This window comes from Echeneis naucrates, chromosome 16 (genome assembly GCF_900963305.1).
Source record: "Echeneis naucrates chromosome 16, fEcheNa1.1, whole genome shotgun sequence".
Taxonomy (NCBI): Eukaryota; Metazoa; Chordata; class Actinopteri; order Carangiformes; family Echeneidae; genus Echeneis; species Echeneis naucrates.
The window spans coordinates 14523415-14801478 of NC_042526.1; the positions used below are offsets into that span (position 1 = coordinate 14523415).

Here is a 278064-nt window from a genome sequence, read left to right on the forward strand (position 1 = left end):
CGCTCCCTCTGTCACCATGCTCTTCACGCTGTCACTGCGATAAGGCCCCCCCCCATCATCCCCATGCCCAGTTGCTGCCCCCTTCTGACCCCCTGACACTGCCCCACTAAGAGAGAGAGGGACAGGAGGCAGAGGTCCCACAGCAGACAGAGAGTGTGGAAGAGGGAGAGTAACGACAGGCAAAGGAGAAAGACACCAAAGAGTGTGAGAAAGGCAGACACAAACACACACACAGGAAAATAGACTGAGCAACCACATGCCTAAGGAAGTGAGATAGATCAGTAGAGTGTGTAAGGAGGCAAGTCTGGTTTCCCAGGCCAAGTGAAAGGCAGGTGGATGAAAAAGTCTTGCGTCCAGTGCGGAGGGAAATAGGGATAAGGGTGTGGAAAGTAGGGAATAAGAAAAGGAGGAGGTAGGACAGAAGAAAAAAAAAAATCACAGGGAGCCTGTGGAGGGTGGAAAACCAGTAAGTCACTCCATTTGGGCCTGGAGGACCAATACTACAGCTGTCAGCATTCACTTGGGGCAACAGTGTGTGGACGCCGGTCATTTAGTTCTCATTCTCGCTTTCATTTTGGCTTTTGGGACTTGAAATGTGCTTCTATACAAAGCAATTCAATTGTAGCATCTTATAGCGATGGAGGGAATAGCACTAAAGTGTCTCATGAGCAAATGATCAATTCATTTCGGTCGTCATCCAAACTGACATTCAGTTAAATGCAAATGCATCTGTTCCTGTAAAACATTGATTGCACCACATTTTTAGATATTAATGGGTGATGCTTCCTTTTTTTAAGATATACTTATCATTTGAACAACACTTAGCATGAAAAATAGTGACCAGGGTGTTATGTAACCTGTGTCACACAGTAAATTTGATCATGAGGGCAATCTAATCATATCAATTTTCACAAAAGGTATGAAGTACAGAAATTACTCAGTGTTGAGACTTAAGAGCAGTAGTCAGCTCAGATTACCTCTTAAAATTGGCTTTGGGTTTAAAATGTCACGTCTACTCTGAAAACAGTAATGTTCAAAAATAAAGCACAGTAGTGCCCTCTGGTGACATGACTACATTTCATTAATATGCATGCTGTCTCCGCTCCAGGACTCACAACAGGCGAGACACACAAGACACTGTCGTTTGGTGGGCAAACGTGGGATCGGGAGGCGCTAAACCAGCATCAGGTCCCTTTGAAGGTCGCTGTTTCACATTTAATGCTGACCAATTGACCTGACAGTGGATGTGGAAAAGTCATCAATCACCAGAACAGCTTGGATGACTCTGCTGGAGCAACAGTCAACACAGAAGATTTGGGCCTCATTTATCGAGCTGGCCACAAGGTGAACGTCTTTGCTCTTTATTAAAAATAGAAATATACGAGTAAATGGAGCCATGAATCACCAAGCATTTACAGGGAAATACTGTACAGCATCCATATATCAATTCTGTATCTTAGTGAGCTTCTCTGAGAGATTCATGGAGAAAAAACATCTTTGACATTAATTCATCTCATAGCCAACAGCTTGATTAAATAGAGTAATAATACACACTCAATTCGTAACTTGTTCATTTGCTGACCTTTCATACTGACCACTACTGACATTGAATATTACAAGTTTGATATTGAAAAATTATTGTGTTGAAACTAGAATCCAATAAATCCCTAAACATGGAGACTGATTGGGCAGTGTCGGTAACCAGGTTGATAAATGAGGCCCAATGTGATTGAAATCTGCTGATCACCAGAGAATTTCAAACATGAAATGATTTCCCAGCCATGTGTTGGATTTAATATTGGTTAGGGCCAGGCAGTCATTACCCATCTCTACTGGTTAAAATCTACATACCATGATCTTATTCCAACAAACGAACAAAAGCGAAACAATGTTTTTTTAACATGACTTCAGTGAAAAACTATTTTCATCACTGGACAGAGCAAAAATTTGTGAGGACAGAAGCTGCAAAAAAAAAAACTGCTTCATGGACAGTAAATGTTTTTTTTTCCCCATTTCTTTTTTTTTTTTTTTTTTAATGACATTCTCGAGACACAAGCACTCAGTTCAAAAGAGGGTTTCCAGAGATCAGCAGCCTTCAGGCTGACTTTTCAGGTAGTAATCCATCCACCATCCACCACGTTCATGAGCACACTACTGCTTCCTTTCTCCAAGCAATTTAACACACAGTCCTCTAAAGCTAGGTCTATTAAAGATGACCAGTTATTAGACAGTTTATCAGACAGATGCCCTGTAGCAGTGTGTCTAAGCTCAGAGCCCTGTCTGTGCCTGAGGGAGGGGAGATTGGTATGACCTTGCTGGAGCCTTATTGGATTGAGATGCCTAGTGAGTAAAAACATTGCTTTTATTGCATCAAATACAAAACAACTCTTACCCTCTATATTATTGACAGTGGGAAAAGTTGAAGAGACACATTAGATTTTAGGTTGATGGGGATCAGAGCGAAGCCACAGATGGATGTAAACCACAGGTGAACACTGGCACCACACTGCAACCTGGTGTAACGGTCAACCCTCCACAACAACAACTACTACTACTGCTACGGCCAGCAAATTACACTTCACACAAGCAAAGGACAGTGAGATGCACAGATTGCAGAGAAGGTGGATTAAAGTATACACATGTCTTTGCAAGAGGAAGACAATACGAGGGTTGTCCGTCTCCATGGTTACACTCCATGGGAGAGAGGTGAGAGGTTAGAGGTCAGAGTTAGTGGGGCCGGCAGGGCTGTAGGGAGTAGGGGGGCATCTGAACATGCGCCTTTGTGTTCATTTAAAGGTGGCAGGATGTGAAGAGTACCAGCAGAAATGACCCTGGGGGTTTGTAGGGCTGTGCTGCTTTAGCCATCACAATGATGCTGCAATGGGCATGTACATTCCCTACAGTCACATTTCCCAAGCAGATTATGAGTAATCATTAGTAACCATTTATGCCCTCCAGCATGCTAACATTGGGTGGGTTGTTATTGCTGTTATTATTACTGCTGTTGATGGAGACTGCATTACGCAGCAATAATAAAAGTTTTCAAATCTGAGGTTTGTGTATAGCTTACCACAGTATGACATTTATTTAATGGGATTTTTCAAAAGGCCTTTGGCTAAATATCCACATACATAAACTGTGTCTTAAGGAAAAGAAAAATAATCAAAATTATTAATCTGGTTGGATTTCATTTGATTTAACATCTCCAAACAATGGTTAGGTTTGATTGGTGGTAAGTGGTGGTGACTGCACAACTACAGAGGATGATGGTGTGAGGAGGTTGGAGGAGAGGAGGGGAGGGGAAGTAATGAAACCAAAAGGCAAGGGGTAGATAGACAGTAAAGGGAAGGGGAAGGATAAGATAGGGGGGACTGCCACTGCCCCTGCCTCATTACAGCCCTGCTTAGGGTGAAGTCTCTTACCAACCTTGGACCAAGACTCACTTGAGTGTGAGGCGAGGATCTCCATATGGGGCATAGGGAGAAATGTTTAGTACGAACTCCTTGGGCGGATAGGAGCTCCACCTCTGCTGCACTGTGCTGCTGTCATTGTTATTCCAAAAGTCTCTGTCTAGATCACTGTGGCCAAAGAGAAAGACAGGTCAGAGCAACACAACTATGGACACCTTGGCACCAACCACCCATTCGCTACAGCCGCTCCTGCTTTTGGAGATGATGCAAGGGCTTGGTTTGAGGGCGTGCGTTGGTCTTACAACTGCATTGAATGGGAGTTTGAAACAAAACAGGCCCAGATTAATGTCTATTTCAATCTGAAGTTTACAAATCACCATGGCGGTTTGATTTTAAAAAGAACAAAGAGGCAGCCTGGGGGGGAAAGGTATTGACAAGCGGTGCACTGTAGCAAACACAGAAAGAAAGAGGGAAAAAACAGAGAGATAGCAAGGAACGAGGAAGTCATAATCTGATGAATACAAACAGCATGTGATTACATTCTGTTCATCTAGCACGGCACTACTGATGAAACACATTTGAGTAAACATTAAGAAGTCTGGCCCCCATCCTCGGCGTGAGCAGAGAGAACGCATGAACGCATGAGACACAAGGCAGAGAGATCAGTCACAGACAGCCAAAGTAGAGGAGGAAAGGTGAGCAGAATCACTGATGTCATACAAGTCACACAGCAGTGGTCAGAGCTGGAAGACAGGGATAGAGCGGTAGAGAAAGGCGAAGGTGCGAAGAGAAGGCGTTTGAAGCTGAAATGACCAACAGAGCACATCGATGCTGCTAGAGGCAGTGAGAAAGGAAATGCAGAAAATTAAGACTGAAGAACCCAAGTCAGAATACATTTACATAGCCCATCTTTAGTGCTTTGAATCATCCGTAAAGAAAATCAAAAGAGCATGGACATTGAAAAACAGCTGAGACAACAGCAGGCTATTGAGGAGAAGTGGTGATGAGCAGGTTAATAGAGGCATATTTTGACGAATGTAATGTACTTAGCGTTACAAAGCTGGCATTTTCTTCGGCTGACCTATAGTCTTCTTTTCTTACAAACAGAAAACACTTTAATCTCAGGTTGAGCCCTGCAAGAAATGTTAGATCAAAACTCTCCCACACATTTATATTCCAAAGATTTCATAATAAAGGAGCTCAGGCGCCCCTCCATTTACTTAAACCTGGACCATTTTAAGCAATGCAGAGGCATTCGTAAAGGCCTGCACTTAACAGAGACCTATCTGACGACCCATAAGATAAGTGCAGGAGCAAACCCATCTAGCCAAAAGCTTCACAGGTAAAATAAAGCAGATTTAATCTATACTAATTAAATCACTAACCTTTCATTTAATGTCTGCCTCAGTATGCCCTTGTGACAATTGTGCTCCTCGAGCTAAAACAACAGGCCTTATTTTCTGCCTTGTTTGTGCCGTGCACATCAAGGGACTCAAAGCTGAACCAAATGGAGTTCATTATCACCAGATTATTCTACCCCAACCAGTTACCAGGCACTTACTTGATGGCTTTCTTCTCCCCTCGCCCACGTGCTGAGTCTGGAGTGTCTGCCGTTTCCACTCCTGGCTTATTCCTCTTCCCCTTGAGCCAAGCAGAGGGAGGGCATGGCAAAGGAGGAAGAGAAACAAAAGGTTAGCTTGGATTTGCCCTTTGAGGCTGTGTTTTTGCTGTACTAATTTCAAGTGTAAATGCCTCTCTCATTATCTCAGGAACACTGTGCCATCAGTCCTTTACCTGATGGTCTCCTGATTACACTCATCAAAGTCAAATCAAATCTGCTGTGAAGAGCCATTTCTGACTATGATTATTGCTCGCACCACTCTGAAATTTACATGGCAATTGCCTCTTTAAGTTAATCTGCTGGGTACTAGAAAGAGGCCTCTAGAAAGTCCTGCACCGGCCTGATTTCAAATAGCCAGAGCATGACCTGCTGTAACCATGGAAATAATGGCAATTTAAAGGCTTCAAAAAGTGAGGCTGCTGGGGGCTTTCTACTGGAAAAACTCATTACCGTCAAAGTTGTTTCACATGTGTCCCTATGCAGGTAATCTGTATTGACACTTTGCTACGAGGGGAATGGGGAGGGGATCAGTCTAAATCTGCCCTACCCCCTCAAATATGCTTCCCTGAAAGTGATGCTCCGACACACAATGAAGATTGGTAAAGATTCTCCAACCCAGAAAATGAGTAGGAGGAAAACACACCATGTTGACTTGGACAAGGGAATCTTAAATTGGCTGAAGGGCAAAAGCTTGTGTTGGACTCGTTCCTTGCTGCCTGAGCATGTATGTCCAGAACGGACATTTCAGGTTGTACAATGGGTTTTGCACAAACTAGAGAATATCTTATGAGCCATGAGAAGTTTATCCAGTCCTCATTAGAGCTCCTGTATATTCTCAACCCCAGGGCTGGAAACAAGCCGGGTTATAAGAGGGTGCCTCTTATAGTCGTGAGATTCAGGTTTGTTTAGTTCCACATATAACTGATTAAAATTCAGTTTGTGTCTCCACCTTTCTTGGGCTGCTGATGGGTTAAACATCAATTAATGGCCAAGAAAAAAGGTGCAGACAATGAATTGGATTGGCCTAACAAGTCCACTGAAGTCAGTCTGACACAGTGTTCATGTTTCCTGCTTGCAGTTAATTGCTCTGTGCAGCTAACGTGTGTTAGTCCTCCATTCAATAACTCTGTTCAGGTGTAGCAGAAACTGAGCTGGTAGTTGCTATCACATTATTTGATGTTGTTTGTGAGAACAGTATCAATCTCATCTACTGTTATATAGCTGCAATAGTAGGTGAACTTTTTATGTGTCGACTGAACTACAACTGGTGGATTGTTTCTCCAACACAACATCACACCTATTTGAGCCAATCAACGAAATCAGAGAATCAAATTTCTAAGATCAGGCTGGCGGGGGGCAGGGGTTTATAAAACTTTACTGCCCTTACCAAGAAAGCACATTACTTTGAGGTTTGGTTTGGATTGAGGTCTCTTCACTCAGGTACAGGTACTTTCTGATATGCACTTTTATCTGCAAGGTGTTTGTTTTTAGGCTCAGGTTAAATTCAGCACTTGATCAGTGAGCAAATAAGACAAATGTATCTTTAAAAGGTGCCTGTAAAAGAACATATTCCATCCTGCTCATGTAAACATTAATGCATTGATAGAGAGAGGCAATCAGCCAGAGGTTATGCATGAGTTTCTGACAGAGACCAGACTGTCTCAGATCTGAAGCTCGCTCATAAATAGCAGAAGCATATGGAAATGCTAATCATGCCACAGCCTATACGTTGAGCTTCAAAACCCAAAACACAGACTAATGCTGACTCCAGGAGGTCCAGATAACACTGATTTCATTTCAAAATATGGTCCACAGTACTGAGCCTGTGGATATTGCTGATCCTGTTACAAAGCCAGAGTTGACAATAACACTGCTGGGCAAAAACGATAAAGCCCGCCACGACACCACTGAGCATAAATGATATCTACTGCACACACACCAAAAAAAAAACAAAAAACCCTCATCTATTGTATAATCACCAGTAACCTGAAATAGAAAGATCGCCAAATGAATAAACATAGATCTGACTGGAATGACTAGCTAAACAGCTGTATACAAGAGGTTTGTTTGTATTTCACCAAATGACTTCCAGATAAAAAGTCTCTTAATAAACTATGGAAGTGGTGGGCAGGCAAGTCTATATACTGAAAACGTCACAACATGTCAGTGTGTTCCCACATTACTGAGAACGTCGGTGATCTTTTATGGTCTGCGTTTTTATAGTCTGCTTGAAGGCAGATGAAAACTGTTATCATCAGCTTGACATGCTGGCTGAATACATGAAATGGCACCACATAATTCCATACACCACTCTAGAGACACAACAGCACACACAATCCACCATTGCAGTTACAAAACATCTGCATGCCCACAAGCTAGACGCTTCCCCATTCTAAAAAAAAAAAAAAAAAAAAAAAAAAAAATCACAGTAACCACAGTTAATTTTGTATTCTTGCATGACAATTTTCTTGGGAAGCAAAGCTGACAGAATTTCTGTCAGGCAAGGACGAGCTATCAAAGGAGACTCATGTATGATTCAATGCCATCGTAAAATTTTCAGGAAGGTGGGAAGACATGGAGGATTAGAGAGCCCAATACAGGGTGAGAGCTAAAAATAGAAATCAAATTTGGAAAAACAGAGAGTGAGAGAGACAAGGCGAGTGCAAGACAGCATGTGAGATGAAGAGAAGGGAGTAGGGGACAGGTGTGAAAAGTGAACTGAGAGAAAAAAAAAACGAGAGGCAGGAAGTCCCAAGTGGATTGGATGTGAAAACGAGGAGGGGCTTATAGGCTCCACAATGTGTGGGACAGAGTCCCACACATCGTCATTTCTATACACACAGTTATACACAAAGATGTACACAGCTTCAACACTGTCCTCCACACCTCCAGCTCATTCACAAGGCTGGATAACAAGCACTTATCTTCCATCCTCAAGGAAGGTGTTGGCGCAGAAATCCATAGTGATGAATTTAAGAACACTTGGCGGCAAATCAGTTCAAAACCTCAAAGTAAGCGTGAATTAAGTTACAATTACGGTACAATTTCTATATGATTCATTCTAAATAGTTTCAAATGAAACCAAGTCACCTAAGTGAGAGCTGTGTCCACATTCTCAGCATAAAGTCAAACACCATTTCACTGAGCGCTGGAGATGAGGCTGTACCTTGTCTCTGAGCCTGTCTGTGTTATTCATTGACAGAACCTTAAAGCACCAGAGTTAAGGAGTCTGTCCACTCAGATGGACAGACCCACTCAGAGAGCCTCAGATGATTGGGTCTGCCTTAATTATCCTGGGGTCTTGGTCATGGATGAGGCTAAGGTGGAGCTGGAGATTGACGAATGGACTAATGCAGACTTGTATGGGACCCTATGTTACGGCTGAAGTTGAGGCAGGGGGCAAAGCTCTGGATTTACCAGTCAACCTTTGTTCCAACCCTCACCCACAACCAATAGCTGTGGTTAGGGACTGACAGAACACAATCCAGGATTCAAGCAGTCAAAATGGGCTTTCCTTTGTTGGTTGGCTGGATTCAGCCTTAAAGTTAAGGTAAAGAGCTGGCAGGAGCTTTGAGTACAACCGTTCCTTCATATTTAAACGAGCCCCTGAGGTGGCTTGGGCGTCTGGTGAGGATGCCTCCTCGGCACAGTCCTCCAGAGCCTTCTGGGCATGTCCATCTGGGAGGACATCCAGAACTTAAGGGAGGGACTACATCTCCCGTCTGGCCTTGGAGTGTCTTGGGATCTCCCAGGAGAAGCTGGAGTGTTGATGGGGAGAGTGATGTGTAGAATTCCCTGATTATCCTGCTATCACCACATCCCACCTCAGATAACGGGAGGAAATTTGATGGATTTCTGATTTTCAAACAATATTACAGCCTCTTAGAAATAAGTAACAATTTCATTATCTTATTTACAAATATGGCTGATGCAATTAAACCTTCAGCAGCCTCAGGAAAGTTAGACTAACTGATTATTTAACATTACTCTGCGATGCGCCGAAAAAGACCAGTCAATTAGTTTGAAAGTGACTGCAGATCCGTGTCCTGTGTTTTCAGTTTTAAAGGTTAAATTCTTATAATTAATGTCTTTATAAATTAGAACTGCTTTTGAGACCATAATCCCTACAGAATCAACCTCAGTGTTTTGAAGGGCCACACCACACAACATTTAGCTCAGAGTTCACTTTTCACAGATTGAATGCATTTTTAAAATGTTGAATTACGTTCACAGTCCCAAAAATTTGCTTCTTTAAGCTTCTTCACTCTGTTCACCTCCTACTATCCGTCTCCACCCCCCCAATCATTGCCACATTATTTTAGTCTATTATTGCACTTTTAAAAACCAAAAGAAAAGCAGGCAAACTCAAACCACCTTCATATAATTTTTTGTATGCAGAAAGTAAAGAGGTGTAGCCGAAGTAGGCTGTTGATGCAAGGGAAATGGACTGAATCATACATTCATTGATCTTCAACCACTTATCTGTTTCCAGGTCGTGAGGGTGCTGCAGCCCATCCCAGCTCACAGTGGGTGAGGGCGGCGTACACCCTGGACAGGTCACCAGTGACGGGAAAGTCAGATCTTCTTACTGACTAGCTAAAGATTTTCTGTTGCAGGTGCTCAACACCCAAGAGAAGGTTCTTTGAATTTTGGGGCATTTAACTATGAGACTATGAGAATATATATATATACACACACCCACACACACACACACTTTTCTTGGGGGTGCTAGGCTGGTGCTATGGCTATCATAGGGGGAGCTACAGCCCCACCTAGTGGCCCCCTGGCGCCGCCACTGTTACTGACTCGGGTCTTTTAATCTCGTTCGTAGAAACGAACGAATCTCTTTTCTAGTCTTTCGTTCATTGGAACCAGTGCGGCGCTGTAGCTCTCATAATGGCCGAAAAAGCACGGAGAGCAACATGCTTCGCTTCACTTGGCATATGATACACAAGTTTGCACCCTTTTCGGCCAAAGCCTCCTGATTACTTGATTTGCCGGGAGGAGAGCGCTCCGCCGATCATCACCACATTCTCATTCTATGATGGCGGTTCACTTCAGTGCTGCCTGGCCACTGAATTTCTTCCAAATGAAACATCCAGAAGTTGTGGGTCGTGAAGGAATCACTCATTTCTACACCGAGGCTGTTGTTACCTGCACATGGTTCCATCTTTGTAGTGCAGAACAGCTGCTTTTAAAGCTGAGGCTCGTTTCTCGTTAGCTTGGCTCGTTGACGCTGGTGGCTAACAATCCGGGCTAGCTAGTCCGACCAACATGGCCGGACAGCTGAGTTTCATCACGCTGACTGTAAAGCTCACAGAGGCTACAGCTGGCGGAGAGAGGGACGACTACAAGAGTGCACACAACACAACACAACACAACACAGCTACGTGCTGACTGTGACACACACAAAGCCGCCTTCCTCAAGGGGGAGGCTCAGGCCGGTAACACTGCGCAGCGGCCATGGGACAAGTGAACGAGAGGCTCAGACCCGAAGACCCGGACTTTTAAATAAAGGACTCAAATGAGTGGATCAGTCGCACCTACACTGAGATTCGCGGCGCTCACGTGGCATGTGAACTTGAGACTCAGACCATATTTTATGAGTCAATCACGAACTATCCGTCCCTACTCAGAGAATATGCAACAGAAAGACCCGTTCATGGCCGAATCTGAGCCTGAGGACTGTATGTGCGGACCGTATGAATCACTCACTGAAATGACTTCTTACTCTCGAGTCAGACAAAATATTAGTTAATATTATTAACTAACCACTCAAACGATTTAGAGTCACCAGTGAATCCAAACATACACGTCTTTGGATGGTGAGAGGAAACCCATGCAAACACGCAAACTCAACACAGAAAGGCCCCAGGCTGGGAACCGAACTCATCACCTTCTTATTTGGGGGGTATACTGGCTGTCACTGGCTGCTGTCCTGCTACAGAACAGAGGACATTTTCTGAACAGCCTGGATATTATTGTTATTAAGCTCCTCTAACCTTAGCGAAGGAGGCATTTTAACTCACACCACAATACCTGCCGACATACATAAAGCCAAGTGGTTATTGTGCCGAAATAGTGTTGTCCAATCATAAAACACATTTTTCACCAATGATGACGGCAAATAATATTGTCCTGATACAAGCGCATCAGAAATTACGTGTCAATATATATGTCACGTTGAAAGATGCTGAGATTTAACATATATCTTAAATATCGGTGGATATTTTCACTCCCTGTTGTTGCAGCAGTTTTTTTGTGTGTGTGTGTGTGTGTGTTTTTTATATGTGTGTGTGTGTGTGTGTGTTCTTACAGACACAACAGTTGATCTATTAAATTGTGAAGAGGGCCTCTGAGGGTCCATCTGTAGATCTTTTTTTTTTTTTTTTTTTTTTTTTGCAACATCGCTGCAACGAGCAAGGAAAGACTTTGGTGTTGGACTGCCCGGGGTGATGCTGAGGGTTTTCTTGAAAAATCCAGACATGAGATGAAGCAGAGTGAAACTACCACTCTCTCTGTCTCAGTTGGCAGTGCACTGCCTTCCAACACCCAGCTGTGTTTGTTTGCTGTGAATTAGCAGGCAGCAAGAGTCTACATGATCGCTCAATATTATCCACATCACTTGATAATTAGCGAGGAGAGGACTATTAAAACGTCCGTCCGCTGCTAAATAATCAAGCAATCATTCTATTTAGCGCCTGCTTTTTTAGCATTTTTTTATACCTGTGTTCCTCTGGAGTAAACACTGACATCAAAAAGGATGAAATTGCAAATGCATAAAATTTACATATCACCAGGAACACTGCCAACGCTATTTGACTCTTAAATGTGACAGGCCGCAACTTCAAATCCTCATATTGTACTGTTACTATAATGTTCACAAGGACTGTGACAATTCTCCTTTGAATTTCAATAATTATTAATTTGCACAGCTTTTCTCTCCTCTGATCGGCATGATTGCTATCATCTTCCTAACAACTGAGAACTCAAACTCCCAGTTAGTGCAACCAAAATACTGAAGGTTGTTGATACAAGCCCAACAGGGATTGAATCAGGCTACGAACCAGGTCAGGCCCAATCTCAACTCCAACACAACTATGTCACGGATCAAACAGCACAGGGCTCACAGGAGCAGTCAGAGGGTTTGTGAATGCCAAACAGCCACTGCTGCACAAACAGATGTTAGCTGCACCACCTCTGATATCTGAAAATCCCACCCAACACCTACAACATGAGCCCCTGCTGACGATCATCTGCCCCACAGCACAGGTGCTTATTAACCGCATGGTTTTGTAATTTCCTATTTACAGGTAAATTTGTTATACACACTTACATATATAGATACATACATAATAGACACACACACACACATAGATATATATAGCTGTAAAAGTCAGTCAATTAAAAAAACAACACATATTCTAAAAGCAGACTGGCAGGCCAACAGAAGTAGACGATAGCATTCAATGAACAGTACATCCAGGGGGCTTAGATAACAGTAAGCCAAGCAGGAGCAAGGCTTCAGGATGACTGCACATGAGGAATTTTAAAATAAAGCCTGATGCACTGGTTGCCAAAGCTAAAACACCGAAAGCAACCCTCACCCAAAATGTCTTGTCTATTAACCTATGAATCATAACCAAAACTGGCATGGGTGCACTCGCAACTGACATGTGAAGCTTCTGGCAAAAATGTGTTCTTATGAAAGCTGACACTGTCAAAGAGTACACTGAAAATATCCAAAAAAAAAAAAAAAAAAAAGTCTCAGATGTGGACAAACCCGTTATGGCTTTATGTAAAACAAGTCATAAGCACGAAGCAGTTTTTTCCTAATAAGGAATCTTTGTGCAGTATTCTGGTTATCTGGCCTGCACAGACGAACAGGATACTAAATCCAGTATACATCTATAATGCCGTGTCTCTGTTCACAGTAACTGTGCAAATTATTCTATATATTCATTCTAATCATTTGTTCTGGGAATACAGTTGAAAGTAAGAAAGATAAAGAGATCAAGGGAAGTTAGGGAGTGTCTCAAATGTGATATTTTTAGAAGTGCAGATTGTATAGCTGTTGAGCCTTCATGGCTGTGAGTCACATATAGAAAAGAGAAACTAAGACACCTCAGGAAATATTAATGCGAGAAAAAGATTTTTAAAAAGATTAGTAGTATTTGTGTTCTGTCCTGGTGCAGTGTGACATCAATAACAGACTACACATCATAGAAATGGCTTGTATTTATCTCAGTCACACTTTTTATTTTGTACTTGCAGCAGCTTGTTTGATGTGATTTCACAGCAATAGGCAGCTGACATTTTCTCCAAAGTAAGTGGCCTGAGACTACAAAGGCTTTAATTAACGTCTTACTATAAGGTGCCCCCCCCCCAAAATAAATAAATAAAATAAATCGACCACACACTGGCACAGATGCACATACACACCAAATAAAGGACAAATATAAGATGGCCTGCATGAAAGAAAAATCTAATATGCACAAACACTATTTCAGCTGCGTTAGAAGCGCATCATCTCCAGTATGAGGATGTCAGAGATAGTGGCCTTTACAGGGTCATTAGGTCGATGGATCGTAACCCTACTCCTACCTACGGCTGCTCTGACTGCTGCACACTAGTGTCACAGGATGGAAATAAGATTCGTTTTCAGCAGTGCTCCAGAGAGGACCTCTGGGACTTTTGAAGGTGCTGCAGCAGAACTACCTCCACCCTCAGCAGGAAACTAGGAGTCATTCACTGCTCCATTTACTTCAAAGTGGAATATCAAAAATAACATGATGTTCCAGTGAAGTAAACACTGGAAAGACTGTGTTGTAGCACATTCATTCCAGCACAGATCATTTCCCCCCTGGTTCGTCTATATCATAATGGCATCGACAAGTAATCTAAGCACAGTCGCCTTTCTGGTGATTCAATAGCAATGCCAATTACGTGACGTAGCGAGGCGTGTGGTGCAATGCCAAATCCTGCCATCTGTGGACCAGCAAGTTTCACAGCAGTGTGATGTCGAGCTATAAGAATAGGGCAAACATTAAAGTTGAAATAGGAGGCTAGTGTTTCTAGGTTGTACAAGCACAGGATGAATCAGAATTCAATTAACTTAAATGCGTGCAAATCTTTAAAAAAAAAAAAAAAAATCAGTTGATTGAAGTGGCACTTCACCTCACAGCTCTGTCTGCCTAATACATGTTTGACTCCTTTTAATCAATCACATTTCATACCACATAATCACAATGATATGCCCTGTCTGCTTCCTCCGCATGTTGTATCAGCAAAGGTTACTGATGGTGCAGCTGTTATGTCTTCATTAGTTTGAGACCACACTGTTGAAACTGTTGTGGTCATGTAATATACAGTCATGTGGTGGAGATATATTATGATACATTCCAAAGGGTAATTTTAATCTTTTGTATGTATTTAACAGTCACAGAAACAATTTCACTTTAAAAAAATATATGATGTGTCAGGTTATACACAAATTATTGCATCTTAAGCAAACAGCTTTCAAACCTTCTGGCTTGTGACCCATAACAAAATAAGGAGATGGGTGCATGGCTGACGTAACCATAACCATAAATACATTACACATTGTTCACAAAATCACAAAGAAAAACATCTTTTTTGGTTTTCTTCATTTCTACCACAATCTGGCAACCTTGAAGATTAAATTTCTGTTCTCTGATTTACATACTTTTTGAAGGATTTGATTATGCTTTGGGTTATTTTTACGTATATATTATTTTCATTTCAATGACATAAACTCTTAACCCTATAACGCTGTGCCAATCCCTTGGCAAAATAAAGGAAGAAGAGATTGAAAAAGGCAGCTGTTTGGAAAATAATGAAGCTGCAGATGAAAAGATACAGATGTTGCAGATGACCAAGGAGAAAAGTTGTCATTATTGCCTGAGTTGGGTGTAATCCCCAATGTAACAAATATGATATAAACATCTTGTTAAAGGGCCAAATAAAGTAAAATAAATAGAATTTTCTGTCCATTATTTCTCTGGTGAGGCATTATAGGGCTACTATGTCTTCATTAACAAGTGATATCAACAGGTATTTTCATGGTATTTGCACACATTGTACAAAATCCAGAGCAGCAAAGTGTCCTTTTCTAGTAAAATCACACCAGACAGTGTTTATTAAGGCTCTCTGATTGTTAAAGCTTGTTCGGATGGCACCAAATGTGAGTAAGAGCTACAGTATATCTGTTAGTGAGGTTTGACGATGTGTGTGTGTGTGTGTGTACACTCACCAGCTTGCGTTGACACCAACCACAGACGCCACAGAGAGCCACCAGCCAAACAGCACACACTGTCACTGCGAGGGAGACCAGGAACACACTGAGAGACACTGAGCCTGTGCACACAAACAGAATAAGGGAAACAAAAAGAGAGACAAGATGAGCGATGCCTTTAGCATCCAAGGATATATTTTCTTTATTGGTTGTGCAATTAAAAATTTTTGCTGCGCAGGTAATTCGGTGCAACAGTAAATGAGATTTTCAAACAGAAACCAAAAACAAAGATGGGCCATAGAGACATTTTCCTCCTTTAGAATTGTGTTTTAAACAGCCAGCTTAAGCTACCATTTTTGCATTCGGTCATAAGCAGCGACAATCTCCCCACCACCCCATCCGTGCCCGGGCATTTCAATACCTTTCCAATAAGGGCTGCAGCCAGGCATCACTCACTCGCACACACACATCACTGTCACAGTGTCACAGCTTGTTAACTGACAGGCTGAAAGTGAAGGGAGGGTGGAGGGGAGGGAGAGGAGAGGGGAGGCTGGGGAGGCTGGGCTGACAATACAAGAGAGCCCATGATTAATGGGTATCAGGAGATGCCCAGTGAGAGAGGTGGCTCTGGAAGAGAGTCATAAAAAACATCATCTATCGCTGCTCGCATGTGTCTCAGTCTGTGTGTGTGTGTGACAGAGAGGACACACACACGAGGTCCCTGAGTGTGTTACTTGCTGGTTATGAAAGTGGTTCTACCCGTGTGAGCACTCCGCGTTTAGTTAGTTCTCCACATTTAAACAAGTGAGTGCCCTTCTCTTTCGAGGACAGGGAAATAAAAGCCTCATTGAGCGCCCATATTTGCGCAGCGGGGAAGATGCTAATGTATTCAAATTCATGATATCCTTCCACCAATTCTGATTCCTAAATATACAGTGCTAAATGGGCGTCAGAATGAGTTCTCACACCGCTGAGTGACAAACAGCCATGCTTTCCTTTCACTTCCCAGGTTTGTCTTTTTCCCAATTGCTATCTGTTACTCTTCCATTCCTTGTCACATCTGGCCTTTTCATCTCGCCTCTCCGTCATATCTTCTCTTTATTCTCGCCCCATCCTCTCCCCTGGGAACACATGAGCTCAGAAAGGAGGAAGAGTGGCAGGTAAACCTGTCTCATATGGAAAATCTGGATGGGATGCCACAGTCTCTGCCATTTTCAATTGACACCTGAGGCCGCTTATTGTCAGCACAGAGAGAGCAGCTATGGAAAAGGAGAGCAAACATAACGCTAGAGATGGTAATTGGACCCATGGCAACAGACAAACTCTAGATTGTGACTGTAGCAAAGCATAAATATTTAGTTTGTTCATTTATGCTGAAATCTGTATAGAAATGAGAAACAAGCGGATGGAGAAACGTGGGTACCACAGACTGTTGAGGTAGAGGTGAATGAACTTTGCAGCAAGCTGTGAGCAGTAAATTATCTGCTGCGTTAATTTTTCTCCATCTCATTAATTTATCATGGGAATGAATAAAGAGAACTAGTCCATGAAGCAAGAGATAATAATCCTTATTTTTAATCTAAATCTACTCACTACTCTATCTGATATAAAATCTGATGTGATTTTACAACAACAAAGGTGTCATGTGGCATTTTCTTTTTCTTTTTTTTTTTTTTTTTTTGTATTTTTAACATTTTTAACATTTTTAACATTTCTTAAGAAAATCTATTGGACACGTTCTTGAGGTCTCATGCATTTCCTTCCTCACAAAACAAAGAAGCATATTTTTTGAATTCATGTTTAATTGCTAGATGGCTTCTTCTCCCCAGCCTGTTTTGGCTCTTTGCTGTGTTTCTTGGTGCCTGCTGCCACCTGTGGCCAACTGAAATATTGTGAATCTATTATTAGCAACACATATCACATAGCCCACATGCAAACATATGAGGGGCCCACTCATAAAAACAGAGGGCACAGAGGGTTAAAGGGCACTTCAACACTCAATGAAGTTGATCATATGCTTTTTCAACGTGTTAGAATTTTGCATTAGCTTTATATTTGATTCACACCAACTTGAACTGCATGATTGCTGCTTTATTAACGTTTATAAAACAACAGTGTGACATGAGAGCATGTCCTGAGAAACAAGTTAAAACTGCTCGGCAGGTTTGGCTCTTACAACAACCCGTCCCATGCAGAGAGCATCGTGCTTCAACAAACTGTAGGAGTTATGGAGTTAACACCTATGGCACGTCACAGCATCCAAAAACTGTGAATCTATCCTATTAAGATAAGCTAAACATCTAAAGCATTATCTCTGAATACAGCAGATGGTGCACACTGAAAAAGGTTTGCTCCTACTTGACTGATCTTGTTCTTTGAGAGTATAGATATCATCAGCGCTGGGGTTATAACTTATTATTTATCTGCAATCATAGAGGCAGTTAACGGTAAAGACACACATCCATACTCTCAAAAAAAGAAGCTCTTGAATGATGAATATCTCAGAAATAGACACAGGCTATAAAGTCTGCTACCGTATATTCAAAGAGGTCGAGTCCATTAGATACACAGCATCGGCAAGGGAGCTTAAATAAGGAGAGCTAGTCTCCCGCTAGTTTCTGCACTAAGTGTTTTGGTGATGGATGCTCAGATTTTTGAAGAGGCCTGGAGAGTCAGGTAGATCTGTGAGAGCCAGCAGCTGCTGATGTAAAGCCCAGTCCCACCACATTGTGTTCTCCCTGAAGGTCAAAGGATGGGGAGGAGAGTGATATGGTTTATGATCTGTGTCAGTCATGAGAGCTATGGGAGTAAAAAGCCTTCAAATAAAATGCAGCATCTAAAGGGGCCACATTATGGCACTCAGTAATGGACAGCTGGATTCTGGCTCCCATTTCATAGAAAGTGGAAAGTGAAAAAAAAAAAAAAAAAAACAACTACAGAGAAGCACTGTGAGCAGGCCGTGGAGGAGAATAAGAGAAGGAAGAAAAACACTGTGTTGAGGTATTAGGGGAATATGCAAGTCTTTAAGACTACGGCTGTGGCGAAAAAGAGACATCATTAGAGTATAAAAAGCCTGCAAAACATACAGCAATCACAGCACTTCAGTTTTTCATTCCCCTTCAACAAAACTTGTGGCTCGAAATACTCCAGCAAGTGACGCATTGACAGTCTGAAAGTAACTGGAATAAGTAGATGATTTAATGTAGTAGTTATTAATCCTCCCATTTAGTTGTTTTTTTTTTTTTTTACTTTAACTACATAAGGGATGAAACACACAGCCATATGAAGGCTGATGACTCACTTGTAAAATTGCCTCCGCTCAAAAAACCGACCAGTGAAATTAACAAGCCATGAACCCCTTGATCCTGCACCTTTAGAAATCAGAGCAGTCTTGAACTCGAAAGTGGCTTATTTGTCTAAGATTTCTGGGGCTATTTCTTTTACAAGTACTACTGAAAATGAAGAATAGACTCCATGTTTAGCACTGAAAGGTGACGATCATGGTGCGATCGGCATTAATGTCCAAATCAAACAGGGAAACTGCAGAACACATCAGTGCAGAGCGTTCAAGGTGAAGCGCTTGTGCGTAGCAGCAACGAGTGCAACAAGCATTACTGTGGTTACACAGAGTGGCACACTACATGTAGGTGATCTGGCCCACATGCAGTGAGCTAAGCCAAGCAGAAAGGGACCGGTCCTCAGGGGTAGAAGAAATTGCTAATTGGACAGGCGGAACTGGAGCAGTGTCCAGTCAGCAAAGCTGCCACGCCACATCTTTGTGCTCTGTCCGAGGTGGAGGGGGCAGTGCCTCAGAAGCTGTGGGTGCAAAGCTCATAGCCTAATCGCCGCTTCAAAGTGCCCCCTGCCTGTTCTGGAGCCTGGGCTCTGCCCTCTTTATAAGCCCGGGTAATCCTCAGATGTCACTCAGTCTGCCCCCCTGCAAGGCAGAATCTGTGTGCAACAGCAAAACTTTAGCTAGCTGCAGTTAAATTGCGGTACGGAGTATTTCACATCTCTTCAATTTGCCTTTCAGTTCTGCGCAGCAGGTTATTGCTTTTGATTTACAGTTATTTCTCAAGACACACAAGACTGAGTGGTAAGAAGCAGCGCATGCATATGAGGCATTCAAACTTAATATTTCTCCTTTGCTCAGGTGCACAAAATCATTTGCGTGGAAAGCGTGAATAATTGATTCAGGGGGAAACGCATATAAAATGAATATTTACTGTGGTTCCATGTAAATAACGTCTCTTTCAAATAAACGGGTGTGGTGACATTTCTACCGGCGCTGTGGCCACTCAAAGACTGGTCTGTCGTTTTGGCATATTTTAGCATTTTCATCCCAGCCGTGTTCAACAGGCATTTGTCTTTTAGACAGAACACGAATTAAATAAGGGGGAGTACAGATGACTGATTGTTCCCGTCTTTATACAGATATAATTTCAAGCCTTTTTCCAGCTATTTAGACAGAAGCACCACTTGGTGGGTGGGCATTGGTCTTTCTTTTTTTTTTTTTTTTTTCTTTTAGCCACTACAGGCCATGACGTGAGGGGATCACACCAGTCACAAGCCACAGCCATTTTCAAAGCCTTCATTATGAGCTAAACTCCACACCTGGAAAGTTTTGGCCGTGTGTATGTGAAATTTGTCCACTGACAAACCGAAATATGAGCCCCTGCCACAGTCCTCAAAACGGTCCCTGTGGTCGTTCCCACTGCGGCAAGTGCAATAAATCAATTTTGTTGTATTTTCTTTTTGTTAGATTATGATTGTGCAGATCGACTCCAGGTTTAGCTGCAATGACACAATCTCTCTCTCTCTCTCTCTCATACACATACACACACACATGCAGCCTGCAATTTGAAAATATGAGCAGTTTCCACTTTTTGTGGCTGGTAATGGCAGTTTTTTAAGGTTAGTGCTGACAGCAGAAAATTCATAGTTCATGTTCATGCGCAAGGAGCTGCCTTTGGGAAATGTATGCAGTTTACAATCAATGGAGACAAACAGAAAAAAAAAAAAAAAAAAACATATGATATGGACACCACGTGAAAAATTCTCGTCCACTGTGGCAGCTGGAGTCCCATGTGCTGCAAATCACAGGGCTGCGTAGAGCAACCATTGACATTTTGACAGGTGGAGATCACCTGTGGTGAGAGTGAGTGGTAGGGTAGGGGGATCCTCTGCCTGTTCTCTGTCCCCATATGCTCCCTGTGGCTCAGCTGTGGCCCTGCTGTGGCCCTGCTGTGCTGTCACAGCGAGGGGAAGAGGACAGCCACCCAGGTTCTGTCTGCTTTCAGATGAGGGACAGGCTCCATCTCAGCCCAGCGACAGATACGACACACGTGTGGTGTCCTGTTTAATGGCACCTTCTTATTAACAGATCTGACACAGAATGAGCACATGAATGATCAAATCTATAGAGTCAGGCTGTTAGCTAACAGAGATTTTTCTGATTCTGATGCATTAAACCACAATAAATAAAAAAGATGCTTCAATGCACAGATATTCTGTGGCATAGACATTTCTCTGTGATGATTTAAGTGTGGCAGCACAATTCTGCCAAAATGTATTACTGTAATATACGTGTGATTACTGAATATTTTCCCTTTTAGGATATTTAAAGCTGTATGAAGAGGACTAGCTCACTTTGAATTTGAGTTGTTTTTATACAAGATTAGAATTTTGTGATTGAAAGTGTTGAAAACTATATATTAGATTTCTTCTTTACACGGTAAAATTAGTACATTTTCAGGAAGAGAAATCGACAAAGTGATTTTAAACTAACTTCCTTCAGTGTCGTGATCTCAGTGGGATGTTAATGAATGTTGTCTTCCTTTAATTCTGAGTGATTAAAACAACATTTTAGTTAGATCTGTTCCTCCTGAGGACTTATACAGTATGCAAGGGTCTTCATCTGTCACATAATCTATCAGTTCTCTTTCATAATATCCCGCCTCAGCTCCTGCCTGAATGACTGAATTAGCTGCTCAGATTGAAATTGACAGCTTTCATATGAGCTACAAGGAGGACTCAAAACATTTGCCAAGGATACCATTGCCTGCCACCGAACAGGCCAACTTGTTTCCCGATTTGTAAGTGCTCCTGCCTCACATCACACACATCAATAATGGATTATATATCACAGGATGATTCCCAAACACAGCTAAGGAGGCCAACTCATCTGCCTGCTTGGATATTATTCTAGTGGTGTACGGTACCTAGCTGGTTGCTAAATTGTTCCAGATCTGTCATGATTGCAGGAAAATATTCAAAAGTTTGATACTTGATTAATGTTCTCATTCAGGTCTCTCATGAAATAACCCTGACACATTCTCCATATCTCTCCCTCTCCACTCTCCCCTCTTCACCTCCTGAGTGTCACAGTGGGACAAATGATGGTTATATATTCCAGAAACCTGATCAAGCTGAATGAGTTTCTCCTGTTTAGTGGCCCCAGAGGTTTAGGATCTTCTACAAACAACCCATTACTCACCGGTCCCACTCATGCCCTTGACATTATTGACTTAAGTCCACGTAGTGGCTGTTGATACTCTGGAGGTGGACTAGTGTCCATCTCAGTAATGAGCTTCTGAGCAGTAAACTAAATCAGCCATGACTAATATTATAGATTCAGGGGCATTAAATTGTTTATATATCGACTTCTTTATTTACAGTAAGTACAGTTCGGGAAATAAAACAGCAAATGGAACAGTTTTACCAAATGTCTTTTTTGGAGTCTCCCTCATCGCCACATTCTCACCTGTTTGGGGGGGAATGTTGTTTTGAGCTAAGAGTCACTAGCTAAGCCAGTTTTCTTTCATCTTACAGAACTAACAGTAACTTAACACTAGAACTGCCAAGAGGTCATTTTGACCTCCCTCACTACAGGATTTGTAATCGCAACTGTGCCATAACGCAAATGCGCCATGGTATAGGTGTTGTTCCCCAATATTGCTACTTTTGGGAGAGTGTGAGCGTGTGTAAGAGTGGGGGGCATTACTGTAAAGTGTTTCTAACGGTGTATCTGACTGGCGCTATAATGTATATGACTATATGAATTCAGTGTTTTTACCATTTATGCATTAGAATGAATGGAGGTCAAAATGTAGGTAATCTAGGTAAAATCACAGTTAGTTTTTTTTTCTCTCTCTCTCTTTTTCTTATTCCAGAATCACAAAAATCCACAAGATGATGTAGAACACACCTTTTGGAAAAGTCATGGACTGGGAGACATAGGGGTTTTACGCAAAACAGAGTCACATGCATTTTAAGTGGCAGGAGAGGTCAAAATGAACTCACTGCGGTTCTAGTGCTAAAGACAATCGTCAATAATATAATCTGTTCCGGACAGATTTTATTTACTGTATCAAGAGACATTAAGCTAAGATTTAGCTCCATGAGCTGGATGAAATCTACAGCTGACTTTGTAATGTTTCATTTGAATTCCAATGGATGATCGAGAGTGGTGGATCATAGTGGTTAGTCCTGTTGCCCTACAATATGAAGGTTGCAGATTCGGTTGCCGGACTGCGTGGAGTTTGCATGTTCTCCCCGTGTCTGTGTGGTACTCCGGCTTCCTCCCACCGTCCAAAGACATCATCTGTGTGAGTGTGAGTGGGTTGTTGGGCTCTGTCTGTCTCTGTGTGTTGGCCCTGTGTTGGCCCTGTGATGGACTGGTAGCCTGTCCAGGGTGTTCCCCTGCCCTCACCCAGAGTGAGCTGGGATTGGCTCTGGCACGCCCCATGACCCGGAAACAGATAAGTGGTCGAAGACGAATGAGTTGATGATCAATATAGACGAGAAGGGGATTCATACAGCCTTGTTCTCATATTGCAGTGTCATGCTAGTCAGTCCTTTAGTAGGTTAAGTACAAAATGTAAGATGTCTGACTGTGATTTCACTTACTGATAATCTAGTTTATTACTAAGAATACCGTCTTGTTTTGATTATTTATACAGTAAGTTTCCATATTTGATGGAACTGGCTGAGGTGCTTTTAGTGTTAACTACCCCAAATACAGTAAAAATAAATAAATAAATGAATCTGCTAAAGCTACCTATACTGTGGTAACCCTTGGGACCAGCTTCAGCACAATGGATCAATACTACACAGAGGACATACACAATGTACAGTAAATTACTGTAGTTAGGTACTGAGATGTTCCTCTGCCTTGGAAAAAAATTCTGCAAGTTTGGTTTCGGAAAGGATAAAAAAAATCTGCCACCCTGAAAACTCTTTAAACATGCAAATCACTTTAATATGTAGAGAAATCCGAAGCCTGACACATCTGCCCTGCCTACTTACTGTACACACACACACACACACACAGATCGCATTTCTTTCATTCCCGACCTTTTTCAAACTGTCGTCTTTATTGAGGCCTGAAATGTCAATCGTCATGTGTGTAGCTAAACAGCCTTGACTTCCTTTCACCCTCTTCTCCTCCACACTTCAGTATAACTTCTAATTCGTTACCTTTTCCCCTCTACCATCTGCAGTAAAAGTTATGTTTTCGTTCCCAGCTTTCTAAAAATGGATGCACATGTTCATGTGCACAAATACACGCACATTCTTCCACTTGGCACAGCTTAAGCACAGCGACATGAGGGGGAACACATGCGCTTTAGGGATGTGAGGAAACCAAGAAAGTGGAGGGAGAACAGCGCAGAAAAAAGCAGAGTGGGAGTGAAGGGAAGAGCGGCTCAACTGTAATGCTATTGAGGAACAATTTGTGAAGCGTTTGCATATGCATACAGGCCTTCAGTCCCCATCTGCCCACATCATCAGCTCACTGCTGGTGACATCAATGCAGACAAAGAGGTCTTGGATGCTCCAGATGTATTATGTGGGTGGCATTATAAAATCTAATCCAAGCCAAAGTCAATTGTACTTGCCTAAGGATACAGGGCAGAGTTGCATGAATTAAAGGTATGCGTGTACATTTGCGTGTATGCTTTTGTATCCATGTCCAATTTCAGCTGCCCCCCCTTCACAGAAAAGTATCCAACCTAAATGTTCTCACTCCATCAAAAATGGGAAAACAATTATTGAGGGTGTAATTAAAGTATTGTCAGGACAAGTGCAACTTTAATTGAATGACAGCTAAATGGCAGCTAAATGACAGAGAAGCCGCCTCGTCGCAGTTTCTCTGCTATGGTTTACATGAAATCTCATCAAACACCATGCAACCACACAATGAGCTTAGCTTAAGACACTGACATGATTATTTTCAACTGTAATGGACACACATCTGTTGAGAACAGTTCAAGTAAAAAAGCTAAACAGACATTTGCCATACAGTAAATTAATTCATTTAGATTCATGACTATCTGGAGGCCTCTGCCTTTGCCCTGATCATTAAATTAAAGACTCCCCATAAAAAGCACTTTATTACCTGCCTGGACAGACCAGGCAGTAAAAGCCCAGGACACCACAAACCCTCTAGCTAGAGGTTAAAGTAGTGACTCTGCCACAACCCAGCCAGAGTCATCTCCCTTCAGACTGCATAAAAATAAATAAATAAATAAGACCGATCTCACGTGGTCTGATGGTCGACATGTGCATCTGTGAGTCTCTCTATGTATGTCTGCATCTTCCTGCAAGTGCCTCACAATTTCCCTGGAGTCAGCGTCTCACACTGAGTCATTTGTACCCTGGTGTGATGACTGATTACTCGCCTGTGACCACAGCCTTCGCACCACTGGTGGCAGGACTGCTGATGGGGGGAAGGATCTATAAGTGTGCGCCAGCTAAGTGAAGAATGGTAAAAGGTAAGTAATGGATCCTTTGTTGCCTTTGTATGCGCAACAGGCTGCTGAGCTGGAATTTGCACTGCGATAGGGGAGCGGTCGAAGAAAAGAATAACTCGGCCGTCGAGTTCATTATATTTGTTCAGTGACTTCTGCTCTCATCAGGTGGAACAGAAAATCACATCTCCCCATGCGGCCTTTCTTGTCGGCTGTGCATTAACGGTAAAGCTCCGCCATGATCGAAGTGATCCTGTCCTCTTCAGTTGTGCGGACTGAGCCGCAGCCCCTGGGACAACACTGCATCGGATCTGTGTTTGGAAGAGATTTAAATACCCCTCTGCATTTAGACTCCAGCTGTACAGCAACCACACAAAATAACACCCATTAACATCAGGCAATGTCAATGGAAAGGACAAATTAAAGTAATGAAATACATCCTATAACATCTATACGATTACACGCGTTTCCTTCCTGTGACCCACTGTGGGCTCCTTCCCACTGCACGCATCGCGGTCCGCAGAATGAACTACCCCTTTTTGCAGACAGCTCTATATAAATATAATTTGCTGTTCATGAAAACAGGGTCATCTTGGACGGCCCTTCAGCACTGCTGTCTGTTGCTTGACTGCCCATTGATGTGTTTGCTTGTATGACTGTTAACAATTTACAGCTGGGTAGTACCCAGCAGACTGAGAATCACTGATGATGCCATGCAGCTGCTCGCTCACATCAGGATACAGTCAAGGCCTCATGGGAAATATAGTTCTTTCACAACTACCAGTCATGTTGGCCTTCACTTGTGCTGGGAGCAGCCTGTAATTTTCCTTTCACATTAACTCAATTACACAGCACCTGAGGACATCTAAGCTTTGTTCCATACTGTAATAGCTCGTCTTAATTCTTACTTGCGAGCACAGAAATAGTAATAACATGATGATGACATGCGCTCGAGAGTCACACCGAGGGGCTCTTGCAGCAGTCGCTAACACCTGGGAGTTTGGGAGTGGCAATATTACCTGAAGTGCCGCGCAGGATGTCACTGTTTGTCACATCAACCAATGTGATGAAGTACTCCATCTGGCTGCTGGAGCATCAGAGAATAAACGGCAAGCTCGACTGCTTTCATTAGACGGAGTGGCACACACACACACACACACACACACACACACACACACGCAGCTCTCACACATACTTGACATTATCACCCTTACATCATGACAAGGTTGTCATTTGGCTAACTATCGCGGTTGTCACCGCCTGAGAAAATAACAGGGAGTGAAAGTTCAGGCTACAGAGGAATTAAGAGCGAAAATAGACGAGATTTAAGTTATTGCATGAAATTGCCTTTGATTTATCTACTGCAGTGTAATAATGACCGACATGCGATTAAATGTAGAGCGCGGTAGGGTACTCGCTGAGCCCAAAATTGTGTATTCACTGGGTGTTGTCTGAGTTAGGCACAAGCAAATTGAGATATCACAGACAATCTTAGTGGCATTATGGGTGTTATTTATGGAAACTGGAATTTTTTATTTTTTATTTTTTTTTTTTTTAAGTAGAACTAAGGTGATTCAAGATTGATTAATTAACCCTTCATTTGATCCATAATAAGATTCGGTGTATTGAGCAGATTGTGTTTCCTTCCTCATTTGAAAAAAAAAAGGTCCTAATTTCAGCCCTAATAAGTTAAGTACAGTTTGGTTAAGTCTGGGTTCTGGGTTCATGAAAATAGCTCAGATGGCTGTTTTAAGCCCTGCTGCATTCACGAGAGTCACTTAGCCCCTCACTTTGCTCCTGATTGATATCTCTCAACAACTATTGAGAGGATTGCTGTGAAATTTGGCAAACACGTTCTCCTCAGGATGAGACTCTTCATCGCCTATTTTAGTTTTATGACCAGCTACCTAGAAAAATAACAGCCGCTCCATAAGCCTCAGCTGTGCATGCTACAAATCTGTGTGTTAAGCAGATGTCACTGCAGACATTTTAGCTTTCTCACATTGCATTTGTACACCTATAGAGCTGAAAAAGTGGCTGTTGAGTCATGAAGGAAATATGATTGAACCATTGCATCATGGGCGCTGATGCATAAAAACTGTGCAGAAAATGATACTGTGCTATTAAGTCTATTAAGTCAGGAAAGTATAATGGACACTGGATCAAGCACTTAAGTGCTTTTCGGATATTTTGTGATTAAACACACTTTTCTTTTTGAAAATGATTGGCTGTTCACAAGTTAATGGAATAGTTGTGTACTAAGCCCTGACAGTTATCTAATGCGTTAAGTGGCTGGCACTATACCATTTCAAAAAACTAATTGATGCACAGGTGAAACATTGGCTCGGGGGAGAGGATGCGTGGGTATGTGTCCATGCCTATTTGCGCAAGTGTTCAAACATGGCTCAGCTGTGCTTAGCCTGTGGATGGATGCAGGGTGATTCACCAGACTGATCTGGAGGATTCTTGTGTGGGCTGACAGTTGTGGAGAACAGGACCCGAGATTAGGGAGAACAAAGAAGAATTGGTGGGGAGAATGGCATCCAGAGTACGAATGATTTGTCTGTCCTGTCTGAGCCCTCAAACTCTTGTCTCCAACGACTGATGAAAATGAAAAGTGCCACTAGCTTGGTATTCCTGGGTGACGTATACTTGAATGGATGAGTCGTCGTAAAGAGATGAAGTATTAATATGCATGGGGAGGGGTCCAGGCTGTCACTCCTCCACCGGAGAGGGTGTGCAAACCTTTTGCTCAAACAGCAGCAGCCTAAATAAGATTTGTTAAGAGCAAGTATGAAAACTGCCAGCAAGTCCAACCTCCAGGCTGTTACAGTTGGAGGCAGGCAAGCCGGAGGCTGGGGAGGGGGACAGGAGCGGAGGGGAGAGGGGACCATGGGAATGTCTGGCTGTGGCCATGAAGCCTGGTTGGAGGAGGACAGTGAGTGAGCATGAGCACATAGGCCCACTGATGCTCAGGGCTTTTCATTAGACTGCACTCCAGTGCAGCTGCTAGGTAGGTCATTAACCGGAACAGCATTTTCTCCGAAAACAACTGTGAACGCTCTGAATTTTGTTAGTGACAGTTACGATGACCAAGTGGGTTGTGATTCAAATTGTGTTTTTTGTCCTATTTTATCATTTGGCTTCCGCAGCTGGTCAAGATCCTAACACTAACTATTGCTGTCATGTCAGAGAACAGCCCCGTCACATGTGTTTCATGGCCTCTCCAGCCCAAATGCACCCAAAATATGTCCAGTCAAATCACACTTGGCATCAGGATGTGTCTAGAGGTGACTACGTTGCTTTCTTGCTCACATTTGATTTTGTCTGCAACCACTGCTCAGTAGGAAAAACGCATTTGTGCTGAAGGAACCAGAACTGCTGACCAGCGCCTCTGCATATGATTTCACTTCAAAACACTGCCTGTGCTATTTGCCACAAACAAACAACTTGCTGTTCTATATGCATGTTGTACAAAGTTGAAGTTGACCCTGGGGCCCTTGCATGTAGTCAGGGAATCTCTCGCTTTCACACTACATTGAATATGCAGTCACATGCATCAATGAGCACCACGGAATGCCGTTGGAGCGATGCAATCCCGGGAAAACCTCGAAGCTTTTTGGGTGCCGCTGCACCTGTACTGTGATTGGTGAGCATCTCTAAACGGAAATAGATCAGAACGCGCTGCCAAACAACACTCAACAGGTGAAGCATCTAAAGCACAGCACAGTGCTGATAGTTGGGTTTGCCCTCCAACAGCAACGCCTCAAAGAACTGAAACAGCAAGCAAAATGGCTAGCGTGCATTGGAGGTTCCTTCCCCATCAGTTCACTCAGTAACAACCTCAAGTCAGCACTACCAGGATTGTAGCACGCTCCAGTTTACCCACTCAGACATCTTAAAACCGCTGAGAGAGTTTTTTTGTTTGTGCTTCTTCCACTGAAAGATTAAATGCTTTAAAAGGAAATATCAATATACTAGCACATTATTTGACATCTTATAATAAACAGGAGTATCTAAGATTCAGACTAAAATCCAGATTATGCGTCCACTGTATGTGCATTTTGGCAGCATGGCAGCATATTGGTTAGCACTGTTGCCCCACAATAAGAAGGTTGCGGGTTTGGCTCCTGGCCTGAGGCCTTTCTGTGTGGAATTTGCATGTTTACCCCGTGCCTGCGTGGGTTTCCTCCCACCGTCCGAAGACATCATGTTTTGGTTCATTGGTGACTCTAAACTGTCCGTAGTTCTGAGTGTGAGTGTGAGTGGTTGTTGCTCTCTGTCTGTCTCTGTGTGTTGGCCCTGTGATGGACTGGTGGCCTGACCAGGGTGTACCCCATCATTGCCAAATGTGAGCTGGGATTGGCTCCACCATACCCCATGACCCCGAAACAATTTGGCGGTAGAAGATGAATGAATGTGCAATTTCAAAAGTAAACAATAAATTCACGCTCCTTTATGAAACACAATTCGGAATTTCTATATACTCTCCAATCTGAACCTGTCAGACGCCAAATTCATAGACCTGTGATCTCTCAGTAGTCAGTACACTACCAGGAGGTATTATATGGCCCACATCCCAGCTGTCAAACCTGCCTGGAACATATTGCACGAAGCGCTGCTAAAACCATAGGTAATAAACAGGGGGAGTCTGGGGAGAATGTGCTGCGTTTGGAAGTAGACAAAGACGGAAATGGGGCAGCCAAAAGGACATGAGAACCATTTTCACCGAACTTCCCGAAGCAATTCCCATCTCGCACCACACACTGCTCTCACTACCGTCCTCTGCTATTCTAATTCTCTCCCAGCCGTGCAGGGTTTAAAATCTCAAAGGTAATCTAAAGGAATACTGACCAGTGGTTCATGAGATGCATATGTGACACAGAATTAAATATTTAATACAAATAGCCTATTATATTGTATTAATATTTCAGAGGCACAACAGAGAGGGGGTGAATGTGGCTGAGGGATTTGGATTAAACCAGATGTGTGTGCAAAATCTGCCTGCGCTGAATAGCAATATCCCCCCTGTTACTGGACAAGGGTTATTCATTTTTATGCCTAATATACCAACGTGGAACAAAGAAGTGACTGATGGCAAATGCTATGCATACATTACATACCCCATCGTCCCACTCTGTTTGTAGTGTCGGGAAAATGTTTTAACAAAGAGCATGGCAGATCCATTTATACATAACCTTGGGTTTGTGTTTCATACATGACCCTTTTTTGGTATATCTGCTGTCAGTAGGGCCTCAGCGGACGCTCTTAATGAGGTTTGTCAGGCGCTTAAAGAAAGAGGAAGACTGTGGGAAGAAGCTGGGAGCCACATGTCTGTCAATCCTCTGCAACTTCTGATGTGCAGTCATTGTGTGCTCGCCTCAGAGTCGGCCTGTTCAGTGGGGCGATTCAGTGGAAGTGGAGCGATCATCAAATATTTAACTGTCATTTTTAAGCAGCAATGTAACTAAAACAATCCTAATTATGAATCTTCTCCATATCTGGCGCCGGTTTCTCACAGCTGCACTCGTTTCAGCTCCTCTAGCTCCATGCTTAAAGCCTCTTCCTCCCCAGTATTTCTGGCGTCTGCTCGTTTCTCCCACTTTGTCCTCACCTCCTCCCTCTGTTGCTCTGTAATTAAGCAGTGTGTTCAGGAGGGCAATGGATTCAGAAACAAGAGAGGAACACATACACCCCAGGGAAAGATGGTGTAAGAGGCCAATAGTATGACATCCTATGCATTCATCTCTGATAGCTCATTTAACAAATGAGGACCTCCATCATCTCATTAAGAGTGTGCTGGCCGTGACTGGTGGGAAAACAATTCACTGTCCTTATCAAGAGGATAATCGCATATAAGATAACGTAATTTAGGACAATCAGTCTCATATGACTACTCCCAAACAATACCACTCAGGAAGGGATACCTCCACAAGAAGGATGCACTGCGGAGTCAGCACACTGGATGGCAATTATCATGCATGTTTTTTTTTATATCAGTCAGGCTTCTTGTTTTGATTATGCAATCAACATGCTTATTTTGGTTGGTGAGTGAGCTGAGCTGAAACACAGTGCATTCTGGGAGCTGTGTGTTTGACCTGTGTGTTTGTTTTTCCGGGCTATGCAGCAGGATTCTGCCTGTTCCTAAATATCCCCAGTGCATGGAACACACCACGGGACTGGAAAGTAAAGATTTCTCTGTTTATTTGTGCAAATGCAAGTCTGGGGGTATTTGAGCGTGTGCCAACGCTGTCGGCAAACAGACTCCAAAAGTAAGTGACCAATTGAAATATCACCCAATGTCAACACTGTTGGGGTGTATAATTCTTCGCCTTTTATGGCTCATCGGTGGCCCCTCCCAAGCCTGGGAGCCGTAATCACTAAGAAGGGTCTCAGGGCAGTTGGCATTAATCAATGAATGTTGCATTCATGAAATATGATCTGTGGATGAAGTAAAGCGCTGCTGTTCATTAGCGCGAGAGTGAAGAGACGGAGAGGGAGAGTCAGATGTGTGGACCAGTGGCACAAAAGACACATTCCAGCTTTGTAGCCAAGACCAATCAAAAAATGTCCTGTCTGGACAAGCCAGCTCGATTTGGTGCATCTCAGCTCCACCAAGTGTAGAGCTGAGCTCTAGCTGCTCAGTCCCATGCGTGCACAATAGCTCGCATCCAGCTCATTGTGCTCTCCCGTCCACACCAATTCATGCTGCTGCCAAGGCAAACATAGGACAATGAGCCTGCCTGTCTAAAAGTTAGATGACTGGTGGGGAATTAAGAAAAAAGCCGTAATCCAGATGGTTTTAGTAAATGGAGTGGGAGGGAGACAGAACAATGACGAGCATCTCCAGTTTGTTAGTAATTGGATCTTTTCTTGTTTGTTTTTTTGTTGTTGTTGTTTTTTTTTTCAGAACAGGTACTCAGTTACACTGTGAATGGGTTCAGACAATGTTTTTCTTCGGATCAGATTAAATCAGTCCTTAGACGCAATATTTGAATTCCGAGATGTGAGCTTTTGTATTTCTTTTGTCTGTTTAAGGTTTTCCCACCTGATCTGGCCCTCCTGCCTGGGCTCATTACTCCCTGTTCTGCCTGCTCCTCCTCCTCCCCATCCTCTCTCTCATGCTCCTTGCTCCCATTCCCCACAGGTAGCTCTGCTGTGAGAATCCCTGGTTTGCTCAAATGGTGAGACACACCTAAAGCAGATGTGAAACAGTTATTGTGAAGATGCACACACACTGAAATGTTGTCTTTCCTAATTTACCCAAACAATGAAAAAACAGAATGGTGAATAGAGTGAAATTAGGACAAACTGAGGGGTGTTGTGGAAAATCTGTCTGTGTGAAAGCAGTTTGCGTGAACATACAGACACACAATCAGTCAATGTTGACTCCTAATTACGGCCGGGGCTCCCTCTGTTCTTCAAGAACGCGCAGACCATCCGCTGCCACCTCTGGCCTTTTAACCTCTCACTCTCACAAGCTGATGGAGCTCAAACACCGTGGAGAAAGACCTGCTGATCCATCGGGTATTGTAGTTATAGTTATGGAAGACTGGGTGAAGTTAATCCAGAGAGAGGGCCAATTTATACTTCTGCGTAGATAAGGAACGAGGCAAAAACATCCCTCACCCTGCTGGCCACTGCTGAAGCAGGATAGTAAGGAGAGGAGACGGAGAAGGGAAGGAGGGATGAGGGAGAACCGCTCGGGCAGCCAGGCTGAGGAGATGGCACTCATACAGTCCAATCTGTCAGTCTTACTACCTTGCCAGATAGAGGGTGGCTCACACATTTTTTTGCTAAATACCAGGAGACAGTGCTGCAACAAGCACAAATGAATGCTCAAATACACACTCCAAGTTGTGGAACATGCTGTGCTGAAGAAAACAGCATGACACATGTCCTGTATAAACACTCCATCTTTCAGAAAATAAGAGAACATCTGCATCGCTCAGCTCTGACAACAACAGCAACTTAGGTAAGGTAAGCTTACTGAATAGCTGCTTGGCGACCTCGGCTTGGTCATAACTTTACTAATAAATAATTTACATGTCTGTCCGAAAACAGATTTTTCCCTATTTACCTTTCTAATTCCACCACATATATACAGTATTTATTTGAAAACATTGCATTTGAACCATCGGAATCTGACTGCATGGCTCAGAGCAGTTTCCTCTGAGCTGAGTTCAGTTGCAAAATCATGGATGAGTGGTTAGTGAATGCCATAAAATATAGCACACCAGGAGCGTCCCTGGTTTGATTCCAGCTGGGGAATTAGGTTGTGTGTCCTCCTCCTTGTCTCTGTCCTTTCAGCTGTGCACTGTGATAATAGAGAAGTAAGAGTACATCAGTGCTGCAGGTCAGCTGTTTCATATGAGTAAGCTGGCAAAAAAGCTTTGAACCCATTATTACAGAAGCTATTACTTTTCATCTGTATGGAATCACAATGTGGAAAGATTAATAACGCCTTGAAATAGTAATGATGTCAGTCAACAGGATAATTTGGCCAGAAATTACTGGGAGTCCTCAACCGCATGTGATTGTGTGACCACTGGAGAGTTGATGTGAGGATTAGCGGTGGCGATTACAGTTTGGAATGACAAACTGGAAGAAGGACATTTCTCTTAAAAAAAGAAAAATAAAATTATACCAATGGTGCATGACGACATTAGACAGAGGTTATCTCAAACAATAACAGCAAGGAGTGTGTCCAACCTCAGGGGGGACACGCACAGGGTGAACTCTTGACCTCCTGCAAACGAAGTCATTGCTAGTTATCATGACTCCACACATCGTTGCTCCGGAGAGATAATGTCACAGAGCGCCCAAGCCACCTCAGATCTTTCACATCAGCACCCCGGTGCTCCAAAACACTATGGCAACTGCTCACACTCGTAATCTCTCCTGCGTGTGAGATGCAAACAGGGCTAATATGTTTGAAGAGACAGCAGTGATCACATTTCCAAGTGACTCGCAGCATCCTGATGGGATAACTGAATAGTGAATGTTCTCAACAAACCACAATCCTGCTTTCAAAACACTTGATCCTCAGATGACAAGCAGCAGGCTATCCATTATGTAATACCCTCCCTTTTTCCACCACTAATCAAAACTGGAGCAGGTTCTTTGGATGGGACTTACGGTGCCTTCCTTGTGATTCTTTCCTTTCAGCACACGGTATTATGTACCTGCAAAGCCGTTGCATTTAAAAAGTCACATGCTCTGGACGAAATGCATGCAAGCACCTGCTGACAGTGACGACTGCAACAAAACAGGAGAGGTCATCGAGTGGTGGGGGGGGGGGAAATGCACAAGGAAGGATAAGGGAAGGAGACAACAAAGAGAATATGGATCAACATGACAAGATGGGATGGTTACGTAACACATTCATGCATACGTTCAATACATATACATCATCACGGAGCATAAGCATAGAAATTGTAAATGTGCCACCACTGATTCAGAGCTTCAGTCACATACATTAAAAGTTACATATTTATCAAGCCATTCCTCTCATAAACACAGGGCTGAAGCATTAGGAGAGTGTTGTGAAACCATGTTGCAGGCTCTTTTCATCTTCCTCTGTTTCCCCCCTTTGCTTTCTTTCTTCATCCCTCCCCCATAAAATCCCCCATTTCAGACTAAATCAACCCACTGTCACCAACCCTTCATTCTTAACCATGTAGGTCTCCCATCCCCACTGTTTTTCCCTTTACACACACACATATGCTGGGCCAACTCTCCTCTGTGTGACCTTGACTGGCTAGCACTCCAGGGCTTGTTCTTTGCTTCTCCATCTCCCTTTCGCTCTGGCTCACTCCATCTTTTCACACTCGCCTCCACGCTATCCTCCGCCTCTCGACCTCTTGTTTCCTATCAGTCTTCGTCTAGCCGGCTGATGTTAACCCGCGCGGCCCTTTTTCTCTTCCTCCTCAAGACACAGAGGAGAAAGGGCCGGAAGATGGCAGAAAAAGGAAAAGTGAAACACCCTGCGCCCCTTCTCTGCAATCCAGCAGGTTGTGAGAGTCCACCTTAAAAATAACTCTGACTCTCCTAAGGTGTATGGAGAAGTCTGTTATATGGATCATTTCTCATTTAACAGAAAACAACACAGTTTGTATGATTTCCTCAGTATGTGGTCCAATAAGAGGGTAGCACTTTATTTAACCTAGCCTGTACCTACCATCTCCAGACCATGAATAAACACCTAATGCATGGTTGAAAACATGCTATGATGAAACAAATATAAGTGTTTATTGATGTATTTGTCAATACCTACCTCTTCTGTTGTTGAGGCCAGTGTGTAAGTAATAGATAATAGATAGTTTTAATAATATATTTTATTGATACTAATGTGCCTTTATGATAAAAGTTGTAGCTGGGCTTATAATGTCACTGCATTAACATTTGAGGTTGTTTCACTGCTTACATCATTTTACTGGTATTTTATAACCAATATATTAAATGTTTGTACTAATAATAATAACAAATTTGGCGTTTTATGGTACGTATTAGCAAGAAGTGAGATGAACCACGAAATACTAATCGTAACTTCTTTTTTTAATTATTATTATTATTAGGCTGCAGGTTAATCAGCGAGGGGTAAATCATTTCTTTCATTATTTGATTTCAAGGTGTGATTAGACTTGCAGCCTCCTGCTTCACCACGGAGGGTGACAAGCTCTCTCGGTGAAACAAGGAAACACTAAGTCCAAACCCCCTTTTCATTGCAGATGTTCCTACAAAAGCAACTCATTTCCTGCATCACAGCATTGTAGGCTGCTCCTCTGATTCCAGTGATCTTTGAGATTTTCCAAATGGCTTAGTTGACAACATCTGTCTGTATGATAAATCAGAGCTGTTAACTATTTAACTATCCATTCAAAGGCAAATAAACGTAAGCGCATGTGACAGAACGATCTATTAAATGTCAAACAGGCTGATTAAGCTCTCTTTACAATTACCCCATTCCTGGACCAGTTCATGTCTTACAGTCTCCACCGTGATTGTGTTCACCAATCTGATGCTAATAGACTGACGCTGCCGCATTTAATTCAAGCTTTGCAGTAAAATATGGCATTTTCATCTACTCTACATCTGATACCAATACAGCAGACTGACGGGATGGCGCCAAATCCTGCAGCAGCTTTATGCATAAAACAATGTTAGTTGTGAAAATAGAAGCCTTCATGAGTGAATGTTTCCAGTTTTCTTTCTTTCAAGTTCAATCACAGAAAAATAGACCTGTTGAATGCCTGTTGAATGCAGCTGCAGCATCCAGCTCTTTTTCAATTCATCTTGCTCTCAAAGTCATGGACATTACAAGACGGCCACAGCAAATCCCCCCCCAAATACTTTCCCATCTCACATTAGTAAAACAGCCATGAAGTAGAGGAACATCATCAATTTCTACAGGGCAGTTTTAACAAAGAGGTTAGGAACTCACAGTCTTCAGCTGACACATACACTTCACACTGTGTTAAAGACTCCCTCATACACAAATTCCTTCCCTTTTCTTTTTTTTTTCTCCCTTAGCAGTTAAAATCCTTTGACCACGAATTGTCAGACACCATGAAGCTAAATCACCAAATATTGTCCAAAGACGAGGTATCGTAAAGACCCTTTCATTCCGGGTGATCACAGTAAATCACACTTACACAAAGGGTTCTAACCGCACCTTTGAAAACGTAGGATCATTTTTGGGGATGTCTCTCCTTCATCTCGTTTCTCTCTGCCTAGACATCTTAACCTTTTAACTTCCTTCCTGAAGAGGTTTGAAGATAATTCCTTTGAACTGAAAGCAAACCTATCGAGTGAGCAAAAGGCCTATGGAGAAAAAATATCTTAAAAACACTTCTATTGAAAATGGTTACCATTATCTGGCAATGGCACACTCCAGTGCAGACACTGCCACAAATGTGTTCATCTTTCCTGGTCTGTGGCTTCAGCTTTGGAGATGGATGGAGCAGATGGAGGAACTTCAGCCTTATGACTCGTTGCTGCACTTGTTGTAGCAGTTGTGGCACGATCAATCTAAAGTGCACGTACGTGCATTACGCAGTAGATTCACAGCTAGGCTACTAGCTGCTAACTAACAGCCTAACAGTAGGTTGTTAGCAAATATCAGGTGATTCTTGTTTATATATTCCACTTCCTGTGCTACTTATGTTGTCATTCACAGATAGTGTAAATATGTCTTTTTAGTTTTGATTGGCAAGTTTCTGAACACTGATATTGACACAGATACGTATTTTACATTAACTGCTGAGTTTTATTTCATAATCTCCCACACTTCACACAGATGTGTTTGTTATCAACAACATTTGGAGCACACGAAGAGAAACATATAGTGAACAAATATCACCAGATAATAAGATCCCCATTTTGAAATGGACATACAATCTACATACTGATCTCTTTCTAAAAGAAGGTGCTCCACTTGTGAAACAATATTCTGTCCCAGACCCCTCAAACATAGCACAGAGGGTGCACAGACATGACACATCACAAATGTAATGCAACTGCTGCCTCTTCCTGTGTAAGCGAACGTTTAGTTTACACACAGGCCTGTGCATGAAAATCCCAAACTGATTCTGTGATGGAAGGAGATGCACCAAGGGAAGTTAGAGAGGCACTTTGGCTCTTGCTAATCACCCATCAGAGATCCCTGGATTATCCTAAATACAATGACAAAGTCACAATGTCCCACTGGCAAAGGCTGGAGCCTGTCAATGGTGATACCCATGAAATGACAATGGCAAATGATAGCAATGCATAACAGATACAGATATTAGCAAAATCTTTTAAAGGGACAGAGCGCTATTCTGATATCAGATCTAAGGAGAGTTATCACTTCTACTGCTTGCTTCACTTACTCTTATGAAATGCCAAATGGAGCAGTCTTATTGAATTTTCATCTGAAAATTATCAAAAGTTTGGGGATCCCTGAAACGGTTAAAATTCACCCTTCGTGCATGATCAGATGTTAGGAAACTGGAACAAAGCTTGAAAGATAATGCCCACTCCTAGGAATGGCTGAAGAAAATCCTTTCAGGAGGGCTTCATTAGGCCAGTCAGTGTCAAAACATTAGAAGTGAGGAAACGGCCGTCCATTAAAAAAATCTTTATTTGATCCTTTTTCCAAATATTGATGTGAATTTCACACGAGGCTCTGCTGCTTGCATTACCTTTTGATTAGCGTTGCTGCAGACTTCTCCTTAAAGTAGCCAGAACCAATTAGCGCTGCCTGAGGAGCTTACTTCGTCCAGGTTCTACATGCCAAACTTAAGTCATTTAGATTGGTACCCTGAGTCAGAGTTTTGGACCACAGCCTAAATCCAAGGCCGGCAGAAAACTGAATCAGTAGTGAACCTTACGCTATTACTATACATCAAATTCAAGTGGTAGGTAATGTGGGCTGCCAGACAATGTACGGGACCACACAACAAATAAATTTAGGGAAATTTGTCCCTGACACACAACCCCAGCCTCCAGACGTAGCACAATGAAAAGAAGAGAGACAACAGAGAACCGACACACAGAAGGGTCATACTTCATGCTGCTGAGCAAACAAGTGAAGCGCTACACTGATTCCTTCATTACGTAAGGAGATAATAACATAAACTACATTGAGTTTCGTCTGGCATGAGACTGAACAGGACAACACAATGTACACAAGATGAGAGGGGAAAATGTCGTGAGGGGACATTGCTCCAGCCAGAGGGGGGCCATAAAACTGTATGACTGATGCACTGCTTGTTGTCAGTCACATAGATCAGGGTGATTACATGCATAATACATGAAGTCAGTCAACCACAGCTTCCCTCGCTTAACGTGTCCCCTCAAACCCAACCTGTACCTGAACCATTCTCCCTTAGTGCAGCTGATCAATACAGGCATCAATTCCTGTCCAAATGTATTTCAGTCAGTTCATCAAACTGGTTAATAGATGAGACAGCAATGCTTTTCATTCACTGATCCTTTCTGCTTTTCTGCTCTGGCCTCAGGGAAAATGAAATGAAACTGGTAGCAGAGATACGTCGCCCCAAGTACAACTCAGCCATGTTCGTGAAGCCCAGATCTCCGTCACCTCGCTGTACAAACCAGCCCCTTCATCTGGCCTGATCTACCATCGAAGTGCGCTGAAGATGTATGCTGTTGTGATCGGGGATTTCAACTCCAATCACACGAGGTGGGATACGATAATATCAACCGAGATGGCAAACTAGTCGCAAGCTGGATGTAAAACACAAACGTGGAGCTGGAGTTGAACTAACGGAAATGATTACCCACCTCGGCCCAGTTTCCAAACACATGCCTCCTGACCCAACACATTCCATCAATCTGGAGGAAAGCCATCATTATTGTTCTATTAAAACCCGGAAAAGACCCCAATCTCCCTAAAAGCTCCCGGCCCATTTCCCTTGTCAACAACAAGCTGTTAGAGAGGCTGCTCCTCAGTCGACTCTCTCCCCAGACAGAGGCTGAGCTAATTAAAGATCAAGCTGGATTCACACCCGGGAAATCATGCACAGGCCAACTGCTGAACCTCACCCAGTACATCAAAGATGGAAACCAGAAGATAATGGGTGTGGCGTTTGTTGATCTGTCAGCAGGTTACGATACTGTCCATCACAAGCTGCTGATGAAAAACCTCTTGGACAAGACAACGAAAGATGTCTTCTTAGCAGCCAGATGTTCCTCGACAGGAAAAGCAGATGGTTCCATCAGGCCAATGGACTGCCGCAGGGCAGTGTTTTTGCCCCTGTCTTCTTCAACGTCTACACCAACAACCCGGAAGGTTGCAGCAGGCTTATCGACTTGGCCATGACAACGCAGCAACGCACCTTCCCAAAAGTTGAGCTGACCTTGGAATGAGGCCTCACAGAAATGTCAGAGTACTATCTGGAAAACCGCCTGCATCCAAACCAGAGCAAAAGCCAGGTCTGTAGCTTCCACCTTAATGACAGAGAGGCTGAACGGGAGCTCAATGTAACCTGGGATGGGATAAAGATTGAAAAGCACCAGAACCCAGTCGACCTGGGAGTGACTTAGATCGTACGCTCAGTTACAAGGAACACATCCAGAAGACGAGAACAGCTTCCTACACCAACTAACAATCTTGAAATGGGCGGCTCACCCAAGTACAAGCCGCACATCGGCCCTAGCCTTATGCTTTTCCACTGCTGAATGTGCCTGCCATGCATGGAAACTAGACCGAATCCTGAATGAGACCTGTAGGATAGCGACTGGTTGCATCAAAACCACCCCAGTCTACAGCCTCTGTGCCCTCCCTGGCATCGCCCCACTGACATCCAGAGAGCAGTCATCACAAAAGCTGAGCGCACAAAGCAGGCCACCGACAACTATCTACTCCACAAACGACTCAGCTCCAGGAGCAGTGAAGCTCCGGAGACCACTCCAGCTGATGCCAGGATTGCCAAATGGCAGAAGCAATGGAGCACCCTTGGCAGCCAGACAGCCCAGCGGAGGAAGAGAGGCTTCATCCCAGATGAACCAGCAGTCACCATCAACCTGAGGCTGTCTGGAAGATACTGAACCGACTGCGGGGCGGTGCAAGGCATCCATGAAGAAGAAGGAACATAACTACTTCTGATGTCTGTGCGTTCGGGGAAATCCAAACAATGGAGCACATTTTGAATTGTACCCAAGCCCCACAATGCACTGGAGATGACCTGGCTGAACCAACTGCTGCCGTGCCTGCCTGTGCCAACTACTGAAAGGACGTGATATAGATGACAGCCAAATTGAAAGGAGTCCATATCTTATTTTTGTGTAGAGAAATGTGAGATTGTACATCTACTTGCACATGGGGTGATGATGCCGCCTGCCTGACAGATCTTTCACACTTGTTGGTAATCATTAAAAAGGAGAAACACACATACACACCCACACACACACACACACACACACACACACACTGTCTCATCTATAGCCACACAAAAACCCAGTCCACTCACATAAAATGATTTCAAACTACGTTTGAAAATGAATTCTTAATTTCTGCCACATTTCAAGGCAAGATGTGAAACATTTTCTTCTTCCAGCTTCTCTCACAGGAGATTTTGCTGCTTTTCATCATCGAACATAAGAGTAGGCTGACTAACTCTGGGCTTCGGGTGGTTGGTTGACAAAACAGCCACCTTGAGCACTCAGAATGTGGTGGCTTTTTTTTCTATCATCTTGGTAAATAATTCATTGACCAACTGGTTAAGAAAATAGTTGCCAAATTAAAGTAGTCATCCCTGAGTACAACAATTAACCTGAACCTTAGATAGATAGTTCACTGTTACTTTGCGTTGTATTTCAGTTAGTCTGTGTTTAATTACTTTCAGGTCATGCAGTGTATGCACACACCCTGCGACACTGTTTTTCTTCCATATGGCCTAAAGTGTTTTGTCCAAAAAGGTTAATTCCTCTTGCTGTGAAAAGCAACAATACAGTGGTCAAAAACAGCTATTTTCTTTTCTGTTTTGTTGATTTTATTGATTGCAGTACAAAAGCAGAATCTTGAATCTTCAGTCAGAAATACTTTTTTGATCCCTGGAGGGAAATTCTGCTGTTTGGTATCTTATTGTCTAACAGTTAGGGAGCTGTAAATTCTTCTGTCAGTGGGAGTCAATTATTTTTTATATCTTTCTGTCCTGCGTCGTAGATACATTAAGTGTCCAGCGCTGTGGTTTCTCTGTTGCACTAGGTTTTTATGAAGTGGATGGTCCAAGTAATTTGAGATGGTTCCCGCCTTTCTCTGTATGCAAATAACCTACATGCATTTTTAAATTGTCTTATGCAGTAATTTTTTTTATATATAACTTATACCATGATTAAGAAAAGTTAGATGTATGTCCACTGGTTGTATGTTTATGGCCTACAATGAAACCCTGCAGGTGCTCACAATGCTGAATTTGGAACCTCAGTAAGTAGTCTAAATAGCTGTTGAATGTTTTCTTGTGCGTATAAATAACAATCCATTTAGGTATCAGACTGAAGAGACATTAATAGGTTGTCAAATCATTCCCAGCCTTCAGCCCTTTTTCACTTTCACCAATTTACCTAGTTTTCCCTTCATTTCGTTCACATTGATCGAAGCCCATATCCCATCTAATTTCAGACATTTATTTGACAGCAGTCGGCAGTTTATGTGGTTGTCAGACTCACATATGATCAACCTTGGCCTCACTCCCCTTTAATCCTCTGAGGCCATAATCAATATGTCCCTCGGAGACCTTTCTCCCTCTCCCTGCTACTCCACCTTGAGACGCGGTGTGAATTTAAAGGCCACAGCAGTGTGGCAGAGGAAACACCCACTATAAAGGAACACCCACTCACTCCATCAGCTCAAGCCGGATAGATCAAGTACTAAGCTCCTGACTTAAAGAGTAGACGCATAGGTAGTCAGCCTATTCACAACTTAGATACTTACAGTTCATCAATCCCTGGAAACAGCTCTTAAGTTGGGCCAAACACAGAAACAAATGTGCGCATTCACTTCACAGCATCTTTGCCTTTTATTCCATCAGCAGCTCACACCCAATTCTGCTTCCTTACCCAACGCCAGCTCCTGACCCCAGGAAGTCCCAAGCACTACACTGTCTGCGATGCCCTTCAACAAAAAAAGGTGGCCACAGTAGCAGCTCAGGCTGTGCGCCCGCAGAATGGCGCTTTGTGCTTCACATTCATGCCATCACGCTCACAATGTCATTGTTCCCGGGTCCCGCTATGTGTGCAACTGCCATGTTCATCATCTTAGTGAGTTAGCATGCTATCACTGATCAAAGGAGACTTATGAGGCTTACAGTAATGTCTTTGTGTTTATGATCATAAATCACAGTATAGGAGAATAGATTTTGCCCCCCCACTAATTCATTACAGTTAATAATTCGATATGATAATCTGGGCAATGCAAATTTCTTTGGGAGTGATAATTCCAATGTAAATATACTACCTTCTGCTGTGAAGGGATCTGCCAACTCAGACCATATCCAATACCTGAATTAAAATATAAAGTAAAAGGAAAATTATTTCAGGTAAATAGAAAATCAGATGTAAGATCATTTAGCTATCTCGTGCCAGTTCCCATATTTGTAATAAAGGGAAACTCAAAGCATGTTTTATTTTCTCAAAAACTGTGACATCTGATGACAACTTGCTGCAGTTGGCACCTTTAATATGAAGTTGGCCAATTAATAAATAATTAATAAGTACTATCTAGCATCAGCTAGATACAATTGGCAGGGAATGAAAACTTGTTGCAGTTACTATGACAACGAGGTGACACGACCTGTATCCACAGCATCACGGAACTCTGAAGATTTGTTAGCCCACATGACAAAATTACTGCAGCTTTGTAACTGAGACTGAGTGAAGCTGCAGTTCCTTCATTTCCTACCGCTCATCCAAAGGCTGCATCAGCCGGCCAGACCGCCACAGCCCCGGTCGGCATCATGTTGTTGCCCGTGTGTGTTGTGGTGTGGTGTGAGATCCCATTATCTCACATCACAGGGAAATGAAGACAAAAAGGAAAAAAAAAAAATGTGAGAGAGAGAGAGAGAAAAGGAGAAAAATGGCTCCTCCCACTCTGCCTTTTGGCTCCTTTCCGCCCCTCCTCCCTGCTGCCTCCTCAGTCCTCCAGCAGCAGGTGTTATTCCTCTACAGCCTGAAGATCTGGACTGTCACAACCCCCTTCATAATAATCACCATCGCCCCTTCAGCCCCGCTCGCTGATCTGCAGAATCCCTGGAAACAACGAGGGGAGTCGAGCGTGTTTCTGGGCGCCCCGTGAGAGAAGAAATCACGCCTCAAAAACACGTGGGAGAGATTACTCAAATCTGCCTCCGTTGTGCCCTCTTACCCCTCCGCCGTCCCCGCCGAGCGCTCAGCCGCAGCCCGGTTCGGCGGTGCCGGTGCGGGACGTCGGCGGCCGTGGAGCACCGCAATTAAAGACCTACAGGGCACTTGGGCTTCACCGCAGCTGAAGGCTTTGACCTTGTGTCCTGTTGCCCTCAAGTAGGCTAAAGAAAATGCCCGACACGCGAAACGATGCGGATCATAAAGTGTGCAACAGATTCACAATAAATCACTGGAAATAAATGCAATTGATCAGCGTCCGAGGAGGCAATTAACTGCACTGATATTACATAATGACAGCCCACACTTTTCACCAACATCACCGGTCAACGCCAAACACACACACACACACACACACACACGGGGGTGTGACAGTGCATCCCCACTTCTTCATGTCAGCAGTCACCTCAAAGCAAAGGAAGGGACAGCGGGTCAGAAATGAAACACCTTGGGACCGTCCGGACGGTCTCTGCAGAGTGACCCAGTCCTCCTACCTTTGCTGTTGTCCTCCTCCCTGTTCAGATACATGGCTGGGATTGTGGGATTGTGCGATGGCGATGTCTCCGGTATTTTTGGTGGTACTCCTCCGGTGCGTATCGAGAACTCCGCTGCTGTGCTCCGTAGTAGTGGCTGTTTGTTGTTTTTGTTGCTCCTCAACAGCCTCTCCTCTCCTCCTAGTGGATAGGTGGGCTCACCAGTTGGAGACACTCTCTCTCTCTCTCTCTCTCCTCTCTCCTCTCTCTCTCCCTCTCTCTCTCCCTCTCTCTCTCTCTCTCCCTCTCTCTCTCCCTCTCTCTCTCTCCCTCCCTCTCTCACTCCCTCTCTCTCTCTCTCTCTCTCTCTCTCTCTCTCCCTCTCTCTCTCTCCCTCTCTCTCTCCCTCTCTCTCTCTCTCTCTCTCACTCCCTCTCTCTCTCCCTCTCTCTCTCCTCTCTCTCTCTCACTCTCTCTCTCTCTCTCCCTCTCTCTCTCTCCCTCCCTCTCTCACTCCCTCTCTCTCTCCTCTCTCTCTCTCTCTCTCTCTCTCACTCCCTCTCTCTCTCTCACTCTCTCTCTCTCTCTCCCTCTCTCTCTCTCTCTCTCTCTCCCTAATAGCCACCGGTTCACCGAGCCTCAGAGGACAAAATGGGGAGAAGTGACTTTTGCAGCTGAGTGGAAAAAGTCCTCACCTGCCTGTTTGATCTGCTGCCATTGATTAGTGCATTGACTGGTGAGTGTAAAACGTCGCTTTAAGGAGTGCAGTTACAGCACAGTTCCCTTAATCTGGAGTAAGGATAAAGAACAATATGTCAAAGTATAAGGCTATATATCAGAAAATCCCATGATACTGATTGGACCACTCAGTGTTGAGATTATATAAAGTGTAATGCATATTTTTATTATCATTATTTAAACTGGGACTCAATGATGTAAAAATGCTGCCACATACATGACATGAAACGGAACACCGGGATACCAAGATGCAAACTGGAGCATTTTAACGTTGGACCTGGTTAATGGAGAGCTAATTTTAGCTGGCAGCATCCATAAGATGCATCATATTTCATGCAATAGTCATGCATTTTGAATGTCAAATCAGACAGAAAGTATTATAAGTTATTAAATTGTTGGTTGTCTCAGATTTAGATTATTATAAAGTAAAACCTTTTGGACTGGTTGCATAAAAGAAGACATAAGATGTAAACAAAACACTACATTTAAATCCACGTTCTTACTTACACGTTACATTGCAGTAAAAAAAAAAAAAAAGTTAAACCAACAGCGTACTATTTTTAATGGCTATGTTTGTTGAATCCTGTGAAAAAATGTTGCTTTTGTGTCAGTATACAGTGAAATTTGGACATCTGTCATTTCACCTGCTGCATCTCCATCTCCCCATCCCTCACACAAATGGCCATCAGATGGCCATGTTTTCAGGACATTGTGCAAGTTGATCGACCACATTATTAGGCGCAGGCCAGAGATTAAGAGCTCTCGAAGAGTAATTGGGTGTGTCCTCTGCCAGTTTTTGATGCAAGGTGATGTGGCTGCCATGCAAATACTCACCCAAATTAGATGCAGAAATGAGATGTCGATTATTTTACCACTCAGTATTCAGGCTGTCTTACATCACGCAGAGGCAGCCCTGTAAGTGGAGAAGGAACAATTTGTCCATGACCTTGACTTAGTCCTAGAAAAATCCAGTCAGACAGCAATTTAAAACACTTTCTTCAATTATTTCTCTAATTCTTATTCTCAGAGCAAATTTCCAATTTGTGATAGAACTTCTTGTTACTTTAAGCCAGCAGACTGAGACATGGAGCGTTATAAAATAAATGGGTTAGTCCAAACAGTTAGCCACAGGCAGCACGTGCCTTTGGTTGAAACGGTTAAAACAGAAGTAATGTATTGCACTTCACAGCCTTTCAGTGGCTCAGATGTCTGTGTAATAAAAATGCAGGTTCGTCTCACGAGCCTGCAAAACAGAAAGCTAATATCCCTTTCAATCATGTGACTCTGATATCACGGACTACCATTCAGAAGGATACCAGTAGAGCCATACTGTAGATCTAAATGCTCAAAGCATTTGCAAAAACTGTAACTAACAGTTTGCATGCGCTTTGTCAATACAGCCAGGAAGGTCATTTGCTCAAAGCATCCTGCAGAGATTTCCATTTGATTATATTTTGTTTTGCACTTCGCTCTGTGCTATTTGCTCACTGTTGAGAATCTTTTGCCGTTTGTTAGGAGAATTCTCTGCAGACTAATTTGACCACAGTCTATTCCAAGATTTTTCCCCTCCTGTGCTTCAAGCATCATTGTGCCTGTCACTGATGCATCTGTCTCCACTGGTATCTATAAATACCCCCCTTCTCTCCCCTTCAAAAACCTGATTCCCATTGATTTAGTGACCTATATACACATCACCACCATCCTCTGCCTTCCTCTGGCTCTCTGCTCCTTCTATCAATGATCCTCTACTGTCCCCGCCTCTTCATTTCCCCTTCACCTCTGCCATTCTCTCCCTTGAAGCTCAACTTTGGCTACCTCTTCCTCCACCTTCTCCCCTCCTCTTCCAAGAAAGCACAAGGGCTAATAATAGTTCACGATGGAAGCTTGATTCATGACACATGAAAGGGATTTCAACGTACAGAAGAGCAGTGGCTGCTGCTCATCCCTGTATATCAAAGTCTTGTCACTGTAGTAAACTGAGCCTCGGGCCAATCTCTCATGTATGTAAACACTGGGGTAGATGGTTTGATGAAAGGAGTGACCAAAGAGGCACAAATTCAACATGAATCTGGCTGAAATAAGATACAACAATATGACAGATGTATAGAAAGTCTGTCCGTCTATGTGTGTGTAGGGCTATATGAAGGTGCTTTGATGTAATTATGTTGCAGGGAAATGCAAAATAGCATCCTGGAAACTAATGCAATAAACATTTAGGTTGAATACATCACAAACAGCCGTGGATTAATAATGAATAAACCCGTCACAGCTTGGGTTCTGCTGAAATGTGCAGTGAATCATGTGGGATTTATAAATCCCAAACATTTGGTGAAATCCTCATGGAGGTATATTTTCATACTCCTATCATGCTCCCCGTAAACACCTAGAGGCACATTACCTATCAAGTGAAACAACAAATAGCTCAGGCAAACAAAAGGCAGATCTGTGTATGTGCTCTATCGCAGCTGCAAGAGACAGGAACCAGCATGACAGAGGATAAGGTAGCTAGACAGAGAGTGAGATTGGAAGGCATGATTTACTGCCACATCCCCCAAGCTTTGCATACACCTGTAGTGTATAGCACTGTTGACACCCTTCCCACTCCCACCATGCAGGGATAGCATCTCTACTGCAACCCCACACTGACACCTGGTGGCTCCACGAGGCACCAGAACCACCGCCATCAAAACAGGCTCAGCTGTTCTTGTGCCCCAAGGAGCCACCTTGTCATCCTCATACTCATCAAAACATCGCCCCGCTGCAAGCGTTCACGTCACCATTAGAGACAACAAAACATAAAACAGCAGCCTCAGATCGTTTGTATTCTGTCACACAACCAGCAAACCTTGGAAGCAGATGCAGCGACGAGTACTGGAGAAACACAAACTGTCTAACCCTCGGCACAGATGACAACAACAGGAGGTTTCAGGACAGTCAGTTTATTGAACAGCAAATTTTGACAAGGAGCACAATAAGTTATTTGTTGTTTTTTTGTTTTTTTTTCTTTCCATTGCATTGTAAACAATGATTAGGATGACTGTGTTATTCACCACATATATTCATTGACACCCTATGTGTCACTTTGGAGATGGACTGTGGGGTGGGGCTGGGGGTGGGGTCCTTGTTTTATTTAAAGTGCTATAATGCACATTTCCTCTTGGAGGAAGAGTGGCTGTGAGAAGAGCTCGGACCCCAGAGGGTCTCCAAGATCCTGGTTGCATTATTCATACATTGTGTAATGTTGTGTTGACAGGTTGTGTTCAGTAAGGGTTTTTTTTTTTTTTCTGTTCATTTTTTTTTTGTTTGTTTGTTTTTTGTTTTGACAGTGTTCTGTGTGTGACTTTTACTTATTGCATATCAGTGAGCTGGTTCATGAATTTTTCAGTGACTGTGTAAAGCACAAATCTTTAGATTAAAACATAATAAACTCTTCACTAAAATTATAATACATCTTAATATCTAAGTTACATTCTTATATCTGATTCATTTAAAATATGTAGGCGATATACATTTTGTGACTAACTGCTGATGGGTAACATAGTGGACACCATCACATGGGTCTCTTATAGCGGCCTGTTGTCTCAGCCCTACGGATCAAGTTTTACAGACACAGATAAACTTTCCTACAAGACTGAAAAGTTTGTCTCATTCAACATCTCCACTGAAATAAATCAGACTTTGATCCACTTCTGCAAAAGCAGCACAGTTTTCCAAGGGCTTTGTCTGAGCATTGAAGTGGGCCATCCGGTCTTTTGTGCCAAATAATCCTTTGTGCTTTCTTTGATTGTACACACTCTAAGTCATACATTTGGTGTTGAGATCTCCTCTGTGTTAACCTGCCCCCCCGGCCGTGGATGCAGTGCAGAGTGGATGACAGAGGAGTGTGACACATAGAGGGAAGGAGGGGAGAGAGCATGGGTCTGACAATTAAGGAGAAAAATACCGCAGTGTCACACTAAGAAGTACACACCAAGTACAGCACTACACAATCAAACACGCACGCACGCGCGCACACACATACACACAAATAATTGAATGCACAAGGTAAGAGAAAAATTCACAGCTGGGTAGAACAAAACAACTTGCACAACATTTTCAAGATTAAACAAAAAACAATCAAATAGAAATCTAGGAAGGTTGAGGGGCCGGTGTTCAAAAATCAGAATAATAATCTCAACAACACAAAAAATAGGCATTACGATGACAATAACAGCATAAATGAGATGAAGTGGCAATCGGAATGTTGAAAAAACTACAAGAGTAATTCATAAAGTCGAGCTCATACGAGCAGGCAGCTTTTTTTTGTTTTTTTTTTTTGTGGCTCTGTTAGTCATCTATCAACATGGCTGGAGGTGCCAGTCAATGTGGAAGTTCTGCTTTCCCTCCCTGTGACCTATGGCTTCAGTTAAGACTTTGATGACACTGAGATTCACATGCTTGTATATCAGTCAGTACAGCCTTGCTCATATAGCAGACACACCAGGTACAAAGAAGCAACGTTCCAAGAGACAGATGTGAGACTTATGGACGCCAGCAGGGCCCTACCAGGGCCTTGTCCAGAGTGTATTAAGTTTCCAGAACTGTTTGAGCAGTGCCACAGGTCAGTCACTGGAAAACCAACTACAATTCTGACATCATTATAGGAGCCTTCATTTGGTCCTTGTTGATAAAACAGCGGGAAACAGGTTAATGAGATGACCCACCACTTAAACAGCAGATTGAGAGAAAGGGCACCTCCAAAACACCATCCTGGATCTACACTAGTGTTCCCCTTTGCATATAGTAAAAAAACATCCTCGTCAATATGCTGCATTTAAGTTCAAATGATGCTTGTTGCATTAAAACATGTTGCTTCATTTGATATGTCCACATCATCATAACATTGAATCGCCACAGTATGGATTTGGGGGGGGGGGTGGGGGGTGGAGAGGTAGGTGTGCAAATAAGCCATCATGTACAAAACAAACAATAAATCCTAAAACATAAAGTTCATATCATCTGCATATATACAATATAGTTCATGTGGACAATTTGACACAGAAACAGAATGACACATACAAATATAGAGTGCTATACTGCCTATAGAAAGGAATATTCATAAATAGATCTCACTCCCACAAACGGTAATACACCGAAAAGTTGCATCACACATCTACAGTGCAACAGTACGACTGATGAGCTGCTTTAACAGCGGGAGCGAGGAAGGAATGTGATTATACATGTCAAAGTCACCTTGATCTCTGGCGAGGTAAACCAATGGCAGGGCTTCAGTGTTATGATGGAGAAACAGTAAGGACAGGGCTGTTTTCCCCGGCAGCTTAAAGCAAAGAAAACCTCAAAAGCAAAAAAGCAGAGATGTTTGGTACTTAGACTGTAGAAAACTCAAAAGATGTTGGTTTGATTTTGTGATAAAGAAGGTTCTTCATTAGCTCTTTGGGTCCTGTCACTGAATTCAAGTTTGGTGAAAAGAGGTGAAACTGAGTGTTAACTCATCCCTAAGCAGGATGTAAGGAGACAGAAGTACTCCAGCTAAGGTCTCACTCGCCCCTGTATATGTGAGTGTGCTCATCAGGCCTCAGCAGGTGATGTCTGACCATTTATCAGTATAACTACTCAGCATCTACTGTTAAATCTGGTATTAAAATTGCTTTCTGCCCATTTAGTGTTTGAAGCTAATGCTATCATCTGAATTCACAATGAATCCCACAGATTAAGACTGCTTCTGCACTGCACTCAGTAGACTGAAGTTTTAAAGCGCAGTGCACTTTCAGTGATGCCAAAGCAGTAGTTTTTTTTCATCATCCTTCAAAAGAAAAGCCCCTACTGTGACCTCAAGTACTACGTTTACCATTTTCAACCCTCAAAAAAAAAAAAAAAAAAAAAGACAACTTTTTGTGACTGAGTGGACATGAAACAATGTGTACACACAGATTGGTCTTGCATAATGCCCAAATAGTGTACACTGTCTATTCAGCCTATTGGTCAGGATACAGAGCTGTCTTTCACAGAGGCAGAACAGTGGAAGTGTTGTGGTAGTACTGGATATCAGATGGAACCTGATCTACTTAAAAAGCCAAGGCAATCAAAGTCTGCTTGGAACTGAATGGCTGAGTTCATTACAACCACTTACAGGAAGGGATGTGGCTTCTCAGGAAAGATCACAGGGGGTGTGCAGTTATCGCATCAACACATTCCCTGGCTCTTTGACTGAAACAGAGGCGTATATTTTTGCTCTACTTCTAAGTATACTGTCTTCTATTAAAATGTACGTTCTGGGGAAAATTTAAAGTAGCATTTCAGTAAATCGTCTAATCGGGCTAATAGTCTCAAATCTATGTATGTTATATACATTTAATTTATCTAGTTAGAGTTTATTATTTTTGGTAGATCACAAAAGTACTGTCAGGCTTGCAGCAGCTGCAGTAACCAAGGACAGCACGTCTACTTTAAAAATTCAACAATCATAAAATTTGCTATAAACATAAAATAATATTTCTTTAAAACTGATATTTGTGGCTTCATTCCCAGAGAGCAAGCTGAGCCCGCCTCCTGGAACTTTGTGTGCCACCACAGGCAGCTTGGCAAACAAAGGCTCCCTCTGAAACTATTACAACATTCAACACAACAAATTTGAAAACAAAATAAACTGATTGGTCACGCTTTGACCCATTGAAAACTTCTGTCGGAATGAGATGAATCCTCACACGGTTAAAGTAATGCATTATGGGAGGGAAAGGCAGAAAGGAGGTGCTTCTTAGTTGTCTTTTTTAGGCAAGAAGCTGAGGATGAATTCACCCACGCCCAGGAAATAGACCACCTGGGCGATGCCAAACAGAGGTGCAATGACCAAGGCTCGACAGTAGGCTCCCTTCAGGAAAGCTGTAGGACCCTCATTACGCAGGATTTTCCTGGAGAGCGAATGAAAGCTCATTATATGATCTGAAATATGCTGCCAGCAGTAGTTACGTGTCGGTTGATATGGATATCACACACGCCGAAGCAGTGAAGGCATATTGAGGTCACCTGATACAGTCAGTCACTCCACTGTACGTGTCTTCTGTGCTGCCTCTATTCAGGGACTGCAGTCGAGTCTTTATCACTGCAACACACAGAACCCAGGTGAATACAAACCATCAGGTATTAGTGCATGCACCGATTTAGCAATGTTAATGCTCTCGCTGCTCACCATCTACAGGATTGACAGCAACGGCTGCTGTGCTCCCTGCAAGGCAGCCTGATATAAAGGACACGTAGAAAGGAGCGGGGCCATCAACTCCCCTTTTGCCCAAATGATTCAGATTGGCAAAAAGAGGGAAATAGATGATGGAAAAAGGGACATCCCTACAGAAACATAAAAATCAGACAGATAATCACAGTAGGCTCTAAGAAGTTCATTATAGATGGTTTTTAATTCTACTCCTGGACAGCCAGATGTGTTTTACCTGAGCAATGTGGCACCAAGGCCTTTATACAGACCAGCTATGCCCTTTTCCCTCAGTAATTGCTTTGTGAGCTGCATGGCTGTTGGGGACTTGGTTTCCACAGCACCTGCTGCCACTGTCTCAGGCATCAGCTTCCTCTGAGCCGCTGAGGAGCACAGCACAAACAGCATTACTATTAGCAGACCCGCAACTTAAAGTTACTGGAAAACAAAAGCAATGATTACATATCACTGTGGACAGACATTCTGGATATAAGAACACTAAGAAGAAACTGCAACAACTCATTTCTCATGCCTTATGTGACCACACGAGGCCGCTGTTTCTCTAGATTAAGACATACACTTCAGTCTTTGCTGTACCACCATCTGGATTGCAATCACTCTTACCGATTCGTCCAGCGTCTTGGAGCTGGATTTTCAACATCTCCATAGGAGTTGTGACAATAACCTGCAACAAAACCAAATGACATCAACATATGGACATTCTGAACACATCAATTTAATACACAAAATACATGTCCAGTAAGTAGTTGGCATTGATTAGCTGAAGGACAACATTTCTTTTCCTCTGTAATCCACATAGTAGTAGCAAATTAACTGGATTAAGGCTGAGGTGGCCATGTTCTCAGATGCAATCTTAATCCAAGGTCTGCTACATTTAATCTAATCACACTCCTTGGGCTTGAAGCCTTTGCCCTCATTGACAACAGGCATTTCCCTCTGACTCACTCACTCAGTGCACATTGCCAAGCACTCTAACAATGTCTTATCTGGTCACTTACATCTAGCTGCCAATGTAGAGCCTGCTAACAGGACAGCATTTCAGTAATTAGAAATCATTCATGAAAATGGAATATCACAGGCCACATTCAGATCACAGATAACAGAGGAAATTCACATCGACCAACTGCAGCAGCCGCCTCTCTTTAAATGTGGCGATGCCTAATGCCTGCCAGAGGCAGTGACAAATAAGGCAGTGGCTGAGCTGCAGTGGTGTTGCATGAGCTGACAGCGGCAGTGCTAAAGGTGGCGATTCCAGATGGAGAACAGGAGGATGCAACTAATTGAAGCATCCGGCTCACTCACTCACCTGGCAGGTACCTGCCCCGCACCCAGCCAGCATCTCCTTCAACAGAGTGAGTTTTCTGAGGAAAAGGAAAAGACAAACGCATGATTAAGCAAAAGCACCCACAACTCTGTCGGTGTGAGAGCCATTCAACTTCCTTTCCTAAGTTGACGTAAGTTAACGTCGAAATAAGTCAGCACCCCTTGCACAAGTAATGATAATCTTTGGCAGATTAATAATTAACAAGGTGAGCTGCTGGCGCAGACAAATCAATCATTCATCAGCCTCCGTGTTTGTCACCATAGAGACGAAGCTAGATGCCCTCAGGTTTATCTATGATGGTTGATAAAATTTCGATCCATGATAACATTCCCTCTGCTGTCACACATTCAAGTGGTTCTGTATTTTTAAACCAGACAATTAACAAACCACTGTCAAATGCTTAGTGGCTTGGTGGTGAGTGGTGGAGGATTAACTGGAGCCTTGGTGAAAATACAGACAGCTAATGTGTCAGGTTACATGTTAGTAAACATGCCAGTTAATCATGGTGGGAATGAGGAGAGTGGGTGTGTTTCAGTCAGCCTGTCAGCACTTTCATGTCTCACCCATCCTTGGAGAGGTGATGCCGGAAGAAGTCGTTGGCAGCCAATTTGATGGCTTTTTCTGGCGTGACTAATGTTAAGTTAACCGCTGCTCCTGAGAGGATGAAAAGGATGCAGGCCAAAGAAGAGGCAGACAGAAGGAAAAAGAAAAAGAGAGGAGCGAAAGAGAGCGCATGAGGCCATCCACAGTGGAAGCTTAATTGCCTGGACTGAGATAAATCCTCCTATTTGATGTCTGCAGCTGGAAGTAAGGATCTTGTGCTAACAAACACATTTCTGTCATTAAAGCGAAAACTTACCTCGATACATCCCGAAATATCCCTCTGACCGAATGGTCTTAATAAGGCAATCTGACCTGAAACACAAATGCAGTGGCACGTTTGTCAAACAGTTGCCTGGATGACAATCTAGATAGTGCTTCTACTTTTATACAATATCCCTGCGTAAAACAGAGAAATTTCATACATGCTGGTGTAGAGGCGAGATCCATTTTGCTGGTTTTGCAACCGAGTCTTGGCCAGGTCAATGGGAAACACACAGGTCACTCCAATTAGGCCGGCGATCCCCCCATTGATCAATTTGGCAGGCAGACTGCATGAAGGTGAACAATAGAACAAATAGATGACACGTGGAAGAACAATAGATGAAAACACGGTTTCAGTGCCGATTTTTCTGTTCAAAACTTTTGAAGTCATTTCATGGTACAACTCACCTGATCTGCTTGTCAGCCATTTATCTCAAGCCCCGTTTCGTCAAAGTGCCAATTTATCGGTTAGCCGGTCACTCAGTTGTCGTCTTTGCGTTTGGTTGTTTGTTACAGTAATGCGTTGCTGTTCAGGTGGTAGTTTTGTAGTATTCTTTGTCCAGCCGTGTCCTTGCAGTTGTTGTTAGATTAAGTCAGGGGTTATCTGTAGAAAAAAATAGTAAGAGAGATGTTCTTATTAGATGACTAAAAGAATCATTCCAACAAAGATCAATATATTTCAAAAATGTTGTTCTCACAAGCATTACATGACATTGACTTTCTTTTAGTAACAGGATGATAATAAATGGCAAAGAGTGTCAATACCAGTTTAAACCCCCAAACTAATATCAGTTAGTTAGAGTAGTGACTACGACATGCTTTCTTTATGAATTAGTTTTCAAGTTAATACTTTGGTCTATAAAATGTGGAATTGCCAAACATTTGTAGTTTGCTAAAGGCCGGGTTAGTATGGTATACAAATCTATGGAAACTTACAATAAATACATTCACAGCAGAAACGAAAAAGAGCTAGAAATCCCGAAAAAAATGGAAATGCAACCCACACAACCCAAACAGCCAAAAGCTTTTCAGAAACCAACATGAGCCATCAGTGCTTTTTATTTATTGATTGATTATTAAATCAGATGTCAGACTTAAGTGCTGGCGTGTGGTGTTCAGGTACGTCATTGAAAAATGCTGTGACTTTCAATTCATTCCTTCACAGTGGCACCCATGGATTACTAAGACAATACCTTAGAGGTGACAACATCTCAGAGTTTGTCCTCAGTTCATGGTCATTTAAGACAAAGAATAAGAACTGAGAAACTGGAATGATGGAACACCTGCTATTCTGACTTTCCTTCAAAAACCTATGATCAGATTAGTTGTAACAAATTTTTGTCAATTGATTACACGAGTCAAGTCAATTGTATATTTCCCAAAACTCTGCTCCTCTTTAGATAATCCATGTGAATGAGCCGCATATAAATAATGGCCGTGATGCATAATTGAGATCCAATGCTGACAGCCTGCTTGTAATAGCGCTGTAGAGCCATCACTAAAGAAGTACTTTCTGCTAAACACCTGGAACATCTGCATGCCACGTGTGTCCTTGAACGCTCATGTTTTATGCATAAGCTCTTTCAGCGTGACGCTGCAGTCACACAGTGGACATTTTTTCTTCTATGTGCAAGACACAACAAGAACTTTGACAACATTGTTAATGTTGCTGAGATGCTACCTATTTTTGGTACAGTAACACAGTGCCCTCAGTGTGAAAAGATGCTTCCCATTTCCCCTTTCAGTTTCTCCACCCCCTCCATCCACCAATCACAGCCGGCCCCTGCTGTTGCAACCCGCCTCCTCCTCTCTCCTCCACAACAGCCCTCCCCCATCATTTCTCTCAGTCACGAGTCACGACTCTTAAATGCTGCTTTTCTGTCTCAAACATTTGCTGACTTGTGTATTCCTTTGTGAAGCGTGTGTGTTTGCGTGTGCGCGCGTGCACTCGAATGACACCAATATCACATCAGTTCCTCAGGATGTCTTTCAGAGAGACTGCACAGCTTGCATGATGTTTAGGTTTCTGATAGCAATATCTCTGCATGAGTGCAGCTTTGCACTGGTGTGTTTGGTTTGGATGGGGACTTGAGGCCCTTACTGGGTGCTCCATAGGTGGTTTTTGAGGTGGGGGGGGGGGGGTTGTTGTTAGAGTAGGTCAGAGAGGCCTCTCTGGTCTCTGTTGGTTCTGTGTTTCCCTCTCAGCTCTTCACAACTCGCCTCCATCACCTGTCTATCTCTAATTCACCATGTCTCATCGAGTAGTGACACTTTAACCCACTTTTTTTATGCGACTGCATGCTACTTTTGTTTCCCTATTTCCTGCCATTGACTTCCCCAAGAATAGTGACAGCACTTGCTAACTCCGCATTTAGCACTCTGGTTTCCTTTTGAAATCATCATTTTTCAGAGGATTATATGCTCTCTCTCTGTGTCATGAGACTGAGACGAAAATGTATGAACAATAGGAAGCACAGCAGACTCACATGAGTTACCCATCAAACTGACGTCTCTCTTCATCTTTATGATGCCTACAGCTTTACTTTTCCACTTCAGTCTGTCTGTGTCTACACCAGGGCATTTATTTGACCCTCAGTTACTGGCTGTAGTGTCTTGTCGTGACAACTGGGGTTTGTATGGAAACAACTGGCTCCAGTGTGCCATCGACAGCATAGTGGCATCACTCATCAACTGGATCCCCTGGGAATTCCTTTTATTTTCTCAGAAGGGGAGGCAAAAACACACCATTCAGAAACTGCAGGGGTCACACCAATCTCTGCAGACCCCATAACCAAATCACCTTAAAGCCATTTCAGTTCAGTCAGGTCATTTTTAAATGAACTCATGGGGAGTTACCTCTGAACAGACATGGTGAGTACACCAAACAGGATTAAAAGTGCCTGAAAAGCTTCTTTCTCCAACTACAACTGAAATGTCTGGCTTTCTCTTTCACTCTCACACACACACGCATGCACATTCACACAGAGGTCATATATTGAGTTTGTACCTGCAAAGCTGATAAAGACTGATGAGTAAACAATAGACAAGGGTATTGTGCAACCTGCAGAACCTTGGACCTAAAACTTAAAGCAGTCACTGGATGCACTTGATGAAAGAGCTAGAAGAGAGACTGGAAACTAATATAACGGCTCTATTCTAACCCTTGTTCATCATTTCAACGTGAACCCTGAGGCCATAAACACTCTCACTTACAAATGTACGAGAACCTCGTCAGTACAGCAACGGGGAGTATTTCGAAATCCTGTAAAAACATAATTTCATTGACGTGTTTATGGGCCAGTATTTAAGACTAAATGCTCAAGTATTGAATGCAAGGATCTGCTGTGTAAATCAATTTAATCTCACAAAAGGTATGGCAGAGGGTGTGGTCGTGTAATGAATTAAATAACACGTCAGTGACAGCACATGCAATACTTAGGATAGTAATCTATGAAATTGTTCCTGCTGTATTTTAATCCTCCTGAATGGGAAAAAAAAAAAAAACATTATGTAAGTGAATATAATATTTAGAACACATGGTCTCAAATGCAGATGCAGATGACGATCATAGCCTAAAACAATGACAATAATCTTTCACACCCATTGATTCCCTCTAAAAAACTGTTTTTAATCTTAATATTTTGGGTGGTTAGGTAAATGCAAGTTTCTACTCAGTTCATAAATGCTCTAAAATCAAGAAAACAGCTCTTTTTTTTCAACACAGGTTGTATAATCGAGATGCCTCAAGAAAAGGGTCAATGCTATAAATGGCGTGCATGCGATTATTCGTTTTAATTAATCTGCTCCATGACATCTCATGTAAACTCAGGAAAAGATAAGCATAATTCTGCAGCTTGAATAAACATGAAAATATACCCAAGTTTGTTTAAGATGCAAAACTCAATGCAAATGATAGTTGTGTAATTCAAATCAGACACATGTACCTTATCAGAGCTCCTTGGCTGGCTTTCTGCCTGGAGTGCCAAACAGAGTAAAGGTCTCGCAATTGATAGCAGTTTTTAGTGGCTATAGACATGTAGTCAACACTCAACTCACGTGACTACGGGCCAGTTACTAAATGAAAATCACCCAGGCCCTTCCTCCTAGGCTTAGAGAAGAGGCTGCTGTTACTTACCAGTCCATCTGTCTCCCATGAACTGGTTTGCTTACCACTGATCCACCGAGGTCTGTTTCAGACACAAGCTTGTTCCTTTATCAGATGTCGAGTATAAGTACAAGCTGCAGTGGCACAGAGGCCACATCAAATATAAAAATTCAGTCTGTCCACTGTTACTTTGCCTCTCGAGCCTTTACTTTCTTTAGTTTTACAGGTCTAGTTTATCAGTTTGTATTACAGTACACGTCTTACTTTTAATGTGATACTGTCTTTTTGTATTTTTGTTGCATGAATTGTTTGGGAAAAATAATAATAATAGTGGTTTAAAAGATGTAGTCTAAATTTGTACAGCACTGCAGAAACAAGGGATGAATTTTGTGGTGTCACAGATAAATCTGATTACTATTCCCTCTTCCTTACTGCATCAGGATTATAAACCTAATACGTACTTATGAAAGCTCTCTCACAATCTCCATTTACAACCAGTGGAGTTATGATCTACACACAGCAATGCATTTCCCACATACGTGCTCTACTCTGAGTTTATGTTGCAGCCATTATACATGCAAAATTACACATTGTTGTAATCCTCGGCTGTAGATCAGATATAATATGCTGGGTCTAATTTTCAGCCAGAAAAACTAACCCCCCCCCCTCCCGAGAAGAGGGATGGTGCAGGGTTCAGTCCCTCCTCCGACACCACAGGTATCCCCTGTGGCCCAGTTTCTAGAGTCAACTGGGACTTGCCTCTTGTATCTATCCTTTATTCGCCTTCATCTCAATTTTCCCGCAGCCAATCATGTAAGAGAATTTTCTTTAGAGAAAAAGCCAAATGTGGCATTTGGTTACAATCTCCAAATTTCAGGAAGGCCTTGAACGTCTGGAACTGAAAGGAGCACAGTGTCTCCCCCGCATCTTACATTTCCATTCAGTGCATGTATACCAGTGACATTTAACACTGCCTGCCCCTGAGATTTGAACTACACGCAAGTAGTCCCGCATGATTCAATAAATATCTTACACAGTTGTTGTTTTGCGACATAGTATTGCAAGGTTGTAAAGCCTTGCAGCCAAAAAGGTACCAGGTTTCAAATGGAAAGCACCAGATGGGTCACCTTACACCCCAGGATGGCTCCCTTCATCAATTATTCCAAGGCTGCAGGAATGCTTTATTACACTGCTTGGCCTCACCATAATCCATCTACTACTACCAGCACACAGTGGAAAGAGGCTGCTGCTTTGAAAAAGCATCAATAGCTGAAGATATTCATGCACGGCTTGCATGTTGGGAAGCAGCTAGGTGTTTGCTTTGGAGGAGCCCGAGGCCTGAGCTGGATGAAGGATGTGAGAAAGAGACCGCAGCAGATTGTTGAAAGCTCAGTTTTGCATTAGTTTGACCCTGCTGAGGCGGCCGTGCGTTAATGTTTAACCTGTCAGATGGCGCAGCTTCACCTCCTCCAAACGAAAAGGAGGTGGGTGCAGTCAGCCCCGGGAACGCTGTACCTGCTGACCGCCACATCTGCGTTAACACCCCAGAGACTGCCAGCTGTCCATCAGCCAAACTTCACACACAGCCCGTCGCTGAGGCGGACCGACGGGCCTAACGGTTTCCGTGTGATGATGACATAACGGACAATGATCCGGACTCCGGTCCGGACGGTCACATCCCCACCGTGAATTTGTTCCGCCGCCATAACGGTAATTCCCAGGTGAGATGTTGACGGCTGGAGGCCAATCAGTCAGCTCAGCCGCCCCCATCGCAACCGGAGGCTTTTTATTTGACTTCATCTTACCTGAGCCCGCTCCGTCCTCCGTCCCGGTGCAGCCGAGGGGGCGATATCAGAGCTTCTCCTCTCCGGATCTCAGGCTGACAGAGCGAATGACCGGCTAACCGACCTACCGGCGACACTAGCACTGGATTCCGGCGGAGGGGGAGGCGGAGGAGGCTGCCCGGCGGAGGGGTGGAGGAAACACGGCAGAGGGATTTAAAGGGGAAGGGTCCTCTGGTGGAGTGCAGGAGAACTACAAGGGGCTCCTCTTTATATGCAGTAATGTAAAACTGGGGAGGGGGGGGGGGGTGACGTCATCGTGACGATTCCTCTCAACCCAATGACCTTCAATGTAAAAATAGAAAAATAGCATTAGTGGAGGTTTTGGTATGAAAGCGAGCAATGCAGCAGGAGATGTGATTAAATAACACTGAGCCAGCACAGCAATAAATAAAGAAATAAATCATTGAAAAATGTATAACAACAGCTGACATCGAGTATTATTTGAAATCACTGCTTTATTTACACGTTTCATTTATACATAAAAAAAACCCCTAGTGTCCCAATATGTCTCTGAATGTGTGCTGCAGCCAAGCTGGTTGCTCAGAGAGAAAAAAAAAAAAGGCACACTAGGATTAAATGTAATCAATCAAAAAACAGGCCGCCTCCTACACTTTCAGTGTGGTACTCACCACCACACAGTCTCCTGTGTTTGCTCTGCCTCTTAACTGTGTCCTGGTGTCCTGGGAGGTACGAGTTAATCATAAAGAGGACATGTCTGGTATGTAAGATAAAAATTTGGATTTTGAAACCCTGGCTCAAAGTTATGAGATGAAGCGCCACAATTTTGAGATGGTGATTATCAAATTTGAATCACTAAGCAAAAGTTTTCAGATAGTGAGTTGAATTGTGATCTAATAAGTCATTTTTTAAAATTAAATAAAAACTTAACTTACTTCATCACAATTAAGAGATGCGAACCAAGACTTTGATGGCCTCAGGTCAACGCTTTCACTTAATTATGAGATACTGAGGAGATGAGTCAAAGCCTTGCTAAGTTAAAGCATCTCACCACTGAAAGATCTGTCAAAATATGTTTCAATCCAGTCGTCATTCCCACATTACATAAACATTTTAGTTGATTTGTTCTTCTTACAGCACATTGGTGAGCTCAATACTGTCTTGAAACAGGCTTATGAAATAAAGTTGATTTGACTTAAAAACACATAGGACACAAACTCAGCATTCATTTAGTTTCATCAATGTATCCTGCACAGCTGTGATGCCACTGTATCAACACTAATTTGTCCACAAGTATATAAAAAAATATAAAAACTCCCTTTGTGGTGGATACACTACTACAACAGAACACCCCAGGGGTGACATTTTGCCATGATGATCCACACACACAGGTTCACTAAGTAAAAACCATCGCAGGCACATAAAGTCGGGATGTATAAATTGTGACTTACTGTCTCTTCTCTTACAAAAAGCATGACTAAGTCAATAAATCAAGTCATTAACTTTTTATCATGTTCTTCTCCTGGCGGAAAGGAGTCGTCAGATTGATGTCTTACAAATGTTAACATTCTGGAACAGGTGAAAATTGGGGGAAAAAAAAAAAAAGCAAAAACAAGCAAACAAAACGCTAGATCCATTTTGCTTGTTGTTTCCTTGGTTTGGTAGAAGTGGTTACCAGATGGTACCTTAGAGAGATTTTTGCACTACACACACAGTTGTTTAGATGGCAGGACAACCTGATGAAGCTACTGTGTAAACAAGCATGTTACTCAAGTGTAAGATAACCATCTGCAATCAGCGAGGGGTGAGGGTTCGTCTATTGCTATGTTTCATGTAGGGGAGAGGAGCCCTCTGCTTCCAGGCCCACTCTTCTCAGTGACTCAGAGTACTTTTTCCTTCCTATACTGACTATGTCCTCAATCTCATCTGCCAGGTCTCTCCTTCCACTCTCTATCATAGCAGTCACCAGCCTTGAAACTGCTCCAGATCCTGCATTCCTCTGTCCCCGAGCCCAGTGGAAGAGTACATCCAGCACCAAAGCTCCCAGGTTGTCTCTGGTGGAGGGGGGGGGGGGGGGGGGCAAAAGGAAATAGCAAATTATGTTTCCAGCTGCCGTGACTGAGGGGCAGAAACATAAATAGTGTCTACTTCCCTACATCAGAACAACAGAATTTTACACAATGCATAATTTTTCTTCACTCTCAGGATGAGTCATTAGATTTATGAGGAGGGGGGTGGTAGATGAGCATCAGTCTGTGTGAAATCTCCTGCAGTGTCCCAGATGGTGTAGAAATGGCCAAAAGCACAGATTAAAACAATCAGAATTCTCTTGCATTTCTCCCCCGCTGCAGCCTTTCCTTTAATCACATAACATCTTAGTCTATGTCATTTCCTGAGAGGCTTTTCCTGTGCAAAAACACGCAGGCATACACAGACCCTTGTAGTGATGCTTTGAACAGAACAATATTAGAATAATAGAACAACACAGCACATATTCATGGAGGCTCTGCAGTAATGAAGATATCCAAGTTTCCAAAGGAACCCAACAAGAAAGGTTGAATTTAAATAATTTTGGCAGTGGGGTAACTGTGTCTTGGTGTAAAATAAAAACAACTAATATGAATCTGAATATCAAAAGTTATGAACTAGACAATAAAAAAATATCTCAACCAGTTAACTACCATTAATGATCAATGATTTATAGTAAGTAATGTTGAATAGGGTTACATTCCAACCTGTGTCTGTATTGGATGCGGTCTAGCTCCTGATAGCTTAAGCCAAGATTGATGCCTATAACACGCCAGTCCTGTCCTATCTGAAGAGAGATAGACAGCAGGTTGGCTTCTGTCAGATAGCCGCTCTCAGGGTCACCCAGGTTCAGAGGAGGATGCTGAAATTCCTCCATGATGTAACTGTTGTCTGAGTTTAGAGCCTAGGACAAACAGAGGGGAGATAATATGTGCAGTTACTTCTTGACAAGCTAACATAATGTTAGTTTTAATTAGTGAGAAGCAGGCACTTAAATTAGAGGTTAATTATAATGTGGACTAGAGAAGCATTGCACATATATTTCTTATTTCTAACTGATATAAATGTACAAAATTTTACATTAATAAATATCTATATAAACTATTATCTAAAACGAAATGCACAAGTCAGTCATAATAATTCCCAAAGTCCAAAAACACAAAAACATTTCTTTTCTGTGAAATAAAAAAAAAATTAAAAATTATATTCATCATTTCCACTGACAGGAAGTCGTAGTGGTAAAGTTGCCAGCCACTGGCTGTCGTGTCCTTTCCTTTTCCGTGCCACCTCCTCTGGCAGATAGCTGGGAATGTCCCCTCTATAAAAAGATACCTGTAACAGGACCAAACCATGTTATCAGCATGTCATCTGAACAATACATACAAATGAATTCATGCAACGGTCTGTCTTACTTGTCCCCTCACTGGCCCGCTCTGACCCTGAGCTGGACAGATGTACACTTCCTTCAGATTCTTCAGGCTGGAGTAAAACACAAAACTCAGTCTTCCCTGCACACAGTCTGGTCTATCTGTCGAAGGCAGGAAAAGATCAGCTTAAGACTTCCTACAAGTAGCTGTTTCAAAACAAGTATTACAAAACAGCAGATAATAAGGCACTTAAGCTATTTGAAACCATTTTTCTCAAAGAGGACTTCAGACCTGTGCTGATATCTAAGCCCTTCTCAAAGCCAGCAAAGAACTGCTCTCCCTCCAGCAAGTCACACAGATCTGAAGGCTGTGGTCCATCATACTGCTCTGACAGAGACTGCACTCTGCCTTCCACCTGGACAACAATCACCACAATCTCTGTTTGGTACTTGCAAACACCACAAACAGAGGTATGTATATTTTTGAAAAAGAATAAATAAAAAATTAAAGGTTAACACTCAGACAACCTTGTTAGCAGGTAAACACTGTAACAAAACTTGTGACCGGTCAGTCTTCCGCTGGAGGACAAGGAACTGGACCTTAAACTGTTTCAGTCTTTGATAGACCTTCCTGACCACCCCACTAACACAACGCCGAGTGGTGTACCACAACCAGTACCTGTAATGGCACAGAGCTGTACTGATACAGTGTAAATATATATGTTAAACATAAATCATGAGAGTACGTAGCAGAAACCTACCAGGAGAAATGTGTTATGTAGAAAATGGCATATATATGAGTCACATAAAGAGGCACTTGTGCTGTGATGTCAGTCCAGGTTTGGGCAGTGGGATCTCCATGGAGCAGATGAAGACAGGTGGTATCAACTGTATGGCCTGCAGAAGCATCCCATGGTTTAATATATATTAAAATACCCTGTTCTAAACATGTGAAAAAATATAAATGTCATAACGTACCTGTGAGTCCAGGTGGCAGAGGGATCTGAACTTTGACAGGCTGCAGGAAATGTACGTCAGGAGTCTGTGAGAGGCAGAGCAGAGGGCTTGCTCTGGCCTCTGGATCACCACACAGCGTTTGTACCTCTGAAACAGACACCTGGACGACCTACAGAAATAGAGGAAAAGTAAAACCACGATACCTCGGTTAGCACACTGAGAGACTAATGTGATTAACTTCCACCATTGTACCAACCTGTAAAGTTATGGTGCGGGCCTGAACCGTGGAGTCTGGTGGGAAGTGGAGCTTGATTCCAGGGTCAGAGCTGGACACCAGCAGGGCTCCAGCTGGAGTAACGGAGCAACTATCCTTCACTGGACGGGACACTGCCATAAACCAAGAGAACTGGCGCACTGAGCAGCACGCCAGCTACATGTACAACAGGTAATGTTTGTTTTTCCAACAGTAATGTTACATATCAGTTTCATCGTATTCTTTTGATGTGGAAAGTTTGTGCTTTACCCTGGCTGGATGTCCTCCAGGGTGACTGCTATGGCCATCGCTTCCTCTCCTTAGAGCAGTGGGCAGAGTGCTCCATGACTGCCCATCAAACCTTCTCACAACCACCTCCCTTCGTTTAGTTCGATGATATGGCACACACACCTCCACAGGCTGGAAGGATTTTCAGTTCAGAGGAGAAGAGAATATAAGGGGAAAAAAATACCTATGAATCAGCATCTGCATAGATAATAAACCTATTAGGCAGATCAGATATTGGCTATAATGTAACCAATTCACTTGCAATACAGTTTCTTTAGCAGTGCCATTTTAGATTCAGCATTTTAGCCATTAGCCACATTGATTCAATCACATCAGACTAACAAGTCATTTTTGAGCCACTGCACTCTATTGTATTAGTGAGGTACTTAGCTTTAGAAATTAGACAATGAAAGCTTAACTACCAAGTTGATTTTTGACTTACACCCAAACTTAAGGTCAGAAACTTGTACTCAAAAGACAAAACTTGAAATCCAAATAAAATATTTATAAAATGTGCAGCATCAGCAGTGCCTTCACAGGCAGAGAGAAGATATGTGAATAAACGAAGTTTGTAAACCTTAAAAAATGTAATCCCATGTGGACGAAGCTCCAGAGGACGACTCAGTAGGATGTCATGTTCCTCCAGCCACACCCACTTCCTTTCTGGCCTCTTCTCAATCCACTCCAATCTTGTAGTTTCCACCAGGCACCCTGGGGGGAACAGCAGCTCAGCCCCCCCTGGGAGAAACACATGACACCCAGCAGACGAAACACAGAAACTAAGGAGCAAAAGAAGTATCAGAATCTCTTAAAATGTGCGCAATTTGTAAAGGGAATAAGAAAATGTTTTCAGAAAAAGACTGACACTGTACCTGTGCTGATTAAATCTGAGGTGTAACTCTGGTATATTTGTTTCAGGTTGATCTGGCAAGAAAAATATGAATGAAAGAACATTTACTACCTTAATATAAGCTCTACCTGATGACTATTAATTAAAAATTATTCCAGCACTTAATCTATTTGAAACAATTTTTTCTCCGCTCACCAGGTGTAGGAGAGAGGGGAGGAGGGGTTGGGGGTTGTCCCAGTGGATTGTCACGCACATCTATTTTCAGCAGTGGCAGGTTGTCCAAACAATGTGGGATTGAGCGGAGGTCATTACTGTAGATGACAAGCTCCCTGAGTGAAAGGAGAGAGGCTAGAGAACAAAGCAGAGATGTTATATACATACACACACACTTTCTATCTATCTATAATGTATTCATAAATGTATTTGATCTATACATGTATGATTTTCACTTCCTTCAAACAAAATGTGAAGTTATGTGTATTTTGCTGTATTTTATTTCCTCAACATATCCTATTTTCATCCTTGCATCCTTACCAATGGTCTCTGGTAGCTCTTTCAGCTTGTTGTGGGACAATTCCAGCTTCACAAGTTCCTCCAGAGAACCGATTTCATCAGGCAGATCCTGGAGGAGATTATGTGAAGCATCCAGTGTCTGCAGCGCTTTCAAATGACCCAGACTTGAAGGAAGAGAGACCAGCTCGTTCCCCAGGAGGGAGAGGTAGGTAAGGGATGACAACTGTCCTATATCAGGAGGCAAAACTGAGAGCCGGTTGTGACAGAGGAGCAGGGAAGACAGTGAAGGGATGCTGAGCAGGCAGGATGGAAGAGAGAGGAGCTGGTTGAAGGAGAGGTCCAGGTGCACCAGATGAGTCAGTGAGGAAATAGTTGTGGGTAAGGTGGTGAGGAGGCCTGGCAGTGGATCACCTTGTGAGTCATAAAAACAGTGTCCTGAAACAGAGAACACTAATTAATGTAAACAATTTGAAATGAAAAAAAAAAAAAAAAGATTAAACTAATATAACAATAATCAGAAAAATACCGCGGATAGCCAGTGAGCGCATCTCTGTCAGATGGTGTAAGACTTCCAGTGCACCATCCACTCCTGGTTTATCTTCAGAGCCCAGTCTGAGGTACTGCAGGCTCTTTAGCTGGCCCGGGATGGACGCCCATAGCAGCGGCAACACAGCTGCTCCACCACGGTACACATCCAGGGTCAGCCTCGTGTCAGTCAACACGGCAGAGAGCTCCACAGAGGGAGGCAAGGGTGGAGTCAGAGACAGGCCAGATGAGGAGGAAGATGAGGATGAGCAAGAAAAATTGGTGTGTTGATAGGTGGATGAGTATGAGGACGAGGAAAGGCTTGATATGTATGGACAACAGGTGTCAGTGAGGCTGGAAGGTGAGCCCTCGTCTATCTCTGGCTCTTCAGACCTCACACCACCTGATAGCACCGGTCCAGTATCCATCTCTGATTTCTCCTGTCCCCTCCAGACCCCCAGAGTCCAACTGTCCTCTCCACGGGTTGTTCCCACCTGTTCCTCATCCTGCAGCCTGGCTGACCTCTCAGTCCTCCCGGCTGCCTGCTCTGCATCCTCTTCGTCAGCAGCTGCTGCCTCCTCGCTGCCTCTCTCCATTGACACCACACAGCTGGCCAACAGTTTCCTGTTAGTCCAGCACCATCCGAGAGGGTTTCCCTCCACGTGTGTGGCGTGCGGACGGTGTGGTCATTGTCATCACAACCACAATGTTACACCATATTTTACGAGACGTGTTTGCAGATGAAGGTAGCTACAGGCTAACACAGCTAAGTGTTAAGCTCTGAGAGTTAGCTAACAGTTACATGTCTGCTCGTTTCTACGACAGGTTAATACCGTGACACTATTTAATGATGTGTGGTAAATAATGTGTAACGTGGGTCTTCCCGTTAACCTGTTTCTCCTCTTCTTTATGCTTCCTTAAACTCGGATGTTTTCGAAAAGAAGAACCTTTGAATCGAAGTGAATCGCTCGGTTCTATCACAGCGTCTGTCCGTTGTCGACGGGCGGAGTCCATTCATCTGTGCCGCTGTAAAAAAACAAGAAGCCCCGCCCTTTCGGCTTTTATCGTAAAAAACACCGAGCGCGCCGATGTTGACGCCGCCAGTTTCAATTTAGGGCGGGACAGATGTGGCTGCTCGGTCGGTGCAGGGTCGGTCAGCTGGGGACGCTGTTTCTGCACACCACGGAACAAATGACATCACATTCAAATGGTAGCAGCGAAAAAGACTATTTCATGTTCTATGTTGTTGAAATTGAAATACCCAAAAATACAACTTTGGGTTACACTCATGGTGGTTCTGGTCCATTTATATCATGAGTTGACTCATCAAGTTCTCTTTGTAGTAAACAAAAATATTGTCAGATATTTAATTACTATTTTTTGCTAATATGAGAGGCACTAAGTAAGTTGAAGGATGATAGACACATTATTGAAAGAATAGAAAAAGTTATTTCAAATAAATTATACAATTTAGACAAAGCAAACGTATAATTATTCCAGTGACTTTCATTCTTCCACATATAGTCATATAATAGATAATGATGCATTTAATATCATGAATGGCCTAAACTATATATGGCTGTTAAATGAGCTTCATCTTGACCAGTTATAATGTTATTGATAACAATAATATGATTATAGCATAATGCGATCTTCTGATGAAGGCCATTCTGATGCCCAATGTTAATTCTCTGCGGTTTTTTTTTGTTTGTTTGTTTGTTTGTTTTTTGTTTTTGTTTTGTTTTGTTTTTTTTGTTTGTTTTTTTTATTTTGAACTTTAACTAAACTGTGAATTCATAGCTTTTAGCTGCAATGGAAGAAAAAACATGTCAAAGGTGCATGTTTGTTGTGGAAACCATTTCATCATAGTGAAAATAATTTGTTCAATTGAAATACAGTGCCAAAGGCCAACTGTGGTACAGTGAGCTATTTGTGCACAATAACAAAATGCCTGCCAGAAGACCTCACAACCTTCCAGAGTATGTGCTCTGACAATGAACCCTAGCTGGTGATGCTTTCACGGCAGGATATACTCTCTAGGGAATCAGGAATCATATCACGAACAGAACCTGGACCAGTGCCCACAAGAGTGACTATTTTATTGACTAATTCTGCGAATAGTATCTCCAAGGAAATGTTCCAGACAAACATTTCAGTGTTATTGTTGAATGTGTTTCAGATGGAAGTGATTTGTAATTTCATTACGCTGTCCTGCGAAACCCTACTACCAGTTACTATTTTCAGTCGATGCAGATGTGTTCATACATGAGCTGGGCAAAGGGCAGAAATTTGTTTGTTTGTTTTGTTTTTTGTTAGTTTTTTTCTTAATCATTGAATAAAGTTAATGAAACCTTTGAATGAAGTCCAGGCCATTCTTTAAAAACACTGAAAGAGGGTCGTTTCAAAACTGTCCATAACAAATAAGCAACAGCAGACAGAAAGAGTTATCAAAGTTTTGTATTTATCGATGTGCAAACAAAGGTGTATCCGTCCAACATGATATAATCGCAAATCAATAAATGTTTCTTCCTGATGATAACAGCTATTACCAAATAATGTCCCAGTGTAGTTCGGAATATTCTGACAGCAGTCAGGCTGGAGCCAAGTGTCCGCTCACCGACTTCTCCGGGTATCAGCGTTGCGAACTGTGATTGGGCATCACCTCAACTATTTCAACTGTGATTGGTCTATTTGCTCGGCGTTTCCATTTGTTGTTGGGCGTGTCCACCTCCCAACACACACCAACCAGAACTGTGTAAAGTAACAACAACTCCCCGTGGCTCTCACGCCGCCATAAAACCAGCCCGGGGCGGATTAATCGAGACTTTAACCGATGAGAAAGACCACCGGCGTAACGGGGATTTCCTTTTTTCTTCAAACAATGTCAATTTAAAGACACACCTGCAACGGAAGAAGTAACTTCTACAGTTGGCGAGAGAGCACACGAGCAGTCAGCACCAGCAGGTGAACATTGTTCAGCTCTATTTTTAGACTTCTGGTCCTCCTCTAGTTTATATCTGGGGGGTGAACTTCACCTCGTTGTTAGCCAACAGCCTTCGCCCATCTGTGAGGGACGGTCGCCGGCATGTTCCCGTTAGACTCCCCGTGGAACATCTCCTTCGCGGGCTGCGGCTTCCTCGGCATCTACCACGTCGGCGTGGCCAGCTGTCTGCTGGAGCAGGCCCCCTTCCTGGTGCTCAACGCCCGGCACATATACGGGGCATCGGCCGGGGCCCTCGCTGCCACGGCCCTGGTCAGTGACGTCTGTCTCGGTATGTACGATTGCTAAAATATTCAAGTGCATCCCAAGTGTGAAGAGGATGCGGAGGGTTGCACCTGTGTCAGAGTCTGTGATGAACGGTGGTAGGAGAAATACTCAGCTGACACTGTAACCAAAGTGCTCCCTGCTAAACCTGTTCAGAGGATTTAAAAAAAAAAAAAAAAATCCAATTTGGTCCGTCTTAAACTGGTGTAAAGACACGCTGTAGGTATTTGATTGCTATCTTTGTTGCATTAATACAGAAGCAGGAGTTTAGTGTTGTGCCTTGACATCGTGGAGGTAATTTCAACTGTAAACTTTGTCGAAGTGAGTTCATAGTGAAGTTAAGTAAATTAGTGCAGTAAGAGGAAAGTACTTCCCTCTAAATTGCAGCACAGTGGAAAAATAAAGTAGCATGCAATGAGCAACTGTAACCACTGATGGTACACTAACCACTGTCACCGTGATTTGTAAATTCAGTAAAATCTATTCAAACAGTGTACGCAAAGTGTACAGTTAAAGTAAAGAACTCATTCATCCCAAACCCCTAAACCAGGAGCCGGCAACCTTCATCCCTCTGCCGTGGCTCCCTGTGGCTTTGAGAAAACAATGTGAATAAATAATAGCTATTTAATTTAAATACATTTTACTTTATACTTTACTTTTTTTTATCAATGTAATAGTTATGATTATGGAGATTTCTATACCAAGCAGGAGTTGGTTAGAAATAAAACGGCCAACAGGCTGGTGACTTATTTTGAGCTCTCGACCCCCAGTAAGCTCAGGTAGGTTTTGTGGCTTCAGGTGGGTTTTATTTTGTGGGAACCATGCCCAGATGGCTTGTTTAATGTTGAAGGTTGCCGACCCCTGACCTAAACGAACAACCCGTCTATCTCATTATGTAATCATGTACTTTAACCGGAGTTTGTGCTTATTCATTCACATATATGTGTCCCATTATAGCTTATATAAGTTCAGCAGTTTTCATAGACTTTTATTTATACTTTCACAGGAGAGACTGGAGCATGTATCATCGATGTTGCCAAAGAGGCCAGAAAGCGATTCTTGGGACCCATGCATCCTTCTTTTAACCTTGTGAAGATCGTGCGTTACATGCTGCATCGCACTTTGCCAGCTGATTCCCACCATCGTGCCAACGGACGGCTAGGAATCTCTCTCACCCGAGTAACAGATGGAGAAAATGTCCTGGTGTCTAACTTCAACAGCAAGCAGGAGTTGGTTCAGGTGTGCACTGTGCAATATAGCTTTCATAATATTAAGCAAAGAGGTAGGTTCATGTAAATGAAATCAGGCATCAAGAAGGGATTTATCTTAAGATGTGTGCTTTCAAATGTAATGTGTATATATAAGAAAATTTTTAGAAAAGATAATAAGTAATAATCATATTATTGATGATTTCAGAGTGGAAACAATTAGTTAGTTCATCAGTGGAGTTTATTATGAAGCAAAACACTAGACTGATGCCTCAGTTATATACTGAAAATCTCTTCTGGCTTCTGTTCTGGACCCTTCTTCTGGCAATACACCCTGATATATTTGAACACATAACCACAGGCTGTGACAGATGGTGGCAGGGCTTTTTCACTTTATTTATTTATATACATTTTTCCTACTTACTGTGAAAAATACTATCTTAATATTCATTAACTTATATAATTAGTGATGAAAAATGACTGAATCATCAAAAAATTACTGAGCCATTACAATCCAAGAATTAAATTTAATACAGCCTGAATACGTCCTCAAGACGAGTAAATATACCATAATCGGAGAACACAAAAAAAATTTGTCACAGTATTCATTATAAAAAATTAACAGCTCTGTCTGTTTGTGTAAAGGCTTGTCTGACGGTGTCAGCTAAACAGTGTGTCCAAGTGCTTCATTTATTATATGAAAAATAAAATGAGTTTTCCTAATCTTTTTGCTTTTTCGCTTTATTTCAGGCATGTGTCTGCAGTGCTTACATTCCCGTGTATTGTGGCCTTATTCCTCCAACTCTGCAAGGAGTGGTAAGTAAATTCAATTCTCTTTCGCATAATCACTTTTCCCTCTGTTAGTGGAGATAAAGTACCATCCCGATTTTGTATAGATTTTTAATCAGGAACTACACATGAAGTAGGTGTTACTGTTGTTATGTGTAATGGTCAGTAGTTTCTCCTGCTAGATTTCAGTTTTGTACCTATGATATTTTTGACTTTTGTTACTTCTGGCACAGTTATCAGAACCCTCCCTTCCACAAGAATGTATTTGTGATTGGAATGTGTGGAAACAACAATATCATAATAGCCTCTAAAGCCAGGGTTTGTCTAAGATTTCACACCAAATGGGAAAGGAGAACTTCATTGCTGATTCTTTTTCTGGGCATGTTTCTAGCACAGAGGTCTTCTCGGGAATTGAGCAATGCAAGCATTCCCAGCCCTCTCTCTGTGGCCTTTGTGATGTATTTTACGAGTTTACATGTGCTTGTGGGTATGCAGGGCTCATGACCAAAATTTGAGAGTGGCACAGCCAGATGTTACCACAGCGGCTGAGGCTGTGGGGTTGTTCTGTCCTTTACTCCCCTCAATGGCTCTTATTCAAAAGGCTGATCTTGTCTGTTGACACAGTTGTGTGTGTCCCTTTTAGCTCTGGGTTGAACAGTTCAGAAGCTTCAGTGAAAACAAGCATTAATCAATATGCAGGATGTGATGTCATTCTAATCGCAGATGGGAGTGACTGCTCTCGTCCAATAGTCCCCTATTTGTTGATATTATTTACAGTAAATATTGTTTAGATGTTGTGCTTTGATTGACATATATATGTATATATATCATTTTATCATTCAGCGATACGTCGATGGAGGAATTTCAGACAACCTGCCTCAGTATGAACTGAAAAACACCATCACGGTATCGCCGTTCTCTGGAGAGAGTGACATCTGCCCCCGGGACACATCAACCAACATACATGAGCTACGATTCACCAACACAAGCATCCAGTTCACTCTCACCAACCTCTACAGAGTCTCCAGAGCTCTTTTCCCTCCAGACCCCATGGTAGATCACGATAACAAAATCGCTGATCCAAATGCACAAACACACATACGCAATCATATGCATCTACAAATACATAGATTGGCTCAGTTGAACTGGAGTTAACTCTTTTCTTTCATTTATGTATTTTTGTTTTGAATATAGACTATGAAGGCCATGTGTAAACAGGGATACAAAGACGCTTTGCGCTTTTTAAAGAAGAATGGTAAGAATCTGTGTTTTGTGATTATTCTAAGTCTTTTTGAATCTCTTTTTAATCAAATCGTGGTCTGGACTAACAAACCTGATTGATCTTTTGGCCAATTGATTAGAAGGTAAAAGTAAGTTGCACCATGATAACACTGATATGCTATCAGAGCTTGTGCTTGTGCCCACATGATTTTCTTCTTCTGGTGTTTCATGTTGCTTCATTGATTCATTTACTTATTTGTTTCAGCCTTTTCACCGCTAAGCGTATAATCAGCATTGAATTGCAAAATAACCTAAAATACATTGATTGTTATTAATTTGTTGACTATTAAGGTAATAACCTGATCACAGACAGACAAGTACTTTCATATTTGGTTTTCTTTTCAGGCTTGCTTGATTTCAATGGGCCTCTAAGAGACAGACCACTGCTAGCTCATGAAAATGAGGATTACAATGATGATGAGGAGGAGGAGAATAAAAGTATTGAAGAGGAAGAGAGCCCCCATAAAGAAGAAAGGGAAGAGATGGTTCGATCCATCTCCTCACTAGAAGAGCATATCATCGAACACCTGCCGCCCATCCTTCACAAAGGTAAAAACATGACACAACAAAAGGCAATTTGGATTTCACATTGAATTAAAGTGGGCACATCTATGAGTAGTTATGGTAACTGAAAAGCTCCTTTTGCTTTCTCTCTGCAGCTCTGGTTGAGGCTTGCATGGAGAGGAGGAGCCTGGTGCAGTCACTAAGCAACTTGCTTCCTGTCCGGGTGGCGTCAACCATCATGCTTCCTTACACTCTCCCACTGGAGTCTGCTATGTTTTTTACTCTCAGGTGCTGTGGGACGTCCCTATATGACACATATTTGACATGCACTCAGCATAGTGTGCTGTGACTCTAGGGCGGTGCATCTCCAGCAAAAATGCTATTCAGTTGTTGGTGGGAACTATTAGACTTTTTTAATTGACAACCGCTCCACACACTGCACATTAGATGCGATGTAAAGAGAAAGCGCAAGGCTGTTCAACTGTTTCATAAATTGAAGGGAATAGGATTAATAAGCATCTCTCTCTAAAAAACAAAACTATGCATGGATATGAGATATTTCTCTTCCACAGAATAATTCAGGAACAATTCATGGCAAGGGTGCTTTGTCCTGACTTAGGCATCACAAAGTGGGGAAAAAGAAAAATATCTGCCAACGGCTCAAATATGTAAAATATTAAGTAAAAACATGATATAACAATGGCACCCTCTGTAAAGACAAAAAAATTGTCACATGAAATATTTTTTAATAGTTATTGATTCATTGGCTCATGAAAAATCGTTGCCCATCCCTAGTGTACTCGAGTCTTATATGTGTGTCTCTGTACAGGAAAGGTCACTGCATTATTTTGAGTATGTTTTTTGGTTTAGAGTTTTGGAGCTGACAATCCCACAGCTGTTGTTCAATTTGCCATAGTTTTCGCAATGTATTGTACCGGCCCTCTGTGCCTAACAGCAGCATATCCCATGTGTAGACTTCTAGAATGGCTGCCGGATGTGCAGGAAGATGTGGTATGGATTCGAGAGCAGATATTAAGAATCGTGCAGCGCATTCTTCAGCAAGCCTCTAGAAGCATTTCCCAGCACGTATCTGCCAGGTGGGTGGCATTATTACACCTACTTAAAGCCAAGTACCAGTTTATTCCATTTTATAATTATATATTGACAAAGACTATAATTATACTAGGTTTTTAAGGTAACGTTAAAAACCCGGTCATGCTAGGATGCATGACAGGTCCACCTGTTCAGTCACTGGATCTAGGTGATATCTATATGGTATATGTATATGGATATGAACATGGCAGCAGAATTATGAATGCAACATTGATATAATTTTTAATCAGCAATCCTAAAATCGTGAATAAGCATCTGCTCATTTGCACATCCAGGTGACCAAGAGAAACACTAGCGTGTATTTAGATTCACATTTCTTGCACGTAGGCCCAGTATTCACCATGGTCCCTAACTACTCCTTAAGTGACATTTGGGTCCCGAGCTCTTAAATGCACCAACTACTAATAAACCAATTTGAGAAGGAATCAGAACAATAAAGTTGTTGCCTGATAACTAAACGATGACCTGAAATTTATTATAAAGTAGGGAAGAACCGCCAATTCAGATTGTTTGCAGGTTGAACTTTTCAACTGACCCCTTTCATATTCTTTCAAACTCACTTGATATATTGTTATTGTAAAAAAAAAAATACAAAGGCTTCAATTACAATAAGTGAGACAGTTGCAGCTGTTTCCTCATTCAAACCTCTGCATGTTGGTAAATTTGCTCTAGGTTTTCTTATCAGCTGGAGCTGCACCACTACCAGTCCCTCCCCTACCAGCTCAGCTCCACCAACCTGTTTCCAAGCTGGGTGAAAGAACGAAGCTCTTCTGTCCAGGATATCTTCTCACGTCTCAATCAATATAAGAGACACCTGATGTCTGGGATTCTGTGCATCAACATGGACCTGCAAGGTTCCTTCGAAACTGGACAGATGCCACAAAATAATAGCTCTTTGTCCATCCTGTCCACCGAAGGCCTCACATTTGAGACAGGATGTGCTAATATACCACCTGCTGCTGACTGTAGCGATGCCACCAGCAGCTCCTAAGAACTTGTGGTAGGTTTCTGCTGTAAATGCTGCACCTATGAGACTCAGACCTACTTACCATGTCTCCATCCAGGAACATATTTAAAACAATTTGAATCAGATTTAAATATTTGTAAAATTCCTGTTATTTAGATACTTTAAGCTACAAAAAAAGATTTTAACTATCTAATAAACTGCTTTGTATAGTGGATGGTAGTAATTTACCTTATTTATACTTGCATACTATGTATTCAGATTACTTTGACAAATGCATGATAGGGCAAATCTACAGAATAGCCAGACATGTCCCTATATACAGTATGCTTGTTGGCCTGCAGAAGAGCCTTTAATGTTAGCAGAAGCCTCAAGAGTCATGTACAAACTTGAATTACAGGATGCTACAAAACGGTGCACACTTGAAGCAGCAAAAATAGTAATTAAAGTAGAAGTGTTCATGTTTTATGTGGAATGTGGTCAGACCAGTAGTTAAACGAGTGTTTTTGCTCTATCTGGTCATTAAACTCTGAAGTCATTTCTGCACACAGGCAGTAAAGGACTGAACGAGAGGAAATCTGTTTGTTTCAGGTAGTTACTCCATTTATTATATGCAAAAGTAAATGCATTGTTGTGAAATACACAAAAATACACTTTCTTTATGTTTTAAGATTTATTTGAGTTTCAATGTCTTTATGATTATTTATTTGTGAAGTATAAAACTCCTCTGTTTTCCCAGTGATAGAAACTTGTTTCTATCATCTGATTTTATTTGCATGTAAATTATAATATTCTTAGATTTAAATCGGCACTATTATGGATTTCTGCTTTAAAATCTTGTAAACAATGATTTGTTGGATCAAAGAATCATTTTAATCCCAATTGCACTTTCTCATTTGATGTCACTGTATAATGCCAGATTAAGTTTCTATGTAGTACCCTACTTGTTCAAATATTTATTTTGCACTGTGTATGAAGACTTCTAACTGTACAATGAAGCCCTGTGCCATGAACTTAAATGAAACAATTGCCAAGTGAATTTAATATTGTCAAAGTGTTTTAGGGAAAAACATTTATGTGATTTATTAAATAAAGTGGGATCTTGTAATATTAACTGCTGCTGATTAACTGCTTTCTCATTGCTGTGAATTCTCAGAGATCAGTTAGACAACAGTCATCCTCATGTTACCCAGAAAATCAGTGGACAGAGAACAGTACAAATGCTCCCAGGAAGTCAAACAGTACAGGGATCCAGATGATCCCAGCAAAATGATAAATGTCCGCTGCTGGCTCCTGACCCCTGTGTATAAAGCACAAACAGCAGCTGAACAGGTTAACAGGTTACAGACTAAACGAGGTGAAATATGAAAAATAGCACGGTCAGATTGGAAAGATAAGGGGAAGAGGTCCTGTGATTCTCACTGCAGTAAATCGTGTCATATATCCCAGGTCTTGGGTCTTAAGGTCCGAACGAACAAATCAGTTTACAATATAAAGTGAAATGGTGCAAAAATCACCAAAGGCATTTAGTCGACAGCAAATGGGGTGTCCCGGGATTCCCGTTATTAGAGATCACAACAACAACAAACCTCACCACACGTGGTTTTATCAGATCAGGCTTGTTGCGAAAGCCGTCTACCTGGAAGTCCTTCACTGTAGAAGCAAACAGTAAGGGTTAGTAAGTATTTGTTGAAGTAGATTATAAACTACAGAGATTTAGAAATATGACTTGAAAGGTGACAATGCCTTCAAGGGCTGTTTGGAAATATGGAAACCATTAGCCTATTAAAAAATATAGTTATTTTAGTTAGGTCTGTCTCTTTAGTTTTAATATCTAAAGCATATACTTTTGTTATATTATGCATTTTGATGTGATGATTAAAATCTTTGTGTAAATATATATATCTTTGTATAATTATTCCTGATGCTTATAGTTTCGCTTTCTTATGCGTGACTCACTCAGTAAAGTTCTTGACCCTGATGGCAGTCCACGTTTAGGTTTTTAATGAGTAGGCTTGAATGGATAATTTGCTCTAGACGACAAATAAAGGCATACAACTTTTGTGGTGATTGTGTGTGTGTGTGTGTGTGTGTGTGTGTGCTTTACAGACTTTTAAAGTCATCAATCAACCATTTAAATTCCAAAACGGGTTATGCAAGACACAAAATATACACTCAAAGCACATCACACAAATACAAAAGATTACTCTTGATTTTTTTTTTTACATTTCCTAAATAAGGACACATGCTCACATGCCAAGTTATTTCTTATGACCTATTTTATTTATTACTATATATTAAAAAACATTTGTAAAACTAGATGTGAAGATAATCCGTTAAATCAAGGGTTATTTGTCTAACTTGTGTAGGCTGACTCTTTTCTTTATTTCCTTCTATGTTGTTGTATCTGTTTAAAATGACATTCAGAATCGTTTTGTGAGAAAAGAAAAGAAAAGCTAAACATGTGAAGCAACACATTGTTTCTTCTTCTGATTGACGCATGTCCCAGCAGTGCCTGAAGGCAGCGGGGGGACGGAGGCTCCGTCGGGACTTGTCCCGGACTGTCCCGGCCTGCCGTCCCCGGTGTGTCCAGCAGAGGGCGCATCCCGGGGAGGCTCAACCCAGACCTCCCCTCCGCTGCTGCTCGTACCATGAGCTGAATCTGTCCGGGACAGACCAGGGAAGATGGCGGCCAATGACCATTCCCGGTCCGAAGCTGCAAAACAGCGTCGGCAGGATCAGCTGCAGCGATGGCTGGGCTCGGAGACGGACCGGACGGCAGCGGAGGCCCGGGGAAGCTCGGGCGGGTCCGGGAGCCGGCGGACGAAAGTTCGGTTCGCCCAAGGAGCGGTGTTTATGGCCGCCTGCTCCGCCGGAGACCGGGAGGAGGTGGCGGCGCTGCTGCGGCAGGGAGCTGACATCAACCACGCCAACATAGACGGGCTGACGGCGCTTCACCAGGCAGGACCATGAACCTTTTACTCTCCTCTTTGATTCGTTTCAATTGAATTCACTTTAATGTCTGCAGAGCGAACCGCCGCGCTAACTGTCGACGAGCTAACGGTTATCCGTTAACGAGCCTGTTGGCTTCACGGCGCGTTAACGTCCGTGTAACCGCTTTTAACGAGCGGTTTCAATGTCCCGGTCTGTCCCGGTCTGTCCCGGTCTGTCCCGGGAACCCGGCCACACAGACAGCCCGGCTGTGGAGCGGGAGGGGACAGCAGGGAGGACACAGTGGGATCTGTCTGAGACAGACGGAAGGGGGGGGGGGGGACACTGACTGTCCGGCCTGTGACACGAAGTCACAGAGAAATCCTATTTTAATCCGACTTTATCATCCAAGCAACAGCTTTACAGTGAGTTTCTGAAGGAGCCTGTTGATTTAAAAAAAAAAAAACAGGACAACGTTGTGTGGTTAAACTTTAGGGTTTTTTTAAACGACAGTTTTTGTACCGAACAGGCTGCACGGACTTGTCCAGGGTAGGATCCAGTCCCAGCTCCCTCCCTCCCTCCCTCCACTTCAGTCATAACACAGCAGACCAGTCTGGACAACATCACTGTCACCCGGGCTCAGGCTGATGCACTATTTCCTCTGCTTCTGTGGTACAGCCTGTCATAAACACATTGCCACCTCTTCACACGCACTGAAGTCTCAGTTGGATGGGCCGATCTCTGGTATCGAAGACTTGTCAGCATTAAAGTTGTTGTGTTGCTGTGCTTTTGATTTTCTGGCCCACTGGAGGTGAATGGTGGCTTAGCAGGCCTGTGTGCTTCACTCGGGCCATGTCCTGAGATGATGTTGGCCTTTCCCCCCTAATTTAAGACAATTGTATGTATTTGAAGAGGCTGCGTTCCCATGACCAGCTCAGAAGAGAGAGTGAGCACTTCCCTGCCTGGATATTCAGTGAACGGGCCTCCTTTCCTCGATCCACACGTTGGACAGTCACCCAGTGTGGTCCCTCTCCTCCCCTTTATCCCATCCTCCCCTGTTGCTCGAGGGTTGCCTGGCAACCAGAATTAAATATAGGCCCAGACTCTCCAAACTTTCCATCGTCCGCATCCAAACCCTTTCTGTCGTCTTCTTCTCTGTCTCTCTCTTTTGAACCCCTCCTTCTCCTCCTCCTCCTCCTCATTCGCCTCCTCATCCTCCCCCTCTCTGCCTCACTTTCTTCTTTCCTTTGCCAATTCCCCATAGAGTGGACTTTGGGGATTTCGGATGAAGAAATGGAAAACATTCCTCAAACAGCACAAGCTGCTGTTGTCAAAGGCCATTTCCACAATGAGTCATTTGATGACCCAGTGAAGGAGTCTGCTGGGAGCCACTGTGAGCACCCTCCTAATGCAAAGGGTGCGAGAAATGCCCTCTGTTCATTCATTTGGTTTGGAGCACCCACTTTCAGAGGGCTTTCCTTGTGCTGAGAGTGAAGCAAGCTTTTGATTTGCTTTGGTTGTGTCCACCACGTTCCCTGACTAATTATCTCTTATTATGAAGGAGGGTGGGGACTTGTTGCAGCTTTGTGATTAGTTGATTTAGCCCAAAAGCAAAGCTTCTTAGGTGGCTTAAGACAGGCCTGATGGACAGGCTTTTTGTGGGTATAGGCACTATATGATGCTGTGACATTCTGCAAAGCAACTGATCATAATGCATGAGTGGAAAAGTAGCAATTATTTGGGGTGTAGTCATCTGTTAAGGTGTTATCAGCTGATAGCGATGAAATCCGACATATCTTTTGTGTAGGTAGTTGCATGTGTGGGGAAAATACACAAGGCAAAGCAGGACAAAAGAACACCTAAAAGTTTCAGATAAAACAGATATTTAGACTGTAATTCATGGGCTGTTCAAACAGTACACCTTTTTCTGTGGACATCAGCAAGTAGTGAAGTAGTGATATTGTCATTGTTGCTTGTCAAGCAAAATGAATTCAATTGTGTTAACATTGCAGTCACTGCATGCCACGCTTGCAGTATGATGATAGCAATGATATCTTTTTACAGTGGATGGTCTACAATGACTTTAGCAATCAGCTGACTTTTCATCTAGTGCCACCATGAGGTTGACATTTGTTTTGAATGAAATGTCAGCATTGGTGCAGAACCTCACGTCCTGTCATTAGCAGATCAGAATTTCCCTTTGTTTAGTGCTTCTGTGAATCATCACATACCTGCAAAATGAACAACATTCCCATACCTCACTTGTGATTTATCTTAAGATAATTAGTAAATCTTAATATAAGACAGTGAGCATGGTAAACAATAATGTTATATCTGCTTAGCAACAGCATTCTAGTGATCACACAACACTTTTCATAATTGTTGCTGATTATAATTTATCAAGTAAAATTGCCTGATGTATTGCATTTACTTTTAATTGACTCATTTTAAAGACACTTTTATCCCTTTCAAGTAAGGTTTCATTGCAGGAAGAGACCTTAAACTAAGCACTGTTCACTTAATCTGTTCAGTGACGCAAGCACAAAAATAATACTGATGCACAACATACTGTGATAATACTGTGTCAAGCTTTACAAATGTGAGAGTTTGATGATTTTCCTGCTTTTAATTTGTATTAATGATTTCAATACAAAAACAATATTATACCTTAACATAAAAATCTACAGTGTATTTGCATGAAGTTTTTCTTGTTTGTTTGTTTTTTTATGAAATTATGTACAAATTGATTTACAACATCGAATTAGTTCCTGCCCAGTCCTTCACTATCATGGTGTGTGAGCTCTGACACCGATAAAGAATCAGAATTGAGTGACTCATGACTAAATTTAGCCTGATCTTTATATGTTTTGGAGCCAGTTGCTGGTGCACATTGTAAATAGTATCACGCCTGTAAGTACAAATAAACTTATTTTTATATAACTTATGAACTAAGAACTTATTTTGAATTTAATTTGATAGTAGAAGACATCAGATATCAGCTGAAGATAAAGCAGCATATCATAACACACCATAAGGTCCTCATGGGATTAATCTTGGGACTTGTGTTAGATCACATTGGGATCTGAGCTTGACCAGCCTCAGGAAAAGCAGCTAAATGGATCTGCTGTTCACGCTTGCCACGAAATGGCTGTTTTGGAAAGTTCTTGAGGGCTTTTAGCAGCCCACTTAACAGGAAGTCATTATAACAAGTAGACACAGTAGTTTTTGTTTTAGACCAGTGGTTTCATTCATTTTTAACAGATTTTGGTCTGCTGAGTTTTGCCTTTAATAGCAAACCAAAGGGAGTCAAGACTTCCTCTACTAGAACTTAAGCTGGACAATGATTGACGTGTGCAGTCTGGTTTCCCCTTTTATGTGTATAGAGGGGAGTCTCACAATAAACAGTAAACTCTCGTACAGCAATCCATCACACAGTTTTGTGCCCTCTGGCAGGCCTGCATTGATGAAAATGCTGAGATGGTGCAGTTTCTGGTGGAGAGCGGGAGTGAAGTCAACAGAGGGGACAACGAGGGCTGGACTCCTCTCCATGCTGCAGCGTCCTGTGGCTTCATTCAGATCACTAAGTATGTGTTCACCATCTCCACGTTGATCCATTACTGCCAGTGTGATTTATATGCTCAAAACAGTTATAAGACCCACATTCTCTTTGAGTCACTAGAGAGGTCAACATTGTAATGGCACAGGCACAAAACATTTTACTGGTCACAAACAGGTTGTCTTATTAATCTATATGTACATATTCTGATTGAAATGTTAATCTATTGTATGTTTATATTTCTATATGTAATATATTTTTCTGTGTTTTATTCTTGAAGATACCTGATAGAACACGGTGCTCAAGTTGGAGCAGTGAACAGTGAAGGAGAGCTTCCTTTGGATGTGGCCACAGAAGATGCCATGGAGAGATTTCTCAAAGCTGAAATCAAAAAACAAGGTCAGGAATCCATCATGTGTGCTTATCACGATTTCAAGCCTACGGTGATAGGGTATATTATCAGCAGATCAGAGCTTATAAATACATGCACACCACAAACATACAATACATAAATGCTGTAAATTTTTCAGACAGCATTTACTAAAAATTGAATAATGTGTAGATGATCAGATTCTTTTAGGTTCTTTACTGTATTTGACCATGTGGTTTCATTAACAAACTGTTCTGGCATCCCTTGATGTGTTCATGTGTGTGCTACAGCTATAGATGTGGACAAGGCCCGAAAGGAGGAGGAAAGGATCATGCTCCAGGATGCCATGGCGGTGCTGGCGGGAGGGGGCACTCTCACACCTCACCCAAACACCAAAGCGACTGCTCTTCACGTTGCAGCAGCCAAAGGCTACATTGAAGTCCTGAAGTGAGCATCAGTCCACTCACACATGACAGCAATGATGGCTTGTTAGTTCTTGCCTTATTTTGGTGCCACATCAAGTCAAACAGTTTTTATTCATTGTCTTATTCCTAATGCTCATCCTCCTTGTTTCCTCCCCTATTCCTCTCCATGTTCAGGGTGCTCTTACAGTGTGGTGTGGATGTGGACAGCAGGGACATCGACAGCTGGACGCCTCTGCATGCAGCAGCTCACTGGGGGCAGGAGGAGGTGTGCACCCTGCTTGCTGACAACATGTGTGATATGGGTGCTGTCAACAATGTGGTGAGCAGGAGAAAACCTTTTCCTCTGTGGTATATCTGTGACTGAAGCCTTTGATCATACCATAACTGATCATACACTGTGAATATCCATGTAGGGCCAAACACCTCTAGATGTTGCAGATGAGAACCTTGTGGACATTCTGGAGGAGCTACAGAAGAAACAGAATGCTGTGAGTCCACCTTCACGAGCTCCATGACGAGCCAACACAGTTATTTAAACTAATAAGATTGATTGTGTTACAGGAGTGAATGTTCTCTGTGTTTATGTGTGTTTATATTCCTCTTCAGTTACGTAGCGAGAAAGAGAAACAGACTCCTGTTATTGAGACCAGTCCACAAATCTCCATGGTACCAGTTCGTGGACGCAGGTCAGTGCCAGTATGTGTGTCTGTCTGCCTGTCTGTGTGTGTGGGTGTCGGCACATGATACGCTAAATCCTAGCCATCCCAGTACCAGTTGTCTGCATGCAGGTATGATGTTGACAGTCCCAGCATTCATGTGTAACACGTGACTTCTATCCACTGTAATTGACATGGATAGAGGAAGCGGTCAGTAACACTGTGTCCCATTTTCATGCTAAATACTAACCTTACATACAACATAAAAACTATTCTAAATATTCTATATTAAAAAAAAAATCACATAGGCACTCAATCTCAGCACAATACATTTCAAAGGAGAGAAAAATATTTGTATTTATATTGTTGATTTTTTTTTCCTGCAAAATCAACAGTGAGAAAAACTGAAAAAATCCAATACTGCATTGAAGCAGCCCTACTCGTTAATTGGTAACATTAATGACATCTTTGCTATATATCCAGAAATATAATAGATGCCAAACTGTTACCGCATGTCACTTTCATTATATAAACAAATTTTAGCTTCGGGTTTGAAAATGTTTGCACAGGAAATGTGGCAAAGCAAAATAAATTAAGAGCATTCACTGAGTAGAGAACATTTATTTTCCTAAGCACATTTAAAGGACACCATATTTCAATAATGCAATAGGATATCTTGTGTTTTATATGTATATTATTTTGTACACACATTGTATACAATTAGTATGCAGTGTGGAATTGGGACATAGTAATTGTTTGCCATTTGTAGCTGTGCTGTGCTGCTATTTTATTCCTGGAAGTTTTGTGTAAAATTTTTGAGAAAATCTGTAAAACAAATGATTTGGGAAAGACCTACTGGTTGATGTTACATGTAGCAAAATGGTGGTTTAGTGATAAGATAGCAGTTTGATGCATGGCATCACAGAAAGTGACCCATTGTCCAACCCACTCGTGTGTTGATTGGCGCATGCTTGCTCTAATTGGCTGCACATGGAATGATCTCCCTCACTGATCAGCTCCCTGCATGCCACCTGTTGTTCCACCCCACCTTGGCCCCGCCCCTGCAGGACTTCTATCTCTCGTATGAGCAGTAAGGAGAAGATCTGCCTCCATGAGCGAGAGAAGCACCCACCTCCTGCCCTGCAGAGCAGTCCGGCTGAGGACGAGGAGGAGGAAGGTCACGGTGGACAAAATCAGTCTCAGAGCCAGGCAAAAGCCTCCAGTAGCTCCAGTTCAGAGGAGGAGAGCGAGTCTGAGAGTGACGCGGAGTCAGGTGAGAGACAGTTTGGGGAGGTCTGTGGTCGAGTTGCCAATTAATACTCGAGTTAAAGTGTGTTTAAGAACGAACCTGTTGTATCAGATCTGAGTTTTATGACTTGACTTATTATTTATTACTTGTTGATCTTTGCGTGGTTGCAGAAAAAGCAAAAAACAGAGAGATCATAAATAACTTGAACAACAAACGCAACACTACCAGCCTGCTTCCTACCTCCATGTCAACGAGTACTGCTGCAAGCCAAGTGAAAAAGGTCATACAAGGAGATTATATAAAGAATATCGAATGTCTGTTTTAAGTGCATAACAATCCTGAACAATAACCATGGTGCCTTTTATTGGCTGTGTAACAGGAACCAAGCAAACCCATAGCCACTGAGGCCCCAGGCTCCTGGAGAACATCTCTGAGGAAGGCAGGTAGCTCTGTAACTCTAGGCTCAGCTGGACTGTCTGACTCCAGTCAGGACCCCAGCAGACCTCCAGAATCAGGCCTGGGAATGACCCGGTCTGCCTCCAGCCCCCGCCTCAGCTCTGAGGCTGACGCCAAGGTATGCACCACAGGCGCTCCCGTGACTCAACGATTTATACACCCACAAGACCGCCGCTATTATTTAAAAAAGCTATCACGACAAGCCGAATGTGGACTTCTTTTACAGCCTCCATCCACCAAGGCACATAAATAACCAATAAATTGCTCTCACCCTTGTTGTCAGGAGCCAAGGCTCGCTAGGGTACCGCCTATTCCAACACGGAGGCTCTTTAGTATTCCAGACAGCAGCCCTGACAACTCCAACAGGTGGGCTTGTGCTCTGACATGCTTTTCCACTTGTGAAACCAAGATCTGTTTTTCTGAGTCACTGTCTATGTGCCCTTGTCACCCTGTCTGTCTCTCTCAGTTGGCTAAGTCGTAGCTCCTCTTACATCCGGCGCCTTCATAGTCAGACAGGGAATGATCTCACTAGTCCTGCTCCTAATTTGCTTCACAGGTCAGTCATGCTGCTCACTGCACGCCTCGTGTTTGTTTGCCCTCCTGTTTGCGTGCACCTGTTTCTGCAGTGTCACTGCATATAACAGTCCCCCAGCAGTGAATCCGAATTATGCATCTGTGGCCATGAAAGATGCCTTTGTGTCTTCAGTGGGTTCAGTTCAATTGTCTTTTTTTTTCTAGCTCATCTTATGGAAAGAGACTGGATGACCCCACCATGACCTCAGCTAGCACAGGAACAAGCTCTGCCGGACTCGGCCGCCTTAATAGTGTTTTGGCACAGAGGTATTTATTTTCTGTATACTGTCTACTTTCAATTTCATTGGAACAAATTCCCAATTTATTTGACAAATTTTTATAGCCAGTTCTTATCACTCTTTAAGACTTCCTCAGGAACAGACAGAAAAGAAGGATCAGTCAAGCATCACCACCTCTAACTTTCAGAGCACAACCATAGGTGAACAGGAGACCAAGCAGAGGCGCAAGTGAGTGTCAGCTTTTGTCTTGTGTTATTGTGGGGCTGATTGAGCTTTCTAGCTTAAAGGTTTGGTTTGATTTGGATAGATCATATCTGACACCAGTGCGGGATGAAGAAGCAGAAGCACAGAGGAAGGCTCGCTCCAGACATGCACGGCAATCCCGCCGCTCCACTCAGGTACAAACACCCCCTCAAGGGAGGGTGAAGAGGAACTGTTTTGAAACTCGTACATAACATAGTATTGTCTCCCTTCATATAAAGGGGGTGACACTCACAGATCTTCAGGAGGCAGAAAAGACGATGAAAACCATGAAGATTGACAACAAAGGGAGAGAAAAGAAGGAGGAAGACAAGGAGAAAGATAAGGAAACAAAACCGAAGAAGGGAGAAGAGGGGGTGAGAGCCGTATTTCAGAGATTTAGCCGTATCTTGGTTGGACTTGCATAATGTTATGTGACATCACATACTGTGTTTCCAGGAAGTGAGCTGGAGGTCTCGTATTGCCAGCCTGCAGAAGTCGGACCTGCTGGGCCTCACACAGCCTGCTGGTACTCTACGGCCTCAGGCATCAGACAGGAGAGGTACACGCTACCACCATCTTCTCCCAAAAAAAATTTAGTACTTGACTTTGTTGAAACATTTGATTTGGTGCTTTATGACTACTTTTCCAGATATGGAGGCCAGCACAGGGGAGAGTGAGACTGAGCAATGGGCCAGGGAGCGCAGGGAGAGGAGACAGGCCCGGGCCAGAAGGAAGGCACAGAGGACCGGAGAGGTACATCTGACTTCTTTCATCTGGAAACTGACAATCGGCAAGAAAAAGATCCAGTTGGCAGCAGAGGAATACAAAACTGCCAGGCTTTAACTACATGTTGCATTGTTTGTCAACTGCAGAGTGATGACAATGATCCCAGTGGAGAGGAAGAAATCTCAGGCAATAGGCTGGATCCACAGGTGTGTTTGTGTATTTGTGTTCACGGTGGGAAGTAACCTAAGACGCCAGCCATAACTTGTTTGTCTTCTCTATTTACAGACAGAAAAAAACTTGAGTTCCAGGTATGTATTCATCCTATGACCTGTTTCATTTTGCTTCTTTCTTTATTCTACTATCAGTCTTTACAATGACAATATCTCTGACCTTTGTTCTCCTCATGCACTTAGGTCAGACATATCCTGTAACGATTGTACGCAGGGAGGAGGATCTGAGACCAAGGATTATAAGAAGGTCAGCACACATTGCTGATATTGAGATCATGAAATTTGTTTCTCGTGTTTATACCAGTTCTTTTTTTGCTGTTTGTTTATGTTTGTCAGTTGTTTGAGGAGGTCTCCAGAGAAAACAATCAGCTCCAGTCTCAGTTGCAGGACACTCAGAGGATTGTCAGTCAGACCAGGTTGGACCTGGAAAAGGCCACGCAGGTGATGATACAGACACACTGTTATTGTAACCAATCCTGTCCAAAGACAGGATGGATTTTCAAAGTGTTATAACCAGTAATCTACAAGCTCTGTAATTGAGTGCCATCTGTTCTTAGAACATGTTTTGTATGTACACAGCAGTTAGAAGTGAGGCCTCTTCTATTTACCGTAACCAATATTGGTAATCCGATTACTTCATCTAGTAACAGACAGAGTCAGTTCACTGACTTAATGACTTGTCTTTTCTTCAGCTCCTATTATACCACAGTTAAGCAGGTCATAAAAATATTTCAGAGGTCACAACTTAAAACATTAAGACTGAGTGAGCACAGAACATGAGACATCATTCATAGACTTCGGCATTAGTCGCTATATAGCAGATTCTGCATTTTTCAATTTGCTTTTGTTGCCATTAATAACTATTCTGTTTGAATCCCAAATGACCCTGTAATACACCCTGAAAAATAACTGAGAGCTTTTGATCATAACTTGAATAATTCATGAATTCAATCATTGGCAGATAAAGTTTACCTGAGTTATGTTTTTTATTTTTAATGTCCCCCAAGGAGAACTCCTTACATGTATGTAGTGAGCAGTGAATGAATTCAGACACATTAATGATGTTTTTGCTTGCTTTTGCTGAGAAGTCATATGCTCAATGATCACTCACTGATTTATCTGATGGACCCAGTGGTCATTGAACAAAAGTTGTGTAGTCTGTCTTTGATTAGAAATATAACCTGAGAAAATGCACATCTACATCACAAGTTGCAACTCCTATATTCAGAATATCTTTTTGCACATATGCCACTGTACATATGTAAACCTGCTGTAATATTGTTGGTTTGATGCCTTCAACAGAGACAGGAGCGTTTCAGTGACTGTTCAGCCTTGCTGGAGCTGGAGAGGAAGGTAAAGTTTCTCTGCCAGTGATGCTAATATGCTGTCGTATGCCACACAACTGCCACCCCTGCTGTGTGTTGACGCTCTATCCTTCCCACTTAAACTGCTTTCTCACTGGTTTTCACTCAACTTCTGTGTGTTTTCATCCTTCTTTCCTACATCATCTGCCTCTTTCCACCTTCCCTCTCGTTTCCCTGGCATCAGGACCGGAGGATGTTGGAACGGCGAATGGCAGAGCTGGAGGAGGAGCTAAAGGTGAGGAGATATTTAGAACAAATCTCATCCTGGCTACAGACACTTTGCATGCACCTGCTTGATTAGCTTGGCTTTAGCTTCTGCAGTTCAGCAGGGTGATGAACGCACATTGATCTCTGATATATTTTAGTTAATTTGATTGTCAAATTAATAGATGATGGTGTTTTATCTGCCCAACTGTGCTTTCAACTGAGTAAATTTGCTGTAGGTAACTTTTCTTTGAAGGAATAGTGCAATATTAGGGGAAATATAAGTTTTAGATGTCATTACTGCTGGAGCCATCAGTAGGTTAGCCTAGCATAAAGGAGTCTATGCAAAGGTAATCAGCTGCTTCCTAGCTTTTTATTTATGGCACAAATGCAGGAGTGATATTAATATTCTCATTTAATTCAAAGAAACTGCAATTGCCGCACAGTTTTGGTAGAGAATATAACAATCAAGGATTTGGAATTGGCCTGAATTAGTTCAGCTTCTACAATTCAGATACTTGTGGCTCAATAGGAGCGACATGGGCAAGAGAATGATCTGTGTTTGTCTATCCTTCAACCAAACATGACATTGCTCTTCTTATGAGCGCGTGGTACCAAAATATTACTTTACTGTCAAAATGAGGCCTATGTCTCATTCAACTAAACTTAACACAGCAGGAGTCTGATACTCTGCATTAATGCATTAATATTATAACTCTAAATAGTTTGAATCAGTGGTTGTGTTTTAGGGCAGACAAAGCAAAGTGCTCTTTTATAGCTGCGTTTTTCCTGTAACAAGTCAAATTCTGTGAAAAGGGTGTATACAAACCAAATCACATAATGCAATCTAATCTGGTCCTTTAATTTGTTGTAACGTTAGTTTAATTTTTACCACCAGGTTTTGGTTGACCTGAGAGCAGACAACCAGCGTCTTAAAGATGAAAATGGAGCACTGATCCGTGTCATCAGCAAACTCTCCAAATAGATGTGGAGAGCAAAAGACATACACTCGAAGACCAGGGATCTCCCCCTTTCCCCTCCTTCCTCCTTCCACACATTCCTCCAAGTGCCAAAGAGCAAGAAGGGGGGAGGAAGCAACAGATTGTCTTACGTACATGAGCCCTTCAGATTGACTTGGATTGTGATGCCTCTCTGTGAACAGCCGGAGTGGCTTTTGTGCCTTAATGTCCGTTAGTCACAGGAAGACCAATGGCATGAAGGCCTGTGCCATTGGTCAGAGCTTCCAGCAGTAGCAGCATGAGGCTTGACATCAGCCAATTGCCCACAGCTGGTGCAACACACGAAACGCAACATCTAATCTGACTGTGCATCAGGGGAACTCGAAAGTGCATGCAGATTCCTGTGTGTGCATCACATACTTCATCAATGCACATGCCACTGAGCGCACAAGGCAGCTTGGGCCTTAAAGCTCCCACTTAGTATTTATTTTTTGTGAAAACACTCACGTCACTAACTCACGAATTTACCCCACTTACAGTCCAAATCGAATGTGTTGCCAAGAAGTAAAGGTTTTGATGTATTTGTTTTAAAATCGAGCTCTGAAATGTGTTTCAGGCTCTGCCTTGACATTCAGCAATGTCCTGACAACACGGGGAAGTCCATGAAGCTCTGTTGGGTTGTTTTGTTTCCACATGCAAGTGTTTGAACCCACCTACCTCTCCACCTTTGCACTTCCCCACATACATTTTTATTTTTGTGACCACAGACACACTCCATGCTCTTAAAAATGACCACAGAACCAGGTCCGTCGACCGCAGCACTTTACTCTCTGCAAAGCAATAAAAGAGCAGGGGGGCTTTGCCCAGCCTCCTGACAGACACCTTATCTTTTCAGAGCAGCACCTTCTCACTTAAGTGGAGGGAGAAGTTACCTATAGCTGAAGGTCAAAGGTCATTGCACAATTATAAGAATTGCTGTTCTGTCAAAGCCTATTATGTTATGAATGAGTTTAATTATTACCAGTGGTAAAGATATTTTCATAGTTTTTCATGTTGGGTCCCCTTTTGCTAGGGCGCATGGTTATGTATATTACATGTGTATAGATATTAGTCTTGAAGAATACCCTTTTTGAAGTAAAATTCCATGTAGCCTTTCTTCACATGTTGGTTTTCTAATATATTAAATGGATGTCTGCACCCTAATAAAAAAGTGTTTGTAGCAACTGCCTGATTATTACAGTATATACTTAGTATAAAGGCCATTTTGGATGGCAAAAAGATGCTTCTGCATAATGTGTTGTCTGGTTTTGACCAAGTTAGCCCTTATTTTAGCTATTCATGAGAAAGAGGTGGCTTCAGGCCAACGATAAATGGATGAATTACAGGTCTTTCTGATGAGGTTCATGTCTCATGTGTAGTTTTTATTTTTCAAGTTATCATAGTATCGTGTTATTCTGAGCTGCAGGAATGAAGAGAGGCAAGGAATCAACACTTTCATGATCCATGTCGGACTGAAGAGTTTAAGTGAACTTTAAGATTATTTTGTGTAACGTTCAGAAACCACACTGGGTTGTTTCCCATGTGTTAAGCAAGCAGAACGTTTCAGGAACGTCTGCAAACATAACCTGAATGTTCAGGAGACGTAATGATGGCGCTGAGCAGCTATACGTGAAAAACGGAGGAACGTGTCCTCATACTCTCCTGGTTTACCTGAGGGGGCGTTCACCATGAGTCCCAGATGAGGTTAGCTATGTAGGTAGTTATGATAAAGTAGGAAGTGGGCACAATATCTACTGCTCCTCATTTTCTCTTTATTGATTTAAGCCCCCCCCCTCACAGACCTACAGATCATGAGTCTGCTTTCCAGGTATCTGATTGGTCAGTAGTTGAGTTCAGTAAAGGTTGCCATGGTGATTTACTATGGTCACATGTGAATCACCTTTGAAGGACTGGGAACCTGGAGTTAAACCTGAAGTGACAGCAGTGATAATCTAACGATAATCTAAAATCCTGCTCCAGAAAACATGCCTGGTGGTTTATCTTTCCCTGTGTCGTCCACTGTCTGGTGGAATCGACCCTGTGTACAGTGTGAGAGTCTGTGCTCTGGCAGCAGGATGTCCCACATCACCGGGGAGAAGAAGACGAACTGAACAGCCGTAACAGATGTCTTTACAGTGTGACTGTAACATCCATCAACCAACATCTACTGCTGCTCTGAGTGACAACACACAGACACGTGAGCGAAGCAGTGTGGTCCTGTGGTCTTTGGAGATGCCATCCATTTGCACCAAACTGAAGTTAACAGCAGGCGTCCATCTGTTTGTCCCATCTGAGAGCAGAGAGATGGACCACTGTCCTGCAAGGGAGAAGCACTGACAACAAGCTGAGCTCCTAATAAGGAAGGGCAGGCCGGCCGAGGCTGTCTCTCTGTAAATATCCCTCAGGTCTGAGAAAGACAGAGGAAGGAGCTGGGGAGGAAGAGGGAAGCGGATGGATTTCGGCCTTATATGGACAAAGCATAGCTTTTCCCAGGGTTTGTGGCTCTGACCCCCTGGCAAGGAGCCAGAGGCTGCACAAACAGCTCCTCAGCACCACCAAGAGGGGCGATCAGTGCAGTGGAGGTGAAACGTGCCTTCAATATTTACAGCTGGCTTTCCAGAAACACTTAAAACAAATTAGAAATAACGTGAGGACACAGCTAATCTCTTCAATCTGGACTTTTCAACTCCACCAGGCTTCAGGTTTTTTGTCTGGCATTTACTGCAGTAACTTCACTGGTTGGAATTATTAATATGCAGCTCACTACAACAAAAAACGATTTGAGGAAATCTTTGCATTTCTGCCTTGTCTCTGATTTAAACTTAGGTGTAACATTTCAGGTGATGCTATGCAAACATGAACGGTGGTGTTGTATTGCACATGAGACAGATAAAATGTTATTGCAGCTATTCACCTGACCACAGAAGATACAGTTTTTACAGCTACAGCGGATGGGTGTGTGTTCAGGGTACTGGATCCACCTTCTTTCACGAGGTGCTTTATCTTATTTCCATAAAAGCATTTATTTGGTCATTTTTACTCTCCTCTACTTATTAATTAAACTCTAATAAATGGGAACAGCCGATATATTTCAAGGAGTGGGAGAAGAGAGATGGGAAATGACACGCCAGAAAGATCCAAGGCTGAATGCAAGATTTTTAGAGGTCTCCTCATATTGAATTGAAAAATATTAACAGTAGTGGTCATGTGCTGCATTTTCTAACAATGAATTTGAAGCTGTACTGATGGTCTCAGTAAGGAGATGGAAGTCCTGTAACAATAGTAAACCATTAGTTATATTTATTTCTATAGTACGTCTTTTTTTCAAAGGTTACAATGTTCAGACAATAAAGCCCAACCAGAGAATTTGTATGCATTGTAAATAATAGTAAAAATGTGTTTAGTTTCATGATATAAAATAGATATCACTCAAATACCGACTCTGTTTTACTGATTTACTGACCTACTCATTGTTGGTGCAAACATTCTTGGTCCTGGCTCTCTCAAATTTTCATGTACATTTGTTTTCAGAAACGTAAAATAACATATTATCAAGCAAGATGAGCAAATATACGGAGTGACTGGTTAATAAAAGAGAGATGAGGTGACTGAGTTTGGAAAGAGTGACGTGGCGCTGCAGAGAAGAGATGGCGAAAATGTAAACGCTATTATTATTTATTTTTTTTTATTAATCTTCAGAACTTTTTCTGAAAGTTGGATTTCACACTGTTGTCGCAGGTGTTGGCAGGTGTGCAGCCGGGACCCTGCTGGTTCCGTTGACTCCATGCCATGTTTTTCAGCAGGCCGAGGGCCAGCTCCAGGTTTTCAATGGGGCACAAAGCTGCAGGGCTTCTTCCTGCTGCTGTAGTACTCCGCTAAGTTGGACCCACTTTGTCAGCAAGATTTCACTTCTTTGCAATGACAAGATATGGGCTTCACAAGGAGCTAGGGCTCCTGTGCTGAGTTTCACAGGTTACATTTAAAGAGCAAGCGGCTCCGGAAAGCTGTCGAGGGGCCTCTGCAGAGTTTTCTTTCACTTTGGTTTTTCCAGCATTCCTCTTTGTTTGCAAAAACAGATGCTGCTTCCCGCTCACGTGAGAAGTGAAACATTTCCAGCGTATTTTAAGGGAGTTGTGCAACAGCTCCGTCTGATTCTTAGAGATGTGTGTGTGTTTTTTTTTTCTGAGGAGTTCTTTCAATGATTGCTGAAGACATTTGTTGGGTTTATGTTTGAGTTCTTGCACGTTATTTCTTTTTCATCTCAGGAGGAATTTGGGACATGTCACGTGATGCAAAAGTGTCAAAGTATGTTTGCATGCGTACAGTCAAAATTCAGTTGATGAGTTAAATAAATATCCGCTGATCTGAAGAAACCCCGCAACCCTCTAATCGACTCCTGACTGTGCTGGAAATAAGATCTGGGTTTGACTGACGTTTTCCAATCACCTCCTCGCCATGTCCTGTGAGTCGGACCCATACATCTTCTCCACTGACACTCTACCCAGTGACCTCCGCTTCCTCCCTCCGCTGGCCAACGGGCTTCTCGGCTGGAGGGTGTACAACAACACCATGCACATGGGCGGTGTGTATAATGGAGAGGGTGGACGTTGTCACCGAGCAGATGTCCCCTGTCCTCTGGCTGTTAAAGTGGAGACGGATGAACCTGCCCAGCACGCCTACAGTCTGGACACGCACAAAGGTAATCTCGAGTGGTCGGTCGCCAAAACCCGCATTGTTGCCGATGGGTGAAGAATTTTTACTGCAGATTGTCTCATTTTCTCGTGCAGGCATTTTTACACACACTCTGAAGTCAGCTAGTGTGGCAGCCTCACAGACTTTGTACTCGCACCGGTACTACGCCAACCTGATGGTGATGGAAATTTTGTTGGAGCGGCAGGTCACATCACAGGAGCCAATTACTGTCAGGATGGTCAGTTCGTTCACGCCTCATAGCAAAGATATTGTTTTTGAGCCTGGTCCTGAATACAAAGGAGGGAGGTACTGTCAACAAAACAGGGGTAAAATCATTTCTTTTTGCTGTATGGTACAAGTTTGCTCTTGCATGTGATCCACTTCCTCTCTCCCTCAGCCACATTCAAGGACATACGACCACTGCGGAGTTCCCTGGTGGCTCCTGTCCCACAGTGCACCTCCTGTGGACCCCCATACCTTTGAATCTGACACTGGCTCCAGAACACAGCCAGGCTCGTTGGGGCTTCATCCTGGTTGCAGCCAATAGCTTAGAGTCTGCTGAGGCCAATTATGACGAGGGCTTGAATCTGATTGCAACTGGTAACCTGCGGCCATCTCACGAGAAGGCCTGGAAAGAGCTGTGGCTGCAGAGCAAAGTGGAAGTGACGGGGTCGGAGAACCTCAGCAAGGCTCTAATTGGCTGTATGTTCTACCTCCTCAGCGCCTTCCCCTCCTTACATGACACCTCCAGATCCTTTGGTGGAGTCAGTCCAGGCGGACTCTCGAATGGTGGTGATGGTCAGGACTACTGGGGCCACGTGTTCTGGGACCAGGTGAGGCTGGCGAAGGTTTCTTTTCTTTGGTTGTATGATAATTATATCAGACAGTGACTTCACCTTCTTTTGTCAGGACATCTGGATGTATCCCGGGATAGCTCTTTTCTATCCCAAGTTAGCCAGAGCAGTCCTGGAGTACAGAGTGGGGACTATAGATGGCGCAAAAGACAATGCCCAAAAGCAGGGCTTTCAGGTACGACCATCAGAGCCAGTCTGCCTTCACTGACACCCCCTATTTATGTAAGTGCAGAAATATGTAGAGAGCAAAACGTGACAGCGGACAGCAGTTCGGTGTCACATTGACTCAGCATTAAAAAATAATATCAAACCATACGACTTATTTGCTGGAAAGGATGATCCCTTGAAATCTTGTGAATAAACAATTATATCTTTACAGGGACTGAAGTTCCCATGGGAGAGCGCTGTGTCAGGGAGGGAGGTGTGTCCAGAGGATATTTATGGACAGCAAGAGATTCACATCAATGGAGACGTGACCCTGGCCTTCCAGCACTATCTCTACCTCACTGAGGTATACTCTTCCATCCTAACTCCTCCTCCTCCTGTGTGAGGGTGCTAACTGAGCTCTTTGTTGCAGGATCTGTCCATGTTCAGGGAAGGGCGGGGCAGCGAGGTGATATACGGTGTGGCTGATTACTGGGTTTCCAGAGTATCTTGGAGCCCTGAAGACCAGAAGTATCATCTCATAGGTAATTTCCTTTTTTTTTTTTTAGGGAAAATGGACCAATATATTTACAGAAAAAATACAGCTTGGCCCCTCAATGTTGTGGAATTTTTTAATGTCAAGACTTTTTAAAAGATGTATCTCACTTTATTTTATTCTTGATGTAATGTTGGTATTCCTTTTTGTATTTCTATTTTATGAATAACTTTCCACATTTGGATGGCTAAAGAGATCACATAACTGTATTATATGTTTGTAATTGTTAGTGTATGGCACAATGAATACAATATGATGAGACATTTTGATTTTTGCCTTTTAGGTGTCATGCCACCTGATGAGTATTACTACAATGTCAACAACTCTGTGTACACAAACACAGTAGCCAAATTCAGGTACCAGTATTTGAACATTTCCCTGCATTGCAAATGAACTTGTGAACACGAATAACACAAAAAGTTTCTCTATCTCAGCCTCCAGTTCGCTGTAGAGTTGGCTGATATTCTCCAACACCCTGCACCAAAGGAGTGGAAAGATGTGGCCGAACACATCAAGATACCGTTTGACCAAGAATCCCAGTACCATCCTGAGTTTGATGGCTACATTAAAAGTATATTTAATGCACCTTATTAACCAGCATAAGAAATATGACGTAGTTCTGAGATGATATCAGACTCTTGTTTGGACCTCTGGCAGATCAGCCAGTGAAACAAGCAGACACGGTGATGTTGGGCTATCCGCTTGGATTGGCAATGTCTCCGGAGGTCCGAAGAAATGATCTGAAAGCGTATGAGCCAGTAACAGACCCTCGTGGTCCAGCAATGACATGGGTAAGACACACAGTGTTTATGGTGAGCAAACAAAGCACTTAAAGTGCTTAAGTAATATACAACTTAAAAAATATTCTTATGTCGTGCTATGCTTTACCAGTTTGAGCTAATCATTGTTCCATAACTGACACCTCTAACTTTTGCTCCTTAGTGTCACAAGTAAACACACTTAATTTACAGCATGATGCTTGCAGACTATAATAACTTGACTTTAATTGAGTTTACTGATGAAGCTAATTTAGGCTGTTAAGCTTTGGACTTCAAAATCATTAAGTAGTTGCTGCTACTTCTTTCCTCTGTCAGGGAATGTTTGCTATCGGCTGGCTGGAGCTGGGGGAGTCTGAGAAAGCCCAACGTTTACTTGAGAAATGCTTTAGCAACATCCAAGGACCATTCCAGGTGCTGTTAGGACTTCCCTCATCTGCATTAATCCCATTTACCAGAAAAAAATGAGTCTGTGATAGCTCAACATTTAAAGTCTGTTAAAACTTGTGTTCAGAATGTCTTTAGTCCCTGACCTCCAAAATATTCAACCCTTAGCCGGAAATCTTTGGACTAATATTTGATTCAAATGTAACCATTGAGGACCACAGGAGCTGTCCTGTCCTGCTTCCTTCAAAAATATAACCCTCACGCAATATGATTTAGAAAATATCCCTGAAATCATTTTTTTCATATTTGCTCTTTCAGTTAAACTCTAATTCTAATTTATGTCCTGCTCTGACACGACAATTTCATGTACAATATGAATATATGATGATGATGATTATTATTACTGTATTACCTGTCCTCACAGGTATGGAGTGAATCATCAGATGGTTCTGGTGCAGTAAACTTCCTCACAGGAATGGGAGGATTCCTCCAAGCTGTGCTGTTTGGTTATACTGGTTTCAGGTTAGTCAATAATCCTTCCACTGCACAGCGGACAAACCCGTCAGTGTGTATACAGTGATACAAAGTTTGACAGTGTGTGTGTGTGTGTGTGTGTTTTTCTGTAGGGTTCAGAAGGAATGCTTGGCCTTTTCCCCACTCCTCCCCAGTGACATTTCTGAGCTCTGCATCCGTGGTGTGAACTACCTGGGCAACCAGATGGACTGGCTGCTGAGGAGAGATGAAGTTTGCATCATACTGAGAGAGTGGGCAAACACCGATGGCACTGCTAACGCCTACAATCTACAGGTTGTTTTGAAGGCATCAGGAACTAAATACCCTCTCACACCAGGTAAACACAGGCCACGCTATACAATGACAGTTACCTAGTTCAGTTTCTTAAAACAATATTTCTTTTTTTGGACATAAATGATGTGGAACAACAGATTTCACCCCCTGGACTCTAGCTCAAGAAAGGAGAACTAAACCATAATACAGTAAAATCAAGAGACAAATCAGCCATTAAAAATATGTACTCCATTCGTTGGGGCTGTGTGCATTTCTTTTCACAATCAACTAATGAGTAACTGTAAAAAAATATTAGTGAAAATGATGATTAGCTTCTAAAGCCCCAAGAGGAGATTTTCAGTTTGCTTTATTTTATCTGGCTAACAGGCCAAAACCTCATAATGGATGAATGTACTACTGTATCAATGAAAATGATGTAGCATGTATTTTCTGTGGATTATTATGTTGCACAAAGTATTGTAGGCAGATTTGTACATAGGTGACATAATATTGATGCAATACCTGATTTATTCATAGACGTCTATATTTCCAGGGAAACCAGTGACTTTTCCTCGAGAGCCAGGATGTGTTCGAAAACTGGCTTAGGCATCTTCCGGCTGACCTCTCTGCCATAGGAGCCCCGACCCTCTTAATCTTCCCGTTTTTGTATATTCAAATGTATTGTCTATCTATGTTACAGTTTAAAATTCACTTGACTAGTCAAGTGAATTTATGCATTTAAATGAAGAAAGGCAACATGACTTCCAGTTCTTATACATCATGGAACAAGATCATGCAGCATAAATGCGCTCACTCTACATATTTCTGAGAAAGTGGTTTGTTTTATAATTCATAACACCATGGCCTGTAAACTGTTCTTGCAAATTATTTACATGATTTAGATGCATTATGAAAAACGACATATTTTCAATTAAATAACCTAAAGCCTTTGTCTCCATTGTTTCTGTAGGTATGGTTGTTTCAGATGCACTTTAAAAATACACACAATAGGTAGAAAAAAGTGCTACAAAGACAGAAAACAGGCATTACTCTGCTCACTTCAGGGAGTATGCTCATATTTTCTGTTTTGGCTGTGTTTTCTCACTTACTTCTAAAAATAAAATTATTAGATGCTGCTCATTAGTGATGGGTCAAACATTGCTGAAGTGTTGGTGCGTGCATCCCCGTCAGAAAAATCTAGTGACCGATTCAGCTTGCATGTCATGTTGCAGCCAACTTGTGTTTACACGGACCAAAGGTTGAGAGGAGACTGTGGCATTGGTTGTGGATACATTTTTTTTGGCTTGCCATAACCTAAATTCTCCAAGTCTGGGATCACTTTGATCTAATAAGGCTAAATGAGGTAAGTGTTTTTCCCTTCCTGTTGATACTGGTGCTCAGTTTGCATCTGAGCTAATAAATTCTTTCAAATTCCTTTTTGAAGAACTCATTTCTATTGTTTCTTTCACATGAATTAACTTTTAACTTTATTTGCAGGTATAATGTCTCCGCTCCAAAGAGCTGTCTTACCTACACAGGAGCACTTCATTAATGCTGAGACAACGCTGCATGAAAATGACGAAGGCAAATTCTCCAGTGATGAATTCAGGTATGTTGAAAATCACACTAAAGCTTTGAAACTTTAATTTTGATAAGAATTAATACCTAATATTAAAGGCATTCCACTCCATGTTAACTAACATAAATTTCCCTCTTGGGCTCCAAGATTCTAGACAGCAAGCAGCTGATCAGGAGTGAATATGATCATTGAAGACTATCAGCCACTTGGCATTGAAGATCAGGGGTTCAGAGAGCTGCTTCACCTCTTTGGGCCTTCATGTTCTTTCACAGACATGGTGAGCAAGAAATATGAGGAGGAAAAGTAGAGGACCAAAAGAGAAATTCAGAGTGCAGTTGCATCTTTAAACATGGAGACATACCTGGCTGTAACTTGGCTCTACATTGACCCAAATCAAACAGTGCCGGGAGTGCAACATTTCCTTGCAAAAAAGGTTTTAGCTAATAAAGTAAGATGTCTGGTCACGGATGCAGAAACAAAATGACAGCATCTGCCAGAATTCCACAAATTAGGCACACTATTTGCATTGCACATTCCCTAAATTAAATAATAAAAAAGTCATGCGTTCAAATAGCCACAATCACAGTTATACGGAACAAAACGGCAAGTAGTTTCATATTTCAGATCAAGCACCATGGCTTAAGAGAAGCTACCTCAAGTGCAGCAGCAGATTAGAAAACCACTGCTGAAACTCACAAGGAGCCAACATGACAGAAGAGCAAATACTACACACTGGCTAGAATCAGTGACCAAAAGGAGACAGTGTAGGTTTCTGTAGCGTCCTTAAAAACAGAAAGCACTCCACTTACTGCTGAAGACCATGAAATCATAGAGGAAACCCTCAGTGTGCTTGCTCCTTTCAATCTAGCAACAGTAGAGGTGTCTCTGGTTTCAAGGTCATACCCGTGCTAAAGATGCTGCACCATGCATTTCAGCACACTGGCTCTAAAGCAGTCACACACATGGCAACACAATTCATTGAAAACCTCAAAAGAAGAGTCACAGATTCTTTGTGCATTCTAGCATCAGCTAGTGTGATGACACTTGCAACCCTGCTGGGCTCCAGATACAAAAGCCTTGGCTTGCTAAATTCATCTAAAGCCAACGATGGAGTAAAACGTCTAAAAGCAGAATGTCCTGCTGAAATGAAGATCCTTGAGCCTAACTGCTGTGGGAAGAACATTGGAAGAATAACAGCATGGACCTTCATCACAACATTTACCATCAGCATCCCGGTCAGGTATGTCATTCTGTTTATTTGTAAGGTTATTTTTTTTTTTGCAAGTCATGTCATTTGCAGTAAATAACCAAAACATAAGTATTGTATTGTGGCAGCAGCTGGATATGGACGTTTTGGAAAGCAGAAGGAATTGCAGTGCAGATGCCATAATTAAAGTCCAGCGATATCTTTCGGAAAGCAGCATATCCAGAGCACAGGATCCTTTGGACTCCCGGCAGAATCAAGCACACACTTATTCACGCCTCTACAATTTAACTTTTGAAGTTTTTATGTGCTCCCACCTTGTCTGTACCTTGTGAAAAAGTTTTTCTAAAAGCAAGCGAACTGGTCTCAAAGAGGCGGAATTGCCTCAGCCCCAACATGCTACAAAAACTTCTTTCTAAACAAAAATGTCTAAACCTGTCCTTCTGGCCACAAGCACTCCCACTTTCACAAACACTTTAATTTTGTGAACAACTCTAACAAAACTTTCACTTTGATTTCATATTTTTCAGTTACTTCCTTGCAAAAAAGATTTCTGTAAATTCTGACATTCTGAAAATTCTAAAATTTGGACATATTAGTCACTCTTTATTTTGGCTATATTCAAATAAGCTGCAATATATACATTTCTCTTTCGCTCAGTTAGGGCTTTATTATCAGCTGGTTGTGTCAGCAGGACCACTGATCACATGTTTCACGTGTCCACATGCTTCAGCCTCCACACTCTTTACCTTGTTACCCGTGATGATGTTTTTTTAATTCCAGCAGATGTCGCTATCAGCCGACACACCACACAGGGTCAACACATTTTAGGGAAAGGCGCCACACACACCAGGAGGTGTCATCTACCCATCAGCACTGCTCACGTGTGGCCGGATGGAAACACTGCACAGTGCTGGCTGGGACACCACTGTCTTCAAAGATCTCACAGCTCTGATTTTCTGGATAAAGACACCGATCTTCCATCTGCAGAAAAACTGTCAACACGTTTACATTTACTTCCAGAAGACACGAGCCACAGTTTGAGGTTTTATCAGGAGGAGGCGGAGGAAGAGACTGCCTCATCCGGGTCATATGAGGGGGAAAACAGGAATTTGTTTACTGTTTCCGCATTCTGCCACGGATGGCTACGCCCATTCACTGAAATCTGACCAATGAGGAAGCTTCCCCGGCGACGACTCCCCGGGATTGGCCGGGGAACTTTTGAACCAGTTAAACGGTTCAGCTGGTGAAGGGAAGGAGTGTTTTAACCGTTCGGGACGTCCGAAGTTTAACCTCACACATCAGATGGAAGCAAAGTCATTTCTCATTTACTGAAATACTGTTGTTTTTACGCCACTATGCGATAGATTTTTTTCTAGTTAGTGGAGCAGCGCGTGTCGGATTTCTTTCTCTCACAAACTCGGATATCAAAGGTAACTATTCAGAGACATTAGCATTAGCTAGACATCGTTGCTGCAAAAGTCTGTTAATCGAAGAACAATTTATATCTAACACATCTAAATGAACTTTGTGTGTCTACCACTAACTGTCAGAGACTGAGACAGTACTGCGGTGAAAAAGTTTATTTTTTTATGCTCATCCACTTTGATTCTTTGATGCTAGCTTGCTAAGCTAACGTGTTACCCGGGTAACGCTAAGTCGGTTAACACAATGACATTGTAAGACCCCTGGGTTTGTGTCTGACTCGTAGTTACTTTGCTCTGTTTTGGATGTAACACGACGTGTCAGTGATGAGGACAGCTGTATGACTGTCCTCCACAAGACATGAACACATACACCGACCTCACAACAAAAACAACAACAACAACAACAACAACAACAAAAACATTAAATCTGACCTCTGAGTGCGAAACTAATCAAATGATAAGCAGGAAAGCGGGACTTTGCCATTATTGTTTATGTATTTCGTCAGTTTGTGTATTGACATAATGAAAATATGGCTTTGGTGAATCCTTGAGTTTTACAAAGCTCTCCAGCATTGCAAAACATTGCATAATGTTCTTATGCAGCAGAATTGACATTGAATATTTAGTAAGGCTGCCTGTGTGTGTGTGTGTGTGTGTGTGTGTGTGTGTGTGTGTGTGTGAGTGATGCCCTAGATAGTTATTACAATGCACCTTTTACTGCTGCTAACCTTTGCATAAGCAGCAGGTGTGTACTTCATATGTCAAGAGTCAATGTCATTTTTTTTTAAACAGCTAATAGTCACAGAGCTAATAACTCATAGTGGCTGTTTAGCGGAAATATAATTATCCATATTACTACATACATATTTAATCCATACTGGAATAAATAAAAAGCCAAACTGAAATGGCAAAACAAAATGGAAATAGACCCAGTTTCTTAACACCTTAATGTTTTCTAGCTGACAGCAATTTTTTTGTTCTGGTTTGACATCTCCTGTCTGTCCCACCTTTTCTTTGTTTTAATTGGTGAATTTTTACCCCAGGCCGTCATCATGAACGCTGTGCTATCATCCGTACGTTCCCTCATGCAAATGTTTGATGAAAAAACACAAGAATTCATCAGTGACATTGATAATGTCCACATGGTTTGGCTTGAGGAGATCCAACAAGAAGCCAACCGTATGTTCTCAAGGTAGGCCCGAAGGAATGATCTAAAAATATACTGTTAGGTCTTTGGGTTGTTTTTGTCCCCCACCAGCCTGAAGATTTCCTTCTTTAGAAAGATGTTGTTCTGTGTACTTCATTTCATTGTGTTTACAAATGAAAACATTTTTGTTTTATTTCAGAGATTTTAATGCTGAACCGGAATTAATGCCAAAAACTCCATCACAAAAGAAGAACAGTCGCAGGAAACGTGTATCTTTAGGGCATCAAGAAGGAAATCAAGCGAGACGAAGGTTTGCTCCTTTCATTTCAAACAATGCCTACATAATGTTATCCAGGTTTTGTCTCTAAATGTTCCTTTCCTGTCTAGGTTTTCAAGGGGAAGACGCAGTAACCTTCGTGGCTCATCTGTCCCGTCACTGAACTTCATTGCTGAAGAACAGTCCATCCCTCAGAATTCCACCTCTGAAGACAACACTGCTGCACAGCCCAAACGCCCCACCCGTAAAAACAAACAGACAACAGCAAAGGTGACAGAGGATGCGAGCCATTCACCTTGTGGTAGCTGTGAAACTGAGGAGGTGCAAAACAGGAAGCCAGAGCTGGTGGTGGAAGAAGATGTGGACAAAGATACCAAAGTGGAAAACACCGAAGCCAAGACCAATGACTTATGTAGTACTGCCCCATCTCCACCTAAGATACCATCACCTGAGGTTGTTGTCAACATCTCCCCCTCAGACCGCTTGTCGGCTGACCTCTCTAAAAAGCTGGAGCCATCTCCTGGCCGAACAGCTGCTAAGATTGCAATAGCCGGAGCTGTGCAAAGTTCACACCAGAGCACTGCACGGTGCTCCCTCAAGCTACGTCACTCGCTGGCTGGTTTGCGCCACAGTATGACGCAGGAGTCGGTTCGCAGAGCCTCTCGCCGGTCTATTCTTAAGAGGAAGGCAGCTCGCATGGGCAACTCCACATGTAGCAGCAACGTTAGCCGTAAGTCATGAGCTATATTTGGTTCCTAACCACATAAAATGCAAAACATTTTCTAATTCATCCGTCCTTTTAATTCTTCTCAAGCTACACTTCATATTTGGCAATTTATTTACATAAATATATATATAATTTATTATTTATTTATTTATTTTTTTCTGATTGTAGAGGACTCTTGCGTGGATTCTACAGATGAACAGGACAATGAAGTGTGAGTAGTAACATTACAACTTTTTTTTTCTGGGATGTGTAAATTGTTGAGGAGAAATAAATTATTTGTAACAAGGAATAAAATAATTTTTAAGAGTTAGTGCTAAATTTGTCTGAGCAACCCTTTATTACAACTTGAATGTATTCTCTCTTCCAGCATGTCGGAAGCTGTAGCAGAGGAACAGACAGAAGCCCCAGAGGTGCAAATATATATATACTTGTCTTTTAAAAGTGTTGAATTAAAATCAATTACACCAAGTGTTTATTGCTCACCTGATGTTTTGTATTATTTGTATCAAATAAATGTACACACAGATGAACCAGAGTACACATCCATCTATTCAACGTGTCACTCGTTCTGTGGCTGCACACTCTCCCAAACTGGCACCTCCATCGTTGTTTACCACTGAGCTGAAAATAAGCACCCCTGACAAGAGAACAGGTACTGAGACTCCACATTTTCTAAATTAGAACTGAAATCAAATGATTTGCTATTATTATATTTTGGTTAATATATATATATATATATATATATATATATATATATATATATATATATATATATATATATATATATATATATATATATATTTTATGAAAACATGTATTTGTGTCCCAAAATGTAGTGAGTGTGCTAAATACATGCTTGCATTTGTGTTTCAGTTGTTGAGAAGCAGCAGACTTCCCAGTCAGGTCGCAGGTGAGTGCTTTGTATGTGTTATGTGATGGGCTATTGTCTCTCGGTAGTCTCAGTTACTGTGTACTGTCCTTACTGTTTTCATTGACAGAGAGTATCTGTATCATATTGAGACTGCTAGTAATTTCTGTATTGTCCTTTTTTTTTCTGTCTTTAGGTCAAGTCGAAGTGCTAAACGAAAGGCACCAGATACTGTAGAGGAAAGCCCCACAAAGAGGTTGTCTCCTCCCAAGAAAAGCAACAGCGTAAGATGCAAACATTTTAACTGTAATGTAAAAATATAAATTAAGGGGGTCCATGTATGAAAAATACAGTATAACTTGAGAATTTCTTCTCTTTTTAATTTAACACAGACAATCAGGCCCAACATGAGGAATTTCCTCCACACTGTGCAGAAGAATCAGATGTTGATGATGACTCCAAATTCTCTCGGCCGCACAGGCGTTATCAAATCCTTCATCAAGCACACCACTCCGATTAGGGTTGATCCTAAGGTCAGTGAAAAAATTGACGCATGGCAACATCACATTCCAAAACTATGTATGTAAAACTGTATCTTTCCTCATCAATTTTAATGTTGTTAATTTGAGCATAATCAGTATTTGCACTTTACGAATATTGCGTATTAACTGGCCAAAGCAGATGTGGATTTTAGTGAACGTTAATTAAATGGGATCTCTTATTTTGATATTTGTTTTTCCCTCCTCTCCTCAGTTGAGTGTTGGTATAGTGGTAAGTATCACTTTGAAGCACTGTATGCTGTCTGTGGGCATTTGATGGTGTCTAATCTCTCCTTGTGCTCTCTTGGTTAGTTTTTTCACTAGCACAGAATTTTAGATGAGCCCCTTTCCCACATCTGTGTTTCAACACAAACATTGAGACATCTCATCTACATCACAGCTGAAATTACGTCTGTCAGTTGAGTGGCTTGAGATTTAGAGCGATTTGTGAATTTGGTCTCAAGTGAAAGCGAGCTGCAGTGTTCCTGGATAAATGATCCAAAATGCAAAATGTTATCTAGGATTAGGCCTCATGTTACACTTAACTCACTAATCTAACCTCACAACTTCACACAATTCAGTTGAAGGTAGAAAGAACTTATCTTTTAATTCACATTCAGCCTCTGTAGGTGTTTTGACACTGTTGTGATTCACTGTTTGCTTCACTTCACTTTGTTTTGTCAGACTGTTACAGAGGATATCAAATGGTACAATCTGAGCATTTCGCTGACCATTGACTTTAGACTTTAGACTGTTTTAGAGGTATTATGGCTTCTGTAGGTTCTTTTACTTAAAATATGAGGGGAACGGAAAAAAAACCTCATTTGATTTCAAGAACTTTCTTCGTTATGCTTATCTTGACCTGAACATTATGGGACAACACACCTCTGGGCAGAGATAGGCAACCTCCCTCCTACACAAATGGACTGCAGAAATCTTCTTCCTCTCTGTGTGACTTCAGTGTAAAGTCACTTCATACAAAGTGTCTTATCCGGCAGCCAATCGACTCACACCACTCTTATGACGCAAACAAGGTGGGCCTAAAAACCATCTTCAATGTGACAAGATCACATAAATCTCCAAAATCATAACATTATATTTAAAGAAATAACTAAATGGAATTTTTAAAAAATATTTTAAAATTAACTAGACATTATTTATTCACATTATCTTCTTAAAGCCACAGAGGGCCATGGCACAGGGATGAAAGCTCCCTGGGTTGCTGACCCCTGACCTAGCCCATCAGTTAATTTTCATGCCAGAGCAGCCTGGTATCAAAATGTTCTTCTGGTGGAAGAAGAGAAAAATCTGACCTTGGGGAAGGTGGTTGTCTCACTCTTTAATTTCCTTTGACATTGACAGCTAACATGCTACATTATTTCACAGAAGCGGATCTCTATCCAGTTATGTTGTGTGTTTGTTGGTGATAGTGGCATCAGTACCAAGTTGCTCTGCCTATGTTTTCTAATTACGAGGTTGTCATTTAGTTTGGTGCACTTACTGTAACTGTCTACACAGACATTCAGAGACCAATGACCAGAGCTCAGAGAACCGCAAGTCTCCCCGATATCACGTGCCTCTTGTTTTCAGTATTATGGACATGAAGATAACCTGACAAAACTGTTTTGGTTGGGTTTTATTTTGGTGTTTATTCTGGAAGGTGATGTCTCGGATTATTTTGATAGATTGTTTTTAAGTATATTGTATGTTTTTTCAAAATCTATTCTCTTGCCAGACAAAAGAACGTCACAAACTGGAAGCTCTTAAAAAGAAGCAGGAGCAAGAGGAGGAGAGGATGAAGAAAATGGAGGAGGAGAAGAAAAGGAAACAGGAGGAACTCAAAAGGTTAACAATGTTTTTCATTGTTAATGCATTCTGATTGTGCAGTTTGGTAAATTAAGTAATCTGTTACTGTGAATGTTGACTTTTATACTGAAAATTGATAATTTGTTTTTCTAGGAAGAGGGACGAGAGGCTGAAAAGGGTGTTTGAGGCCAAAGTAAAAGAAGAACAGAGGGAGGAAGAAAAGAAAAAGAAGATTGAGCAGAAAATGGCTCAGATTGATGAGAAAAATGACAAGGTATGAAACCGCTTTGGTGACTCTGAATCTTTATGTTCACCTCAAAATTGATGTAGCTCTCATCTTTGAAATGTTCCTCTTCAATCAGCGTCAGATGGAGGAGAAATCTAAGAAGAAAGTGGCCATGAAACGGCAAGAAGAACTAGAACTGAAGAAGAAGTTGGAAGAAGAGGCTCGGAGGAAGAAGACTCAGCAAGCAGTGAGATGATGTTATCATTGTTTTATTGAGTCATCTCAGTTTCTGTGGCTGCGCATTAATCGGTGGATGTCTGGGCTTTTATTGCCAATATGAATTCTCTACTGGCACAGAGATTTGTTTTTGTTTGGAATATAGACTACAAAGGACATGGCTATGTTAGATGTAACCTGTACTGAAGCAATCCAATGCAATAATGAGGTATAACCTATTTGTGATCGCTTGTCGTGTGTGTGTGGAGAGAGAGATTATTATTTATTTATTTATTTTTTAAGTGACTTAAGTTTCCTTTGCTGTTATTCATTACAATTGGACTTTTTCTCATGTTTTGTGTGTTTCTTTAAACTTAAGGAGGAAGAGAAGCGGCAGCAGGAAGCCAAAAAGAAGGCTGAGGAGGAGGAACAGCGAGCTCGCAAACTGGCTGAAGCTCGTAAAGCACTGGAGCTGAGGAGGGAGCAAGAACTAGAGAGAGAACGACAAGCTGCTGCTGAGAGGTGATTTATTGGAACCAAAGGAACTGCTTAGTAAATTTAGTAAACTGAATACTGAAAGTTGCACTGGTGAACACAAGACTCCATCCTTTTAGTTTATTTTTTCCTGATTTCATGAGTTGTTGTATTTCCAGGGAGCGGGTAGAAAAGGAAAAAGCTCTCACTCTGCAGCGTGAACTGGAGAGAGCGGCAAGGGACAAAGAGAAGAGGGAACTGGAAGAGAAAAGAAAACTGGTAAGGAATTTAAACTTAGCACAAACATGTCTTTGGCACATTTATTGACTGCTGTTGAATTGGTGCAGAACTAAACTAGTTTTATGAAGCACAAAGAGTCAGGTGATGCATAACAATCTGGTATCTGGTTACCTTTATTTGATGTCACTTTTATAACCAATAGTAACTGACATGATATCAAAAGATTGTTGTAAACACTCATGCGGATCGTTTTCATTTCAATAATCTGTTCCACAATTGGCTAAGAAGTCCTTGTTTACATCAACAAAACAACTTCACCCTGTCCGCGTGTGTTCTAAATTTTTGTTATGAATTTCCACAGCTGATTCATTGTGTGCTCTTTCTTTCTGCAGGAGGAGCAGCAGAGATTAGCTGCAGAAGAAAAAGCTGCTAAGCAGAGAGAAGCAGCTGCTAAACAAGCAGCTAACACTCAGGTAAACTCAGAACAGGCAATAAAACTTAAAATTTAAAATGATCTGGTCGAGGCATCAGCAACATGGTCCAAGAAAATGACAGAGTTTCAGATGAAAACATCAATCAACAACTGACCTAAACACAGTCTAGTGGAGTTTGTCAGAGATTAGCAGAGGAACAGACAGAAAGAGTCAAAAATGGCATAATAACTATAACTATTATAATATACTTAATATACTTAATATAACTATAAAATTATGTGCATAAGGAACTACACATTACACTGTGCTGAGGATATGAAATAAGCATTTACTCACTGGAATTAATCTTATTTATCAACATTGGTCCAACTAAAAGTGCGGTTTTCTCCCCTCTCTCTAATGAAGGCTCCTGCTAGCCTGAATGTGACTGTGGATATTGAGGTAAGACAATTTTCTCCCTTCAATTTAAAAATAATTTAGAAACAGTTCTCCATCTGTCCTTGTAAAACAAAGCAACAAATAGGGTTTACCATGATTTGCTCTCTATTGGATTCTTAAGCAGTGATTAAAACAAAACTCATCACTTTGCTCCTTGATCTTTTCAGCACTCTGTAATGAGCACACCAGTAGGAAAAGGTGGTGGCCTTAATGTGACTGTGGATATTGAGGTAAAATTGATTTTTGTATGCAGTTATTTCATCCATTTCTATCTTAAACTCGATAGAGAACTAATTTCTCATCAAAGCAAAGCCTCCATAATGTGTTTTTATCTTCTGCTGCAGAAATCACCACAGTCTTATGTCATCACTCCAAAGGGTGGCAACAAACCCCTGACTATGTCCAAAAATCTGGAGGATTATGGAATGGATCAAAACAGTGATGACTCTACAGATGATGAGTCAGCCCCGAGGAAACCGATTCCATCCTGGGCAGAGGGTATGTATGACATGTCGGTGTCTTCAGTCCCTCGATCTTCTGTAGTGTTGTCGATAATCTGGTTTTATGATGCATGTAGCGCAGGATACAAGGTTCAAACATTTAAACTGACTCTACAGTCACAGCTCAGCTCCCTTGTCTAGACAGGGCAGGCCTGTTGAGCTTTCACTATGTCCTCACATTGAAGCCATGGGCCTTGAACTGTGGTGCCTTTGTCAGTAAAGACATCAGGAATGGGTTCAACTTTTTTCCTCGCTCCAACATCTGCACAACCAGCTAACCAGCTAACTAGCTTACTACCTGCAGCCGTTACTCAATGTTACTTCAAAGACCAAAGATAAGCATGAAATGGGCCATCCTTATCCGTGTGTGGATTTGTTAAAGAAGAACGCCCTCTTGTTAACTGGCATGTCAGTGCTGTATCTCCACTGTGTGGCAGACTGTCCTGGACAATATCAGAATTTATTATCCACCCCCTGCCTTTTTATTGGATATGGGAAAGTTTAAATTGGACTGTTCTAAATTTTTGCCACTATCAGGAAGTGGTGCTTCTGAAGGATCCCTGAAATCATTAACTTTGCAATGTTCAAACTGAACATATGTGCGTGTCACTAGTCCAAATCAAGTTTTGTCAGAATGAGTCTTGGTCTGTGTAACAAACATGTTTTTGTCTGCATCCTCTGACTGGATCAGTAGTAATTAGCATGATGACATTTACGTGGCCTTTACATGTGGTTTTACATTTTTCAAAGTCACTGAAAAAAGGCAGACAGTATTTTCATCCAACTCATTGAATAAGCAGTATCTCAGTTACCCAAAACTAATAAAAGCCTCAAACAGTTGTCAGTGGAGTTGACAAAATCAGTCAGGCTACTAACGAGAAACCTGCTTTTGACAACCTCTGAAATCAAGAACATGACTAAGATGATGGAGCTGAGCGAACAGGCATTTCTCATATTGGGTGTTAGGATTGTGAGCACCACAGTCATAGATAAAAAAATCACATCTATTGGTTGCATGGTTTATGATTTTATTTTCATGAATCACAGCTTTGAGTGAAAACATTTGTATTTCCCCCCTCCCAGGTCCCAACCTCCAGCAGATAATTATGAAGCAGTACTTCAATCCTCCAGATTTGGACTTTTTCTTTGGGTCAGTTGAGCCACCAAGACTGGAAAACATCTTTTACAAGAGCAAACCTCGTTATTTTAAACGCACCAGCTCTGCCGTGTGGCACTCTCCTCCCATTGGATCCAAGTAATGTCTGTACTTGGAGATCCATAGACACTGCTGTATAAATGTTTGTTTTTTTGTTTGTTCTTTTGCTTTAAAGTGTTTTTACAATAAAGTAACTTTCTGAATGTTTTCCCCAACTATTAAACTTGTTAAAGGTTTTAGAAATATTGCCTCTTTTGTAAAATATCATGGATTTACGTGATACGTTTTTGATAAAACTGATTCTTTGTACTTGAAAATGAGTTTGTATCATGAGCCATTGGGAGCTGATCTAAAGTTTTTTGGGGTTATTTTTTGTCAAGTTACCAATAAAAACTTTAACTCGTATATAGTATTTGATTCATTTCATTAAAATGACTGGACCAAAAATATTTAGCAGGTGGCAGCTTGTAAAGGATTTGATCATAAATGACCTCCAGCAGAGATTAACCAGGTTCATCAAGCTGATTAGGGTCTGCTCAGGTTTAGGTAGGTCCTATTCAAGTTGGGCAAACGTGGAGGTCAGAAAAGATTCACAATCAGTGAGTCAGTAAGCTTATATTATTGATGAAATAACATTGCATTTTAACACAAATTTTGTCTTTGAGACTAATTTGAAAATTAGTTATTTCACTAATAAGCAGCTGTGTAATACGCAGGGAAGCTGGTTATATTATGTCCTGTCTGAGTTTATTTCACTATTTAACAACCTGCTCACTCGATATTGTCTCTTACTTACACCTTACCTGTGAAAAGTGATTCCATGGCACCTATTTCTGTTCCGCTCATTGGAACAACCATGAAAACATTAAGTACAATTTGTGTTTGGACAGTAACAAACACGTCTCTGCACAGTCAGTGTATGGTTTCCGCATTCTGCCACGATGGCCACGCCCATTCACTGAAATCTGACCAATGAGGAAGCTTCCCCGGCGACGACTCCCTGGGATTGGCCGGGGAACTTTTGAACCAGTTAAACGGTTCAGCTGGTGAAGGGAAGGAGTGTTTTAACCGTTCGGGACGTCCGAAGTTTAACCTCACACATCAGATGGAAGCAAAGTCATTTCTCATTTACTGAAATACTGTTGTTTTTACGCCACTATGCGATAGATTTTTTTCTAGTTAGTGGAGCAGCGCGTGTCGGATTTCTTTCTCTCACAAACTCGGATATCAAAGGTAACTATTCAGAGACATTAGCATTAGCTAGACATCGTTGTTGCAAAAGTCTGTTAATCGAAGAACAATTTATATCCAACACATCTAAATGAACTTTGTGTGTCTACCACTAACTGTCAGAGACAGAGACAGTACTGCGGTTAAAATGTTTATTTTTTTTAAGCTCATCCACTTTGATTCTTTGATGCTAGCTTGCTAAGCTAACGTGTTACCCGGGTAACGCTAAGTCGGTTAACACAATGACATTGTAAGACCCCTGGGTTTGTGTCTGACTCGTAGTTACTTTGCTCTGTTTTGGATGTAACACGACGTGTCAGTGATGAGGACAGCTGTATGACTGTCCTCCACAAGACACGAACACATACACAGACCTCACAACCAAAAAAAAAAAAAATCAAACATTAAATCTGATCTCTGAGTGCGAAACTAAACAAATGATAAGCAGGAAAGCGGGACTTTGCCATTATTGTTTATGTATTTCGTCAGTTTGTGTATTGACATAATGAAAATATGGCTTTGGTGAATCCTTGAGTTTTACAAAGCTCTCCAGCATTGCAAAACATTGCATAATGTTCTTATGCAGCAGAATTGACATTGAATATTTAGTAAGGCTGCCTGTGTGTGTGTGTGTGTGTGTGTGTGTGTGTGTGTGTGTGTGAGTGATGCCCTAGATAGTTATTACAATGCACCTTTTACTGCTGCTAACCTTTGCATAAGCAGCAGGTGTGTACTTCATATGTCAAGAGTCAATGTCATTTTTTTTAAACAGCTAATAGTCACGTAGCTAATAACTCTTAATGTCTGTAGCGGAAATATAATTATCCATATTACTACATACATATTTAATCCATACTGGAATAAATAAAAAGCCAAACTGAAATGGCAAAACAAAATGGAAATAGACCCAGTTTCTTAACGCCTTAATGTTTTCTAGCTGACAACAATTTTTTTGTTCTGGTTTGACATCTCCTGTCTGTCCCACCTTTTCTTTGTTTTAATTGGTGAATTTTTACCCCAGGCCGTCATCATGAACGCTGTGCTATCATCCGTACGTTCCCTCATGCAAATGTTTGATGAAAAAACACAAGAATTCATCAGTGACATTGATAATGTCCACATGGTTTGGCTTGAGGAGATCCAACAAGAAGCCAACCGTATGTTCTCAAGGTAGGCCCGAAGGAATGATCTAAAAATATACTGTTAGGTCTTTGAGTTGTTTTTGTCCCCCACCAGCCTGAAGATTTCCTTCTTTAGAAAGATGTTGTTCTGTGTACTTCATTTCAGGAAGTGTTTACAAATGAAAACATTTTGCTTTATTTCAGAGATTTTAATGCTGAACCGGAATTAATGCCAAAAACTCCATCACAAAAGAAGAACAGTCGCAGGAAACGTGTATCTTTAGGGCATCAAGAAGGAAATCAAGCGAGCCGAAGGTTTGCTCCTTTCATTTCAAACAATGCCTACATAATGTTATCCAGGTTTTGTCTCTAAATGTTCCTTTCCTGTCTAGGTTTTCAAGGGGAAGACGCAGTAACCTTCGTGGCTCATCTGTCCCGTCACTGAACTTCATTGCTGAAGAACAGTCCATCCCTCAGAATTCCACCTCTGAAGACAACACTGCTGCACAGCCCAAACGCCCCACCCGTAAAAACAAACAGACAACAGCAAAGGTGACAGAGGATGCGAGCCATTCACCTTGTGGTAGCTGTGAAACTGAGGAGGTGCAAAACAGGAAGCCAGAGCTGGTGGTGGAAGAAGATGTGGACAAAGATACCAAAGTGGAAAACACCGAAGCCAAGACCAATGACTTATGTAGTACTGCCCCATCTCCACCTAAGATACCATCACCTGAGGTTGTTGTCAACATCTCCCCCTCAGACCGCTTGTCGGCTGACCTCTCTAAAAAGCTGGAGCCATCTCCTGGCCGAACAGCTGCTAAGATTGCAATAGCCGGAGCTGTGCAAAGTTCACACCAGAGCACTGCACGGTGCTCCCTCAAGCTACGTCACTCGCTGGCTGGTTTGCGCCACAGTATGACGCAGGAGTCGGTTCGCAGAGCCTCTCGCCGGTCTATTCTTAAGAGGAAGGCAGCTCGCATGGGCAACTCCACATGTAGCAGCAACGTTAGCCGTAAGTCATGAGCTATATTTGGTTCCTAACCACATAAAATGCAAAACATTTTCTAATTCATCCGTCCTTTTAATTCTTCTCAAGCTACACTTCATATTTGGCAATTTATTTACATAAATATATATATAATTTATTATTTATTTTTTTATTTTTTTCTGATTGTAGAGGACTCTTGCGTGGATTCTACAGATGAACAGGACAATGAAGTGTGAGTAGTAACATTACAACTTTTTTTTCTGGGATGTGTAAATTGTTGAGGAGAAATAAATTATTTGTAACAAGGAATAAAATAATTTTTAAGACTTAGTGCTAAATTTGTCTGAGCAACCCTTTATTACAACTTGAATGTATTCTCTCTTCCAGCATGTCGGAAGCTGTAGCAGAGGAACAGACAGAAGCCCCAGAGGTGCAAATATATATACTTGTCTTTTAAAAGTGTTGAATTAAAATCAATTACACCAAGTGTTTATTGCTCACATGATGTTTTGTATTATTTGTATCAAATAAATGTACACACAGATGAACCAGAGTACACATCCATCTATTCAACGTGTCACTCGTTCTGTGGCTGCACACTCTCCCAAACTGGCACCTCCATCGTTGTTTACCACTGAGCTGAAAATAAGCACCCCTGACAAGAGAACAGGTACTGAGACTCCACATTTTCTAAATTAGAACTGAAATCAAATGATTTGCTATTATTATATTTTGGTTAAAATATATATATATATATATATATATATATATATTAGTATAGTATGTATTAGTTTGATTTTTTTTTTTTTTTTTTTTTTTTTATGTAAACATGTATTTGTGTCCCAAAATGTGTGTGCTAAATACATGCTTGCATTTGTGTTTCAGTTGTTGAGAAGCAGCAGACTTCCCAGTCAGGTCGCAGGTGAGTGCTTTGTATGTGTTATGTGATGGGCTATTGTCTCTCAGTAGTCTCAGTTACTGTGTACTGTCCTTACTGTTTTCATTGACAGAGAGTATCTGTATCATATTGAGACTGCTAGTAATTTCTGTATTGTCCTTTTTTTTTCTGTCTTTAGGTCAAGTCGAAGTGCTAAACGAAAGGCACCAGATACTGTAGAGGAAAGCCCCACAAAGAGGTTGTCTCCTCCCAAGAAAAGCAACAGCGTAAGATGCAAACATTTTAACTGTAATGTAAAAATATAAATTAAGGGGGTCCATGTATGAAAAATACAGTATAACTTGAGAATTTCTTCTCTTTTTAATTTAACACAGACAATCAGGCCCAACATGAGGAATTTCCTCCACACTGTGCAGAAGAATCAGATGTTGATGATGACTCCAAATTCTCTCGGCCGCACAGGCGTTATCAAATCCTTCATCAAGCACACCACTCCGATTAGGGTTGATCCTAAGGTCAGTGAAACAATTGACGCATGGCAACATCACATTCCAAAACTATGTATGTAAAACTGTATCTTTCCTCATCAATTTTAATGTTGTTAATTTGAGCATAATCAGTATTTGCACTTTACAAACATTGCATATTAACTGGCCAAAGTAGATGTGGATTTTAGTGAACGTTAATTAAATGGGATCTCTTATTTTGATATTTGTTTTTCCCTCCTCTCCTCAGTTGAGTGTTGGTATAGTGGTAAGTATCACTTTGAAGCACTGTATGCTGTCTGTGGGCATTTGATGGTGTCTAATCTCTCCTTGTGCTCTCTTGGTTAGTTTTTTCACTAGCACAGAATTTTAGATGAGCCCCTTTCCCACATCTGTGTTTCAACACAAACATTGAGACATCTCATCTACATCACAGCTGAAATTACGTCTGTCAGTTGAGTGGCTTGAGACTTAGAGTGATTTGGGAATTTGGTCTCAAGTGAAAGCGAGCTGCAGTGTTCCTGGATAAATGATCCAAAATGCAAAATGTTGTCTAGGATTAGGCCTCATGCTACACTTAATACACCCTGCATTGGAAAAAAACGCTATATGCAGAAACCAGTTGAATCTTGCACTTTTTTGAGGTTCATGTGTGAAAGGGGCCAGTGCATATATTTTAACACCATCCCAGACTGTACTTGGTAGATTATATCTCTGCTCTCACAGGTAACTAATGCTCACACTTAGACAAAGCTAACAATGACTCAAAGCAGCCCCTCCAATAAAAGGCAAAAACCTCACAACTTCACACAATTCAGTTGAAGGTAGAAAGAACTTATCTTTTAATTCACATTCAGCCTCTGTAGGTGTTTGGACACTGTTGTGATTCACTGTTTGCTTCACTTCACTTTGTTTTGTCAGACTGTTACAGAGGATATCAAATGGTACAATCTGAGCATTTCGCTGACCATTGACTTTAGACTTTAGACTGTTTTAGAGGTATTATGGCTTCTGTAGGTTCTTTCACTTAAAATATGAGGGGAACGGAAAAAAAACCTCATTTGATTTCAAGAACTTTCTTCGTTATGCTTATCTTGACCTGAACATTATGGGACAACACACCTCTGGGCAGAGATAGGCAACCTCCCTCCTACACAAATGGACTGCAGAAATCTTCTTCCTCTCTGTGTGACTTCAGTGTAAAGTCACTTCATACAAAGTGTCTTATCCGGCAGCCATTCGACTCACACCACTCTTATGTACATGTTAAAGGCTTCAACGGAAATTCTTCATGTACACATTGAATTCGTGGTTAGTTTAGAGGTGGTCGAGAGCTCAAAATAAGTCACCAGGCTGTCTGCAACAGGTGACGCAAACAAGGTGGGCCTAAAAACCATCTTCAATGTGACAAGATCACATAAATCTCCAAAATCATAACATTATATTTAAAGAAATAACTAAATGGAATTTTTAAAAAATATTTTAAAATTAACTAGACATTATTTATTCACATTATCTTCTTAAAGCCACAGAGGGCCATGGCACAGGGATGAAAGCTCCCTGGGTTGCTGACCCCTGACCTAGCCCATCAGTTCATTTTCATGCCAGAGCAGCCTGGTATCAAAATGTTCTTCTGGTGGAAGAAGAGAAAAATCTGACCTTGGGGAAGGTGGTTGTCTCACTCTTTAATTTCCTTTGACGTTGACAGCTAACATGCTATATTATTTCACAGAAACGGATCTCTAGCCAGTTATGTTGTGTGTTTGTTGGTGATAGTGGCACCAGTACCAAGTTGCTCTGTCTATGTTTTCTAATTACGAGGTTGTCATTTAGTTTGGTGCACTTACTGTAACTGTCTACACAGACATTCAGAGACCAATGACCAGAGCTCAGAGAACCGCAAGTCTCCCCGATATCACGTGCCTCTTGTTTTCAGTATTATGGAAATGAAGATAACCTGACAAAACTGTTTTGGTTGGGTTTTATTTTGGTGTTTATTCTGGACGGTGATGTCTCGGATTATTTTGATAGATTGTTTTTAAGTATATTGTATGTTTTTTCAAAATCTATTCTCTTGCCAGACAAAAGAACGTCACAAACTGGAAGCTCTTAAAAAGAAGCAGGAGCAAGAGGAGGAGAGGATGAAGAAAATGGAGGAGGAGAAGAAAAGGAAACAGGAGGAACTCAAAAGGTTAACAATGTTTTTCATTGTTAATGCATTCTGATTGTGCAGTTTGGTAAATTAAGTAATCTGTTACTGTGAATGTTGACTTTTATACTGAAAATTGAAAATTTGTTTTTCTAGGAAGAGGGACGAGAGGCTGAAAAGGGTGTTTGAGGCCAAAGTAAAAGAAGAACAGAGGGAGGAAGAAAAGAAAAAGAAGATTGAGCAGAAAATGGCTCAGATTGATGAGAAAAATGACAAGGTATGAAACCGCTTTGGTGACTCTGAATCTTTATGTTCACCTCAAAATTGATGTAGCGCTCATCTTTGAAATGTTCCTCTTCGATCAGCGTCAGATGGAGGAGAAAGCTAAGAAGAAAGTGGCCATGAAACGGCAAGAGGAACTAGAACTGAAGAAGAAGTTGGAAGAAGAGGCTCGGAGGAAGAAGACTCAGCAAGCAGTGAGATGATGTTATTGTTTTGTTGAGTCATCTCAGTTTCTGTGGCTGTGCATTAATCGGTGGATGTCTGGGCTTTTATTGCCAATATGAATTCTCTACTGGCACAGAGATTTGTTTTTGTTTGGAATATAGACTACAAAGGACATGGCTATGTTAGATGTAACCTGTACTGAAGCAATCCAATGCAATAATGAGGTATAACCTATTTGTGATCGCTTGTCAAATGTTTTTTTTTATGTATGTGTGTGTGTGCGCGTGTGTGTATATATTATTTATTTATATATAAATAATAATAATAATATATATATATATAAGTAATTGATAATACTAACAACAATAATAAAAAATTATTATTATGTTATTTTTATTATTATTATTATTATTTATTTATTTTTTATTTATTTTTTTTGGTGACTTAAGTTTCCTTTGCTGTTATTCATTACAATTGGACTTTTTCTCATGTTTTGTGTGTTTCTTTAAACTTAAGGAGGAAGAGAAGCGGCAGCAGGAAGCCAAAAAGAAGGCTGAGGAGGAGGAACAGCGAGCTCGCAAACTGGCTGAAGCTCGTAAAGCACTGGAGCTGAGGAGGGAGCAAGAACTAGAGAGAGAACGACAAGCTGCTGCTGAGAGGTGATTTATTGGAACCAAAGGAACTGCTTAGTAAATTTAGTAAACTGAAGACTGAAAGTTGCACTGGTGAACACAAGACTCCATCCTTTTAGTTTATTTTTTCCTGATTTCATGAGTTGTTGTATTTCCAGGGAGCGGGTAGAAAAGGAAAAAGCTCTCACTCTGCAGCGTGAACTGGAGAGAGCAGCAAGGGACAAAGAGAAGAGGGAACTGGAAGAGAAAAGAAAACTGGTAAGGAATTTAAACTTAGCACAAACATGTCTTTGGCACATTTATTGACTGCTGTTGAATTGGTGCAGAACTAAACTAGTTTTATGAAGCACAAAGAGTCAGGTGATGCATAACAATCTGGTATCTGGTTACCTTTATTTGATGTCACTTTTATAACCAATAGTAACTGACATGATATCAAAAGATTGTTGTAAACACAACTTCACCCTGTCCGCGTGTGTTCTAAATTTTTGTTATGAATTTCCACAGCTGATTCATTGTGTGCTCTTTCTTTCTGCAGGAGGAGCAGCAGAGATTAGCTGCAGAAGAAAAAGCTGCTAAGCAGAGAGAAGCAGCTGCTAAACAAGCAGCTAACACTCAGGTAAACTCAGAACAGGCAATAAAACTTAAAATTTAAAATGATCTGGTCGAGGCATCAGCAACATGGTCCAAGAAAATGACAGAGTTTCAGATGAACACATCAATCAGCAACTGTGACCTAAACACAGTCTAGTGGAGTTTGTCAGAGATTAGCAGAGGAACGGACAGAAAGAGTCAAAAATGGCATAATAACAGAATGAAATTATGTGCATAAGGAACTACACATTACACCGTGCTGAGGATATGAAATAAGCATTTACTCACTGGAATTAATCTTATTTATCAACATTGGTCCAACTAAAAGTGCGGTTTTCTCCCCTCTCTCTAATGAAGGCTCCTGCTAGCCTGAATGTGACTGTGGATATTGAGGTAAGACAATTTTCTCCCTTCAATTTAAAAATAATTTAGAAACAGTTCTCCATCTGTCCTTGTAAAACAAAGCAACAAATGGGGTTTACCATGATTTGCTCTCTATTGGATTCTTAAGCAGTGATTAAAACAAAACTCATCACTTTGCTCCTTGATCTTTTCAGCACTCTGTAATGAGCACACCAGTAGGAAAAGGTGGTGGCCTTAATGTGACTGTGGATATTGAGGTAAAATTGATTTTTGTATGCAGTTATTTCATCCATTTCTATCTTAAACTCGATAGAGAACTAATTTCTCATCAAAGCAAAGCCTCCATAATGTGTTTTTATCTTCTGCTGCAGAAATCACCACAGTCTTATGTCATCACTCCAAAGGGTGGCAACAAACCCCTGACTATGTCCAAAAATCTGGAGGATTATGGAATGGATCAAAACAGTGATGACTCTACAGATGATGAGTCAGCCCCGAGGAAACCGATTCCATCCTGGGCAGAGGGTATGTATGACATGTCGGTGTCTTCAGTTCCTCGATCTTCTGTAGTGTTGTCAATAATTCGGTTTTATGATGCGGGTAGCGCAGGATACAAGGTTCACCCTCTTGTTAACTGGCATGTCAGTGCTGTATCTCCACTGTGTGGCAGACTGTCCTGGACACTATCAGAATTTATTATGCACCCCCTGCCTTTTTATTGGATATGGGAAAGTTTATATTCAGTTTGTTCAAGAAGGAGGGAACGTTAATAAGATAACAAGGAGGCAAGGCAGCTTAGAGGATTCCAGTGACTGGGAGATGCAGGTAGATTTAGGAGGAAAGCTTGTTGTTCCCCAGGAAATAGCCTGTACAAAGCTAAGGCCTGATATAATTTTGTGGTCTAGGAGTAGAAAGAGAGTACATTTCATAGAGCTGACTGCTGTGGGAGGATTCATTTGAAGAAGCATATGAAAGGAAAAAGCTCAGGTATGCAGATCTAGGTAAGGATGCTGAGCAACGAGGGAGGAAGGTTAGGATCTGTCCAGTGGAAGTAGGATGTAGAGGGTTTGTAGCCAGATCAGTTGTTGCTTTGTTGAGGGAGTTAGGAGGAAGGAGACATAGTGTGAGGAAAATAGTCAAAGAAATGTTGGCCGTAAGATCCAGTTAGTGGATTTGGATTAGAAGAAGTAATAGTAGCTGGGGGCCCAGCAGGGGGAGCTCTTAAGATAGATAGACTCTAGGGAGGAGCAGAGGAAGAAATCCAGGAAGAGGAAGTGTATTTAAGTGGTGGGTGTGGCCTGTTTGAGCCTCTTTGAGACTAGGCGGTTAGTTAAGGTGAATTGGCCCTGCATTAGTTTGATTTGGTTTGACTATAGGACTGTCCAGATGAGTTTGTCACCACCCTGCACCCTCGATACTTTCATGCCCCCTACCCGAACCAGGGTCTGTATCCCCACCCCGCTTTCACTGGTGCAGTTGGTGAGAGGTCAGAGTAGTTGACAGTAGTGCTGTTTGAGATAGTTGTCTTTGTGTGAGGAGCGTTGATGGCTGGCATTAGGGGGTGACTCTGGGACGTCAGTGATCACTGTCTAGCCTCCTGGAGGTGTTGTGGGCCTAACTAGACGACAAACCGGTGAAAGGAGGTTCCCACCTGACGACCCCAAAGACATGTTAGCTGTGACTGCTCACTGGCCTAGTTAGATATTGTCTGTAGGGCACATAGGCAGGGCAAAGTTTGTTGTAAGGGAGTTAATCACTCAGTCTGGTCCATTTTTTTTGTTGCACAAGTTTTTGTGTTTACTCTAAATTGGACTGTTCTTCATTTTTGCCACTATCAGGAAGTGGTGCTTCTGAAGGATCCCTGAAATCATTAACTTTGCAATGTTCAAACTGAACATATGTGCGTGTCACTAGTCCAAATCAAGTTTTGTCAGAATGAGTCTTGGTCTGTGTAACAAACATGTTTTTGTCTGCATCCTCTGACTGGATCAGTAGTAATTAGCATGATGACATTTACGTGGCCTTTACATGTGGTTTTACATTTTTCAAAGTCACTGAAAAAAGGCAGACAGTATTTTCATCCAACTCATTGAATAAGCAGTAACTCAGTTACCCAAAACTAATAAAAGCCTCAAACAGTTGTCAGTGGAGTTGACAAAATCAGTCAGGCTACTAACGAGAAACCTGCTTTTGACAACCTCTGAAATCAAGAACATAACTAAGATGATGGAGCTGAGCGAACAGGCATTTCTCATATTGGGTGTTAGGATTGTGAGCACCACAGTCATAGATAAAAAAATCACATCTATTGGTTGCATAGTTTATGATTTTATTTTCATGAATCACAGCTTTGAGTGAAAACATTTGTATTTCCCCCCTCCCAGGTCCCAACCTCCAGCAGATAATTATGAAGCAGTACTTCAATCCTCCAGATTTGGACTTTTTCTTTGGGTCAGTTGAGCCACCAAGACTGGAAAACATCTTTTACAAAAGCAAACCTCGTTATTTTAAACGCACCAGCTCTGCCGTGTGGCACTCTCCTCCCATTGGATCCAAGTAATGTCTGTACTTGGAGATCCATAGACACTGCTGTATAAATGTTTGTTTTTTTGTTTGTTCTTTTGCTTTAAAGTGTTTTTACAATAAAGTAACTTTCTGAATGTTTTCCCCAACTATTAAACTTGTTAAAGGTTTTAGAAATATTGCCTCTTTTGTAAAATATCATGGATTTACGTGATACGTTTTTGATAAAACTGATTCTTTGTACTTGAAAATGAGTTTGTATCATGAGCCATTGGGAGCTGATCTAAAGTTTTTTTGGGGTTATTTTTTGTCAAGTTACCAATAAAAACTTTAACTCGTATATTGTATTTGATTCATTTCATTAAAATGACTGGACCAAAAATATTTAGCAGGTGGCAGCTTGTAAAGGATTTGATCATAAATGACCTCCAGCAGAGATTAACCAGGTTCATCAAGCTGATTAGGGTCTGCTCAGGTTTAGGTAGGTCCTATTCAAGTTGGGCAAACGTGGAGGTCAGAAAAGATTCACAATCAGTGAGTCAGTAAGAGCCAAAGAGTTACACACCACAGGGCAGCAGGACATTTAAATACACTGTTGTGACAGTGATCTTCATCACAGCGCTTACACAGCTGCTGTCCAAGAGGTGTACTGTGATGGCGACATTTGATTCATCCAAAAATATCTATTATTGTTTTATTGTGAGTTTGCACAAACCGCCGTGGAGGAAGTTTCACTATATCCTGCCCATTTAGATGATGATGACGTTGCCAGATCGTGTAGTTTTCCGCCCGTTTTATGTAGTTGTCTCTTCAGTGGCAAAGGATAAAATGACTCGAACTGGATGATAATAAAAATAGTGATAATATAAAAATACTCATTAGAAGTGAGTTTATATTCCAAATATGTTCAAACAACAAGGAAGCAGCAGATGTCACACCAGTCAGAAACACTGATCTTACAGACACAAATGTCAGTCAAATCTAAAATTAGACATTTAAGTCAGAGTAACTTACAAATTTTAAATAATTGCTGCAAAGTTACCAAGAAATCAGGAAAAGAGGCTAAATACTAACTATTCATTTATCAATATTGGTGCCCACAATTATAAATAGAGAATGTGGCTTGCTTTTTTGGCTTAATACTGATTCAAATGTGACTTGTTTGTATTCTGTATACAAACTAAAAAAAAAAAAAACACAGAGAGAGAGAGAGAGAGAGAGAGGGAGAAACATTTCTATACCAACTCCTCAAATCTGGCAACACAGACGGACCTCCGTCCCTTAAGGTGTCTGTCCGGGCCGCCGTCCTCCGTCGGACCCTCCGCAGGTGAGCTCGGCTCATGTCGGTAAAATGTGATGTTGTCGGTGATTGACTGCTCCGTGAAGTCCCGGTCCACAGACCCGGGCCTGTTGGTGTCTTGGTGTTTGTGGTCCGGGCTCGTTAGACTGATGGAGACCAGGCTGTGAACTGACGGGGTGCTTCGGTAACATGTTGGTTCAGAAGCTGAGCTCCATGTCAGCCGGACACATTTAAGCTGCTAACAGAGGAGCAGACATGCTGTGACTCCCAGTCTGTCTGGATCTAAAGATAGCTTGTGAGGAAGGAGTAGTTCTGCTCAGTGAGGATGAAATGTAAAATATTTTTAACATTTCAAGGGCAGATAAAAAAAAAGAAAAAGACATAAATAGACCCAGCAATGGGTGAGTAAGGACATCAGCACTGTCAGCTGCGGCCTAATGAACTTTTGTTTTTTTGTGTACTGCATATATTTTGTTGTAAATTGGCTCACTCATTTGTTTTGTCATTACAATTCACACAGAAATGACTTCACAAATCAGGCAAAACTTCCACCAGGACTGCGAGGCTGCTATCAACAGACAGATAAACCTGGAGCTCTACGCCTCCTACGTTTATCTCTCTATGGTAAGAAATCCTTTCCAACTCCCAGCTTGGTGTGTCTTCTCTGCTTGGTGCTTGTTGTGATGGGGGGAAAAAAAAAAAAGCTTTAATCAGCTTTATTTTGGGGTATTTTTTAGGCCTACTACTTTGATAGGGATGATAAATCCCTGCCAAACTTTGTAAAGTTCTTTCACGCACAATCCAAAGAGGAGCGTGAGCATGCAGAGAAGCTGATGAGTCTGCAGAACAGGAGGGGAGGCAGGATTTTTCTGCAGGACATCAAGGTATGATACCTAGCAATCTTACTGTCCGTCCGCAATGTCGATTTTAATATCATGTTGTTGTTGGTTTTTTTTTTATATATTAATCCAATAGGATCTTAGTACCAATTTTTGATGAAGTTTATTGGTCAATCAGCATATCAAGCATATTATCGTGAGTTATTTATATCTGTCTCAGAAACCTGATAGAGATGAGTGGGGGAGCGGCCTGGAGGCTTTGGTTTGTGCCTTGCAGCTGGAAAAAAGCGTAAACCAATCCCTGCTGGACCTGCAGAAAATGGCAACTGAACACAATGATCCTCATGTAAGCAGCAAACACGAGGCTAAAGTCACACTGATGACCTTCTTGGCTACGTTACCCAGTGCTACACTTCATGTCTTCGTTGGTATTAGACTTAAAGAGACAGCTCATTGGATTCACAATGCAGCTGTTTTAGTTTACATTTGTTCTGCTGTCAGACATTAGAGATGAAATCTGGCTCATACATGCTGTTAACCAGCCAAAGGTACCAAGAACAGACACTTCTCAGACTGTTTAATAAGATGCAACATGTTGTTGTTGTTGTTGTTGTTGTTTCTTCTCCATAGATGTGCGACTTCATAGAAACTCATTTTCTGGATGAGCAGGTCAAATCTATCAAGCAGCTTGCTGACTGGATCTCAAACCTGCGTCACATGGGAGCCCCTCAGGCTGGCATGGCTGAGTACCTCTTTGACAAACACACCATGGCTGAAAAGGGCAGTTAAACCTCAGTGTGACACTGGTTAGCCCCCTCTGCATGTCCGTCTGCCTCCATTCCTGACAGGGTACGAACCCAAACCTCACTAGATGTTACAATCCAGTTTCCAAAACCATCCTAGATGGGTTTTGTAGGAATACAGCCGAAACAGACTTTAAGTGCTGCTTTTAAGAGTCACACCTATTTATACATCTCACTGATGGTGGTATTGTAGTCGTTCCAACGATTATGTCCCCACTGAAAGTCGAATATCTACTGCTCTTTAAGCAATACGTGTACAGAAACTGGGCACTGCCACACACACACTGAATGCCTTTTACAATATGTGAAACCATGCTGACATGGGAAGGGATTAATTGGTTATGTAATTTCATGTTGCATGTCTTTAAGAAACCATTTGAATTATGACATAAAAGTCTGAAGATCAAAACAGGAAAGGAAAAATTTGAAAACATCGTAATTAAAAGGAATTTATTGCTTTTACATTAGCTTCTTGATTAACTTTGTGATACCAGTAGGAGTTTCTTATTACACCCAGTTTAGTTAGATGTAAGAACTTTTCTATAACATGATCAGTGGAAAGCTCAATAACCACCTAACTGACAATGTTTCAACCATTTCATGGCACACAAAAACCCTCCATGAACATTATGTGCACATTTTTATTAAACGTCACGTGAAGCTCGTCAGTGTTCGTTCCCAATAAATATACAGCGGCTGCTGATTTAGGGAAGCAGGTAAAAGCCATACAAATATTTCCTCTGCTTTGACTATAAGGAGTGGTCCAATATACGGCGTTATGTAAAAATCAAATAAAGCAGTACCCAAATAAGGCAAGGGTTTCATTTTTTATTGAAAAACGTGTTTGTTAAAATTACAAAAGAAGCATAAAATGATAAGATGGCACTGATGAAACAATCTAAGATGACTAGAGTTTTAAGAATGGACACATTTTAGCTTGTTGTTGCTGAGAAACTAATGTTTTCCTTCGCGTGTTGACTATCAAATCTCATAAGGTGCTTTTTGCATTACAAGTAGGTTAATTCTTCTGTAACAGTTTGTCAGTAATAGATTAACTGCAGCGAGTACTTTTCAGTTGTGTGTATAGCGTCAGATGATGTAATGCATTTCAGACGCAACATAGGTCAGTACCTTTGTGTGTGTGTGAGAAATACTTAGAAGGCCACGTGTTATATAAAAACAGCGCTTCAGTCCTGCTCCCTCCCTCCTGCTGCCTTGTTGACCCCCCCATCCACCAGGACGCCCAGCAGGTCCCCTTCAGTCAGGGAGATTCCTGAATCATTGGGGGAGTTTTGCTGATTGCTCTCTTGTTGTGATGTCGCTGAAGTGGAGACTGTGTTTATGTTGCTGCTCAGGCCGCCATTGGTGCCCCCGTTGCTTGCCCTCATGTTGGTGCTGAAGTTGCCATGGTTGCCAAAAGTACTGTGACTGGTCCCGTTGCAGAGGGTTCCTGTTGTGCCAGTGCTGGTGGAGCTTGTGGTATTAATGCTGCTTGAGCTGCTGCTGGGATTACTGGGATTTGCTGGGACTGCTCGAGGGGAGGGGTTGAACGAGAACACCCTTTCGCCTCCGCCTCCTGCAGCTCGAGCACTTGGAGGCCCTGGCTGACTATCAGCTGAGGGGAGGTTGTCCAGGGTGAGGCGGGGAGGGGGAGGCCGGCGAGACAGCAGGCCGTGTCCTGGTCTGAGTTTGGATATTGGGCAGAGTTCAGGTGGAGGGTCGGGGAAGGAGAAGGTGGGGGCACTCTGCATCTCTCCATCCTCACTCAGCCAGGGGAAAGCAGAGGATGGTGGGGGTACATGGCTGGGGGTGTCAGGGGCCAGCAGCTGTGAGCCCACCATTGGAGGGGCGAGGGAGCTGCAGCTGCGGTCCCACTCGTTTTGGGTTCTCCGGGCCGGCCGCGGGCGGGGCACCGCAGGGGGCATGCAGTGGATGGGTGTTTGTGGGCAGCTGTAGAAACCTGGTCTTTCGTACAGGGGCACGGTGGAGAAGGCATAGTCCGGATCTTGTTCCTGGTTCAAAGGCTGGCGAGTTTGACTTGGAGTCGACAGGGCCTCGGGGTGAAGGTACAGAGGGAAGCGGCTTAGTGGAGCTCCAGGGCGCCGTCGCAGCAGAGAGACCCGGGAGGAGCGAGGAAAGTTAGGGGACTGGACACCGAGGAGACGGCCCAGGCCTCCGAGGAGCGGCGTGGAGTAGTTGGCCTCTTCGTGCTCCTTGATCTGCTCCAGATTGGACTGGAACTCCATCTCCTCCTTAGGCACACTGGTGTAGATCACATCGGGGGTTAAATGATGCAGTATTGAGGAATAGTCTGCCAGGGAATAAAAACTTTACTGAACCTGATATCCAGGGCTGAGCCCATGAAGGAGGGCTTGCGGTGTTCAGCACTGGCAGCAGTGTATGGAGGCTGCGGTTCAGACTCATTCCAGTACATATCCCTCTCAACCAGCGGCAGGTTGTCATACATCTCATCCACAGACAACAGGGACACCTGGGACACAATAAAAACATCAGGTCGAAGGCAGCCAACACCCACAGCTGAGAAAAAAACTTGGATATGGATCCAAACCTGTAAATTGCGATCGACAAGCCAGTTGGTTTCAAAGTCGTCGTCATCTTCACCAAAAGGATTTATGAGTTGCTCAGCCACCTGAGAAAATAAAAGATCAACGACACAACTAAGGGTCTGAAAAATGACTCAATTAAATTAATAATGAAAAAAATCAATGTGACTGGATGATGCTCTTCACCTTCAGCCAACCAACGTAGAAGAAAAACTGCAGCAGGGTGAACACTGGCAGGTAGAAGTCCAGGTCGTGACCCGGGTAACCCTGAGCTGGATCCAGGAACTGGCGACCAATCAGACAGGCCAGGAAAAAGCTGTAAACAGCTACTGTGGCCACCTAAGTAAAAAAAACATTTTCTCAGTCCAGCAGTGTTTCAGAGCTGTGTTGTTGCTCTTTTGGTTCAAATTTCTCTTGATTAATTTGTTTAATAATGTCAGATGTGTGATGATTCTTATATAAACAGTTATATTCTTTTTAGTAACAAAAACCCCTTGCATCATTTTGTCTTAGCATCACAGTCATTAGCAGGAATATTAATGATCATTGAACAATTATCACTAAATGAGCAGAACCTGAGTGTAGACGAGGGGCAGGCTGATCCAGTCGTAGCCGTACAGCTTCATGCACTTTGCCCGTAAACTATTCAGCTCCTGAGCAGAGACAAAAAGCAGAAAACTGTTTCAGAAAAAAATGGTTCCAAGCCAAGATTTTGTCAGAATGATGACATTTAGGCTCTTTTGACCTGCAGAACATGGACACCTACAGTGAAAATGGCTGTGAGCGCCACGTCATTGTTAATGCGGCCCTCAGTCCGAGCTCTCAGAGCCAGACTGACAAACCACATGCAGGGCACCCAGAACTTGTTATGAGGAGACGGTAAGTCCTCTAGGTGCCTCAGCTCCTCTGATGTCATCAAACCTGCCAAGACAATTGTGGCGGTAAAAGCAGCTAAACTTTAATAGAGGTTCCACAAATCTTACAATGGTGTGTGGTAGTGGTGCATGTCTTTACTTCATACCTGCCTGCACCAGGTGCTCCAGGGTGGGGAACCTCTTATAGACAGCTGTGCTGACAGAGCGGTAGATGAGCACACCAGACAGGTTGGCATATCTCATCAGAGTCCGGCGGGTCAGCCTGGCGGCCTCGTCGGCTCCGCGAACGTGACCACCCACTAAGGCTGCCAGGCGGTCCGGCCAGGGAACGTTCTCAAACTGGCCCCACCAACGGGACACAACCAAGGTGACGTAAAAACCTGTTTGACACATCCCAAATTGAGGCTGTGACAGCTTTCAGGGCTTCAGATGATGTTTGTATTTTTTTTTTTTTTAGATTTAAGTGAAACAAATAAAGTAAAACAATAAGCACCATCTCACCCAGCACAAAGGACACAGGGATGAGCTCTGCGTAGCGGTCACAGTATATCGACAGCTTCTCAAACAGCCTCTTCTGGTCATCATTTAACACAAACCTGATAAAGAAACACCTGCTGAGTCTCCACCTGACATTTGAGAAGAGACAAAGAGCTCCACTTTCTGTTCTAACGTGTCGGCATATAACTCCCATAATGACAAAAAGTATTTGAGTAAGATTTTCTCATTTTCACATCACAGCAACATATTTTTCAGTTTTCAGTTTCTCTTATCACAATATAGTAAATGAATTTTTGGTATTTATATTTATAAATGAAATGTTTTTAAACATAATTTTATCTTATTGTTTTACAAAACTTTCCTCTTATTTTGTCATAGGCATATCTTATCGTTTTGAAACATACAAAATTCTGCCATTAAAACACACTGAACATTTCTCCAATAAGAATTCACTTTTTGCTGTATGTTGTATCTCATCAGTGATCTAATCAGTCACTGTTGTACCACAGAGACAACATATCCTTGTTGGCTGAATTTAATGCTGTTAAACCAGCCCTTGCCTTCATTGACTTAATACCCATATTTAGGATTACTGCATAGTTTGTCCACCAGAGAGCACCAAAGAATGTCTTCCTTATTTATATGTGGCGGCAGAATTTATATAAAAAAAAAAAAAAAAAATCATCGGTAAAGAGAAAATGCTGTAGGGATTAAAGTCAGTTTGTTTCCCAGGTTGTTTCTGGAGTACCTATAAACCACACTGAAGAAGTAATACAGCAGAGTGAAGATGATGAGCTCTCTGTAGAGCAGTTTATAGATGCTGCCTTTCCATCGCAGGAGCAGGTGGAAGAAGGTTCCCAGACCTGCATCAGCAACCCTGCGGGAGTACGTTACTGTCATCGCTGCTGCTGCTCTTTGCTGGCCGCCTTGCTGGCTGACTGTGGCCTGTCATGAAGGAAACCAGCGTGGTAATGCTGTGTGTGCTTCGTCTCAGGTCAGCGTCAGTGATGGACCTGGGTCTCATAAGGCCAGTCTGGTCACTTATCTGAAATTGTTCAGGAAAACGAAACGGAGAGGTTACTACTTGTCCTGTAATCCACAGATTTGTGTTTATGCAGCCATATTGTGATATAGAGAGCTGCTCTCATACAAAATCAGGTACATTTTCTGCACACTTGATCGTGGCCAACCTTTTGTTGATCTGACACACTCCATTACGTCTGATGAGATATTTGCAGGGCTACAACAGCCAATTCACAATACGAGGTTTACAAAAGGTCGAATCTACCGACTCAAACACAAGACTTGTGGTTACTCACCAGTGAATATGGAAACGGCTGGCCATCTGTGGCTCAAGATGTGTGTTGGCGGTGTTTGGGGAGAATGTTGGAGAAAGCAAAGCAGGAAAGAAAAAGAGAAAGGGACTCCTGCACCTCCGGTCACTTGATGTGTTAATCTGTTTCTGCAACAAAGCTGCATTGTGAGGCCAGGTCCTGTTAATCTGAACAAATCTGAGGGCAGAGGAGCCCGCACTGCCACAAATAGGTTGATTAAAGGCGTAACTGCTGAGTGGTGGTGTTCAGGGATTGGAAACATGACTTTATGAAGGCAAATCTCAACAAGTTCACGTCAAAGTTTATCACTCGTGCCATCTCTCTCTGTAAATACTTTTGAGTCTTCTCTCATTCACAGAAATCTGAGAGGAAAGTTGATTACTTTCTCTTTGATGTATCTTTCAGCATTTAATAATATAAAGCACCTGATCAGGTAAGACTGTGGCGGCCCCCACCCCCTGCTGGATGAAATGCGTAGCTGCTGGTCAGGCAGTCAGGCAGGCAGGCAGGCAGTGATTAACCCTTCCTGTCTAACCAGACGACCAGCACCAGGGCAAAGTGTGGACATAGTCTAACTTGCTAAACGCCGAATGCACAGTTTATTTTGCAGCCTTTTGATCTGACGGCAGCATCTGAGAATAACTTTTGAACATTTTGGTGAGTATATTATTATTTTTTGTCCTTAACCTCAAATGTAACTCTATGAAACTCCACACGTGTGTGTGATACTTGTGAGAAGCAGTTTCCTACCTAATGTTTACACTGGATATCTCAAGCGTGACCTCTTATGTCTCTGCAGTATAACCAGTATGGAGTTACAGTTTAACACTCCAGGTCACCCTTTGTCCATTGGAAGAGTTTTGGCTGTCCAAACATTTGTAAAACCAAACTTTTAATGACTTATTTTAAGTTGTCATGCAATTTTAAATAGCTGAATGTAGCTTTCATTTCTGTATTTTAAGCACTTTGACATCTACGGAGATCTGGATTATTAAAGGCCACTTCAAGTTTGACAAAGTCTTCGTCGGGGACAGCTGAAGTTTCTGATGAGTCTCTGCACCAGCTGAGAGAGAGACATGGATGCGTTTGAGGGAATTCACAGTGTTCGGATTTCCTCCTCGCCACCGTCTTCAGCTTCATCCACTCGAGGATATGAAATCCTCAAGACGGGCAGATCTGGAATAGCAGTGTACTCCTCCACGGTCTTCTTTGGGGCACATGATGTGGTGGGACAGGCAGCTTCCAGACACAAGTCCAGCAGAGAGTCTGAGGAGGACGGCTGTGTTGTTGGACAGTAAGTGCTACATTTTTAAAGCACTGGGGAAAGACAGTCGACCTGAGCCTGACTGAATAGGTCGAAAACAAAGTGGTTTTGTTCTCATTGTGACATCAGCCTAATGCATGATTGTTGTTTGCTGTATAGAAGTGTGAAGTTATACGTGTGTGGCCTATTTATGGTCACCAGATGACCCCTCAGCGTTACCACAATGACAGTGTGTGAGATGACTTGTTGTTTGCTTTTCACAACCTGTAATTTTGCACAATGTCCAAGAAAAAAAAAAAAAAAAAGCTTCTGAGGCATGGCGCTAACAATCAACCGACTTATTTTGATGCACTGCTTGGTTGAAACTTTCACCCATCATAAGAATATGGCCTGTCTGGGGCATAAAGCTTTCAGCTGTGTCTACCACAACAGGACAGTAGGCAGATGGTCGAGTCACATGGATACATTTGTAGCTGACAAAAGTCCATGTTTAATCACGAGTTTAACTCTGGCATTTCCTGATATTATCTTCAGCAAGTTTTTCATATAAAATATAAGGTAAATATAGCAAAGAGCTGCCAGAGCAGAGGAACTTCATCTGGCTACCGGAGCATATTGAGGCTTTTTTGAGCCTGTAGGCCAACTTGGGGGTCACATCAGGGGAGGTTTTGATTTATATTTTTTGTCTTTATTAGAAAGCACAGTGGAGAGCTGACAGGAAATGAGTGGAGAGAGATGGGGGCTGAATATAACACGTGTCTCTGGTGGAGATTACACGATCGCTGTCTCAAACCCCCCCCGGACGCCAGGGTGCCTCATCATATGCTTTTTGTCCTAAGTGTTTGTTACATACTTTATTTTGGCATGTGTACACACCATAGTGAGCCTGTCAGCCGGTATATCAAATCAAATCAAATCAAATCAGATTTATTTGTATAGCGCCAAATCATAACAAAGTTACATCAAGGCACTTTGCATACAGAGCAGGTCTAGACCAAACTCTAATGCACAAAACTCCTTGGTGTGCCACTACAAATAAAGCTATTAATAAAATGTTGATGAACGTAAATAAAGTGGCAGTCAGCGGATCAGTGGTCCACTGGTCCAGTGGATCAGTGGTGGTCCCGTGGATCAGTCAAGCTGTGGTCCAGTAGATCAGTGGATCAGAGATCAGTAGATCAGTGATCAGTGGTCCAGTGGATCAAATCAAATCAAATCAAATCAGATTTACTTGTATAGCGCCAAATCATAACAGAGTTACATTAAGGCACTTTACATACAGAGCAGGTGGTCCAGTGGATCAGTGATCAGTGATCAGTAGATCAGTGGATCAGTCGTGCTGTGGTCTGGTAAATCAGAGGTGGATCAGTGATCAGTGATCAGTAGATCAGTGGATCAGTGGATCAGTGGATCAGTAGATCAGTAGATCAGTGGATCAGTGGATCAGTGGATCAGTCATGCTGTGGTCTGGTAAATCAGAGGTGGATCAGTGATCAGTGATCAGTGGATCAGTGATCAGTGATCAGTGGATCAGTCGAGCTGTGGTCTGGTAAATCAGAGGTGGATCAGTAATCAGTGATCAGTGGATCAGTGATCAGTGGATCAGTGGATCAGTGATCAGTGGATCAGTGGATCAGTGATCAGTGGATCAGTGGATCAGTGATCAGTAGATCAGTGGATCAGTCGTGCTGTGGTCTGGTAAATCAGAGGTGGATCAGTAGATGCGCTGTCATGTGACCTGAGCTAGAGGAGGCAGGACTCGGAAGAGACTCCCGCATTCTTTCACTAAAGATCAGGGGGACGAGAGTAGATCCGGAACCGACGCGGCGTTAAAAGTCTTCGGAAGAAAACATGAGATTTCGTACATGTGTTTATTAACTTTAAACTTGAACGTGTTTACGGCCGCTGCTGACGGTTGTTACGTCAGCGTCCGCATTCCTGACTGAGATTTAAACGGCTGCTGGACTCAGTCCGTCCTTTACCGGGGGACTAAAGCGGGACAGAGCTGGAGACAGGAGGACAGAGCCGGAGGACAGAGTCGGTCTGCTGCCCAGGACTGACCGGGTAAGGGACCTGGAAGTTGGCGCTAACAAAAACTAGCCGCAGAAAAGTGTTGCTAAATGTCTGAAGGGGGCTTCAAACGGAAACTCCGCTCACTGCTGCAGAAACCTGCAGGTCTGAGGACGGTCGGACGCGGCTAAGGTTTGAGCAGAGGGCCCGTTTCACTCAGCAGCAGGGTTTCATGGAAATAAAGCAAGAACACAAACAGCCGGGCAGCAGCTTCATCAACATTATACCCATGTAAGGTAGTCAGTAGCCTCTCAGCTGTCAGTTCATTAGGGACACCTGCTGGGTCATGGGACGGTCTGTAAACAGTCTGCAGCCACAATAATAAGGTGGGATTTATGAGCTTTGGCCTGGTGTGTTGTCAGTTATAACCAGTGGTTCAATCCAGACTACAGTGGATGATTCACACTCTCCACATCAATAGAGCTGTGAATCGTTCAGGTGAAAATCTTTGGAGGACTTCTGTCTTCCATCTTCAGTCCACGGACCTTGTAACTTAATATGCAAACATTGAAATGTGTACCATTGGAACAGAATTATCATAAAGGTAACCAGCATCCGAAGTCACAATTCATCACGCATTCAACACATCCAACACAAGGCAAACAACAAAACAAAAGAATGCAAATAGTTGCTTATCAGCCATTATCAGTAAAGCAACCCTCCATCTGATGAATGTCTTGAAAGCACCTCAGATTACGGAGGGGACGTGCATTCCTGAAGTCCTGTCAATAACCATCATTACTGATTGTTTGTTTCCCTGTGAAGGCTGGTAGATCTGGAGCCAGAGCCAGAGTCCAGAGCGGAGGGAGCAGGCCAGGCTGGGTCCACCTCAGACAGAGACCATGGCAACCTCTCCCGGCTCCGCAGCCCGTCACTGGAGATCAGAGAGAAAGAAATCAGAGAAAAGGGCTCTGAGATCCTTAGGGAACAGCTGGACGCTGCAAAGAGGGTGTTGTAACCAAACTCATGCCAACACAGCGAAAAAAGATAGGAAAAAAAAAAAAAAAAAGATTGTGAAATGTGTCTTCAGCTTTTTCTTTTTTCCCCCTACACATTTTAGGAACTGAAACTGAAAGACAAGGAGTGTGAGCGTCTGTCGCGGGTCAGAAACCAGCTGGAGCAGGAGCTGGAGGAGCTGACGGCTAGTCTGTTTGAGGTGAGTGCACTGTAGTTCAGACTCACGTAGGATTTGCAACACTCTCTAGAAATACTCTAGAAATATGATTATGGCAACTTGACCTACATCCTGACCAATCTTGTGAACTCAATCTGTGCCATTAAGTGGTCAACATCCTAAACCTCTGCGTTTTTTTAGGCCAATAATAAATTAACTGACTTGTGAGTAATGTTGAAGGGCTGATTAGTTGTGATGAACCCATCAAAAATAATCCTAAAAACAGTTAAAAGGATGCAGCTTTAACATGTCAACGTTCTTATCCCATTGTGCATGACCGAAACGGTTAACAAATCAAGACATCCTTTTTTTAAACTTCACTTCACAACAGGAAGCTCACAAGATGGTGCGTGAAGCCAACGTCAAACAAGCAGCAGCAGAGAAACAACTGAAGGAGGCTCAGGGGAAGGTGGGTGAGACTTCTTCTGTTTCTGCTCTCCAATTAAAGTTGTAGGAGATACCTTTTGTACGGACCATTTCTCCCATTAAAATATCTTAGCAGCACCTGAACTATTCCTAAATCCATCACTGATTTGTCTTAAAATATGCTACTATTCTACGTTTTATTTAAAGTTATATTTTCTGAAAAGTTAAAAGTTTTGGTTTGTTTCATTGATGCTGTCAGTTAGCTTTCCATCATCAGGTTTCATCCTCTTTACATTTTTCATTTTGTTTATTTCATCTCTTTCTGGCTCTTAGATTGATGTTCTGCAAGCGGAGGTGACGGCACTCAAGACATTGGTGTTGACATCCACACCCTCTTCACCAAACCGCCAGCTGCATCCACAGCTGCAACCTTCAGGGACCAGAGGAGCTTACAAGCATGCCGGGGGACACATCCGCAACAAGAGCACAAGTGGCCCCTTTTCATCCTCACCTGGAAAACCAGAGCCATCTTCAGTTTCCATTCCACCTGTGGCCAAAGAGGACAGAGAGGTGACCCGGATGAAATTTTGCACACATCTGTCTCCTCTTTAAATGTTTCTACATCTTTGGATAATCTTTTTTCAGCACTCACGCTAGTTTCCAGCTCTTTTTGTCTCTTTTCTATCACTGCTAACCCCTGCCTGCCTCTTTCTTCCTCTCTCTGTTTGGTGTCGCCTTCTCTCTCAGCCTGCTGTTCCTGCTCTTCTATCTCTAATTCTCTGCCTGGTTCCTGGACAGTCTGTCAGTGTGACTTATGACTCCCTTTGGCAGGAACGGGGAAAGGGGGAAGGCACTGACTGCAGACAGGTAACTGCATCTATTCGGTCAGGCGTAGTGGAGGTTTAGTTCTACCATCAGCAATTTCCCTCTTAAAAGTCATAATAATGCCCAATATCTCTTTGGGGAAGTTTTTTTTAGAGGAGTAGTTTAGTTTATTGTGTTGCCTTTTTTCAGTCAAAGCAGTTAATGACCATCTGGCATCTCTTTTTAAAAGTATCTGTTAGTGGGATGCGCTGTTTATGGACCATAAAAATATATCAGCTGTGGTCTGTCAGCAGCAGAAAGTATCCAGCAGGGACACATTTTCTTTGAATATTCAAGGGGGTGCTATAGACAACTATGGACTGCTAATACTGTGTAGGCAGGCTGTTCTCAGCCAAACTCTTCTGTGTTTCAAGTGTTTTTGAGGTTTCTTCAGTTGGGCAGTTTACCACCATGCCTGGAGTGATGTTATTTTTACATTTTTTTGCTTTTTCCAATAATGAAATATATCAAAACCCAATGGACAGTTTGCAATGATATTCACTGCACATATCTGTGTCCCTTTCAGAAGTCATCGTTATAACTTTGGACGGGTTGTCCCTTAACTTTTCCCTCAGTGCCATCACCAAGTCAAATTTAATTTCGTCTTTAATCACTCAATAGCAACAGAAAGAGTGAAAGGGGAGTGACCTGCAGCAAAGGGCTCAAGCCAGATCCGAACCCGCAATGTTGCAGTAGTATTGCATGTGCTCCAACCACTCAACCATCAGTGCTGCTGATAATGTTTTTTTATTGTTGTTTGTTTATGATCAGCAAATTTTCAAACACCAACATGTTTGAGTGGTGAACTTAGTAAACAGTATAACTATGTAAGTTGAGCACGTCATGAATTTGTCTAGCTCTGTGTACCACTGTGTCAAAGTAAACATCCAAAGAGAGCTGCCACAGTGGCTGTAGACCGACCGATGACATTGCTTTCTGTTTACAGATGGACTCGGTTCTGTATGCAGAATTTTTGATGTGGAAGGATCACCCAAGTCTAGACCGCTCCTCTGCTTTCCTGAGTCGTATCTACAGAGAAGACATCGGACCCTGTCTCTCCTTCACAAGATCTGAGGTCACAATCTTACTGTTTCTGAGAAACATTATGTCACTGCATTTGTCATATTTCAGTGTTTGAAGTTTGATTAGCACTGCTGATTCCTGCTCTCCACAGCTGTCCCAGCTGGTGCAGAGTGCAGTGGAAAACAATTCTCTGACTATCGAGCCGGTGGCCATGTCAGCATTACCCATGGTGAAAGCCTCAGCCATCGAGTGTGGAGGCCCGAAGTGAGTTGTCACCACTACATATTAACAATCATCCTCTTTTCTCTGGCACCACTCACTCCTAAACAAAGTTCAACATTGAAAATTCACTCTAATTTGGTTTTGGTTTCTCCACTGATAATTTATGGTCACAGGTTCTTCACTGTCTTACCATGTGTCAAGAGAGGGGTTTAATCAGTGGGCACTTTTCTAATCACTGTCTGATTTATAAATCTTCCTTTCCAGTGGCTTTAGGGCAGCAATAGAGACGTAAGTCCTCCCAAGAACCAATAACTTGTCCAATTTTTTTACTAACACAAATGAAGTCTGTCTATCCAGACAAGAAAAGATGTAAACAACTTCATAAATAAGTGACCCAGACCGGGTTTCTGCATGTCTGTCTAAAGTAAACTGGAATCTTACTCTTTCGATCACTAACGTCCTCTGTGTCTGTGGTGTCTGTGAAATGTGTTATCTCTCATTACTTAATGATACTTTGGCATCATAGTTGATAATACCGAAAAAAAAAAATTCATGTTCATTGTTTGCCGTCATTAAAACGCGACTGTCTTTTATCCGTGATTTGCTTTTTAACAGCTGATCTCTCTGCTTGTAGAAAATGTGCATTAAGTGGCATGATACGACTTTGTCGACATCGTATTAAGCTTGGTGACAAGGAGAGCTACTATTACATCTCTCCATCCAGCCGAGCACGGGTGACTATTTCTGTATCTCTGTAATCTTCACTGGATACACTGCTGTTAAGTGTTACTACATGTCACCTTGTACTCTTCTCACCTTTCCAGATCACAGCAGTTTGCAACTTTTTTACCTATATCCGTTACATCCAGCAGGGCCTGGTGAGACACAATGGTAAGGCAGCACTTATTTACATATGAAAAATTGTTTGTTCTCTTTTACTTTTGTTTTCGTGTGTGTGTGTGTGTTGACTCTTTTTTTTGATTTGCCAACATGAATTTGATTCAGTTGATGGACACTTTGTATCTCTCTTGTTGTAATGTTGCCCTTCTACAGTGGAGCAGATGTTCTGGGAGGTGACGCGTCTGCGCAGAGAAATGACTGCGGCCAAGTTAGGCTTCTACCTCACTGACCAAGGTTAGAGGACCTGACAGTCCTCTGGAACATCCCATCAGAACGAGGCCTTAATTATTCAGATGAGTTTGGGTTGAACTGTGCTAAGAAAGAAGTCAGTTTTAATAGTGAAGGTTGTATAGTATTAGCAGCAGCGGTCAAACAACAAGGGAAGTAGAAAATGTTCTAGTGCCACTTTAAGATATGCAGGAAGACAAGATAAATAAAAATGTAAGCACATGTAAAGAGACATGAAAATAATCAAGGACTTAACAGTGTTACTCCAGATATGTCCAGATATATAATACTAACGTTATACCGCAGGCCTCCAGCTGTTCTCTAACGATAAGAAGAACAGGTTGTCTTTTTACTTTGTGGGCTCTGAACCTCCCTGGTGGAGCACGCACAATTTCTCATGTTAACACAACAGATTATAACTATATCGTGTTTCAGGTATTAGCCTCCTTGCAAAGATGAGCACAGGATGAACATAGTCAGCAGAGTTTAGTTATTCTCTTACGTCACACATTACATATTGAGCTAGCTATGTATTTGTAAGATGTGAAATTGACTTTCACATAATTTCCATAGACCAGTCATTTGTGCTGTTTTCTTTATTTTTACATGAAGGTAATGCTCACTAGCACCTTTTGGTTGCTTTCAGTTACAAGCTGAAACACCTCAGCCAAGACTTTTTGTCTCAGCATGGCCTTAAACTCATGGATGCATTCCCCGAGTGAAATAGCTGCAGCCTGTTGCAAGAAATATATTCACAGTTGCCTGTAATCGATAATTAAATATGTTATTGAATCATTTATTACACTTCAACATTATGAATAGTGAAAGCTTTACAATGTACACAGAAAGTAAACAAGCTTTAATACGTATGATTGCAATATGCACAACTGTTGCAACTGTAGTTTTGCACATCTGCAAGAACAGTATGTACATACAGAGTAAGCCATAAATAACTGCATGAATACAGTAAATGGCCATATTATGCAATGTATATTGATTGTACCTCATAGTAAAGATTTATTACTATTAATGACTAGTTTTACAGAAAACAGTCTTTTAAAGTTAAAAATGAAGAATATTGTCACCATAATGTGCAATAACTGTTTCTTAGCCTTGATGAGAATTCTGAGGTTCGCACCCTCAGTGTGCCAATGATTAATTGTGTCCTCCTGTATAAACACTCCATTAAAAATGAGACCTTGTTGCCCATAACCTTTGAATCTTGTGTGATCTATAGGTCTGCTTTGTGTTAAATCTAGTGGCAGTAAAGCGAAGACTTTGACTTCAGGTCTTAAGGAAGCTCAGACTGAAGTTGTAAGTGATGACTCATCACTGTAAGTTCACTGGATGGCACAGAGTCCAGTTCCTCTCAGGACACTGCCTGGAACCGCCTGGTTAGGCCCATACAAAACACTCAGCTCCTCACCCACTATCAGGCACATGGATACTGAGGAAATACTGAGACCTATCCCCCTCAGTGGGGCTTTATGGTACAAACATCTTTTTTTGGAACAGCCATTCCAGTAAGATTTTAGTTTCCGGATTTAAAAGACTTGTAAGCTTGTTTTCAGGACCTTGTCGTACAGATTACAGACCCAATGAATGAGCAGGTCAGGGTGACATAATGTCAAAAACAGTCATATGTTGTTTGGAGGTAAAAACCAAAATCTGCAGTGGTCAACCACAAGAATACAGCCTCCCGGTGACTATGAATTAAGAGGAAAAGCTCTTGGAATACTATAGACTGCTATACATTATTATTTCAAATTGCAATAATATTGAGGACATCAAGATAATTTTAAAATAGAGGAATATTAAAATAATAATAATAATTAAAAAAAAAAAGACGACTCTTACAAATGTTCCATCAACTTTTTCTTTGGCAACATCCAGCAGTGGCCAGCTCCTCTTTCATGGGGAAATATCTGCAACAAAGACATCAAGTTATTATCCAGACAACTTTTTTCATTAAGCTGATTGAACATTTTCCATAATGTTTATTTCACTTTAATGTTCTGCTCAAATTTGATAACACGTTTTCCTTACTTAAAGATATTATTTGCAGGCCAAGAGCGTAGTGTTATTTGAACGGATGCCTCCAGAGATACAATTTATTTTAATATTAGCATAAAGTAGCAGATCTGGTCCATTAGTTACCTTCGATAACAAATCATGATCATCACAAGCATGGCCACGCCCCCAATCAATGCTATGACGGTAGAGACAATGGAGACGGCAGACAGGGAGGAGGAGTCTGGATCAGACACACATACGATCAGAGGTGACATAAAAATAGTTCAGCAATGACTATTTATTTATATAGTAAATTTGAAATAAAGATGATCAGAGCAAATTCCTTCACAAGATTTTTGGACAATGTATGAGTTATTCAGAGTCATGCAGAAGAGATGCGACAACAGCAGGTGAACCAACCTGAGCAAATGAAGGAACCGGGCGTGTTGAGGCATTGCAGGTTTTGTGGACAAGGAGAAATCTGGCTTTCACATTCATCAATATCTGGAAAAAAGAAAAAGTCATAAGGCTGGCGTGTTTATTCCTATTTCTTTGAATGAAATTATGTCATTATGAGCTATAAAAAAATCCTCACAAGCTGGAAAAAGAGAACTATTTCAAAAATAGCTTCAGTAATTTTTCAGTATCTTCTGAACATGTCATATCTTAAACAGTAGAGATTGAGTGAAAAGGACATTGTAGAGCTTTAGATTCTTGAGCACTCAGTGGACCACTTTGGCATCAAAGCTTCATTCTTGACCTTAGATAGAAATTGGGCCGAGACTGTTCTCTTGATGATTGTTTCCAACATCAGGAATGAACTTCCTATCTTAAAGTTTTCAGCCAACAAGGATGAAAAACTCGGGAAGAGAAATATGACCATCTGCAATTGCATAAATATGCTGTGATATTATTAAAAGTACAATAGTTGTGCCCATCTTACACTGAAAATGAGTTTTGTCATAATGTGACACATGAACAAGAATGTAAAACACTGTGATTTAAAATTAGTCTTAGTGTAGGTTTGTACCTTTACATGTTGGAGGTGCAGGGCTCCACTGGCGGCTGTGAGGATCACAGCTGACAGATGAAGATCCTATCATCATGAAGCCCGAGTGACACTGATACAGGATCACAGAGTCGCAGAGCAGCGAGTAGCCAGATTGGATCCTAGGTATCGGACCACAGCTGGGATCTGGGGGAGAGGTCAGTGAAAAAAACAACACAGATGTGATGTCACACTGTTATTTCTCTGTCCTGACCTGTATCTGGCTCCTTCCAGGGATGGAGGTCAAGGTGGGGGATGAGCGGGTGGGAACAGGGCAGCATGTCCTCTGGACTCTCAGTGCGTGAGAATGGGTCCAAAGGGACAAGGGTGATATGGCTGTTGTCACAAATTATGCGGGACAAAGAGACTCCGTGGAGCTGTCTCCTCTGGGTGCTGGTGAACACTCTCTCCCTCTCCCACCAAAACCTAGGAAGACAAAGACAGATTTAACTTTTGCTTCTCTATGCTGTTGATCTGCAGAGGATTTTGTTTTACCTGTCGCCGTCTCTCAGGGCTCTGAACTGTTTGGCCAGCAGGCAGGCCAGCAGTGGCCCGATTCGGCCTCCAGGCAGAGCAGGCTCAGAGATGGCTCCCACCCACACATCGATGTTATGTGGTGTCCCATACAACAGCTGGAATTTGTGAGCCAAGGTGAAGTTTTCCAAGATTTCGGCCAACTCTGCGGTAGAGTTGGGAACAGGGAGTCCGCAGAACCTTCGCCACAAGCCATATCCTGTCATGGGGAAGGAGGATTTTAAAGGTCTGGTAGAAAAAAGGGAGAGAAACCATCTAATGCTAATGGAATTCTCATCATCTATCACACACCGCAAACACGTCTCTGCATGTTTAGGTGATAAAGGTCCAGAGGGCTGGAGCGCGACATGTCGATTACTCTACATTATATAAACAGCTGGCTAAGTGTTTTACACTAACACAAAATGATACATGCAGCTGCTTTCCAAATACATCAACTTTTTGACCTCTCATGTATGACCACCGCCTGCATCTGTGAGTGTAAGAAACCACACGCTCACATTTTATTTGTCCTGCCTATTACAGAGGGAGCACACAACATACTCAAACCCTGAAATGCAGCTACTGTCACATTCCCTTCAGCAACCTACACCTTGCGTTTCATCAGCTGACTTTCAGGGTACAATGATTGTGACTGCTGAATATGTATCTGGTAAGAAAAGCTGGTACCAGGTAAGCCGTGGTCTCGGCCCCTCTGGAGGTTGAGGGCTGCGAGGTCCATAGGCATCCCTCCCTGGGCCTGAAACAGCCTCTCTGTCAGCTCCTCCACCATCATCTGACCTGGAGTCTGCAGCTTGGCTGGAGACATCAACAGGCCACGCAGCACAGGGTCTATACCGCCTGAGAGACAGAAACACAGCAGCTCATCAAACCACCGGTGATTTAACTACAGTGACTTACAGCTTCGTTATTTACCTTCCTGCACAACCCTCCAAGAAGCAAACAGTGAGTGATGCAGAGGCAGCAGGGGATGCTGGGAGTCTGTGGTGTATCCTGGCCCCAGTCTGTTTACCACTGGCTGCACGGTGACGTGGGCAAATCGAAACGCTGCAGTTGCAAAGACGTTTGCGATGCTGGGATCCACTTCGGAATTATAACCCTCATATGGAGGCATCAGAAGGGACATGGCGCTGTCTCCAAGGACCCTGGGCAGGTAGTGCTCCCATGTGAGGATCTGGGAAAGACCAGTCAGTCACAGTGCTGTGCTTGCTCAGGGTTGAACAGATATGAAGATGAACCTGATGGTGATACCTGGTGAATGGCCCCCATGATCTTGCGGGCCTCCTGATAAAGAGTGTCAGGGCTCCAGTGAGGGTTGAGCAGTTGCAGTTCTTTGACCAGCCGGTTATGCTCTCTCAGGAAGAGCGTGTGCAGTGCGATCATTCCCAGATGCTCATTGGCTCTTGAATCCCCTGTGGAATATTTACGATGAGCAGCTTTTCTGCTGAACCTGCAGAGAACAGACAAACCACAACAGTAACTCACCAGCTTGAAAGCAGGATGTGGTGTTCCCCTGGTGCATGGATCTGTCCCGGGTCCCCGAGGTGGAGGAGTTTCGAGGACCACAAGGGTCTAGGTGAGCCTGCTGGCGAGGCATAAAGGGCATGTAAGACAGCTCCTGGTCTGAGTGCCTGGTGTTGAGGGCCATTGAGCCCAGAGCAGAAGAGTGGTTTCTCAGAGCTGATGCCAGACTGGTGGAGCTGCCGTACACCATGCTGGCGTCTATAAAAGAGGTGATGGCATTGAGCTGCTCTCTGTGCCGATGAGGGAGGACTCCAGCACCACAGCTGGGAGCAGAGCGGAAGAAAGGCATACAACTCTGGACGCCATTACGGGGATCTGACTGTGGGATCTAGGAGGGAAAAAAGATAAAGGTTTTTTTTCCTGGTAATATATTAAAAAAATGATGTGTAATTTATTCATTTATTCATCATTTATCATCATTCATTAATTTATTCATCGCCTTTAAATTGTAGTACAATTGGCATATACCTTTTACTTGCCCCTGTTTTACCCCACTGATCATTCCAGTGCTTTTGGAGTGATCTTCGCCAAACAGCCACACAAGGAGGACAAGCTAACCAACCAAACCATCTGTATGAGTAGACAATCTGTCATTGTGAACTGAGATTTCTTATTCACAAAACATCATACAGATGCTTCTTGTGAGTAGGACTTGAGAAGTCCTGAGTCTTGTTGAGCCTTTAACCTGGTTGGTATAGCTTGGACAGCTAATGTCTAAGGTCAAAAAAATAAAATGATTTTGATTGAAAGTTAAACTTCTAATTTATAGAGAAATGCTGATAATTGCACGACTTAATTTAGATATAGTGAAATACATTTTTAAAGGCTCAGAATGAATTGGAAAGCAGTATTTGAAAAAGCATTTCTTACAAACAAGGAAGGATAATGTTTGCATGTCCATTCCAAGTCAAGATGAATCATTTTCTGTTCTTATGTATTGTAGTATTTAGCAGTTAAAACATTGCATTTTTAATATTGGAATTTTATGAGCGGTAGATTAAAAAGGCAAAAGCAGTAAGCGGGGTTAAGGAAAGTTTATGCTGGTGTGAAAAGAGACAAAGTGAAAAGTGCAGATCAGCTGATCCTTGACTCACCTGTATGGGGAAGCAGGGTGTATCCCGGCTGCAGGTGTGTGTACAGTCCGCTCCGGTCCGGAAGGCGGCTGTACTGGGGCTCTGAGGAGTCTGCACAATGTCATGGTCTATCCACTGACCCCACTCCACCAGCAGGTGAGACAGCGTGGAGTCCAGGGAGATGTTGTTGTTGTGAGTGGACAGCACCTCTTGGGACACCAGCCGCACCTGGACAACAGACAGGTCAAAGAGTGATGGTGATGGAGCAGCTGACGGGAAGTAGGACCACTGGGTGCTGCAGCTGGACTCTTACTGGAGGGAGGCTGGCATTGTGGTAGGTGTGCTCTGGGTCCCAGCCCCTGGGTGTCCCCCACGCGTCCTCATACTCTGGAGGGAGCCAACGGGAATATGGGATGTTGGCAGCACCCCATCTTGGGTTCTGTCTAAACAGGACACACCACATTTATCAGCAAAGTGTTCTCAGGACAAGCTGACGGTGCAGGTTTTGTGTGTCAGCTATGACCTGTTGTTGCACTCTCCTGTGATGGATCTGTAACGCTCAGACAGACAGTCGGTCTGACAGCTGGGTCTCTGCAGCTCAGCAGAGCAGCCGGTCACTTGCAGCAGGTTCTCCATGTCTCCTTCACTGAGCAGCTCTTCGGGAATAATTATGACATGGGTGATACATTTTATAATATTTGATATCCATGTTTATTCCTGCAACTTAAAAAGAGACTTGGAATACAAATCCATTTTTAAGCCCTGAGCTGTAGAGAACAGCTTAAAAAAAAAAAAAAAAAAAAACTCCAGTCACAGTAAACTATTTGACATCCAGGTGCAGAAGGCTCAGTAATGTACCGTGAGGGCTGGGCTGCACCATAGTGTGAGTGTAGACCATCTCTCTGATCAGCTCCACTGTGTTGTCCAGCAGCTCTGCAGCTCGGATTTGAGTCCTGGTTCTGGCTTCAATCTGTTTGAACTGAGCCAGCAGGTCAGTAGGTCTCAGAGTGCCTTCAGACAGAGACTTCTTCCCCCTGGAACCGTTCAGTGATATTTTAGGTAGCAACAGAAAGCTTCAGAGACTTATGCTTCACAGTGTTCGTGTTTCAGCTTGAATTGAGATATTTACCTCTCATTTGAGCTGGTGTAAGCGGCATCAGTCAGCTCAATCGCCCGCTGAAGAGCCTCCTTCACAAATACAGAGCCCAGGTATACAGTTCCTGGGATTTTCACACAGGAGAACATGGGTGCAGTTAACGGGGCTCCTCAGATTCAGCTTTTCCCAGTAATAACCAAACAGAAATCCTACCTGAGCTGTTGTCAAATACGCTGCTCGGTGAAGCATACTCTGGCAGGGAGAGCAGGACAAGAGCCAGTCCAAACAGACAGAAAGACACCTGAAACCAAAGCAGGCATCTGAGTTATCTCATGAAACCAGGCACTTATTGCTTTGATATGGAAAAGAAATAAAGAAACTCACCATGAGTGCTGTGTCCATCTAGAGCGCTGAGGGGTTTGGTCTGTACAGAAAGGGTTCACTTCAGGTGTGCACATCTAAGCACACTCACAGGCTCTTCCTGCTGCTCTGACCATGACTCATCTTGAGAGCCAACAGGTGTGTGCATGTGTGTGTGTAGCAGGCTCTGAGCAAGTTGTCATTTATACACTGGCAGCACAGCCAACAGGTATGTGCAGAATCCCCTTATCTGTCCTTCTGGTGACAGGAAGGCAACATCAAACGCTGGACTAACCCAAATAACCTTTCAAATTAAATTTACTTCTGTCTTCTCATGTCCTTGCCCATGATGAAAAGCTTCTGTCATTTGGAATATTTCAAATGATAACTTCTAAGTGATCCCTCTGGAGAACAGGGACTGTGGCTGCAGTCACTGTTGAGTTGTTGGAAACACTGGATATTCAGTCAGAGAGAGCAGAGTAACAAGCCCCTTTCTTATTTTTTAAGTTAATTTCTTATTAAAAGTCTGTTACTTTGTGTCATACCAGTTGAGTCTGATCGCCTCTGTGCCAGTGATGGGAAAATAATTACATAACAGGGATTAACGGAACTGACAACCAAGAATGAGATTAAAAATGAGAAAAGATCAGACAAGAAAAATCAAAGTTAGATAGATTTGGAGGATGTGACTCATGAACCGTGGCTGGGTCCAGGATGTGAAGCTACAGGACGGACTGGTCTCTTTGCTTTGATGCTCCAGGTGTGTGATAGCATCGTATGAGTCATCAGGCCCATTTCATTAGTTTGTTATTAATATTATCTCTGCTGACCCACATTACCCATCTTCTATTCTACTTGCTATTGACGTGCAAGATGTGAAATACAGAATTGTTTTGTTCTCAAAAATGTATCACCTACACCCACATAATAATATCCTGTTTCAAGTCATGTGATTTGAGTTGCTTATTTTTGACCTCAGTAAATACAGTCTCTTACAGACAGACAGACAGACAGACACACACACACACACACACAAAAGCAATATCATGGCTCATACAGTGTTTTATTCATATATTATTATCTGGTTAGAACATTTTATTATTGCAAATTTATTCACGACAGAAAAGACTCGATTACTGTAAATGCATAACTCCAATCATTAAACAGAGCAATGCGAAATGCGAAATGCGAAACCCTGAACACTGACACAATTGGCAAGGTAAAGAGTACTAAAGGGACGATGTGCACAATGAACTAAAAACTGTAAGCTAGTACTGTTAGTACTCCCTCTTGAGTTGGAAAGCTTTAAGAAATATCACAGTGCATAAATGCATAAATGAAGTACAGTATTAGTTTTGTTAGTGACCTGTTGACTGCACAGTGCTGGTCTGGGATCAGGCGTGTTGAGACCACAGGAACCGATCACAGCGCTCAAGCATCGTCTGAATCATGGCCCTGAAACAAAACCACAGGAAACAGGACTGTCGGGTCTCTTGTTGTGTTGACCATTTATATGATCACAATGTTACATAATTCCTGAGGTGTCACACCAATATTTAGTTTTTTAATCTCTTTAGACCAATCGGATAAGTCTCTCTTTCCTTTTCCCTGAGACTGTGCAGACGTGTTGTCCTGTATAAATCTCAATGCATGTTATTAGAGGACGATGCAAAATTTAAATTCAATGTTTTTTTTGTTTTTTTTAAACATTCTAAATTTGGAGGAAGCCTGATGTGCTGCTCTTGGCATCTGACACATATGTTAAAGTTGTGTCTACAGCTGTGCTGTAACTGTGTCTCATAATTAAAGGCTTCCATAATTTTGATTGTGAGGTAATCAGAGCACCAACCCACCTCTGCCTCTTCTCTGTGACTCTGAGGAGCTCACAGACCAGTTTGGAGTGGGGGGAGAGGACCAGCTGTACCCCACATTCCTCCAAGACCGCCAGAGCTCGGTCAGGTCCGGCAGTTCGAGCCAGCATCAGGGTCAGGTTCTCGAGGCTCATCCTTCCTACACAGTCGGCTGAGCCATTGGACCAGCTGCTCCCATTCATCCCTGCAACCTGCTCCGACTCCCCCACAGTGCTGTGCTGCTGAGACAGCTGGATCAAGTGCTTCCATTCATCCAAGGTTTGAGGCCCAACACCTGGGTAAGCCAGTGAAGATGTTAGAGTGTGATCCTGCTTTTCGTATATTTTTCAGATTAATTGGATCATATTTAACCTCAGGGTGAAAGTTGTGCATTTGCAAAACATTTCTTGATTTAAATGGAGTTCTCCTCCTGGGTGAACGTGTGTGGGAAAGAACTCTGGAAAACAGTTTTACCCTCAGGTTCCTCCAGCAAGCTGATGTCATCCAGCTGACAGATGGTGGAGAACGCCTCTGTACGATGCTGCAGCTCACAGCAGAGGTAGAGGTAGCCTGTCCAGTATCTACACACACATTATATATGAGACAGTGAACTCATGACAAACACAGCATGTTCTTTACAGCCTAAGAACATTAGAGGTACCCGTGACTGCGGCATGTCTCTGCCATCTTCTGCTTGGAGGACAGATCTGTAGGGAGACGAATCAGCAGAGACAGTAACCGTCCATAACCCCAACTGAAGCAATGTGAATGCCACCTGCAACACAAGTAACATGTCTTCACTGTCACAGCTATTCTTATGCTTTAGTTTCACTTCTGTATCCTATTGTGGCGCAGTCTCAGTGGAATCCAGTCATGAAATATACCCAAGATATTTTAGTTTGTGTCCATCCAAATATGACTTTAGTTTATTTTTTCAGTTGAACCTCTATCTTTAGATTTGCACATTCAATTTAAGAAAGTCAATATTGAATACAATATTATTCGTATATATTTTCCAAACCAGCATACATCATCTGCAATGACTTAAAGCAACAGAGATGTCATTCTGTATTTTTACCCACACATAAACATAGCCAGACCTGGGCTGTCCCTTAGGGGTTAGGGTATCACAATGTTGAGGGGCATCATGGGTAAGCGCCAACTCCAGCCAGTCCTGTCTCAGTGATTCTGGTTCAAGAAGGGACTGCAAAAATGATAGTCTATACAAAAAGAATACATGTAAGATTTGACAGCAAAAACACTGAAACTCTGATTTTAATCTGAAGACCTACCTGTGCTCCTCAGTTTGTGATTGGACCAAATTATCCAGGTAGGCCAGGAAGTGGCTTTTCTGAGCCATGGCCATTATGTCAGCCGGAATTATTGTAGGATAGAATTGGGAATACGAGCGTACGGCTGCTTCCCCGTGCCTCTCATACAGCCTAGATAACAACAGGACAAACTGACTTCATGAGGTCCTTCAGAGTTTCAACATGGCGTGTAGATTTGAGAAATGAGGCTGCTGACCTGTGTAAGTGAGCGAGGAGAGGGGCTGCACTCCATGGCTGCAGCTCTCTCAGGCTGCGCAGTGATCTTAGTAAATCACCTCGCTGAATAACCTCTACCACCTTACTGGACTGAGTGAGCTCTATGCAGAAAGAAAGGTGTTTTTTTTTTTTTTTTTTTTTTTTTTTTAAATCACTTAATATCAAACCACAAGTTGAAAGGGACCTCTAGCTTGTTTTCAATTGAATTCATATTTTTAGTTTTTAAGCACATATTCTTTTTGTTGTCTGTAAAATGTGGCAGCTGTCAATAAAATAAAGTTTGGAGGAGTCTCACCTAGCATTGCCTCAGTGAAGGAGCTGTGGACCTCTGGCTGCTGCTGGTAACAGAGCAGACACATTCTTCTCACACGCTCTTGGTCCAGTAGGAAAAAGTAGTGATGCAGGAAGGTCTTGCAGCTCAATCCCTGTTCACTGTCTTGGTTTCTAAAGCAGCTCAGCTCTGTGTATAATGTGGCCAGTTGGGTGAGATTATCCAGGAGATCTGATGGTACAGGTTTTGGGGACACCACACGCACAGGCTCAGAGAAGCTCCGATTCAAAACGTCAGAGGAGTCGCACTGGTCCTCATGCCCTCTGAGCTTAAGGGGCTCTTCTTTCTCCTCCTCTGCTACGCTTTCTGCTGCCAATCCTGATGAGCAGGAAGACTCTTCTGGCTGCTCCGAGGAAGAGTATACATTATCCTTGTCCCATCTTTCCTCTGCCAAACCATCCACATTTGGATCACTGACAGCATCTGATCCAAGAGGGTCAGGCACTCCAGGTCCAAGTATTCGCTCCAGCACTGCCACCCAATCCAGCAGAGTTTCTCCCAGGCAGACTGGATCTAGCAGCACCAAAGGATCTTGTATCTTGCATCTGAAATTGGGAAAATATGGGTTTGGGTTCTCAAAAAAAAGGCTGGGAAATCCTTCTATACACAACACAGAGTAGCACTTACATAGTTTGCTCCGTGGCTGAACGAAGTTCCTGCATGTCAGCCTCCACGCTGGGCATTTCATCACAAACTCTGTCATGACAAATGTAAACATTTGTTTTCTCCTTTAACTCTCAAGTCACGTCAAAGCTAAAATTGCATTAAAAGTTTGGCTGAAAAATCTGTGTCGACTAACTTTTTCACGATAGGGTTCTCTGTACTTACTCATTTTCCATTTCTTCTGTATATAGAGCTGTAGGAACTGACATCTCTGACTGTCCGCCCTCTCTAAAGTCAGGTCGCTGCCAAAGTTCAGAGCTCATCTGGAGAGTGTTGATTTTCTCTGTTGTCTTCTTAACAAAACTAGAGACACTGTCCAAAAAAAAAAAAAAAAAAAAAAAAAAAACTAAATCAAATTGAATTGAAACAGAGCTACGACAGACATCATTTCATGCCAAATTGCTCAGAGAATGTGCGCGTTTCAGACATATGGCTTCGCAGATGAACCATGTGAATTGTGAAAAAATAGATGTGGGTATCTAGTGAAAAGGGGAAGTAAGCCTAAAAGCACAGCTGCACTTGAACAATAGCTTAAATGTAGGAGTTACAATCCTCAGAAGGAAAAAAAAAATGTAAGTTACAACAAAAAAAAAAAAAAAACAACAAACAAACAAACAACCAAAAAAAAAAAAAACCCAAAACAAAACAAAACACATAGCTGTATTTAAATATAATCTAATAAAACAAATCTATCCATTGCAGCTCCATGACATAGCACAATCTTTGTTTTAAGCTGTTAGCATCCGTCTTTTTATTTCTGTGAACGTTCACCTGTCTCTGACTGCCTGCAGTGCGATGCGGGGGGGTTTGGGGCGAAATGAAAGCGGGAGGTGGAACTGCAGGCCTTGCTCAGATCGCTCAGCCTCCAGACGCTCACTGCTCTGTGGATCTGAATAAAGGTGGGGGCAAGAGCCAGAGGAAAAACACAGATGGATGGAGAACTGGAGGGAAATGATGACAAAGAGAATGCAAAATGCAAGCCGATGGTGCAAAGGTGCAAGACGCCACTATAGAGAAAATGTAAATCAAATGCTGCACAAAAAAAACAAAAACAAAAAAAAACAAAACAAAACACAGAACCAAAAAAAGTGATGTGTGTGTGATACAATGAAAGACAAAAAAAACTTGGTATTAACAATCAGGCAAAGAGAAGATTATATTCAAAAAGCATAACAGTCATCAGCTCTCACGGCAGATCTAGTGGATCAGCTTTGTGTTTAATTATATGATTTTATGTACAGTTCAAATTATGTAAAGTTTCCAAGACAGATAGACACATATGATTGACGACAATTGCAATAAAGAGTAAAATTATTAGCAGTTGTGTTCATACTGATAAATCCAGAGCTGGTCAAAAATGCAAATGGGATTTTATCACCGTGGTAGGTTGAGTGACTTAAAGCTATTACACTGAAAATAACTTCACTCTCTTTTCACATTGAATTCAGAGGAAACAGAGAAGAAATTAGTTCCTGCCAGACACACACATACACACCCATATGAGAATGTAGAGAAACACAAGAAGAGACAGCAAGAAGACGGAGAAAAGTGTTACTGCTGGCAAATATGATTTGTGCAAGTGTGCTAAGATTAAACAAAATGATATATGTTAATATAAAAAAAATAAAATAAATATCAATCAAACCTTAGATTTTTGTTATATTGATGTGTGATGTCTGAAGGAATGGAAGTACAAATAAAATCCAGACAATCATCATGGCAAACATGCTTCCATCTGCTAATGATTATATTACTGCTAAAGATAATTATTGTTACCAAATGTCTAATCAAGACTAGAAGTTTATTCCAAGTATTAACATTAACAGTCATAAAGGGGCAGCACTGATAAAATAAGTAGAAATTTACAATATAATTTTGTGCTTTTATGGAGAACAGTGAACATAAATTTTTTTCTGTCAGGTCATGTTAAGGATCTCCTTCTTACCTTGATCGACCTGATCTTCCTCCTGCACAAAACTGAAATCTTTGAGTCCTTCTTCCTCTGACAAGGACTGATTGATGAGGGAGCTTGTCTCCTCGTCTGACTGGCTTCCTCTGCGGCTGATCACACGATAGATTCCACAGTCCAGTACATTGAAGCTCTCCTGGATAATAACATTCAAATATTCAATATCAGCACACTCACTGTTACACGTGTAATCAGTCAGCAGAAGTAGCACCCATCAACTACAAAACACTCAAAAATAAAAATGCATTGAATGCATATTCAATTTCGCTTTGCTTCTGTGCAAAACTCACAAGATTTTAGTCAAAGCAAGATCTATTTGATTGATGTAGAATTATTCTGCACACAATGCTGCCCCCTGGACCTCAAGCTCAGTCCTGGGACAGGGACGGTTACAATAGAGTTATTGAACGGTCTAACATCTGCTGACTCAATAATTGCAAAGAGAAGTTCAACAATGAAGTAGAGCCCTGGATCAGATTGCTTCGTGGTAATTTCATCATTACTTGCTTAATTCAATACCAGAGCCTTCAAATCTCCCATTTTAATGTAATGCTACATGGTTGTCATGAACTAATTGGTATCCATAGTAAATGTGTGAATGGTGAGTTAGTAAGTGAGAATAAGTAGATAAAATCTAAGTGGATTGGCAGTAATTTGTGGTGCAAACAGCTCATACTACACAGAGAGATTATCTGCAGGAAGTTATCTAACTCACATGTGAAGAGATGCTGCTCCTGCGGCTACTAGAGGCAGAGTCCAGTGGCTCCAGCTTCGTGATGACTTCCTCCAGCTGTGCTGTCAGCTCTTGGTATGTGGTGGGACTGAGCTGGCACTTTAGATGTTCAAGGCGGTCGATGGGAATGGATTTCCTGGCCTGGATTCAGAGTTTAGACCCAAATTTATGAATCCACCAACATTTGAGTTAAACCTCTTGAAAGACAAGCCCCTTGATTATTAAAAATGTAGTTAAAATGCTTTCTTAAAAGGAACTTTTTGGTAAAGATTTTACCAGTGATTCAGAAATGTGGTCTATGAATTTTCCTTAGCAACAAAAGTAAGCCCAAATAAGATTCAAGTAAAGGTTACACTGAACATACAAACGTTTATCAGGTATTACGGCAGTAGCAGTCATTTTACCCTGCTGCTGGTGACTGCATGTTGAAACATACAGCAGGTGATAGCAGCCAGATGCCAGGACTCCCTTCGTAGAAGACGTTCAACACAGCGGTCAGCGGATAACAGGGAGAGGTGGGACAGATGTCCATTACCATGGAGACAGAAGAGCTCACTGCGGTAGACGGCAATATCAACCAGGTCTGCAAACCCAGAAAAGGTTTGGTTAAATTTAAAGCAAAACACTAACATTAGAGGGAATGTTAGATCACTTCTGAAGCAAAAATTAAAACTCCAACAATTATTATGATTATTGTTTTCAGTAATTATATTAGGATGAAATCACACTGTACAGTACACACATTTACACTTTGGGGAAAGTTAGAGAGTATTTTTATGAACAAAATGTTTTGAGACATCAGCTATTCCAGGTCTGATTTATGGAGATTAAGCAGGAAACAAACCTTTGACTTCTGTCCACAGAAGAACTTGTCCATTCTGAGGTGTAAAAATATAAATGGCTGAATCAGTCCAGGTCAGCAGGTTTTGGTCTCTAAACAAATAAATGAAGGGTACAGTCAAGTGACAAGCTCATCTGCAGTTACTCTTTTAATGGTGTCTGTTGCATTTTCACAAATGTATCCATGTATTAAAATGTGGTTCATGTCAAAAAAAAAAAATGAAACAATGGTTATGTTACTCTACCCCAAATAAAGCAGTTTAGGGAAGGCAATGGACTGGGGGCTCTTCACCACTGGGTTGTAATGTGGCTCATTTCTGCAAATAAACAAAAACAAATAAGAAGTCTGGCCATAAAAGACAAAATAAAAGCAGGAACAAGCAGTACCTGTACGTGATGAGAGGTAGAGGAGGGCAGCCCAGTAACTGTTTGAACTGATGAGTACTCAGGACGTCGCCATTAAAGCTGGCCTCCCATATTCGAGAACCTGGCCGAGCGCAGTACAGCAGAGGTGGCTGGCCAACTAATAATCCCCTGCTCTGAGGAAAGAAACAAGCTCCATATTCACCATCACGCTCTTTATTTCCCACGCGCCAGAACTTCTCCCTAAAGACAGAAACACACAACTGCTGAGAGATATCCAACATAAAGCAAGGAGATTTTCATTAGTCCTGAAACATAATGATTTTGAATGAACTGCTGAATGCTATGATGGCTGTGAAAGTGATGTCTGCCATGGAATATGAATTCACCATATTGTTAAAGGACACTTAAATGTTCAGGGACAATATTTACCCATATATGTGGGCATTATAATTGGTTCTCTTGAGTATCTCTGCCCCCTTAGTGACAGGAGGATGCAGATATATTGTTACTTACCTCTCTGTATCACAGAGGTAGCACCGGTTCAGGGATGACACCAGCAGTCGGCCATCTTGGTATCCAAGCTGAACCACTTTGGAGTCCACAGTGGTGACAGTCTGAACAGGGAAAATAACAAACTGCCCCTGGATGCAAAAGGCAATCACAGGAGGGCACAAATGTATTAACTAGAACGTGCCTAAACTTTTTCAAAAGTTATATTTATTTTATACATATTTATACCAATGAAACATAGAACTTTGATTGTCAGCTGCCAATACCTTCCCCAGTTTGGAGGATCCTGCACGCAGAAAGGACACCTTGCCTCCTGAGTCCCCAACAAAAACTCTGAGTGTGCTGGTGTCCCAGCAGAGTGCAGTGATGGCCTGACCTCTGTGCTCCCAGGACACACTGACTCTCTCTGGACGACCTCGTCGCTCCAGCTGAAGCTCCCACACCACCACCAAACCCTGACTGGACAAGACACAATCACAGAAAATGCTGAAAAACAATGATGGCAACTCAATTTATACAGAGATGTGTGTTCTTTGAGGGAAGAACACAATATGACAAAAATGTTTTGTTTTGTTTTTTTTTTTTAGACGAGAGATGAAGATTACACATTTAGATTGACTCCAACCTTGTTGCTACAGCAATAAAATCTTCATCATGAGGGCAACACGCCACCTGAGTGATAGCTCCCTCCTACAAAAGAGCACACAGTGGATCGGGAATTAGAAGAAAATTAAGAGAAAGTGACATGTTGTTTAGAGGTGCAACTGTGTCAGTTAACAGCAGAGCAGTCAGATCAAGATTTGTGCACAATAAGTACTCAGTCTAACTTAGTCTTAGAGCGTATATCTGACCACCACTGACCCTGCCTTGCCTTGCCTTGCCTTTGTAAGGGAGGGAGGACAGTAGTACACCACAGTGAAAGTAGCAGGAAAGAAAGGAGACTTGCGAAAGGATGAACAAGGGAGGGGAAAAGAGGCAGTGCTGGTAACACGCAGTGGAGTGAAAGCTGCTGCGCTGTTTCCAATACTCCTCCTCAACATAACGAGAGTCCAAAAAAAAAAAAAAAAAGAAAAAAAATGTTGCTCATTGGAAAAGTGGGAGTCCTGATAAAAAGAAAATGACCCAAGAGAGGAACACATTCAAGGAAGACTCAACACTGGATACATATGCAGCGTGTTATGTTCATTGAGGAACTCAGCCCATTTAGGTGGAACACATCAGATCTTTATGATGCCAGCCCACAGAAGCTGGTGAGTGAAGACAAACATGCGTGTGGGCATTCACTCACCATTACGGTTGTAACGGTACGCAAAAGGTTTTGAAATCACAGTTTGGTACATTTTCATTACAGAAAAAATGCAAAAAACAAACAAACAAATAAACAAACAAAAAAAACCCCAATAACAAAAAATATTATATTGTTTTAACATTTATAAGTAGCTCAAGCTCAGTGAGGCTGGTCTGTGCTACAGGGTAAACAAGGCTGCTAGGATGGCTTGACAACAACATACAGGGCTTTGCGAGAATATTCTGTCACCTGGAAGAAACCACGAGTGGTGAGTAGATCCGCTTTGCTTTGGCGTGGTAATATTTTGGTATGTTCGGTAGGCGCATGTATTCACGTACAGTTACACCCCTAAACATGCATGTGAAACTATCAGCGGGGCCCCAAAATCAGGTTAAGTGGACCAGGTCAGGCAACAGGTTCCCCCCACCCAAGCTCCAAGTTACCTTATGAGTGAGGATGATCCTTTGTTTCCAGCCCTCCCTCTGAATCAGATGCAGCCCCCCTGCTGATGTGCCTAATGCCAGCCACTTCTTTGACACTGCCAAACATGTACACTGCGAGACAAAAGAATGTCATTTAGAGGTTAAATACAGTTTTTGAAAAACGCATTTTTTTGATAACTTGTTTGAATGTGTGCTTTTAGTGCACAAACTAAGATGGTCCCTGTCTTAATTAGGTTGCAGTTGGCAACTGCAAGGTAAACAGTGCTACATGTCCTTTATTGTTTAATATCTGTATGCCCACAAAGATAAAAAATGAGAAGTTGCTAAAAAAAAAAAAATTATATGCAATTTTATTTATATGACTGTTAGAGTGATGATGAAACCTACCTTGAGTCTGCCAGTGTCCAAACGCAGCGCAGACAGAAGTGGATCGAGACAGTCAAACTCTGCCAGAACATGGCTGTAGTTCTCTGGCACAACCGGTATCAGAGACATTTTCCCAGTTGAGCCTCCACAGCTGAGAGAGAATGAGAGAGTCAGTAAAGCATGAAGAGAAAATGTGACTGATTTCAGGAGTCCCTAGATTGGGTTCTCACATACCACAGCTCTCAGCCATGTGGCATCACATGACTCTCAGTAAACTGACCATTCATGACTTCACTTATACCGTTTCCAGTCTGGTGAAACACCCTCCTTTGAGACTTTTAGGCTATAACCTTTGTTTTAGTTTTAAAATCCATCTCTGGTTTTATGTTTACACATAATGTCTACATAAATAGTACTTGAATATCACATCTGCATACGCAATATTCAGTTTTAGACTAAGGTTCAGGTTGGGGGGGGGGGGGGGGGGGGGAAACCCAAACAAAACATTTTATCATTTCTGCAGCGGTATCCCAGTGATGGAGCTGTCAACTGCTGCTGGAAAAACTATTTTCTTGTGCTTTTATGTCAACAAAATGAAGATGAGGAAGCAGAAGCAAAACTACTGCTGCAGCTCATTAGAGAAACAACAAACCTCTCAGCGCTGAAGCCATTTACACAAGAAACCTAAGAAAAAGCGAAAAGCATCAGTGACCTTTGACCTTCGTCTTGCTATCACTGTGACAAGAATGCATTTCAGATTACATCAATTGAGCCAAAAAAATAAAAACCACAACCACAGAAGTTATTTCAACTAATTCATTTACAGCTATAACTAATAATGGCTTTAAGACTGACTTGGCTGATTACTGTTTTGTCTAAACTAGGAAATAAAACATCTCCAAAGTCTTTCTGACAGTCAAAGTAGTTGTTGAATGAATCTTCTATTGATCTTTCTACTGACTGATTAATGACTCGTCCTCATTTTGGTTATCTCACTTTACCGCTTGTTTATATCGTTATTTCTAAAACCTTTGCCTTGTTTTGTTTTGTTTATGTCCACTCGATGCTGCTGGAACAACAACAATATCCCAACTGTGGGGCAAATGAAGCTGTCTGCCTTGAGTTGAATCTGAACTACCCGTTTCATGGTCTGTGTTTGATTAGTCCTGTCCAGTGAATGTCAACCTCCCACCTGAATACCAGGGCGATAAAGACAGTTCAACCCGGGCTCCGCAGCGGTTCAGTCCACGTGTCATTAAAGACTTTAAACTACCCAATATGTCGGGCTCAGTTTGTTCATTTAGTTATTTTGTCCAGTCGTTGCTTCCACGGCCCAAACATCGAGGTCTGCCGCTTAAATGGGCAGATTCACGGCAACGTACATCACGAGACCGTCTGCTGACGCCGATGCTAACGCTGCAGCCAAAGCCTGCGCGCACACACACACACACACACACACACACGGAAACGAGAGCACAGCCTGGTTCTGCCAAAGCTGTCTGGACTCCTGGTGAAGCTATGACTGACCGACAAGCGGCTCACTTCACCCCCTTCAGCCCGGTGCTGCTGTGTTTGCAGCATCGCGTTAGCACCATGCTAGCTGACGGAGGTGTTGCCGCTCCCTCGCTGTCAACTCACCCGGCGGCCGGACGCGCACGCTCCTGATTTACCGGCTGATAATCCACACCGAGCCGCCGTTTTCCATCCCCGGCTGCGTCGGCTGTTTTCGGGGAGAGCCGGCGGTCGGTGTCCGGCCCCTGTCACGGATCGCCTCGGCTGTGCGAGGACACTTCCTGAAGGCAGAGCGTCGCGAAGCAGTCTGGAAATATTATCCAATAAAACCAGACGGTTAATGACATCAGCAAAAAAACACAGCTGCAGGTGCTGTCGGCCCTTAAAGCACCGGAGCAGAAAAACAAACCGTTTGGTAAAAAAATAAATAAATAAATAAATACAAAAAATAAAAGTTGATAGAAGACCACTTATCAAGAGTAGGTGAAAGTGCTGAATGCCACAATAACACATCTCCCACAGACAGGACATGGGAAAAAAGCTTTATGACACACTTTAATTCAGTTACAGTTTTATCTTCAGTGCAGACATAACAGACCAGTGACAGTAATGCACTCGAATGTGAAATGCCTTTACAGTATTGCTATATTCACTTCCCCCTTTCTGCTTCTGATTTTCATGAAGTTACTTCCCCTGAAATCAAGCCAGCTCCCAGAGGATTCCTTGCAAAGTCAGAGCCGTCTTTCTCTGTTCTGTGCACTGATGAAACATGTTGGCAGTCCTCCGCTTGCATCTCACACCTCAGCCGGTTGTCCTGAGAGCCTTTTTCCAGATTTCCATCCGAAATTTGGTCAGGTTACATCTTTTTTTTTTTTTTTTTAAGTCCTTTTTAACCATTACCAGCACCAATCTCTCAACCACTGAGAAAACAACAAAACTAAAGAGAAAGAAACTAATTACAGTTATGTGTGACCGAGATGCAGTGTAGTCTCTGTTGAACATTTGGGGATACAGCAGCATTCATCTATATCCTTATCATCATTAAGCTCCTGTGGACTGTGTCACATCAGGCTGTGGTTTGTGGTCTCTTCACAGCAGTCTGGAGAACCTTCACAGGTCATTCGTCCACGTACTTTCAAGTCTTCCTTTTTTGACAAAACAACAGACCTCAGGTTTTCCTCATCATCCTCCGTGTTTGCCAGATATGGAACTTGTTATAGGCTGTCTGCAACATCTCCTCCAAGTGCCCTGTGAGCTGTTGGACCATCAAAGAGATTTAGTGTAAGAACTACTGGGTAGAACTCACTAATGCATTATATTACCAGAGACTTACATTTGTACTCAAATACTGTCGCTGAATCTTCTCCTGAAAAGGACGAAGCTTGGTCAACTGAAATCTCTCAAGGTTTGATTTCATTTTAATCACCTAAATGGAAGGAATATGATGGTGAGAAATTTTGAAAAACTGACAAAAGTAAATTTTTGATGGTCTGGCTGACGTGAGGTGTAGTGTTGACAGCCAGTTTAGTTTCAAGGGGAATGTAATTACAGGACTACCAGGAGTCCTTGAAAAGGTTTGTGTATTCTCAAGGAAAAACACCAAATTGCCTGAAATGTTTTTGACAATAGTTACATACTAATATGGATGATTGAAAGTGGTTGAATTTAAAATAATATATTTTGTGCAAAATAGAAATAGGAGTTACATATTTCTTTAACTTAACATTTGTAAATCGGAGTAATGTTCTTATCTGCATGTGTCCACCACAATATATGTTAAACCCATGAAAATATATATTGTCTGTGCTGTGTTGAAAATTACCACAACACAAATGAAATTCTTTCGAAACATCTATTACTCTTGATCCGTCTCTCCAGCTACACTGTGTTGGATCCTTGAATTTGAGTGAATTGATCCTTGAAAGTCCTTGAACTGAAGATATGAGGACCCTATGCTAGTAACTGATCTTCAGGCACTATTAGACGACAGATTATGTTGTCAAAAGCATAGATGTTGACTGGGAACAAGGGAATAACCTGGGTGAGATTAATAATTCAACTTTTTTTTCCCATTTAAGTGAATATTCATCACCTTTTCCTCCAAAAATGGTGTATTTACAGGAAAGCAGGACCAGAAGTGTCTCAGTAACTCTCCAGCAGCTACATAAAGATGCTTCAGCTCTCCTTGAACCTCAGAGGGAACCATCTCTGTCAAAAAAAAAAAAAAAAGAAGAAAGAAAGAAAGCGAGAGAAATAGTTTTTCCACTTCCCATAACGTCATTTTCATTTTCAAGATAGGAGTTAGGTTAAAGTCCAAATTAAATTTATTGTCCCTGAGGGGCAATTTGTATTAGAGCAAGCAGTGAAACTAAAACATTAGCTGCACACAGATACATAGAACAAGAAAACATGCCAAAAGATGTTGAGTAGTCAGATGGGGCAGGGGCAGTCTCTTAGTCCTGCACCCTGGCAGGTTAACACAACAATTGATATCAACATTTGATATATACCTCTAGTATACATTGCACAACAGCAGTGAGCAACTTAAAAGCCAATACATTGCTGAAACATCCCCAAAAGAGGCAGATACTGCAAACACCTGCCTGGCACACTTACGATTTATGGCTTGCTGTGCTCCTGCCTGCATGAGGACACCTCCTGGAGAAAGTGCTGAAATGGCAGAAGTAGCTACTGTGCTGGACAACACCTGCAGAGACATACAATCAAGTTTTCAGGAAGACTGAAACTCCACTTTGTCTTAAGTCTCTATATATTTATATATTTTTGTTCAAGACATATCAGATATTTAACACAAAGCAATATGTCCCAATCTATACCTCCTGACCTTATCAAAGGACAAACACAATAAAATACTAAATGATTGTATATCAACGGCTTGTTCCTTAGACTTAAAGTATTTTATTTTATCTGAATCAATCATGAAATAAAAACTTTGAGTTGTCTCTAGAAGGTATCTATAGACTAAATATCTTTATACACAATGTCTATTCTTGGACCAAACACTTCATTAAGGCTAGTGATTCAGATATACACAAATTTATTGACAGATGTTTACTATATTTTCACTGTAAATGACAGGTGACCATAGGCCACAGTGATTCTGAGGGGAGCTAAAGTTAGAAAGCGAAAGGAGCAACTCTCCTGATCTTGACCTGAAAACGTGTTGCTCTTGGACTCCTGACCTGAGTATGAAACTATGAACATGACCATAATCTTGGTCCTAAGATCAACAAATGTTTAACTGTACTTGGGTGAAAACAACGACTGGGTTCAATGTGTAAATTAAGGGTGAGTGAGAAAACACATTGCTAAGAGCAAAACGTAATAACCTTTACATGCCACCTGATGTCCAAATCCTGATAAATTTCAAGTGTATGACCTAACCTGAGTCAGGTTGGGTTTGTAATTGGCCATCTCATGCTGGATATAGTTGACAGAGTTGATTATATCCTGGCTTGTTGTATACTGTTGGGACTGAAGTGGCACAGGACCATGAGCATACCTTATGAACACAGAGGAGGGAGAACATTATATTAAAACATGTCTAAAGAAAAATACTTGTCTGTTTCGCCAGCCTCAAACATGATGTGGCAACTGCAAAGTAGAAAAGCATCCTCTCCCTTCTACCTGAGACCACACACATTCTCTTTGAGCCTTGGAGTCTGTTGTTAAATTAGAGCCACCAGCAGGAACTTTGACAGAGAAATCAATGAATCCTTTGAAACTAAGTATCAAAGCTATTATATAATGAAACCATTGAGAGCACTGGATTGCAGAATGTGGTCAGTGGACCTCTAGAGGTCCTCAATGGGGCTGTAGGGGGTTCCTAACAAGAGGGGGACTGATTTTTTCCCCCATTCTAATTTCCATCCATGAGTAACAAAGACAGAATGTCATTTTGGTCCTGGGTTTCAAACACTTTCTGTAAGAACACATGTAAAAAGAAAAATGTTATCAGATGGGGGTCAGTGACCAACAACGGTCGTCAAAAACAGATCAAATCGGCAACCACATAAGCATTTTCAAGACATCACACTGTATTTAACATGAAAAACTTTTTTATGTGTTTTAGAAATGTTTCAATCTATAAATGATCAACCTCTGCCATTTGGAGTCAATAAAATGCTACGTTTCCCAATGAGGAACAAACAAGAAAAAACAAGAATGAAATGTCAAACTACCTGTCAGACTTTTTGAGGTTCAGCGGAACTGTTTTTGGTCTGTTCTCCTGCTGCAGATCCTCATATTCTTCCTGTAATTTCACCTAAAAATTGTCAACATACAAAAAGTTATTCAATACGCTAAAAGGAACTGAAATTTGGATATTTTTATATAGCAAAAAAGTCATCATACTTTCTTTACAGGAGGTTGAAAGAAGTCAGAATCCCTTGAGTTTCCATCTGTGCTGCTTGTTTCACTCGCTTGGTCAGTTGGTGTTTCCCTATAAAACATCATGCATTTACTTTAAAGATCAACACACTGTGTAGGTTACTATGTTTTTTATGTAAATTTTCTTTACCCCTTGCGTGAGCCTGCTGCGAGCACCATTGCACTGTGATGGTTGAACCGCTTTATTATGGCGTAGTTGCTGCTCTCCTTCACTGTCCTGTTTGAATTGGAAGTTGAGGGCTGTGCTCCACAAACGCCATAACCCTGCGTCACAGAAAGTATGTCTTTGAGATAGAAGCAGGACGTGGAGGAGAAAAGCCAGACAAGCATGTTTATCGAGTAACAGGCTGACCCTTTTGTTAAATTTTACCTCATCTAATGTTTTATCCTCTAGCGACAGGAGGTCGACCAAAGGATTTTTCACTCCTTGAACCACCATCGATTTTAACCCTGGATGAGATAGATTTAAAACTTTATCATATGAAAGTAGACTTGCAGCTCTTTGACTTACTTTGCACTGATTTAATAACAGATGTAAAATAACACACAAGTGGAGAAACCTCCTACCCTTTTCATCCTGCTTGGCACACTCTGAAAAGATATCCTGTGTTCCTGTGTTGATGCGGTCTCTATGAAAATAATGGGACTGGAAAAATCGGGTCCAGAACTCCTTCTCCGTTAGGTTATGAGGCACGTTTTCATTATACTTCTGCTTCACTGCAAGTAAAATGCAAGTTAATATCAATGTATTTAGTCCAATCTTGTATACATTTCCTCATGAATGGCAATTATTAGCAGCCCATTATCTGAACACCAAGGTACTACAATGTCTAGATAAGGACAAATACCAACACTGATTCCACAAAATAATATTCCTTCATGGTTGACAGCGTGCTAATCAGTAAAATAAGTGTTTTGGCCTGTAGCTGAAATGAAAATCTGACCTTATAGCAGCCTTATTCTGGTCTATCTCTCCTGGTATCATTATTTTTTGGTCGAAGTCAAAAGTGAAGATGTTATTGTTTACCTGCAGGGTACGTTCTGAAGATAGATTCAATAATGTCAGCTGTCAGATTATACCTCAATCCATTGCAGCCATCTGTTTGAGGTCTAATGTCTGCCTGTAATCCAAGAAAAGGATATCTATTTACATTCAGTAGTATGTTACTAATACTTAAATTCTTTAAAGTAATTACAACATTTAATTGTGTTGCTTTCGCAGTTTGAAGTCAAACCGTCATACTCACCAGAAAGGCTCCAGATATACCGACTTCCTGTTTGTATTTGTATTGTGCAGGGTCTGTGTTGGTTACACCCCCTAACCTGTTGGCCCAGAATTCCTCAGCACTGATCACTTGGCTCACAACAAGGTCTTTGTACAACTGGAAAAGTACTGGATCTTCTTGAAGCATTCTATTGGGAAATTATAATTACATTTTAGAAATGGCAATCCAGAATTTAGAACTGAGACAACTCTTAATGAAGATGAAGATGAACTAAACTTCTACAAGTAATGGTGAGCATGAAGACATTAATTGTAAATGTCCAATTTCATTTACATAATTGTATTAATTTACTGTAATTCAGACTGGCAGACAAGGAATAGACAAACTAGAACATGACATTAGTCTAATATATGATCAAATCAAATTCACACGTACATATAGTACTTATTACTGGGGCCAAAGACTGGAACTAATTCAACAATCCAGCAATAAAAGCCCACCTGCATGAAGGTTATAATGCTGAGTTTTAGTTGAAATTGTGTGACAAAGATATGGAATTAATCAGTCAGGCTAGACTGAACTAAATATAAAAAAAAAACAAAAAAAAAAAAAACAGTCACACTGCCATATACAATTGACTCAAATAACAATGAATTAATCACACCTGTTTTTCTCCTCTAGTTCCTTGTTGGCTTTCTTCTTGAACTTGGGCAGAAGCTGCTGAAGCAGCTCTTTAGCAGCCTCTCGGTCTTTGAGTGCAGTGCTCTCATTGGCAAAGTGGAATGTGGTGCTCTCGCCGCTGTGAAGAACCAGCTGGAGCTGAACTTTGGCTTTTCCATCAGGGCTGATCTTCTGACCTGAACACAAGAGACACCAAACTGCAGCTTGAGAACACCACAGCTGTTTCAATCAACTCTGCACTAGATGTAAGTTTGGAGGTGTCCAGTCCTCACAGCGAATATCTGCATAGAGGTGGCTGACTGTGAAGCGGTCCTTGCCCTCTGGACCCCAGGCTATGCGCTCAGCCATCAGGTAAAGTGTGCCGTCCTGCTTTCTCTGGCGAACCTTCTTCACCACCAACAGCACCTCCTCGGACAGTGATGCCATGGCCCGGAAAGAGAACTGAGAAAGCCGATAATCTGTCGATGATCGTCATCAATAACCATGTCCTGAGTATTGGGTATTGGCTCACAGATAGAAGAATGAGCAGCACATAGGAGAGAAATGACCACTATCGTTACTTTGAGTGGTGCAGATTTAACATGGACGTTAAACGTCAAAGGTATTTAGCACTTTGTGTGAAATACACACAAAGGCAAGTTCAGCCGATGGCACAAGAACAAAATATCCTCAGCTAATGCCCCTTCTCCTTCGCCCGCATCCTCAGATTGATATGTGGACAGAAATAAGCCACCGCTGGACTGTCGCTTTTATTGCATCCACTCAGCTAACCAGTTAGCTGCCGTTATCAGCCAAGAACAGAAAAAGGCTGAGGGAGAAGTCTCCAGAAAACTTACTTTACCTCAAAATAAACCAACACTGCGGCGAGCCCCTCGCTTCCCCTCAACACATAATCTTTAATTTGTATTTACTTGAGTATAAAATTGCAGATTTTTTTTTAGTATCAAACTGAATGTTGACTATAACACTGAGCTTTCCGACTTCTGCGCCGACATGACTGCCAAGCTGCGTGTCACACTCAAAATGGTCCGGTGAAATAAGGCGGCGAAGCACGAGTTCCTCTCAGAGCAAGAAAATGCACACGTAGCTATTTAATAATATTTACATATAACAACAACGATAATAATGTTTTAAGCTTCACTAAACTATTATTTTTTTTGCTCTTCTTATATATTGTAAATTCTGCCATTTTCTAGAAAAAAATTAAAACAGTGAACAGGAAACCATCAGAGACTCAGCAGTTGTTTTTTGTGGACTTGGCTGCTGACAATACAGATTTTACAGATTTGACAAATCCTTTGTAAATATAATATATGGGGAAAATTTTTGGGTTTTTTTGTCACTTCAATTTTTACTGACAAATTATTGCATCAACAAAAAAAAAAAAAAAAAAAAAGCAAACAAACTAAACTGAAAGCTGCCAGGGGAGTGCACAATATTCTTACAGTCTTGCAGACTGGTGTATCCATCAGTTATTATTCCAGTCCAGTATCATCGTTCAGGATGGAATTAATTGCTCATGCCCATGTTGGTGGTATTTTATATTCTTTAAGAGTCCAGTTGAAAGAGGTCTGGAGAGTTGGTATAAACACTTCCTTAAAACCTTGTACCATTCTGCAGGATAAACATTGCTCCATGGAGTTTTATTATCGCGTGAATAATCTCTTCTCTTGAATTGTTTTCTGTTAGTCTTTCATTTTGTCTAGAGCCAATTGATGGTAAATCAAATTGTACTAAGAAATTTCTCATTTCCTCCTCATTTGCTCCAGATGGCTGCATATATAATTTTTAGAGAACCCCTGAAATATCTTCTCTATGCCCTCTGGTTTGTGTATTAGCTCATTGGTAATACTTTCAGAGTTCACTTTGTCTTTTCTTGTAGACTGTTCTTGAGTTTTCTTTCTGGGTTTAGTGTTTCTCAGGCTTTGGTTACCACTCATCTCAAAGTTTATGTTGGTTGTATGTCAAGTTATTCAAATTGAGTGGTTTTATGTCTACCAACTTGGGCAAGCTAAAAGCTATGCTGCTAACCCGTCTGCCATCTTCCCAGAGGTCCCCTGGAAACAAACAAAACCCAACACATACTAAATAATTATTTTTATTCTTTTTTCTCTTTCAACTTTCTCCCTGTTTGGGGTTGACACAGCTAGTCAGCTCCGTGACTTGCATGACTGATTTGGCCACAGTTTTTACACCAGATGCTGTTCCTGTCACAACCTTCCCAAATTTTTCCAGCTTGGGACCAATACAAGCCTTCCACTTTGCCTTTTGGCTATGGTTTGGACCCGGGGCCTCTGCATCCAAAGCATGCAGGGAAGTGCACTGGACCAAGTACAGTGGCATTTAGACCAAACCATGCCACTAGGTGAAGTGAATTTTATAATTTCATTGAATCAAAAAATGAAGGCCATGAGACAATCAAAATTCAAAAGTTTATTTGAAAATTATTTTAACCCATATATAACCATGTGTCCGTCATGCACACAGGAAAAGAAAATCCGAAGAAAGAGAGGATAACAGTGTACTAGAAATAATGTTGCATTTTATATCTCAAATCAAATATCATTAAAAGGAAGGAGGAACACCACTAAACACCATATTGTCATTAAGCTTGGACGAAGGAAAAACCTCTTTAAAAAGCTAAAAGAGATCATTAACCAATATATGCTGTCACTGTGGGGCTCTGGCCCTGTCTACCTCACAAAGAATGAAGAATTCTTTCATATATTAAGTTGTGATTCTCTCAACGGTTTTTAAAGAGGAATGGTCAAAGTGTGTAAACATAGTTTTGGTCAGATTACTATTCATCACATTTGGTAACATGGCAGGCGCACTTGTCAACAGAAATGTATTGGTGCTTTATCTTGCTGCCATCCGCGCACTTCATCTCCACTTCCTTCTTACTGGTGGCCATTTCTCGACAGCATGAGCACAAATGCATCATCTTGCCGCTCTCAGCAGAGTACCTGTGAATAAATATTCAGACAGGATCAATGTACCACCTGCTTTTTAATCTAAATGAACATTTACCCTACTAATATCTTCAAATGTTTTCTGATGAATCATACATTGATGAAGAAGCGCCACAAGAGCCTCCACAAGATCCAATTTCCACTTTCGAAATGGACTCGCAATTCTTTGTCTTCAGACGGATGGTGCTCTTGTTTACTTGACAGTTGTCACGAGGTGTACCTTTAAATTAACACATTAATTCTAATCATCATTATCAGACAGTATAATTACAAAACAAAGATACACAGTATTTTATATACCACTGCATTTTTTTTTAACTAATAAAAAATATATTCAAAAATTAATTACTGAAAAGCTTTGGGTGATTACATTTTGTCAAGTAATACTTACAAGTTTTGCAACAACCATTTCTGTCAGTCTGTTCAGTTCCCTGTAATATTGACAATAAGGATGGTAAAGTATGCAAATACGCAAAACTGACAATCATACTGACATACTGAGTCATGTGTAGTACCAGTGTTGTTGCTGAAGGTGGTATAGTGGGATTTCCTTTTCGCTATCTATTTATAGGAATGAGGATATTTGGTGTTTTATGTGCCTTCTTTCTCACTAACCACATTCATTGTCGTCTAATTTGCATTTTGGCCTTCTGCACATTTCGAGTACATTAAGTTTGAATCATAATTTTGGTGTCAAAAAATTTGTAAACACTACTGCTTTGAAATAAAACACCCTAATTCTTGTTTGATAAAAATTGTTAGATACAGTATGGAGGTGACATGAATGGTAAGACAGGTCAACATCAGTTTAAAGCTAATAAAAATGATTTATAAGATAAAGAATATAATTATACTCACAGCGATGCAGTTTTCTGGATGAAATTCAGCGCATGTTGTTGCAATTTTAGAGACTATGAACTCATCTTTCACCTTTTGGCAATCATACTTGGTGCAGTTGTCATCTGGTGGTGACCAAGACTGTGAAGGCTGTCAGGGCAGAAGTGGTCAATTAGCGCACAAAAAACAGCAAATAATTAATAAGAGACACAGTGGAGACAGTGATTACTATGACGTTTCCATTATACTCAACTTACCTCCATGACAATCAGAGGGAGGCCTGGGATCTCCAACGTACATTTGGTCTTTTTACATGTTCCACAACATTGTCCAGGTTGCTTTTCATACACATAGCCCTATTTAACATAACATAGCACAGCCCGGTTTGAAACCTCAATCAATCAAATGCATACATACTTAGAGATTAGTTGTCTTTACAGGACAATTTCAATTCTCAGGATAGTTATATCCCAACTACAAAAATATATTTTTTTATGACCTCTAAAAGTTATTGAACCAATCAGATTTTTAAAGATAATGTGCCAATATTTGAGATGTCAAAAATCAGTCAAAACAGTCGAGTTTCACAATGTCCCTGTTTCTCTGAATAATCTACAGAGCAGACTGTGGACATTTTTTTTCTGCAGAGCTACAAGAATGATCGTTGACCTGACTTGATAGCTTCAAAATAATCATTCTATGCACATGAATAAAGTTTAGCATACACAGATCATAAGTTACTTCACAGTATGATAAACTACGTGCAGTAGCTGAGATGAGTTAGCGCCCATAAATTTACCATCCGCAGTTATTTTTGTACAATATATAACTTAATTGGATTCGAATGATTAAGTACCTCTGAACATTGGCTCAAACACAATTTCGGGTGACAGGCAATCATATTCAACTTGGTCTTTGGATCCTTAGTGTTGGTGCAATGGCAAACTTCACACGTGTCTTTGGGGACAGTTTTTGCAGGCTTTAGACCAAAAAAAAAAAAAAAAAAAAAAAATTAGCCATGTGAAAATACAAAAAGGCATTGCAATATATTTCCAAAAGTCTTTCTATTAAATCTATAATGTGTGTTAACTTCTCACCTTGTACTCAGTATCATTGAAGACACAAACATCTTTGGGTACTAGATGAAAAAGTGTAAGCAATTGTAATAATATGTTTAGTTGGGCCAATAAATCTTTCACAATGATATTGTAAGTAAATGCAAATAAAACCTTTATGCAGAACTTACCACAGCTGTAAGAAGCACAGCAACTATCATTAGATTTGTGGATGTCCACCTCAAATCCCAGCTCACACTTCAGCAATGGTAATGGGCAGCGTTTGCTGTCACACTCTGTTGGTTGAAAAGTAACATATTTTTTATGCACTTATAAGATGAACAATGATTGTTTTGAATGTTTGTCTGCTTGCAGGTGGCTGTTGATCAGTTATCAGTTATGCTATTGGTACAATTCATCTTAATAGTACAATGCCAGAGGTGTTGGCCACAATATAAGAACACGCCGCTTCGCCAGGATGGTTAACTGATCTTTTACACAACTACCATTATAAAGAAGAAACAGCCATTTTTATTCTATCTCATTCATCCATTCAACTTCTGCTGCTTATCCGTTTCCAGGTTGCGTGGGGTGCTGGAGCCAATCCCAGCTCACATTGAGCGAGGGTGGGGTACATCCTAGACAGGTCGCCAGTCCATTGCAGGGCCAAAGACAAACAACACCTACGGACAATTTAGAGTCACCAATTAACCCAGACATGATGTCTTTGGACAGTGGGAGGAAACCCACACAGGCCTGGGGAGAACATGCAAACTCCACACAGAAAGGCCCCAGGCATGGAATTGAACCAGTGACCTTCTTGTTGTCGGGGAACAGCGGTAACCAATATGCTGCCGTGATGCCTCATTCTAGCTCAGCAGATGGTATCCTAAATCACTTACCACATGTCAGTTTCTGACAGCAGTCCACTGTGCGGTTCACCAATACCTCACCGTCCTTTGTGCAGGTAACTGGTTCTTCAGTTGGACATGTGAGAGGCTTACACTGGACAACCTGAGTGTCCCGATCACAGCCACACTGCTGACAGCCATTCTGCCAAGTCTCGCCAAGCTGTTTGAATGATTGAACACAATTAATGCTGTGACAGCAACAATTACCCTGAACAATAAAACGATTTTTTATCCATCTTCTGAATCATTTACCTTTTTGGGTTGCCCATCAGGTCCTGTGCAACCTTTAACAATAAGAACTATTTATTGCCTGTACATTTCTTTATTTACAAATAGTTAGGTGTTTTTTTTTTTTCCAAAGGAAGTGCACTTACAGGAGGTGACGCAGATGTCCGATTTTGAGCTGAACAGTGTCGTCCCCTCTGAGCAGAAGCAGCCTTCAGTGGATCGATGACAAACTGTGTTTTGGTCAGCTTTTTCCCCGTGGCATTCTTGTTGAAACTTCTCGTTGTTTCTAAAGATGGTGAAAAAAAAAAACAAGACATTATTTAAGAAATAAAACTGTCAATGTGTATAATGCACTGCTGATACCAAATATTGATGCTCTTGTCACGGTAGCAGTGTAGCTTTAGAAATGAACAATGTCTTTTAGCTTTTTCCTCACGAGCATGCAAGCATTTGTCTCTGCCTCTCAGAGGTGGTAGCTTTTCACGCTACCACCTCTGAGATCTACCGATATTCAACTAGTGATGTCGCATTAAAAGAACAAAGCAATTACCTTGCATTGCACGTTGGCTCAATGATTGGTCCGCAAGGCTTGTAGACTTTATTTTTGGGACATTTATATTCTATAATAAAAGAAAGCAGATTTAAGAAACAAAAACAAGGTGACTACTACTCCTGAGATAACATTGTTTGAACACCACTGAAATAAAACCCTCCTACCGCACTCTCCGTTCGTTGCATTCCTCCAGGCCACACAGACAGATGCTTCAGCACACAACATGGCATATGACTCCAGACTGGAACAACCCAGAGTGGAGTTTAGCTTGTGGCACACATCAGATTTACAGGCCTCATAAAAGGCCTTTGGTGGAATGACTTTGTGGCATTTTTCAAACAACCTAGATGGCAAAACGCGACAAAGCAAGGTGTTATTCCCAGTGATACTGCAGAGAGAAGACATATTGCATTCATATTTATTCAGGGAAATCCTTACTTGCTGGTCAAAATTTCACAGATACCAGCTTTGCAGGGTTTTTCTGGTGTTGGTGTTGGTTTTGGTGTAGGAGAAGGCTTGCCACAATATTGTTTATTCTTGTCAGGTACACGCCAGTGACTACCCATTTCAGAGCATGATGAATGAATTTGGCCATTGGGCAGTCTGCAGTCATTTTGTCTGTTATTGTCACAGGTACCTTGTGAAAATAAATATGAACATGGCATTGACAGTCATGTCCATGAACATAACATGTAGTCTATTTGCTTTTCACTGAGTTTATCCAAATGAAGCTTACCACACTGTCCCTCTGTGTTACTGTGGAAAAGGGAAAATGGCAACTCAATGCTGAAAAAAAGTCCTTTGAACTGCACAGCTGCTTCAATTGCTGGGATTCTCAAAAACAGATCCATTACTGAACTTGTGATGATGAAGTCTTTATTAGAGTAGGTTGGGAATACCTGCTTGCCATTGATGAACACCTAAACAATTTGAAAATTTGGAGTCTTTTGAAGTAGGCCTCAGATCCATTCATATTCAGCATACATAACACAAGACAAAACACTTTCTTCAGATTATCATTGCACATCATCAACGTTCACACACAAAAAAAAAAGAGAGTAAGCTGACAAACTTTTTGGTGGCGGTACTTACCTTATTTACAGTTGTAGGGATTCTCTCCTGTGAAAGAATAATTACATACTCTTTGTAATACACAATCAAGGCTTTAGCACAGGTTCCTGCGGCGTGGCAGCTTTCAGTGTCGATAAGAACAGTAAAATTGTGTTGGGGAACAATCTCTTTGACCAGGACGTGTGTGCAGTTCTTCTGGTAGCTGTAGTATTGACCGTCAAATGTGATGAAATGAGGATCTCCCCAGCCAGAGCAAACACCTGCACATTAAACAGAGATAATAGTTGGTTTCATCACAGGAAACTGTATTGTGTTTCGTTTGCATGTATGTTGCTGCTGTCATTTGCGCTTACATCTGCAGTCGTAGTGAAAACAGCAGCCTCCTTCATCGTAGACCCTGACCGGAAGCCATCCATTTTCGCATAAGGTCATGGTTACGCTCTCACACGGTACATGTTCTGTGATTACTTTTCCACCCTCACACGTTTCTGTGGTGCAGCTGTTCGGCTTCCATGACTCACCATGCTTCATATGGCAAAAAAGGCACTTTAGCAACTAATCACAAAAGATTTTTAAATATGTACAAGATTTAAACATTACAGAGATATAAAGTGCAGTTGAAATGAAGTCTATGCAGGTGTTGTGTCCTTTGGTAACATGCAGTATATAGTTACTTAGCCATATTATTGTTATTGTAATCATGTTATTGATTTTGCCCGTAAAACTGATTTTTTTTTTGTCTAGTCGTGTTTGTGCGTTAATATCTTGGACTGGTTTTGTATGTTTAAGTAGTTGCTGTTAATGGGCATGTAAATGTGTTTCTGATTGTGTAATTTGACCCGTTGAAGATCGGCATTACTTTTCATGAAATAAGACAATTTGTCTTAGCTTGAATGTTTTCAAAGCACATGTTCAAATGAACACGTTCAGCTACCTGTCTTGGTGGCTTTAGATATGGGCAGTCTTTGGAAGGCGGTGATGTGGATCCTGTGAATGTACTGGCTGCTGTTGACCCACTCTGTGTTGTACTGACAGAGCCTGACGTGGTGGTGCCAGGTGCTGATGGAGTCGTCGTTTGACACGGTCTACCAAGCTTCTCAACAATGCAACTCCCACTGCAGTATGCAGTGAAACACCAGCCTTCTCCATCAGTCTTGTTGTACATTAAACTACCTATTTGCGGCAAAACACAGCAGTTAGACCAGAATGATGTTAGGAAAAAAAGAGAAAAAACAGAGTTGCATGCAATTTCTTTGACTGCAAGTCAGACTACATTACTCATTTTAAAGTATGCGTCCAGATTTGTTTGTGATTGTTTTCTCATACTAATTAAACCATAGATAAAAATTGCTCCAGTTGCAACATCTTAGTGGAGTTACTAGATGACCCCTTGACTGAAATGAATGATGCCGATGGTGTATTTTAGCATGCTTGCACAGGCTGTATGCACAATGGTTATAACTCATTTCAAGAACTACAAATCAACATTCAAACTCAGAATGTAGACTTGAGAGAGTGCCAACATCTTCCACTTTTGCCGTTCTGGCACAGATGGAGCTATGATAAAATATGTATCATAAGAGTAGGATAACTACTGGCAATAAGGCAACAAAAGCAACAAAAAGGAAAATGGCTTACCAGGAGAGAAAATCTGACCCATGTACTGACAAAAGCATACAGTTGTTCTGCCAGTTTTTGGAGACTGAGTTGGGGGGGGGGGAGTTGAAGATTCAGTAGTGGCCTTCTCTGCTGTTGATGTTGACACAGTGGTTGTGATGATCTGCTCAGTTGTTGCCACGGTGGTGGACTCTGCTGTAGTTGTTCTGGAGGGCTGCTCTGTGGTTGTGGATTCTGCAGTTATGGTGCTGGGTTTTTCTGTGATTATTGTTGTGGTGGTGGAGGCTGTTTGTGTGACTGTGGTTGTTGTGGGTTCTTCTGCGGCTGTAGTGGTTGTGTGCCTTTCTGTGATTTGAGTTGTTGTGGGTCTTTCTGTGATTCGGGTTGTGGTGGGTCCTTCTGTGACTGTGGTTGTTGTGGGTTTTTCAGTAATTGTGGTTGTAGTGGTTGTGGGTTTTTCTGTGACTGTGGTTGTTGGTGGGGATTTTTCTGTAGTTGTGGTGGACTTGCCACAGTTGTTAATGCAGCATTTCACTCGAATTTCATAGTCATAACAAAAAGAAGGTTGAACTTGATCTTTGTTTCGACAGATGAATCCATCTATGGAGTTGCATGTTACGTTTTGACCCAGTGCATTCAAAGGGGCATCTTTCAGTTGTGTTGCTCTACATTCAATTTCCAGAGGTTTGCTACAAGTATTCAGATTTGGATCAGTGATTTTGTTAAGGGGTTCAAAATCTCCACCATCTTGGGTCGGGTCAGGGTAATGATTATTGATCCAGTCAGACCACCGACAAACAAAACAGTCTGTTACTGTTGTAGCTGTGGAGGGTTTTTCTGTGACTGGAGTTGTTGTGGGTCGTTCTGTGATTGTGGTAGCTGTGGGTTTTTCAGTAATTGTGGTTGTAGTTGTTGTGTGTCCTTCTGTGACTGGGGTTGTTGTGGGTTTTTCTGTGACTGGAGTTGTTGTGGGTCTTTCTGTGATTAGGGTTGTTGTGGGTCTTTCTGTGATTGGAGTTGTCGGTCGTTCTGTGGTTGGGGTTGTGGTGGGTTTTTCAGTAATTGTTGTTGTAGTAGTTGTGGGTTTTTCAGTGATTGTGATTGTAGTGGGTCCTTCTGTGATTGTGGTAGCTGTGGGTTTTTCAGTAATTGTGGTTGTAGTGGTTGTGGGTCCTTCCGTGACTGTGGTCGTTGTGGGTTTTTCAGTAATTGTGGTTGTAGTGGTTGTGGGTTTTTCTGTGACTGTGGTTGTTGGTGGGGATTTTTCTGTAGTTGTGGTGGACTTGCCACAGTTGTTAATGCAGCATTTCACTCGAATTTCATAGTCATAACAAAAAGAAGGTTGAACTTGATCTTTGTTTCGACAGATGAATCCATCTATGGAGTTGCATGTTACGTTTTGACCCAGTGCATTCAAAGGGGCATCTTTCAGTTGTGTTGCTCTACATTCAATTTCCAGAGGTTTGCTACAAGTATTCAGATTTGGATCAGTGATTTTGTTAAGGGGTTCAAAATCTCCACCATCTTGGGTCGGGTCAGGGTAATGATTATTGATCCAGTCAGACCACCGACAAACAAAACAGTCTGTTACTGTTGTAGCTGTGGAGGGTTTTTCTGTGATTGGAGTTGTTGTGGGTCGTTCTGTGATTGGGGTTGTTGTGGTTTTTTCAGTGATTGTGGATGTGGTGGGTTGTTCTGTGGTTGGGGTTGTGGTGGGTTTTTCAGTAATTGTTGTAGTTGTGGGTCCTTCTGTGATTGTGGTAGCTGTGGGTTTTTCAGTAATTGTTGTTGTAGTTGTTGTGGGTCCTTCTGTGACTGGGGTTGTTGTGGGTTTTTCTGTGACTGGAGTTGTTGTGGGTCTTTCTGTGATTAGGGTTGTTGTGGTTTTTTCAGTGATTGTGGATGTGGTGGGTTGTTCTGTGGTTGGGGTTGTGGTGGGTTTTTCAGTAATTGTTGTAGTTGTGGGTCCTTCTGTGATTGTGGTAGCTGTGGGTTTTTCAGTAATTGTTGTTGTAGTTGTTGTGGGTCCTTCTGTGACTGGGGTTGTTGTGGGTTTTTCTGTGACTGGAGTTGTTGTGGGTCTTTCTGTGATTAGGGTTGTTGTGGGTCTTTCTGTGATTGGAGTTGTGGGTCGTTCTGTGGTTGGGGTTGTGGTGGGTTTTTCAGTAATTGTTGTTGTAGTAGTTGTGGGTTTTTCAGTGATTGTGGTTGTAGTGGGTCCTTCTGTGACTGTGGTCGTTGTGGGTTTTTCAGTAATTGTGGTTGTAGTAGTTGTGGGTTTTTCAGTGATTGTGGTTGTAGTGGGTCCTTCTGTGACTGTGGTTGTTGTGGGTTTTTCAGTAATTGTGGTTGTAGTGGTTGTGGGTTTTTCTGTGACTGTGGTTGTTGGTGGGGATTTTTCTGTAGTTGTGGTGGACTTGCCACAGGTGTTAATGCAGCATTTCACTCGAATTTCATAGTCATAACAAAAAGAAGGTTGAACTTGATCTTTGTTTCGACAGATGAATCCATCTATGGAGTTGCATGTTACGTTTTGACCCAGTGCATTCAAAGGGGCATCTTTCAGTTGTGTTGCTCTACATTCAGTTTCCAGAGGTTTGCTACAAGTATTCAGATTTGGATCAGTGATTTTGTTAAGGGGTTCAAAATCTCCACCATCTTGGGTCGGGTCAGGGTAATGATTATTGATCCAGTCAGACCACCGACAAACAAAACAGTCTGTTACTGTTGTAGCTGTGGAGGGTTTTTCTGTGACTGGGGTTGTTGTGGGTCTTTCTGTGATTAGGGTTGTTGTGGGTTTTTCTGTGACTGGAGTTGTTGTGGGTTTTTCTGTGACTGGAGTTGTTGTGGGTCTTTCTGTGATTGGAGTTGTTGTGGGTCGTTCTGTGGTTGGGGTTGTGGTGGGCTTTTCAGTAATTGTTGTTGTAGTTGTAGTGGGTCCTTCTGTAACTGTGGTCGTTGTGGGTTTTTCACTGATTGTGGTTGTTGTGGGGCTTTCTGTGATTGCGGTAGTTGTGGATTTTTCCGTGACTGGGGTTGTTCTGGGTTCTTCTGTGGTCGTTGAAATCTTAACCATAGGTTTGGTTTGTTGTGCAGTCGTGACAACTTCATTTGTGATAACAGCAGGACTGGTTGTGGTGGCTTTTGTCTGTGTTGTCAGAGAAGTGGTAACAGGCTTTTCAGTAATCGTTGACTTTTCTGTTATTACTGTAGTTGTGGGTCCTTCCGTGACTGTGGTCGTCGTGGGTTTTTCAGTAATTGTTGTTGTAGTGGTTGTGGGTTTTTCTGTGACTGTGGTTGTTGGTGGGGATTTTTCTGTAGTTGTGGTGGACTTGCCACAGTTGTTAATGCAGCATTTCACTCGAATTTCATAGTCATAACAAAAAGAAGGTTGAACTTGATCTTTGTTTCGACAGATGAATCCATCTATGGAGTTGCATGTTACGTTTTGACCCAGTGCATTCAAAGGGGCATCTTTCAGTTGTGTTGCTCTACATTCAGTTTCCAGAGGTTTGCTACAAGTATTCAGATTTGGATCAGTGATTTTGTTAAGGGGTTCAAAATCTCCACCATCTTGGGTCGGGTCAGGGTAATGATTATTGATCCAGTCAGACCACCGACAAACAAAACAGTCTGTTACTGTTGTAGCTGTGGAGGGTTTTTCTGTGACTGGAGTTGTTGTGGGTCGTTCTGTGATTGTGGTAGCTGTGGGTTTTTCAGTAATTGTGGTTGTAGTTGTTGTGTGTCCTTCTGTGACTGGGGTTGTTGTGGGTTTTTCTGTGACTGGAGTTGTTGTGGGTCTTTCTGTGATTAGGGTTGTTGTGGGTCTTTCTGTGATTGGAGTTGTGGGTCGTTCTGTGGTTGGGGTTGTGGTGGGTTTTTCAGTAATTGTTGTTGTAGTAGTTGTGGGTTTTTCAGTGATTGTGATTGTAGTGGGTCCTTCTGTGATTGTGGTAGCTGTGGGTTTTTCAGTAATTGTGGTTGTAGTAGTTGTGGGTTTTTCAGTGATTGTGATTGTAGTGGGTCCTTCCATGACTGTGGTCGTTGTGGGTTTTTCAGTAATTGTGGTTGTAGTGGTTGTGGGTTTTTCTGTGACTGTGGTTGTTGGTGGGGATTTTTCTGTAGTTGTGGTGGACTTGCCACAGTTGTTAATGCAGCATTTCACTCGAATTTCATAGTCATAACAAAAAGAAGGTTGAACTTGATCTTTGTTTCGACAGATGAATCCATCTATGGAGTTGCATGTTACGTTTTGACCCAGTGCATTTAAAGGGGCATCTTTCAGTTGTGTTGCTCTACATTCAATTTCCAGAGGTTTGCTACAAGTATTCAGATTTGGATCAGTGACTTTGTTAAGGGGTTCAAAATCTCCACCATCTTGGGTCGGGTCAGGGTAATGATTATTGATCCAGTCAGACCACCGACAAACAAAACAGTCTGTTACTGTTGTAGCTGTGGAGGGTTTTTCTGTGATTGGAGTTGTTGTGGGTCTTTCTGTGATTGGAGTTGTTGTGGGTCGTTCTGTGATTGGGGTTGTTGTGGTTTTTTCAGTGATTGTGGATGTGGTGGGTTGTTCTGTGGTTGGGGTTGTGGTGGGTTTTTCAGTAATTGTTGTAGTTGTGGGTCCTTCTGTGATTGTGGTAGCTGTGGGTTTTTCAGTAATTGTTGTTGTAGTTGTTGTGGGTCCTTCTGTGACTGGGGTTGTTGTGGGTTTTTCTGTGACTGGAGTTGTTGTGGGTCTTTCTGTGATTAGGGTTGTTGTGGGTCTTTCTGTGATTGGAGTTGTGGGTCGTTCTGTGGTTGGGGTTGTGGTGGGTTTTTCAGTAATTGTTGTTGTAGTAGTTGTGGGTTTTTCAGTGGTTGTGGTGGTTGTGGGTCCTTCTGTGACTGTGGTCGTCGTGGGTTTTTCAGTAATTGTTGTTGTAGTGGTTGTGGGTTTTTCTGTGACTGTGGTTGTTGGTGGGGATTTTTCTGTAGTTGTGGTGGACTTGCCACAGTTGTTAATGCAGCATTTCACTCGAATTTCATAGTCATAACAAAAAGAAGGTTGAACTTGATCTTTGTTTCGACAGATGAATCCATCTATGGAGTTGCATGTTACGTTTTGACCCAGTGCATTCAAAGGGGCATCTTTCAGTTGTGTTGCTCTACATTCAATTTCCAGAGGTTTGCTACAAGTATTCAGATTTGGATCAGTGATTTTGTTAAGGGGTTCAAAATCTCCACCATCTTGGGTCGGGTCAGGGTAATGATTATTGATCCAGTCAGACCACCGACAAACAAAACAGTCTGTTACTGTTGTAGCTGTGGAGGGTTTTTCTGTGATTGGAGTTGTTGTGGGTCTTTCTGTGATTGGAGTTGTTGTGGGTCGTTCTGTGGTTGGGGTTGTGGTGGGCTTTTCAGTAATTGTTGTTGTAGTCGTAGTGGGTCCTTCTGTAACTGTGGTCGTTGTGGGTTTTTCACTGATTGCGGTTGTTGTGGGGCTTTCTGTGATTGCGGTAGTTGTGGATTTTTCCGTGACTGGGGTTGTTCTGGGTTCTTCTGTGGTCGTTGAAATCTTAACCATAGGTTTGGTTTGTTGTGCAGTCGTGACGACTTCATTTGTGATAACAGCAGGACTGGTTGTGGTGGCTTTTGTCTGTGTTGTCAGAGAAGTGGTAACAGGCTTTTCAGTAATCGTTGACTTTTCTGTTATTACTGTAGTTGTGGGTCCTTCTGTGATTGTGGTCGTTGTGGGTTTTTCAGTAATTGTTGTTGTAGTGGTTGTGGGTTTTTCTGTGACTGTGGTTGTTGGTGGGGATTTTTCTGTAGTTGTGGTGGACTTGCCACAGGTGTTAATGCAGCATTTCACTCGAATTTCATAGTCATAACAAAAAGAAGGTTGAACTTGATCTTTGTTTCGACAGATGAATCCATCTATGGAGTTGCATGTTACGTTTTGACCCAGTGCATTCAAAGGGGCATCTTTCAGTTGTGTTGCTCTACATTCAATTTCCAGAGGTTTGCTACAAGTATTCAGATTTGGATCAGTGATTTTGTTAAGGGGTTCAAAATCTCCACCATCTTGGGTCGAGTCAGGGTAATGATTATTGATCCAGTCAGACCACCGACAAACAAAACAGTCTGTTACTGTTGTAGCTGTGGAGGGTTTTTCTGTGACTGGAGTTGTTGTGGGTCTTTCTGTGATTGGAGTTGTTGTGGGTCTTTCTGTGATTGGAGTTGTTGTGGGTCTTTCTGTGATTGGAGTTGTTGTGGGTCCTTCTGTGACTGGGGTTGTTGTGGGTTTTTCTGTGACTGGAGTTGTTGTGGGTCTTTCTGTGATTAGGGTTGTGTTGGGTTTTTCAGTAATTGTTGTTGTAGTAGTTGTGGGTTTTTCAGTGATTGTGGTTGTAGTGGGTCCTTCTGTGACTGTGGTCGTTGTGGGTTTTTCAGTAATTGTTGTTGTAGTTGTTGTGGGTCCTTCTGTGACTGGGGTTGTTGTGGGTTTTTCTGTGACTGGAGTTGTTGTGGGTCTTTCTGTGATTAGGGTTGTTGTGGGTCTTTCTGTGATTGGAGTTGTGGGTCGTTCTGTGGTTGGGGTTGTTGTGGTTTTTTCAGTGATTGTGGTTGTGGTGGGTTGCTCTGTAATTGTCGTTGTAGTGGTTGTGGGTTTTTCTGTGATTGTGGTTGTGGTGGGTCCTTCTGTGACTGTGGTTGTTGTGGGTTTTTCTGTGACTGGGGTTGTTGTGGGTTTTTCTGTGATTTGAGTTGTGGGTCCTTCTGTGACTGGGGTTGTTGTGGGTTTTTCTGTGACTGGAGTTGTTGTGAGTCTTTCTGTGATTAGGTTTGTTGTGGGTCTTTCTGTGATTGGAGTTGTTGCTGATGTGGTTGTATTTTCTGCCATAATAAAGAAGTAAAACAGCGAATCATGAATTTTTTTGTCGCAAGTTTGAAATCCACCCAACAGATATACTGCTCACGTGCACTGTGATATCGACCAACTTACCAGGTGTGACAAAAGTAAAGGCTGTTGTTGAGGGGGTGGGTGGAGTTGTAATGCACGTCTTCATCTTTCTGGTAATACTTCCATTTTTTCCACAAACAGCAGTGATACACATTCCATCGCCATCATGTGTGTCGTAGATTTTTTCTCCATACCTATAAATATGGCCTTTATATAAACATGTGCACGCTGCAAGACAGGAGAAACATTATGCACATCTTAGTGTCATTAAACCAATACTTATGTATTCATTTCAGGTAATCTATATGATGTGGCACCTTATTTTTCAGAACAGAAGCAATTTGTAGAGATTACAATATGAATGCTTCTCACCTTGGACATCATACCGGCACTGCTCCTTTGTTGAAAAACAGTAACTGAAAGATAATTGAAAGATTGAGATTTATCATACTATCTTGTATACCCCCCACAGTGATTTATTGTTTCATTTCTTGTCTTCTTTTTATGAATGTTTTGAGAAATTACTTAAAGTTGTAGTTGGCAACTTTCAACACATTTGCCAAAATGTTTCAGATTGGTATTAATGTCAAGTAACTTTAAGCTTCATGGAGGTTGCGGGTTCAGTTCCCAGCGTGGGTCCTTTCTGTGCAGAGTTTGCATGTTCTCCCCGTGTCTAGGTTAACTGGTGACTCTAAATTCACCATAGGCGTGAATGCAAGTGTGAGTGGTTGTTGGTCTCTGTCTGTCTCTGTGATGGACTGGCGACCTGTTTGGGGTGTACCCCGCCCCTTGCCCGATGTAAGCGGCCCCGCGACCCGAAAACGGAATTTCATTGTGAAAGATGCTTATAAGGAATCAATCCTCATTATTATTATTATTTATAGTGTGAAAGCAACATGTACATGATGACAAAAACTGTCTTTTGTTAGTTTAATTACTGTAAAATATGAATAAATACTAAGGATCACTAACATTAACAGTTTTCATTTATGTATTTTAACTATGCGACTGTGTAACAGGAGAGCAAATTTGTGCAATAAAACAGCTTCTTTAAAACGTATACAATGTACATATTTCTGAATACCAATATAGTCATTACTATGGCGGAAAGTTTCTTACCAGGTTTGACAATTTTCCTTTGAAGGAATGTTTTCTCCTTCTGCATAATGCTTCCCTTCATCATCATAGCAGCCACATTCCACCTTTGGAACACATTTCATGGTATTTTCTTCCAAATAGGATCTTTCAGGTGGGCATTGTGGATAGCAACCTTTAAAGGTCCAAAAAAAAAAAAAAAAAAATTATATTGCAACACTAGAAAGAAAGGTGCGAACAAGAAGTCTTATCTAAACATTGTATGAACTCGGAGTGGTGAAATCAAACAAAAAATTTCAAGTTCAAAGAGTTAGGGTTAGGGTTAGGGTTAACCCTTAAGAGATTCAGAGATATATCTCTGAATATCCTTAAAAATATATCCACGATCCTTTGTTATGCCATTTGTACCTTCTAAAGCTGGGACTTCTTTGGAGCATACTCCTGTGGGATTCCTGCACGTCTTCATGCAATGTCTTCCACAAGGCTCGTAGTGCCAGTCGCACCTTCCATCAGGATTGTAATAATCACAGAATAGAGCTAAACAAGAAAACAAAACAAACAAAAAGCTGCATTAATACGGCCATTTTCATGCTTTAAAATCCATGAGACCTTTAGAATGCAATAAAAGTCATTGCATTTATTTGACAACTTTATTATTGACAACTAGGATAATACATCGTAGTATTTATTGATCTCCCCACAGAAGCCGAATTAAAAGACTCACGGCAAATTGTGGGAGTCCTCCATCTCACGCAGGCCCCAGCCTTGTTACAGTGGGCGGCGTAGGTTGCTACAGCTGAGCAGAAGCAGTTACAGTCTCCTCCGCTGTTGCAGGCACACGTGTCCCTCATACAAGCATCATAATAGCTTTCGGGATCCACCTAGTTGAGTCAAGTCATCGTAAATGCACAAAGTTGCTGAATCTAACCACACACGAAGCCATTCTGTAGACCTCTGACTAATCACAGCGAGTTTAAATTGTCGTCATGCAACATTGCATGTCCGCATTTTTACCTTTGAATGGCAGGCAGCAAATACTTGACTGTTGATAATGCTGCAGTGCTTTATCGCCCATGCTTGCCTGTGTGAGTATAGACTGCAGGGATTTTTTTGTGGATTTGCATTAGAGCAGGTAGACGAGACTTTCCAGCTGTTTCCGAACTCAAAGGCTTCCACCACAACCTCTTTGCTTCTAGTGGTGAGATCATTCTTGAGGTTTCCATCATAATTCCCACACAAACCACAAACCCTGCCCTGGGATAAAATTAGAGTGCATTACTTTGTGAAAGCGTTATCTAACGAACATTACGTGTATATCTGCGCCGTTACCTTGAACGCGGAACTCAATTTGACCATCAGTGTTGTCTCTTTATTCCAGATGACGACAACACCATTTTTTGCCTCGATGACAAGATATATACCCATGGTCCTGATGTGATAAGGTATGTCCACTCCTTTGCTTTGCTGAATAACTTTGACGTCGTCTTTTGACAGAATGATTTCTTTGTTCTAAAAGAAACAAACCATACTGATTTGTTGTCCCACAAAGTTATATTTTCCATTTTTTGGAATCATTCCATGCATATAGCAATATTGTGTACCCCTAAAAAGAGCTTAATAACAGAGGAGCAGATTCTCTCGGTTGTTCCACATGTGGTGCTCTCCGTCTGGACCCTGAAGGTGCCGTTCATACCGTCCCCACAGTAATCCTGCAAGACAGTGATTAGCATTTCGGCAGCATGACAAGACTCGTTTTTGACTCATCACAAGCAGTGACTAAACAATACTACACCTGACTGAGGATGTAACCACAGTCCCCACGAAAGGAGAATTTCTTTTCATCAAAAGTGATATAATGGCCTTCTCCGTAGATGGTGCAGGTTCCATCACATTCGTGATCCGTACATTCCCATTTTCTGTTTTTGCAGGTGCTACGGTTCAAAGGGTGAATTAATATCAAGGTGTACGTGTCTGTCCCAAGTTTTAAAGAATTGATTCCAACAGGGAACAGCGGAGACACAAGCACTGCATCATTGCCAGAAGGCTCACCAGGTATTGCAGTCCACAGTGAGAGTGCGTCCAGGATTATAGGACTGTCCATTATATGGGCAGGGGCAGTCCTCCTCCTTAATACAGCCTCTTTTACCGTCAGACAGCAGACCAGCAGGACATACACAGCCTGATACACACTGTGTACTGACCTGCACAGTGTAATAATGCAGTGGTCAGTGCTTCAAAATCACGAACTGTGATATAGATTATTCAACAGCAGTCTTACACATTCTGTGTCCAGAGTCTGGCAGCTTTGTTGGCACTCCACTCCCTTGTCACCCGGCTTTGCACTGGAGCAGCTGAAGAAAACCATTGGATCCACACATGCTGATGAAAAGAAATAAATAAAGTTTTACAAAAGGGCACTGACATGTAGCTATAGCTCTTACATTCATTGTGCTTACATTCATTGTTGTAGCTTCCTGTACATTTTAATTTCCCATCATGGCAGGAGCTGTGAAGAAGAAGACGGCGGACAAAGGAGAGAAGAGCGATTATTGATGGTACGATGTCTATATGACTCCGAACAGGTCATTTTCAGTTTGTTTTCAATAGGCGAGAGCCCGAATCCATAAATGGCGTGCGGCTCATGCAGGCTCTGTGTCCCGGGCCTCAGAGCCACAGCAGCAGCAGCACAAAACTGAATTTGTATACTGTAGGCCTACACCTGCAATTTGCAGACAGTTTTATAGCCATTAAGGCCAGTGAAAAATGGCTGAGCATAACTTACAAAGAGCCATTTTCCCATTTAATCTCAGGAGGTGTTTGTGTTATTCTATTGGCAGTAATATTAAATCTACATTGAAATTCAATTGTATCTAAGCTGAAACAAACACAAAAAACATTGGATCAGGATTGGAACAGCTAAACAAATATGTCAGTGTTTGTAATTAAATGATGTCATGATAGCCAGCTTTGAATGTTTGTTTTTCCAGAATCACCTTGGTGTGTTGCCAGTTTGGGCAAATAAACCTTTAATATGCTTATTATCCATGTGACAGGGATCTGGCTACTACTTGTATCGCTATGCTTAATCTTTTATTGCTTCATGTGGTCCCATTGAAGGCCCAGGATCTGGGTCCATGGTTTGCCACTGAATGAATGAGTTTGGCTCTCAAAGAGCTGCCCCGGCCAGTGGGTTAAAGCACCAGGGCAACCTGGACTACAGCATCCCTGCTGTGGACCTTTGTTGCGAAATGTTTGTCATTTCATCTCTCATCTCATTACTATCATCTGGGGCTGGAAAACACCTAAAATATCATCATAAAAAATATATTAATTTGCTTTCATTTCACACAAAAAAAAAAACAAAACTATATCAAAAAAGTCCTCACCAAGGTAGTCCAGTGAGCATGACGACCTGCTTGGGCCGTATCACTGTGTCTCCCATGTAGCAAGGGCATTGTGAGGCAGGCACACATTCCTTCTTGTCATTTAGGTAAGTTCCTTCCGCACAGCCACAGCCATCAACGGGAGTAAATTCAACTCCGCATGTTAAGTCTGACTGACTGAGAGATCGGCAGGTGCGACCACAGCTTTTCATCTGGTAGTCGTACACAAAAGTCGAAGGGCAGTGGCTTATGTATTTCACTGTAGAGAGGAAAGAGGTCAGAGAGGGTTTGAATACTGGAAATAAACATTTATTTCATTCATCGTACTTTTTTGATGTCTGAATTTAGCTTACAGCATACGCTGGGCCTCCATTCACTGAGTAAGACTCCTACAGCGGCGCAGGCATGGACATAGGAGGAGAGGGCAGCACACATGCATTCCTCGCTATTTTCACAGATGCACGTATCATAGATACAAGACTGCAGAGACAAGCAGGACCAAAAAGATGAATGTTTGTAATGTGCATTTGAAGCCCTAACCCACGAATGCAAACACGCACAGCTATTAGAATGGATACAAAATAAATGATTGCTTACAGCTTGATAGCTTTCTGGGTGTACTTCTGAATGACACTTCGCAAACGTCCCGTTACGATCCGACAGCAAGGAGCACCAGTGGTTGGCATACTTTTCTGAAAGCAAATAAACATGATTATTAAACAAAAGTTTTGTATAAAGACAAGAAATATAGTGCTTTTTTTTTTTTTTTATGACCTACCTGTGTTTGTGCTCAGAGTGCAGGGGTCCCCCACCGTGGTTGTCACATCAGCACAGTTTGCTCTCCCCCTCCATGTGTTTGCAAATGTTCCTGCCGTTCCCTCAATAAGTCCGTTTGCAGTTTTGAAGTCATCAGTTCCAACATCATTAAAATCTCCACAAAGACCTGAAAAAAAAGGGTGTTTTGACTTAATACTCACTGAAATTGCTCTTTCAAAGAGTTAATCTTTTACAGTATTGTCTGAAGTGCTCAAGAATGAAAACACACCTTTGAGCTTTCCCTTATTGGACACACTGACTTTGATGTAAACCTGCATAATGGGTATGAGCTGAATCTCAAGATCAAGTCCATAGCTGGTGTGGATTACAATAAAGAATGTCGATGGCTGGAAGACCACTATGTCGTCTACAATAAAAAAAAAAAAAAAAAAAAAAAAAAAAGACTGTTACATTTCATTCAGCAAACTGTCAATATCTAAACATATAACATAAACAACAACAAGTCCCTCACCCAAGATAAACGGCAGTTGGGAGATCAATTTGTTATAAAAGACCTGTCCATTGGCATCAACTACAATCATCTGCAGCAGGAGGAAAAAGTGACACAAAAACATCAGGGAACCTATTTCCAGACATAACAAAAAGCAACATGTTTAATGTCCTAAAAATTGAGCTGTATTGAGGCAGCAATTTCACCATGTGTTTCGGCAGCATTAGAGTGACTGCAGTCAGGCAAGTTGATTTATCCGACTTTGCGCACTGAACAAGGTCACCAAGAACACTGAAGGTCCCATTCGTTTCCTGGAGTCAGGAGAGTAAAAAATGCATTTCATTACAGATGGTTCTCAAAGTTTTATGCACCTGGGCTCACATTTTGTGTTACAAGGTCATTTGTCACCTTGGAGAGAACGTAAGTGCAGTCTCCGTGGAAAGTGTATGTCTTCTCATCGTAGGTGGAGATGTGGGAGCCAGCCAGAATGGAGCAGATACCCGGACAGCCCGTGTCCTTACAGCTCCACTCACCCTTCGTGCAGGTGCTGTTAACAGAGTTTAAGTCAACTTGAGCAGATTGAATACACATGCCATAAATATAAAGATTAAAATGATGATATGGGTGCTATTACCATTCATGACACGCCTTTGTGTATGTTGCGCCTGGTTTGTATGGCTTTGCGTTGTGTAGGCAGGAGCACTGTTCATTAGCAACACACCCACTTTGTGTCACGTCATCAAAGACAGTCCCTTGGAGGAAATATGACGATAATTTGCCCTTGACCAAAAATAAAATGTTCTACACCTTTATAGTAAAAAATTCGATCACATTTGAACCATCAGAGTACGTTAAGGGTACAGAACACAGTAAGTGTCAGGGAAAATATTTATATTTCAGTGACTTTTTGTGCTTTTATTTAAGAATAATCAACAATATGTGTATATGAATTAGCAGAACATAGCAAACCATGTTTTGAATATTTAAAGTTTAAAGGACATTATTAATGTTGTTGAATACCCATGTTCCAGTTTTCACATTTAATACATGAACCTCATTCAGATATAATTGCACGTACATGAGTCAGCACACTGATCATTGTCCCCTAACTGATATCAGCCAGACCTGTGTGCAAATACTGCAGCGTCATGACTATACAAAGAACAGCGTTAAGATCACGATGGTAAATATCGAGTCTTGCTTTTTTCATAAGAAAACCCCTTTATTTATAAATGATTTTGAAATCCAAAACAGCGCATTGAACCACAGCTAAAGGTTTAAACAATATAAGCAAATTTAGCACAAAAAGTAAGGAACTTTGCGTTTGGTAGATTATTTCTTTGTTGTATCAATGCTTCTTGGCAAGAATTCTTATACTGTTGGAAAGCCTGCTTATTTCCCCTTTAAATGGTTCCACATTTGTAAGGAACGTGTATTTGAGGGATGAGCAGCAGAGCGATAGGGCAACCTCAAGCTGGTGTTCCGTAAAACCAAGTTGTGGCATTATTTGGAGTGAGCCCTAGTACCAAAGTGAAGGCCGAATTCCACATAAGGGGGATGTCAGAGACAGGCCGCGAAGTAGGCATCCCAAGAAGACCTTCCCCTCACCCTGGCAGTAGCAGCTACTGCAGGCTGTCATCTACAGATTGGCAGATTTGCTCTCTGCCCAGACAATCTGGAACAGACAATGAGTCCAGATTCTACCTATGCAGTTGGATCGTAAGGTCAAAGTGTGGGGAAGACGTGGTGAATGCTGTGCTGATTGCTCCACCAATAGAGTAACATCTTTTGGTGGGGGCAGTGCGATCGTGTGGGGGCGGCGTCTCCCTCACGTGTACGGTTCTTCCACATGCTACCGAGCTCCTGTTTGTTAAACGTATAAATTGTTAAATTGCCAATATGTCCTTTTTCTTCAAACTTCAATCATCCAATCCACCAAACACCAAACAAGAATCAGTGGCAGAATGAGCTGTTGGCAGAGAAGATTTGGTTTTTCACATACTCAGCTCTGCTGCTCATCCCACCAAACAAAGGTGGCACCGTTTAAAAGGGAAAGAAACAGGATTTCCAGCTGTATAAGATTTATTGCCAAGAAGCATTGTTACAACAAGAAATAATCTACCAAACACAAATTTCCTTACATTTCCTGCTAAGTTTAGATACAGAGGGCTGCAGGGCTATATCATAATGGTTGGTATGAGTTTGAACTTCAGCTGGCAAGACTTTTTTTTTTTTTTTCGTTTAGAGGAAATGTGGTTATAGTGTATTTTATTTAGCCTTCGCTCTCTTAACTCCGCAGATGAAGGTAAAGTGGCTGGACGACACAGACCTCAGCAGTCCAACAAAAGTGGTTAATTTCTCCTTGAAAAGTGTTTAAACAACACTACCATATTCTGTTCATATTCTAACAGACACCAAACATTAGTTTGAGGTCTTACCTGCTGCTAAAACTGTAATTTTATCTCCTGCTCTTAATAATCTGACAATGAATATTAATTCAACAACAGGAATTGAAATTCTATTCCCAAAACAAAAGGTCCGCAGCACAAATCAAGTATTTCAAGGCCGTAGTAACGAATGAAATATTTAATCTGTTGGCAAGTTAATGACATCTTTACTTACCAGGTGGACAGAAGCATCCATCTATGCAGTGATCCTCACATATTAGGCTCCTCTGGGGGTTGCTGCAGGTGTCAGTGCAGGGACTCCCACATTCTTTGTACTCCATGTTGAACGGACATGATCTTCCTGTTCGGCACAAACATTTGCACTGGTTTTTGAGAAGTACTTGATAATCCATTATTGACGCTATAAAACTGTTATTGATTGAAACATTTGAAGCCTGAAAAAAAATGCCTCTTTTACCACATAATTGTGCTTTTTTCCATTGCTGTGGATTTCCGCCTGCGTGGGCGCACTGGCGAGAGTATTCTGACACGGTCGAGCACAAGCATGAAGAGCTGTTGCTATTACAGTTGCACAGGTCCTTCGCACAGGCTTGGATGAATGAGTCCGTCTCAATCAGGTTTTGACAGCTCATGAAGGCAGGTCCTGACAGCAGCTTCTCACAGAGGTCTGTCTATTGGTCAAATATCATGTCATTAAATTGGACCTGAATGTTGTCACATGCAATCATTTCAGGCAAATCCATTTCATACCTGACTGGAACAGGTCTGTTCAGCTTTTGGGATTTCTTCGCAGATTTCAGTGGGCCCATTAACTTTCCATGCCTCCCCATAATATTCAACAGTAAAAGAAACTCCTGTGTCTACAAAAAGGAGAAAACAAACAGATTAGTTTTTTGTAAGAGGACTAATTTTGCTCAGCTATTAATTAGCACTTACCTTTATTGATGAACTCATCATAAACCTGGGCGCCATTGAAGTCACCACACAAGCCACAGGTTTTATTCTTAAATTTTGCATTCAGCTCAACCTTTAAACCAAGTGAATATCAAAGAATAAATTATGAACCAGTAGTTATAATCTGAAGTTTTATGTGTTCAACTGAATCATATGAAAACTTTTACTTCTTCTGGTACAGGACATGTGGTTCAGGCATAGTGGTAGTATTTAGTCTATGTTGATACACATTTTTGTAAATGCATGTATTTACACTGTTTTTCATTCACATTACATCCTCAAATGAGAAATTGTCTCTTCACAATTCTTTGTGTCAGCTAAGTCTGTTAGCAATCAGAGTACATATCACATAAGCCTGTCTGAGTTTTACATACCCAGAGGGAGTCGTCCTGATTCCACATAATGTCCAAACCCAGCTTTGCCTTGATTTTCACATATGAGGAGCTTTTTTCAATTGAAATACCAGCTTGGCTGAATGGCATTGTGACTCTAGAGGGGACAATAGTAATAGGTTTGGTATAGTGACAGTGACACTGAAGGGATTAAACAGCAATATGACCATAAACTCAGTGACGAAAAAAAGTGACAGTGTCCAATCAGACTCACGGGATTTCATCAACTGTGACTGAATTGTTGACAAATTCCACGACAGTCCCTTCCAATTTCATTGAGACCTTCTGAATGGTAACGACTCCATCTATCTCCTGTCGCTGGATCTGAATATTGAAATCCTCGTAGCTGCCCTCACAATGGGAGGTAAAAATGTAATTGCAATTGAAAGGAAGCTGGAAGAAATCGCCATCGAAAGTCCTGAAATGGTAGTTTCCCCATGTGCTGCAGAACTGGTTGCTGTGAGAGAGTTCCACTTCTAGTTTATGAAGAAAAAGAACATTTATTATGCTGTGGTCCAAACTGTATGATGAAACAAAAATTACTTCTTATTTTTTATCTTAACAGAAAACAAGCATTTTCCTCACTATCTGAACCTTGCCTCAAAAGGGGGAGAAAGACATTAATACATTATCACAGATTTTCCACTCAACATATATTTTTTACACTTGATCAACACCTCAGGATCTCAGTGTGGTTTAACACACTTCAAGTGTCACAGAGCCTTTCATGTAATTCGTTTTCTTTGTGTTCTGTTGATCATACATACCAGTGGTGGCTAGAGATAGACCAAGGCAGAGGGTGAGCCACGAGATCACCCATTCAAGTGCCATCGTGGGCGTCCCCAATTGTCGGGTATTCCCTGTCCTGAGATGGATGGCGAAAGCAAGTGACGCCGCACTCTCGGTATCAGGTTATATACTTTCACTGGGTGTTTGCAATTTAGGAGGGGTAAGAGACGACCCAAGAAAACATTTGTTTCCATTACTCGTACCAACAGCAAAGCGACTGTAAATAGCACTTCATGTTTTCGATCTGCGTGATGGAGTGTGAATGCTGTCTTGTTGTTTATGACAATGACAATAAAGTAAATAATAAAATCTAAGTAAAACAGATTTTTGTTAAACATGAAACTGTCATTCAAGTTATTCCACGGTTATAGTTTGTGACGCACTACATTGTTTGCCACCATTGTCTTTTCAAGAAAATAACACCAGTGTTCAGATAGCTGTACTCTACATGTGGATCCTTGCCATTGTGGGTGCCACCTCCTTGAGCTCTTAAATAAATTTATTATTCACTTGTCAAATGTTTGACAAAGATTTACAGACCTATTAAACTAGTAATGACACCAGTCTGTTTAAATCAACATGATTGTTGAAAGTGATGCAAGTTAATTTATTTTATGTTTATATGGATTACATCCCCGACAGCCCTGCTGCCAGTCACAGCTCTCTCTCCGCTGGCTTTGCATCTTGTCCGGCCCTCCCTGAATCAACAGAGGGTGGAACTTCTTCTTCAAACAGCTCTACAGTGATCCAGATCTATGTTTGCTCTTGGAGGAGCTCCCACTTGAGTTGCTGTGTGAACTGATGCTTGATTTTATCTCCCATAGAAAACTATAAGTAAAAAATGTTAGTAAACATAATTTTAAGTTTTATGATGCAAAAGCTGGGCAGCACAGCAGCATAGTGGTTAGCATCGTGCCCCACAATAAGAAGGTTGTGGGTTCAGTTCCCGGCCTTTCTGTGTTGAGTTTGTATGTTCTCCCTGTGCCTGTGTGGGTTTCCTCCCATTGTGTGAGTGTTTGTTTGTCTCTGTGTGTTGGCCCTGTTATGGACTGGTGACCTCCCCCAGTGTGAGCTGGGATTGGTTGCAGCACCCAGTATGGTTAAAGATCTCCATCCCATTGGTGTTGGTAACAAATGTGGTGTGTTTCCAGGAATTGTAGCAGTATTTACATGCTGCTGTGTTTCATGGACTCACCAGCCTCTCTCCTCAGCATGCAGTTCTACTTCAGCCTCGTTTTCTCCACCTGCCACACCATCCGATCCACCTGCTGTCGCCACCTCCTGCCTTTTTGTCATTTTCTACATCTTCTGCCCCTGACAAGAAAACCCCTTTAAATAGTCTTTGCCTCTTTCTATGTATTTTGGGGTCGAAACGCAGAGCTGCACATGACACAGGTTAGCCCTGAGCCCTCTGCTTTGCCTCAGCGCAAGTATGTAGACGGGAAAGCAATACAAATTTACACTTTGTCCATCTACTGAATTTGTGTTTAATGTCTTTAGTAAAATATTGGTGCAGTAAATGTGATAAGTTTATCTGTATAAAGTTTTGTGTATTAAAAGCCAAAGGTGAAACTTGACCCAACGTGTTAATGGTGAGTAGTACTGTGTTTAATCAGACCCAGTATGTGAATGTATTATGTCAGTAATGCTGTATGTGTCAGGATCCCTACGTTAATTTGTACGCATTTCCTGTTTTCTTTTGTAGTTTGTATTCTTGTATTCTGTTGCATTACTGCTAGTTTTACTTTCTGATTCTGCCCTCTGTTTGATGACATCCCGGCCATAATGTCTTACTCCTGTGTGTCTCATCGGCTCCCCTCTCCTTCCCATGTGCCACATTGTCTTATTTACATACCTTATGTCTATGATAAATATGTTTTGGTATTTTCGACCTTTTGAAGTTTTGCTTGTTCCCTGTCTGATGTGTCTGTCTGATTCTGCCTGCCTCTTTGGATTTTCACCATTTGTCATTCGTGATGGAGAAACCGTAGCTTTCTGAACCAAAGAGTCAATATGAAGCCATTGCGTTGAAAAAGTTCAGTGTTTCGAAGCATCTGATGGTTAAATATGGCGACATCTGCTGGCCAATGGTCAGCATAGCATTTGCAAGGAACAAAGGGCAAGTTGTCATTGAAGAGCAAAGCGCTGCTGTGTGTGTTCAACAATTAAGGTTCTTTCAATTTTCGAGTTTTTTCTTTAACATGAATAATATACTTGTGTTATAATGTGATTGTGCCGCCAAAAAATACTGTATATAATAAAGATATGCTTTTGCAACGTGTGGAAATATTTTTGTAACAGTAGTACAAAATGCTGATGATGCCTGCAAGGGGGTTGGGTTCAAAGACTTTCATTCAAAAACAAGATTCTTTCAGCTGAGTTTGGCTTGAATCTGTTTTGCTTCGTTGTCACTGGCTCTCCAGCTTTGGAGAAGACTGTTTCACTTTTTCACACACATATATATATATATATATATATATATATATATATATATATACACTCTGCATCGCTACCTCCGTTCACAAAGCCAAACTTAATAAAGTCAGGTTTGTACTTGCGCGCAGATTTAGCCTTTGAGGACGGGTGGCATCACTTTCAGCGACATCTTTTTCGTTTTAAAAACTTCCCCAGGACAGTTTGGCTCCTTCTTCTGCTGCTGCTGCTGCTGACATGAGCGTGTGAAGCAGCTGGCTGACGCCCCGAACGGTTTTTGCTTCAGAGCCCCGCCCTCAATTCAAAACCGCGTGACGTACTGAAGGTGCATTTGGGGAGTCACGTGGCGAAGCGAGGCGTCGACAGGTGGAGAGATAGAACTTTATTGATGTATCGTCATAGTTCGAGCATCACAACACTATTTGTTACCTCCTGGATTAAAGAGCAGCTTTACGGGCCTTGTTTCTCTTTTGCACACCCACACCTGGCGTTTTACTTTACATTCAGGGCCTACAACAGATGCACTTTTGCACCACTTTTCTTTTTGTGCTGCACTTTACAGCCTCTTTTAAATATCTTCTCTCTTTTGGACAAGTGCTGTACAAGGGCTTAAAGCAGCAGTCCTTGGTGGCGGTCCTTTTATTTGTTTTTGGTGGGATGTGTCAAGGGTGGTTAGCTGTGGGAACCGTTAAAATTTGTTCATTTAAATAATTTCCACTGGAGTGAAATTCTCCGAGGTGGCATTTATTTATTTGCGCCTGGTTCAATCCTGTCACAGATAGTTACAGAAGCAAGAATCGCGCAAGTGATGACGATCAGCAAAGCGCAGACTAAACTTGGACAGATGCAAATAAAACATAAGTGAAGAGACATGAACAATGCTGTATCTGTTTAATTGATTTGTTTTTAAGTACACTCACTACAATGACTACCATCATACTATATCACACACAGACTATATCATGTCTAATATGGGAACTTTCACAGCCCTCATCAATTAGGGTAAAGTTTTTACACGAATTGAGTGATGCTTCGCCTCCTGCGAGCAGGTTTGAAGCACTCAGTGTAGTTACAGCCACACTGCTCCACATGCATGTATGTGTGAGGAACCACTTCTCCATTCATACAGTGCAAATCAACGGTGCGATTGCTGTGGCGTACCTCCTTACAGCAGGAGCAGCGGTGCTCCATCACAGCTGCTGCGTCAGAGTACCTGCAGAAAGAAGCAGCGGGATGAGTGAAATCTGCATAAACTACACTTACGCTGTTTCTGACCTTACTGATTGAATACGTTTGTGACTTTAGAGAGGAGTGAGTGCCTTAAACAATCTGATACTTACTTCATGAAAGTATTGCAGCGTCCTTCACAATATGGAATATCCACCTCCTGATTAGACTGACAGCCATTGTGCAAAATGCGTTTTTTCATGGATATTACCTTGCAGGCTTTCTCTTTCTCCAAACCTTTTTCAGAGAAAAACGCAATTAGCTCAGTTATCCCTCATACCTTTTTCCATAAATATAAATAAAAAGTCATACTCACAAGTTGTACAACAGCCATCTGCTGCAGTCTGAATTGTATCCTGCGGAAGAAATTGCAGAACATTGACATAGTTTGTCAAACAAAAAAGCCTGTTCCCACAGGTGTGCTCATCCAGCTTGGTTTCGTCATACTTACAGGGTGGCAGTTGCTCTGCTCAAAAGGTGGGCATACAATGCGCGAGCTAACTGTTGTTAAAGTTTTATCGACCCTGATGCAGGTGTAATGCTCGCACTTATTGCCAGGTGGTGACCAAGTTTTCCCTTGCTGATGGAGGTACACGTCCACACGCACACACACACACACACACACACACAAAATCAGCAGGAATGCACACAGATGTCAAAACACTGAACTTCTTTAGACGATTAAACATTTACATTTGGAGTAAACAGCAATGATCCAGCTTACCATCAATAGCTTATTGGTTCCATTAAAACTAAAGGCACAGTGTGTCTGTACACACTTTCCACAGCATTCTGTATCATCTTCCACATATTCATATCCCTGAGAAAATGACGAGAGTTAAATCCAATTTTACCCTCACTGAGAAAACACAAGCCCCGTTCTGTTGTGTATATGAAGTAAATGGATGGAATTTTCTTTTTTTCTTACCTCATCACAATCTTCTTTACACTCAAGAAAGTCACAATTTATTTTCAATAGACCAGTTTTCAAATCCACCTCGTTGGTACAGGTACAATTTTGACACTGATTGGCAGGAACTGAAGATTTGGGCTTGTAAATAAAGAAGAAATATGAGCACCATCAACGCTTTTAAAGACAAAGCTAAATTTGCAATCAGTAAGACGACCACTCTCACATTTCCATTTAGTTACCTGGTATTCAACCTGCTTGTGGACACAAACTCTTTTTGGCTCTAGATAAAAGTAAGACAACATTACATGAAGTTACTTAAAAGGGTCACTGCAGTCATCGAGGCTTATATACATTCGAGGAGTGAATTAATGATCTCACCACAGGTATGCTCTAGGCAGCATTTTCCTTCAGGGACGCTTGCACTCGGGATATGTCCAAGTGGACATTTCATGTTTGAAACTGGACAGGTATTGCTTTGACATTCTGTGAACAAGACAAAACAGCGATTGTAAATAGTTATTCAGAAGACTGTTTCTGAAAAATGGAAGACCAACGTGTAGTGATGCTAATGTCTTACGGCACACAAGTCTGGGGCACCAGAGGTTTGAAGGATCCGTTTCGTTGACAAGAACAAACCCTGGGTCAGGGCAGCTTAATACAGTTTGTGGTGGACATGCCTTAGGTTTGCAAGTCACTGTTTTTGTGGACTCCTCACATATGCATTCTTGGAAATTGTACTCAAATATCTCATTAAACTGAAAGAATAAGTCAGAGCATCAGTTTTATTAGACTCTAACAGGTAAACAACATGTTTGGATTTTAACTGAGCATGAACAGAGGAGTTGGCTTACTTCACGAGGAATTCCTTCAGGATCGAGACATCCTGTTGGAAAATGATCAATCCTGTCAGACTTTGTCAGGGTAAATTGATGCAATATATTCAACTCATGAACAAGATTTGAAGACACCTTACTTACCACACTTATGGACACAAACACCAGACTCTTTGTTGAAGAGTTTCATTCCATCAGGACAATAGCAACCCTCAGTAGTGTAGTTCATGTGTGGTTCATTGGGACTGCATAATTAAAATGCCAAGAGAGGAGGTCACAATCATTTCTTTCACATTGAACACAGCCTCAGTTTAACACACTGTGTTTGTTTTTGTATTTTGTATTTTTTTTTTTTTTTTATTACTATGCCATAAAGTGAATATGTTTAAACTTACTTGTCTTCACAGGTTGGCTGCTCTGCAGGCCCACATGGTTTGTAAACTTTGTTGGCTGGACAGTTGCTTCCTGTTAGTGAAGAAAATAACTCAGTCACTTCTTTTAAAACTACTTTTAAACTATCCTATCAAGCCTGTGGGTGCAAAATTCACCAAAAATAAATATACATTTGCACCTCCTCATTCCATTTATTCCAACATTAACAAGAAAATAAGGAGGGGTTTCTTACCACAGATTGTTGTGTGGTTCCTCCAGTGAATACAAACCCCAGACTGAGCACAGGCAGCAGCATAAGTCTGTAAACTGATACACTCCACTGTTGGGTTGCTCATTCGACAGCTATCAAAAACACAACCTTGGTAGAAATGGTCAGGGGAGACAAAGCGATGGCATTCTTCAAAGACACTGTAAAGGTAAAAACAGATAATACAAATTAAAGAACTATCTGTTTTAATTGAAGTGAGTCAAACTTATGATAAACGTGAACAGCTAAACGGTTCGAAAAATGTGTACCTGGTCTTCAGCAGCTCGCATATAGGGTCTGGTGTGCATTGAGAAACAGTCGGTTGTGGTTCAGGCTGGGTGGGCAGAACAGGTGGCACCTTGCAGTTGGGCTGGGCAATGTTGTGTGCAAACCAATAGTCAGCCATGGCTGTACAACTCGCCACGAGCTCTCCTTGAGGCAGCATACAGTCATCCATCTGGTTGTTGTTGCACGTTCCTGACAATAGAGTCACAAAGCAGTTGATGTCGCAGTCAAGCCTCAAACTAAGGATTTCTTTAATATGGAACTTGTAAGAGGAATGCCCTTACCACAATGACCCTGTGTGTTTCTTCCAAAGTATTGATATGGAAGGTCAACGCTAAAGCCAATTATTCCAAATGTAATGACCACTCTCAGGTGAGGGATCTCAAAAATCAAATTAATTCCAGAGTCCACAATCTTTACACCATATTGTGAATAAGGTAGTTTTAGACGAGCATCATGCTGTAAAACCTATGGGGGAAAAGAATACATTTGTGACAAGAATAAAGATAACATATCAGAAAAACATCCGATGTTCTCATTCCATCTATACCAACAGAAATAATACAGTCAAAATTAGCATGGTGAATTTTTCAGAAGATACAAAAATCTTTCAAACTGTCATATAATGTTTTACCTCCAACTGTGCTGCTCCCATAAGGTTATGATTGATCAATCTGAACTTCAGTGAATGGTATGATATTATTATTGATCGCGGGCAAGAAACCCTTTCAACAGGATCACAATAGACATTGTCAATATAAATCTTGAGGTCATATCTTTTGATAATCTCCTCCATCAAAACATAAGTACAGTTTCCCTGGTAACTGTAGTAGAGTCCATCAAATGTAATGTAATGAGGATCTCCCCAGCCTTCACATGCACCTGATAAGAAAAGGGAAAAGGAGGTTTTAAATTCAAAATATGCTTAACAGAGAAAAGTAATACTCAATGAGAAGTTCCGATAAACAAAGAATTGCTTACAGTCACAAGCATAGTGTTGGCAGCAATGGTGCTCATCATACACAAGAACTGGCTTCTTTCCATTGGCACAAGTGATGTTTTGAAGGGGTGGGCATTCATAAGGAATTATTTCAATTGTATTGTTCTCAATGCATCGCGCCATGGTGCAGTTGCACAAAAAGAAGATCTCGTTTTGCTAATGTAGGAAGGAAACATATGTGACATCAGTGGTGTTTTGAAAAATTTGGCAAAAATGTTCACAATTTTACTTTTAAATTGAATATGTACATTTTGGTTCAAGGTTCTCTAACAAGATCTTGAATTCTAGTTAAGCAGAACAAAATTATTTAATTCAGAGCAAAAAAAGTACATGATTTTCTTTCAAATACTGGTCAATACTGGTCTGGTTTTTCTGAGATAAAGAGCACCGCAAGCAGCTGCTATTCTGTCTATTCACTGTGTAATATGGCTATATAATTATATATCTGAATGACTGACCAGCTACAAAAATCTTGAAAAAATTACAGAAACTACATCTTAGTGATATTATTAATTTGCTATGCATATGTTACGTTGATTTCTTTGTGCATTTACTAAGAGTCTTTTATCTTGCTGTAAAAGAGGGAAAAGACTTGTAGTCAAACAGAAACTGGAAAAGAGGCAGGAAACGTGATTTGGTCTGAAATGCAGTATAGTTGCTGATGGATCCGTTTGACATTGCAATTGTAATGTAAAAAATTATGTTTTTAAAGATAAAATAAGAAGGCTCTTACAGTTACATTCCATTCAGGGCAGATAGGTGGAGGATTTGTGGGTGTAATTATGGTGGTGGTTGATTCTTCAGATGTAGTAGATTCAGTTGGTGGTGTAGTAGATGTTGTGGTGGTGGTGGTTGACTCCTGAGGTGTAGTCGTAGGTCTGGTTGGTGGTGTTGTAGATGTTGTGGTGGTGGTTGACTCCGTAGGTGTAGTTGTCGGTCTCGTTGGTGGAGTTGTAGATGTTGTGGTGGTGGTTGACTCCGTAGGTGTAGTTGTAGGCTGTGTTGGTGGTGTTGTAGATGCTGTGGTGGTGGTTGATTCTTCAGTTGTAGTAGATTCAGTTGGTGGTGTAGTAGATGTTGTGGTGGTGGTGGTTGACTCCTGAGGTGTAGTCGTAGGTCTGGTTGGTGGTGTTGTAGATGTTGTGGTGGTGGTTGACTCCGTAGGTGTAGTTGTCGGTCTCGTTGGTGGAGTTGTAGATGTTGTGGTGGTGGTTGGCTCCGTAGGTGTAGTTGTAGGCTGTGTTGGTGGTGTTGTAGATGCTGTGGTGGTGGTTGATTCTTCAGTTGTAGTAGATTCAGTTGGTGGTGTAGTAGAAGTTGTGCTGGTGGTTGACTCTGTAGGTGTAGTCGTAGGTTGTGTTGTTGGTGTTGTAGATGTTGTGGTGGTGGTTGACTCCGTAAGTGTAGTTGTAGGCTGTGTTGGTGGTGTTGTAGATGCTGTCGTGGTGGTTGATTCTTCAGTTGTAGTAGATTCAGTTGGTGGTGTAGTAGAAGTTGTGGTGGTGGTTGACTCCGTAGGTGTAGTCGTAGGCTGTGTTGGTGGTGTTGTAGATGCTGTGGTGGTGGTTGACTCCGTAGGTATAGTTGTAGGCTGTGTTGGTGATGTTGTAGATGTTGTGGTGGTGGTTGACTCCGTAGGTGTAGTTGTAGGCTGTGTTGGTGGTGTTGTAGATGCTGTGGTGGTGGTTGACTCCGTAGGTGTAGTTGTAGGCTGTGTTGGTGGTGTTGTAGATGCTGTGGTGGTGGTTGACTCCGTAGGTGTAGTTGTAGGCTGTGTTGGTGGTGTTGTAGATGTTGTGGTGGTGGTTGATTCTTCACTTGTAGTAGATTCAGTTGGTGGTGTAGTAGAAGTTGTGCTGGTGGTTGACTCCGTAGGTGTAGTTGTAGGCTGTGTTGGTGGTGTTGTAGATGCTGTGGTGGTGGTTGACTCCGTAGGTGTAGTTGTAGGCTGTGTTGGTGGTGTTGTAGATGCTGTGGTGGTGGTTGACTCCGTAGGTGTAGTTGTAGGCTGTGTTGGTGGTGTTGTAGATGCTGTGGTGGTGGTTGATTCTTCAGTTGTAGTAGATTCAGTTGGTGGTGTAGTAGAAGTTGTGCTGGTGGTTGACTCTGTAGGTGTAGTCGTAGGCTGTGTTGGTGGTGTTGTAGATGCTGTGGTGGTGGTTGACTCCGTAGGTGTAGTTGTAGGCTGTGTTGGTGGTGTTGTAGATGCTGTGGTGGTGGTTGATTCTTCAGTTGTAGTAGATTGAGTTGGTGGTGTTGTAGATGTTGTGGTGGTGGTTGACTCCGTAGGTGTAGTTGTAGGCTGTGTTGGTGGTGTTGTAGATGCTGTGGTGGTGGTTGACTCTGTAGGTGTAGTTGTAGGCTGTGTTGGTGGTGTTGTAGATGTTGTGGTGGTGGTTGACTCCGTAGGTGTAGTTGTAGGCTGTGTTGGTGGTGTTGTAGATGTTGTGGTGGTGGTTGATTCTTCAGTTGTAGTAGATTCAGTTGGTGGTGTAGTAGAAGTTGTGCTAGTGGTTGACTCCGTAGGTGTAGTCGTAGGTTGTGTTGTTGGTGTTGTAGATGTTGTGGTGGTGGTTGACTCCGTAGGTGTAGTTGTAGGCTGTGTTGGTGGTGTTGTAGATGCTGTGGTGGTGGTTGATTCTTCAGTTGTAGTAGATTCAGTTGGTGGTGTAGTAGAAGTTGTGCTGGTGGTTGACTCCGTAGGTGTAGTCGTAGGTTGTGTTGTCGGTGTTGTAGATGTTGTGGTGGTGGTTGACTCCGTAGGTGTAGTTGTAGGCTGTGTTGGTGGTGTTGTAGATGCTGTGGTGGTGGTTGATTCTTCAGTTGTAGTAGATTCAGTTGGTGGTGTAGTAGAAGTTGTGCTAGTGGTTGACTCCGTAGGTGTAGTCGTAGGTTGTGTTGTTGGTGTTGTAGATGTTGTGGTGGTGGTTGACTCCGTAGGTGTAGTTGTAGGCTGTGTTGGTGGTGTTGTAGATGCTGTGGTGGTGGTTGACTCCGTAGGTGTAGTTGTAGGCTGTGTTGGTGATGTTGTAGATGCTGTGGTGGTGGTTGATTCTTCAGTTGTAGTAGATTCAGTTGGTGGTGTTGTAGATGTTGTGGTGGTGGTTGATTCTTCAGTTGTAGTAGATTCAGTTGGTGGTGTAGTAGAAGTTGTGCTAGTGGTTGACTCCGTAGGTGTAGTCGTAGGTTGTGTTGTCGGTGTTGTAGATGCTGTGGTGGTGGTTGACTCCGTAGGTGTAGTTGTAGGCTGTGTTGGTGATGTTGTAGATGCTGTGGTGGTGGTTGACTCCGTAGGTGTAGTTGTAGGCTGTGTTGGTGGTGTTGTAGATGCTGTGGTGGTGGTTGACTCCGTAGGTGTAGTTGTAGGCTGTGTTGGTGGTGTTGTAGATGCCGTGGTGGTGGTTGATTCTTCAGTTGTAGTAGATTCAGTTGGTGGTGTAGTAGAAGTTGTGCTGGTGGTTGACTCCGTAGGTGTAGTTGTAGGCTGTGTTGGTGGTGTTGTAGATGCCGTGGTGGTGGTTGATTCTTCAGTTGTAGTAGATTCAGTTGGTGGTGTAGTAGAAGTTGTGCTGGTGGTTGACTCCGTAGGTGTACTTGTAGGTTGTGTTGTCGGTGTGGTAGATGTTGTGGTTGATTCTTCAGTTGTAGTAGGTTTGATGGGTAGTGTTGTTGTTGTTGCTATAGTTGTAGTTGTGTTTTCAACTACTTGTGAAGCAGTCTGCTGAGAAATCGTTGTAGGTGTAGGACCAGTGACGGGAATTTCTTCGGTAGTTGATGAAACAGTCGTTCTTGTTGCAGTAGTAAGTGTGGTTGGTGGTGTTGTAGATGTGGTGGTGGTTGATTCTTCAGTTGTAGTAGATTCGGTTGGTGGTGTAGTAGAAGTTGTGCTGGTGGTTGACTCCGTAGGTGTAGTCGTAGGCTGTGTTGTCGGTGTTGTAGATGTTGTGGTGGTGGTTGACTCCGTAGGTGTAGTTGTAGGCTGTGTTGGTGGTGTTGTAGATGCTGTGGTGGTGGTTGATTCTTCAGTTGTAGTAGATTGAGTTGGTGGTGTTGTAGAAGTTGTGCTGGTGGTTGACTCCGTAGGTGTAGTCGTAGGTTGTGTTGTTGGTGTTGTAGATGCTGTGGTGGTGGTTGACTCCGTAGGTGTAGTTGTAGGCTGTGTTGGTGGTGTTGTAGATGCTGTGGTGGTGGTTGATTCTTCAGTTGTAGTAGATTGAGTTGGTGGTGTTGTAGATGTTGTGGTGGTGGTTGATTCTTCAGTTGTAGTAGATTCAGTTGGTGGTGTAGTAGAAGTTGTGCTGGTGGTTGACTCCGTAGGTGTAGTCGTAGGTTGTGTTGTCGGTGTTGTAGATGTTGTGGTGGTGGTTGACTCCGTAGGTGTAGTTGTAGGCTGTGTTGGTGGTGTTGTAGACGCTGTGGTGGTGGTTGATTCTTCAGTTGTAGTAGATTCAGTTGGTGGTGTTGTAGATGTTGTGGTGGTGGTTGATTCTTCAGTTGTAGTAGATTCAGTTGGTGGTGTTGTAGATGTTGTGGTGGTGGTTGATTCTTCAGTTGTAGTAGAAGTTGTGCTGGTGGTTGACTCCGTAGGTGTAGTCGTAGGTTGTGTTGTCGGTGTTGTAGATGCTGTGGTGGTGGTTGACTCCGTAGGTGTAGTTGTAGGCTGTGTTGGTGGTGTTGTAGATGCTGTGGTGGTGGTTGACTCCGTAGGTGTAGTTGTAGGCTGTGTTGGTGGTGTTGTAGATGCTGTGGTGGTGGTTGATTCTTCAGTTGGTGGTGTAGTAGAAGATGTGCTGGTGGTTGACTCCGTAGGTGTAGTCGTAGGTTGTGTTGTTGGTGTTGTAGATGCTGTGGTGGTGGTTGACTCCGTAGGTGTAGTTGTAGGCTGTGTTGGTGGTGTTGTAGATGCTGTGGTGGTGGTTGACTCCGTAGGTGTAGTTGTAGGCTGTGTTGGTGGTGTTGTAGATGCTGTGGTGGCGGTTGATTCTTCAGTTGTAGTAGATTGAGTTGGTGGTGTTGTAGATGTTGTGGTGGTGGTTGATTCTTCAGTTGTAGTAGATTCAGTTGGTGGTGTTGTAGATGCTGTGGTGGTGGTTGACTCCGTAGGTGTAGTCGTAGGTTTTGTTGTTGGTGTAGTAGATGCTGTGGTGGTGGTTGACTCCGTAGGTGTAGTCGTAGGTTGTGTTGTCGGTGTTGTAGATTCTATGGTGGTGGTTGACTCCGTAGGTGTAGTTGTAGGCTGTGTTGGTGGTGTTGTAGATGCTGTGGTGGTGGTTGACTCCGTAGGTGTAGTTGTAGGCTGTGTTGGTGGTGTTGTAGATGTTGTGGTGGTGGTTGATTCTTCAGTTGTAGTAGATTCAGTTGGTGGTGTAGTAGAAGTTGTGCTAGTGGTTGACTCCGTAGGTGTAGTCGTAGGTTGTGTTGTTGGTGTTGTAGATGTTGTGGTGGTGGTTGACTCCGTAGGTGTAGTTGTAGGCTGTGTTGGTGGTGTTGTAGATGCTGTGGTGGTGGTTGATTCTTCAGTTGTAGTAGATTCAGTTGGTGGTGTAGTAGAAGTTGTGCTGGTGGTTGACTCCGTAGGTGTAGTCGTAGGTTGTGATGTCGGTGTTGTAGATGTTGTGGTGGTGGTTGACTCCGTAGGTGTAGTTGTAGGCTGTGTTGGTGGTGTTGTAGATGCTGTGGTGGTGGTTGATTCTTCAGTTGTAGTAGATTCAGTTGGTGGTGTAGTAGAAGTTGTGCTAGTGGTTGACTCCGTAGGTGTAGTCGTAGGTTGTGTTGTTGGTGTTGTAGATGTTGTGGTGGTGGTTGACTCCGTAGGTGTAGTTGTAGGCTGTGTTGGTGGTGTTGTAGATGCTGTGGTGGTGGTTGACTCCGTAGGTGTAGTTGTAGGCTGTGTTGGTGATGTTGTAGATGCTGTGGTGGTGGTTGATTCTTCAGTTGTAGTAGATTCAGTTGGTGGTGTTGTAGATGTTGTGGTGGTGGTTGATTCTTCAGTTGTAGTAGATTCAGTTGGTGGTGTAGTAGAAGTTGTGCTGGTGGTTGACTCCGTAGGTGTAGTCGTAGGTTGTGTTGTTGGTGTAGTAGATGCTGTGGTGGTGGTTGATTCTTCAGTTGTAGTAGATTGAGTTGGTGGTGTTGTAGATGTTGTGGTGGTGGTTGACTCCGTAGGTGTAGTCGTAGGTCGTGTTGGTGGTGTTGTAGATGCTGTGGTGGTGGTTGACTCCGTAGGTGTAGTTGTAGGCTGTGTTGGTGGTGTTGTAGATGCTGTGGTGGTGGTTGACTCCGTAGGTGTAGTTGTAGGCTGTGTTGGTGGTGTTCTAGATGTTGTGGTGGTGGTTGACTCCGTAGGTGTAGTTGTAGGCTGTGTTGGTGGTGTTGTAGATGCTGTCGTGGTGGTTGATTCTTCAGTTGTAGTAGATTCAGTTGGTGGTGTAGTAGAAGTTGTGCTGGTGGTTGACTCCGTAGGTGTAGTCGTAGGTTGTGTTGTTGGTGTTGTAGATGTTGTGGTGGTGGTTGACTCCGTAGGTGTAGTCGTAGGTTGTGTTGTTGGTGTAGTAGATGCTGTGGTGGTGGTTGATTCTTCAGTTGTAGTAGAGTGAGTTGGTGGTGTTGTAGATGTTGTGGTGGTGGTTGACTCCGTAGGTGTAGTCGTAGGTTGTGTTGGTGGTGTTGTAGATGCTGTGGTGGTGGTTGACTCCGTAGGTGTAGTTGTAGGCTGTGTTGGTGGTGTTGTAGATGTTGTGGTGGTGGTTGACTCCGTAGGTGTAGTCGTAGGTTGTGTTGGTGGTGTTGTAGATGTTGTGGTGGTGGTTGACTCCGTAGGTGTAGTTGTAGGCTGTCTTGGTGATGTTGTAGATGCTGTGGTGGTGGTTGATTCTTCAGTTGTAGTAGATTGAGTTGGTGGTGTTGTAGATGCTGTGGTGGTTGTTGACTCCGTAGGTGTAGTTGTAGGCTGTGTTGGTGGTGTTGTAGATGCTGTGGTGGTGGTTGATTCTTCAGTTGTAGTAGATTGAGTTGGTGGTGTAGTAGATCTGGTTGTTGTTGTTATATTTTCACATTGATAAATCTCACAACAAACTCTGATCTTGTAGTCCAGGCACTTGTATGGACGGTTTTGCTGGTCCACCTTTTTACATATTAAACCGTAGTTTATATCACAACTAACTTTTTGTTTAGAGGCACTGACAAAGTCATCAAAATCAATTTCAGGTACTAGTGTTGATTTACACTCAAGATACATCTTTTTGTCACATATAGGTAAACCACTCTTCTCGATGTTTTCATATGTTTCAAAGTCATTTCCATCTGTGATGGGGTCATACACATCATACCACTGAGACCACTCACATGTTGGTACACATGGGGTAATGGTTGGTGGTGTTGTAGATGTTGTGGTGGTGGTTGACTCCGTAGGTGTAGTTGTAGGCTGTGTTGGTGGTGTTGTAGATGCTGTGGTGGTGGTTGATTCTTCAGTTGTAGTAGATTCAGTTGGTGGTGTAGTAGAAGTTGTCCTGGTGGTTGACTCCGTAGGTGTAGTCGTAGGTTGTGTTGTTGGTGTTGTAGATGTTGTGGTGGTGGTTGACTCCGTAGGTGTAGTTGTAGGCTGTGTTAGTGGTGTTGTAGATGCTGTGGTGGTGGTTGATTCTTCAGTTGTAGTAGATTCAGTTGGTGGTGTAGTAGAAGTTGTGCTGGTGGTTGACTCCGTAGGTGTAGTCGTAGGTTGTGTTGTTGGTGTTGTAGATGTTGTGGTGGTGGTTGACTCCGTAGGTGTAGTTGTAGGCTGTGTTGGTGGTGTTGTAGATGCTGTGGTGGTGGTTGATTCTTCAGTTGTAGTAGATTCAGTTGGTGGTGTAGTAGAAGTTGTGCTGGTGGTTGACTCCGTAGGTGTAGTCGTAGGTTGTGTTGTTGGTGTTGTAGATGTTGTGGTGGTGGTTGACTCCGTAGGTGTAGTTGTAGGCTGTGTTGGTGGTGTTGTAGATGTTGTGGTGGTGGTTGACTCCGTAGGTGTAGTTGTAGGCTGTGTTGGTGGTGTTGTAGATGCTGTCGTGGTGGTTGATTCTTCAGTTGTAGTAGATTCAGTTGGTGGTGTAGTAGAAGTTGTGCTGGTGGTTGACTCCGTAGGTGTAGTCGTAGGTTGTGTTGTTGGTGTTGTAGATGTTGTGGTGGTGGTTGACTCCGTAAGTGTAGTCGTAGGTTGTGTTGTTGGTGTAGTAGATGCTGTGGTGGTGGTTGATTCTTCAGTTGTAGTAGATTGAGTTGGTGGTGTTGTAGATGTTGTGGTGGTGGTTGACTCCGTAGGTGTAGTCGTAGGTTGTGTTGGTGGTGTTGTAGATGCTGTGGTGGTGGTTGACTCCGTAGGTGTAGTTGTAGGCTGTGTTGGTGGTGTTGTAGATGCTGTGGTGGTGGTTGATTCTTCAGTTGTAGTAGATTCAGTTGGTGGTGTAGTAGAAGTTGTGCTGGTGGTTGACTCCGTAGGTGTAGTCGTAGGTTGTGTTGTTGGTGTTGTAGATGTTGTGGTGGTGGTTGACTCCGTAGGTGTAGTTGTAGGCTTTGTTGGTGGTGTTGTAGATGCTGTGGTGGTGGTTGACTCCGTAGGTGTAGTTGTAGGCTGTGTTGGTGGTGTTGTAGATGCTGTGGTGGTTGTTGACTCCGTAGGTGTAGTTGTAGGCTGTGTTGGTGGTGTTGTAGATGCTGTGGTGGTTGTTGACTCCGTAGGTGTAGTTGTAGGCTGTGTTGGTGGTGTTGTAGATGCTGTGGTGGTGGTTGATTCTTCAGTTGTAGTAGATTGAGTTGGTGGTGTAGTAGATCTGGTTGTTGTTGTTATATTTTCACATTGATAAATCTCGCAACAAACTCTGATCTTGTAGTCCAGGCACTTGTATGGACGGTTTTGCTGGTCCACCTTTTTACATATTAAACCGTAGTTTATATCACAACTAACTTTTTGTTTAGAGGCACTGACAAAGTCATCAAAATCAATTTCAGGTACTAGTGTTGATTTACACTCAAGATACATCTTTTTGTCACATATAGGTAAACCACTCTTCGCGATGTTTTCATATGTTTCAAAGTCATTTCCATCTGTGATGGGGTCATACACATCATACCACTGAGACCACTCACATGTTGGTACACATGGGGTAATGGTTGGTGGTATTGTAGATGCTGTGGTGGTGGTTGATTCTTCAGTTGTAGTAGATTCAGTTGGTGGTGTAGTAGAAGTTGTGCTGGTGGTTGACTCCGTAGGTGTAGTCGTAGGTTGTGTTGTTGGTGTTGTAGATGCTGTGGTGGTGGTTGACTCCGTAGGTGTAGTCGTAGGTTGTGTTGTTGGTGTTGTAGATGCTGTGGTGGTGGTTGACTCCGTAGGTGTTGTAGATGCTGTGGTGGTGGTTGACTCCGTAGGTGTTGTAGATGCTGTGGTGGTGGTTGATTCTTCAGTTGTAGTAGATTGAGTTGGTGGTGTTGTAGATGTTGTGGTGGTGGTTGACTCCGTAGGTGTAGTCGTAGGTTGTGTTGGTGGTGTTGTAGATGCTGTGGTGGTGGTTGACTCCGTAGGTGTAGTTGTAGGCTGTGTTGGTGGTGTTGTAGATGCTGTGGTGGTGGTTGATTCTTCAGTTGTAGTAGATTCAGTTGGTGGTGTAGTAGAAGTTGTGCTGGTGGTTGACTCCGTAGGTGTAGTCGTAGGTTGTGTTGTTGGTGTTGTAGATGTTGTGGTGGTGGTTGACTCCGTAGGTGTAGTTGTAGGCTGTGTTGGTGGTGTTGTAGATGCTGTGGTGGTGGTTGACTCCGTAGGTGTAGTTGTAGGCTGTGTTGGTGGTGTTGTAGATGCTGTGGTGGTTGTTGACTCCGTAGGTGTAGTTGTAGGCTGTGTTGGTGGTGTTGTAGATGTTGTGGTGGTGGTTGACTCCGTAGGTGTAGTCGTAGGTTGTGTTGGTGGTGTTGTAGATGCTGTGGTGGTGGTTGACTCCGTAGGTGTAGTTGTAGGCTGTGTTGGTGGTGTTGTAGATGCTGTGGTGGTGGTTGACTCCGTAGGTGTAGTTGTAGGCTGTGTTGGTGGTGTTGTAGATGCTGTGGTGGTTGTTGACTCCGTAGGTGTAGTTGTAGGCTGTGTTGGTGGTGTTGTAGATGTTGTGGTGGTGGTTGACTCCGTAGGTGTAGTTGTAGGCTGTGTTGGTGGTGTTGTAGATGCTGTGGTGGTGGTTGATTCTTCAGTTGTAGTAGATTGAGTTGGTGGTGTAGTAGATCTGGTTGTTGTTGTTATATTTTCACATTGATAAATCTCACAACAAACTCTGATCTTGTAGTCCAGGCACTTGTATGGACGGTTTTGCTGGTCCACCTTTTTACATATTAAACCGTAGTTTATATCACAACTAACTTTTTGTTTAGAGGCACTGACAAAGTCATCAAAATCAATTCCAGGTGATAGTGTTGATTTACACTCAAGATACATCTTTTTGTCACATATAGGTAAACCACTCTTCGCGATGTTTTCATATGTTTCAAAGTCATTTCCATCTGTGATGGGGTCATACACATCATACCACTGAGACCACTCACATGTTGGTACACATGGGGTAATGGTTGGTGGTGTTGTAGATGCTGTGGTGGTGGTTGATTCTTCAGTTGTAGTAGATTCAGTTGGTGGTGTAGTAGAAGTTGTGCTGGTGGTTGACTCCGTAGGTGTAGTCGTAGGTTGTGTTGTTGGTGTTGTAGATGCTGTGGTGGTGGTTGACTCCGTAGGTGTTGTAGATGCTGTGGTGGTGGTTGACTCTTCAGTTGTAGTAGATTCAGTTGGTGGTGTAGTAGAAGTTGTGCTGGTGGTTGACTCCGTAGGTGTCGTCGTGGTGGAAATTTCACACGCCTCCACACATATGTTCTTCTCCTCATCAAATATGGGCTTGTCCTCCGGGCATACGGGGTAACAGCCTTTAAAAGAATCAAATGAATTCTACAGACAGCTTTTCGGTGTCGACGCTCTCTTTTTTAACATTTGTTTTTCAACCTTGGTCATCAAAGCTGGCCATGAGATGTGTGAAACTCACATTATTACGCAATAGCAGCCCCAAACTTTTTCAATCGCACTCTAATCTGAGGTGTGACGCTGTGAGTTAACCTTCTCACCTTCCAGTTCCGGCAAGGGGTTGAGAATTATCCCGTCTGGATTCAAACAGGTCTTGTAGATGGGTTTGTGACACGGATGGTAGTGCCACTGGCAATCCCCCGGACTGTTGTAGTAGTCACAAAAGACGGCTAGGAAGAAAACGTCGGCGGTACGTTAGCTTTCAACATCGGTATTTATTTGAAGAAGTTTGATAAAGTTCAAGAAAACTGAAGAAATCTTCTCTCATCGTTGCACGGCTGAATTCTACCAACAATCTTGGTGCGTGAAAAAAAAAAAAAAAACAACAACGAATGAAGTCAGACCAAAAGCAAAAATGTGTGTTTACTCACGACATATTTCTGGCGTCCTCCACGAAACGCAGACGCCGGCCTCGCTGCAGGCCTGAGCATAAGCTGCAACGGCTGTGCAGAAACACTCGCAGTCTCCTCCGGTGTCACAGCTACACGAGTCCTTCACACAGTTATCGTGAAACGGAAGGGGGTCGACCTGCAAAATGAGGAGAGACATTTAAGGACGTGATTAACATTCAAACCGCGAAACGTCACGCCGCTCGGAGTTTGAAAGAAATGTGTTCTCACCAAACTGCGGCAGTCTTTGAACGTGTCGGATGTTATAATGCTACACATCATCTTTGCCCAGTGATGCCGATGTGGTTTTAGTACACAAGGGTCCACATTGGCCTCCGCATCAGGGCAGCTGCTGGACAGTTTCCAGCTGTTGGCAAATTCTGTCGCGCTGCTCACGACCAGCTGGCCCTGGGTGGTGAAGTCATTCTCGCCATCGCCGTCGAAATTTCCACAGAGGCCGCATACCTCTCCCTGTGCGGTACGGACGAAAGGATTCAGTGGCAGCTCTCACATGGGGACAAAAACATTTCACAGGGATTCAAAGCCGCTGGTCGCAGCTTTTTGACGATTTACGAAGGCAGCTGGACTTTAGCGTCGAAGAAGGCCACATGATTTTCAACGGACTCACGCTGTGCTGCGTTTCCAGGAAGATGCGAACGGTTGTTCTGCGATCCCACATCACTGCCAGACCGATTGAAGATTCGACCACCAGATACAAGCCAGCCGTCCTTATTTTGTATGGGATATCAGTGCCTTGATCCAGGTCCCCTTCTTCATATTTACCCTTGGATAACTTGATTTCCTTTCGCTGAAATGTGACGGAGATCACTGTTTGCTCGATATCTCAGGCCAGCACTCAAGCTTTTCACGTTTTGTGATGCGCTCTTACCCCCAGTTGAATTCTGACGATCTTGGAGCACGTGGTGCCTGTTGTTCCACATGGCACGTTTTCTGTGATCACTCCAAAGTTATGCTGAGCTGTTTTATTGCCACAGTTGTTCTTAAAAAGAGAGAAATTCATTAAACAACGTGTCAATTTTCATTTGCATGTTCAATTTAAATGCTGATGCCCGAGCTTGGCCACAACCCAGGGTTTTAGTACGTTCATCCTATTTCAGTTTATGAATTTCTGAGCTGAAAGAAAATTAGTGGAGCATGTTGGCCGTGCCCGAAATTGTGCTCCATTTTCTGTGAGGAAATGTATGCGTTCGTGTCTGCGGTATATAAAATGCCATACTACCTTTTATAGCTATGGATGGACTAAACGATGTAGGGAAAGAGTGAAAGCGTGAACGAGAGGTTGGTTTGTTGGCATGATAGGTATTTGCTCGGTTTACCTTGACAGCAACGTAGGCACAATGTCCTTGAAAAGCATATTTTCGCTCATCGAATGTACTATAGTGCCCGCTCCCATAAATGATGCAGGTTTCTGGACACTTTTCTTCTGTGCACTCCCATCTTCCACTTCTGCAGGTGCTAGATTCAGCAGAAATTGTGAAATGCATTATAATGCAGTTTACACCAGATACTGTTTCTCCTCTGCGGTATTGCATGTCTGATTAAAACGGGGTCATACCACGTGTTGCACTGGTTTTTAATTTGTTTCCCTGGTGCATACAGCCGTTTGTTACGCTGACACGGGCAGTCGCTTTCTTTCACGCAGGAACCTTTGCCGTCTTCAAGGAGGCCACTGGGACACTGACAGCCAGACTGACACTCAGTGGCGTCCTGAGGAGATAGACAGACCTCACAGATTTAAAAAAATGCCAAACACGATGATATTAACAACAAATGTCAACACAACTGCGTAGCCACTGGTATGATTTTCAGTGTAGCATAATAATTTGAGCCAGAGAGCCGAACTTAGACACGGCAGTAAAGAAAAGCAGCTCACACAATCACTGTTGTCCAGATTTAGACAAGTTGGAGCACACTGCACTCCAAGCTGTCCTACGGTCGCAGTGGAGCAATTGAAGTACACTTTTGGAGCAGGGCAGACTGTAACAGAAAGTGGAGCTGATTTAATATCAATTTCAAACAAATTCTTTTGTGGTCAAAACAAATCTTGCAATATCAAAGAAAAGAATCATACGTGCTGATTGGAGTCTCCAAGAATGGCAATGCAAAACTCCACCGGTGCAAATGCTAAAAAAAGATTAGTATTAGATGCAGCAGTAAGATACTGAAGACTGTTTATGTAAGAAATAGGAAGCACGCAAACTCACCAGTGCTCGTCTCTGATGCTGGCAGACTTTCCCGCCTTAATATAGCCTTCGTTATGGTAGCATGGACACTTTGCCTTGGGGACACAGATCTCTTTTTCATTGAGGTAGTGATCCTCGGGGCAGGAGCAGCCATCCACAGGCAAGAAGTCAGAAGTGCAGCTTTGCTGTGAGCCCAGTGACCTGCAGGTCAGCTGGCATCTCTGATGTTTGTAAGAGAAGGTCTGGGATGGAGGGCAGGTCCCACCATATTTCTCTGTTTTGTGTGCAACGTGAGGATGGTTACTTCATATTTTACAACTAACTAATCCAAGTGATGAATAAAACTTCATGAATCACTTTATCTTAGGTGAAAAGAAATCCTTACCGCACACGCTGTCTCTCCAACCTATCAGAAAGACTCCCTTTGACGCGCAAGCCCGTGCATAAGAGGACAGGACGGCGCAGAGGCAAGCCTCGCTCTTGTCACAGTTACAGCTGGCATAAGTACATCGCTGCAGAAGCCGGAAAACAGTTTTTGAGATTTACGGTCCCATCGAAGTTTCATTCAATCAAGGACAAACCAAAGTATTTAACTTTACCTTGTAGTACAGTTCAGGGTCCACCACCGAGTGACATTGCGTGAAGGTACTGTTTGGGCTGATCAGCAAAGCGCACCAGTGTTGGGCGTACCGCTCTGTGAACGAAAAACAGCTACTTTATTTTTCATGTCCTTAACTGTGTCCAGTTGGCTTCAGTTTAACAACTATTGTCTCATTAAAAAAAAAAAAAAAAATCAATTTTGTTTATTTATTTATTTATTTATTTATTTTTTACCATTTTCCAAACTGAGAGAACATGGGTCTTCAAGTCTCTCCTTTCTGTCTGAACACATTGTATTTGCCTTCCAGGAATTAGCAAACAATACTGCCGTTCCCTCCACAATCCCCTGAGGTGTCTTCATCTCATCATACATGACCTTGTTGTAGTTGCCACATAAACCTAAACAAAGACAAATTCATAGGAAAACAACCTGTCAATTACTCCAACGAACACACCAAAATGGAAACAGCTCATATGATTTTTGAGGGATTTGTCTATTCATTTGATTAAATTGAATTAAGATGTCATTATTTATCTATTGTCTGCACATTGTTTTATATTGAACTTTCTTTCTTACGAGTGATTAGTTAAAGAAATAATAATCAACTGAAGAAACAGTTTTGCCAAATGTGATCATTATCGTACAGAAATGTATTCACTGACAAGTTTTGATACTGTTCATTGTTCAGTGGTAAATATGTGAAAAAGGTTTGTTATTGCAGAGTTGTCTTATTATTATTATTATTATTATTATTATTATTATTATTATTATTTTTCCCTGGTGAACCTGTCTGCTTTGTTTAAATGAGAGGCAGCTGCGTATGGCAATTAGATAGTATTATACTATCAAAAAGCTTTATTTTGAAAGTTAAAAAAAAAACCCAAACAAACACACAACTTAACGTTAACACAAATTAAACTTACCTCTCGTCTTTGTTCTGTATGCCTGTGTCAGGCTGACGTAGACTTGCATGATAGGCACATGCTGGATCTGAATTTGTAACCCAAAAGTGGTTTGGAACATGATGTGAAAGGACGAAGCCTTGAATATGGTGATGTCAGCTTTGAATGAGGAAACATACAAAAGCAGTAAGGGCATTTGTTCACGCCATAGCGTAAATGAAAAAGGGACAATAATGTGGTCCATTCAGACTTTTTTGAGGTTTTCTTGGCTGACCTACCTGCTTGGTAGGGCAAACTGATGGTCTGTGTGTTCTGCTTTACTTTGCCGTCTGAAGTGAACGTTAAAACCTGGATAAAAAAGTATTGGCCATTTGAGCATTGCAAATGTCAGTGTTTGAATTAATGAATGACGACAGCCTTTTTGACTGACAGGCCTTCACTTACATTGTTTCTGTCATTGTTCAGCAGGATTTTAAGGCTTTTCAGACAAGTGTCAAACTCTTGGTGTGCGCATCGCACCAACTGGACTGTGATGGTAAAATTTGGACTTGCTGCATCCTGCAAATTACAGCGTGAGAGCAGTTAAATAGATAACATTTTTTGTTTTGTTTTTCTCCATCGACTAATGGCATTTTTTGGGCTAATTGAGTGTATAAAAGAAGAACTCCTTCACCTTGCTTTCCACTTTGGCCAAGGTGTAGAAACAGTCTCCGTGGAAGGTGTAGGTTTTTCCATCAAAGGTAGTTATATGTGAGCCCTCTTCAACTGCACATGTGGCAGGTGTATCATGTGTCTTACAAACCCATTTACCCTCCAAACACGTACTGAAACAAGCCACATCAATTCACATAAATAACATTAAGGCATCTCAAATAATATCTTCTGTTAACACTATGAAATAGTTGAATTACCATTCCCTCTCTTCCTGCCAATAAACCTCGCTGGAGTTATAGATTCTGTTGTGCTTGCACTGACATTCAGATAGAGCAATGCACCCTCTTTTAGAAACATCATCAAACACGGTACCTGAAGCAGAGCGTAATAGGATATTAAGGATATTAAGAGGTGAAATAGCAAAGTCTCAACAAAATAATATCCACGAAGAAGTCCACTGTGGGGACGAGCACTCACCAGGTGGACAGAAGCAGCCGTCCATTTTGTGTTCCTCGCACAGTGAAGTTCTGTCCTGAGATGAGCAAGTATTCATGCATGGGGAACCACTCTCTTGAAAAATCATGTTGAATGGGCATACTTTCTCTGTAAACATAAATACAATGGAACAGAGTGACTTCTTTCAGTCTGAGGAGGCACAACAAAATTCAAAATTTTTATCCAGAGAAGTATTTAAAAACAAAAGCTTTTTTTACAGAGCTGGTTTTAGCATTTTAATGCTCGTCAGCACAAAATAGATGAAATGTAAAGTTTTGCCCAAACTGGCATGAAAATGTTAAACGTTACCACAGAAAGTAGATGTCCTCCAGTTGGGAGGGTTCCCTCCTGCATGCGAACACTGGCGAGAAAACTCAGAATATGTGCTACAGACACAGTCGTCTGTGTTGTTGCAGCCGCACATGTCCTGTGCACATGCCTGGATGTAAGGCTGTGGGTCAATTAGCCTGGTGCAGGGGCTCCAGTCCTCTGAATTAAAGATTTTGTCACAGGTTTGCTAAAATGGAAAAAGAGATAAGTGAGGAAACCAAATTTCGAAATGGTTCGTAATATTGCGTGCCACTGTTGCAGGCAGTTGCTAGTAAATAATAAACCTATAAACACCTTGCATGCAGTTACATTCTGAGCCGCCTGTGGGTCTTCATCCTCTTCATCGGGGTCCTCACATTCATAATTTGGAAGGTGGACTTTGTAGTTGTTTCCAAATTCAATCGGGCTTATTTGGCGATCTACATCCAATTAGATTAATATTATCATACCATTATCATACCAATACCAAAGGTACAGAGGATGAAGATTGAAATGAGTTAAGTGAATAAAGTGAATTATCATATAAACTGTACCATCATGAACAAACTCATTCTGGACGCTAAACCCATTGAAGTCTCCACAAAGTCCACAGGTACGATTAGCATAGTCTTGATGGACTTCCACCTACAACACAGTAAGAAGTCATGGCAAGAATTAAAACAAAGTTCATAACTCAACTGAAATATCAAAATGCAAAATTACAGTACAACGATAAATGCCCCATGAATTGACATGAAGGGAATTTTTATTGCGTTTGACTTTGTACCATATGTAACACACACACATACATATATAAATATATGTTTACAGAATAGTGTGATATTGTAAATGAATGAAGGAAGAAAACTGACTCCACTGACTGTCAGACTTCTGTCTGTTCTTCCACAATAATGAATGGAAAAAAAAAAAAAAAGTTTCCGTCCGCTGTATCTCACTGGCTCTAATGTTACATATGACTCGATAAATCGGTTTGAACAGGCACAGAGGATAGAAGATAATAGATGGAGGGATGCTTTTACCATGACTGCATCATCATAATTCCACATGACTGTGACGCCGACTTTGGAGTGGAGTTTGATGTAAACATAGTAGTTTTCCACCTCTACTCCTGAGTTGTAGTACGGCAAGTTGATTCTGGAATACAGAGAAAGTGTATTTTTGTCCATTTTAATTCTGGACATGTCGCAGAAGGGAGAAGCAGAGCAGCTTCTCACAGTCTTTTTACTTACTTCTCATCATTTATGGTGGTCTGCTGCCTGTTGACATTGAATGAGAGGTCATTGATGGTGACCACCAGATACGAGACCGTGGGGTTTCCATCCCTTTCTTCTCTCTTCATGTGCACGCTGAATTCACTGTAGGTTTCATGACAGTCGGAGGCCAGGTTGTATTCACACATGCCAGGGAACTGGTACACAGCACCATCGAAGGTCTTGAAGTTCCCTCTGCCCCATGTGCTACAGATGCTGTTGACATGGTTGGGTGCTAAGAAATATATAAAAGAATTCAAAATAATTTGAGGACATTGATACAGCATTTACAGAACCAGCGTAATGAAGCATATAAATAATAATAATAAAAATGTCTTACACAGTCCGGCTTGAACATCAGAGACGATTGCAACAGAAGCAAGGAAACATAACCACGCTCTTCTCCACCTCATTGTTGCCACTGGGAGGCTTGCAATCCCAAAGAAGGTGAGAGTCAGACGAGAGTAACCCTTTTTATTCATGTTGCACAATTTTTGCTCCCACCCCGTTTGCTGATGGGATGAAGTTGAATTTGTTAGATAAATATGTACTTAGATAAGGCATAATTTCTCTCATGCATCCTGCTGATTACCCAATTAAATAAAATATTTGCATATGTGCACCAATGCAAATATCTCATTCACAGTGTAATACTCTATTCTGTTCAGTTTCTTCCACTTCTTGAATAGTAAGTCATTACTATATGAATAAATAGCCTTGTGACATATTTTCATGAAACTCTTTTATTTAGTAATGATAACGTGTCCATGATTTCCTCATATGAGAACTGTGCTGTCCTCTGTTTTAATAATTATTTCAATTATTGGGCTGTAATTGAACTTGCAACTCAGCACAAGGAATCCTTTGATAAAATGAAAAAACAGGCCATGCTGATAGTATGAAAAGCAGGTACTATACTAACGTATTTTGTCAATACAGCATTAATAATACAAACTAATACAAAAAAATGTCATAATGAATAAATCCACATCAACTGTTGGGAAAGTTGATATCTAATGAGAGAGAATGACCCTAAGATACTAGTGACCTCTCAATAACTTCAAACATTGACTCTGTCTTAAACACAGCCCATGTCAACCTATCTGCCATCTGCTCTACATATGACAGGCAAGTGGATCATTAATATGTAGGGCTGATAAATTCTGTTTAAATGTACATATTTTGCTGTATTATTGTTTCCCTCAGGCAGGCAATTATGTTGCAAATCCATGAACGGACGTGTGATTTTCTATCAGATCAAGTTAAAGCAAATTTTATTTGTATGGCACTTTTCATGCATAAAAGCAACACAAAGTGCCTCACAAAGGCACGAAAAACAACAGAGACATGACAGACAGGAGGCTCCACACCAAGGTGCAAAGCCGTGTAGCCTCCCGGGCCGGAGCCGTCCACAAGACAGCACCCCCATCAGTAGACCAAAAGCAAGTCCCAGTGTGGTAGGCCCCCGTGAGAAACACTGGGGATCTAAAGTAATAGGCTAAAACTACTAAAACAGTAAGATAAGAGAAAAGGTATAAAATAAACAAAGTACATAATTAAAACAAGTAGCGAAAATCATATCAAATAAAGATCAAATATGATAAGAAGCCTGATTAAACGGAATGAAGAAATAACAGAAATCAATAATAAACTGAGCGTGAAGGCAGTATTGGGATATTCAGGGATTTGCACGTCTCGTGTAACGATCCTGAATTTGTTGGAAAACTCAATGACCGTCTGACTACTTGACCTCAGGATGGACATTGAAGTGAGCATTACAGGTAAATCTGTGAGCTTTTAGACAGCATAATGCTGCCTAAAAAAACATATTGCTTAATACGTTTTACCAGCTGAAGCTCTGTGGCTATGTGGCTATCAATTTTTCATTCATTCATCTACTACCGCTTATCCGTTTCTGGGTCACGAGGGGTGCTGGAGCCAATTCCAGGATGTACCAGGTCAATGGACAGGTCACCAGTCCATCACAGGGCCAACACACGGAGACAGACAGAGACCAACAACCACTCACACTCAGTAGCCACATTTTATTATTATTTTCCAAAATTAAAAATTATTAGCATTAAATGCTACCACTGCTGTTTTCTGACCACTCATTATAGAGCCATAATTTTAAGAGTTTTATTTGTATCTGATGCCAAGAACACACATTCCAATGAGAGGCAGAAAAGATTTCAGTTTCAGAACTAAAATAAAGGATTATGGATTAACTGACACTTTCAGGAAATATTGTAAAATTAATTTAACCGTGAAGGATTTAATTATTTATTTTTAACTGTCATATAGACATAACAAGATGAAAACTTAATGGTTGGTTCTGTTCAGCAAGATATAGTGTAGATAAAATACAAGAATCTGTGTGTGTGGGTTTTTTGTTTGTTTGTTTATTAATTTGTGTGGGGTTTTTTATGAACATATTTTAGTTTTGGTTTTTTTTTTGGTGCGGGGGGGGGGGGTCTTTACTTTACAGTAATACATGATAGAGTATAGAAACGACAAGAAACAAGGAGACTAAGAGATGGAATTGTAAAATAAGTTTCAACACCTTCACCCTGATGTCACAGAGCAGCCCAGTGATATTTGTTTTAATGTGTAAAGTTCACTGTTATCTAAATTACATCATGAAGGGGACAGGATGTGCAGGTAACTATAATGGCTACATCCTTGATTGCATTCATCCTCTAATGGCAGTTTCATATTGACATACCTGCATCATCAAATCAACTCATACTGTCAAACATTGTCATGGTCACTGATTTCTGTTATGTTTTGATGAACAGTGTGTTTCAACCCCAAGTTAACCACAAAAACTACTTTAGTAGTAGACAGTAAAAGCAGGTTGTTAATTACTCCAGCTGGTGAGGTCATCTCTTATGTCCCATTTTGCGGATTTAGCTGTCAATTATATTGAAAATTGTTACACCTTCAAATTCATTGGAATTTATTCAACACGCTTATGAAGTCACAGGCAACCCCTCCAAGTGCAAACAGCACAATTCCAAGAAGTAGACAGCTGTGTACTGAATGCATTAAGTAGTCATTGCTGTCTGACAGCATTTATATCAGAGTGAGTGTTGATTAAGGGAGGGTATTGCTGTCATCAAATTACATCAAGACAGTCCTGAACCAAGCTCAAGGATCACAATCGAAATTCAGAATCAAAAACAAGTGCAGCTGCTTACTTGAAGGTGTAACATCTATGACTGCAAGTTGATCAGCAACTTCTGCTAAAGACTAATTAGAAATTCAAAAGGCCCAAAATCTTTTTTAATGTTGCACTAAAACTATCAACATAAGTTTGATAGTTAAAAGGTCTCGAAAATTGCTAAACAGGCCGCCCTGCGGAACGATACTAAAAGTAGGTTCCATAGAAGAGGAGCCTGATAACTGAAAGATCTGCCTCCTGATTTAGTCTTGGAGACTCTAGGAACCACAAGTAAACCTCCATCTGGAGAGCGGGGTGGCCTTCCAGGACAGTAAGGAACTATGAGCTCTCTGAAATATGAATCCCATGCATTGATTTATAAATGAGACCCCTGAGCTCCATAGATGGTGGTTTCTCCTTTGGTCATGGAAGCTCATAACTTGGTGTGAACATAATAACTGGTTCTAATCAGCAGGTGTGGAACCAAAAGTCTCCAACTCAGGGTTCATGGATAGACTCCGTGCCTTGCTGTGTTTTGTCTTCATTAGAATGGGAATGGTGTTTCAAACTCATTGAGGGTCCCTGTTATGTGTATGTTTTTATATCTCTTCAGGCCCGTGGAGATACCCTCAATAAGGGCAGGTTATCTTCTGCAAAATGCCTTTAATTGGAAACCTTTATGTGGCTGTGGTAGTAGAAGAGATGATCATCCTGCATGGCATCAGAAGGCTGTCGAAGTACTTCTTCTTCTTCTTTGAGCTCCTTCTAGAGGTCGTCATGAACATCATGAACAACAACAGGACCAATGCTCAGCAAGAGTGCGTGGGCCCAGAAACAAAATGCCAAACAAATGACTGCTTTGTGGAACTTGGGACTCAGGTGAAGACAAAGAAAGCTATACAGTAAGTGTAATGAGACACATGCAGTATATTCCCACTGCAGTGTCAGGGTGGATTTGTGGATTTGGGATTTGTGTCTTTGTGTTGAATTAGTTCTGGTCTCTCGGTTCAGAGAAACAAGTGAAGACTCCATCTTGCTTGGAGAATATGAATATTAAGGCTGGGTGATATGTTTTAAGAATAAAATGTCAGATTTTTTCACACCAAGCTCTATATATGATTCTAATCAAAACTTTTTTTCTTTGACGCAAACTGAAAATTACAAAGAAGTATTTCAAAAGAAGTTTACTTTTATTTAGTTTAGATTTTTACTTGTGTGATTTGAACAAATTTCCCCTCAGGATTAAAGTGCCCAAGTTCTTATTTGGCGTTGTTTGATTGGGTTGGGTGCCATTTTTGTTTAAGGTGAATTGCTGTACGTAGCTGTCCAAGATGAATAACTCTCATTAAAAACAAGTCGTCTTAAACTACAAATTCTAAATAATAGCTAAAATGAATTAATCGCCCAGCCCTTGTTAGTAGAATAATTTTGGGGGTAATTTGTTGAACTATGTAGCCATGAAAGCATGTTTGAATTTCGAATTTGAAGCAAGAAATTACAAGTTGTATAACTACTTCAGCTATTTAAACTTCAAACCACAAGTGTCGTTGGGAAGTATTTGTAAGATGGCTTTACATTGTTGTATTAATTAACAAAGGCAAACTTTGACTGATTCTTTGACCCGTGAATACAAGTAGTTCAAAACTGAGTAAATGACCATAGTGGTATCTGGGGTATATTGAAATCAGGGATACTTGACTGGCAGTAGTCGTCATGGCAATCATGATTCTGTGTGATTCCGCACGTCAGAGAAAACTTAAATGAGCTTTGTTGCATCACAGTTCTATAGAATGTTTCACACAATGAGAGATCAAAGTTTCAGCTCATTTCACCTGCAGCCATCACAGAGAGAGCCACAAATATCCTCACAGACCTCAACTGGAAACGCCAACAAGACCAGGAAACGGTGAACTGACCAAAGCATCAGTGAACGTATGAACTGAAATAGAATATTTATTAAAAATGTTTGTTCTTTGTGTTTTTCAAAATCGTAACTTAGATCAACTCCAAACTCTTCTGTGAGATATTAGTTTTTAGTTTCTTAGTTTCACCAGAGATGTTGTTGACTAAGTGAAGAAACTCAATTTATTGTTTTATTGGCTGAAAGTTAGGCCGATGACATGATTACATCAACATTTATCAACGTTTGCTGAGGTGAAAAGAATAATTATATATTGTTGAATAGTTTTGCCTTTTCTAAATGAGCTACATACGAACCTATTTTGAAAAGCAAATACAAAGTTGAGCTGTTCGGTGAATGTAGCAAAGAAACATGTGCAGTTTTTCATAGTGAATGTCTCACAAACAGCTTTCTCTTTGTGTCCAAAGCTCAGCAAAGATGGACATCAGAGAACATCTGGATCATCCCAGCAGAGGAATAAAATGGAGTGAGCTCTTTCAAACTTTACCAGACATGGTAGATGAACTAATTTCTCCACTTCTGCCTCCATCTCCTCCTCCCTCCCCTCCTATTCCTACTTCCACCCCGACTCCTACCCCCTCCCCTCCGCTGGCTTCCTCTCCTACTCCTGCTCCCCCCGTTGTCTCTCCTCCTTCTCCCGTCTTTGCTCCTCTTCCCCCTGACCTTGAGGACTTCATCAGTGACCTCTTGGGTGACACCAGCAGTGGAGACATCACCACAGAACCAGCTCCACAAAGCTTTGAGCAGCCATCCGTATCTGCTCCTGTATTCTATGACGAGGCACAGGTAAGACACTAAACATAGCTGATCAGTAGTCGTGAGAATTTTATCAACCCCTGAGTCAAAACAGATTTTTTAGTTTTAACACAGGAAATCAGATTTATTATTTAGATATGTAAATCAGGGCAAAGGTAATATGAGAACATTACTAAACAAACTTCAGTCTTTATTAGACTGACTCATACATCCACTGCTGTATTTGTTGCTTTGCAGTAAAAGTCCTGAGTTCACATATGTAGATTTATGATATATAATATATTACATATATAGATAATTAACCTCTGCTCCCCTCTTCACAGTACCTGCCCTGCCAGTGGCCTGGACCCCAGATCCTGGGAACAGTAGATGCCCTCGCTCCTCCTCCACAGGTAAGGCCCAGGTTTAACACACTCACTGACTGAAACCTCACTGACCTGGTGGAAAACAGCTTCTGGAGCATCAACTTGGTATCAGTGATGGACTTCAAAACTCTCCAGCTCCCCCCCTTCTCCTTCCACACATTCACCGTTCAATAAAGAACTGACTTCAGCATGGAGTGAGGAGAGGAGAGAAGACATGGCTCCCCCGTATTTGGATAAAACACTTGTAAACAACTTCCCCTGAAGATGGAGCAGCTTGTCTAATCATTTGTTATGTGTGTTATTTGTGTCTCCAGTATCACAACATGCCTGTTTTAAGCCCTCCAAACGGCATGCAGGAAAACCTGGTTCCTGTCGGTGTATTGTACGTAACACACACAAACACCTGGAAGCTTCGGCCTGTATTTTGAATTACTTTTTTTCTGTAATCTTATTTCATGCAGGAACGGTCAGGTGCTGTACGCATTCACAGCCGCCCAACCCGTCGTCTCCTCTGTTCCTTCTGTTCCCACCACATCACAGTAAGTCATCCTGACTGGTTCACAGGAGCATGTCACATCCAGACTCTGTCTTTCATTCCAGTTTGGCTCATTGGTGATAATCTGTTTTACCAAAGTAAAAGAAAACGTGAGCAACAACAGGACGATGACCGGGAATATGTGAAGAAGCCACTCAACGCCTTCATGCTCTATAAGAAGGAGCAAAGGAGCATCGCTGCTGCAGAACTGAACACCAACAACAGTGCAGTAATAAACACTCTGCTTGGACAGAAGGTATGTTGATCGAGAGGTTGATTGATTGCTCATTTCCTGAACCAGGATTTCCAGTGTTTTAGGACTGTGGGGCCCGTAACTGTTAGTGTTTCCAACGGTATGCATTGCAGTGTGCTTTGAAAATGTGCTCTTGTTTGTCTGCAGTGGAAATCCCTTCCAAAGGAGGCGCAGGCGGGATATTATGAGCAGGCAGCGAGGGAGCAGCAGCTTCATGCCCAGATGTTCCCAAACTGGTCCTGCAGTGACAATTATGTATGTACATGACGCAAACGTCTTTATATCATTATGTTAGATAATGCTACACTGTCACTGCACAAAGGTGATGCCACGCAGAAATGGACGTGTTTGTGATTTTGTAGGGCAAAAAAAGAAAGCCAGTGAGGAGAAAGGCTACAACTACAGCTGAAGGTACAATAGTATTTCTACTTAAGTGATGAAAACCGTGATGAACGCCAGCCTTTACTTTCTGCTGTAAACTGAATAAGAAACTACTAAGAATAGTGAAGGTTTTTTGACATTGGTGGTAGAAATTAAAGTGTTAGAAATTCTCAGTTGACTGATCAGTGTGTGTTTGGCAGCCATCTGAAGCATAAGCTCCGCATGATAGAGGCCAACTCCTTTCCAACCTGCGTGAAGCCTCACAATCGACCACCACAGAGACCTCATCCTCCCAGACCACCGCCCCAGAGGCCTCCACCCCAACGACTGAACAGACTGAGCCTTCCTGCAACCTGCAGCCCAAAGACGTGCTGGAGTTCCTCAGATTAACATCTGAAGCTCCACCCCGCTCCCCCACTTTCAGCACGTCTTCAACTGCCTCCAAGTTCAGCGGAAGATTTTGCCTTCTACCACCATCCCCTATAACCACCATCCTTAAAACTGTCAACCCAACACCATACTCCTCACCCATGGTGGGAATGTTAGGCTTCAGTAAATAAAATAGTCTGCACTCCGGTCAAGGCACAAATAATATTGGTGAGTGAGTGTTGTCATTGATGAAAAGTGTCAAGATCAGCCACAATGACTCAAACTCTTCAAGTCAAGAACTTGTGATCTTTACGTGAATTCATAAAAAATTTGGATTTTAGCAGAATGCATTTTACCTTGTAGATTTGTGGGAATAGACAATGCATGAAGAGCTTCACCTGCAGCTGATCTCAGACTCTCTGGGGCCAAATACCAATCCACTGGGACCTACTGGTGCCTCGGACCCTGACTGGCCGCTGCGAGGGTTCAACCACTATTTAACATCCAGATCTGTCAATGACGCGAGAGGATGGTGATGGAGGTCCCCACATGTTTTGTTTTTTTCGTTCAGAAGAGTGATACATGAAAAAGAACAATACAAGTTCCACTATGAAAAATGCGATGATAGCTTCGAAACATGACGATGGGTATGTAAAAATCTGAGTGTCACTATCGCCCTACTCTTTTCCTTTATATGAAGATGTTGTTGCTTATTCGTAGAACACTACAACAAAACAAAACAGTGCTTGAATGGAGTTAAAAAAAACAACAAACTGAATAAAAACTAATAGTATATATATATATGCATATATTCACATACATACGGTATCAGTACTAAATAAAAATATATATATAACAATACATAAATATATTCAGAGTAAACAAGAAACTTGTACTACAAAAAAATGGACCAGACTCAGTGACTATTTACTTAAACTTAACAACTTTGCGACCTGCCCTACATGCCCTAAAGATAATTATATCTAACTAGCCCTGTGAGCAGTGATAACTAACGTCTTTGGGGTCATCAGGTGGGAACCTCCTTTCACCAGCGTTTCCTCTAGTTAGTCCCATGACACCCCCAATGCCAGCCATCACCGCTCCTCACATCAAGACAACTATCTCATACAGCATACCGTCAACTCTGACCTCTGAGCAACTGCACCAGTAAAAGCGGGGTGGGTAGTCTGAAAATCTTTTGGTACCATTCAGTTCTTGAAATATAATCACAAAAATAGAAGAATTAATGAAAAATAGAGGTGACAAATACGAACTGTTCAGAACAAAGCGAGCTCATTCAAGAAACACCCTCTTTCTCATAAATTGTAATTCTTTAGTTAATGTAAACATGCACATCATATATGTATGTATATCATATGTACAAATGATACCACATTCAAGGCGCAGTGGTCTGTAACTAGATTAAAAAAAAAAAAAAAAAAAGTGGACAAGTGGACATGGCGTTTTTGCTGAAATGTAGATTTCCATTTTTACTCAGCATCGTCATGGATGAACCACAGGCAAAGGAATTTATCGTCTCTCGGCGGAGGGTGCAGATCATATCGCACCTTACATCCACATTCAACTCTCGTACGCGGCCGATGTTCAAAACACTCCCCCTCTTGGTAAACTTTGCGTTTATACCAGTTATTATTATAGCCCCTATCCGACCAAGAGACCCCGGTCTTCCTTGATGCAATTACTTAACAAAAAAACAAAATAAATAAACTCAAAACAAAAAACAAAAAAAAAAAAAAAAAAAAAAAAAAACACAAATATCTCTCTGTACCTGCGGTAGACACAAGTTAGTTAATAGCTACACAGTGGTGAAGAGTACTGGACCGGAAGTGTCGCACAAAAAAACCGGAAGCTGGCTACGTACTGTCTTGCCTCTGTGCCTCCGTGAAAAATAAGGTGAATAAAGTGACAGAAATACTCAAGTCAAGCGTATTTAAATTGACATTGAAATTGATGCTTTGTGTCATTTTCTGGCTATTTATGGGCTCAAATAACACAGATCTGGGTTAAACAGGTGAGAGTTGCCCACCTCTGACCCGCCCCCAGAAGCCTCAATGTCCCATCATCCTCAGCAGTCCTGTAGAGGGGTGCCGGTTCCGCCTACGAGCCGCCGCACGGTCACGTGAAGAAGTGCGGATACGTGCGCATGCGCAGCTAGCGCGTCACATTAAATGGAGGCAGTTCGTAAGATTTGAGTCGTGTGAGGGAAGGTCGGGTGGGTTCAATGAAATATTCAGCAGCCGATCTCAATGGGTGAGTTGACAAGCAGCTGATGATTGAGACGAACATGACAGAAAAACCGCCGTTGTTAGCATCTGCTAAATTAAAAAAAGCACCCGGAAGCTAAAGAAGATCCAGTGTTGTGCTTCAGTACCTGAATGGGGCAGCTTCGTATTTTACCCCACCGTTATCATGCTGCTTAACCCTTCATGTATTTACCCGACAGCTTTCAGATTATTCACGCTAAATGTAATCGAGGATGAAACCCTGCGCCAACTCCTAAAGTGCGAAACACCTGAAATGATGAGAAAATCAGCTACACATTAATGCATCCATACATACAATGGAGCTGTATTTTTCTCACACTGTTTATTCTGCAGACTGAGTGCTATCACTAAGACTACTTCTGTACATATGCCGTGTTAGTAATTTTATTTGACCTAAGTGTTTTCCCAGCACTGAGTAAACAATGTGAACACATTATGAACACACTCAACATTGCAGTAAAAGGGTTAGATTAGATACCAGACTAAACCAGAGACAGGACCTCCCCAGAGACTAGACCAGACCGAAGACCAGACCCCTCCAGGGGAGTCGAGACCAGACCCCTGCAGAGAGTAGAGACTGAACCCCCCAAGAGACCAGACTCCGGTCTTTTTTTCATAAAAAGGAATGTGTCTGTTGGGAAAATTCTCAGAGGGGGTCACTAATAATGCAAGCCCCCCACCAGTGAAGAAGCCGTCTGAGTGGGAAGGGCTAAGTCACTCACTGAGCTCTACACAAGGAAGTTGACTATCATGTACTTCAATGGACATGTCAGTAATCGGTAGAAACAAGGATGGGGCAGGTTGAATCTCTCTTTCCCCCATTATTGTAGTTTCCTCCTTGCGGCTTTGTTTTATTCATTTTTTTAATCAAATTTGGGACTTTTTAAATCAATTCTGAATCATAGTAAATGAGAATTGTGATTCTTAAATGAATCAACTTTTTGGCAAACGCCTACCACATTGGTCATCTTAGGAGAGGCAAAATTTCCATTTGCTGATAAATCTCTGTCACTCCTTTGTTAAGAATATTCCCCCTCTCTAATTTGTTTCACTGTTTTCCATTTCTGTCACACAGACTCCAGTAGTGATGGTGCAGAGGGGGTGGAGAAAGGCAGCTTGACATCTCCAAATGAAATTCAATCTCCGGCAATGGATCGTAACCCATCCCCACCCCCAGAAACAGCCGATGGGGAGGAGGATGATGACTTGGATGCTATTGGGGACACTGTGTACAGCAAGCACTGGCTTTTCAGCACCTTGACTCGCCTCATCCATGTAGGCAGCCTGGTTTTGCTCTTGTAAAAGATTTACCAAATAGAACACACTTATTTAAACAATTGAAAATGAAGTTTCAGGAACTCATGTCGTAGTTCAACTGATCTTTTGATTTAGACATAAGTTGCAATGAAAAATCTTGAATTTCCAGTTGACATTGAACTATTGAACCCCTCCCCTCTGGATCACACATCATCCCTTGCCTGTCCATTTCAGATGAGGCCTCTTAATGTTTGTAAAATGGTCATGTCTTGCAGATGGTCACAGAGCATTCAGAGCAGGACACTGAAGGTCAAATGCAGCTCCCTGAAGATGATGAAGAAGATCTATGTAAAGTCTGGGATATGGCAATGGATAAGGTACAGTTCTTCATTGTCCCACAGGTCTCACGTTGTTTTCAAGAAGAACTAGCCAAATGTGATGACAAAAATAATTCATTCAGTTGTCCAGTTCATTGGGTAAATGAGGCCTTGTAATAAATCAGATTTTTTTTTTTTTAACTGAAATAGTTTTCGAGAAGTGGGTTTAACTGCATGATAATGTGATTTTTATTTATTTATTTATTTATTTTTAATACTGTTGTGCTGTATTGTGTTATACTGACAAGATATGTTGTCTAGCCTATCTGTTTGAATACAAATGGAGTGGACAATGAATCATATTAAGGCTTATATATTTAGTAATGACTACTTTTTTTTTTTTTTTTAACCAACTACGTTTAGGATGTGGCTGGTTTTCTGCAGGAATTCAAAGCCTCAGATATCCTTCTCGGGGTGATAGCCAAATCTCATTGTCCACGTCTCACAGTGAGTGAAATCCTTCCTTTCAAATACACTCAGAATATAATGCCATTTATTTGATTTTAAGTATCAATGCTATATTTCTGATCGTGATAATTCCAGTGGCAGGTTATAGATGATTCTGATTCTTCTATAGGAAATATGTGTGGGAATCCTGGGGAACATTGCTTGTTTTCCTGACACTTGTCTGACTCTCAGCCAAAATGAAGATTTGGGGTGAGTAAAAGTCATAGACTGCCACTGTCCTCCAATAGATTCTATGCACAACGGCACAATTTATTGCAACTCCACCTGCATCCACAGTGCTGTACTGTTGCTTCTACTTGGAGATACAGATCCTCAAACACTTCTGGAAACAAGCAGGTAATGTTTATGTTTTCCAGGGACACTTGGGATAGAGAGAGACTGATAGAAAAGTATTAAGGAGATCTGATTATGTTTGCAGATTGCTTCTGACCTGTGTTTCTCAGAAAGATGTTTGTTCGCTGTGGCTTCAGCGAATACGTCAGCAGCCTGTGCAGTCCAGCCTCTGTTTCATCATGTGCAGCTCAACCAATAGTACTGTGGTTTTACTTAATTTCTGTTTCTATTAATTAATTAATTAATTAATGTTTGAGAAACCAAGATTAAATAACATTAACTTAAAACTGTTCATCTTAAATATGTGTACCCTCTTTCCTGCTTTTTAAAATGGTTGTCAATAGGTGTTAAATGCTATGGGTGTTTTACAGCGGACCTGCTTGAGAAGGTCGGAGAGCTGGTTGACAAATTGTTTGACCTTGACGAAGAGCTGATGAAGAGTTGGATCACAGCTCAGCCGACTGAAGAGGAGGATGATGGTGAAAGCCATCTGGATGTGGCATCATGCCTTGTCGAGGCAGCCAAGCAGCTTAGGTGGGAATCTGAAAGAGAGTTAGAGTAAGAGTTATAATTTCATGCTTCAATGGGAAAAAAAAATTTATGAAAAATAACTAGTCACCTCCTCATTTATTCGTATCATGGCTCTTTGCTGACACATAAAGACATTGAGGTCAGTGTTATATATATATATATATATATATATATATATAATGTTGATTTAGTACACTGATAGTTTGTTTCAATTAAAATTAAATAAATATAAAGTAAACTCACAATGTTTATAATGTGGTTGATCCTCAGCATTCAGCAGTGTGAAATTGTTTTCACAGAAGGGAAAGTCTGAATGGTTTAGAGATTTACCTTCATGCCCTCCAGCTTCTCACCACCATAGATGAAGGCATCCAGGTTTTTGGTAAGATTGATCATTTTTCTGCATTCAGCTGCTGAGCCCAAATCATCAACTGAACTCTTAACTGATAATGCATTGTTTTATGTTTTGTTATAGCTGCAACTGATGGACCTGGCAAAACGATATGGGACTTTGTTAGTGAGGTGGTATGTGAGGACCTTTGCCAGCCAAATGATCTCCCTGTTATCCTGCAAGAGCAGAAGAGCATTTTGGTTCAGGCGTTTTCTGTGCTTCAAGCACTTTACAGTTGCCAGGATCAGTGGAAGGGCAAAAGTGACGCAAGTACGTTTTCCAGCAGTTCCACTGTTCTTTCTCATGCACCTCAGGCATATAATGCCAGTTTCTCCTGATTTGAAGTGGTTACACGAGCCACCAAAAACAGCATAATCTGTATTTGCCTCAGGGGAACAAAAAAGACTGTCCTAAACAGTTACACACTGGCCTTCTTCTCTATATGGACATTTCGAAAAACTAATGAAGACCATTGTGTCTTACATTATTTAGCTTTGTTATAAAAAAAAAAAAAAGAAAAATACAATTGAAATATAATAAGTATATCTCCACAAACCTCATATTGTCACATACTCACAGTATGCTTATAACAATAACAGAGTACAGTGTCGGGTTTTTGTTTTTTCTCATTTGCCTTTTCCAGGTCTGCCCCTGATAGCAACCATTTTACGAGTGCTCCAGTACCACACTGAGTGCAGAGACGATGGAACCGACACAGAAGACAGAACAGACGATCAGCTCCAGACCCTGTTAGAGATCACAGCTGAGTTTCTAGCTGACATCTGCAAACAGATTTCCAAGGTAGAGCCACCAAAGAAGCGCACAAAATTTCTATTGGATCATATTATTTGGTCAGAGTTTTAATTTCAACTATCTGACACTTAAATGTCCAAAAGGACTTTTCCATTGACGGCCACCGATGTGTCCATTACGTTATTTGCTCTTCACAGGACAGTGTGGCAGAGTTGGTGAAGAAAGGTTTCCTGACAGAGAAGACTTGTGTCACAGCTGCATGCAGTTTACTTCCCACCTTTAGGACTTCTGTAAGTGTTCATTCTGAAGGACCTAACTATATTGAAACATTCATAGATTTATGGAGGAAATATTATGAAAGAATTTTAATTAAGCTCGAAGTGTCCTGCTTTACTTCTTTTCCATGCATATTGTAATTAACTGGACTTATTAAAACACAGATCAACTCCACTTTACTTTAGTTAAGGAATATTAAAATTAGAGTTCTTAAATTAGCTGCTTTTCTCCGTTAATTTAGATAACATTGTAGACATCGTAAAGTTTTTTTGAGATTGAATTTTCTTTCAATTTTTTTTTTGTCCACATACTAATTCTCAAACAGCTAAATTGTCACATGCAAACCAATACTTGTAATGCTATTTTCTATTGCTCCACATAAAGGATTATTTTTAGAGCTTGTGTCAGATTAGGACGTGTAATGGACTGCTATTGTACAACCACCAGCTCCTGTGGAAAATAAACATTATGTTTCCACCTCACCCTTCTTCCTCTTGTGCAGTTTCAGCACCTGCAGCTCATGTTAGCAGAGACTGATCCCCAGTTGGCAGACGTGTTGAGGAAACAGTTTCCTGACTGAGATGTGCAGCAGATCAGTCAGTGTTCAGCACTCATCATGACTCTCCCTCGTGCTTTTTCTAGTGGACTTTTATTTTCTCTCCAAAGATCCTTCCTGATTTAAGTCAAACTGTTTGCGTTTCCACTCTAAAGACCCAGATGTCACCCCATCAATATTTTGTGCCACAATATATAACAAGAAAAGTTGTGCTTATATTTACTTTTTTTAAATGGTTTGTAGAATGATATTTTAGTATCAATAAAATACTGCAGTTTCTAAAACAAATTCTGTCTTTATCTTTTTACTCAAACAGTATAATCATGCACAAGTTTCAGCAGAGCAATCTGTATAGAGCTTCTTTACTTTTTTAACCGGAAGAATGAACACATTACACACGGTCTTATAGAAGTCTTAATAGTCTTCACTGGACTACCTTTATACAGGTAGTCAAATTGGTTGTTGGTTGGTTGTCAAATGTCACTGTAAAGCATTTCTAGCATCCAAAACCCAGTAACATGTAAGCATGTTCTCTTTTTTTTAATTCACGTATAATGCAGATCTGACAGCCAAACCATGATTACCTCCATACCTTTGTCACAACGTATAGTTCTTTTATAGTCTTTGCATTTATATTTTGGTAATATAAACAACATTTTTATGTGAAATGTAATTTCATATAATTTTTTTGTTTTGAGTTACCTTCTCAAGCATATGAGTAATGGTGCTAATGCTGATGACAACATCAAGTGTTTACCAAGGGGTGACAGTCACTCGCTAAGGACAATAAAATTAGATGAAAGGCTTGAGCCTGGTAACAATGAACTCATTTGGTTTCCAAATGCACCATTTCACCCACTCATGGAGAAGAGCAGGCCAGCCTGCGCAGTTCCAGCAAGCTGACGAAGGCTCTGTGAATATAGCAGCTTTTTAATTAAAGCTTGGATTGATATGTAGAACACTCTTTCTAATGGAAATCCTAAAACGGTCAGCGTGTTTGCGAGACAGGGATCACCTTATGGGAAAACTCTCTTTTTAATTTTGCTGTTTTGAGACATGGTCTGAAACTTGGCTAGACTTCTGAGGCACATAGGTGACCGGTGCTTTTATTGGTGAGTCACGCTGCGTTTGTGTTGTAAATGGTTTACAACACGTACATCCAGATGTAATCATGCTTGGCGTTTCAAGATTGCTTGTGGCCAGTGACTTGTACTTTGCTGGCTCCTCTGTCTTCAGGCCTTGCTCCCAGTCATGTCATGTCACAGAGATCAGAGTGAAGCTCAGATGTTTCCTGCTGCCCTGCCAAACTTCATTGGCAGTCCGCCAGGCTTCAGAGCAGCTTGATATGATCTGACTCCGTGAACACAACACAGCAGCCCGCTCTTTGTGTGGCTGGTGCTCTATACACATTAGTGACGCCGAGGAATGTCAAGCCCGCCTGATGCTGATGCTTGATGTCATTTATTTCTTTTTCCGTTCACCTCTGTCCACAAAAATAACTTGCTGTTCTTTTAAATGACCTGACATGTTGCCTTACGGAGAAATAGAGTCTATTTTGGTCTTCTCATCTTTCTGACAAATCATGTTAAAAGTCTTTATGTAACCCAGAAGGAATATAATGCTGCCATTAACATGACATCCCAGTGAGGTTGCTGAATATTTTAATTCTGAAAATTTTTGTTTAAGGTTCACTTTTGGGCTAATGATGAGCCCTTCTACCACAAGCAATAGTTTTTAACTCGTGACCTGTGGAAAAAACCAAACCTCAGTGGGCACATCAGTGAAACTGACTTCACTGAGTATTTTTCTTTTTCTTGGAATTTTGTCAAGTAATTTTTGCATCATGCTCAGAAACTCAGAGTGGCCCACTCTATACATTGTGAATGGCACAAATAACATTTTTGTCAGGGCTGAAGTGTCTGAATTAAGCCCTCTTGAGAGTGTGAAATGGCCCTGATGCTAGAGTAGTACCTGTTGCTGGGCAAGCAGGAGGTATAATGAATGGATGAAGAATGCATGTGTGTGCAGCGCATCACGTTCACTCTCCTTTGATTCCAAGGCCTGGCCTATTCACAACCACCTGGTCAAGGCGTGTTAATAAAGACACATGATGCTGTTGGGTGCAATCAAAGCCCCCTTCAACTCATTTCCTGAGTTCCCTCAGCCTTCTATCTCTTGTCAACAGAATCACAATGAAACTTTCCCCTTTGTGATCCCTGAATATCAAAGATACTGATGTTTCCTCTTTGCAAAAAGTAATGTGATGATGTTGATGTTTGCCTTTGCCTTAATTCCGGTTCTGTGACGCCAAATGGCTGGTGGGTGAACAGAGACACACCTTTCCCAATGGCAATGCAGTGTATTTAAAATTTTTTCAAGGGTTAGGGCACATGGCAAAAACATATTTCCATGTGTTTTCATAAGAATTTGAAAAACATTCAAAAAAGTGATAAAATCAGTGATGAAAGAATAAAATGAGCTATAAAAAGTCAAGGTTCAAAAATTTTCCAAAACGCAACAAAGGAAATAAATATACACAAGAGAAACCACTCAACAGTTTGGTCCTTCAAACAGCAGCAGCAATTTAACAGTCAACTTTACAAGCAACTAGAAGTCAATATTAAGATTTAAGAGCAGGAGCGATCTGCTGTTCTCCTGGTGGTGACAGCTCTGCTCCGAACAGACTGACGGTCTTTTATGAAGGACCAGACAAAAGACTGTCAGTGATGAAGATAGAAAATACTTTCTCTAAATTTCACCTGTGATTTAGTTTCACCTTAATGTGAAGAGCAATATTCTGACAATTTGTTTTTTGGTCTTTAACTGTGGAATCAAACTGGAAAGTCAAAGTAACTGGGCAGTTTCATTCCTTTTCTTCTTGTTACCAAACACCATCATCCCAATCAGATGATGTTCTGTTTATTTAACTTTATTGGAGCCATATATTTACATAAGTGTCAGTGTCACCATGACACGCAGCATTGTTTTCATGTGATTCAATGTATTAATGGGACATTTACAAGCTGAATAGCAGCAGACCAAGAGTTGAATTTTAGGGACTCCATTCGTCTCTGCTGGTGATCAACTTACATTCCTGATCACCAGCGGCAACAACAGCTCCTCATTTACAGCAATGACCTGAATAAACTAAGGAAAAATAATCCCTCTCGATGTGACAGCTGGCTCACTAAATATTGTACTGTGTATTGTGTATTAGTTTTGAAGTTGGTGTGAATAAGATGAATGAACGTGGCAATATTTTTTAGGTATGAATGTATTCATGTTTCGTGTCAGCCAGCTATCAACTTACGACACAGCCTCCACATTGTCTTAGCTGTGAAGCAATTATACTGCTCCGTAAATTTCCTTCGGGACCAACAATGTATTTATCTATCTATCTTCTTTTAGATGGTAAAAGATTGTAAACAAAGCACATGGTGGAAAGTATGCAATACAGCATAATAATAAAGAAATTACATGAAAAAAGAGGTTTTTAAATTGTTTAATTGGAATTGTTGTAGCCTTTTTAAACTGTATTATTTGTGTTGGAGTATTCACGCAGTATTTTCACGCATAATTTACTTTAATAATAAACATGGCGCTTAATGTGCAGATGCCCCTAATATATATACGAATAAATGTTCATGTTGAAAAAGATAATTGATTGATCTATTCTCTAATCCAATGAAACCAGCGTCTAATCGATAATTTCGCTGACCCTTTTTTAATCACTTTTGGTTTTTTTTCGCAATGTAAAATGTTTCTATTTTAATGGGACAGGTGTTTATGGGTGCAGCCCTCTCCTCTCCTGTCCTTGTGTATGTTGACGCCTGTCACCATATGGCATATGTCGCTGTTTGTTCTGCAATGAAAGAACTGGAGCTAATTAAAGAAGCGTAGACCTGCCACAGGAAGCGTACGTAAGCAGACCATTCACTGTTCTGATTAGTTAGTTGTTCAAACAAGGCTCACGATCAAATGAAGGACTGGAATTCAGTGTTGACGAAGTGTTCGTAGAGGACCTTGAATTTTCTGGAAATTCAAATAACACTAGAAGTGGAAAGGCCTGGGCTTCCCACAGAGGAAGAAATTTTACACATTTAAAATCCTTATTCCATACTCGAATCTATACTAAAACATAAGTACACATAATACCCTGTATATGCAACACTAAAAATGTTTTAACAATTTAATGTTTTTCAGTCTGTTAAACAAAAATATAATAATAGTTAGAAGACACAGCATGTTATCTATAATGCTCACATACAGTTGACTTAAAAGTTTGTTGCTATTTGTTTTGAGCTCCATCGCTACACAAGCTGTCAGAAATGATGAGAAAAGAATGTATGAAAGTGATAAACTAAAGTCAGTTTTTGTATATTCACACAGTTTAATGTTAATTCATCAATACAAATGTTTATTACAGTGTTGGGGTGTAATTCATGCAGTGCAGTTTTAACACATGCTCATGCTCATGTCAGGCAGTCTCTTAGTGCCATGGGTGAGATTAGCCGCTTGATGCTCAGACACTGTGAGTAAATCCCCCTGATTGAAGTGAACAGAATTGGGACGGGATGGCCACGGTGCAGCTCTCACACACTCAGACACATCTGTAACACATCTCCTCCTCACAAACCCTCCACAGAGAGATCATCAAATGAGACCTTGTGTAACAATGCTGTTCATTCTTCACAAGTGTCATGTCTGTAGGATTGTTCGGCTCTCAACAGCCCTGACACGGGTGACTTCCTAACAAGTAGGGCATGTTTCAGTAATGAGGTGGGTGGACGTCTTGGGTGCTCCAGTTTTTCCCCTAGAAAAACATACTTTATAAACATCTTTAGCTTTCCAACATGTTGCCCAATTTGCGTAAATTCATTTTGAGGAATATATCTGTAGTGGATGTACTATTGAGGCTGAGAATGACTTAATGACTTCCAACTGGAAAATGTTTGAAAATGCCCTAGTTGTTGTATCATATTATCTCCTCTTTTATGCTCATTATGCAGACACCACTATACAGACCAGGGTCACCAGGACAGTGAACCACAATGTTATTCAAGCTGCACTCCTGGACTCTTGTCAGAGAACTCCTTGGCTTAAAGCATCTCAAAGCATCTGACATTTGCTCTCTGAGAGGAAGATGACATGAGCCACAGCACTTTATTAACTGTTCAGTTCAATTAAAGATAAGGGAATAAAAAGATAATATCAAAGCTAGTGTAGTCTTACTCATTGCTGAAAAAATATCAGATGGATGGAAATAAGGCATCATTTCTAAACTGGATGCAGCTTGAAATCTAATGAGTCTCTGAATATGATATTAAATGAGGGAGAGCTGATCCAGGAGCTGTCAAGACACGAAGAGATTAAAGACATGGCCAGAGCAACTGCAGCATAAAAGTGATTCTGCGAAAATGTATAAGTAGATTTGGATGTGCTTGATCCTGCCCTGTAGGAGCCCCCATCAATGTTAAGGCTTCATGAAAGCAACAGTTCATTACTGAATGCTGAACAAAGATGTGGTCGTCTCATTCAAAAGGCCTTGTCCTAGTTCTATTTTTTCTTGGCTCTTCAATAAAGAGACGAGCCTCAATACCTATTCTAAGGAAAAAATTCAACCTTTTTCTGGGTGTTAGTCATAGCCTTAATGTGTGTAAAGTCCACAATGCTCTTTGTTTTGCTTCAGGCAGCTGCAGCCTGGTTAACCACTTGTGACGTCGACTGATGTATGCCGGTGTAAATAGACAACTTCAAGGAGAGTTTGTCTGAAAAACATAAACTTCATTCTAAATAGCTGAGTTACCTCATTACAGGCTGAGGACACTATGGAATAAATACATTACATTTACAACGCCTGGGGGATGAGAGACTTGGGCTTTAAGTGAAGCTGGCAGGTTGTTCCAGCTGTTCACCAGTTTCCATCAAAACCATCCAGAGATGCCAGAGACAGAAATGTTGTGTGACAGAAAACGGTGTAAAAGTTTCTTCAGCGGTAAAAGCAGCTAACGCCTGATCTCATCAAGTCAGATCTGTCAGATCGGTAACAAATCTCCTTCATGAAAAGTTATTTCCCCAAACACTTCACACTGTTCCCATTTAAACTTCTTTTTTTCCCCCAAAGTATTACTCTTCTATTTTTGCCTCTCCTCAGCATCCGCATTATATTAATTCAGTGATTTTATGCTTCTTTTTATTTGTTTAGCGTTGTCTCCTTAGCATCGTTACAATAGGAAATATATAAGTAAGATCATATTATTATTGTCATTAAAGTAGCCAACATAAATTCATCAGAATAGTAAAAATTAGCAAAATTTTTCACAGTAATAATATCTCCTATTGTCTGACTTATCTGCTCAACAGTCCAAAACATGGCGATATGTAAACTACAATAACATTGCAAAAGGAACACAAATCACATTTTACATGTTATAATCCAAAATACGTAATGTGTTTGGGATCATTTATCAAAATTGTTGTTGATTCATTTGCAAATTACTGCTAAATAATCTTCTTTTGATTGAGTGATCAGTCGTTTGTTTCTGCCCTGATTTTGACCAAATGAAATGCATCAGAAATAAGACACTGAAGCCCAGCCCTTATGTGCGTCTCTGGTCAGCTGTATAACGTATAATGTGTTTATATTAGTAATAACGTAGAAGTATGTTTGTTGTGTTTTGTTGCTCAGGCAATGCATATTGTGTTTGTGCATTAAAGTAGACATGGTTGCCGTCTGTAAGTGGAGTTAATAAGAAGCTTAAGCAAACAGCCAGGTAAACATGGTCACTGATTTGATCTTGGCCTGGGAGGGGGGGGGGGGTGGAAGTCTGTTGTTGTAAACTTCATCAGCATTACACACATATACATGTAGTGACTGAGCAGGTGAGCACAGAGTCCTTTGTGAAAATGAACGTTGACAGATGCGTTTCAACGGACAACACAGAGCACCAGACGAGACGGGCGCCTGCACAATTAGTGCTGAATTATAGTTTTAAATCAATCCCTTTTTACCTTGCTGTACCAGAAACATGGCTGTCTAATTGAAGATTGACCGAGTTAGTGTTCTCTGCCTAACACAATATCTGAGAGCAGACGTGGGTTCAGCTCCTCAGAGGAGGAAGTTCCCTTCAGTGCCTCATCGGTTGTGTAAAAGCACCTGTCAGTGTCACGAGTGGCACAGGCCAGGACCACCTGAGACGGCCAGCATGTGCATCAGCACATCACACATCACACGTATCAGTGCATAGTGGAGATAAAAGTAATAGGTAATACTCACCTGTCCTACATTTGCGAGGTGACTAAAGCTTAGAGCACAGAGGTGTTATCTGTGTAAAGTAATGAGGTCTTTCAGGTTCAGTTGACTTGATTCTACCTTCCACGGGGCCCCCAACACCTTTTCCACTGATTGACTTGATCTTATTAAAAGGCTCATGGTGTTACAGAAAGGAAAGCATGCAGATTATTTCTGTTCTGTGCAGGAGAACCCAGAGGTGCTTACAGTGCATGGGGGTGGATTTTGAAAAGGGGGGCATGTTTCCATCCCTGGACAATGAAGGCTGGTGGGCTACGCCTGAACCCTCTTAAACCTTGACCTCTTCTTAGTCTCAAGGTATCAACGAACAAGAATAATTAACCAGTTGTGCCAACACAAGGGGGCCTGAGTAAGTAGTGAAATAAAGGCCAAACTGTACTCGATTTTGACGAGACACATTTGGTTTTATCTGCTCAATGCTTCTAGGTGCAGTGAGAATTAAGAAAAATGAAACAAAATGAAATAAAAAAAATAAAATAAAATAAAATAAAAAAAAATAAAAAAATAAAATAAAATAAAAAAAAAGAAGTAATTCATGTTGATGTCATTTTATTGTGCGGGATTTCCCCGGGCACATTGAAGTATGCGGTTCTCCATTCATTGGTAGTACTCTCGGTAAATTCAGACTTTGTGATTGATCTCACTGAGGCTTTTTCAGACCTTTAGATGAAATAAAAGCTACCATTTCCCCCAATGACGTGGGCACCGCTGCTCTTTTTCCATTTGCTGCTATGAGGGAGATTATTGCCCCCTCCTCTGTGTCTCTGTGGTTAAATAGCAAAGCGCGCAGCCTCTGGGACATAGCGGAGGTTATTTAAATCACCTACAGCAGCTGAATAAAAAGGCAGAAACAAGAACACAGCAGCACTTTAACATGTACTCAAACAAAATCGAAGGACCACGTAGAGGAAGATCTTTTGACTCCATGAACATTGGCTTTGAAGAAAAGCTTCTGAATAATGAGGTAAGTTTGAAGACCAAAAACGAAAAAAAGAAAAAAAGAAAAAAAGAAAAAAAAAAAGAGGAAAGAAAGAAAAATCGTTATTTTTACTGAAGGGCACTGAAGTCTCATCCTGTTTGAACCGAGATCAGAAGCTCGGCTGTTGCGTTCAAGCGCAGGTTTTAATTTTAGTTTTTTAGCCGGTGATTGCCTAAGGCTTTTTTGACAGCGGTGTGGAGGTCGGTCCGTTCAGCTTCATGAATCAGCCGTAACGCGTCCTAGTCGCCAGCGCAGATTAATTTAAACCGTTTCGTTTTAAGTGTAGCTAATTTACGTCAAAGATTTAAGAGGGTTAACGTTGGACATCTCTCCAAGAAAGAAAACCGTCAGAGTCAGTGAAGTGTCATAATGACAGGAGACACACTACAAATGTCGAATGACTAATGTAGCAAATTGTTAAATGTGGTCTTATTTGTAGTTAAAATGTTGCGTTAGCGGTTATTAAATATCTCTTGGCATTTTAAGTGCACTCGTTTGTGTATTTGGCCTTCACTGAAATGATCTGCACATCCTAAAACATTCTTATCGCATTTATAGGCTGGAAAGAAGATTGAGAGTTCAAATTGCACAATAACTGTGAAACCCTCCCACGAGTAAAAAAAAAAAAAAGTTAAAATAATAATAATAATAATAATAATAATAATAATAATAATATATATATATATATATATATATATATATATATATATATATATATGTGTGTGTGTGTGTGTGTGTTATGTTTGTTTTTTGTTTTTTTTAAATGAACCTGCTTGTTGGGGAACTTTCACGCTTGGTATCCTAAAACTTGCGCAGCAGTGACTAAGTTTTCAACATGCAGGCAGCTAATAATAGGCTTTCCCTGCTGTCTAAATGAGATTGCAGTAAGGCGATTCTTTGAGACAAGAGACAAGTTCATCTTGGTTAAACCGACACTCAAAGAGCTGACCCCGGGCAGCGTCCTGATCCAGTGTGGATGCACTGATGCTTTCAGGGATACTACCGACAAGAACCCACCGAAGACTGGTCTGCCGCGCGGTTTACACAATGCTGGAAGGGCGAAATGTGGTAGGAAGTGACCAAACTTACTTTGAGCGATCACTTTTATCCATTAGAGAGCATATTTCTCATATTCTGAAGCAAATGGTAGTTACACATCACAGAAATACCTAAAAAAAAAAAAAAAAGAAAATGCGTCTGAACCAGACGAATGCACCGATTATAAATTGAGGTAGAAATGGTTGCAGTACCCCAAAAGAGATTAGTCTCTCCCTGAGCTGCTGCATGTTACAGTCTCCAGTCGGATGCCGGATTAAATGGATTTTCCCCTGGCGTCTGCAGCGCGCGCACGCCGGCGTCAACGTGAGAGAGCTGTCCGGCGTTCTGAAATGGACCTGGGGGTTGCTGGTCACTAATCTCAGCCCTGTCTGCATGTGTCCACAGCTCTGCTCCTCTTCTCAATATGAACGTTAAGAAACCTGGGGGTTGCTGGTCACTAATCTCAGCCCTGTCTGCATGTGTCCACAGCTCTGCTCCTCTTCTCAATATGAACGTTAAGAAACCTGGGGGTTGCTGGTCACTAATCTCAGCCCTGTCTGCATGTGTCCACAGCTCTGCTCCTCTTCTCAATATGAACGTTAAGAAACCTGGGGGTTGCTGGTCACTAATCTCAGCCCTGTCTGCATGTGTCCACAGCTCTGCTCCTCTTCTCAATATGAACGTTAAGAATCCACCCTTCGTCAGGGTGACTGCCTATTAGGGCGCATGTTCATGGGATAATATGTTCACGAGATGTTCGGATGGCAATCTACTCTTGAGTGATTAGAAGCTGTGCATTCGCGTTATTGACTATCCTGAGCTATGCTTCATTTGTTTGGGAAACGCTGTATGGCCTGAGTCAAACTACGCACATATACCTATCACACAGTTTTAAAACCTCTCACTGCAACAAATAAATTAATAAAAATAAATCTGATTAGCCCTTTGACAGTAGATCGATTAAAAGAAAGTTGGATAGCTCCACACTTGACCGTTAAAAGAGAGTCATTGCTGGTTGTTCAATAAGACCCTGTTATTACACAAAATGTGTTTATCTATTTCAGATAAACAAATCCACCTTCACAAAAATAGAGGAAAACACTGAAAAGAAGAATACATCTGAAAAAGGTAGAGCAACAATCATCTTTTCCCTCAAGAATGAAGTGGGAGGACTTGTGAAGGCTCTCAAACTCTTCCAAGTAAGCACCAACATATATAGCATTTGTATTATCTTTTTTTGTATCAAAACTTAATTTACTCTACTAAATATGTGAAAATACAGATTATAACTAATTATTCTCATTTTGCCTTATAGGAAAATCATGTCAACCTTGTTCACATAGAGTCCAGGAAATCCAAAAGACGCAACTCTGAATTTGAGATATTTGTGGACTGCGATAGCAACCATGAACAACTGAATGAAATCATACAGCTGCTTCGTAAGCACGTGAACATAGTGGACATGGAGCCTACAGATAATTCCTGTTTACACGAGGAAGGTAGGCAAGCACTGCATTCAATGTTGCACACATACTGTGTCAGAATTAACAGATTGACAGTGAAAAAAAATTTCTTCTTCTTCTCGTTTCAGATATGTATGATGTACCTTGGTTTCCAAAGAAAATTTCTGATTTGGACAAGTGTGCTAACCGTGTCCTGATGTACGGCTCTGAGTTGGATGCTGACCATCCGGTGCGTACTGTAGGCCTGAATAAGCCTGTAAGTGAAATGCAGAATCCTTCAAAATGAATCACACTCATATCTTTTGTCCTTCTCTCCAAAAGGGATTCAAGGATAATGTGTACCGGAAGAGAAGAAAGTACTTTGCAGATCTTGCCATGGCTTACAAACAGTAAGTTGTATATTTAACGGGTACTGTGGAAAACGATGTTTTTACTTGATACTTAAAAAATGTTGTTGTCTTCTTCTAGCGGGGATCCCATTCCTCGTATTGAGTTCACAGAGGAGGAAGTGAAGACTTGGGGTGTCGTGTACAGGGAGCTCAACAAGCTGTATCCTACCCACGCCTGTCGTGAATACTTGAAGAACCTGCCTCTGCTGTCCAAATACTGTGAATGTCGCGAGGACAACATACCTCAGCTGGAGGATGTCTCACGCTTCCTCAGGGGTAGGTTGTAATTTTTTTTTTGCCAAATCATGCTCCTTTGTCTCAAAAGCAAAACAGGAAAATAAGTGTTTTTAAATTGTTTTTGGGTTGTTTTTTTTTTCAGTTTTGTAATTGCAATTAATCATGTGTGTTTCAAACATCTTGTCTTTTTAGAGCGTACTGGATTCACTATCAGGCCTGTTGCAGGTTATCTGTCTCCTCGTGATTTCCTTGCTGGTTTGGCCTTCCGTGTTTTCCACTGTACCCAGTATGTGCGGCACAGTTCTGATCCTTTATACACCCCAGAGCCGTAAGTAACAGTCAGTACTATGTAAGCAATGAAAAAGAAAATTATGTTCATATTAGGCTGCTGTAACCAATGCTTTATGGTCTTTTATCATCTAGGGACACATGCCATGAACTGCTGGGTCATGTCCCACTGCTAGCAGAGCCCAGCTTCGCCCAGTTTTCTCAGGAGATTGGCCTCGCTTCTCTAGGAGCTTCTGATGATTCAGTACAGAAACTGGCCACAGTGAGTGACAGGCAGCCAGAAAATCAGGCAAACGTTATCACATACAATTTAATAAAGAATGTGATAACCGCCGCTTTATCAACTCTTCTTTTACAGTGCTATTTCTTCACGGTGGAATTCGGCCTATGCAAACAGGAGGGGCAGCTGCGAGCATATGGAGCAGGACTGCTGTCGTCAATCAGTGAGCTTAAGGTAAATATAATTGGGTATCCAGTACACCTGACATCACATAATCATGCCCCATGACATATATTGAATTGCGGTATATTATGTTTCTCTCTTACAGCATGCCCTCTCTGGTAATGCAAGGATAATGCCTTTTGACCCCAAAGTCACATCCAAACAAGAATGCATCATCACCACATTTCAGGATGTCTACTTTGTGTCAGACAGCTTTGAGGAGGCAAAAGTGAAGATGAGGTGAGCTCAGTTGCTGAGTAATTCAACACGTCTTACAACCGCTGCTGTTTTATATGTAAATAAGCAACTACTACGCATCATTCAGTGATTACACTATGTTCATTTCAGGGAGTTTGCCAAGACCATCAAGCGTCCCTTCACAGTTCGATACAACCCTTACACCCAGAGTGTGGATGTACTCAAAGACACTCCCAGTATCAACAGTGTGGTGGAGGAGCTTCGACACGAGCTTGACATCGTTGGTGATGCCCTCAGCCGACTGAACAAGCAACTGGGTGTCTGATTGCCCATCCTGCAAGTTAACGACCAAACAGTCCATTAACGCTCGCTGTGTCACCCCCACGACTGCTGTAGAGATGCTGCTTGTGTATTGCCCTTCATCAGTACAATGAATGTGGACTGCTTTTGGCAAAACGCTCTGTCCCCACTGCATAGTAGATGACATATACAATTTACAGGAGAGAATTAGGTCTTTTTAGCCACTAATACCAGTACAATGCACAAACCCAAAGAGCTGCTTTAACTGAAACACTGTTTTGCGACGGTTGTTCTTGGCTGAGTTGGCTTCTGTATTGCAAACAGTTAATGTGTTTCATTGTGAGTTTGTATCCTTTAAAAGCATCCTAAGCTGTTACAAACACACGTGTGATTTCCTCCTCCTTTTGTCAACTCTACTGTTGTATATGATTATGTGAAATCTTTTGTAATTCATAATGTCCTTCTCCTTCACATTTAATCTTCCTCACTTCAGTGATATGTATAAAATGTACTTTGTATTCTTTTGGTGTATGTATAATGCTCCTTTTGCGCAGTCTTGAGGGCAATTATGAAAGTGAAACCTGGAGTTATAAGAATGTTTTCATTGCTGGTCATGACAGATTTGGCTGATGTATTTTGACCTATTTTATTTTATGGTAATGATTCTGAATGCATCCTCTTTAAGTGAATATAACTGTAGTGTTCCTTAAAATCAAAACATTATTTTTCTACTATAAACGAATATAGACAATATGAGTAGGCTATGTATAAAACTACTGAAAAAAAAAAATAAAAATAAACAATTATGTTCATTGTCGCTTCACAGTGTGACAGAGGTTTGTTACCTGCTGATTTAAGATTTGTTGGTGTCCTTGTGGTGGTCATTTGAATGCCCAGGACGCTCAGAAACCTGATGACTGGGATCCCAGAGATGCAGGATGATGACGGATCCAGGAAACAATGTGTGATCCTGCGTCATAAGAAAAATGATAGCTTTGACCTGTGGGCCACATCACCTTTATGCATTATAACAGAATTCCACTCTTTCTCTCATTCTCTCTGATTTTAATAACATACTACCAAGACATCTGAAGCTTGGTCTCATACACTGAATCACTTGCCGGTGCTGTAGACTTATTTATCTATTGTTACTAATTTCCATATAGCTAGTGTTTTTTATTAGAATTATAATAATAGGATTTTTTTATTATTATTATTTAAGCCCAACAGAAAATGTGATTGTCCAATCAAGGAACACATGCGTCCTGCTTCCATGCTTTTATGGTTTGTCTTTCTGTCTGGATCAGAATAACATATTGTGTGACAAAAATAACTTCAATACAACCAGTTGCTTGTTAGCGGATAACACCCACAGCTTGCATTTCAAACAAATTGTACCATCATGAAGCTTATGCAGCTTTTTATTCTTTTCAAAAACGTTTGAACAGTGTGGTTATTTTGGAGACGGTAATTTGTGTTGTTGTCGACGTGTGTTGCATCACACTGAGTGATATTTCGAATATTTCGTGCACGACACTAACATTAATCAGAGTAGATCAATCCAACAAGTGACTCACTGAGCTACCAACTTAGTGTAACTTTGCTTCACGACAGTGTCGTAAATCCTACGAGACCCACTTACTCCATGGAAACGAGGTCGCAGTTTTGTTTACTCTGTTGGGTAAGTTGGTCGTTTTTACTTCTAAAGTGTTTAAATGGCAGCCTTGAGCGGCCAGAAGTGCAGTTTAAATGTTTAAATATTCACCTTGAGCGGAGCTGAACATCCTGGCAGCGTCACTGTAGCACTTTAGCTAACGTTAGCTCAGCGGACAAGCGCAGCCCAAACATAGACCGGTAACTTCACGTTCACGGTGTTTTCCTGTGTGTCCCGGTCCATGGCGTCAATGTCCCGGTAACGTCAGGGAGCCAACAGCTATGGACAGCTGGGACAGGGACACGTGGAGGACCAGGCAGCGCCCCGGTTCTCGGACACCGCCGCCTTACGGAGCAGGGCGGTCCGGGCTGTGAGCGGCGGCGGCGGCCACTCTGTGCTGGTCACCGGTAAGTCCCGGTTTGTTTTCGCCATAGACGGCAGCCGACATGTTCAACAGCATGTGACAGTGTGAGGAAGCTCCTGCTGGCCAGACGGCTGCGTGTCTGCAGACCTTCACTCTGCTGCGCTTCACAGGGGTGTAGTACAGGTCATTATAACCTGAGATTAATAATAACGAATACAACCGTAAAGAAATCATGCATAATGTGACAAAAGTGCTTAACATGATTGTATTTTTAACTGAACAACTGTTACGTGAGTTAACCAGACTTGATTGGCAGGCCTACAGCCCACAAGTTGAATGATCCTGCTTTAGAGCTGGGATTTATTTATTTATTTATTTTTTCCAACCTCATCTTCAAGCTTTCTCGTTTTCTGAACAGTATTGTTTTAAATGGAAGTAATTGTGCTTTTGTGCAGAATCACAAAATAATGAATTGCATGGTTTTCAAACGTTTGTGGTGTATTTGGATTTTGACAGAGAATGGAGAGGTGTTTGTGTGCGGACAGAACAACAGAGGCCAGCTGGGACTTGGCCACGAAGCAGATATCTCCTTCCTTCAGCACTGCTCCGGTCTAAAGCACTCAGTCACAAATGTGGCCTGTGGCTGGGATTTTACTCTTCTTGTCACTGGTGAGCACAGGCCTAAGAAGAGATATTAATCTTTAACACTAGGCTGGGAAGAATTGATCATTTTCATGAGAGTATGGAGAGCATTGTCCTCAAAATTGATAGGGCGGTGTTTTATTGAGCATTGAGAGAATAATTCAAATTAAACAATTGTATGTAAATATTATATGATAAATAAAAGAATGCAACTTCCTCACATTGAACGGCAGCTAGTAAGAGTAGGATTCGTCACAGACCCACAGATTACATTTGTGTCATACAGATTTAACAATGATACTCAATACCATTTCTGTCAATGCACACTTTATCATTACAGCTGCTTGAACTAATTACCAAGAATGAATTGCAACGTACACTTAGAAATGGGAATGACAGAGAAAGTCTTGAACTACCTTTCACTTTTACAGAAGTTGAATAATTTCAGTGTGTCTTCTTTCTAGATATTTATTTTTATATTATACTTTTAGATTCTGGTAAAGTACTGGCATGCGGCTCCAATGCATTTGGACAACTAGGAGTTGGACCAGCTGTGATGCACACTGCAGATCTATTGTTTGTCGAGGTGAGCCCAGAGCATCGAGCTGACTGCTACTTATTCTCACAATAATTCCACATAGCCACAAATTTGGAAGCATCTCTGATGCTTGTTATACTTTTATGTAATCTGTTCTGTTACAAAGCAACCTCAGGTCATGATCAGGTTGATTTGTTTCTTTGCTCTTTGTTGGTAGGGACTGAAGGATCCAGTGGTGAGTGTTGCAGCAGGACTTAGACACTCACTTGCTGTTACTGGTAAGTTAGTACTGTATGCTATTTTTAGCATTTAATTTGGCAATTAACAAATGCGAATCTCGTCTTTGACCTTCAGATTCTGGCTGTGTGTATCAGTGGGGAACTGGACTTTTCAGTCATGCTAAGAGAGCTCTCAGTCCACGTCCTATACCATCATACCTCTGCTCTAAGGTTCCATGTCTTGTACCAGGTAAGTGAAGAAGATATACAGAAAAAAGTTTTAGGCCTTGGTTGATCCACACACAACTTTAAGACCAACAAACAAAAACAGTTATTTTTGTTGCAGGTCTGGATCAGAAGACATCAATCTTCGTAGCTGCAGGCTCACTGCACTGTGTCTGCCTTACAGGTATTATGGTTTTATTCAGTATACATGTGGGCTACTGAGTTAAACAAAGTGATTTGGGATTTGAGCATTCCCAAATGTTATTTACACCAGATGTTTTCAATGAATCTTTGGAAGTCTATGAAGTCATTGTATTGCAAACGGCGATGAGCAGAACAAACATAAGCATTTATGCTCTCTTTTTGTACTAGTTAGTTGCTTTCCGCTTCATGTTTATACATCATAATGGAAGGGCACCCTTCTGTCCTGAAATTAATTGACCAGTGACGCTCAATTACTGTGCTGCTGACTCTTCTGGATGAAAAGTAATGCTTTCACCTGTCTTGTGTACAGGCGACGGTGATTTATTTCTGTGGGGAAGCAACAAGCATTGTCAGCTGACCACCACAGAGCCCTTCCTGTCCTCTCCAACTCTTATGAAGCACTCATTACTGGATGGAGAGAAAGTTAGAAATGTGTGGAGTGGCTGGACTCATATTATTGCTCAAACAGGTAAAATGTATGACATCTTTGATACTCACGCTTTTGACAACATTTGCAGCACATTCAAAAAACAACAAGACCCCTTCACATTTTCACATTAAGGCTTATAATGACATTATTTAAATTTTTTGTCTTGCTCATTAATCTCAAAAAACCAAAATATATTGATACATGGATTCACATTCATTCACTGTGACAATGACTGGAGCCCAGATGCTTCACATTTTACTTGACCATTTTGCTATTTTTCTACACCTTGATTGGAGTCTGCCTGTGGTGAATTCAAATAATTTTACATGATTTGGAAGGCATGCATTTATCTAAGGTAATTAATAGATCTGATGTGAGATGGCAGACACTTCTATGCCAACCAGGTAGCCCTACACAAATCTGTGCTATATGGCAGACTGGCTAAATGGACTTTTCCTCAGTGAAAGCTCACTTGCAGAAACCGCCCAGACTGTGAGAGCAACACTCTCTTGTCTAATGAAACCAAACCTGCTTTCACATATCAACTGCAACGCTGGATTTTTCTCACCATTACCCAGAAGATGCATATTGCCTGTATGTGTGAATGCTTGAGATGATGTGTTTTTACAGCTTGTCACTCTTCAGATAATTCAGTTAGCCAGTAGGCATGTTGAGGGCATTTATCATCATCATTTCTCCTGCATTTTCTACCCAGGCTCCACTCCTTACCTAAAGTAAAAAGGGCATATCCACACGGACAATCTCTGGTTGATTGCTACATGTGTGGAAAGGAAATAATGGCTGGAAATTGTTTGGATTTGTCTTCTCATCATTAGCCTAATATCAGCTCAACAAACAGTGTTGGCTCTTTGTCTCAGCCCGATCAGTGTTGAGGGAGAACTGAACACAGAAAAATACAGAGATAGTCTCAATTAAGATCTTGTCCTGCTCAGGATTGACTGGACTGGACCGAAGATTCACTGTCCAAAGGCACAGCCAAGACAACTCAGCATTGACTTAGAGACAGCTGTGAATGTCTTTAATTGGTTCAGCCAGAATCCTGACTTGAACCCAAACAAATATTTCTCTGGACATGACAATTGGGATCCGTCAACAGTTGTCATTCAGCCTGACAGAGGTTGGAGCATCTGCAGGAAATCCCCAAATCCAGATTTCCAAAATTTGTTGTGTCATGTCCAGGATAACTTAGGACAGTAATCAATGGCAAAGATGCTGCAGCTCGGTGTCTGAATACATATGTTAATGTGATTTTAAAGTTTTCCTTCATGTTAAATTTGAAACATTAGGAAAAGGCTTTTTCATCTTGTCATTTTTGACAAGAAGATTGAATCTAGGCTGATGAGGAAATACATTGTATAATTTAGGTTATTTTGAATAAGACTGAAACATAACGAAGTGGCAAAATCGTAGAGGAATTAATACTTTGTGAATTTACTCTTGACTGTTGCTATTCCTGAACAAAGCCACCATTTATTTCAGAGAGTGGAAGAGTGTTCACATGGGGCAGAGGAGGTTATGGACAGCTGGGCCAAAAAACATCAACCAATGAAAAAGCAGAACAGCAGTCAGCTGCTCCATTAGCAGACGGTGGAAACCAGGAGGTTTGCCTCCCTGCAGAGGTCAAAGTCCTCAATGGATCAACTCAGGTAATTGTCAAGACACTTCAGCAGAGTGAATGAGGTAAAGGAAAAATATCAAAAACTAGACTGAATAACTAATAATCAGATAAATGTAAACAATAATAACTTTACAGTTGTTAATGATATATTTTAGATAGAGTTTTATTATTTTGGTCACCAACATTCTGTTGTCTCAGAAAATATTTGTGTGAAGCCAGCAGGTGGCAGCAGATAACCATAAATAAAACAGGTAGCTGGCTATTGCCACTAAATTAGCCAGGCTAACAACAACAACAAGCATTCTAATAATGTGATTCACAAAATCCAACCTGTAAAATACATAGACACACACACAAACAGAGAGAGAGAGAGAGAGAGACAGCCAGCCATTATCATCCACTTGGGAGAAAACCAGTTATGTTCACTGACGGCAGAGGTCTCTTTTCCCATAAGAGCAATTATATGTGAACATCACGGGATAACAGCAGTTGCACTATGATGTAACTGGCAGCTATATGGTGGGAGATTGTTGCCAGTAATGTGGATGTCAAGGGCAGACAAAAACAAGCTTTGGATCATTCTTCCGCTGTGCATAGATCATTGCAGCAGCACTGGTGTGTGTCAAGGTATAGTCACCTTGTGTGTGTAAAGGCAAGAACGATTAGCTGAATCGACAATGAATCCCTCAGCCAAACATTCAATGTGAGCACTAATACTGCATGTACACACCCACAGAGTCAATATTTAACAAACTGTCGCATATGTTTGATGCAGGTTAACATGATATAACCTGTCAGTGGTTCAGGGAAAATTAGGTTTGTTTCCTGCTGCATCTGTTTGCTTTAAAAACCAGAATTGCTTAACGAAAGCAATTAAACTATGAACTCCTGAAACAGAAGGGGGAACTGAGTCATTAAATAATAAAGTATTTTAAACAGTCAGTCTGAAGCAGTGGCATTAATTCCTCTGGGCAGCGCAGCAGGGTGTTTAAGCTTTTATGAATGAGTTGGCTTGTATATTACATTTGTCTGTTCACATAGTCTGCTCTGGTCTCTCATGATGTACTTTGGAATGAGTGATTTTATATTGGGAATGTCTAATGTATTTACAGGAAATATCACCTCATCTTATTTGTGTTGAGTCCACTGTTGTATGCAGTTTTGAATAAAAGCTGGATGACTTCATCTCGACACGTGCAATTTTATTTATTTCTTTTTTTCTTTTTTCTTTTTTTTTAAAGCAGGTTTGTTTACAAATTACCTCAGTACCCATGCTGGCAGAACAATTTGAGGTTACTACAATCCTAAAATAGCCTTCCTGCTTTGAACATGCATTTTTAACATTTCTACATCTTCTCTACAGATCGCATGTGGATCTGAACATAACCTTGCCATTGTGGGTAAGTGCATTCTCGCTTTTCATTTAGCTTCATACATTCTTTTGGTATGTTATGGTCAAAAAATGCCTACATCCACCAATGTGATTGCCAATAAAACATGTGGCAGGAAAATAAACAAGCAGAAACGCCAGACAACATAATACACAACTGTACTGAAAGATACATCAAAGAGGAGAATTCTCTAAGAAATACAGCAATTAAGGAGGAGTTATTTGTTATAGATTTTCAAGTGCAATGGATTAAAGAAGAGAGATAATGTCTGATCTGACATGGCCAACTGACATGAAGGAAAAGGGAATGCACACCGGCAAGGCTAAACTATTTCATCCCCTTCTCTGATCCAAAGAGCTTGTAAGAGAATTATATATTACAATTAAAAATCCATGTGAAATACTAATCCTTCTGTTAATGCTCCAGACAATTTCTGAGGTCAACTGATTGCTCAATGGCCTTTGGATTTAGAAGTTGAAACAGCATGGATACATGGGTATCACTGACAGAAGCAATTACCTAAACAGGCTGAATTAGCTTTTCAAGGCAAGTTTTTTTCAGTGTGGACTGTTTAGAGAGCATCACCCTTTATCAAGAGAAGAACGAAGCAGAGACACTGCAGTCGCACATGTCCCTGAAAGAATACTAAACAAAAAAAGACATATCTGAGGGAATATACATGAATATAAATACTGGAGATGAACACTAAAACACAAGCACTAAGTTCTAAGGAAATGCAGATCGCTGGTATTTCTACAAGCAAATAGCCATCCACTTTTCACGTTCTGACCAATTTAACCAGTTAACTGAAAATGCCATTATAACGAGAGACAGTTCTCACATAATAGTGCTTCGTGCTTTCAGAGGTTGTTATGTGATGAGAAGGCAGAGCGACTAAAGTGAGGACTCATGTGAACCTCCTGCGCTTCGCTCCTGTGCCACGCGCTCCCTTTTTTCTCCTCTTGTCTCAGGCTTGGTGGCAGGAGCAATGAAATAGCAAAACAGGATTTGAAGCATAGACCTGAGTGCTGCTATTTCTGGTGCTGAAGTAGGTCAGGCAAAAAAGAACGAAGAGCATTGCATGCTGCTCATGATATCTGTTGCCTGCTCAGCCTTTGCCCATTTGCACCTGAGAAAGTGTTCCTCAAGTATGAAATTCACCGCCGGTGGTCAGAGGTAGGAGAAAGGCCAAAGACGCTGTGGGCACAGCTCATCCAATCTGAGGAAAGATTTTTTTGTCAATGTGAACATTTTGGACTTCACAAAATTATGGATGACAAACACTTTGTACCTGAGGTAGTTCTTGAAGTATGATAAAGATGCACTTCCTGTGGATGTAGCGTTGTTAACTATGTGTAAAATGCCAAATGTAAAACCAAATGACATGATTTGTTTACAAGGAAATGACTTTTGGTTTAACTGTCTTGATTTTTATCCTTTTTTTTGTGCAGAATATTGAGCAGGCACTTTGTTGCCATGGAAACACTGATGTGCTGTACTCCAGTCAGTGAGTCCATGAATTAAGCACAGCACCAAAATATTTCTCTTCCCCAATGAACGAAATATTTCATCAGATTAAGTTCACTAATAAATGAGAAGCACAATGTTCAATGAACAATCTTAAAAAGAATGTAATCTTGAGACGGATACAGTCAAGTCATAAAATCATGCAGTATCTTAAAGACAGAGATGAGTGTGTTTGTTATGCAGAAGCCATATCTGGCAGGCTGTCACACATAAATAAGCTGCTGGCACTGTATCCTGGTCTGTTAACTGGAAAAAACATGTGTTGATGAATCCATATCTTTGCTGCTCCTGGTTTTCAGAGACAGCCTGAAAAGGCAAAAAGACAAAGGAAGCTTTTGATGAAATAAATTAAAAAAGGCATGAAAGACACACAACTGCAGGATGGGGAAAGCTTGAGGATGTGTTACCCTTGAGAAAGCAAGCTCGCTTCTGTTGCCATGGCAATGGAGCCTATTAGGTAACTATGTTGCCATGGCACGTGTCTCTTCTGTGATGCAGGCCTGACCACACCCGCCAACAAGCTCAGGGCTTTATTACCGAACAAGTGTCCAACTTGGGAACAGAGACCGTGTGTGTGTGTGCGTGCATGTTTGTTTGTGTTTGCGTGTGCTCACAGCCTTTCTTTGTTTTTGATGAGGCTGCTAATTTTAGCCTACATGGTACAGTGCTGCAGCTGTGTCTCTCTCCTGTCAGCTCCACTGACCCATTACCCCTCTCCTTTTCAGGGGGTTGTCTCTTTTCCTGGGGCTGGAACGAACATGGAATGTGTGGAGATGGTTCACAGACCGATGTTTTTCAGCCTCAGCTCATATCTGGTCTAAGACCTCTTCTCATTGGCTGTGGAGCTGGACACTCTATGGCAGTGTGTGCTGCAACAACGGATTCCAGATAAAACTCTGCACTGACTCCAGCAGTAACCTTCATTCAGTACGTGATGAGAGTGACTGTGAATGAACACATTTCTGACTGATTCTGTGGCTTCCTGGTGCTTTGCAGGCGTTTAGGTGCTGTTAAATACACATTATAAAAGGCTACCTGGGCCACTTGAACAGGTCAGAGTGCTAACTGAAGTCATCATAAATACTGTTGGAAGCTTGAGTTATGTTTCATGTGGACAGAGGCCATCATTTCTATGGCCAGCCCGTCACTTTGATGGACATGATAGTGGGTGTTGGCTTTGCAAGGCGTGGCCATGCCTATGGCTCCTGGTTCAGCTGCTCTGTTTGTCTTCCTGAATGAAGTCGTGATAGATTGTGTGAGGTATGGGCCAGACTGGTACTACAGCTCCATCTTCCTATGTCAACGATTTTATTGCTGTGATCTTGAATGTCAGGAGGCAGAGTGAAAATCTCATGATTTACCTTACACAGACTGGGCAGTATTTTTCTTTGACAACTGTCCATCACTTCTTTACAGTCTTGTCTGTGAAATTCTATTATTATATGTTTGTCTTATTTGCACAACATTCACTCTAAAAATGTCAACAAAATCTCTCTTGGGAGAAATTTGTCCGCTGCGTTTGACCCAACCTACATATTTTTAAGGTGTGAAGCACTGCAGTGCAGCCGCCAGGGACCAGCTGCAGGTCTTCAGCAGACTTTGGTCAAGGGCGACGGCAGGCCTCTGGGATGATGTTTCCAATATGTTTACCCTTTAATTATTAAAGATTGAATTTTATGATTTTAGTTTATGCAAATTGAATATAGAAACATCCGTGTCATTGAAATTATGCATAACTGCTTTTATCTGGATTAGTTTCAAAAAATAAATCAACACTCGCTGAAAAATGATCAGTACTGTGATTTTTTTTATTTATCACTATTTATTGTACAAGCCTGAACTGTATTGGTCAAAAAAGACACAAAAACCCCTAAACAACAAACCAATCAAAACGATCACTGAACACCTTATTGAGATAGCTAACCACAAAATGCACAGTGTTCAAAATACACACTCTGAAGTCTCACTAAACGGCACACAACAGTTGCCTCTTAGATGCTTTGTTGATTCCATTTATTATAGCTGCTGTATCATCATCATCTTTATTATTATCATTATTTTTATTATTATTATTATCATTATTGTTATTATTATTATTATTATTATTATTATGTCTTTTTTTTTGTTTGTTTGTTTTGTTTCATTGGAAAATGATCAGCACAATGTCCCCCATTTGCTCTCAGCTTTCCTGGTAGATCGAGGTCTGCTGTATCTGACTGCACAGATCTCAGCAGGTTGTTGGCAGTGTGTTTGCAGTTGTTTGGTAAAAAGTTGGTCCCTTTCCACTTTTCCACACAAACAATCAGTGTATCCTTTTTAGCCAATGGCTTCTCTTTTGTGGGTATTCTCACTGCTTGCTTTTAGAAGCTGATCCGCTCAGGGGGTCCTTTTTGTATTTGTGCGCTTTGAGTCTGAACTGGTGCTTGTTTTTAATGGCTGGTGACTGATGGTTAATTTCAAATAAAAGGTACAGTAGTTCATTTTGTTGGTTAAGCTATACTCCTGAATGGTAAGAACTTGCATAACAGAGGCACTTGTCCAGTATGAGGCTTATGATGTTTTGGCATCACTTAGTATTACATACTAATTATGCAATTTGCATGTGTGCAGAAAAAGAATAATAATCCAATTTCACATGATTGTCAATTTAAGCATACAACAGAATACTTTTATATATAAGCTGTATTGGTTAATCAAAGTACAGCTACATATTAAAATATCTGAAGTTTCAGTCAATGTTGAATATTTATTATCCATATCTGAATAACATCAAATATGATTTTCTGAATCACCTCAATAATTTATACATTTTTAACAGCACACGTTGCTATTTTAATGCCTCATTAATGCAAGGTAAGAGTGTTTGGTTTTTTTTTTTTTGTTTTGTTTTGTTTTGTTTTTTTGTAAGTATGACCTTTTTTGTGTGGATTTTATCTCTTTGATGCCTGAAAACATATCAAAGGAATGTCAAAAGTCCACTGGTGCAAAACAGTGCAAAAAGTCTACAAAGATGTGACCATGACAGTGCAAAGTTAACTACTTGTTTTCCATTGCTTTAGTTTGGCTGACATGACAAGTGACACTTTTTTTTTGCCGGGAGTGGGGAGGGAAGGGAAGGGGGGGAAGGGGGGGGGGGGTGGGTTGGATTGAAATCGGAGCAACATTTTTTTTTTCTTTCAACAGAAGAAGCACACAAATATTTGATGATCAAAAACATTAGTACACACAACTTCAGCACACAGAAAAGCGTATTTACAGCACTGGCACACACCAAAAATAGGCACACAAATTACAACACAGTAACCAGTCACAGATACTGAGCTACATAAGGCTTGACAACAAAACTTCCTCAGTGCTACATCTATGCTGAGTTTGTGATGTACAGGTTGTCACTGTCACACCCATTTAAAAAGGCTAAGTAATACACACAACAATGCTACAGCACTATCAGGTGGGTGATGGGCCATTATGGGTCATACACATAGTGGTTGGTACACCATGGTTCATAACACAAACTGACTCTGTTGGTTGTCTGCTCCGGTGTTGTCGCTGGGTCTCTATAAACATATAAAAAAACAATAACAAAAATAAATTATTACACAAATTATGTATAATGGTGGAAATGATGGCGATGATGGATACCTCTGAGGTGAGCGGGGAGAGGTGAGGAATGACACTGGCTTGGAGAGTAAAGAAAATGTGCTCCGTTAGTTCCTCATGGTAAACAACAGGTTTACCATGTATTTCCCATGCTTAGCCAAGGCATCAGACAATGATGTACTGTCTGTGTGTGGAGGTTGGACTCTGAGTCGGTTAATAAACATGCCCAATCATGCTGCGCTGTACAGGTTGATGTACAGTAGTTCAGTCACTGTCATGCGGTTGTATACTTTGCATCATGCTCTCACAGTTCCCTGTTTTTTGTTTTTTTTTTTTGTTTTGTTTTGTTTTTTTTTTTTTACACTCTTTGACCCTAGCAATGGTCAAACTGCAGTTGGAAGCACTAGCCTAAGGCTAGTGGGAAAGGAAGGTGGTATGTATGCATAGTGCTGTTGAATAAAAACGGAGTCTAAACGCTCATTGTGTATAAAATTTATTTCATGCAAGGACTTGTATTTACATGTTTTATTTGAATACTTTTCTGTTGCATAAATGTAAAATACATGCATTTACCTTTCCCCAAGTAGACCCACATTCCATACTGTCGTTTTGTACTTTTTTTTTTCTCCCTCTTCAATTGCATGAGCATATAATTCACCTGCATCTCTTCACATCAAATGTTCACAAGTTTGTTTGTTTGTTTGTTTGTTTTTTTTTTTGTTTTTTTTTACCTTTTTAACTATATGACGTCCATTAATAACCACAAGAGACATGACTCGAAATGTAAAACTCTGCTCATTCAGAATAAAAACAAAACTTAGATGAGTTACTATGCTATCATCTTTTTCTAGAAACTAACATTTCTAATTGGTCAACATAAAATTTGTTAAAGTGCCCTGAAAGAATTGTGCATAATTATTGGGACAGGATCAATACATGTAACAGTAGCAGTATTGATGTTTTAACTCAATAGACATACATACTGCAGGAATCATCCTGACATCTCTGGTCCATCATAACTTGATATATTTTGGCTCTGGCGAGTTGCCTGGTCCCCTTTAATAATATTTTGTGCTTTATCGTAGAAAACTTTTCTTGAGTTCAGGACTATTAGTTCAGTATTTTCAGGTGTTTTTGCTCGATGTTATGTATTCCGCTAAAGGTGAACTCCTAGTGTGCATTGGATGGTGTAAGAATAATAACTAACAGGGCATGTTGCTTGATTAAGGGTACGAGGTTGGTGCAAAAGGTTCAAGGCGTACCCTGTAAATAAAGCTTTCGTTACACTGTTATGAGCATAGTATAAAGTGTATTGACGCTACACCGGGAGCACTTGTGTAGTATGTCAATTGATTACTCACTTTTATCTTGCCTCACACAATATGAAGGCACCGTAGTTCAATAATTTATGACTCTCGCCTTAATTTAGGCATCACGGCACTCACTGAAATTGCTGTAGACAGTCGATACTGTTTAAAAACTCAGAACTACCTGTAAATATAGCTGTATAAAAACTATTTATGCTCATAACAGCATTAGTTGGCTTTATGACAAATTGTTCAAGTTAAACTACACTATTTTAGTAGGAGGCCCCTGTCAAATAAATAGAAGAAAAAAATATATATAAATTTGGGGAAAGGCAAAGAATGGCAGCTACATAAAAATCTCTGCTATGACTGAGTCTCTTGTAAAGCTGTCTCAAAATGCATAAATATGACAAAGCTTTAGAAGCTTTTAAAAGAAAATGTTTCTTTTTTTCTTACAGGTACAGTTAGCTTCTTGTTGAACATAATTTCTCATGCAGTTCATGCAAATGAACAAACCGTTTTAGTTGTTTTTGACATTAGATGTTTTCATCACTTGTATCATAGGAACTGTCATCATCTCCATATTGCATTGGACATCGTGAACATGGTGTTAAAATATTTTTTTAATGGCCACTCAAATAACTTTAAGCCTTGTCTGGATTGCACTTTCATGAAGATAACGTCTCTACTTTGCAACGTACAAAGCACTTAAGAGGAGTTCCCTTAACAGCTGGCAATGGTACCTTTTGGATATGTTTAAAAGCCATGTATTGTAGATGTCCAGCATATAAGCAGGGGTTACATCTTATGAAAATTTTGTTTCACAAAATTGTAAAAAGCAGATGAGATAAAAAAGTTATTGGCAGAGGGGTATGAGAGATCAAAAGCAACAGAGCAACAGGCAATGATTTTAACACAGGGAGAGAGTGGGGTTAGCCTGCGGTCGAAGTTGAACAGTGCTTTGTCTGCAACTGAAGTGGCCCATGCAGAGTGGCATGTGCCAATGTTTTCTAGTCTAGGATATGATGACACACCCAAGGAGAACACTTGGGAAGAGTATTAGCACAGTTAAGATACAGTTTTCCAGAAAACAAAATGAAATCAAAAATGAAAAAAGCAGGAGCGAAGGCAAGTGTAAAATCAAAATCTGACAGCAAAGATAAGAAGGAGGCGCGTGGACTGGCCTTCCAATGGCATTGTGTCTGCTACTCAACCATGCTACATAATGGATGGGATGGGAGAATGTGAGTGCTGCATTAGACAGGGTGGGCTGCAGGGCAGGGCGGACACTGAGGACACTCCAGAGGCATCCCCGCTCATGCCAGACATGCTGTTAAGGCTCCAAGGCTTTTCATAACCTTCAGTTGAAAAACAGAGAACGTTCTGAGTACACTGCAGCACTGAATCCACGACAAAATGTTTTTGGTGTTCCTCACTGGTAATACTACACCTGTTGCTTTCTTGTTTTTGTCTCCAAAGAAACAGATCAGCACAGACTTGAGACAGATTATTATTCTCCATGCATTGAGCGCATCAGGAGTTCATCAGCATGCACCGGGTGGTACTGGAATGGTTTGGAGTATAACACTACAAAGACTTGAAAAGGTAGGCACCTCTGGCAGGGAATGTCTCTCAGCTACAGGTAGAATTTCATACTGTTCTCATTTATTGTTGATGTGCTGGCTGCACACACAGCTGGACACGAACTTGACTTTCTTAGGAATGCTTTCAGCGTTGATGTGGGATCAATAAAAATAAACATTAAAAAGGCCTGAACCTGGTGTTAAAGTATAAAAATCTGTTAGCTGGAATTTGGCTCTTAATACATTAATATTCATCTTTGACATTAGCCTTCCGCCATTTGTGTTGTGCTCCTTCACCATACTGATAGCACCCATCAGCAAGACACTTCATGCACCATTATGGTCAAGAGCAATGTACTCATAAGTCCGGATCCCGCATGGTACTTATCATTAAAACACACATATACATACATGATACACGCATAGCACATAAATACTTTCTTAGGCATGTAAGACAACACAATCTAGATCATATAAATCTCGAAAATAGCTTTCTGACTGGTAAATAAATAAATAGGGGTATTACATTATGCATGGTATCAAAAAATATATTATGTAGATGTTACATTTGTGGTGATTGTGCTTGGCTTTGTTATTATGACTAGGAATATATACATTTCCTAATGGGATGATTTAGAAGAAGCAGCTGCTGTGACAGTGTATATAGGTAATAAGAGGTTTGTTGTGTGTGTGTGTGTGTGTGTGTGTGTGTGTGTGTGTGTGTGCCTGTGTAAAACTGAGGTCTAACACTCAGCAGTGAGGGATAGGGGCATGTCCTGTCTAGGGTCTGCAGGGTGTTAGTGTCTTACGGGGGCCTGTGATTGGCTGTTACTGTACGTACCCCTCCTCACTCTGCCCCCTGTGTGGTTGGGGCGTTCAGCAGTGGTGACCAGGAAACAGGGCCGCTCTCTCTCTGCAGGGCTGAAGATTTCCTCCGGAGATATGGCCTGGTCTATATGAGGACAATCTTCATTGGCTAGAGCTGCGTTAGCTGCCTCACCGTTCAGCTTGGAGTCTTGTAAGAAAACAATATAAAATTAAAAAATTAATATATATATAAAACACATAGAAGAATTCTGGTTTGATATACCAGCTTACTACTTTAATATATCTTTCCATTTTACGCTCTGTAACCTGGAGGAATTAATTCATGTAAAAACACTGAATTTTGCGTTGCCACCTTATATTTGCTTTAACCTATCCCTCGTTCTGTTTTTGAGCACAAACTGTATCAAAAGTCAATTTGTTTTTTTACTAATGCAACCACAAGAATTCAATTGACTATATGTACTTATCCCTAAAAATATACAGTGATAATGGACTTACATCTAAAGTGAGGGGAGGGCCGAACTGCTGCATTAATAAGTAAAAAATCAATAGCATGATTATTCATAATCTGTTCTGTCTCTCTGTTCTTCTATCCAGTTGATTGAAGTGTGGGAACAGACAAACTAGGGAAAAGCTGAATGGGGATGTGTCTTTCATGAGAACAGAGAAGTGATGGACAACAGTGTAGTGGATTATGTCATCTTTGCTTCTTACCTTGAAACTTTATCTCGAAAACGTCGTCGTGTGCGATGGGGCTCGGGGGTTGGGAGCTGATGCTTGACTTACAGAAGTTAGGAGAACCTGGTTGGGGAGCCCGAGGGATATGCCTATTTTTTTTCTTTGGTAGTTTTTGTTTTGCCATGGCCAGCGAGTAATACATTCCGAAGTTGTTGACAATTACAGGGACAGGCATGGCAATGGTCAGCACACCTGCCAGGGCACACAAGGCTCCAACCAGCATGCCAGAGGTCGTCTGGGGGTACATGTCTCCGTAGCCGAGAGTCGTCATGGTCACCACAGCCCACCAGAATCCAATCGGGATATTCTTGAAGTGCGTGTGCTCACTGGCTCGAGGGTCATTGGGGTTAGCTCCAATTCGTTCAGCGTAGTAGATCATGGTAGCAAAGATGAGGACACCGAGAGCGAGGAATATGATGAGGAGCAGGAATTCGTTGGTGCTGGCCCTCAAAGTGTGGCCGAGCACCCTCAGCCCCACGAAGTGACGCGTCAGCTTGAAGATACGCAGAATCCGCACGAAGCGGACTACTCTCAGGAAACCCAGGACGTCCTTAGCTGCCTTGGAGGAGAGCCCACTGAGGCCCACCTCCAGGTAGAAGGGCAGGATGGCCACGAAGTCGATGATGTTCAGGGCATTCCGAATGAAGTCAAACTTATTCGGGCAGAAAGTTATTCGCATTAGAAACTCAAACGTGAACCACACCACACAAACACCCTCAATATAGGTGAGGTAGGCCGCGGTCTCCGTCTCCTGGTAGGTGTTCTCCACGGTGATGTTGTCCACCAGCTCCAGCTCAGTGCGGTTGATGATGGGGTTGAAGGCCTCGTGGGTCTCCAGACAGAAGGTGGTGATGGACACCAAAATAAAGAAGAGTGAGGCCAGAGCCACCCACTGAGCAGGAGATATGTACAGGAAGCAGGAGCATGAAAAGAAAGAGAGGGGAGGGAGGAGGGGGAGACGGACAGGTGGGAGAATGAGCTCAGTAATACACGCAATGCAATTAAGCACAACGGCCCGGCAGCCATTCTTAGCACAACACAATGCAATTCAGTCTGAGACAATGGTAAGCGGTTTGACTGTGACAGTGCATTGACACAATTGCTCTACCCCCAACCCCCACCCATCCTGCTCACTGTACATCCTGATTCAAAGTGTCATTGTGAAAGGGAACAATCAGTGTGCAATTGCCATTCCTCCTTCCCTTCCCTCTGCCGTGTCTCAAGGTCATATTATTTTCGAGGGTATGCGAACCACGCAGGATTACTGAGAGCCACCAGTAGAAGCCGGGTCATTCGTTTCAACCCCCACCACTGGATTTAGCTGGAGCATATCTCTTCAGCACCATTGGTTCAGTAGGTTTCCCTATGCAAGGTCATCTCGACCAGATGATCAGCTCCTGGGAATGGCAGTGAGCTGAGGACAGACATTTATGAGAAACCTATATTTCCCTTAATGGCAACGGAGTACTTTAGCCCTTATTATGTTTCGATTGGATAATCACATTTCATCACATTTAAGTTCTGATGTTTCTGAAGCATGCCCGGCTTTAACAGATACTCTCCAGTTGATCTCTTGTGTATTGATTGCAGCTCTGTCCAAACGTTATCCTCCTCTGATCAAACAGTACTAGTTTACAGTACATGTCAATGCTCATGTCATTTACTGTAGTTTGAATGGATTAAAAAAAAAAAAAAAAAACACCCAGCTGTATCATTTATGGACCTTCAGTACATCAGAGCAGACACAGGCAGGAAGGGCAGATATTTACTTAATCGTCCAATAAATCGTTTAAGTTAGATCAATAAACGTCTGTTCATGCTTGTCCCACTCAGACTAATGCATAGCATTGTTAAGTATCTGAGAAAAGAAAAAAAAAAAAAACGAGGTCAGGGAAGAGGTAAGTTGTGAGGCAGGTCTGGGCATGAGAGAGTCATATATATTCCACTGGGCAAAGGAAACTCAGCATCTTAGTCAAGGCAGGCCTTCACCATCAGATGGAAAACAGGCCCTCATCATAATATCTCATCACTGGCAATTCATTGCATTGTGCTGAGGAAATAACTGCTTATGAATGTCTGCTTCCCCTCCATGGCAGTAAGGTGGTATACTGTAGAGGCAAACTGTGTGCTCAGTGACTCCAGCAGCACACTGACCTCCTCCTCTTTCTGCTCAGAGACAACTTCACCATTCACTCACTAGATCATCGAGCTTATTGAGTCACACAACGTCACACAGCGTGTCAGTGGCTGTGTGTGTTTTTAAATTCACCGTTAATTCAGGTCAAGTAAAATAATAATCTTTCATGCATACAGAGGGTACCGAGCAAAAGCAAACGTACTTTAGAAATGTAGCTTTGTCAAGTTAGCAATGTTCAACCCGTTGCTGATACGGAGTAAGAGATTTTAGTACGTGGTGTTGTTTTATTAGATTGCATAATGTTGTTTTGTCCACCCCCTCCACAGTATGTGCTGTGCAAAATAACAAGTACATCTTACACTATAACACAACACAATACAACTGCACTACAACCTATGACTAACTCAGTAAACGACAATGAAAGGAGTCAGGAAACATCACCAGTTAAATCAGCAACTGGGAAATGTGCGCCTCTGCCGCAGACTACAAATTTAGGATCGTTTGCGGTTCATAGTCAGATTGCCATAAAAAAGGCCCATTGCTCATTTTCGCCGCAGGGTTATCTTTGTGACATCATCCTGCACTGTCTAGACTTTATGGCCCCAAAAGAAATGTAAAGATTTGGACAACAATTTTGAAGACAATTTCATTGTTTTAAGCTGACATGCTGCCAAGTCTGGGAAATCTTGTTGCTAGTGTTGTCATTTGTCTCCTACAACTGTGAGTTTTTATCTAGTTGGATTTTGGAAAGTTGGTTGCACAAAACAAAGCATTTACATTTTTTTCACAATTGTTTTTGTCGCAAATTATTGGTTGGCGCGATTAAAATAATCCTTAGCTGTAGCACATATTGGAGAGCTTTGTTATTTTTTTTTTTCTGCTCCTGTGCATCACTTAGCAAACAACAATCTAATAAATCCGTATTCTTACAGGCTGCTTTTTCTGACATTTGCTGATGAATTGGGCCCCTCAGCCCCCTGAGCATCCCACCCCTCAAACCGTACAACAAACGCTGCATCTCATCAGACTCCCTCTTAAATTATGTGTCTTTGTGACAGTTGGGAACAGAGCAGCCTGGAGGAAGGGTGAGAAACAAAGATTGTTCGCCCCTAACGGGCTAATTCTCACTGCTGCTGGAAAATCACAGGGCTACCTACAAGGATAAGCAGGGACGCGGGTTTTCCACTGATGCATCTACAGAGAATAGAGTCTGTAATTAACTCTGTGACTCAGTTCTAATTAATCTTCCTGCCAGATGTGGTGGTGTTCTGTCAATCTCTGCTCTGCTTTCTCTCTTGCTCACTGTCAAATGTAGGACACATATGAGGAGCTTGCTGTTTTGGAAGATTTCCCTGCATGCCAAAGATGAGTGAAGTGGTATCTTTTTTTCAGCCACTCTTCCTAATGCTTCCTGTGGTAGTGACGCCATGTCAATACAGTTTACACTTCCTGGATTGGCCCAATAACTAATGGCACCAGCGTCCTATAGGGGGGTTTAACGCCATCAGGCTGCAGGAGCTGTTAAAGCAGTGTGCAGCACAGCGACTTTATCGAAGGTGGTGGCCAAAAGAGAGAGAGGGGAAAAAAAATAATAATAATAATCAGAAGGTGCAAACTCATTTCATTTTCATCAATGAGAGGCATTGTGCCCAGATGGAAAAGTGCCCATGTCAGAGACAAAAAACACATCACCTCTAACGGCAACCCAATTTTCTGCCTGGAGGTCTGCCACTGAAATTCTCATGGTGCCAGAGGTCTGCTTTCCCAACGAGTGGCTGCCCTATTTAACCAAAGAGCTGGTCAGCCCAGGGATCCCTGTTTCTTGGATATATCAGTCCAAAGACCTGTGAGGATCACAAAGCACTTGGCTTGAGTGGGTTGGGCCAAATGATTTGCATCTAAATTGTTTTGACAGATGAAGTCTTAGGTTAATTTTTACTCTCCCTCCCTCTCTGCACAGCGACGTTCATGCTGTGGAAGCCCCTGGGAGAGTAATTTCAAGGTCATTAAAAGCCTCCCACATCCATCAGTCTTTGTTCCACCATCAAAGCACAGAGGAAAACAAATTCCCATCAGTATTCAGGCTCTTTTGACAGTTTCGAGCAAATGAAACGTTTCTTTAAACATTTATAGAATTATTTTAACTCCAAACGAGCCTCCGATAAGTGACGGCGGAGTCCCCAAGATCCAAAGTGAAAATGGGAAGAACAATGCAGATGCGTGACAAATCTACTCACCCTTGCATATTTAGAGGAGTAGGGGTCCTCAAACAGAGCCCACACATGCTTCTGCCACCGGCTCCACAGGCTCCCGCTCCGGGTGTCGGGTGAGTCCCCCTGCGCCAGCCTCCGCGTCATCTCGTCCACATCGTCCTCGGTGTGCTCCGGCTCGGGCTCGGGATCCTCGCTCCCCAGGTCTAACAGGCCCCCCCCTCCGAAGCTATCAAGGGCTTCCTCCGCCTCCCGGTGCTGGCGGTAGGTCATCCAGCAGCATGGCTCCACGTCCGTCTCATCGATGCCCCAGAAGGCCAGTTCTTCCTCATACAGGGGCCCGCAGACGTCGGCCGGGCAGTGCAGCTTACCTGTCCTGTAGTAATTGAGGATGTGCGCAAAGACGCCCGGGTGGCGGTCGAAGAAGAATTCCTCGATCTTGGCGTCATAGTCAAAGTGGTTGGGCGCATCAGGCTCGGCCAGCCAGGACAAGCGGGTGCCAGGTAGGGTGCGCAGGGTGCTGCGGTATGTCTGATGTCTGATCCCTCCCACGTTTATCACAATGCGATCCTTGTCGTCGCTCAGGCCCATCGCGTCCCTTAGGCATTTCTCCAATAAGTTCCCTTCATCGCAGAGCTAAGTCCAGGCGCGCCGCGCATCCAGGCACGGCCGTGACGGGGCTGGAGGGGAATGTTATATAAGGACAGCAGCGCGCAGAGCAAACCTGTCGTTCCTCACCGGGTGTGAAATAAATCGGGGCCGTCTGACTCTGAAGTTCTCTCAAAACCCCCCGTCTTCTCTACACGCACCTGCCATGCAAACAGGCTCCTGGCTCCTGAAGGCTCAGGCTCTGGAGGATGGAGAGGCGAAATCCAAAATGATCGCAGCCAATGGCATCACATGGAGGTTGGACGTCACATCGTAGTTAAATCCAAGATGTCAAGATTAAAAAAAAAAACAAACAAACAAACAAACAAAAAGACAAACGCTGGCTATTTTCCTGTTTTCCGCTTCTGTCTGAGGAATAAATCCCGCTCATCGGACTCCCTCCCCGGGATCAGATGAGTCCTGAGCGGCTTTGTGACTTTCACAGCAAGGTGACTGCGTCGGCGCTGAGCGGAGCGGCTCCTGATGGAGACTCGGTCCCTCCTCTGTTGCTGCCCACAGACTCACCTCCTTCACACCGACGCTCTCCCTCACTGCGTTTTTCACCGACACGGCAGCTCTTTGTCTCCTGCGCACAGGCGCTCCCTCTCATCCATGAACAGAGGAGCAGATAACAGCCACAGGACGAGGGGCGCTGATGCGTGATGAAGTAAACGCACATGAGAAATGAGAGGGCGACAAACCGCCTCCAAAAATTAGCAACAGAACAAGAAAAGAAAAAAAACGCCCAAACATCCTGTTTTTGCCCAGCTGCTGTCAGGTCAGATGGAGCATGCCCAGTGGAGCAACCTGGATTTAGCAGCAAGGCTCCCGTCAGGTTCTCCTATTAAAGCTGTTCAAGCTGTCCTCTGCCCGGTTTTGTTTTTTTTTTTTTAACACGTTTCCCGTCGTGCCTCGGAGGGTTTCGGCCGGACAGAGGCTGAAGATGTCACAGGGGACCCGTCGGTTTCATGCACAGCCCGGCTGGAGAAGGTGTGACCCTGGAGCCATGAACGCGCAGATCCGCCCATGCGATTACACAGTCTGCTCAGAGAACCGGCCTACATGTGTGCTGGTGATTTACGGCCCAAAGGACGGAGACTGATCACAGCGTGAACAGTCTGCACTGACTGGGGGGGGGGGGGGGGTGGTGATTTTAGCCAGAGAGACTGCCGAGTGTCATCTGTGCGCAACACGGTGACCGGCTGCACTTGATCTGTGGAGGAATCAGCCAATGGGGCCTCCACATGGGCACAACGCCGCCAGCAGAGGGCGCCATTGTTTGTTTTAATAAAAGTTTGGGTCCTCTGGTTTTGATCACATCTCAGACAGTGGGCAGAAATTAAATAAACTGATGTTGTTCTCGTCATTGAAAATATAATCTAATGAGTAACTATTGTTCTGATGTTAACAGAATGACCTTTTTTTATTCTGTTGGAGAAAACAAAAACGTGTAGCCTGCTTTTCTCTGACTTCAGCTCCAATTAATTTGGACAGAAATGGCTGTTGGTCTTATCTTCTCACTTAGATGCAACTGGTTTTGACGGTCTCTCAGACTCCTGCTCTTTTTTGGGGAGGGGTTTGGGGGGTAAGTCTCCGTCTCAGTTTACTCTCTTCATTATAAAGGAGGAGTTTCCAGCCCTGAAAGCCTTTCCTTCGCCTGGTCTGAACGAGCAGAGAGAGTGTGATCAGACAGTGGACTGACCTCTCGCAGTGTTTGATTTGGGCTCAAGGACGAAAAACAAAAGGGCAACATGGCTGTGGCGGGCTGCACGAAATGCATTAAATACATGTTATTCTTCTTTAATTTTGTTTTCTGGGTGAGTTGAATATATTTTTATTTACAGCCTGCATAACGTTAGATTACAACCACCTTCTGCAATCTTTCCGTCTGTCTTAGTAACAGCTTCTCACAGTCACACATCTGGCTTTCAGTTCCTGAAGGATAAATAGTGAATGGAGAAGCAGAGACTTCCCGCCCCGTTGTTCTTGTAATGCTGCTCTGTGTGGGGCCTCATCTGTCTGTAGCAGCACCAGTACAGGAAGACCTACACAAAATGTTGTCCTGGCAGTGTTTAAAAATGCTCTTAGCTTTCACCAAAACTTACTCTGAGCATGGCCGAGCGCAGGGGCTGAGAGAGAGTGAGAGGGGGCCTCGCCGGGCTGGCTGGGCATCTCACTGCTGCATGTCTCACATCAACTCTGCTTCAAAATCCGCATTTCATTGATCATATTAACCTACCACCCCAGGCACTAAAGTCTGATCTTTGCAAATGTTTTAGAGGAAAAACGGCACAAATTATACCTGAGCAGAGGGCAATTTCCAGGCAGTTTTCTTTCTTCGGGTCTGGTTCTTCTCACATTAAAAAGATAGAGGCTGAGATTTAACCGTGTTTCTGGGAGAGGGGAAAACTCTGAACGTCTGTTTCCAACTGTTTGTTCCAATTTGGTTCCCAATTCGCAGCTTTTGGTGCCCTTCAGCTGAGGAAATACTTTATCCGGTGGGGCAGGTTTACTATTCAGTTATTCTCCATTCGTCTTGTAAACTGAGCACTGACTAATTCTCTAAAAGTTGTTTCAGTAGATTGACTTTTTGATGTTGATGCTTAAGCATGCCACCTCAGACTTTCTTCCCCTTTGTTTAGTCAGCACTAATAACCTGTCTGTGAGTTTCCAATTTTTTTTTTTTTTTTTTGTCTAAGTGAGCAAAGAGTCACCATATCCTGCACCCGCCGTACTTGATTGAGTGTTTCCTCTCTTGGTTTTGCTGTTGTGCCGATCATTGTGAAAACTCTGAGCCCCCTCTTCCTCATTTTGCTATTTTTCACGTCGAGGACTCAGTTTCCTGTTTCTTGGATAACAATGGAGTGCATGGCTCTAAATGTGCCGATATCTTGATATAAACATGGGCAAAAAAAAAAAAAGAAGCAGGCATGAGCATGTGACAAATAAAAGTCACTGAATCAGATCCCTCCACAGTTACGCTCCCTCAGCTTTTGTACGATAACACTTTTATCAGGATATTTCTGATTTATCAAATAGATAACTGAGGAGAGATCGGAGGAGATAACATTGGAAAACAAAGCTGTTGGCTTTAAACAATGCTGTGAGGACTCTATGCCGTGGGTCACTGTGGTGTCAGGATATCCTCTCCAAAAAAAGTGATAACTGCAAGTTGATTTTAATATCAATGCCAACACAACATTCAGATACTGAAATGCTCTGGTCCTCCCTCTCTCACCACAGTAAGGGAACTTTAAAGAGAATGATTAAAACCTTTTTCTCCTCGGGACAGCTGGCTGGGGGTGTGATCTTAGGAGTGGCCCTGTGGCTCCACCAGGACAGTCAGATCAGCAACCTCCTCATACTGAAGTTTGAGGGTCAGCAAGCACCGAACACTTTCTACATCAGTGAGTATACACTTTTAACACAAGAGCTTCTCCGCCACCATCACCAGCGCTTCACACAGAAGAAATCCATATCTGTCTGAGATGGTCACTTAGTCTTCTAAAATCATCATCCTTTTATTTGATAGCTTAGATATACAAAATGTTCTTTATTTCCTGGCTGGATTTCACTGTTCAAGGTTGAGATAGCTGTTAAACTTTCACACTTCAGTGCAGCATGTCCATCTAGTGCAGTGCAGCGTGAGGATACAAAGGGAAAAAGAAGCACATCATTCAAAATTATCACAATCTATTAAAACAATGCAGCCCACAATGAGGTTACAAATGCCATAGAAGTGGATCATATCCTCAGTGTCACAGTCTCAACAAAGGGACACCACATAAAAGAGAAGTGCTACCAAATTTAATGTCATCGTGTTGTATAGAATTCATGGTCTGCTCCCCTGTGAGTTTCTCAGTCATCAGCTTCTGCTCCAGCGGTTACCTTTCCTGTTACTCCTGAGCGTTTCTTTTTCTTAGATCTTGTTCTCCACATGACAGACAGATCAGCGGTGGAAGTGAACTCATTCATTCAACTTCTACCGCTTATCAGTTTTTGGAAAAAATAAGGTACACCCTGGCCTGGCGACCTGGCCAGGGTGTACCCCTGGCCAGGTCGCCAGTCCACTCACACTCAGAGAATTTAGGGAGAACGAGCAAAACCAGGCCTAGGAATCAAACCCACGACCTACTTGTTGTGGGGCAACAGCACTAACCATTATGCTGCCGAGCTACCATGAAATCGTTTGGGACCATGTGAGTAACATACAGAAATAGCACAAGCAGGACAACTCGAAAAGTGTAGAACAGGAAACAGGATCTACGTGCAGGATCTGATCTTAAGAGTAGCACAGCCGGCGCTCTAGGAGATGACCTGTAAATCAGATAAACATATACACATTCGTTAACTTCGGACAATTTGAGTGCCAAGTTTATTTCAAGAAAGAGCAGATGCTTCAGACAGATGTCAAGACAGATGTGAGCGCTGATAAAACTAATGAACCCCATCACATGCTTTCTATCACTATCACTTTAAATTACTGGATCCTTGGGAATTTCTAGGTGTTTTGTGGGAACGCAGCAAAGCTTGCTCTCTGGACAACTTTGCAAAAAGAATAAATCGAATCCCAGATTTAGAAATTTGAGCCGGAGCTAACAGCACGTCCCCTTCACTGGCCTTAGCAGTACAGGGACTGGCACTGAAACCTACAATACATGCTGTGTTTTAAAACATTTCAAAGGTCCATCATTTTAGTTTGTTGTGGTGGTGAACTTTAGTGAGCCCATTAATTTAGAATTGGGCTGCCATTGCTCTCCCATACTTACTCCTCAGTAAATATACAGAGCGAAAGCAAGCTCATGCTTTTTATAGAGGAAAGGCACATCGTGATTTTAAAGGCAGGGCAGCAAATGAGGCCCACCCAAGCAAGATCAAGGCAATGTTTCTTTTTTTTTCCCTCCCCTGAACATACGCCCTTGCATAATTCAAATAACCCTGTACATCTGCACATTACCTCCGAAATTAGAGTTTGGAGTGGATTTTTTTTAGCATGCTGGCACACCAAAGTGGTATTTATGTAAGGCTGAAAAAGCACAGTCTCCTACCTCTCAACCAGCGCCCGAAATCATTATTGGCGGAAGTTGTCAGGAGTCTGATATAGTAAGTGCTACAGCCTCCCATTCTGGAGCGGACACACTAAGTGTGTCAAATACAGGACATATCAGTCGGTCTGCACTGTATTTTTAATGCAGAGGCTCAGACCCGCATATTCCAGTGTTTCGCCATTGTTACAGAACTGCAGTAAATGTAAAATTAATGCCCTGTGGTTAAGGAGGCTATGAAATCAGGCAATCAATGTACACAGTTGGAAAGTCATTATCTGAAGCCTCTTGGCCACTGAAAACTGCTCTGTCAGTACATAAATCATTATATCACACCAGCGCTTCTCCTAAATTTCCCACATGAAAATGACACAAATGGACTGGGTTCAAAAGTCTTAATTACTGGACTCTATTTTATTGTATCATTCATTAATAAATTTCCAACCATCAAATCGCACTAAGGCTGATATTCAATGTGTGTAAATGAGAGCGGCCCTCTGTTGCCACTCACCTGCTGAAATGTCAGCTGCTTTCAGTGCAAAGCTCCACATGATCTCACGGTCTCACTCTGTCACACAAACTTCATCTTCGTTGTCAAACTCCTGCACGCCCAAGTTGATACTTGATGGGAATGAATGAGCAAGCCCAGTACTTTTCTCATATGTTAAATATAAAATTATTCAGCAAGGAGAGGATGAACTGAATAATTATATTCCGAATGTTAGCTTACAAAGGTGAGGGTCCGAAACACAATTAAACCTCTCCAGCGTCCCAAAACATTCACAATGAACATGTAATGTGTAATTGTTCAATATGTACAGGGAAAAAAAATGTAAAAATTAAAAGTAGTGAGCTGTAGTGGCACAGAGCTAGTTGTTCCTCCAATTCCAGTTATCGTGTTAAACTAAGATTGTTCTAGTCTCATGCTGAACAAAGTCCTGAGATAGTGTGCTAAGTGCTGATTTTCTCCAGTTGGACTGAGCATGGCGAATATTTGACTTGTTTTTATTTTAGATGCTAAACCAAGCGAACAGGTTAGTTCAGGTTCATGTTAAACATACAGATAAGAGATCAACCTTCTCTACTTAACATTTGGCAAGATACAGAATGAGTGAATTGTTCCAGATGTCACACCAAACGTCAGGTGAGATGCAGCATCTGCTGTCTTACCTCTTTGCTGTAAGCGAGATGACAATAGGAAAGGTCTATTTACTTTATATCCTTCCTTTCAGTGATTCATTATATGCCCTGACATTCAATATGACGGTTTCAACTCAGTTTGTTGGTGTCAAGCTCTGACAGTGTGGACATGGCTTCACAGCCTCTGCCTTTTTTGTGTTTTTAAGAGTGGAGGGAGTCCAAGTGGAGCTTTCAGCTGGGGTTCACCTCCCTCCCTCTGGCCCTCTGGAGATTACAGAGGGAGACAAGAAATAAATGAACTTCCCCGGTGGTACAAAATTGCCTGTCTCCCTTTAAGTCTCAATAGCCTTCAAACCTCAAAGGGTGTTGTCATAGTAATGGAAGGCAGTGGAAATAATGGCTGCTTTGCCACATTGCCGGGTTACTGGCCCTGTAGCCGTTTTCTCACTACAACAAAAAGATCAAGCCTTGAAAGAGAAAAGAGAGACGGGCAGGCTGCACAAAAGGAGGAGGGTGTTGAGTTCAGACAGAGAGAGAGAGAGAGAGAGAGAGAGAAAAAAGGTGTAGGGCAGGAGAGAGAACTGTGCATGGTGTTTGAGGTAGCGAGGTGCTGGCGGCCTGTGGACACTGAAGAGCCGGAGTGTCTCACTGTCTGTCCCTTTCGGACTGCTCTGTCAGCCTACGTTAGAGGCTGCAAGCATTTTCTTAGCATGTGTAAGAATAGAAAGCCGAGACACAGGCAGCTCCCGGAGTGTGGCACTAAAATTAGTGGTGGAAGAAGTATTGGGTTTCCTTTGCCCCTGTGAAACTGCGCTTTTTATATCTATATGTTCAGTTGATTTTCATGTCAACACAGTGAGGAACAGTACTATACATTGTCTGATTGTGCAGTAGAAATGACTTAGTGCTTACTTAGCAGCTGAAGCTTTTAGATTTTTGTTTATTAAACTGCCCCAATATATATAAATTAGTCATAATTGGCTTCACATTGACAAACTATCTGGAATGACAAGGGCCATTACTTTTAATACCTCGTTTATTCAGATGTTAGTGCTTTACTTGATCTTACAAAGGAACGAAGATCAACTTAAAGCAGGCTGATGACATTACAATACGTGTTTTGGTCTATTGATGAATGGTTTTCTTGTCCTGTAAATCAGCTACAGGTCCACTGCTGTTTTAGTGTGAGAAGTATAAAACAGAGCCCAGGCCTCTGCTGTACCTGTAGTTTTATTGCCCATTCCGGTGCGAGTTCTTCTGTTTGCCATTAAATGTGACGTGCGACTGTAGTTTTTGTCATCACCTTGGATAATGACCAACAATCGATTTTTAAGTCTAAACACATGGTCTGAGCAGGTAATATTTAATGATCTAAGTCTACTTTTATGTCACTTTAATCACACAAAGATGTGTCTGCTTGACTGTGCATTCACACGGTTCCTTGAGAGAGGATAATGCTCGGGGTCAGAGGTCAGTCCGGGGGTGGGCGTTTGTTGGGGGTTGGGCTGTCTTGAAGGCATTTCCTGGCCTGGCAGCAGCACAGAGTTTGCGCCGCTTCTCTTTGTCACCGTCTAGGAGCTGTGCATCCCCAGAATGTCGTTAACGTCCTGTTATCCTTCATCTGTCCAAGGGAAACAACCAGGAAGTCCATTTACAACAATGTGTCTGATCAATAACCAAGCAGCACACACAATGTTCCTACACCGCTGCCCTCTAGTGGTGCTGAGGACACGATGATGAGACACTTTAATTTTTCTGCTCTCACTGTCTACAGGTGTGTACATACTGATCGCAGTTGGTGCTGTGATGATGCTTGTTGGTTTCCTCGGGTGTTACGGTGCCATTCAGGAATCTCAGTGTCTGCTGGGAACTGTGAGTTTCTATACTGTCTGATTTGTAGCTCGAGCATGTGAGCCTTATCCACCAGGAACTTATTTCTAATTTGTAAGAAACACTTTTGCTTCATTTTCTTTCTTAAGTTCTTCTTCTTTTTGGTGATCCTGTTTGCCTGTGAAGTGGCAGCAGCAATCTGGGGTTTCATGAACAGGGACACGGTGAGTACACACACACACAGCTCACTGTTCAGTGTTTGCACTGATTTATTTATGTATTTATTTTATTTTCACTTTAGTTCCAGCGAACTTGCTGTGTCTGATTGCTGTTGTGTCTCTAAAACAATCTGCCCACAGATTTCCAAAGAACTGATCAACTTCTACGACTCTGCCTACATCAAGGCTCTGGACGTCTCCGGCTCGCCTGTTAAAGATGCTGCCATCAAGGTCCTGGATGCTTTCCACAATACGGTATGTCATGATAGTAAATCTTTGCCTCATTTGCCTTGGGTGTGATATGAACAGACAATAGTTACTGCTATGTGCCGGTAACCAGTAAGGTATGAGTGAATGGTTTGTTTTCGTGCTTTCTCCTCCAGCTTGACTGCTGCGGTAAAGGAGACGACAGTGCGCTCTTCAGACAAGTTGCTGGCACCCTGTGTCCAAGAAAGTCTCCAGAACATTTTACTACATCTCAGGTACGCACGAGAGGAAGGGAAATTCCCATTTTCGTGATTTGATGTACAAATTTGCTTTGATAAGAATTTCACTTTAATGTGGCGAGAGAACTTCAAACATTTCACAGATCGCTCATTCCCGTCCAATTATTTTTATTTTACTTGATTCACAATCAAAAACTTTACCACACAATATAAATGGCTTTCACTAAGCTCGGTTTCTAGCTTGAAACTGTCATTATGCAAATGACTTCACTGCAACAGCATATTTAGTTTAGTTATGTAACCCACATTTGCGGCTGTTCTGCCTCTCTGCCCCCTCACAGAGCTGTCATGATAAATTGATCGAGCTGTTCTCTGAGAAGCTCCACCTTATTGGTCTGGCTGCCTTGGTGGTTGCTGTCATCATGGTGAGTGTCAGACTGTAACTTCTTCTTCTATCAGCTGTGATGAGGAGCACTGATGCATTGGATAAAGCTGTCCTGTCCTTTACTCCGTTTAGATCTTCGAGATGATCTTCACCATGGTGCTCTGTTGTGGGATCCGTAACAGCCCTGGAGTCTACTAGGAGTCCATTTCATCACGTGTTTCCATGCACCAGCTCCTCTTTTCCTTTTGATTACATCTCTTTTCTTCCTAGATTAGAAACTATACATTTTAAGTTTTTAATATTGCTAATCTGTCATCACTCAATTGTCTTACACAGTAACTTAGCTCTTTCAGATGATTTTAATTTATCATACACTTCATTTGAATCTTTTATATTTACAGTATATATGTGAAATATTTCTCTTACGTCATTGCTGTTTTTTTGGGTGTATAAATTGTACATATCTGCTGTATACTCATCATATGTTAATAACGCTTTGGAGAGTTCATTTGCTCCCTGGTTTATTTTTTTCAGATGCATCTCGCTGCGTTTGTCACTTTGTTACCGCGTATGCAAGCATCAGGGTTTCGGTGCTCAGAGGTCACGGTCTGTCTTAGTCCAGTTATTGTCAGGATGACAAGTTAGCCTACATGTTCTTTAGTCTACTTTGTGTTTCTTCTTTGGGCTCATGATCCAGCTCATGTCTTAAATGACACACGTTTTATTAATGATCATGTTTTGATAATGCAAAAAAAAAAAATTTTATGTACCACTGATCATCTTTTTTTGCTCATGAGCCATAAGGATGAAGGTTTGCACCCTAAATATAATGTCATGTTAATAAATTTTGAGTTTTTCAAGAAGGAATATTGACTTTTCATTTGATCATTTTGTAGAGGTGTGAAAGAAATATTTTACATTATTTTTCTTATGTCCTTTCAGGGCAATCATTTCACAACCCACTAGCTTCATCTTGTGATCCTTAGCAGGCGTCCCAACGCCGAGGCTGGACACCACCATATGTACATACATACACAGGTGGTCCAAAGAGATAAAGATTGCAAAGGCTGGAAGTTTCACCGGTTTTTATATGTTTATTCAAGTTCAGGCATAACAACCATAATCTCCAAATGAAGTATCGTGTTTCTGGGAGGCTGTTTGGAAAAACAGGTTGGGGGTCAGAGGTTTTTCTGCGGAACATAAACCGTCTTCCGCTCCACATTGAGTCCACCAACATGACAGACCTGCTCAGTTCAGGTCTTTTGTGTTTGCCTAGTGTCACCACAGGGCGGCAGCATGAAATCAACGCCCCTCTTGCCCATTCAGCACAATCCTTCTCACAGCAGCACAGTTGAATTCACTGAGAAATGAAATCACTTGTATTTCTGCCAGAAGACACACCCGGAACAGCCCGAGGGGTTTACCTGCTCATCAGATTGACACATAATTCGACAATTCATTACATCACATGTGACAAAGTTTGTTTTCTTCAGGTTGTCCCCCACGCTTGGAAATATTTGTGTACATGTTTTATGATTCAGTGTTGCTGGGGAGAGAAAATAACAAACAACACAAGAAAAACGCAAGACTTCTCTCATTCACTTTGTTTTGTCATCTCAGTGCAGTTCAGTACAATTCAATGACTT

The 278064-nt window shown here is 41.8% G+C and overlaps 20 protein-coding genes across 40 annotated transcripts; 11 read left to right on the forward strand and 9 right to left on the reverse strand.

Annotated features, from left to right (window-relative positions):
* Nucleotides 1-48341: 48341 nt before the first annotated feature.
* On the reverse strand, nt 48342-55124 carry slc25a22a (solute carrier family 25 member 22a). 2 transcript variants are annotated; one of them, XM_029522640.1, is made up of 10 exons: nt 54932-55124; nt 54685-54810; nt 54519-54574; nt 54223-54313; nt 53642-53696; nt 52939-52999; nt 52553-52697; nt 52297-52451; nt 52134-52209; nt 48342-52018 (listed from the first exon to the last, which is right to left on the reverse strand). In XM_029522640.1, exons 1-10 carry the CDS (start codon nt 54949-54951, stop codon nt 51865-51867), a joined length of 939 nt encoding a protein of 312 aa, XP_029378500.1. In that variant the 5' UTR covers nt 54952-55124; the 3' UTR covers nt 48342-51864. The 2 variants fall into 2 exon arrangements, with proteins under 2 accessions (XP_029378500.1, XP_029378499.1); XM_029522639.1 differs by having other exon boundaries at nt 52553-52742.
* A 5874-nt stretch (nt 55125-60998) lies between these two features.
* pidd1 (p53-induced death domain protein 1) lies at nt 60999-68180 on the reverse strand. Its single transcript, XM_029522638.1, has 15 exons — nt 67212-68180; nt 66707-67120; nt 66368-66520; nt 66195-66246; nt 65900-66101; nt 65305-65454; nt 65038-65211; nt 64803-64950; nt 64586-64721; nt 64353-64503; nt 64117-64240; nt 63871-63986; nt 63683-63790; nt 63166-63362; nt 60999-62484 (listed from the first exon to the last, which is right to left on the reverse strand). Exons 1-15 carry the CDS (start codon nt 67804-67806, stop codon nt 62253-62255), a joined length of 2952 nt encoding a protein of 983 aa, XP_029378498.1. The 5' UTR covers nt 67807-68180; the 3' UTR covers nt 60999-62252.
* Nucleotides 68181-69970: 1790 nt separating this feature from the next.
* pnpla2 (patatin-like phospholipase domain containing 2) lies at nt 69971-77442 on the forward strand. Of its 3 annotated transcripts, none has more exons than XM_029522731.1 (10): nt 69971-70174; nt 70257-70482; nt 71482-71714; nt 72434-72499; nt 73316-73525; nt 73667-73727; nt 74099-74302; nt 74413-74545; nt 75232-75354; nt 76043-77442. In XM_029522731.1, exons 2-10 carry the CDS (start codon nt 70296-70298, stop codon nt 76359-76361), a joined length of 1536 nt encoding a protein of 511 aa, XP_029378591.1. In that variant the 5' UTR covers nt 69971-70174; nt 70257-70295; the 3' UTR covers nt 76362-77442. The 3 variants fall into 3 exon arrangements, with proteins under 3 accessions (XP_029378591.1, XP_029378592.1, XP_029378593.1); XM_029522732.1 differs by having other exon boundaries at nt 70264-70482; XM_029522733.1 differs by lacking the exon at nt 70257-70482.
* Nucleotides 77443-78947: 1505 nt separating this feature from the next.
* On the forward strand, nt 78948-91714 carry LOC115056548 (protein phosphatase 1 regulatory subunit 12A). 4 transcript variants are annotated; one of them, XM_029523071.1, is made up of 25 exons: nt 78948-79295; nt 82719-82849; nt 83102-83220; nt 83482-83638; nt 83791-83935; nt 84030-84104; nt 84223-84302; nt 85364-85545; nt 85692-85801; nt 85901-86095; nt 86261-86343; nt 86444-86533; nt 86716-86817; nt 86916-87017; nt 87097-87187; nt 87272-87406; nt 87489-87591; nt 87682-87785; nt 87905-87964; nt 88044-88066; nt 88172-88235; nt 88325-88429; nt 89291-89341; nt 89537-89587; nt 90455-91714. In XM_029523071.1, exons 1-25 carry the CDS (start codon nt 79020-79022, stop codon nt 90539-90541), a joined length of 2721 nt encoding a protein of 906 aa, XP_029378931.1. In that variant the 5' UTR covers nt 78948-79019; the 3' UTR covers nt 90542-91714. The 4 variants fall into 4 exon arrangements, with proteins under 4 accessions (XP_029378931.1, XP_029378933.1, XP_029378928.1 ...); XM_029523068.1 differs by having other exon boundaries at nt 79020-79295; nt 85340-85545; XM_029523073.1 differs by lacking the exon at nt 86444-86533 and having other exon boundaries at nt 78949-79295; nt 85340-85545.
* Nucleotides 91715-94421: 2707 nt separating this feature from the next.
* On the forward strand, nt 94422-99814 carry pgghg (protein-glucosylgalactosylhydroxylysine glucosidase). Its single transcript, XM_029523105.1, has 13 exons — nt 94422-95253; nt 95342-95552; nt 95644-96079; nt 96156-96275; nt 96480-96611; nt 96678-96789; nt 97084-97156; nt 97235-97371; nt 97458-97591; nt 97895-97990; nt 98388-98485; nt 98590-98813; nt 99303-99814. The coding sequence occupies exons 1-13, from the start codon at nt 95010-95012 to the stop codon at nt 99353-99355; spliced, it is 2070 nt and encodes a 689-aa protein (XP_029378965.1). The 5' UTR covers nt 94422-95009; the 3' UTR covers nt 99356-99814.
* A 2943-nt stretch (nt 99815-102757) lies between these two features.
* LOC115056382 (inner centromere protein A-like) lies at nt 102758-112412 on the forward strand. Of its 4 annotated transcripts, none has more exons than XM_029522763.1 (21): nt 102758-102965; nt 104003-104151; nt 104306-104416; nt 104494-105113; nt 105279-105321; nt 105478-105520; nt 105636-105762; nt 105984-106020; nt 106175-106262; nt 106371-106511; nt 106732-106749; nt 108253-108362; nt 108477-108597; nt 108686-108796; nt 109145-109287; nt 109419-109518; nt 109872-109952; nt 110319-110354; nt 110519-110581; nt 110696-110849; nt 111935-112412. In XM_029522763.1, exons 2-21 carry the CDS (start codon nt 104012-104014, stop codon nt 112108-112110), a joined length of 2463 nt encoding a protein of 820 aa, XP_029378623.1. In that variant the 5' UTR covers nt 102758-102965; nt 104003-104011; the 3' UTR covers nt 112111-112412. The 4 variants fall into 4 exon arrangements, with proteins under 4 accessions (XP_029378623.1, XP_029378625.1, XP_029378626.1 ...); XM_029522765.1 differs by having other exon boundaries at nt 110729-110849; XM_029522766.1 differs by lacking the exon at nt 110519-110581.
* A 637-nt stretch (nt 112413-113049) lies between these two features.
* LOC115055927 (inner centromere protein A-like) lies at nt 113050-123769 on the forward strand. Of its 4 annotated transcripts, none has more exons than XM_029522026.1 (21): nt 113050-113240; nt 114259-114407; nt 114563-114673; nt 114751-115370; nt 115536-115578; nt 115734-115776; nt 115890-116016; nt 116232-116268; nt 116423-116510; nt 116619-116759; nt 116980-116997; nt 118811-118920; nt 119035-119155; nt 119244-119354; nt 119842-119984; nt 120116-120215; nt 120496-120576; nt 120909-120944; nt 121109-121171; nt 121286-121439; nt 123299-123769. In XM_029522026.1, the coding sequence occupies exons 2-21, from the start codon at nt 114268-114270 to the stop codon at nt 123472-123474; spliced, it is 2463 nt and encodes an 820-aa protein (XP_029377886.1). In that variant the 5' UTR covers nt 113050-113240; nt 114259-114267; the 3' UTR covers nt 123475-123769. The 4 variants fall into 4 exon arrangements, with proteins under 4 accessions (XP_029377886.1, XP_029377888.1, XP_029377889.1 ...); XM_029522028.1 differs by having other exon boundaries at nt 121319-121439; XM_029522029.1 differs by lacking the exon at nt 121109-121171.
* Nucleotides 123770-125253: 1484 nt separating this feature from the next.
* Nucleotides 125254-127080, forward strand: fth1b (ferritin, heavy polypeptide 1b). Its single transcript, XM_029522030.1, has 4 exons — nt 125254-125361; nt 125475-125621; nt 125797-125922; nt 126207-127080. Exons 1-4 carry the CDS (start codon nt 125260-125262, stop codon nt 126363-126365), a joined length of 534 nt encoding a protein of 177 aa, XP_029377890.1. The 5' UTR covers nt 125254-125259; the 3' UTR covers nt 126366-127080.
* Nucleotides 127081-127566: 486 nt separating this feature from the next.
* Nucleotides 127567-131216, reverse strand: best1 (bestrophin 1). Its single transcript, XM_029522465.1, has 9 exons — nt 131065-131216; nt 130320-130414; nt 129965-130198; nt 129710-129864; nt 129519-129596; nt 129130-129282; nt 128949-129029; nt 128719-128870; nt 127567-128641 (listed from the first exon to the last, which is right to left on the reverse strand). Exons 1-9 carry the CDS (start codon nt 131214-131216, stop codon nt 127567-127569), a joined length of 2175 nt encoding a protein of 724 aa, XP_029378325.1.
* Nucleotides 131217-132202: 986 nt separating this feature from the next.
* Nucleotides 132203-140964, forward strand: rab3il1 (RAB3A interacting protein (rabin3)-like 1). Of its 2 annotated transcripts, XM_029522984.1 has the most exons (12): nt 132203-132307; nt 132613-132944; nt 135750-135933; nt 136045-136140; nt 136490-136567; nt 136858-137094; nt 138335-138463; nt 138563-138675; nt 138898-138921; nt 139268-139367; nt 139458-139524; nt 139687-140964. In XM_029522984.1, exons 2-12 carry the CDS (start codon nt 132727-132729, stop codon nt 139770-139772), a joined length of 1332 nt encoding a protein of 443 aa, XP_029378844.1. In that variant the 5' UTR covers nt 132203-132307; nt 132613-132726; the 3' UTR covers nt 139773-140964. The 2 variants fall into 2 exon arrangements, with proteins under 2 accessions (XP_029378844.1, XP_029378845.1); XM_029522985.1 differs by lacking the exon at nt 138898-138921.
* On the reverse strand, nt 140600-147451 carry epx (eosinophil peroxidase). Its single transcript, XM_029522466.1, has 17 exons — nt 147434-147451; nt 147263-147350; nt 147083-147173; nt 146812-146987; nt 146477-146609; nt 146267-146396; nt 145975-146181; nt 144842-145208; nt 144608-144768; nt 144272-144530; nt 144026-144196; nt 143318-143555; nt 143037-143248; nt 142805-142969; nt 142195-142278; nt 141919-142015; nt 140600-141686 (listed from the first exon to the last, which is right to left on the reverse strand). The coding sequence occupies exons 1-17, from the start codon at nt 147449-147451 to the stop codon at nt 141629-141631; spliced, it is 2655 nt and encodes an 884-aa protein (XP_029378326.1). The 3' UTR covers nt 140600-141628.
* Nucleotides 147452-148453: 1002 nt separating this feature from the next.
* Nucleotides 148454-160336, reverse strand: hps5 (HPS5 biogenesis of lysosomal organelles complex 2 subunit 2). The gene is made up of 23 exons (XM_029523257.1): nt 159954-160336; nt 158337-158466; nt 157950-158060; nt 156844-156908; nt 156485-156677; nt 156222-156349; nt 155730-155948; nt 155588-155659; nt 155347-155435; nt 154907-155085; nt 154485-154643; nt 153746-153905; nt 152572-152689; nt 151966-152112; nt 151765-151833; nt 151102-151682; nt 150787-150907; nt 150552-150701; nt 150360-150479; nt 149921-150034; nt 149734-149840; nt 149263-149554; nt 148454-148864 (listed from the first exon to the last, which is right to left on the reverse strand). Exons 2-23 carry the CDS (start codon nt 158442-158444, stop codon nt 148804-148806), a joined length of 3363 nt encoding a protein of 1120 aa, XP_029379117.1. The 5' UTR covers nt 158445-158466; nt 159954-160336; the 3' UTR covers nt 148454-148803.
* A 306-nt stretch (nt 160337-160642) lies between these two features.
* Nucleotides 160643-167136, reverse strand: gtf2h1 (general transcription factor IIH, polypeptide 1). Of its 2 annotated transcripts, none has more exons than XM_029523258.1 (15): nt 166986-167136; nt 166417-166585; nt 166128-166320; nt 165485-165650; nt 165265-165358; nt 164805-164954; nt 164608-164687; nt 164368-164501; nt 164202-164289; nt 164030-164112; nt 163233-163350; nt 162444-162534; nt 161920-162035; nt 161161-161253; nt 160643-161082 (listed from the first exon to the last, which is right to left on the reverse strand). In XM_029523258.1, the coding sequence occupies exons 2-15, from the start codon at nt 166568-166570 to the stop codon at nt 160996-160998; spliced, it is 1647 nt and encodes a 548-aa protein (XP_029379118.1). In that variant the 5' UTR covers nt 166571-166585; nt 166986-167136; the 3' UTR covers nt 160643-160995. The 2 variants fall into 2 exon arrangements, with proteins under 2 accessions (XP_029379118.1, XP_029379119.1); XM_029523259.1 differs by having other exon boundaries at nt 166417-166602.
* A 1428-nt stretch (nt 167137-168564) lies between these two features.
* Nucleotides 168565-192710, reverse strand: LOC115056322 (mucin-2-like). 2 transcript variants are annotated; one of them, XM_029522654.1, is made up of 48 exons: nt 192598-192710; nt 192045-192306; nt 191813-191927; nt 191421-191511; nt 191235-191344; nt 190942-191155; nt 190699-190824; nt 188711-188828; nt 188485-188623; nt 188283-188387; nt 188098-188167; nt 187855-187992; nt 187588-187752; nt 187407-187501; nt 187163-187289; nt 186813-187068; nt 185883-185932; nt 185705-185805; nt 185476-185627; nt 185219-185357; nt 185028-185135; nt 184756-184935; nt 184441-184680; nt 184151-184307; nt 183835-183963; nt 183451-183601; nt 182704-182747; nt 182374-182559; nt 180195-182264; nt 175410-179948; nt 174706-174944; nt 174125-174296; nt 173793-174031; nt 173437-173620; nt 173139-173337; nt 172865-173043; nt 172698-172767; nt 172294-172433; nt 172172-172203; nt 171911-172079; nt 171200-171304; nt 171051-171091; nt 170810-170932; nt 170211-170309; nt 169975-170103; nt 169508-169547; nt 169213-169336; nt 168565-169110 (listed from the first exon to the last, which is right to left on the reverse strand). In XM_029522654.1, the coding sequence occupies exons 1-48, from the start codon at nt 192659-192661 to the stop codon at nt 168945-168947; spliced, it is 12891 nt and encodes a 4296-aa protein (XP_029378514.1). In that variant the 5' UTR covers nt 192662-192710; the 3' UTR covers nt 168565-168944. The 2 variants fall into 2 exon arrangements, with proteins under 2 accessions (XP_029378514.1, XP_029378513.1); XM_029522653.1 differs by having other exon boundaries at nt 175410-182264.
* Nucleotides 192711-195928: 3218 nt separating this feature from the next.
* Nucleotides 195929-218301, reverse strand: LOC115056323 (mucin-2-like). 2 transcript variants are annotated; one of them, XM_029522656.1, is made up of 45 exons: nt 218196-218301; nt 217835-218090; nt 217625-217739; nt 217139-217229; nt 216900-217024; nt 216585-216792; nt 216258-216383; nt 216038-216152; nt 215800-215950; nt 215571-215684; nt 215405-215474; nt 215148-215285; nt 214458-214622; nt 214223-214317; nt 214009-214135; nt 213645-213897; nt 213512-213564; nt 213314-213417; nt 212996-213147; nt 212757-212895; nt 212309-212419; nt 212048-212227; nt 211651-211890; nt 211402-211558; nt 211072-211200; nt 210758-210876; nt 200945-203077; nt 200684-200884; nt 199932-200106; nt 199585-199832; nt 199235-199418; nt 198935-199142; nt 198651-198826; nt 198421-198490; nt 198170-198270; nt 198044-198075; nt 197770-197947; nt 197571-197675; nt 197432-197472; nt 197208-197330; nt 197004-197099; nt 196731-196859; nt 196596-196635; nt 196393-196516; nt 195929-196265 (listed from the first exon to the last, which is right to left on the reverse strand). In XM_029522656.1, the coding sequence occupies exons 1-45, from the start codon at nt 218266-218268 to the stop codon at nt 196064-196066; spliced, it is 8172 nt and encodes a 2723-aa protein (XP_029378516.1). In that variant the 5' UTR covers nt 218269-218301; the 3' UTR covers nt 195929-196063. The 2 variants fall into 2 exon arrangements, with proteins under 2 accessions (XP_029378516.1, XP_029378515.1); XM_029522655.1 differs by having other exon boundaries at nt 200684-203077.
* A 9478-nt stretch (nt 218302-227779) lies between these two features.
* saal1 (serum amyloid A-like 1) lies at nt 227780-233103 on the forward strand. Its single transcript, XM_029523906.1, has 13 exons — nt 227780-227869; nt 228959-229158; nt 229416-229517; nt 229881-229964; nt 230095-230174; nt 230262-230321; nt 230404-230516; nt 230690-230852; nt 231149-231231; nt 231325-231510; nt 231884-232041; nt 232191-232283; nt 232772-233103. The coding sequence occupies exons 1-13, from the start codon at nt 227866-227868 to the stop codon at nt 232847-232849; spliced, it is 1404 nt and encodes a 467-aa protein (XP_029379766.1). The 5' UTR covers nt 227780-227865; the 3' UTR covers nt 232850-233103.
* Nucleotides 233104-240986: 7883 nt separating this feature from the next.
* tph1a (tryptophan hydroxylase 1 (tryptophan 5-monooxygenase) a) lies at nt 240987-246208 on the forward strand. The gene is made up of 11 exons (XM_029523905.1): nt 240987-241101; nt 243219-243353; nt 243470-243653; nt 243746-243846; nt 243939-244006; nt 244086-244282; nt 244436-244571; nt 244667-244793; nt 244890-244985; nt 245080-245213; nt 245322-246208. The coding sequence occupies exons 1-11, from the start codon at nt 241012-241014 to the stop codon at nt 245494-245496; spliced, it is 1443 nt and encodes a 480-aa protein (XP_029379765.1). The 5' UTR covers nt 240987-241011; the 3' UTR covers nt 245497-246208.
* Nucleotides 246209-247111: 903 nt separating this feature from the next.
* sergef (secretion regulating guanine nucleotide exchange factor) lies at nt 247112-260840 on the forward strand. 3 transcript variants are annotated; one of them, XM_029523908.1, is made up of 12 exons: nt 247112-247152; nt 247394-247532; nt 248006-248158; nt 248623-248717; nt 248887-248947; nt 249024-249137; nt 249234-249296; nt 249627-249785; nt 251247-251413; nt 252749-252785; nt 255029-255230; nt 255848-257394. In XM_029523908.1, the coding sequence occupies exons 1-11, from the start codon at nt 247117-247119 to the stop codon at nt 255193-255195; spliced, it is 1191 nt and encodes a 396-aa protein (XP_029379768.1). In that variant the 5' UTR covers nt 247112-247116; the 3' UTR covers nt 255196-255230; nt 255848-257394. The 3 variants fall into 3 exon arrangements, with proteins under 3 accessions (XP_029379768.1, XP_029379769.1, XP_029379767.1); XM_029523909.1 differs by lacking the exons at nt 255029-255230; nt 255848-257394 and adding an exon at nt 260690-260840; XM_029523907.1 differs by having other exon boundaries at nt 255029-257394.
* Nucleotides 257717-267489, reverse strand: kcnc1b (potassium voltage-gated channel, Shaw-related subfamily, member 1b). 3 transcript variants are annotated; one of them, XM_029523903.1, is made up of 4 exons: nt 266734-267489; nt 262336-263251; nt 261635-261808; nt 257717-257860 (listed from the first exon to the last, which is right to left on the reverse strand). In XM_029523903.1, exons 1-4 carry the CDS (start codon nt 267295-267297, stop codon nt 257751-257753), a joined length of 1764 nt encoding a protein of 587 aa, XP_029379763.1. In that variant the 5' UTR covers nt 267298-267489; the 3' UTR covers nt 257717-257750. The 3 variants fall into 3 exon arrangements, with proteins under 3 accessions (XP_029379763.1, XP_029379762.1, XP_029379764.1); XM_029523902.1 differs by lacking the exon at nt 257717-257860 and adding an exon at nt 259511-260568; XM_029523904.1 differs by lacking the exons at nt 257717-257860; nt 261635-261808 and adding an exon at nt 259511-260593 and having other exon boundaries at nt 262358-263251.
* A 1528-nt stretch (nt 267490-269017) lies between these two features.
* Nucleotides 269018-277279, forward strand: LOC115056489 (CD81 antigen-like). Its single transcript, XM_029522961.1, has 8 exons — nt 269018-269171; nt 270647-270761; nt 275314-275411; nt 275519-275593; nt 275729-275842; nt 275971-276069; nt 276375-276458; nt 276551-277279. The coding sequence occupies exons 1-8, from the start codon at nt 269106-269108 to the stop codon at nt 276614-276616; spliced, it is 717 nt and encodes a 238-aa protein (XP_029378821.1). The 5' UTR covers nt 269018-269105; the 3' UTR covers nt 276617-277279.
* Nucleotides 277280-278064: the final 785 nt, after the last annotated feature.

What these genes read in the sequence shown, in the direction of transcription:
- slc25a22a (XM_029522639.1), bottom strand. Translation starts at nt 54,951, where the DNA reads ATGGCTGACAAGCAGATCAG. An exon ending in ATGGCTGACAAGCAGATCAG is followed by an intron (nt 54,811 to 54,931) that starts GTGAGTTGTACC and finishes ACCTTCATGCAG; the next exon opens with TCTGCCTGCCAAATTGATCA. An exon ending in CCAAGACGCTGGACGAATCG is followed by an intron (nt 52,743 to 52,938) that starts GTAAGAGTGATT and finishes AGTAACTTTAAG; the next exon opens with TTGCGGGTCTGCTAATAGTA.
- pidd1 (XM_029522638.1), bottom strand. Translation starts at nt 67,806, where the DNA reads ATGGAGAGAGGCAGCGAGGAGGCAGCAGCTGCTGACGAAGAGGATGCA. An exon ending in TCCCCTCTCTCCTACACCTG is followed by an intron (nt 66,247 to 66,367) that starts GTGAGCGGAGAA and finishes TTTTCTTGCCAG; the next exon opens with ATCAACCTGAAACAAATATA. An exon ending in ATGGGATTACATTTTTTAAG is followed by an intron (nt 65,455 to 65,899) that starts GTTTACAAACTT and finishes AAATCCTTCCAG; the next exon opens with CCTGTGGAGGTGTGTGTGCC.
- pnpla2 (XM_029522731.1), top strand. Translation starts at nt 70,296, where the DNA reads ATGTTCCCGTTAGACTCCCCGTGGAACATCTCCTTCGCGGGCTGCGGC. An exon ending in GCAAGCAGGAGTTGGTTCAG is followed by an intron (nt 71,715 to 72,433) that starts GTGTGCACTGTG and finishes GCTTTATTTCAG; the next exon opens with GCATGTGTCTGCAGTGCTTA. An exon ending in TTTTCCCTCCAGACCCCATG is followed by an intron (nt 73,526 to 73,666) that starts GTAGATCACGAT and finishes TTTTGAATATAG; the next exon opens with ACTATGAAGGCCATGTGTAA.
- LOC115056548 (XM_029523068.1), top strand. Translation starts at nt 79,020, where the DNA reads ATGGCGGCCAATGACCATTCCCGGTCCGAAGCTGCAAAACAGCGTCGG. An exon ending in TACAGAAGAAACAGAATGCT is followed by an intron (nt 84,105 to 84,222) that starts GTGAGTCCACCT and finishes ATTCCTCTTCAG; the next exon opens with TTACGTAGCGAGAAAGAGAA. An exon ending in AATCCCGCCGCTCCACTCAG is followed by an intron (nt 87,188 to 87,271) that starts GTACAAACACCC and finishes CTTCATATAAAG; the next exon opens with GGGGTGACACTCACAGATCT.
- pgghg (XM_029523105.1), top strand. Translation starts at nt 95,010, where the DNA reads ATGTCCTGTGAGTCGGACCCATACATCTTCTCCACTGACACTCTACCC. An exon ending in GCCACGTGTTCTGGGACCAG is followed by an intron (nt 96,080 to 96,155) that starts GTGAGGCTGGCG and finishes TTCTTTTGTCAG; the next exon opens with GACATCTGGATGTATCCCGG. An exon ending in GTTTGATGGCTACATTAAAA is followed by an intron (nt 97,372 to 97,457) that starts GTATATTTAATG and finishes GACCTCTGGCAG; the next exon opens with ATCAGCCAGTGAAACAAGCA.
- LOC115056382 (XM_029522763.1), top strand. Translation starts at nt 104,012, where the DNA reads ATGAACGCTGTGCTATCATCCGTACGTTCCCTCATGCAAATGTTTGAT. An exon ending in AACAGACAGAAGCCCCAGAG is followed by an intron (nt 105,521 to 105,635) that starts GTGCAAATATAT and finishes ATGTACACACAG; the next exon opens with ATGAACCAGAGTACACATCC. An exon ending in TGGAAGAGAAAAGAAAACTG is followed by an intron (nt 109,519 to 109,871) that starts GTAAGGAATTTA and finishes TTCTTTCTGCAG; the next exon opens with GAGGAGCAGCAGAGATTAGC.
- LOC115055927 (XM_029522026.1), top strand. Translation starts at nt 114,268, where the DNA reads ATGAACGCTGTGCTATCATCCGTACGTTCCCTCATGCAAATGTTTGAT. An exon ending in GATGAACAGGACAATGAAGT is followed by an intron (nt 115,579 to 115,733) that starts GTGAGTAGTAAC and finishes TCTCTCTTCCAG; the next exon opens with CATGTCGGAAGCTGTAGCAG. An exon ending in AACAGACAGAAGCCCCAGAG is followed by an intron (nt 115,777 to 115,889) that starts GTGCAAATATAT and finishes ATGTACACACAG; the next exon opens with ATGAACCAGAGTACACATCC.
- fth1b (XM_029522030.1), top strand. Translation starts at nt 125,260, where the DNA reads ATGACTTCACAAATCAGGCAAAACTTCCACCAGGACTGCGAGGCTGCT. An exon ending in TTTTTCTGCAGGACATCAAG is followed by an intron (nt 125,622 to 125,796) that starts GTATGATACCTA and finishes TATCTGTCTCAG; the next exon opens with AAACCTGATAGAGATGAGTG. An exon ending in CTGAACACAATGATCCTCAT is followed by an intron (nt 125,923 to 126,206) that starts GTAAGCAGCAAA and finishes TCTTCTCCATAG; the next exon opens with ATGTGCGACTTCATAGAAAC.
- best1 (XM_029522465.1), bottom strand. Translation starts at nt 131,216, where the DNA reads ATGACAGTAACGTACTCCCGCAGGGTTGCTGATGCAGGTCTGGGAACC. An exon ending in TTCTTCAGTGTGGTTTATAG is followed by an intron (nt 130,415 to 131,064) that starts GTACTCCAGAAA and finishes TTTCTTTATCAG; the next exon opens with GTTTGTGTTAAATGATGACC. An exon ending in CCCTGTGTCCTTTGTGCTGG is followed by an intron (nt 130,199 to 130,319) that starts GTGAGATGGTGC and finishes TGTGTCAAACAG; the next exon opens with GTTTTTACGTCACCTTGGTT.
- rab3il1 (XM_029522984.1), top strand. Translation starts at nt 132,727, where the DNA reads ATGGATGCGTTTGAGGGAATTCACAGTGTTCGGATTTCCTCCTCGCCA. An exon ending in TGGCCAAAGAGGACAGAGAG is followed by an intron (nt 137,095 to 138,334) that starts GTGACCCGGATG and finishes TTCTGTTTACAG; the next exon opens with ATGGACTCGGTTCTGTATGC. An exon ending in TCTCCTTCACAAGATCTGAG is followed by an intron (nt 138,464 to 138,562) that starts GTCACAATCTTA and finishes TGCTCTCCACAG; the next exon opens with CTGTCCCAGCTGGTGCAGAG.
- epx (XM_029522466.1), bottom strand. An exon ending in CACCCTGCTTCCCCATACAG is followed by an intron (nt 145,209 to 145,974) that starts GTGAGTCAAGGA and finishes TTTCCCTCCTAG; the next exon opens with ATCCCACAGTCAGATCCCCG. An exon ending in CACATCCTGCTTTCAAGCTG is followed by an intron (nt 144,769 to 144,841) that starts GTGAGTTACTGT and finishes AATATTCCACAG; the next exon opens with GGGATTCAAGAGCCAATGAG.
- hps5 (XM_029523257.1), bottom strand. Translation starts at nt 158,444, where the DNA reads ATGTCTCTGATACCGGTTGTGCCAGAGAACTACAGCCATGTTCTGGCA. An exon ending in TTTATTGCTGTAGCAACAAG is followed by an intron (nt 156,678 to 156,843) that starts GTTGGAGTCAAT and finishes TGTCTTGTCCAG; the next exon opens with TCAGGGTTTGGTGGTGGTGT. An exon ending in CTGCAGGCAGTCAGAGACAG is followed by an intron (nt 152,113 to 152,571) that starts GTGAACGTTCAC and finishes TTTTTTGGACAG; the next exon opens with TGTCTCTAGTTTTGTTAAGA.
- gtf2h1 (XM_029523258.1), bottom strand. Translation starts at nt 166,570, where the DNA reads ATGGCATCACTGTCCGAGGAGGTGCTGTTGGTGGTGAAGAAGGTTCGC. An exon ending in ACAAACCCAACCTGACTCAG is followed by an intron (nt 162,535 to 163,232) that starts GTTAGGTCATAC and finishes ATGTCTCTGCAG; the next exon opens with GTGTTGTCCAGCACAGTAGC. An exon ending in CACCATTTTTGGAGGAAAAG is followed by an intron (nt 161,254 to 161,919) that starts GTGATGAATATT and finishes CCTTCCATTTAG; the next exon opens with GTGATTAAAATGAAATCAAA.
- LOC115056322 (XM_029522653.1), bottom strand. Translation starts at nt 192,661, where the DNA reads ATGGCACTTGAATGGGTGATCTCGTGGCTCACCCTCTGCCTTGGTCTA. An exon ending in ACAAAGGCGTGTCATGAATG is followed by an intron (nt 188,624 to 188,710) that starts GTAATAGCACCC and finishes CTCTGTTAACAG; the next exon opens with CACCTGCACGAAGGGTGAGT. An exon ending in TCCCTCTGATTGTCATGGAG is followed by an intron (nt 170,104 to 170,210) that starts GTAAGTTGAGTA and finishes CTGCCCTGACAG; the next exon opens with CCTTCACAGTCTTGGTCACC.
- LOC115056323 (XM_029522655.1), bottom strand. Translation starts at nt 218,268, where the DNA reads ATGAGGTGGAGAAGAGCGTGGTTATGTTTCCTTGCTTCTGTTGCAATC. An exon ending in CCCCTTGCCGGAACTGGAAG is followed by an intron (nt 210,877 to 211,071) that starts GTGAGAAGGTTA and finishes ATTCTTTTAAAG; the next exon opens with GCTGTTACCCCGTATGCCCG. An exon ending in CAGCCAACCTGTGAAGACAA is followed by an intron (nt 198,271 to 198,420) that starts GTAAGTTTAAAC and finishes TTAATTATGCAG; the next exon opens with TCCCAATGAACCACACATGA.
- saal1 (XM_029523906.1), top strand. An exon ending in CTCATTGTCCACGTCTCACA is followed by an intron (nt 229,965 to 230,094) that starts GTGAGTGAAATC and finishes ATTCTTCTATAG; the next exon opens with GAAATATGTGTGGGAATCCT. An exon ending in ACACTTCTGGAAACAAGCAG is followed by an intron (nt 230,322 to 230,403) that starts GTAATGTTTATG and finishes TTATGTTTGCAG; the next exon opens with ATTGCTTCTGACCTGTGTTT.
- tph1a (XM_029523905.1), top strand. Translation starts at nt 241,012, where the DNA reads ATGTACTCAAACAAAATCGAAGGACCACGTAGAGGAAGATCTTTTGAC. An exon ending in TTCCTGTTTACACGAGGAAG is followed by an intron (nt 243,654 to 243,745) that starts GTAGGCAAGCAC and finishes TTCTCGTTTCAG; the next exon opens with ATATGTATGATGTACCTTGG. An exon ending in AGTTGGATGCTGACCATCCG is followed by an intron (nt 243,847 to 243,938) that starts GTGCGTACTGTA and finishes TCTCTCCAAAAG; the next exon opens with GGATTCAAGGATAATGTGTA.
- sergef (XM_029523907.1), top strand. Translation starts at nt 247,117, where the DNA reads ATGGAAACGAGGTCGCAGTTTTGTTTACTCTGTTGG. An exon ending in GCACTGTGTCTGCCTTACAG is followed by an intron (nt 249,297 to 249,626) that starts GTATTATGGTTT and finishes TCTTGTGTACAG; the next exon opens with GCGACGGTGATTTATTTCTG. An exon ending in ACATAACCTTGCCATTGTGG is followed by an intron (nt 252,786 to 255,028) that starts GTAAGTGCATTC and finishes TCTCCTTTTCAG; the next exon opens with GGGGTTGTCTCTTTTCCTGG.
- kcnc1b (XM_029523902.1), bottom strand. Translation starts at nt 267,297, where the DNA reads ATGGGCCTGAGCGACGACAAGGATCGCATTGTGATAAACGTGGGAGGG. An exon ending in ACTCCTCTAAATATGCAAGG is followed by an intron (nt 263,252 to 266,733) that starts GTGAGTAGATTT and finishes TCTCCTGCTCAG; the next exon opens with TGGGTGGCTCTGGCCTCACT. An exon ending in TTTCGAGATAAAGTTTCAAG is followed by an intron (nt 261,809 to 262,335) that starts GTAAGAAGCAAA and finishes TTTTCTTACAAG; the next exon opens with ACTCCAAGCTGAACGGTGAG.
- LOC115056489 (XM_029522961.1), top strand. Translation starts at nt 269,106, where the DNA reads ATGGCTGTGGCGGGCTGCACGAAATGCATTAAATACATGTTATTCTTC. An exon ending in AACATTTTACTACATCTCAG is followed by an intron (nt 276,070 to 276,374) that starts GTACGCACGAGA and finishes GCCCCCTCACAG; the next exon opens with AGCTGTCATGATAAATTGAT. An exon ending in TGGTGGTTGCTGTCATCATG is followed by an intron (nt 276,459 to 276,550) that starts GTGAGTGTCAGA and finishes TACTCCGTTTAG; the next exon opens with ATCTTCGAGATGATCTTCAC.